This window comes from Bacillus rossius, chromosome 15, assembly GCF_032445375.1.
Source record: "Bacillus rossius redtenbacheri isolate Brsri chromosome 15, Brsri_v3, whole genome shotgun sequence".
Taxonomy (NCBI): domain Eukaryota; kingdom Metazoa; phylum Arthropoda; class Insecta; order Phasmatodea; family Bacillidae; genus Bacillus; species Bacillus rossius.
Genome location: NC_086342.1, coordinates 8,897,963 through 9,133,316, shown reverse-complemented (window position 1 = coordinate 9,133,316; position 235,354 = coordinate 8,897,963). Strand labels below are relative to the sequence as shown.

General features: G+C 38.6%; 5 protein-coding genes and 1 non-coding gene across 9 annotated transcripts; 4 read left to right on the top strand and 2 right to left on the bottom strand.

Moving 5' to 3' along the window:
* The first annotated feature begins 1,564 nt into the window (after window positions 1-1,564).
* On the top strand, window positions 1,565-34,599 carry LOC134539691 (glucose-6-phosphate isomerase-like). Of its 2 annotated transcripts, none has more exons than XM_063381897.1 (12): window positions 1,565-1,644; window positions 4,014-4,465; window positions 7,216-7,309; window positions 12,204-12,395; window positions 20,955-21,035; window positions 22,406-22,621; window positions 24,400-24,639; window positions 25,871-26,010; window positions 28,943-29,126; window positions 31,109-31,313; window positions 32,335-32,401; window positions 34,321-34,599. In XM_063381897.1, the coding sequence occupies exons 2-12, from the start codon at window positions 4,326-4,328 to the stop codon at window positions 34,442-34,444; spliced, it is 1,683 nt and encodes a 560-aa protein (XP_063237967.1). In that variant the 5' UTR covers window positions 1,565-1,644; window positions 4,014-4,325; the 3' UTR covers window positions 34,445-34,599. The 2 variants fall into 2 exon arrangements, with proteins under 2 accessions (XP_063237967.1, XP_063237968.1); XM_063381898.1 differs by having other exon boundaries at window positions 1,578-1,644; window positions 34,324-34,599.
* Window positions 34,600-37,324: 2,725 nt separating this feature from the next.
* LOC134539390 (glucose-6-phosphate isomerase-like) lies at window positions 37,325-56,043 on the top strand. The gene is given in 12 exon segments (XM_063381384.1): window positions 37,325-37,614; window positions 37,718-37,811; window positions 38,963-39,154; window positions 40,247-40,327; window positions 42,178-42,393; window positions 44,206-44,445; window positions 47,066-47,205; window positions 49,037-49,175; window positions 49,177-49,221; window positions 52,395-52,599; window positions 53,208-53,274; window positions 55,167-56,043. Coding segments are annotated over 12 exon segments (1,731 nt in total). The 5' UTR covers window positions 37,325-37,423; the 3' UTR covers window positions 55,288-56,043.
* A 2,533-nt stretch (window positions 56,044-58,576) lies between these two features.
* LOC134539389 (glycosylphosphatidylinositol anchor attachment 1 protein) lies at window positions 58,577-83,326 on the bottom strand. The gene is made up of 12 exons (XM_063381383.1): window positions 83,008-83,326; window positions 80,957-81,174; window positions 78,125-78,284; window positions 77,169-77,323; window positions 76,369-76,521; window positions 75,267-75,385; window positions 73,724-73,804; window positions 73,523-73,626; window positions 72,231-72,352; window positions 70,682-70,881; window positions 66,743-66,904; window positions 58,577-61,436 (listed from the first exon to the last, which is right to left on the bottom strand). Exons 1-12 carry the CDS (start codon window positions 83,147-83,149, stop codon window positions 61,151-61,153), a joined length of 1,902 nt encoding a protein of 633 aa, XP_063237453.1. The 5' UTR covers window positions 83,150-83,326; the 3' UTR covers window positions 58,577-61,150.
* Window positions 83,327-84,125: 799 nt separating this feature from the next.
* On the top strand, window positions 84,126-92,538 carry LOC134539451 (nuclear inhibitor of protein phosphatase 1). Of its 2 annotated transcripts, none has more exons than XM_063381500.1 (7): window positions 84,126-84,186; window positions 84,387-84,447; window positions 85,342-85,495; window positions 86,553-86,770; window positions 87,249-87,452; window positions 88,491-88,653; window positions 91,949-92,538. In XM_063381500.1, exons 1-7 carry the CDS (start codon window positions 84,158-84,160, stop codon window positions 92,173-92,175), a joined length of 1,056 nt encoding a protein of 351 aa, XP_063237570.1. In that variant the 5' UTR covers window positions 84,126-84,157; the 3' UTR covers window positions 92,176-92,538. The 2 variants fall into 2 exon arrangements, with proteins under 2 accessions (XP_063237570.1, XP_063237571.1); XM_063381501.1 differs by lacking the exon at window positions 84,126-84,186 and adding an exon at window positions 84,203-84,221.
* Window positions 92,539-95,031: 2,493 nt separating this feature from the next.
* LOC134539535 (uncharacterized) lies at window positions 95,032-191,406 on the top strand. 2 transcript variants are annotated; one of them, XM_063381637.1, is made up of 4 exons: window positions 95,032-95,115; window positions 165,151-165,250; window positions 166,505-166,606; window positions 187,825-191,400. In XM_063381637.1, the coding sequence occupies exons 1-4, from the start codon at window positions 95,098-95,100 to the stop codon at window positions 187,869-187,871; spliced, it is 267 nt and encodes an 88-aa protein (XP_063237707.1). In that variant the 5' UTR covers window positions 95,032-95,097; the 3' UTR covers window positions 187,872-191,400. The 2 variants fall into 2 exon arrangements, with proteins under 2 accessions (XP_063237707.1, XP_063237708.1); XM_063381638.1 differs by lacking the exon at window positions 95,032-95,115 and adding an exon at window positions 144,382-144,499 and having other exon boundaries at window positions 187,825-191,406.
* Trnas-uga (transfer RNA serine (anticodon UGA)) lies at window positions 183,305-183,386 on the bottom strand. The gene has a single exon. It is a non-coding gene; the product is annotated as a tRNA-Ser (tRNA).
* Window positions 191,407-235,354: the final 43,948 nt, after the last annotated feature.

Sequence of the window (235,354 nt, the reverse complement as noted above, 5' to 3'; positions counted from 1 at the left end):
TAAATGCAGGCGGACAACAAACCTGGTCAACGCAGCAAACATATAAACACGATGATGAAGTCAAACGAGTACTATGAACAACACAACGAAGATAGATCTGACGAACACAGAAGGTTTCCGATGACAATAAAATTAAAATATGTATTTATTCTGGAAACTTTGTTTCAACACTATAGTCAATATTTTTTTTCATTTATTGTACATTATTTTATTTTTTACCCTTGAGAGTTATATTCGGATTAAAGGGTATATTCGAGATACTCTCAGGTATTCGAATTCGAGATTATGATTTGAGATTTCTACAAATTGCTCTGAGGTTCTACGTAAGTATTGTTCTCAATATATCTGTTTCAAAATATTTTGTTGAAATATTTTGCAACATAAATTTCTGGTTAAAGATCACCTACCATTATGTTAAAATACAAATATGCAGAAAACTGATGTCTTTTTCGAGTTGAGCGCATTTTTTTTTCACCCATCTTATCACAAAAATTTAGACTACGTAATCTATAAAGAAAACATCGTGTAGATGATCATGGTTATGATATTTGTAAGTGAAGTGGTGGTGGCAGAACAAATGCGTGTATTAATAACCCTTCACGTCTTGATAGATAGGTTATTATAGATAGAGACACACACAAATAACTACAACGTTTAAAAAATTCACCTAAAATTTACAAAGTACAATGGTTACAAATTATCAAGAGAACTTCGTGATTCTACGAACATCTTCGTAAATTTACGGGACGCTCTTTACTTCATTTTCAATGGCGGTCCAATGGTAGGGCAGACGGGGAGATTGCCCCCTTCCCTCTTTACAAAACCAATAAAAAATACGCTTGTGTGATAAAAAATAATTGCCTACATCGGTTCAATTGTTTTGGTAAAAATGTATTTTCTTTCAAAGATACATGTTATTTTATCTTATATTGACGTGACATACGAAATGCTTATTTGAGAACCTGAGAGGGATGTCATAACACCCTTCGGTCATACATCCCTTCTTAGATTCTAAGATGGGTCGGTCACTGCTTCATTTAAACACCAAGTTGCCAAGAATCACATCTTAAAAAAATATGATTAATCCACAACAAAACCCTCTTATTCCTTTCACGTCTATACCTAACCCTGTTTACAGCGGAAAACCAAAACTAAGAAGTCGTGATCCAACGTAGTTTCCATGAAGATCCATTTATGTGGAACCACAAAGTCTGGAAGTCACTTAACTGTAAAATCTAACAGTTTTAAAACACTGCAGGGAATCAGCCAGAGCCTATTGCCATGGTACTGGCGTGTGCATTTTCCTGGAGTTATTTAGGGGCATGGAAAATGGAAGACCGAACTGGAGTCGTTCGTGCTTAATTCAGAATTTTACAGTGTCTTACCAATAAGTCACCGGTCTCGGTAAGAATAAGGTATGCTGGTTAAGGATATATGAGAAAATTAGCTCAGAATGTGAGGGTAATGTGAGTCGCATTCATCCAGTCTTATATTGAGAATGTACAACATTTAATTTTCCCCTTCTGTTGGAATATCATTTATACATACTCGTAACTGTAGCAACATAGCATGAAAACACAACGACCAAAAATCATAAATTAGTTGTGCCCTTTAATCTTCACAATTAAACAACTTAAGCTACAGGTATGTACGAGTTGTAAATTTTATCATGAAAACTATTAATTTCTCAGTGGAATATTTAACCTTCATGGTAATACGGGTTAAAGCCGTTTAAGACCGGTTTTGCGTAAAGCTTTGCATTGAATGTTACCTCTAATTGAGTGTTCATTTAATTGCAATTATAATGTTATGCAGCTTTGGTTGTTAGATAATTCAGTGCTATATTTATGTTATCATCATGCAGAAAGGCAAATTTTCTTTGAAATCAATAAACCAGCCATGCTTAGATAGTATGTTCGAATGGATTGGTTGTTCGCTGCATCAATGCAATCCAAACGAGTTAAGAACGTTCCCTTTTTACTGTCAGAAAAGTCATGTGATTTCCTTGGGAATTCTGCACTTGCTACAAGATTTAGAGCTGCTGAATTTCTTTGTCCCACTTTAGTGGACAGTGTTGAGGATAAAACAGAGCGGTAGTGATCAGGAATCCTGAATAATTCCCCGGACTCAATTCCCGGTTGGGTTGAATCACTTTTTTGGGTGAAGGGAAATTTTCTTCCTGCTTTCAGTACTGGCTGTTGCGTTGTCTCCCCAACTTTTTACTTTGGAAGGTATCGGCAACCCATTGCAGAATCATCTCGGCAAGAGTGTAACCTCTCGTGTCAAACGCAAGAGGAACAAGTGGTGATATGGTATACATCACAAACAAATATTAACATCAAGATATAAACAAATCACATTTGTTTCCAGAGCTTTCACTTGTTACACAGCTGAAAAGTCTCTGTGAACAGAAAATACAAAAATGATTAGGACAGCCCTTACTTAAGTGAAAGCGCCTTAACAAAAACACTGCGCTTGGGGCTACTCAACTAGTACATAACATCCGCGGCAATGCGTCGGGTTACACTGTCAATTAAAATTACGTGAATTTACAACAAAATTCTTGAAGCGACAATAAACCATACTTTAATTCTGAAGGCAGAACGAAATATATTACAAGAATAAGGATATCGGCAGTTCCTTGAAAAACGAGTAGTAAACAAGTTTTATGATTTTCAAACACACAAATCTAAAACTCTTATCATTTACGTTAACGCTCTTCAGTATGATATAAATTCTTAGGAACATAATAATGAAACTTCACTAAACCAAGCGAGGGAGTGACTGCTAAGTTGATCAACGTTTAAAGTCCTCAATGTTCAAAATTCTTCTTGTATCTCCATTGTTAGTTTATTTATAACTGAAAAACACGTAGTTCTGACTGTTGAATCCGGGAGTTACTGTTATTTGTCAAATCAAAGAAAATGTCTCTTCTGGGTTGTTTTAAGCTCAAACACCGTCATCTCCAAACCATGCCGCCGTCAACGCTAGCCCCTCTTCTGAATTTATAAGTATTGATCCAACTGGTATCGCTGTCTTAACGCTGTTGCTCTTAGCTGGGCAAACAGTTTTACGTAGAAGAGTCTTACCAAGTGGTTGGAAGTAGCTCGGGCAGCGTGACGGCACGCAGACGAGATTTCTGACGGTGTAGCAGTCGCGGGCAGCAGCTCCCCGCCTCAGTTGTCGTCTCGGAGCTGTCTCTCCCCCAGGGCAAAATAGGGGACCTTATATACTCTGGAACTCGAGGTAAAAAAACTTCGGAGATTGTTCTGGGCCTACATGACAGGAACACTCCGCACACCCAACCCCTCCTCCCCCCCCCCAGGGTAACAGTCGACCCCGGGAAAAATTACCACCATGCCCCGACATCATGGATACACAAAGAAGCCTGGTTATTACCCAGAGCTCGAAATTAGTTTTAGACCCTTTGACCCCCCACTCCCCGTTAACAATGAGGTATTAGCTATCAAAATATTGTACTGTCAGAGTTTCTTTGTATGAATGCAAAATTTCAACACATTCGGACGTCTAAAAGTGGGTAAAAATAGAATGGAAAGGTTTTATTACATATTCCATTCATACATACATACATAAATACATGTAAAGCTAGTAAAATGGTGGTAAAATACTGAATCACAGCTTTGGACTTGATTTTCCACAATAAAAATTTAAAATAATATTGTTCGACTGGTTGAAATTCACTAAACAGTTATATTTTTTAAGTTTCCCTTTGGGTTTGTGAACTTTGGTTCGCGCCATCCGCCACGGATGGCAGCACCGCGGTTACACATTTCCGTTCCACGATACTTCCGTTCAAATTCACGAAATTTACTCCATACCAAACGCCGAGTAACGTAATGGCATAATAAAAAAAATTTGGTTAAAACCAGTATGGTTTTTTTTCCCCTGTTACTATCTCTCCCCGTTAAGGTCCAATTACTGCTGTGATGAAGGCGCGCCAGATAACGTTCATTGTTCAGTGACTTTCCTTGATTTTTTCAACCGTCAACAAGCAACATCATGCTAAGTCCGGACGGCGTCAAAAGATAAGAAGATACGAGCTCAGGAACGTGACGTCTGCAAAGAAAAAAGGAGATGATCTCTTGATCTCGGGATGGTGTTTGATCAACGCGTCGGGTAGGGGGATCATCACAGATCACCGGTTGCCTCCCCTCGGAGGCGGATAAAAGACGCCATTTGTTCCTCCCCCGGGATCACGCCAAAGGGGTCGAGGTCTGGGAGTCGAGCCAGTCCAAGAGACAGTACCACTGTCGAGGAGAAGACACTCTCATCTGCTCTCCGGAGGAAGACGTCCTCTGACCGCCATGGAGGTGCTGTGGAAGCTGCCCAAGCTGACGGAAGACCCGTCGTGGAAGGCGCTGGACCGATACTACAAGCGGAAAGGCGACGAGCTCAACATCTACGAAATGATGAAAAAGGATCCGGCCAGGTTCCGAAAGCTAAGGTTGGTGAATAATTGTTCCTTCGCGGGGATTGCCCCAGCAGCCGTAGTTGAGTAGCCAAGGGTCCGTTCTACAAAGGTACAAGTTCTTGTTGCCGGCAGTTGTAATCATGGACTTATAACCATAAAAAGATGCCATGATTAGGGAAAGCTGTATTTCGCGAATACATTTCGTGTCAAGGTATTTCACAAAATACTGTAGCTTTTCTCCTGTAGTTATCGGCTGAGGTCGGTGAGAGGTGTCGTCCCGCTCTTGACGGGGCCAATGAGAATGTGGGCACCGTACTGCTGCACCCTCACAATTGGCCATGACTCTTAGAAAAAGCTACAGTGTTTTGTGAAATACCTTGACATGAAATGAAATCGCGAAATACAGGTGTCCCTAGCCATGATGTGACGTAGTTGAAGTCACTTTTATTACCTCACCAAAAAAAAAAACATTGTGGAAATGTTGCTTGAACGCGTCTGATGGTTGTTAGTAAGCATGAATTAGAAACTCAGTCCTTAAACAGTCACTTTCATAGACATAATAATAATTTGAAACGGTTTCCAAAATTCAAATACAACATTTCAGCAAATTTTTTGAGAGTCCAACCAACATAAAGCAGAAAATGAGCTGGAAAAAAATATATATTTCTCTGATATCACGTGATCATGCAGGTGTGACCATCCCCTTCTTGTTTACACAAGTTGGTTCGAACAACCGTTTCACATCAATTAAATAGAAGTGTGTCCCTAACAAGGAAAGTTTCAATTGTGTATGGAAAGTGTAGTTAGTTTACTTGTAAGAAACAATTATTCAGCAACGTAACAACATTTGAAACTAACGAGATTTGGCAACATAACCAAACTTGTAACCAACAAGATTCGGCAACGGTACATCAGTTCATTAATGTACTGGTAATAGTTATCCATTAGAATTTACTCGCAGCATAAATCTGTTTATGAATCTTGATCAGCTGTATTTTTTTTTTTTTTTTTGTTTTATCTTAGCGGGTAAAATCCGTACCACAAAATCTTTCAGGAAGAATTATCAGTAGACTTGTAAATGTAACCTACCAACTTTTCTAAGCTAGGTAGAAAATTATTTCCAAAAAAAAATTATTTTTTAACAAGTGTCAGCTACAAGTTTATTAGCTACAATTGTCAATGAACCAGCTTTTTATTTAGCAGCTTAAAAGTAAATAACTCGTAAACTTGTGAAAATTCACTCGACAACACGAGTAAACCAGAATGCGTATGTGAAACTCTCGTATGTAGATATTTTAACAAATTTGTAAGAATTTGCTTGTTGGTTGCAAACTTGTGCTTTTGAGAAATGAACTCCAGGTAAATCGCTTCCTAGAAAGGGCTGGTCTTAAGGCACAGGTAGATTTATAAGTTCAACTTTATTTTTGGATCATTCTGGAAAACTTGATGTACAAAGCATCCTGCATGTTCTCGAACACTCCAAATAGAGAAATAAAACATTTTCGCATTTTCCATGCAGCCTGGATGTTTTTTAACAGTGGTGTGACGAATATTTGCCTTCTCGTCCGCGAATATTCGCATATTTTTTTGACATTCGCTTTCTCAAAATGCATGCGAATATTTTGTATGTATGAATATCATAAAAAAAAATACATATATTAAATAAGACAAAAATATTAATTTCTTAGCATTTTTTAAGAAAAGTTTTTTCTTGCTCCTTTAAAAATAATATTACGTTTTTCCACTAAGGTAATCTTGCAATTATATATTTTATCAGTCTTTACTTTAACATTAGGTAATATGAAATATAGCTTTTGAAGTTAGTATTATAAATAACAAACCTTTTCATTAAAAAACAAAAATTATATATATTTTTCAACAAAAAAAAAACATATTCTTCCCTTAAACGTTTATCAGTCTTTGCGTACACATTATTTTTTATTAAGTGTTTTAAATATACAACTTATTTTAAGAAACTAAAAACAATTAATTCAAACAAACAAAAAAACGTTATTCTCATCTTAAACTTTCATGCCAATACCTTAAAATTATTTTTACTTTTAGTGTTATAAAAATCAACTTCTATTAAAATATTTCCATTCGCATTCGTGAAATTTAAAAAAAAACTGACATTCGTTATATCACCTAGTTTCTGACGTTCTCTATTCAACGCTTGCGTTATTTTTCCTAGCATCGCTAAAGTATTCTCTGTAAAAAAAAATGGCATGTCCACGAGTTCGCATCGGTTCGACGGCGGCAGGTGGGTTCTGCGCATGCGTGTGTCGCGATGTCTTGGATTCCGGGAACACCACATAACTTAGAAAGTCACAACTTAGAACTGTCATAACTTAGAAAACTTGGAAAAATCCACGTAACTTAGAAAGATCATAACTTAGAAACACACGACTTGGAAACACACAACGCGGAACCACACAACTTAGAAACGTCATAACGTAGAAACTCATAATTTAGAACAATCACAACTTAGAAACACACAACTTAGAACTGTCATAACTTAGAAACACGTAACTTAGAAACACGCAACGCAGAACCACACAACTTAAAAACGGCATAACGTAGAAAGACATAACTTAGAACTGTCATAACTTAGAAAATTCTAAGTTATGTGTTTCTAAGTTGTGTGTTTCTAAGTTATGACAGCACCCCTTGTATTCCAACCCCAGCGGGCAAGACCGCGCAAACAGCGGCCTTTTGCCGCGTCTGCCAATTATAGTTCCAACTGGAAAGTATGTCATTCAGTGTCAAAGACCTTGTTGTTCCAGCCTGGAACTGAAGACGCCGTCCGATGGAAGCATACTTTTTGACTACTCGAAAAACAGGATCGACGAGGAAGGGATGTCGCTTCTGTTCAATTTGGTGAGTGTTTATACTACTCTGAATTGTTTCAACGACTTCTAGTTTTGATAAATGGAAAAGGGGGTGGGCTTTAGGGGCGATAGCTATTTCCGAGCTCGAATAGCTTTTTTTTAAAGGTAAATTTTGTTATATTTTAAAGGGCGTGTTTAAGTTTCCGCATATACTTAAATTCTGGTATCAAACCCTCTTTTAATCTAAAGTGTGATAAAATAATTGAAGTTCAGTACGCATCTGAGAACATATATATTTTTTTAATGATCGAAGACCAAATCTCTGGACTTCTTTAATGTCATGTTTCGCAACTGTATCTTTCGTTGCACGATAGACCTTCCCGAAAGATCTTCCTGAAAGTTCCCCTTGACTATGATGGTACACACAAAATATATATATTTACCGGTCTCTTTATTTCACTATTTAAAGCCCCTAAGGTACTCGGAAATTTATTCCTGGCGAAATATATAGACACGGCTACAAGAGGTAGTATTTCTTTGAACTCTACCTAAAATATTCCTATAATAATCTATGTAATGACACCAAATTTTTATGGATTAACTGAGTGGTTTTGCTAAAAAAAAAAAAAAAAAAAAGGGATAAATACATTTGAGTTATTTCATATTGTATTATGCTACAATCAATTTTATTTTTATAATTTGTTTGAAGCATCTCTCTATCTCTCTCTAAATCTCTATCTCTTATGCATATCTCGATATCTTTCTCTATCTCTATCTACATATATATATATATCTAAAGCTCTTTATATTTTTCTATATCTCTATATATGCCACTCTATAGCCATGAAAATTTTAAAAATTACATATTTTTACCTATCTATCTTTTTATCTATCTTTTTAACTGACAGAGGTGTGTCAGAGTGTGTGTTCGAATGCAAAGTTGTGTTAAATTTCAAAGCAAACGGTGGAGAACGTTCGGAGATTTAATGTATTCAACGAACGAACATTTACATTTTTTAATTATTTATGATTTTTTTTTGTGTGTGTGGGGGGGGGGGGGGGGGGTTATATAAACAGCAAAGAGAGGAGGGGAGTTCGTGGTGAAGACCATCTGCCAGACGTCAGGTCCTGGGACCGATTATTTTCTTTCTTGTGGAGGGGGCAGTGGTGGTGGGTGTGTTTATAACCAGCAAAGAGGGGTAGATGAGGGGAGACCGTGTAGTCCAGGCATTTTATGAGAATAAATATAGTTTAAAAAACTAAAGAAACATGCTTTTAAAGATTATCAAACTAAAAAGTAAAAAATAATTTTAAAATTTAATTTATGACAATAGTATATAAGCAATACTAGTATAAACGAGAAAAAAGCTTGAGGCGCTTTGTGCCATATTTTTTGTATATTAAGCGCCCCATGCTTTTTTCTCGTTTATACTAGTATTGCTTATATACTATTGTCATAAATTAAATTTTAAAATTATTTTTAACTTTTTAGTTTGATAAACTTTAAAAGCATGTTTCTTTAGTTTTTTAAACTATATTTATTTTTAACTTTTTAGTTTGATATTCTTTAAAAGCATGTTTTTTTTAGTTTTTTAAACTATATTTATGTATAAGTATCATAGGGAAATGAGTTACCGACACTACCTATTACCATCTGAGATAACTATTTGGAGTTGCAACGTCACAAAGAAATGGCAAAGTCTCTCCGAATCATTTACAGTTAGATGTATGGATATAATCTTAGAATTTACCGGAATATTTATTTTTAACTTTTTAGTTTGATATTCTTTAAAAGCATGTTTTTTTAGTTTTTTAAACTATATTTATGTATCATTATCATAGGGAAATGAGTTACCGACACTACCTATTACCATCTGAGATAACTATTTGGAGTTGCAACGTCACAAAGAAATGGTAAAGTCTCTCCGAATCATTTACAGTTAATGTATGGATATAATCTTAGAATTTACCGGGAAAAAAAAAAAAAAAACATTTTTTTCTTCGATGTGGCCGGGAGTAGGACCCACGATCGCTGAATCCGAAAGCTGATGTCACAGAAGTCGCGCGCCTTAGACCGCTCGGCTAACGAACGTAATGAAATTGGTGGGACATTTTACAGTGATAAGCCACTCACTCTTAGTCGAAAGAGTTACAGACGGACAGACAAACAAACATACAGGTGAAGCTAATATAAAGCATGTAAAAAGGGGTCGATTTATGGACAAATTGCAAGAAAAAGTTTTATTATATCAAAACTTGCAGAAAAATTCGTAGAAGATTTGTCCCGGAAAAATGCTTAATAACTTAATAACTGGAAAACGGTGCGTTCTACGAAGAAATGTATAGACACTAAAATTAAAGAGAGCCAAATTTACCATAACATATAAAAAATGTACAAAAAATCCACTAATAACTACTATTTTGTTTTCTGGAATTCGTCCCGGAAAAACCTAAAATATTTAAATAAATTGAAAATGGCGCATTTTACAGCAAAATGTTTCAGGACAAAGTTAAGGTACACAACGATTTTCATAATATATTACAAATTCACAAAAATTAACACAAAATAGGTTTATGGTTTTCCAGAAAATTTTCAAAAAAAAAAAAAGTCAAAACGAAAACGTTGTATCGTACGTCAAAGAAAGTCGTGACTAAAATTAAAGACTTTTTTTTACATTAAATACAATTTCAATTCACCAAAATCTGGTCATATATACATATGTATATAGTTTTTTTTGCGACTCGTCCTGGAAAATCTTTAAAAATTCAATAAAACGAAAACGGATCATCGCATTGAAAATGTTTCGGTGGGACAAACAGAAGCACACAAGATTTCCTATACTAGATTCTAAATTCACTGAAATCTGGTAAATAGATTTTATTTTGTGATCGGCCACGGAAAAAAAGTATTGAACATGTAGGCTAAATAACAGAAAGCGTCGTATCCCATGTCAAATTATGTCAGATCCGAACTATATTCATTTTCCATAATATCTTTTAAAGTCACTTAAATTATATTCCTTTTTCAGTTAGTGCTGTGTTAAAACGTTTTTGAAATCTACCAAAATTATTTTCCAGAAAAAGATATCAGACACGTTTCAACTGCTTATCGTTTGAAAGAAAAATTCGACACGTCCATTCTCACAAAACATACCATACAATTAAATTTACACAAGATTTCCAGTGACCTGTTTCGAGAAGAAATAGAAAAATACACACACATTGGGATGCACTCTGCAACACACAATACTGAATAAACATGCATGGATATGTAGAAACACCCTACCTTAAAAGCCGTCACAGTAATTGCAGTCCTCGGAAGGTAATTCACGCCGGTTTTTACAGGTTGATCCATGACAATTTCCACAAGCCGAAGAACATGAGATGCCGTGTTTCCTACAACTGCAGTTGGATGCACCGCAACCATCTTCCTTGCAAGTGCACCTGATTACCTTAAAAAGACATTCCGGAGCTGTTGGCTTGTCTGTCGAAATTGGCCGCATTTTCTCCATCCCCATTCTTCTGGATTCATCTTAATTCCCTTCCATTATTGTATCTGATAGAAAACCCTTAAGAAATGAAACCGAGCTGAAGCACTAGTTTGAGGTAACTGTTCTGGTTGTACACATTTGGAACTAGTAGCTGCTTTCTCACTCAACACTTAAAAACGCAAAGTGTCAAGTGTGTCACTTCTCGACCCATTGTACAGGCGTACTAGCAGCTGTTCTTCCGATTTTACAATATTTTTTTTTTGACACACCGGGAATACTATCTGAAAATACTTTCGCAAGTTTCTTGATGGCACTGTCATTCTGGATCAGATCCAATATTTTCCCCTTTCCTATACCATAGATGTGTGATGATGTGTCACATCCCATGAATGCATGGCAGAAAAGAATATTACTACAAATTTCATCACCGAGCTTGCAGAGTTATAACACATGGATACATAAAATCACTCAGTACAATGGAATGGGAATTCAATCGTATGAATAGTAACTATACCAGGACAATAGTATAAAAATTTTAAGCAAATTTAGATAAAGGTCAATTATATAATGCAATTTTTTTGCCCTTAATTTAATTCACGATTTATTTTGAAGTACGGTGCACGGTTTCCGTTTTTTTTTCTTTTGATAACTTTTTTCCGGGACATTTGCTGGAAAACAAAAAAAAAACTAATTAAGTGTTGGTCTGTGTGAAATTCTAATATATTATGAAAAACATTGTTTGCTTTATCTTTTTCCTAAACCATTATGCTGTAAAGTGCAAAATTTTTCCATTTATTTCATCTTTAATATTTTTTCCGGGACTAATCCCGGAAAACGAAGCAGAAGTTATAAGCGGATTTTCTTGAAATTTGGATATGTTATGGAAAGGTTAATGTTATTTAATTTTTGTCTCTACAGGTTTTGTCGTCAGATGCACCGTTTTTTAGTTATTATTTTTTTCGCGTTTTTCCGGGAGAAAACCAGGAAAAAAAAAGTTACCAAAAGAAAGTGTATTTCGATGGATTTCGGATATGTTATTCTACGAATTTTTCTGCGAATTTTAATGTAAAAAAAAACTTTTCTTGCAATTTGTCAATTTTTTTTTTTCCATATCTTTCCTGTACTAGGGGTGAAGACCAGGGGCGTAGCCATGGGGGGGGGGGGGTTAGGGGTTCAAACACCCCCCCCCCCCTAGCATCAAATCTTTAATTAATTTCTTATTCATCACTCAAACAAATTTCATATTATAATTAATAAAATTTTTACGATTGCAATATTTAAATTGAAGTACCGAAAACTGCTAAAATAGCACTATTTTACACCTTAAAATCCAAATTTTCCCGGGGGAGGACCCCCGGACCCCCCGCTTTAATACAGAGGGACCATGCTTCTTAACACCCCCCATACGCAAATCCTGGCTACGCCACTGGTGAAGACGCTCTGTGTTGGCAGGCGAGGGCGAGGCGCGTGGAGGCGGCCAGGGACGCCATGTTCGCCGGCGAGAGGATGAACTTCACGGAGGAGCGCGCCGTGCTGCACGTGGCGCTGCGCTGCCGGGGCGGCGCGCCGATCATCGTCGACGGCCGCGACGTGGCGCAGGACGTGGCGCGCGAGCTGCGGCGCGTCAAGGAGTTCAGCGAGCAGGTGCCGCACTCTCACTCCCACACTCTCACTCTCACTCTCACTCCCACCTTTGAATATATATACTGTATGGAAGTCGCCAGCCCAGGTTAAAATTTCCAATACGGTTTTGAGGTAGTTGGTTAATTCACCGCCGCAATCGCCACCATCTCTAGGGCATCGACTCGTGGTGGTCCCTAGCGGACAAGTGTCGAACTCTTCGAACACCACTTCCCCCACCCTCCCGTTGAACGACCACGAGCTGCAGTGAATGATGGATGGGGGGTGCGGGGGGAATGACAGCGGGCGACAGTGCTGCGCTCTAACGTGTAAATAACAACCTGAGACGATACAGGGCGTTACGGCAGCGCCACTACAGCGGTGAAGTTAGTTCCCAAGCAGCTCATCATACGCTCCTGAAAAACGTAGAGTAAAAAATCCTATCCACTCGCGACTTCTATACAGTATATATATATATATATATATATATATATATATATATATATATATATATTCAAAGCTCCCACTCTCTCACTCTCACTCTCACTCTCACTCGCCCCAGCTCCCGCCGCGGCGTCTGGTTTTATACATTCTGTTCGAATCAAACTGAAGAGTAGCACAGATGGCATATGCCAAAATAAAAAAAAATTTTAAAAAAGTTCTCTGTATAGTCGGTTTACGGACGATAGTTTATCGTGACAACGTCATAACAAAACATTGATGAAATTATTGCATACTTTTATGAATAAAATTGAATAATTTTTATTTTAATAATAAAATAATAAATACTTGAAATTATACTAGTAATCAGATTTTTTAAAATGCAAGATAAATAATTAACCTTTATTGCCGAAATTGTCGTTGTAATAAGCGATGGAAACCACATTAACTTTTCACTTTATTTTATAAACCGTCGAATGGAAGAGAGATAGATGCGGCGCAAGCGTACAATGTGCGTAACGCGACACAGCGCAACGGAACCATGTGCGTAACGGGACACTTTTTTCCGTGCGTGCAGCCGGCGTTCATCGATTTATTAGACGTTGTAACGTCAAAATCCATTGGTACACCAGATATATACAATTTACAATATAACACTATATAACATATATATTTTTATATATAAGATATATTATATATATATATATGAACTTTTGATACTGTTACAGTTAAAACATAATACATGTTGTATACTATTACACGTAGAAATATTACACATCCAAAATAAAAACACCGAATACCTTATTTTTGTTACAATTAAAAATTACAAATAATTACATAGCGATGTCACTCCGAAGTGCACACATATTAAATAAAAACTTTCTGTAGTTGTGTACTCAGAGAAGTTCATGTTTAATAATAACGATGATTTGATTAAGTTTCTTAGGGTTTCATTGTATGAAATAATATACAATATATAATATATTTATATATAATATATGTATTATATAATATATTCATAATATAGGTAACACCATAAATATAACAATATGTACACGCTGCGATACCAAAAGTTTTTTTCCTCTAGTCTCTTCTCACAGTCCATTAACGTAAAGTACATTAACATTAAGTAAAAGAAAATTAACGGCACCTAAGTAGTAAATTGCGCGCCTTTTCTTTCTGGTAAACATTATCTGATTAGTTCAGCATAAGTGTTTCGGTGCGTTACGTTGAAAGTGTTCTTGGTTTTGTATCAAGGCTTAAACGTTTTTTTTTTATACAACTCGGTCTTGCCAATAGTGCTGTGCTGTATAGGCTAGCTAGTTAACGTCTAACGTGCATTGCAGACTGCGGCAGCGTCAAAAATGTATCTTATTGTGTAAGAAATAACGGCAGCAATAACGGCTATCGACTCAAGAGCCCGCGAGCTAGCGCCAGCTGCGCGCAAGGTCGACGACGCCGGAGTGAACAGCGTGGCAATGACCCCAAACAACCGAGGCCTTCGAACGAGCACTTTCACTCGTGGGGAAGGGGGTCAACACTGGGCGACGAACGACGGGCGGAGCGCTTATTTTTTTTTTCTGGAGCAGTTCCACGAGTGCTGCCATCTATGGCGTCTTTACCTTCCGCGAAACTTTACACGGTAAGTTCGAACACAAACGATCACCAAAATTTCCAATAAAAAAATTGGTTGTCTGCAAAGTCGGTTTACGGACGATAGTTTAACGTGACGTCATAACAAAACATTGATGAAATGATTGCATTCTTTTATGAATCAAATTGAATAATTTTTATTGAATTATCACTATTTTGTATGGATACAAAGAAGGAGTGAAATGAAATCTACAATTTAATTTATAAATTTACTTTTATTTCCACTCATTAATTCAAATATGTTTATTACTTTAACGAAGAGATTATTTTAACTATAACTTTTATACATGTTTTCTATTTAACTTCTTCCAATCTGTGTTATTCTGTTAAGGATAGGACGATGATCGGAAAAGTAGGAAACGAATGGGAGTGTTTCAAGTTTAATGTGCCTCGAAAAAGTCAAATGGATGGTTGTTCCAATCGAGTGGAAGAGAGATAGATGCGGCGCAAGCGTACAATGAGCGTAACGGGACACCGCGTAACGGGACAATGTGCGTAACGAGACACTTTTTCGTGCGTGCAGCCGGCGTTCATCGATTTATTAGACGTTGTCACGTCAAAAAAGGGCCAGAGCTCTGCTATTTCTTCCATGGAGCCATCCATAGAAGCTGGCATGGCAGGTCTTGCAAGGAAACTTGCGTCGTGTGATAGGGGCTTAAGCGTGGGACAGACTGTGGGCACACACGTGATGTTCAAACGAAGTTAACGGACAAGGAGGTGGTCCCCTAACTTCCTCGCACATGTTGTTTATTTATTTTTTTATTTTTACGTGATAACGTCTTATAAATCGATGAACGCCGGTTGCAAGCACGAAAAAGCACGACACATTGTCACGTTCCGCCTGAGCCGAGTGTGCGAGCGAGAGCGCGGAACAAGCGATGGAGAGGCACGATCGGCTTGTGACGCATCTATCTCTCTTCCACTCCATCGGCCGATGCGTCCGAGTAGAAGAGAGACAGCGGCAGCACACAACCTACACGTGAACTGTTTTGTCAACTGCTTTATAAAGTGAAGTGAAAAGTTAATTTTGGTTTGTATATAATTTTTTCATCAATGTTTTCTTATGACGTTATCGCGTAAAATTATCGTCCGTAAACCGACTTTACAGACAACCCCCCCCCCCCCAACTTTTTTTTTTTTTTTTTAAATTAGAATAGGTTAGCAAAGGAGCAAATCTTGTTAAGCTGTGTCGTAAAGCCCAGATGACTATGCACAAAATCAATTCCAGTTTATTGCCCGCCATAAAATAATTTTGTCAGTTAGGTAAGAACCTACCAAATATTTTGTGCTGACGAAAAAGATTTATTATGTAGAGGCCAAGGAATCGCTTATTAGCGACGGCGAAAATTTGAAGCCGCCAACAATTGATTTTGTTGGGACTCGAAACATTTTTTTTTTGTTCACCAAAAATATTTTGCGCGTGTTTTACTGACAAAATTATCTTGTAGCGGCCGTAGAACTGTTTTTGTTTTCAGTTTAATGCCATAAGGAAAATTCTTACCTCTTTCGTTACCGTCATTCAAGTGAAAAATGATTTCAGTCTAAGCACTTGATAAATGCATTCGTCCTTCTTTTGGAACATTTGAACGCCAGGGCCGAAATAATAATTATTCTGTGTAAAGAACAATATAAAAGGAATGCTGTGTAACGGGATAGAGATGTTTCGTAATTCTTTACACTCGGCAAACTCGTGGCTGGAAGTTCTTAATATTTTCCCCGTGATAACGAAACAATTATGGCTGTTGTTTTCTGTCTGCCGCATGTTGAGATTCAAGATAATTTTAATTCGTAATTGCTAATGCCCCAGACAACTGTTACGGCTGTTACTTTTTTTTTTTTGCGTCACCGACCACTGATAAGGCAGAGACAGCCGCAACTACTGATAAGGGAGTGGCGGAAGTGAAAAAAAGAAGCTGTTTGATCTCACAGAGGGCGACGGAAGACTGCAATACTGGAAAACTACCATAATGACAGTATTCCACCTGGCCTTATCGATAAAGGCGGAAAAGTACCATAACGGAAAACTGCCATAATTTAAAAAGGGCGAAGTGGAATTCTGCCATATTTTCTTATAGACTCCATGGAATGAGTGCAGCTGTTTTTCTCTCGAAGTAGTGTGAAGAATACATCGCTAGGTGGCGCTGTTAACCCCCTAGTTGTTTCTTAGGTTAACTTAAAAGGTTACAGATAGCGCTTCTGACGATGACTTTCTGTAGTTCCAGTCATAAATCAACTCAACAGATAGCGCACTAATAGAAAGAAAAGAAAGCCAAATTGTTGAATATTTGATTGATTATCTTTTCCATGGTTTAAAAAAAAAATTTGCTGAATGTACACATTAATTGAAGTATAAAATTAATAGCCAATTTTTGTAAGAAATACTCAGTTATACCTCGATAAACCGTATTTCAGATGTACAAAAACCATAGCTATGTGGTGTACAAAGTTATAATATCTTTCTTTTAGTATTGCAAACTAATCCTTTTCAACTGTTTTCCAATAGAATATTTTGTAAAAGTACCTACTGAAAAGAATTTTTCATCTTTATTTACTGTTCTTGTTGCTAATGTCTCATCGTAGTTAGTTAACTGTGTCCGTCTGTGCTGAAATTATTTTTTACCAATTCTTTCTACGTTCTGTCTATGTTTTGTAATGTGTTGATGTTCCCTAAGTTTCGCTTGTTTTCTGTATGTTTGCACATTTATCTTTCTTGACTGTTATTGAGGTTTCATATGATATTATATAATCAATCTCTCCAATTGCAAGAACCATTAAAAAAAGAAAATTAAAGTATTTATTTGGTATTTGAAACCCGTGCGTTAAAAAAAAATGTATTTAAATTGAAGTATTATATTATTTCTAAAATCTCAAAATATCAAGTGTAGTATGTATGGAGAATATAATTTCATAACGAAATTATTATACTTACATAAGTTGTTGAACTGAAGGAAAGGTTCGAACATTATAATTTAAAACAACATTCTTGTTGGAGAATATATATATTTTTTTACAAAATATTTTTTGGACGAAAATAAACATACACAACCAACTTTTGATACTGTTTCAATTAAAACATAATACATTACACATTACACTGTTACACGTAGAAATATTACAAATCCAAAATAAAAAACCTAATTCCAATTTATGTTACAATTAAAATTATAAATAATTAAATAGCGATATCACTGCGATGTGCACACATATTAAACAAAAACTTTCTGTTGTTGTGTACTCAAAGAAGTTCATGTTTAATAATCCCGATGATTCAACAAAGTTTCTGAGGGTTTCATTGTATAAAATAAAACATTTATGCTCCTGCTTAACCCTGAGGTAAGCTATTACCAAGAATTCTGTACTCAGGAGTACTGTAAGTTCCAATAAAATATAGTTGTATTCAAATAATGTGAATATTTCTAAATAAGTAAGCAAATCTCACAAAACTAGTGTTATCTAAATTCTTAGTCTTCAGAAACTGATCGATTTAAAGTCAGTATTATAATTAGCCTACCTAAAATTCCGGCGATGTCAATATGACATATTTTTTTCATTTGATATCTCCAACACTATAATTGATTTAGTACTTAATTTCAGGTTTTGAAATGCCTATTTGCAAACATTTGTTTGAATAGCTTTACAGTATATGTTGCGCATATTAAGAACAATAAAAAAAAGTGATATAACAAGGTTAACTTTTATGTTGGTTAAAAACTAAATAAATAAAATGTTAAACAATAACTTCATGTTTGTAAGCACACACATATTTTAACTAAACACACTATTTTCATATCTAACATTTATTTCAAAATAACTTTACCATCGACAGTGCAAGCTCATTACATTGTCTATAGGTAGTTCTATATAATTATTGTACAGCGCGACTGTAAGTTGGTGTGCAGAAAATAAACTAAAAAATTGCCAGACTAGTTATACAAATTATATTTCACTATTATGAAATTACATAATTCATGCTGAACGAACAACATAAAAACACATAAATTTGTTCGTTACCGAGGTTAGATGTTACTGCACGTGTTAATGACATACGAAACTACAGTAATTTTGTGGAATAACATCATGTCAGTGTTAAGAAGACTGCAAATATCTGCTCTACCACTCTGGTTCTGGGGTAGAGCGCCTGCCTTGTGACTTGTAGGACCCGGGTTCGCGCCCCGGTTCCTCCAAGGCGGATTGCCCAGACAAAATGGTGGCATTTTCTCTGTTAGGAATACAATCCCTTGTAACAAGTCAGGCTACCAAAGAAACGGTGGGTGGAACAGAAAAAAACCTTCCAGGTGGCTTCCAAATGGGGAGCCCGTTTCTTTTCTTGGGCTCCCCATGCGGTGGCCATTCCGGGGGTTTCTCCGGGGGAATGGAGTTTTGCAAAAATATATATATATTTTTGTTTTGTAGCGTTTTAGTTTTTAGTAACTGTAGAATTATAATTCCAACATGTTATAAATAAAGCTCAAACAAACATTTAAAAAATTTAAAAAAATTGCTTTTGTACATAAAATATTTAAATTAAGTGTGTATCAGTCAGTGAGTTGTTGTGTATTCAACCATTTATCGGTATATATTTTCTTGAAGTATTATTGACAGTTAAATTTTAGTCACAAACTATTTTATGTAGTATTTAAGACGTTTTTGACGAAAAAAATATTTATAGGCACATATTATTTCTGAAAAACCAGGATGAGCGTCTTTAACACACACAGTGTTATGTGTGTGTGTGTGTGTGTGTGTGTGTGTGCGTGCGTGCGCGCCAGTATAACATCCAGATATAAATAAAATATTATATTTATTTCAACATGAGCAAATGCAATTACATGGTATTAGTTGTTGCGCAAAGTAGTAGTTTATCTCAACTACTCTTTAATATTTAATAAATCATATTTCAACTGTAATCAGAATTGATCAAGAAAAAAATGTTGATAAAAAAAAAGGAAATATTTTGTGAGACTATTCAGCAAGATATTTCAAGTAAACAAACGTCTCTGAATTACGATAGCATTTATTGTATAACATTTAGTAAAAAAAACTATTTCAATTCATTAAAATTATCACATAATAAGAAATGACATTAAACGTGGTGTCCACTTTTAATGCCTTCAAGTTATATTGGATGCCAAGTTTTTATTTTTCACTAACATGTTGCACTTGAAGATCTTAGGTCTTATTTTTAAAACTTTCTCTCCATCAATACCTGATTGTATATTGTATATAAATTGATTAACTATGAAGAAGAATATGGTGTCGTAATTTGGCATTAAATAACTACCTTGATTGTAATAGAATTGAAAATATGAGAAAAAAATATTCTTAAATTAATATTTTAAAATTTCAGCCTTTTAAATTCCTTTTAAATTGATTTTTTAAATTTACTATTTACTAGACGTTCAATCAGTGATAAACTTTTTTATTACGTTTTATTACCATTTTTGATGCTTCAGACATAATATCTCGGTTTGGATTAAGAATTTCAACTTGCAATAATAGAATTAGCGACACTTTTAAAACCATTAGTAGCTATAAAATATGTAAAAAATTTAAACTCTTTTTGAATAATCTAGAAACATTTATTGGTAAAAAACTTAAGCAAAAAGGTTATTTAAACTTTTATGATCTACATATTTATTTTGTAAACACCATTTTAGTTTCTGTTTAAGATTTTTGTGAAAACCAAAGTAACCAATTAGTTACTATGAACTTTATCAATCTTTATCTATCTGTGGTTTCGTTTCGTAAAGTGTTTGATATGTATCAATTTGTGTTTTTGGTTGTTATTCTATGTGCTTATATAGTACCTATTTTTTAATGTATGTGTAATATTTCGTTTATAAGTGTCGTAAGGCACAAATATCCGAATTTAAATTTGATCTTACAGTTTTAAAGAAGCAGAATAATATGCATAGTAATATTTTTAATTTTGTAATAGAAAAAATACTTAAATTTTAGCAGAGTTTGACTTTGAAAGACTGCAAACCTGTGTAAAGCCCACCAACATTCGATGTACGAGCCTATGTCTCCCCTAGAGCGCCTGTACTGCTTGACCTGTGCCAACAAACTACACTACACAAAAATATTCCCCTCGAATTTCAGCATCTTAAAAACACAGTTTGTAGACTTTAATTTAATATGGACATTACAAACCAAACACGAGGCCTGCTTACTAACGCGATTTTTATTTCCTGTATCAAAAATTACAAGTTGCAATTTTTCCCCCCTTCGTAAGCCTGTGTTAGATGTACAAATCTAAAATTTTGAAATTTGAGACTTAGTTTTTTCAATCGTATAGTGTTTAGAAAACCTTTGTATGATGTAGGCAAGCATGAGAATAGGCATTTCGAATTATGAACATGAAATTCATTTTTTGTTGAAGATATCATTACATGTAAATAAACAATTTTATTTACTTGAACGTGTGAATAAAGTAATTAGAGTTTGTTGAGAAAGTACAATCATCGCAATTTTATAATTTTTTTTCAGGTGATATCAAAGCGCTGGAAAGGTTACACTGGGAAACCGATAGAAGACGTCATCAACATTGGTATTGGTGGATCTGACTTGGTGAGTCATGCTTACTTTTGACCACACTCACCACTCACCACTCACCACGTATTTTCACGTAATAATCGTTACCGTTTAAGCTAGGTTTCTCCCTATGTTCGCTTCCTCGTGCAGCAGAGGCTACTCATTCTGATTGTATGTAAGGTCTGAACCAGTCCTACTCGTTAGTAGTATAATATAGGGCATTCTGGCCAATAGTTCCGGGTATCCGTCATCTTGGTTGACCTTGACTGCGGCCGTAATCTTGGATGATTTTGACCCGACCACCGTCTTGGATGACGTAACGGCCGCCATTTTGAATTCTAGAAATTTCAGCCATTTTATATTCCGCCATCTTGGACTCTAGAACTTTCTGCCGTCAAGGTCGCCCAAGATGTCGGACTCCCTGTTCACCGCCTCACACCCTGAAACCCTGGACCAGTATACTGTGTACTTGACTACTCTTAGTATGTGGTCCGCGTGTTATGTTATTCTATGGAATGGCCGCTGATTGTGACCACGAGGCCCCGCGCTGCCATATGTTGTACACTGACCACATGTTGTACACTGGCCATATGTTGAACACTGCCCATATTTTGTACACTGCCCATGTGCTGTACACTGCTCATCTGTTGTACACTGTCCATACGTTTTACACTGCCCATATGTTGTACACTGTCCATACGTTTTACACTGCTCATACGTTGTACACTTTCCATATTTCGTACACTGCCCATGTGTTGTACACTGCCCATATGCTGTACACTGTCCATACGTTTTACACTTCTCATGCGTAGTACACTTCCCATATGTTGTACACTGTCCATGTATCGTACACTGTCCATATATTTTACACTGCCCATACGTTTTACACAGGCCATATTTTATACACTGGTCATTTTTTGTACACTGCCCATATTTTGTACACTGCCCATGTGTTGTACACTGCCCATACGTTGGTCTTCGTGCAGTGCAATGAGCAGGAAACTTTTAAAACACGTGACACATATCCAGGGGCGTGCCTAGGGGGGGGGGGAAGACGAGCGGGACCGGACCCTCCCTTCAGGGCTAAAAATATTTTAATATATAATTCATAAAATGAAAAAATATATATATATTTACTTTTATGAAGTTACGGCCAGTATCTTTAGTATAGCCTAAATCAGCAATATTGAACACGTATTTTTTTCAAAATTTTCCCGGGGGAGGACCCCCGGACCACCCGCCTAGCTGGGGGGGGGGTATTCCATACCCCCCCCCCCCAGGCCCTTTGGAAAGGCCCTAGCCTTCTGCCTGACCCCCCTCCCCCCCCCCCCCCCCCAGAGCAAAATCCCGGGCACGCCACTGCACATGGCTCATCCCGCTGAGGGACTTGGAAACCACCCACCCAGGGCCCGCTGATGGTGACGGAGGCGCTGCGGCCGTACGCGGTGGGGCCGCGGGTGCACTTCGTGTCGAACGTGGACGGCTCGCACCTGGCCGAGCAGCTGCGCCGCGCCGACCCGGAGACGGCGCTGTTCGTCGTCGCGTCCAAGAGCTTCACCACGAGGGAGACTCTGGTCAACGCGGAGTCCGCCAGGCGCTGGTTCCTGTCCAAGGCGGGGGACGTGAGTTCTCAGCGGCGTCCACGCGTTAGCCGCGCGCGTAGACGGGCGCTGCGAAACAACAGATATCCTTCCCGTGGTTTGGAAGAAAAAAAAAGATTATGTTTGAATGAAATGTCATTTAAAATATTAAATTATGCTCCAATTTTCGTAAGAAATACTCAGTATTATCTCGAGGGGAAAAAAGTATTTTATATATATATAAATTTGTGGTGGGGGGGGGGGGGGGGTGGGAGAGAGGAAATCCCAAGTTGGCATCACTGGCTGGCGTTGCGAAATGTAGGGAAGCCTACGATTCACTCGTCCTTCTGGACATAACCGAATACTCACGTTGGCAAGCCTTCTTTAAACAAACGAGAGAGCCAAACGTCCGATCGTGCATCTTCGGTTTTTTTTTTGTTCATAGGCTTGCCAACGTGAGTATTCGGGTATGTCCAGAAAGATGAGTGAATCCTGAATCGTAGGCTTCCCCGAAAGGTAATACGAGAAGCCTATGATGTACCTACATTCTGTATTGCACAGACCCGAACAAGCCCGAATATCTACCTTCGGCCAACTACGGGATAATGTTTTTATTACTTTACTTAAATTGTGGATGGTTGGTTATGTTAGGTTAGTATAGCTACGTTAAAAAAATACTGTTAAATCATTTTAATGTTTTGCTTTGAATATATATACTGTATAGAAGTCGCCAGCCCAATTAAAATTTCTAATACGGTTTGAGGTAGTTGGTTAATTCACCGCCGCAATCGCCACCATCTCTAGGGCATCGACTTGTGGTGGTCCCTAGCGGACAAGTGTCGAACTCTTCAAACACCCCTTCCCCACCCTCCCTCAAACACGCGTTGCCCTCCCCCCTCCCTCTACCACACCTCTCAACCCTACAGTTTTGTGACGCACAAACTCCCGTTGAACGACCTTGAGCTGCAGTGAATGTTGGATGGGGGTGCAGGGGAATGACAGCGGGCGACAGTGCTGCGCTCTAACGTGTAAATAACAACCTGAGACGATACAGAGTGTTACGGCAGCGCACTGCAGCGGTGAAGTTCCCAAGCTGCTCATCATACACTCCTGAAAAACGTAGAGTAAATCCTATCCACTCGCGACTTCTATACAGTATATATATTCAAAGGTAAAAGTGACCAGCCACCAGCGCCACTTGTGTTGCTGTTCTTTTTTTTAACTTTTTTCCCCCTTCATGATATACACTTTGATCTCACGCCCTCCATAAAATTTCTTAAATAATGTACCTGCTAAAAAAAATCCCTCTAAATAAGTGTACCTCCTAATAAAAAAGTCTGTTACATCTTGGTTCCCTCTTTAAATTTATGAGGGGGGGGGGGGGGTGAACCCCAAGGTGGCATCACTGGCAGGCGTTGTGAAAGAGAAACCTAAGATGTACATCAAGCTCTGTCCCTGCCCGAACACGCCCGAATATTCACCTTTCGGCCAACCTCGGGATTTGTTTTATTTTAGCGCAGGAAAAATGAATTCAAATATTAAAAGCGGTCGGTTAGGTTAGCTACATTAAAACACTATGGACGGTTAGTTATGTTAGTAGAGCTACATTAAAATAAACAGATAAATATAAATATATATATATAAATAAACCCGAGGTTGGCCGAAGGTGAATATTCGGGCGTGTTCGGGCAGGGACAGAACTTGATGTAGGTACATCTTAGGCTTCCCGTTGTGAAATGTTCCGGACGCGAGTTGCCGGACCGCAGGACGACAACGTGTGTGCGAGTGTGTGTGTGTGTGTGTGTGTGTGTGTGCGGCAGCCGTCGGCGGTGGCCAGGCACTTCGTGGCGGTGACGACTGATGCGGAGAAGGCCAAAGAGTTCGGCGTGGACGAGCGCAACGTGTTCCGCTTCTGGGACTGGGTGGGCGGCACCTTCTCGCTGTGGTCCGCCATCGGCCTGCCCATCGCGCTGTCCATCGGCTACGACAACTTCGAGAAGCTGCTGGACGGCGCCTTCTTCGCCGACACGCACTTCCGTTCGGCGCCCCTCGAGCGGAACGTGAGCGCCGCCCTTCCATTTCCGCCCCCCGGAACATACTGTTCGATGCGTGACATCTTGGCTCACGGCACATGTATAAGTTTAGGAAATGAAATGCGCAACAACCACGGTGCTGCCATCTGTGGCGGATTGCGCGAACAAAAGTCCACAAAGCCAAAGGGGGTACTAAAAAAATATAAAAAAACTTTAATTTTGTATGAAAATAATTGATATACATAACATAAAATCACTAGGTGATATTATAAATCATTTTGGCAAAGTAGAAATTGAACAAAAGTAAAAAAAAGAAATTCAAATACTCAGTATTCAATATTAATATAGACATGATTTAGTAAATCAATCGAGATAAATTTTTGATTAGTAATTTAAACCAATAATTATGTTGAATGTTTATTCTAATTTACTATTTTTTATTGTTTTTTTTAAATAACAATGTAATATTTATAATTTGTAATACAAATAAATTATACATACGGGAACATAAACTCACTTACATAAATACACTTGAAAAAGTTTATAAACACAATTTATATCACTAATATTCACTTAAATAAATGTTTTAATGATATGGACAAGCATTCAGTATCAATCACTAAAGTATATAATTTAAAGGCATATAAATAATTTTTTATTTGTATATAGCGTTTTTTTCATCCTGTAAAACTTTCGTTGCATGGTACACGTGCATCGTAAAACTTAACTCTCAATATATTTTTTTTCCATATCGATTTTAAAGAAGTATAACTTCAAAAATTCTGATGTGATTTATTACCAAAATAGTTCCCTCGGATTGCATTGTGGTTGAAAGTCTTGATTCAATGAGCTTGCTGCCGACGAGACGTAAAGCCAAGTGTATATGATATAGATGTAGGTATCTAAATTTTTTAATTGAAACTTATTTGCTGAGGGGGGGCTACAATTTTCGACCGTTACGAAAATTCCGATCGGAAGAGGGGAATAGTTAGGCACTGTGATGGAGGGAACCGGTAGAGGAGGAGAAGGCAGGTGAGAGGTAGAAATGATGCAGCATTATTTGCACACCTGCACACTTGCGCAATAGCATAATTTAGCGCTCGCATACTTGCATTTATTTAGGTATTAATTTTTTTGATCTGCGACCTCGGTCAAAGTAAATTAATTGTGTTTTTCTCTTACATAATAATATAACAAGTAAGAAGCGTGGACTCAACGCAGCACACACCATTTTTTTCTTCTCTTCTCTCTGTTCCAGATGCCGGTTATCCTGGCCCTGCTCGGCGTGTGGTACACCAACTTCTACGGCGCGGAGACTCACGCCCTCCTGCCCTATGACCAGTACCTCCACCAGTTCCCCACCTACTTCCAGCAGGCCGACATGGAGTCCAACGGCAAGTGAGTGCGCGACGCCCTCCCCCCCCCCCCCAGAAACAACCACCACCCCCGATCCCCCCGCCACACAGGAGCCATCAGCGCTGTTGCAACCTTCATGTAGTTAAAAACGTTAGAATAGGGCATGACTGGAGCTGCTAACCTAAGCTGGGCTCTGGGAAGAGGGCTGCTAACCTAAGCTGGGCTCTGGGAAGAGGGATGCTAACCTAAGCTGGGCTCTGGGAAGAGGGCCTGCTAACCTAAGCTGGGCTCTGGGAAGAGGGATGCTAACCTAAGCTGGGCTCTGGGAAGAGGGCTGCTAACATAAGATGAGCTCTGGGAAGAGATATGCTAACCTAAGCTGGGCTCTGGGAAGAGGGCTTGCTAACCTAAGCTGGGCTCTGGGAAGAGGGCTGCTAACCTAACCTGAGCTCTGGGAAGAGATCTGCTAACCTAAGCCGAGCTCTGGGAATAGGGCTGCTAACCTAAGCTGAGCTCTGGGAAGAGGGCTGCTAACCTAAGCTGAGCTCTGGGAAGAGGGCTGCTAACATAAGATGAGCTCTGGGAAGAGATATGCTAACCTAAGCTGAGCTCTGGGAAGAGGGTTGGTAACCTAAGCTGGGCTCTGGGAAGAGATCTGCTAACCTAAGCTGAGCTCTGGGAAGAGGGCTGCTAACCTAAGCTGAGCTCTAGGAAGAGATCTGCTAACCTAAGCTGAGCTCTGGGAAGAGGGTTGGTAACCTAAGTTGGGCTCTGGGAATAGAGCTGCTAACCTAAGCTGAGCTCTGGGAAGAGGGCTGCTAACCTAAGCTGAGCTCTGGGAAGAGAGCTGCTAACCTAAGCTGAGCTCTGGGAAGAGGGTTGGTAACCTAAGCTGGGCTCTGGGAATAGAACTGCTAACCTAAGCTGAGCTCTGGGAAGAGGGCTGCTAACCTAAGCTGAGCTCTGGGAATAGAGCTGCTAACCTAAGCTAAGCTCTGGGAAGAGGGCTGCTAACCTAAGCTGAGCTCTGGGAAGAGAGCTGCTAACCTAAGCTGAGCTCTGGGAAGAGGGTTGGTAACCTAAGCTGGGCTCTGGGAATAGAGCTGCTAACCTAAGCTGAGCTCTGGGAAGAGGGCTGCTAACCTAAGCTGAGCTCTGGGAAGAGGGCTGCTAACATAAGCTGAGCTCTGGGAAGAGGGCTGCTAACCTAAGCTGAGCTCTGGGAAGAGAGCTGCTAACCTAAGCTGAGCTCTGGGAAGAGGGCTGCTAACCTAAGCTGAGCTCTGGGAAGAGTACTGCTAACCTAAGCTGAGCTCTGGGAAGAGAGCTGCTAACCTAAGCTGAGCTCTGGGAAGAGGGCTGCTAACATAAGTTGAGCTCTAGGAAGATGGCTGCTAACCTAAGCTGAGCTCTGGGAAGAGGGTTGCTAACCTAAGCTGAGCTCTGGGAAGAGGGCTGCTAATCTAAGCCGAGCTCTGGTAAGAGGGCTGCTAACCTAAGCTGAGCTCTGGGAATAGGGCTACCCTGGGAGGACGCTGAGAAACGTGCTCCCAGTCACGAAGCCTAACACTGTTAGCTGGTCGCGTTCGTGGCCCGAGGCGGGAAGAAAAATGACAGCTAATGCTTGCGGAACTCTAGTGGAAAAAGATATGATCAGGAAGAATGATGGGCCAACAAAGTTTATATTAGAGAATTTAGGTGAAAAATTATAATTTGTGCCAAATATTTCAAAATTTGCGGCACAGCGCTCGTTCTGCCCTGGCAGTGTTCTGGCTGGCGAACTATGGCGAAAAAGGTGATTAATGACACAACACTATTTGCAGTTTTGCACTGTTTCGTCATGGGAAAAAAAATCATAAATGCAAATTATGAAATCCCACAGAAAACAAAGCCTAAATCAGCTGATGACTGAATTCCTTCCACGGAATTATTTTGTGCTGACTGATATTGAAGTTTGAAAGTTTTCGTCTATGCTGTCGTCGTTGTGTTGTCCATAATAGTACCAGTTTTATGATAATCATTAGGGTCCATCTGTTTTGAAATCGCCGTTGATAGTTTACACCGTATGTCATGGATAAAACCGCCTGAATTATGGACAAACGAAAATTAGTACCTACACGAAAAAAACACACACATACAAAAATAAAAAGCGCCAAAATCAGCCGACGTCAAAATTTCAATTCATAAACAGAAAATATTATTCTGTGGAAGTAATTAAAGTCAGAACAATATCAAGCACAGACAAACCCAGTGGGCAGACGAGACAGTTACAACAGTAAATGCAGACGAACAACAACATTGGACAATACAGCGACGCACATGCGAACCCAGTGGTGAAAACTAAAATAATCTGGCAACAAAGAGCGATATTACAAGACAAATAAAGTAGGCTTCTTAAAGACACAAAAGTTGCGACTTTTCGAGGACTGGAATCTGCTTTTTTTTTGTCATCAGGCACAAACAGACTGATATTTTTTTTAGATATATAACATCTTGGCTTTCGGCATACGGCATTTGGTGGGAGTAATTTCTTGAATGCGACGGAAGTCGCATGGAACGGAAAATGTGTAACAACCACGGTGCTGCCATTTGCGGCGGGCGGAGCGAACCAAAGCCCACAAAGACAAAAAGGAAAAAAACTTTATAAGTATTAACTGGTTTTTAAAAGGTTTTTTTTTCGCTTTTACCGCAGCCGTTCCTTTTGTGTAGTTTAGAATTACGGTCTGCAAATGGAATGATTCGATAGTCGACGTAGTTGCTCCGGCAGCGAATTCTGGGGGCGAGGTGCGGAAATTACGTGCGGTTCTTGTCAGGAATTTTGCGTTATTTTAAAGAATGCCACGTTGAATTTCGTGTCTTTCGAGTTTCCGTGTTCCAAGTGCTGTCTGCGACATGAGGTCCCCCGGTGTCAGGTGTCCGCACCAGGTGTCTGATGTGCGAGTTGATGGATCCCTCCGCCGACACGTGTGCGCAGGTCCGTGGTGCGCAGCGGGGAGACGGCGGCCCACCACACCTGCCCCGTGGTGTGGGGCACCCCGGGCACCAACGGCCAGCACACCTTCTTCCAGCTCATCCACCAGGGCACGCGGCTCATCCCCTGCGACTTCATCGCCCCCGTGCGGACGCACAACCCTCTTGGGGACGGCCTGCACCACAAGGTGCGCGGGAGTCACACCCCCTCCTTCATGTCCCAGGGGTGACAGTGACAAGCGCGAGATACAGGGGACACATGACCCCATGACATGACAACAGGAAGATATGACGAGGATGGAGCGATGAGGCGATGGACTCTTTTTTTAACCGCGAGGAAAAATTTCAAGTACCCGAAACATAACAAAGTCCCCAAAATTCGAAACCAAAATCTAGTCAACAGTTAATAGTGACAAATTTCGCAATTTCGAATGCAAATTTGCGAAAAGAATAACCTCTTATGGAGCGGTGAAATCATTCCTTTATTATTTTGAAGAGTTCCTGAGATTGTCATAAGGCGTCGCGTCACTCTCATGTTCCAATTATTGTCTCGTGTACCATTTTTGTGGTTTGACGCTGACTTACGGGCATGATCGAGCTTTCCCTTGGAGAACTGTGACCGATGTGGTTCCTCCCATCGGGGCTTTGTCCTCTGGGAAACATAACAAAGTCCCCAAAATTTGAGACCAAAATCTAGTCAAGATTTAATAGTGACAATTCCGCAATTTCGAATGCAAATTTTGCGTAAGAATAACATCTTATGGAGCGGTGAAATCATTCCTTTATTAGTTTGAAGAGTTCCTGAGATTGTCATAAGGCGTCGTGTCACTCTCATGTTCCAATTATTGTCTCGTTTTCCATTTTTGTGGTTTGACACTGACTTACGGGCATGATCGAGCTTTCCCTTGGATAACTGTGACCGATGTGGTTCCTCCCAGATGTCCTCTGGGTGAATCCCAAAAAAAGTCAAGGGAAGGTTTAACCCGTAATGGTAGGGTGAAGATTGGGTGAGGGTAAGTTTAAAATGGTCGCTTCTCACGTGGAATGTGACAGATGTTGGTCCAGAACCACAGGTGTAGCCAAGAATTGTTCAATAGGAGAGGCTGAAGTGATTTATAAGAATATATTGTGGATAGACCTGTTTTTGGTGTTTTGAGGGTTGTGGAATGCCTCCCCCGGATTTTTTTTTTTTAAAGATTGTGCTTGAAAACTAATTTTTATGCTATCTGATGACCCTTCAGTGCTTTTTCAAAACTCGAAAGTAGTAGATAATAATTTTCACTTATGAACAAGGGCGGATCCAAAATGGTCAGGGGAGGGCAAAATTAATTTTTCTGATACAATTTTAGTACATTTAAAATTTCAAAATTTCGTACATTATATAAGCCGTTAAATAATGTCTTATTACCTATAGCACTGCAGTAAAATAATTCTTTAGTAAGTTTGGAAAACTGTCATCAAGAATTAGGAGAAAATCGGAAAATTATTCAGGGTTGGGGGAGGGGGATGCATGTCTTAATGCCCCCACCCCCCTTCTCTGGATCTGCCAATGCTTATGAAAGATACATTCTTAGCTACATTATGTACCACTGCTTATGATTTTATGTCCTGATACGTGTTTGAAGAGACACTGCTATTCTCATTTTGCATAGCCAATAGACAAAAATTAGGACGTACTTAAGTAATTTTAAGCCGGTTAATGATTTGCGTTATTTCTGAAAAAATCAAACCCTGGCTTTAGAGGCGAGAAGCAATACTCCACCCCGCCTCTCCCTGACTTCGCTCTTGTCCCAGAACTGCTGGTGAGCTTAATTGGTAGGGACCGGAAAAATTCGCGGGTTCAATGACATGTAGGATGAACTCCATAGTTCAACGTACTCTCGGCAAAATGTCACCCACCCATTGGCTGCTGTCTTGTGAGACGTCCCAACGTAGCAGCCTGTGATTCGATAAAGCGTTGTTTTTTTTGGGTGTTTATCATTGGCCCAGAGTCATCCATAGGTGAGTTGTGAGCGCCAACAGCAGAGGCAGCACTGAGGCATAAGTATTTGTATTTTAGCCTTTCGCGAAATGAATTCGCGAATTTTTCCGTTCTCTATTAATTGGGGTGTTTTTCCTGACAGTTTCCGCAGGAGGCAAAGAGGTTTCTCTCGGGGTGATCGGTTCGCAGATCCTGCTGGCCAACTTCCTGGCGCAGACGGAGGCCCTGATGAAGGGCAAGACGGCCGACCAGGCCCGCGCCGAGCTGGTCGAGGCCGGCATGTCCGGGCCGCAGCTGGAGACGTACCTGCCCCACAAGGTGTTCAAGGGCAACAGGCCGAGCAACTCCATCGTCTTCAAGAAGTTCACGCCCTTCACCCTGGGAGCCCTCATCGGTTCGTGCAGAGCGACCACTGCCGGATAAGGGTCACGAGGCCCCCAATGCAGCACAAATAAAAAAAAAATTGGTTGTCTGTAAAGTCGGTTTTACGGACGATAGTTTAACGTGACGTCACAACAAAACATTGATGAAATGATTGCATACTTTTATGAATAACATTGAATCATTTTTTATTGAATTATCACTATTTTGTATGGATACAAAGAAGGAGTGAAATGAAATCTACAATTTAATTGATAAATTTACTTTTATTTGCACTCATTAATTCAAATATGTTTATTACTTTAACGAACAGATTATTTTAACTATAACGTTTATACATGTTTGCTATTTAACTTCTTACAATCTGTGTTAGTCTGTTAAGGATGGGAAGATGATAGGAAAAGTAGGAAACGAATGGGAGTGTTTCAAGTTTAATGTGCCTCGAAAAAGTCAAATCGATGGTTGTTCCAATCGAGTGGAAGAGAGATAGATGCGGCGCAAGCGTACAATGAGCGTAACGGGACACAACGTAACGGGACAATGTGCATAACGGGACCCTTTTTCGTGCGTGCAGCCGGCGTTCATCGACTTATTAGACGTTGTCACGTCAATAATTTTGAAGTGAAAACTTCTTTAGCCGCTTTGGGCGATTTTTGGTAGGGGCATAACTTATGGGTTCGCATCACCGACATGCTGTAGTAGCAGTAAGTGAAGGTAATTTGAACAATTGTGAATACATGACCTAGGTCTGACATCAGTGGTAAGTCATAGCTAGGTAATGAATTTTAACGTAATTTTGACATATACCACTGACATCTGTTGTGACTAAAAAATGATGTAAGGATAAATGATATCATGCTGACATCGTACTGATATAATACCAAAATCATTTTCTTGCGTACATTTGACGTAGAAATGATGTCATATTACATATTTAAAAACAAAGTTTTAAGTTTTCACTTCTGTTGACAGTCCCCATGACTGGCTTTTTTTTTGTTGTTGTGTACGATTACCAAAATACTATTATTTTTCAGCTATCTACGAGCACAAAATCTTCGTCCAAGGAATACTCTGGGATATCAACTCCTTCAACTATTGGGGGTAAGTTTAATATTTACAAAGGTGAATGCTATTGAATGCACACTGGGGTATTCCCTTTAACAAAAATAACAACATTAAGCCTACATGCATGTTCATTAATGTTAAACTCTTTGTAGTGTTAGTCAACTCATTACATGATGTGTCGGAAAATTGGTTCTAATTATCGATAATATAGTATAATTTTAATTCATTTAACACCTGGCATCCTATAACTTGCATCGGGGCTTTGGGATTGTCACAATTTTAATGCCAGTTAGTTAGAGGGGGGGGGGGGGAGCCGAAATCAGCTGATGTCAAAAGTTTAAAAAACACACACAGAACAGAAAATTCCATCAAAGGAATGAATCTGAAAATTATTTCAGCACAGACGAACACAGTTAGCTCCATAAAACAAAACAGTTGCGACGTTTCGGGAATTTAGATCTGTTCCCGTCCACGGGCATAAACAGACTGATCGCCAATTCATATTTCGTTTGTCCGTTATTGAGATTCCCTATGATGTACCTACAGTGTAACCAGCAATTGCGCATTGTCAAAGTAATATTGTAATAGGAATAATATAGGAAATTGGTGAAAAACACCCGAGTCAAGTAATGTATGCGAACCTGGTGACGAGGAGTGTCCCTAGTTTATTTTTTGCATTATATGCGTTTGAAATGCGTGAGACTTTAGTTACAGTAGTGGCATCTAGCGGCGTGGGGTGGAAAACAGTTATAAAGCAATGCAGTAACGTATCTCGCACTTCGCCAATGCTAATTGTATGGAGCTGAGAACTGTCAGGAGACGGCATGCTGTGACTTACGCGAAGTCACTTTTTTAACTCGGCAACGCCATATTGAATACGCCCAAAACACTGCGGAAATAGTGCTTGATAACGTCTGGTGAGGGTAAAGAAGTATGAATTAGAATATCCGTCACTTTCATATAAAGTTATTTAAAACTGTTTCCACGGTGCAAACACTACACTTCAGCCAATGTTTTGGACGTCAACAATTAGCTATTAGCTGAAGGATAAAAACGGCTTCAAACACTTGCAATGTAATCATGCAGACATGGCCACTCCATGGCTAATTGGCTTTAATTACCCATTCGCACTATCTTGGATACTTAACAACATCTTGCAAGATCACTCCGAACTGTCAGTTCGGACTTATCAGTCTGAACTGAACAGTCGGAACTGCCGTGTGACGGTTGACTCTTGATGGCTTCCCATCAAATCTGACTGGGCTCAAGAGCCCTCAGTCCAAACTGTCAGTCCACACAATCAGTCCCATCAGCTGAGTGTCGTGGCAGACATCTTTGTTTATACTCTTAGATTGCTTTGCTATCCCCCCTTTTTTTCTAACTGAAAGTGCAACTGCAATAATTGCAACATCCAAAAGTTTCTTCCATATTCAACGATGAAACAATACATCCAAACAGCAACAGCAACCACAAGACTGATCGTGTGTGGGGAAGGCTTCAGTTCAGTTCAGACTGACCAGTCCGAACTGGGAGCTGGACTGATCGTGTGTGAGAGAGGGGAAGCCTTCTTTTCACAGACGTGAGAGCCAAGACCCGAAGTTCCCCGAAGTATATGTTTTTTTCCCCGCATCTTCAATGTAGCTATCCTAACCAAATCAACCGTTCACAATGTTTTAAAGTAATTATAATGTAGCTAACCTAACCTAATTGACCATTAGTATCATTTTATCAACACCGCCATATTTATTTACAATGAACCAAAAAAAACAACCGAAGATGCACGATCGGGAGTTTGGCTCTCTCGTCTGTGAAAAGAAGGCTTCCCATGTGTGTGTGTGTGTGAGGGAGGGGTGAGGGGAGGGGGGTTGGTGCCCGCCAGTGCATGCCTTGCCGAGAGAGACGTCGCGGCGAACGGCCAATGGTGCGGCTGATGTGTGCGGAGCCGGGACTGTCAGTAGGGTGGAGCTGGGCAAGGAGTTCGCCAAGGTCATCGAGCCGGAGCTGGAGGGCGACGCCGCCGTGTCCAGCCACGACCCGTCCACCAACGGCCTCATCGACTTCATCAAGGGCAACTTCTGAGCTCCGCCGCCCGTCGGCGCTCGTGTCGCGGCGACTGCGTGGGCCGGCAGCCATACGCGCGTCGGGAGACGCTGTCGCCAACCTCGAGAACAAAAAAAAAACACATTATTCTTTCTCCTTGTACGAAAATAAAAAGAGTTGGGAAAATTTAAAAATTGTTTCTCTTTAATACATAAACACTGAAATGCATATTCATTGGCTGTGTTCGAACCAGGGCCGGATTCAGAGGTCTAGAGGCCTCGGGGCAACAGAGGAGCGGAGGCCCCCTGGCCCCAAATTATTTTCCAAATAAAATGAACAATTTTTTTTTCAGTCGAGTTTTCCAATAAATAATTTATTGTTAAATCAAGTAAATTCTCTTAGTATTTTAAAAAAAATAACATACATAAATATAATCGGAGACAAGAATTATATGAAATTATTGTGGGGGCTCTCCGTTTGTGGAGGCCCCGGGGCTTTCGCCCTAGTTGCCCTCCCCTAAATCCGGCCCTGGTTCGAACTGGCAGATTTTGTTGGTAAATGTATTTTTTTACTCGATTAAAAAAAAAAAAATCTTGTTTCTCTTGTGTATACTTTGTACCCATGAGCAATTAATAACATTGTGACCAACCTCTAAAAAATTTTTTTTGTAAGAATTAGTTGGTAAAAAAAAAAGAGCCGCCGTCGTATTATAATACTGAAACGTAGATTAGACTGTTTGAAACGACAAATATATTTGTACCTAAATTTGTTTCTTATTCAGTTTGAACGAAAAACTAAGGGATTCTTATATTACCAACTGTGGCCACGAGCAGGGGCTAAACCAAGAATGATCATAGAGAACCATGGGCCACCTTTAAAGTAACTAGTTTAAAATGACAGTTAAATTACTAAGGTATGACTTAATTAATGGCCACTGAATATGTGAAATTTAGAGTAGCCTTGACTTTAAACACATATATCATAAGTGTTGACGTTATAAGGGTCTACCTTAAGTTGCACTTATAATTTAAGAATTATATGTTTTTGAAAAAAAGCTATTTAAGGTAATTACATAGCATAAAAACGAGTTTTAAAGCATGGCTGCCATGTTCACATGTGCAGACTTGTGATACGTGTTTTTTTTTTAATACAAACTAAAGTTTTTATTTAAACACACATACTTTGCAGGTATGAAAATAAAGAAAAAAACACTTTAACATACGAGTTGTGTTTTGGTCGTTCCATTGGAAAATAGGTAATCTGAAACAATTGAGGTGAATATTTCCAGCAAAAAACGACAAAAAAATAAATAAATAAATAATGAAGCCAACAATTTCTTTCAGAAAGTTAACGACTTTCATGTTATTAGGTTACAGATAAATACCGCACAGTTAGCTGATTACGAAGAAAATGAGCGTCGGTTATTTCATTGAGTTGCAACTCTTTATCTCTTCCTTGCATTGTGCGTCGATGCTTCATCACCATTCACTTCCCCTCGACGTCATTCAATGAACCCCCCCTCCCCCCCCCCCCCCGCCCCCAACACAAACTCCTTGTAAATTACTGCATCACGAAAAAAAAAAAACAAAGTTCAAGTCTTGTGTGTTAATACGTACTATATAGTTTGGTTAATTGAACACCAAGTCATTTTAATGCGATAGAGGGCTTCGCTAAAGTTTTGGGTGTCCGCAGCTTTTCGGCGTGAGGTGTTTGGGTTCGAGCTCCTGGTAAGTCATGGGTGTACACTTGTATGTATTAATGAAACTGTTACAAAAAAAATGTGAGCGAGTCATTCAATACTCGCCAGAGATGTATAACATCTCACCTCGGTAACGAGCAAATTCATGTGTTTTCATGTTGCAAATACACTTAAACGAAACTCGGACAGCGAAAATTAACGTGGAGTTCTTTGAAATAATGCCGAGCGTGATAAATTAATATATACGCAACTTTTGTTTACAACTAAAATTCTGAACGAAAATCACACGTAGTTTCCGCACCCGCCGCTAGAATTCGTTGCCGGAGCAGCTACTTCGACTATCGAATCATTCCATTTGCAGACATAAATTTTTAAACTATATAATGAAACGGCTCCAATAACATCGAAAAAAGACTTAGAAAAACAGCCAATACCATAAATTTCCCCTTTGCCTTATTGAACTTTGGTTCGCGCCTTTCCCTATTGATAGAAGCACTTTCTGTTACACATTTCCGTTCCTTTACTTCCGTCGCATTCACGAAACTACTTCAACCAAATGTCTAATACCGAGAGCTAAGATGCTACACAATCAATAATAATTTTGTATTAGCAAGGGGTTTTGTACAGTTACCAAATCATTCTCGAAACATGCATCACGGTCCTATTGGTTTGTAATTTTAGTTGTAATAACAGGTCACCCTGTTTGCACCTGTTGTATTTACGGAAATATATATTCCTTGAAAAAATTGCCTTGGCATGTTGGCATAAAATTTATCCCTAAAAATTTCCGAACATTCCGTATAAGATTGCGAGTTTCAATGTTTAACTTTATTATTCAGGCAACTGATACAATTTAAATATATAGTTAAATGGGATTTTTCATTTATGATAGTTATTACCTAAACACTAGGCAACTTGGTTTTTTTATTTATCAAATTGAAATAATTAGACTTGCCAATAAATCACTACAAGGAAGGTTTTAAACATCCTTAACATTAACTTTAGACGTTTAAAGTAAGAGTGTGATCACGTTTAAAAATATTTTTTCAACTATACTTTGCTCCAGAAAACTAAAATATTTGGTAACAAACAACTAAAATACGTCGCATCTGCACAAATGAATTTCAGCGAATTATTTGAATCACCCGCTCTTTCAATACAACAATGATCAGCTATGTTTGCTTGTATTTGCTATGGCAATAATAGATTCCAAACTGTGTATTATGAAATAAACAAAAATTAAAAAAGAGAATTTTTTTTGGTGTTTCAAGCACGTTGAAGTTTACTTACAAATTTTATTGTATTATATAGATTTTACCATGGCTGAAGGAGGTTACAAAGTGTATATCCGCTTTGCCAGCGGTCAAGGTGTCACTGTAATGGACGGGAAAATCAGACTCCGTGAAGAACCGGCTTGGAAAGGCTTGCAGAATTACTACGAAACCCAAAAAGATAAGCTCGTCATCAATGATTTGATGAAAAATGACCCGCGTCGGTTTGAAAAATACAGGTTTGCTGAACAAGAAAACATATTTTAGTAGACGTAACCTTCAAACGACCTTTTGGTCCAAATGGGGAGGTTAACCTAAAAAGTTCAAATTATTTGTTTTCAGCTTGAAGCTCGACACGCCTGGTGATGGAACAATCTTGGTTGACTTCTCGAAGAATCGTATCGACGATGCTTGTCTCACGTTGTTGCTTAACTTGGTAAGTTTACTCTTAGTATTTTAGTGTGCAATGATTTAAGTCATTGACCTCAAAAATTAATAATGTGCACTTGTTACACTAGTAAGCCCATTATGAACTCAAAATCAGGTTATTTAAACATCACACGTTAATAAGAAGGTTTATTTTGCTGGGGGAAAATATTTGAATAAAAATTATTTTTAGGCCCATGCCATCAGGATCAAGGGATCGATTTGAACACGTGATACGGAACAAATAACCTATCTGAATTAGTTTCACAAGTAAAAAAAAAAAGAATATTTGCTCTTAATTGCCACCTAACCTCGATTATCCGTTAAACATATGGTACATTTGCAATAGCACGCAAACAGCATTTAAATAGCTAAGTTTCACATGCACAGAACAGAAGTCAAATCTAATTCCGACACAACATAGCGATTTGCATCATTTCAACAGATGTTTCCCTCATTTACTTTGGTCGTAATTTTAATTTTGTAATGTTTTGAATTTTTTCAGCTGTTATTTATAGAAAAAAAAATTGTTTATCTTAGTCCAAGCATTTAAATTCACAGTTGTAGAATTGAGTGTACGAGCGAGGCATTAGTTCAAATGATTTTAACTGCTCTTTTGAAAAAAAATATTGGTTTTTTCTGGTCTTATTCCTTCGAGTGACAGATGTATAAAAAATAATAAATGGAACACATGGAGCTTTATTGTCTGCGAGTTAAAGCAAACTGGATAGCGCTATAAAACAGTGTGTTGGACATAGAGAAATGTCACACAATTACTGTTTGTATGTCTATGACCTATGATTTTTTTTTATACCCATTGCGATCGGTTATTTATTATTTATTATTAATTATAAATTATTAAGACCATTAATCGAAATAAAAACTATCCTATCTCTCAAGTTGGAAAAAAATTACACATAAATGCCAATTTTCATCGAAATCGGTTGACTTGGTGAAGAGTTCACTGGAAACAGACATCAGGACACTGGCTTTATATATATATATATATTAAGATTTCTGTGAGAAGGAAAACATACTTCTTTGTTGAAAGAATTCTTTGGTGCAAGTCGTGAGAGACTACGCCGCGGGCCACCGCTGTAGGTAGCCTGCCAGTGGGCCGTGGTAGTTTTCTCGAGACCCCCCGGTCCGACTGTCCCCCAGGCGAGGGCCAGGAAGGTGGAGGAGGCCAGGGACGCCATGTTCCTCGGGGAGAAGATCAACTTCACGGAGGACCGCGCCGTGCTGCACGTGGCGCTGAGGAACCGCGGGAACGGCGCGGTCTCGGTGGACGGCGAGGACGTCATGCCCGACGTGAACAAGGAGCTGGCCCACATGAAGCAGTTCACGGAGCAGGTACGCCAACCCGCGTCCGGGCTCGTCCGGTCAGCGGCGTAGCAGGCGGGCGGCAGGGATGGCCCCCTCCAGGGGCGCCAGTCACCTTAGCCACGCCACTGCGTCCGATCACTGCCTACCTCGGAGATACGTTCCTGCGAGCGTGCAGAGTTGGCGGCTTCTGGGAGAAACTGGAATAACTACGGTCAGCCGCAATTTTAAATAAAAATTAAAAAAAAAAAATTACATTTCTTCAGCATTGAAATATTCAACAAATTGTGTACCTTCTGTATTATTAATAATACAAATAATATTATACACACACATGTAGATATACACACACACACACACACACACACATATATACACACACACACACACACACAGATGGTTTAAGTGAGTGTGTGTGTGTATATATATATACACTGTAAAAATAATAATATAAATATAATGTAATTATAATATTGGTAAAATAAATGATAATAGAACAATATTAACAAATATCATGTACCACAGGATCAGTATATACACAATCATGCAATATCAGGATCAAGGGATGAATTTAGATATGTGATACAGAATAATTACCAAAATTTTTAATGAAAAATTTTAAAACAACACATTTTTTTTTTGAGAATTATTTTAGGTACCTTTGAGATTGCGCTGACTCGCTCACCTAGCCGCTTGCTTCGGTCGAATGAATTATAACACCGGTTGCACTCTTCTCACTACTCGCTTGCATAGCTGCATTTTGATTGGGTTTATGGATAAACAGATGGTTTAAGTACCTAATGTCATGTGCAGCGAGCTAATTTGCTGTTTTATTTCCATACTTGAAAGTGAAGGAAGGAAGGAAGGGACATCAGATCAGTATAACCCCAGTAAGTTGATCTGGGTTAAGTGGTTGGGGGGGCTAAAATCTAGATTCATGCCGGTGGGAAACTCGGAGGACTTTGCTTTGAGCCGCGACCGCTCCCATCGTACTGTTTGGCCGATCATTTGCGCCGTGACCTCGGGATCTTCAAGACATTAGGCTTGGATCAAATGATTTATCAATTAAATTTTGTTGTATGTGCAATCAAATACTGTTAATCTTTATTATTTGATATCCAGGTCATCTCGAAAACCTGGAAAGGTTACACCGACAAGCCAATTGAAGACGTGGTGAACATTGGAATCGGTGGCTCGGACTTGGTGAGTTATAGCAAGCTCTCAAGTTTCATATACTGCAATTTTTTTCATTAGTAAGCTTGTTTTAGTATAAAGGGTTTTCAAAAAAAAATAATTTTCTGGCCTCAATTTGTAGTAACATTTTTGTATGTGAAATGTGTGATATACTTATTATAGCTAGAGACCTGCAAAATTTGCGGATTCATTCGGTGATAGGCTAGAATTCAAACACATATACCTCTTAGATAATTTTGCTATTGGCTTACTGTTCATCTGGACGAATCTCAACCAGTTATAAACCCTCAACCAAAGAAGGATCGAATCACAGACAAACCAGCTGAGACGACTTACAAGTCGGCAGCCAATGAACTTACGTTATTTGCCCGAGTGTACAGGGGTATGTGCAGTCTATTCTGAAGGCCATCGAAACCGCGAATTTTTCAGGTCTCTAATCATAGCAAATTTCTTCGTACTCCCAGCAGTATTATTTTGCCAAATAATTTCTCATTCTTAATTTCTTGAACCAATAATTAGTGCATACGGCATAAGCCCTAGGGCAGTATGTTTATTTTTGCACAGTGCTCTTTTACAGCGGTGATAAGCATATTTTGGGTTAATTATTATTATTTTGTCAAAATCTCATTCCGTCTAGTTTCTTTAATATATATTTTTGTTTAAAGTTCTTAAATTTATTAGTTATCAATGTTTCTGAGAAATATTTTCACTGAGACGTATTGATGTGTGACAAGAAGTGTCAGTTTTCATTCAGTATTTTAAACAACCAGTTAAGTTCAATTTTTTTTTTTTTGATGGTTATAGTGCTGTAAGATCTGTTAAACTGTCCTACAGTTATTTTGTATGGTTTAGTAGTAGCCTTTAGTTAGAGTGGATACTTAATAAGATTTTGAACTTGTTTGTGTTTGTCATATCTTGCAACATTGCAAATGCATTGGTAAATTATGTGTTTAAAATGTTTAATTTCTCATTCGTATTAGTATTTGGAAGTTTACTTGAGGAAATCTTATGTCAAAAACTTATTTTGTATTAATTTTTTTGAAGTTGACATGCTTTCTATTCGTTCACCAAATCAATTGAGCCAATAGGACAGATTTTATGTATGTTTTAGCATCTATGTGTTCAGAAGTTTGAAATTTTTTTTTGATAGTTTAACTGCAGTCACAATAAATTCCAATTTATTGCTCTACAAATGGAATCATTGTTGGAAAACTGCTTAACGACAAAACTTTGAATAATGTGGTAGTTCCTAAAACTTAACCATAACCATACCGCACATTTTGCTTTGTAGATTTGGTGTAATTAATATAATGGTTTCATTTTGCAATGTGCTAAAATTCAACTATTTAAATGTTTTGGCTGGTTTAAGTTTGTGTGGAGAACTTCGACAGAAAAACCAATAAGATACCACAATAAAGCCATCACTGAAGTGTCGACACAATGAACAGGTGATATTTGCTTGAGCATTTAGGGTACTGTGAAATCTCTGGTATAGATTATTGACCACGCAAATTTTTTCCAACCTATTTACAAATTAAACTAATCTGAAAGGAACTTGTCAATTCTTGAAAAAAATTACTGGCCACACTGGAGAGACGTATTAAACTTTAACTGAGCCTTTAATAAAACAGTGGTATGATCATTAAAAAAAACATACTTTTTTTTTTCATTGAAGATAAATATGTTACTTCAGTAAATGAATTCACACTGATTAGCTGTGTGTGGCAATGAAAAGTTGTTTTGCATATTATATGTCCTTTACATAGAATGCAGTAAGTTCCAGAGATGAAAAAGCAAATAAAACAATTTTTTTGGTATGAAACAAAAAATATATATATTTTTTAACATTTAATTTTCAGGGGCCACTGATGGTGACGGAAGCACTGAAGCCCTTTGCCATTGGCCCAAAGGTGCACTTTGTGTCCAACATAGACGGGACACATCTGGCGGAGACGTTGAAGACCCTGGATCCGGAGACGACTCTGTTCATCATCGCCTCAAAAACGTTCACCACCCAAGAGACCATCACCAATGCCCTGTCCGCCAAACAGTGGTTCCTGTCTAGAGCCAATGATGTAAGTATATCATCGTCGTGCTTCGGTTTCGTCTTTGAATATATATACCGTATAGAAGTCGCGAGTGGATAGGATTTACTCTAAGGTTTTCAGGAGCGTATGATGAGCAGCTTGGGAACTTCACCGCTGCAGTGCGCTGCCGTAACGCCCTGTATCGTCTTAGATTGTTATTTACACGTTAGAGCGCAGCACTGTCGCCCGCTGTCATTCCACGCACCCCACACCCATCATTCACTGCAGCTCAAGGTCGTTCAACGGGAGGGTGGGGAAGGGGTGTTTGAAGAGTTCGACACTTGTCCGCTAGGGACCACCACGAGTCGATGCCCTGGAGATGGTGGCGATTGCGGCGGTGAATTAACCAACTACCTCAAACCGTATTAGAAATTTTAACCTGGGCTGGCGACTTCTATACAGTATATAGTATATTCAAAGGTTTCGTTCTGGGAGTCTTAGTGGGTGGCCAGGTCTTGCTGCCCTAAATACTATCTGAAATCATTTTTTTCTGGAGAGATAAAATTATGTCACTGCTTGTAATCACAAACAGTTCAGTGTCGTTATTCGAAATTACCAGAACTAAGGGTGTTGTTTTGCTTACCATTCATTGTAATATTTAACTGTTTTTATTTGTTTATTCATTTATTTCTTAACTATTCATATGGCTTTTAAAACTAAGACTATTTTGTAAAGTAATAACAGAACACATGGAGTCATATTGTTTAGGGAATGGCCTGTTAAATCCTCGAACACCATCTAATCTCTAGCATTTGAGATTCAAGAGAAAAGATTAGAAGAAAAAAAAATATTGGCAAAAAAGTAGTAAATTCGACACTGTACCTTTATAATTTTCCCTATTTATTGTAAATTTATATGTAGCTTTGTGAATAATATATGGTTTTATTCTGGAAACTTTAATTGTGAAAATTTTTTAAATTGTTGAATTTTTGTACAGTATTTTATTTTTCACCATTGAGACCTATATTTGAATTTGAGGGGTAAATTCCAAGGTATTCTTTGTGATTCCAATTGAAGATGTGAACTTGGAGAAATTGGGATTTGACCCATATTATTTTGTAATATCATTAAAAAATATTATTGGAAATGCTTAGGCAAAGTTTGCATTAATTGAACTTCAAAGAACCAGAAGCTGGAAGTTGTAGTAGATACTAACTTAAATTGCCTTCATGTAAATTGGAGTCTGAAAAATCGAATCATGGTTTTGTAAAAGAGCGCTGTAGAAAATTGAGATGATGATTTAACAGGACTTCATGTTAAGTTTCACATTTTTGGATTAACCATCATTGGTATGAAGCCCTCAATTTAAATTTTTTTTTATTTCTATTATATTATTAATAAATAAATAAAAATTAGGGCTGGTTCTCCAAAACCATAGAATCCTATGATTTTATTAATGGTTTTGGGAAATTGTAATTTTTATTGATTTACAAATGATGTACTAAAAATAAAGCATTTTATGAATGGTTGGTCCCAAACTGTACACCGCGTGATTTCATGCTTTGAGTACATGAAAGGAATGACAAAAAAAAATTTTCCTTTTAAGGTCATTAAACGAGGACTTTCTTAGTAGAAAATAATTTTTATGAACAATTAAATATGGTTAGGTATATTGTGAATTTTTTTTAGGAATGTGTGCTAAATAATTTTAAAAAATTTACCTGCGTTTTAAGTTTGAAAAATTCAACACTTGACTTTTGAATATGTGCAAATTTAAATTTAACCCTTTTAGCAAGTTTAAGTTTAAATTTAAATTACCTCGAGAAATGTCTGAACAGGAGTTGACCGCCTGTGTTCCAGCCGGCTGCGGTGGCGAAGCACTTTGTGGCGCTGTCGACGAACGTGGCCAAGGTGGAGGAGTTCGGCATCGACAAGAAGAACATGTTCGGCTTCTGGGACTGGGTGGGCGGGCGCTACTCGCTCTGGTCCGCCATCGGCCTCTCCGTCTGCCTGTCCGTCGGCTTCGGCAACTTCGAGAAGCTGCTGGCCGGGGCGTACTTCGTGGACAACCACTTCCGCACCGCCCCGCTCCACCAGAACGTGAGTGGGCCCCTCGTGTTCGGCTTACTTATTTAACCCTTTCAGTCACACTTTGTCAAATCCTATGATATACCTCATTTAAATTTTTTCTTATTATAATTAAACTTTTTATTTGTGTGGTAATATTCTTATACTATAATTATTATATTAATGTTTAATTATTTTATAATAGTTAATAAAAGTTTTAAAAATGTGTTTACTTCATAGCTTTAAAGTACGATATGCACTATAATGTGGGTACACCTTAACCCACAAATTCAAAGTTTAATAAACTCTGTGTATCATCGAGACACAAAATGTCCACTTCAGTGGACGAATGGACTGAAAGGGTTAGTATCTTATTGCGTGCATAACTGCTTCAAATATTTAGTGCTTTTTGTTTCTGCTAGAGCGCAAATTAATAGTTATTGTGTTAATAGCCTACTACAGTAAAACCCTGTTGTTACGACCCATTACGCACCCCATGAATAGAGCCTAAATAGATCATAATAAATATTATCCGTTAATTGTCCCACCCCTCACCCCTATACGTCGAAATATGACTGTTTTGTCCGAAGTCCTTGTTCAGTTATCTCTGACACAAGATTGACAAGTTTTCAAAATTGGTTATAAATTTCTTTTAATAGTAGATGTCTTCTGGGGAAAAGAACCCCAATGTACTACATACTGTAACCATAACAAACATAAAAATGCTACAATGCACCACAACTATATCTTCGAATCGGGTAGGGGCAAAAAAAAGATGGATCCTTCCTCCATGGAAGCCACCGGGAGACTGACCTCCCACCACTAATGCCAACTCAAAATGTGCCTTGCAACGGTTGCAAACAATTAAACAATTTTTCTATTTCAATTCGTTAGGCAAGTATGGTGCAGTTTCGGTATGTACAAATCCATTTGGATATTTGATGTTGATGGCACCGTTTGGTGCAAATTTCACATACCTTATCACAAAACGTGTCAATTGACTGCATAAAGCCCGTTACACTGGCTCTACTTAATCTTCTGGATTCAGCATTTCGTTGCCGCATTTGCTGCAAACGAACTTCTCTGGCTTGGTCTGATTCTAAGGCTCGGATCTCGGCCATGGAATGACGCATTTGCTGCAAACGAGCTTCTCTAGCTTGGTCTGATTCTAAGGCTCGGATTTCAGCCATGGAATGACGCATTGGCCAGTGTGATGTAATGGTGGAAATCTTCTGAAAATCATTATTTTTTTTTAATTTATTCACATTCCAAATTGATTATCAAATCATTCACGAATATCACATTTAAACATACAGTGAAACCTTTTTTCTCACGCTTACTAGAATAGGTATCCAAGATTTTTTTTGCAATATATAGTCAAATGAAAAATAAATATTCATGAAACTGGAATATAGTTTTGTAAAAGCAGGAAAATAAGATTTGGCATTGCATTTTCTTAAACCAGTAGAATATTAAGTTTGAAAATTGTTTTGGTGATCTGATATAAACATATAAAAAAATTGTTTAATTGTAAAACGTTTTAATTATTATCGCATATTAATTGTGCAGTTGCCGAAACAAACCCATATATCTCATTATAATGTTGTTAGCTTCATGTATGTTACCATTTTTTTCCCCCTAATTATTTTGTGATTTGTTCCACTAGCTGCATGCATTGGTGTTGAATAGTAAAAAAAAAAATTTCGATTTGAATGCTGAATTGGATATCAAGTTATTTCCGAAAATTGAATATTTTTCAAATAGTAGCAGATCCCTGACTTTGAATACTAGCTTACTATAAAAATATATTCCCCCCCTTCAAATTCAAGTCTTCATCAATTCAAATTTTCTCCGGAGAAGACCTCTGGCTTTATGTGTGAGATTTGTGTTGCCCAGTTATGAAATTAACTACATTTGATTTAAAGTTCTATCACTTCCCCTAAAATCAAATCCTGTGTACACCCCTGATGATTTCTTCACGGGAAGAAAATTACTAGCGCTGAAACTATGTAGATGCCACAATCTTGTTCAATATTGCTGAATATGACATTTTTTTAACTCTAATGTTTATATTTATTAATTTTTTATTTATTTATCCATTATTTATTGTTGTGCAAACAATGCTTACTAAAGTTGAGCTAATATTTAGTTATAAAATTAAGACCGGTTGTTGAAACTAACAAAGTTTTTGCGCACAATGTACCAAAATTTTCGGAAACAAGTTATTGAAGTGAAAACTTCTATGGGAAAGTTTGGATAGGGAGTAAATTCACGTAAGTCGTCATCGACACGGTCACGTGACGTGTTAACGATAACACTACATCTGTTCCTATTAGTATAACTTATTACGCTTTTAAATCTTAAGTATATGATTACTGTGCAGTAATATTAATATTCTCATGTAGATATATAGTTTGAATAACGAAGAAAACGGAGTCTTTGTATCAATATAACCTAAAGTAAGAACATTGGTATTTATTTTTTTAATACCCACAATTACTATGCAATGCGTATTTTATGGTAATTTAGGGGTTGTTTTACTAACGTGATGAAACAAATTTGTTGTGTGATATTTTTTTCGTAAAAATTGCGAAAAAAGTTTTCACACCTGTCGGCAGTTCATGTTGGATAGCGTTGATTGTGACGTTCGCAGGTGCCCGTGATTCTCGCCCTGATCGGCGTCTGGTACATCAACTTCTACGGTGCCGAGACGCACGCTCTTCTCCCGTACGACCAGTACATGCACAGATTCGCGGCGTACTTCCAGCAGGGCGACATGGAGTCCAACGGCAAGTGAGTGGCTCGAGCTGTGTTTCTGTTGCATGCACCGCTGTCAGAGTGTGGTGGTGTGGCACTGGCTCGTTCTCACACACACTGTGTCCTTGCCGCCACACGTGGTCCAGGATTTGACAGGCGTCCTTCCCTTGTGGCTGGCGGCTTTGAATATATATACTGTATAGAAGTCGCGAGTGGATAGGATTTACTCTACGGTTTTTCAGGAGCGTATGATGAGCAGCTTGGGAACTTCACCCTTGCAGTGCGCTGCCGTAACGCCCTGTATCGTCTTAGGTTGTTATTTGCACGTTAGAGCGCACCACTGTCGCCCGCTGGCATTCCCCGCACCCCCATCCAACATTCACTGCAGCTCAAGGTCGTTCAACGGGAGTTTGTGCGTCACAAAACTGTAGGGATGAGAGGTGGGGTATAGGGTGAGTGGAGGACAACGCGTGTTTGAGGGAGGGTGGGTAAGGGGTGTTTAAAGAGTTCGACACTTGTCCGCCAGGGACCACCACAAGTCGATGCCCTAGAGATGGTGGCGATTGCGACGGTGAATTAACCAACTACCTCAAACCGTATTAGAAATTTTAACCTGGGCTGGCGGCTTCTATACAGTATATATATACTCCAAGCTGGCGGTCAGGTCCGCAGATACGCGGCACTTGGTTGTAATTGCCTGGAATACATGTCCCTCCCGCAAAAGGCGATCTGGGTTCCACTTCCAGTGGAGTCGAACCTGACGGCATTTGTTGTGAACAGCTAGGTTTTCTCAAGAGTGCTCACGTTCCCTCGCCCATTCATCAAGAGCGTACGCAGAAATTTCGTTTGCTAGAGGGGAATGAAGGGGATGGTTAGAATCACTTGGCCCACTGTTTGCTTTTCAAATTCTTTCCTTTTGTAAGTGAGAATGGTGGATTTGTATGGATTTTTTTTATTTTCTTAAGAAAACCCCACTTAAAAAAATTTCCTTTATAGTAAGTTTAAAAAAAAACTGGTCCTGAACTTGAGTATATACACTTTTACCCTTTAAATTGAAGTCCTCTGTTAAAAAAAGTCTAAATTTTGAAGTAGTACCTACCTTGAGAATTTTTTTTTAACAGGGATTTTCTATTTATTCCCCCTTCCAGTTTTCTTCCTCTCTGCCCCTTGCATATGCCCATACCATTCATTGGCTTTGCTTTGCTTCACTTACATCGCATCACTAGAGACGAGATTTTAGGGTTTTATTTATTTTCCAGTTATGTAAAGCTGGATTTTTTTTAATATAAAATAGCTCAATTATTTAAAATATCAAAGTAAGAGAAATGTGATATTTTTGTCAGAAATGCAGCAGTGACAACTCTTGAAGTCCTTTTACTATGCACTAGTATTTTTTTTGTTCTTTTAGTGTATAATTATGCAAATAAACATTTCTGTGTTATTATCCGGGAAACTTATTTTCGAAACAATCAAAGGGTTGAATGTTTCAACACCATATAGTTAATACAGTAAATTCCTCTTAAGAAAATGTCACTAAAGAAAATTTCTTGCTTAATAACTTACAAATAGGTTTAAAAAATTTAGCATTTTTAACTTAATCTAAATTTATAAGTTTTTTTGAGAAACTTATTAACATATATTTGACTATCTTTTTAGTTCTCATACATTCATTTATTTTGGACCCTTGAGGCCTAGATTTTAATTGAGGAATAGATTTGAGTTACCCTGTTCTTTTTGAATCCGAGATTTGTATCCAAGGAAATTGTCATCCAAACCCATCACCAATTTTAAAGAAAGCAGTGTTACTTGAGTGCGCTCTCGGAAGCGCGAGTACAGCCTCTGGCGTGTGTGTGCCCGCGCGTGGCAGGTACGTGACTCGCGGCGGCCACGAGGTGGACTACGCCACGGGCCCCGTGGTGTGGGGGGAGCCCGGCACCAACGGCCAGCACGCCTTCTACCAGCTCATCCACCAGGGCACGAGGCTGGTCCCCTGCGACTTCATCGCCCCCCGCGCAGACGCACAACCCCATCGGGGGCGGCCTGCACCACAAGGTGCGTTCCCGTCCGCCGGCACGGCAAGGGCACGCGTGTTCAAAACAGGATAACTCAAAAGTGGGCTCCAGAGGGCTAAGGGAGCATCCAACTTGCTGGGTGAGCCGTGTGGGGTAGGGGGCCGGAGGTGGTGCATAAGCTGTGATGGGTAGCCTCAGCCTCTGTGCACAGCCAAAAGCTCTAACGCCCTTCCTGGTTGCTTATGTGGCGTATCCGCATCAGCCTGGACGTCCTTATAGGATATGAAGGCTGGGTTATCAAAAATGGAGGAGAGATCCTCAAAACCTGACAATAAAACCTCGTGGAAAATAATTAACTCTGAAACTAGGTGGAGATACTAATATTGAAAAAGAAGTAAGTAACCGGTGAAGTAACTCAAATAGTGATCTGATTGCATCAGAATTCAATATGTTCTTTCCACTAACGTGGGTGGTGAAGTTATTGGCGAGGGTGGCTCTGAGGCCTGGCGAGCCGGCCGACCGCCCAGGGCCCTGCGTGCAGTGGCGTAGCCAGGATTTGTGTATGGGGGGTGTTAAGAAGCCCCCCCCCGTATTAAAGCGTAGGGGTCCTCCCCCGGGAAAAATTTGGATTTTAAGGTGTAAAATAGTGCTATTTTAGCAGTTTTTATTTCTTAAATTTAAATATTGTAATGGTAAAAATCTTATTAATTTTAATATGAAATTTGTTTGAGTGATGAATAAGAAATTAATTAAGGATTTGTGGCTAAGGGGGAAGGGGGGGTTGAACCCCTAAAACCCTTCCCCTGGCTACGCCCCTGCCCACGTAGGTAATCTTATTCCAATGATTACGAACATGGATGTTGTTGGGAAAAAGGAATATTTAATTTTTGTAGCATTGTAATTTAAAGTGCTGGTCAGTTCGTTTTCCAGTTCATGATTTCGCATAAGAAAATCTTTTAGTTTTTATTGCCTGGTATAATGACACGATTTTACCGGGGAATTGGTCTTAAAGAATTTATAAAAACCAACTCGGTGAATAATTTATCAGGGAAGAATAGAAAAAAGTTTCTCGAGATAAATGAGCAAAAGCATTGTCGAAATATAACTTCCAGACTGTCTTCAAAAAACTTTCTTTAAAGATTTATCTAATATATAAAATTCTCGTGTCACAGTTTTCGTTGCCATACTCCTCCGAAACGGCTTGACCGATTTTGATGAAATTTTTTGTGCTTATCCGGTATCTATGAGAATCGGCCAACATCTATTTTTCATCCCCCTAAATGTTAGGGGTAGTCCACCCCTAAATTTTTTTTTTATTTCCAGTTTTTGGTAGGAAATCACCATGGCAACGGCTGTTGCTTTGTTGATGCTTCATTCGTCTCTATGGCAACAGCTATTTCATTGTTAGTGCAGTCCTCATCACCGTTGAAATTTTGCGGGGAATTTAAATATATAAAAATTGCCCTTTTTTTTTTTTTCAAGTATATATATTTTATAGACTTGAAACTTCACAGTAATGTTCCTTATGTTACGCAGAGACACATTTTCCGAAAATTAGATCCCATGGGTGGTTAAAACCAGGCAACAGTGGGTACTTTGTCTGCATGAGAACAGGATTTTTCATTGTCCATGCCTTCTGCGTCTCCATGGCAACGGGCATCGCGCGGCAGTGGCGTACCCACAAGGAGGGGCATGTATAATGAGCAGCGCAAGAGTGATCTGCCTGTAGACTGCCGTAGCGAAGTACGGGCACATCAGTTGTACGTTGCGTGCACGAGTCGGAAAACCATCTGTGCTATTCATTTTCTCTCCGGTACATTATACAGCATTGTAATAAATTTTTCACTCCATTTTTTTATTTACCATTACTGTAAATGGGAGATGTGGCTTAATTTTTTTCCATTAGTATAGCCGTGCGAAGCCGGGTCGGGCAGCTAGTATAATATATAAAAATAGGATGTTGGTATGTATGACGTTGATAAAACTCCGACACCGTTTGACCGATCGCCATGAAAGTTGGCACATCGAAGTTTTTTTTCATGGAGAAGGTTTTTATGCTGTCCATTTTTTTTTGTAACTCGCTGCTAGATGGCGCTGCAGCACATCAACTTCTAAACCGTTCAGCCGATCACCATGGGTAGACAGAAAATAATAGGTCATAGACATACAAACAGCAATTGTGTGTCATGTCTCCATGTCCACCGCACTGTCATATAGCACTATGCATTTTGCTTTAACTTGCGGACAATATATCACTCTGTGTTCAGCCCGGGCAACGCCGGGTACTGCAGCTAGTACAGTCTATTAAAAAAATACGGAAACAGAACTACTCATTTGCCCTTAGAATACTCTTAAATGCTTTTTTCTAAATGGACGCCACGTTGGTGTCTTGAGCAGTTTTCAAATTGCGTAGTTTCTTTGAAGCTCTGCGCACCGTGTGTTTGCCCAAATAGTTGGGGGCCCTTAATACTTCATGTGCACCTTTAATGAAGGTTTTCTTTTTTAAATATTTGAAAAATTGAAACTTTGATAGCATGAAAACTAGTAAAAGGGGTCGTCCATTAATCACGTGATGTTTTTTTAGCAAATTTTTTTAATCCCCCCACCCCCCTAGTGATTTGTGGTGAGGTTTCAGACTGCCCTCCCCCCCCCCCCCAACCCCCCCCCCCCCCCAATAAATCACGTGTATTTTTTTGATACAAAATATTTTTAAAAATTTCAGAATATTATCTTTAAATATAGGTATAATCTAATTTAATTCTGGAAAATTAAGCACAGTGATAAAAATGTCCAGGCACACATTAAGGTTGCAGGTTTATTCTTCTCACTAGCATAAAAATAATAAAGGAAAGGCTTATATGCGATTTACCCATGTATTCGGCGCCAAATTCACAGTCTTGCTGGCGACTGGCGAGCCGAGCCGGGTGGTTCATGTTGCGGCGGGCGGGGATATTGTCGCCTGGCCACGGCGAGTCGAGGTCACGCGTCGCTATTTCGGTTTAGTAGAAATCGCGCAAAAAAAATAAATACACGTGATATCTCTCTACACCCCCCTCCACCCTTGTGATATTTCGTGATTTTTCTCGAACCCCCCCCCCCTCCCCTTTTCGAGCCTCACGTGATTAATGGACGATCCCAAATCAGTGTGATGTATTTCAGTACCTACGCCCCTAGTTGGCGCACGGTCGGCTGAGCGGAGGGTGGTGGTTGCAGATCCTGCTGGCCAACTTCCTGGCGCAGACGGAGGCCCTGATGAAGGGCAAGACGGCCGCAGAGGCCCGCGCCGAGCTGGAGGGGGCAGGCATGTCCGGGCCGCAGCTCGAGAAGATCCTGCCCCACAAGGTGTTCAAGGGCAACCGCCCCACCAACTCCATCGTCGTGCCGAAGATCACCCCCTTCACACTGGGCGCCCTCATCGGTGAGTTCGCCTCGGCCGGGAGACGTCCGTAAACAATCCCCGCCGAGCAGTCTTGGAAGGTTTTTTTATTTCTGTTTTAAATCAACTTTGCTTAAAATTATTTTTTGAACTTGTACTTTATCAAGTGAGTTACGGAAAATAATCAGGGGAGCGAAATTTTACGATGCTTCGCGCCATGCAGCAAAATTTTCACTGGATGTATAAAAGGCTACGTACAAATAAAAATTAAATTTTGTCCTTTAGTGATTGGTATTGAATTTTTTTAAAGTATGTTGATACAAGTGAGGTTATGTTCCTGTATGTATAATTTATTTGCATGGTAAATTATTACATTGTATTGTTATTTATTTTCATTATTAATTAAAAATCTCTTGATTATTTTACAAAATTAAATAATTAATTTTATGCAGATGTTCATATTAATGGATGTATTTTGGAGTGAGTAGTAAAACAATGTTAAATGGAAGCACTGTAAAAAATTTTCCAACGCAACATTATTTTTGGTGTGTAAAATAGGGAATTAACAGTTTTCAAAGTGAAACCATGTAGAAACTTTTCTTTTTCATAATTTTAAAATAGTGATCATTTTCTCTTGTCTTGTTTTTCAGCTATTTATGAACACAAAATTTTTGTGCAAGGAGTGATATGGGACATCAATTCTTATGACCAGTGGGGGTAAGTTTTTCTGTGTAACAGCTTTCATAATGGTTGACCTCTTTTTATCATTAATACTTTTGGCAATACAATGAAACACTGTTAACACTTTTTTTCAAAACACTTCTTAGCTGGGTAAACTTGTAAATTTTTCTCTCTGTCATAGTTTGCTAACAGGTAGTATACACAAATATATTGACTAATAGTAAAAATTAATTTTAACTTTCATATACTATATGTTTGATAATAAAATCTTGTTACCATTTACAGTTTATCTAAAAATAAAATAAATAATCAGTGTTATCTTAAGAATTATTTATAAATTCAGTAGTGCCCTTGTTGCAAGAATAATTCGCAGTAGTCATTACTGGTACTTCAAAAGCTATCTATAACAAAAACAAACGTTTATCTGGTAGAAAATTAAAAATATTATGTGAAGTAGCGATATACCAATGTATCTATCTCTATCAGCCGATATTCCCAATTTTCTGGATTTCCGAAGTAATGATTTCTAACTGGTACTTAAAAAAAGGATGCACATGAAAAGAGTACAGTTAGATCCATTAAGGTGTCTTCCATATTTTGTATTTACCTATTAATAGTTCCGTAGGCATCTTTTACTACAATTTTTTATTTTAAGGCTATACTTAAATGTTGTGGTGGTTAATTAGTATGGCTGTCTAATTTTGGTTTTATTTGGTTGGTTTGGTTTTACATTAAGAACACCGGTTCTCGGTCCCAGTTCTAAAAAAAATTAATGCAATTCAAAAAAACATAAAAGAGGAGTGCCATCTTTTCATTAGCCTTAAATTTTTTATAAAGTAATTTTAAGCTAACCTAAAAACTTGGAATAGATAGACCAATCGTTGCTGGCGTCAAAATCGTGACAGCTGAGATAATTTTATAGTTCAGCATTTTTGGCACATATTTTTTATATTTTTCTTAAATTCAAATGTAATTTGTTGTTTATAGTTTGCAGTTTTAATGTACCTTTTTTTTTAATGCGTTGTGTTTCACTTGCATTCTTTGTTTTTATTGTAATTGTCTTTTAACATATGAATGGCCAGAAATCGTAAACTTCCACCAGGCAGAAAACAGTACCATTAATACATGACAGGAACTGAGAGATGCTATATGTATTGTTTAAACTGTGTTTGTGCCATACCAGTTTGTTTCAGTATTATTTAAAATAAAATGTTAAAGCAGCCAGTCACTATGAACTTCAGGAATTCTGTTTAAACATACTATTATTTTAATGAAGAAAAAATTAAACAAAGAAATTATAAATTTTTGAAACTAAGATATGTCTTTCTGTTCCTATCCCTTCCCGAATTCATTGTAAACTATGCTCTATGACATACTTTTTGTACGGTAGTTTATTGTGAGACGTGGTCATATTGAAATAAAGTGTTTACCTTTCTCGCATAATAAACGTATTGCTATGCAAGGTAACAGAAACCAAATATTTGAAAAGTCGGTTTTGGATTGGTTATTTTAAATAGGAACCTAAAAATCTGGGAACCGCATAGGCCTATTAATTATTCAAAGACCTTATGTGTATTGTGCTATGCACATTTTTATGAGATAAGATACATGTTTGTTGTTAAGAAAAATCCTTTTAATAAATAATTTTATTAAGGTACTGTGACATTATTTACAAATATTGAATTTCTGGATACTTGCACGGATTATTTACAAAAAGTACTAAATCGGTGTTTTGTCGGTTTCCGGCTCTGTTATAAAAGAAAAAAGGCATCCGTATCAGTTTTTATCTGTAATGCTCGTCACTATTTGAAAGTTCTGTTTTGAAAAGTTTGGTGAGAGGCTTATTTGAGGGTGCAGTGTGTATTCAGAAGTCTGTAGTTAATGACGTATGTATGTTTGTTTGTAAATCTCACCGTGTTCTTTTCTAGGGTGGAGCTGGGAAAACAACTAGCCAAGGCCATTGAACCAGAACTGAAGGACACCACGCCTGTGACCAGCCATGATCAGTCGACAAATGGTCTTATCAACTTCCTCAAGGAGAACTTTTAGAATTCTGCGTAAATTTGTGAGGGTGAATTTATTTCTGTTGGATCAGTTGTAGGCAAAGTTAATAGTTCATTAAATGTTGCGGTGGGTGGAGCGATGGGGTGTATCGGCACTACGGCATGCATGTAACCAAGTTAGATGTCTGTTTGTATGTAGAAGCTGTGACCTAGTTGGATGTACCTACATAAATTATACTGATGTATGCGTGTGTTTTGTTGATGATGCTTTTGATGAATTTTTGTTGTTCATAAGTTTTTGTATGACTTTTAATTATTATTGTTAGTTATTTCCGAGTTATAAATTATAAAATAAAATTTTTATTCATTAAATTGTTGTCTGCAGTACAATTTCAACAAATTATCACTGCAGCTCTACCCATAAACATGAACAGGACTGCCTCCTGTTAATAGCAACTGACTAGACCATTTGTGATTATTTTTAGGGGGGTTGTACTACAGAAAATAATTTCATGTGAATTTTACTGTGTTAAGTACAATTTTTGTACCAGTGTTATGAAAATGTTATTTAAATCATTTGTATATACATCACTTATAAGTTCACTAATTTAGGGAATTTTTATCATACTCCCGGCTTCAGAAATAATTGTTTTTGTTTCAGAGGAATAACAGTTAATATTATAGTGTAAAAAAAGAAATAGTAGTGGAAATTTTAGTACTAGTGGCTGAGAGAAAATAAATGCAAAATTGTTATTGCTGGAAATACATGTACATGTATGAATAAATACTTTAAAAGAAAGTAGATCCCCAATTATTTTAATTTGTCCCCTGTGAGATCAGCCTTTTGAAGTAGAGTGGTTAAAATTGCTTTGTGAACTTAAGTTGAAATATTTATAATTTGTAATTGATTTAATTATATATTTTACAGCAAAAATTTGATTATCTATGATTGTCCTGTCTAGAGCTTTGACTGGTAACAGATATTGAGGACCATACAATTTTCTTGATAAAAAAAGACAGAAAATATGGAAAAAAAAATTTATGAAATCTGGTTTTTCTGCAAAAAAAAAAAATTCACAGAAAAACCCGCGAAAGACACATTTGCGTTAACTCCTTTGTTAGCATAACAGAGAGAATGCCTACTAGTATCAACTTACTACGAAAATAATTTGCAATCCATTTTATCACTGTAAACACAGCAAGAAATAGCAACAAATCTTAGTCATATGTACATTATTGAACATGAATTGTCTCCCATAAATTCTTGCGGTATGGGATGATGATTAGAATCCAAAATGTTTTTTTTTTTTCCATGTAGAAACATTAGTGAAATATTTCCAATACATAATTTTTTTTTTAAGCTTGCATAACTGTGTGGTTAATACAAAACACCTGAATAAAATTAAATGGAACCATTCCTGGACACAATCATGGTGATAATTTTATTGACAGTTACATGCTATCTTGTTTGTTGATCTTACAAACTAGACCACAGAGTCACAAACCTTTTTATGCACGGATGTGCCTATCCAGATGTGGAAAGCTTATAGTTCACAGAGAAGAGAGCCACATGGGAGTGGTTCCGAAGTTCTTTGAAGTTCGCCGATCCTCGTGAAAAAACACCTTATTGCAAGGATTTGTATATTTTGTGGTCATAGAGTATTTTAACTAACTCTAACCTAACCAACCTTTCATTCTAGTCACGATAACCTAACCTACTCTTGGGGGAGGGTGGTGGAACAAATAGTTTAACCAAACCTAACTAACGTACTACTTCGGTTAACTTAGGAACTGTTTGGGTTGTGGTTGTTACATCCATCTCTGTGAACTGTTGGTTATCCATCTGATACAGCTTGACGTTTTCAATCCGAACCCAGTATTGCTGTGAATGCTATTTTATAGTGATGCAGTTATTTTCATGTAAAGTACAAATTTACAAATATGTGTAATTTTACATTACATTACATTCTGTCCCATTAAAAAAAAAAAAAAAATTACACTGCAAGCTACCATGCCTGTCTCGCTTCATGCAGTGACATGAACACTGTTACGTGGTTCTGAAGGAAATATTGTTCCATCAGGGCCGTAACCTGCATTCTGTGAAGTTGGGGGTTCACTACAAGCATTATATATATTGTTTTTATTTTAAAGTTTACGTAATTTACTTTTAAAATAATTGATTGTCACACTTAATATTTCAGGGAATAGCAAACTTTTAAAACTCCAATAGTTGTGTAAAAGAACTAGACAGTGCAAATGGCACAGAATACAACCACACAATTATATAAATTGTAGCTTAACTTAAAATCAAGGTTGAATATACTATAATTGCTGTTGTGAGTAAATATGCATGATGAATGACCAAATGTGTACTCAAAGCATGAAACTCACAGAAAACATTTTGGAATAAACTCTACTCAAAGTTGTATGACTTTGAGAATAACTTCTTGTTGATTAGCAGGGGTAATTTTTGGAGAAGAAAACATCTGCTGCCCTTTCAAAACTTTCTTCAGCTACAAAACCACAAGGAAAAAAATAATACTAAAGAGTTCTTTAGCACTGTCGACAAACCGTTTGCTGTTCGGAACACTTCAAGCAATAATGTTGATGAGAAGCTGTTCACAAACTGCTAACCATCTATGTACTTCTCATCAACACTGTTACCATGAAGGAATTTCCAGAAGTTTCCAATGTTTTGAAAGAAGGGCTGACAATCTGCCAGATTTTAGGAGAACTGCAAACTCAACACAGCAGCTTTGCGTCAAAACTTTTGCAGTGCTGTGTCTACCGGTTTCAAACGTGGACAGTGGGCAAGCATTTTCATCATATGGTTGATTGGTTGGACATTTTTCGAACTGTGTACAAGTTTATAATTCAGCAACACTGAAACTATGCTGGCTCAGCAAGTAAATCGATGTGCTTAATATTATCAATAGTTTGCACGTGTTTCGAGATTGAAATGAACAGATATGAAACAATTTGAATCCTGTAACTGCAGGTTAACACAGGCAAACCATTTCAAGCAAACTATTATGCTATTATGCTATTCTAAAGTCAATAATGTGTATAAATAATAAATATGTATTCTTATAAGAATTTGAATGGAAAATAATTTTTAAAAATAAACCTTTTGGGCTGGTAATTTTTGTTAAACACAGCTGTCCAGTTTTTTTTTTTTTGACAAAAATTTATACAGCTTTTATCTATTTATAATGATGAAATTCATTTTATTTACCACTTTTGAGTGATCCTACAAATATCTCTTTGTACATTTATGTATAGTAACATGCTCTCACTGCAAGCTTGGGATGAAAAATAAAAACATTCACAGTATATGATACATACATATTGTATTTAATTTTACAAAATGGTCAATATAATCATAAAAAACATATAAGGATTGTATGTATACATACATATGTATAATTATAAACCTAAGTTATATAAAAATGTATTTTTTTTTTTTTTTAGACAAAGACTGATGACAGAAAGAGATATATACTAATCTAGGTTTTACTGTACATACATAAATAAAATCAATTGCCTAAAATGTTTGGTGTAACAATCATATTTTGTTTAAAATCTATTTTACCAAAAATACTAAAAGCATTGTTAGCAAGAGGTTTTAGGAAGAAGAAAATGTAGTATTGACAAAACAGATTTATGGTACTCAGAAAGTATATTTTAAACGTAATATGAATTTTGTTTTCATGCATTATAGTATAGTACTTATTTAATTAAATAATTAAAAAATGTTACTTTGAATAGTTTAAATAATAGCACTGTAAGAAGTTTAGTACACAATAACTGTCAGAGAGAATATCCTTGTTATTTTTGTTAAAAGTATTTACTATTTAAATTCAAAACTGTAATTGGTTTATTTAAATATCAAATTTTTTAAAAGAAAATGTTTTGTGGTTCTGGCGTATTTTATTTAGTTTATTTTAAATTCTAATTTTTGAAAATAATTTCTAGATAATTTTTGACTAAGAATTTGTAGATATAAAGGCAGAAATATTTAGAATGTCCTGAAAATTCTTTAATATTTCAATAACAAATATATAAATCAGTACAATCTCCTTGATTTTTAAATTTTTTTAAACAAAGTTCATGTACATTGTATTTACCTCCCAGACACTGTTACTAAATAATTTACAAGCCAGTTGAACTTTAATAAATACACATACAGAATGTACGTTCAATCATCACTTTCACACTTGCAATGGCAAAACTTTATTGCCATACTACCCCATATTATGACAATAAATAAATTCACACATGTTACAGTGAACAAGGTGTGCTTGCACTGTCTGAAATGTCTCACTACTCATTTTTTTGTGGAAATGCTGGCAGCATGGTTTAATGGGTGACTGCTTTACATTTCATATGCCTTTTGGACTGTTAAAGTTCGAAAAATGCAAACTTGCACACATGAATGGCGAGTTATAATGACACCACTGTTCTCTAAATAAAAAAATAAAAATAAAAAAAAACCTAGATGATTTAACAATTTTTTTGTACGTGAAACAACTGCATGGAAATTAGGGATGGGTCGGTACCGGTTCTCGGTTCCTACGGTTCTCATCATTTTAACCGGCACCGAGAACCGCAGCTAAAATGTCGGTATCGGTGCCGGTACCGGCAGTGTAGCAAAACCCTTTACGAAAATAGTCCTTCACTACAACTTAACTGCAGCATGAAATGGCTCAACTCACGTTCAATTCACATATGAATTATTTTTTTGGACTTCTGTGAAATAATATTCATCTCTATCTCTAACTATAAAATAAATTACACGTGAAAATATTTAATGTTCTCGTCACATCTGTAAACAAAGTACGTTATACGATTAAAACATAACAGTTGAAGGTGCCTTAGATGTATGTAGTTCACAGATGTGTGCAACTATATAACGTGCTTCAGCAGAGATGTGAGAACAGAAAGACGCCATGTTTGTTTCAATTTGTTTTTAAAAATAGGTAGTTAATCGAGTCGTTGACACGTAAGTAGGCATGACTGGTGTATAAAGAACAATTAAAAGTGCAAAATTCCACAGAAAATTTTTTAATAGAATTGATGATTGATTTACAATTTTCCATAATAATTTTTGGCATTCTAAAATGTTATGCTTTTTGTGCAGTGCTTTGGACTGTATGTTCACTGCATCTGCAGCCATCTAGCGTAATGGCTAGTAGGTAACTTTCTCTTTTTAGGTAAATGGGATTGCTTTGAAGGGGGAAATTTTTTTTTTTTTAGTAAAGTGGTGTATGGATGTGTAGATTTATTTTACTATTGGCTGGTCAAACGAAATGTTGTTGACACTTCTAAATTATAATTATTCTGACCAAATAGAGCAAATTGTGTAAGAAATGGCATCAGAAGTGAGGCAGTAATTTACTGTTGACTGTGCAAACAAACTGAATTCAATGTAGGCAATATGTTTGATGGACAATTTAATATTTTAATTCTTTGAAAGTTACCATCATAGTATTTATTTCCATTATTGTAACATTTTCTTTTTATTCCTATGTTTTAAAGGAGGGTGAATGTAGATTTATTGAGGTAATTACTAGATTGATATAGTAAATTTTAGTTTTATGAAGTGTTCTCTATATTATTACGAATTAGTTTTTTTATTAATACATATTACATTTTTAATAGGTTGTGTGTGTTTACTGTAGTTTGAAGCAGTGCTTTTTTTGTAGCCAAAACAATAAATATTTTAGTACTTAAAACACCTCATAAATAATGTGTGAATAATATTTATTTTATTGTTTAAGTCAGAACCGAGAACCGATTTTTAAGAACCGGTACCGAACCGAGAACCGGGAAAAAAACAGGAATTGACCTATCACTAATGGAAATGAGACATTCCGACTGATGACGTGGAGCGTAGGACAGGGGGCCCCTCACGACGACCCGGCCGGGCGGCCCCGGGAGCTGACGACCAGCCAGAAGAGCAGCCAGGCGGGGGCGAGCGCGGCCGTCGCCACGCCGAACGCCCAGCTGCCGTACACGTGGCCGTCGACGACGGCGAACACGAGCGCCTGGCGCGCGGCGTGGAGCGCCCGCCGGCACAGCTCGCCCCAGGGCTCCTCCGGGAAGGAGGCGGCCGTGTGGGCCCCGACCACGGCCGTGAGCAGCGGCAGGGGGTGCAGCGCGAGCCACGCCAGCCTCTGCGCGGCGCGCAGCAGCCTGCGGCCGTAGGGACACGCTTACAGCTCACACGCCCGCTACCATCTTTGAAAGATTTGTGCAATGGGAGTGCATGGCTTGGTGTAAGTTTACGGACATACGCCGTTGCTTAGCACATGTATGTCTGTAGAAGAAAACTACAAAAAAAAAAAACACAAATGATGCCACACAATACTCCACAACAGGAATATGGTCAAACAAACAAAGAAAAACAAAGAAAAATAGACTAACAGAACGAAAAAAAAAAAACCCTCACAAATGATGACAGCACAAAAATACCGAACCCAAAAAAAATTCAGCACAACAGTTGAAACGAGACAAAAACACAGCAAAACTAAAAGACGAAATAAACACAATAGTTTTCCAAAAAACAAAAAGAGAAACCCACTACTGACTACCAATACCTGGTCACGGGCTGGATTCATGCAACGTCAAATAAATAAAATTCCAACATGAAACAAATGTGTTTAATATTTAAATGTGACACTATAAACTTAAGGCTGTTTCACTTGCCACCAGGGGCGCAACAACTAAATTTCCAAAGGGGGAGCAAAATACCTTCTTCGAAAGATTCCTGCAATGGTAGTGCATGGCTTGACGAAAGTTTACGGACTTACGCCACTGCTGAGCACATGTATGTCTGTGGAAGAAAACTACAAAAAAAAACACAACTGACAAAAAAACACAAATTAAGCAAAACAAATTTGCTGTTGTCAGGATTTAACGCCACACAATACTCCACAACAGGAATATGGTCAAACAAACAAAGAAAAACAAAGAAAAATGGACTAACAGAATGAAAAAAAAAAAAAAAACCCTCACAAATGATGACAGCACAAATATACCGAACCCAAAAAAAATTCAGCACAAAAGTTGAAACGAGACAAAAACACAGCAAAACGAAAAGACGGAACAAACACAATAGTTTTCCAAAAAAAAAAACAAAAAAACAAAAGAGAAACCCACTACTGACTACCAAGACCTGGTCACGGGCTGGATTTATACAACGTCAAATAAATCAAAAGTCCAACATGAAACAAAATGTGTTTAATATTAAATGTGACACTATAAACTTATGGCTGTTTCACTTGCCACCAGGGGCGCAACAACTAAATTTCCAAAGGGGGAGCAAAATACCTTCTTCGAAAGATTTGTGCAATGGGAGTGCATGACTTGATGTAAGTTTACGGACGTACGCCATTGCTTAGCACATGCATGTCTGTAGAAGAAAACTACCCAAAAAAAACAAACACAAATGACAAAAAAAAACACAAATTAAGCAAAAAATTGCTGTTGTCTGGATTTAACGCCACACAATACTCCACAACAGGAATATGGTTAACAAACAAAGAAAAATGGACTAACAGAACGAAAAAAAAAAAACCCACAAATAATGACACAAAAATACCGAACCCAAAAAAATTCAGCACAACAGTTGAAACGAGACAAAACACAGCAAAACGAAAAGACAAAACAAACACAATAGTTTTCCAAAAAACAAAAATCAAAAGAGAAACCCACTACTGACTACCAATACCTGGTCACAGGCTGGATTTATACAACCTAAAATAAACCAAAGTCCAACATGAAACAATTGTGTTTAATATTAAATGTGCCACTATTAACATAAGTCTGTTTCACTTGCCACGTTCATTTTTTTTAAAAGTTTTTTCACCATTGCTAGGGAAACTATTATACAGTGAATTGCTATGAAACCGAAACATTGAAAAACATGTCAAAACACAGCATAACAACGAAATACAAGTAATACATAGGGCCTGGAAAAATTAGCATCTATTTATTACAAAATTAGCATTTATGATGTTGAAAATTAGCATCTATTTTCCAGAAATTAGCATCTATTTTTGAGAAATTTGCTTAAGATATTAAAGTTACATAACAATACAAGAAGTTGTAATAGTGTTTATACCCATTATGACGAATTTTAACACAAACCAAAATCATTAAACGGTATTTGTAAACAAACGTTTGAGCACTAGTAATTTCAAATGAAAACAAACAGACAATTCAAGTTGGCCAACTTCAGTACGCTAAACGTGCACCACAAAATGTATGATTTGTCTCTATGTAAAATATTGATCAGAAAAAAAATTTGAAAACTAAAGTGATTATCAACAAATGTATAAAAAACCGCGTACTAAAATATTTGTAGTAGTTTTGAGCATTTAAAATATTTTCATTTTTATCTTTGCAAGTTCACTACGATCCCGTCAACGACCTAGATATTTTCTAGTTTTGTTGGTTTCCGTGAAGCGCTTCCCGGGAAATTTGTTTTGTTAGGTTGGATACTCTTCATGAACAGGCAACACACGATGCAATGGCGAACGTGGCGTGATCTATCAAAACAAAATAACTGCGTCGATAAGTAGTGTGAACATTCTTTTCTAAACATTCAACGGTAACTTGAGTAAATCGTAAACACTAAATTTACAAAATTACTTATTCTATACTATCAGGCGTGATATTTGGTTAAGGAATGTTTTCTAAGTTAAGGTTAGGATTCGGATTTTATTCCTTCAACAAGCCTTGTCAGAAGCTATTGTTTACTGTAATTGTGTTATGGTGGTTATTTTCAAAAACAATACTTTGAGGAATGTGTGTTCAAGCCATTTTGTTGCATTCTATAGTGGTTTTTCGCCCGATAATGGTAATTTTACCGCGATTTCGCAAATATAGCATTTATAACAACAATTAGTAAAAAATCGCATCTAACCTCAAAATTCGCAAAAAAATCGCATCTATCGCAAATTGCGAATTTTTCCGGCCCCTAGTAATACATCATATAGCACCTAAACACAAGTTATATCACGGAATTAAGTAACATTTAACCAAAACTTAATTCAAAACGTTAAAAAAGAAAAGGAATCTTTTAATGTTTGAAATTCAAGGAATTCAGTTATTTTCTGACAAAAAAATTCAACCAAAGTGCACAGATAAGAAAAATATTAATCTATTTTGTTTTAGTGTGCATCTATTATTGAATCAAATTTATACCATACATGCCAGCTAATTTATTTTTATTGTTCTAAATGTATTTGTTTTAGACTAATTTATTTTCTCGGTTGGCGCAGAGCTTATCGTTATCGTAGGTTTTCACTTCAGTACAGCGTTTCCGGTTTTCTAGTGGGTTAACATTTCACCTTTTGGTATTCCCGTTAAAACCTATTCTGAAGTTCAAAAGGGAAACCATGAACTATAAATGGTGTGTCTCATTCTTAGTTCGCAGTGTGCTTTTTAATGACCATTTACTCTCTTTTTCATGTATATACATATGCATGTACATGCATAATTGCATATATATGTGTGTGAACATGTATGTATATACACACACATACACACACATACACACACACACACACACACACACACATACACATAAATGAATGAGTAGGTAGTCTTTCTTCAATATCTACCTAAAATGAACAAATAAGTTCATTTATTTATTTATTATTTATTTTATTTATTTTTTCAAATTTCCACCTTGCATGCAATTATTAGATACTGTGCTGCAATACTTATACTTATTCTTGGGAAATAATAAAAAAAAAAAATTATTTGCATGATACACACTGCAAAATTTTTATCAGGTAACATTAATATTCATTATGTAAAAAAAAAATACTTGCCATGTTATTTTAAAAGATGGGTTATCCAAAAATGATTTTAAAATAGTACAACACTGACTACTTTTAAAAAAAAATTACAAAATGATTAAATTTCAAAATAATTTAATACTGTGATAGGTAATGCAAAAAAATAATATTCATAGGTCATTTAAATTATCAATTAGTCTGTGTGGCAAAGACAGTGAGAGGGTGTTTGATGTGAGTTAGAGTGCATTAATGTGAAAATCAAAATAAAACAATTTATTGAATTTATTTTTATCAAATACCCAGTTATTATGACTGTCTGTTTCTTATACTGATATAATTGAATTTAATCCTCAAGCACTTAAATATTAGGAAATTACTATAACAGTGTAGAAATTAATTTGAAATCAAGTCATCTTGCAAAAAAAACCTTATACATATACTATTACAAAAAAGAGTAGCCAGTTTTGTACAATTTTTTAAATCCTATTACCTAAAATGAGCAATCTTTTAGAATAACTTGCTAACTTAGCAAAGTACATATATTTTATACAATATGAATATTAAAAGTTATCCAATAATTAATTTATGCCTCTCAAACCATGCAAAGAAAATTTCCCCCCCAAAAGTATAGCATGTTTTGTTTTATTTTAAATTATCAATAGCATGGTTATTAATGATTTCATAAAAAATTATATTATATGGACATTTACAGCCACAGTATACAATAAAATATTGGGGGGAAAAAAATTACCTCTAAAACTTAATACATATTTTTTTAAATTTTATTTTAGAACCATCATCAATTGGCCAATTAGCTGTTTGCTGCCTGAAAATGAATTCTGGGAGACACTGTTTTTTACGCAATATGAATATAGTATCAAAATCTATGAGTTCTTTATTTTTTTCACAATAAGGAGATATATTTTTTGACCTGTTCTTTAACAAACAGTGACCAAAATTATTTATCATGCAATAAGTATTTATTTTGTCAATTTTTTTTTTTTTAAGAATATCCACCTACCAAAGCCTAAACGTTCACTGATCACCTTCCAACCAAAAAATGTCTCACCTCATCTTGAACAGAGATTATGTAGTAAAAGGTTTTCTTTTTTTTCTCCAATGCCTGCGTACTTATGTGAAAGGCGCTGACAGTGAATACAGCTTTTAACATATTTTTGCTCCAAGTAAAATTCTTTGGAATCTTTTTAATTTTCCCAAAGACGAAGAATGTGTCTTTTATTCGATTTCGACTTTCGAATCTTCGCACGCCTATCATTATTACTAGAGACATGCAAAATTTGCGGATTCATTTCGCGATAGGGCTAGCATCAAAACAACTATACCTTCGTACCGCTTCTGCGATTGGCCCACATTTTATCCGGGGAGCTGTGAGCCAATGGGAAACACTGAACCAAGAAAGTGCCGAATTACGGACAGCCTAGTCGAAACGTCTCACGCGTCAGCAGCCAATGAACAACAGGTGTCACTTCCGCGAGTATTTAAAGGACTGTGAAGGGTATCCTAGAGGTCAATGAATCTGCGAATTTTGCAGGTCTCTAATGATTACCGATGTTGTGAGAAACGAGAATTTTTAAACGTTAACAGGCCAGGCCGTATCAATCGGGCAACGGTCGGCGGCGTTTGCTCCGTGCCAAGACCTGAGCGCCGTGGCGGGACGGACTGGGCACCCACCTGCTGCGCGCGGGCGCGGCCCCCAGGGCGCACGGCACGTACAGCACGGCCGTGACCAGCGCCAGGGAGAAGTTGTGCACGGCCACGGCGAGGAGCAGCGTTGCCAGCTCGAGCAGGGCGACGATGTACAGGAGCGTCCAGCTGTCCTCGGTGCTCCTGGAGCTGTGCACACACCACGTTCCGACAGTTCCCTCGAGACACGGCTTCACTTCCCATGCACGCCGCCCACTAGGGACGTGCGAGCACCCGATTATTTTCGGGAACGGTTCGAATCCACGATTACCCAAACCCGGAAATCGTCGCACGTACATGGATTCGAACAGTATTACGAATGTTCACAAAACTTGTTATAAATCAATTTAATACGGCTCAAAAATACTGGCAGTGAAAAATAAAATTACGCTACTATTACGTTAAGTATTTGTAAGAAAAAAAAAAGTCCTGGCTATTTATTGGAGAAAAAAAATGGTTTCGTTTGCTGAAACTTTTATAAAACTGAGATTTCCCTGTGGCGTGCAGTTTATTACGATTGAGTTGGAGAATCAAATATGTTTTGGTTTTCATATTTTAAAGTGTTTATTATTAATTAATTTTACATAATTATTAATATTTCAATCTCAGTGTAATAAATAATTGCCAGTAGTTAGAGTTAGAAAAAAGAGAACACACATTATTTTTAAATTTATCAGTTATTTTTAATTATTCTGTGCTTAATATTCGGAATCTGATTCATATCTCAAATATTGCCAGGGATTCGAATCGGATTCGAACCGAATTGAAAAACAAGGATTCGCACATCCCTACTACTCACGCATATTATCTATCTTAAATTTGAAGCCTCTAGGGCTCCGCCCACCTGGGCACACACGCGGTGCGCAGAGCTTCAGGAAATACAACGCGATTTGATAACTACTCAAGATATCCGGGTGGGGTCTGCTTACGAAAAGCATTCAAGAGTTCGCTGTGGGCCGAAAAGTACTTCTTTTGATTTCGGATTTAAGTTTTTAAATTGAATTTTTTAGAAGATTTAAAATGATTTCAGAGTAATATTTAGGCGTAAAACGACCAGTACAGATTCTTTAAAGCACTTAAGGGACTTGCATTACACCTTTATCTTCATTTCTCAGCCATATAATGTTACGGTCACCGCTCAAATTTCAGTTATATTGTGACAACGAGAAGACTGCGCGCCAGCTCAGAGGAGACACCGCGCTAGAAGCACCAGCGAGCGTTGCACTTATCATTCGGCCTCACTAACACACACACACCCCTGACAAGGCGGGCCCCTTAACATTTAATTTGATCATACGTATTTACATTAAATTTGCAAGCTCAAAGAAAGACAGTAAAAACACGTTTTCAGTTCAGAGGTGAGAAGTAGGCACGTGCCAATATCTGTTGTTTTTTTTACTTCGAATCGAATACAAATATCAAATTATTCTCGAATATAAAAATTGAATTCAAATATTAACAATTAGAAGCCCACTAAATTTTTTTTCCACATATAAAAAATTACATGGGAAATTAGATAAATAATACTAAAGTGAAAGGGTGGTTAGGTTAAGTCAGCTACAATTAAAATAGGTAAAATTTTGTTGAAATATTGAAATTTTGAAAAGAAAATATAAATAATTATTTTTCATCAAAATCAAAATAGGATAAGCAAAAATTTTTTTTTGATAAACAGTGCACAGTGAATTAATACATATGTGTGAAGAAACTTCAAGAGGGTCGGTTTAAATAAGAATGTACAGTGAGCAGTTTATGATCTATAGTTAAATATGCAGGTCTGAAAAAAAATTTTTAAATTTATTTGTTTATATTTTTCACTATGTGAAAATTAATAATTATTTATATTAAAAAAAATATTAACATGTATGGATTATACTTTTTGACTTGTTTCAAAGAAAGTGTAAAAACACAGTAGCTGCTTAGAATGTTCCTCTCTTTTTCTGTCCAGTGAATGTGTGCTTGGTAAAAAAGACAAAGATTTTTTTCCCCTTCTTAGTGTGACATTTTTTTTTTGGGCTGCGTGTAACAAGATAATTGCCTGAGCCGTCTCTGCGTTAGGAGTCTGCGAGTGGGCCTGGATCCGGTCGTTGGTTCACTGTGTATTATCCACCAGAAAAATGTTGTAGTCGCTGGTTAGGCTTTAGGAGTCTTCGCTGTATGCGACCAGATGTTTTCCACTAGATCTGTACAGGTTTTTTTTCCATCGATGGCCCCTGTTCTGAACGAAACTGATCACACAGCTGGCATGCAATGTTTCTATTTCTACCCCTCTGATCTGAAAACTGTCAACTTTCAACACTAGTGAGAAGATACAAAATAAAATAAATAAAAATAATTAAAAATGTATTTTAGTTAAAAAAATCTAAACATGGCCTGAAATTAACCAACCGTAATGTTCATGCGTAAAAAGCCTTATTTTCTGCCAAGTTGGAAACGAAAGAGGAAGAACATTAAAATTCCCACATTTATCCATTACTTGCATGGTATCAGTCTTCATTAAGGTGTATTTAAGGATTTTTGGTGAAATTTAAGGACTTAAGGGCTCTTATTCAATTCAAGACAAATTAAGGGCTTTTTAAGGATACAGTCAAACTTCAATAATACAAACATTAGGGGACCATAATTTTGTCACTTTGTAATAATGAGGTTTGTAATGCCAAACTATTAAAAAATTTAGTCATGTATATATATTCATTTCTAAATTACGTTCAAATAAAGTTTAAACTTGCACAAAATTTTATACTGCACCAAAAGTAGTGTTTTTTTTTAGGGTTGTAAAATACAATTTTAGGCTCTAAAAACATTTTCTACTATTTCACACTTTAAAAGATTAAATGCAGAAGATTAAAACATAGGTTTAGAAATTACCTACCAAAAGACATAGTACCAACATTTTGGAAAAATAAAATTTCTAAGATTTTTTTCCCAACCTACAATAAACCAAAGTACATAGATAGTGTTAACTTCATATTGTTTCTTTACCCTTGGAACAAACCCAACTTCATAGTACACTTAATAACCATACTTTGTATCAAACAAATTACCGAGCACTGTAACTTCATGTAATTTCTGGGGTCTGCGGAATAATTTGCATTATGGGAGTTTTGTGTTTACGAGGGTGTTTATAAATAATGAGGTTTTACTGTAACGAGGAGGCATACAAACTGCGGACTGCAATTTTGATTTCACGGGAAGTGGGGAGGAAAGACGTGACGAAGACACGCTGTTGGGCTGTCACACCCAAGTGTCCGCCCAGGGCCGGACCACACACCTGCGAGTACTTAATAACCATACTTTTGTATTAAACAAATTATTCCGAGCACCGAAACTCTCATGTGATTTCTGGGAGTCAGTGGAATAATTTGCATTAATGGGAGTTTTGTATGAACGAGGGTGTTTATAAATAATGAAGTTTTACCGTGACGAGGAGGCATACAAACTGCGGACTGCAAATTTGATTTCACGGAAAGTGGGAAGGAATGACGTGACCTTTGAATATATATACTGTATAGAAGTCTCCAGCCCAGGTTAAAATTTCTAACACGGTTTCGAGGTAGTTGGTTGATTCACCGCCGCAATCGCCACCATCTCCAGGGCATCGACTTGCGGTGGTCCCTAGCGGTGAGAAGTGTCGAACTCTTCAAACACCCCTTCCCCCTCCCGTTGAACGACCTTGAGCTGCAGTGAATGATGGATGGGGGGGTGCGGGGGCAATGACAGCGGGCGACAGTGCTGCGCTCTAACGTGTAAATAACAACTAAGACGATACAGGGCGTTACGGCAGCGCACTGCAGCGGTGAAGTCCCCAAGCTGCTCATCATGCGCTCCTGAAAAACCGTAGAGTAAATCCTATCCACTCGCGACTTCTATACAGTATGTATGTTCAAAGACGTGACGGAGACACGCACGTCCGAACCACACACACACCTGCGAGCCACCAGCGGCAGCGCGGCGGCGGCGAGGAACGCCAGCAGGTAGCCCAGGTAGAGGGAGGCGTCGGTGGGCAGGCCCGCCCAGGCCAGCCCTGCGGCCGCGAAGGTCTGCGGCGCCGAAAGCAGCGCCACGCCCAGGGCGTGGGAGCTCAGCACGGCCACGCCCACCGGCGCCACGCTGAAGCCCGCGCCTTCCTGCGCAGACACCAGCCCGCGTGGGCGCGCCTCAGAGAAGCTGCAGCGCACGGCTCTGCGAACCTCCGAGCGACTCCGCGGTTCAAAAAAAACCGGTCTAAAATTTCAAAAACAAATAATCGTCGCCTGAGAATTGGAGTGTTCTATGTCCATCGAGGTCGGAACTGAGATATAACAAGCATTTGAAAGTTCAAACAACTGTGAATATCATGATATAGAACAAAATAATATTGGTCTTGAATTAAGAACAAACATTTTTGGGTGCGTAGACGTGTGTGGATATAGAACAAAAGAATACTAATATTAATTTTGTGTCCGTAACATTAAAAAAAAACCTAAAAAGTGGACATAGAACACTCCGATACTTAGGCGGCGAAATGTCAAGTGTATTTGCAGCATCCGCCCGAAAATAACGCAACCCCAAACTTTTTGATCATGAGTTAACGGAAAAGACTTTGCGGTTTGAAAATTACAATTGCAGTACATAGAACTTGAAAATTATTTAAGTTATCAGATTTTTTTCCCCATATTTACTAGACCCTTCCTGGTGCCACTTTCGTCCGACATACAGCGAAGCTTATGTTTTCCACACTTCACCATGATATTGTCAATAATTTGATTTACAATTGTTACATTTTTCACTGCGTGAAAGTTTAAAAAAATGAAAAATGTGATTTATATGTAATAAAAACAACATTGTTGCCCTAAGGCACCTGTATTACATTTTATGGCTCGATATGGCATACTTGAAGTCAAGTGTTGTTGGGCCCGAAATAAATAATGAACTACATATTTCCTGCTGGCTGGAACCTGTTAACAATTATTCACCTGAAACACTGTATCAAAGGCTTGATATAACTTGAAGGAAAATTATTAGAATATTACAGTGTAAATTTCTTCATGGAAATGAAAAAAAATTTACACAATGAAAATGCTTGTTACAAACAATTTTATTCATATAGGTAATTACAAATAACCTACCCTATATATAAAGAAAGTAAGATCAAGCAATGTGAAAAAATCACTGTCTTGTTACCACATTTTCTTAGCTATTCACTCATTTATTTGTTTATTTATAAATGTGAGTTAAAAAATAGTCCAGTATATATAATCTCTGTTCTCAGAAGCACTGTTTAAATTTATCTCAAAGTCACATAACCATGGATTTTAATTACATAGTCTAAAACGTAACACTTTTGCAAAAGTAATCATGTCATGTCAAACTACCAAGAGGTCAAAAATTTCTAAGCTTCCACTGACGTGCCCTTTAAAAATTTTGCCGGGTCCTTGCGAAAACTTTATGACGTCCGCGCGGCAACTTCACGGCCGCCGACCGTGTGCTACTGTACCTGTGCTCCGGACGCCGTGCTCTCGGCCCGCGCGGCGGGATCCTCGTGCATGCGCAGCCACAGTCCGAACGCCTTCACCAGCAGCGCGGCGCACAGCAGGCCCAGCGGGGGCATGTACATCCCTGCACAAGAGCAGAGCACTCCGTGACACATCTACTAGCTGCTAGGCCTGTGACAACATCAGCTTTTTACTTCGGAACAAATACATATATCAAATTATTCTCAAATACAAATATTGAATTTAAATAGTAAAATTTATACATACATACATAATACATACATATATATAAACACACACACACATATACATACATATATATACTAGGTAATAAACAAATTGTATCATAATAACTTATGAAGTATTTATTAACGGCGAAGGACAGTCGTATAAGCCCATAAAAATATTTATTTTACCAAGAATGGACTATACAACCTGGCTTTTGCCGCACGCGGTGTGGAAGAAGAGGAGGATGCTGACAGTTTCTCACACAGAAGGTAAGCTACCACAGTGGCTTTTCGTGCGGGCGGGTAAGATAACATGACAGCTGAGACGGCTTTTCGTGCGATAGTGGACGCGCCAAGCTCAGCTAGACACTGCAGCGTGAACAGTCTAGAGGGGTGGTATCTATTTTTAGCCGTCTTTTGTATGCCTGCCTGCTTACAGTACAGCTCTCGCCAAGATAAACGTGAACACATAGCGCCCAACAAAGTGTAACAGACTTGTTTTTCAGCCAATTTTACTCAAATTTTCGACTTTCTCTGCTCAAATTGTTCACGGTTTCTCAAAAAACGGTCGTATAAACGGAATGGACGCATCAGAGGGGGGTCGCATCTGCAGATTGCTACTGTATTGCAAAAAAAAATTCCTCAAAAATTTTAAAAAATTTTTCTTCACATATAGGTCGCACTTCATTTTTCCCCCATCAAATCTGGTAAAATTGCCGCGAGCTATACGCGAGTAAATACGGTACATACATATACATATACACAAACACACAAACATATATATATATATGTATATAGAGCCGCAGAAACCTTAACAGAACCAAACAAAAACAGACAGATACAATAACACAAGAACAGAAATAAGGATACAATATATCGCAATTATGTAGTACAAAAATAATAAAAAAATCATAACATTTAGGTTAGTAAAAAAAAAAATTAACATAAGTACTACCATAACAGCAAGTTTACATTATAAGTTACAAAGCGGACAGCATCTCATGCAAAACTATGGCAAGAAATAAAAATAGTTACGTATTTCCTGCTATAAAAAAAAGCCTGATTACCTATGGAGATGTATCTGTCGGTTGCCGGCTGCAGGTAGAAGAAGTACGACTGGTGGAATCTCTCCAGCAGGTTGTTGAGGCTGCGGAACAGTCCCTCCATCACCCTGCGAAAAAGGACACCGAGCTCGTGCCCCTGATCGCACCGTGCCGGCCCCCCGGGGGACGCTGGGAGTTGACGGAGACCGCGACGAGCACACTCACCTCCCCAGCTGGTAGAACACCGCCGGACTGCCCCTGCCCCGCTTCTCGAAGCCCTCCAGAGTCACCGCCTCGATACCAAACCTGCCAACAAATTTAAAAAAAAAATTACTTATGTAATGGAAGCCATCACAACAATATATATATATACAGCGAAGCTTATGCTTTTCACACTTCACCATGATATTGTCAATAATTTGATATACAATCATTACATTTTCCACTGCGTGATAGTTTAAAACATGAAAAATGTGATTTATATAATAAAAACAACATTGTTGCCTTAAGGCACCTGTGTTACATTTTATGGCTCGATATGGCATACTTGAAGCCAAGTGTTGTTGGACCCGAAATAAATAATGAACTATTTCCTGCTGGCTGGAACCTGTTAACAATTATTCACCTGTAACACTGTGTGTGTGTGTGTGTATGTGTGTATATAGGTGTGTGTGTGTGTGTTTGTGTGTGTGTACGTATATACATATATAAAAATTCCAATATATATTTTTTTATTTGTCACATGCCCACCAACAGTCGAGGCACTTTTATGGTGGGTACGGCACTTAGGCAACTCAGGTTTGCTTTAATAATTTCTCAATATTATAAATGGTTAGTTTATAATTTTTATTGAATGGTGTTGTGTATATAGGGCCAATTAGTTTATCACTTTAATCAGATAAAAAAAAATTACAAATTAAAAAAATATTATTATTTTCATACATCAATCCAGCATTTTATGAAAGTAAGTGTAATACAGCCTTGCTAAGAACAATATTCACAATCTGATCCTACTTCGTGGACATTTCAAACATTTGATTAGATGTTCACTTTGTATTAAAAAAAAAAAATAGAATTCGCACAGCCCTAAAGATAACTAACTTTTCCACAATTTGTACTAGCTTAATACATATTTACTTCCTCGTGACTATGTTCTTGCGCCCGCCAAACCACTACTAATGTCTGAAGCAGGTCGCAAGGAAAGGAGCAAGCCACGTCTCTTTGGACATGTTGACTCAGCGTCTTTACTCAGAATGGTGCGCTGCCATTTGTAAAATTATCTCCGTTCGCATCGTGTTCCTTCTGATACGACATGTTTCAGAGCGTACTGTGTCTTGGCCCATTTGGCCTCCCTTAATTTAAACTGAAATTTGTAAACTTCAACTCAAGCTTGATAAAAATAAAAAATTTAATGTTTCTAAACTCATTTAACTCGTCCGATTTTGAACGTGTAGCTGTCGCCGACACACAATGATTAAAGTGTTAAAAAGTAGCATTTGTTACTCTTGTTTCTAGAATTTATGTTATGGCTTGTAGCATATTTTTAATTAAGATATTGCACTATTTAAAATTATTAACTTTTATGATCATTGCAACTGAAAGATAGAGCTGACCAAATGATAAAATAAAGTAGTCTCTTGTGAAACAATATGTTTTCAGGTTTCATTGTAAACTCTGAGGGTTGACAGACAAAAACCCATTAAAGCCAAAAAAAAATCATTGAATCAAACGAACGTCCAGCAAATTGAGAGGAGGTGGGCCAACCAACCTGTGAAACAAACCATGGTTGCCATTCGGAACGCCCGTGGCTTGCGTCGATACCATCGCCATGAGTGTCTTCAAATGGTACAACCACTCCTTCACAGGGTTGCGGTGGTTCAGGTTATCCTTGAAAAACAACCCACCCCCACATTACACTTCCTACCAGATGGCAACCACAGGAACTCTGAAAATCACCTACTTTAGAGTTTTCCCGATTTCAAACAACAAAACGTCGCTTAAGAAACAACACCGCGTATGTGACAAAAAGCAAATTTTTTCACGAGAGCTTAATAACTTGATGCCCCACGCTGGAACTGAATGACAGCCGGTGTTAGAAAAAAGACTGTAGCAGCAAATTCTGTTTGATTTTCGGTGAATTCACTTCAAGAGAAGGTGCTATATGATTAAGTTTCTGTGGAGAAAAAAAAAAACTAATTTTAAAAAGTCACTTAGGAGGTGGTGTTTCTTAAGTTAAAAAATATCCTAATTTTCACACTACAAGGGTAGCACCCCACTTAATTTTCACTGTTTTTATCAGCGATACTTCACTATCAATAAATTTAAGTTTAGTATCTATAGATAGTATCTATAGAGAGGACCAAACATGTTGTGAGTTATCAGCACAGGGGTGAGAAGCATGCGAGGTAAGATGAACAGAAGAACAAGTAGGGGAAGGGCATGCATCTTAGGTAAGAATGGCCAAAAAAGTTGAAAAATCTCTTTGGGATTGGCATTTTTCTTTGAGCGCTATGATCTTACGAAACACACAATATGTAGACATAAGTACCAGTCATTTTATCATTCATGTTATCAGAACAGGCTACGTTAACCAGACCGTGTAGAGTTGGCACTATTTGATTCCTCAGGGCTCTGCCGGTCTTTTCCGAGCAACATGCTTCCATCAGACTATGAAGATGCTTGTCCTGCACTATTCTTATGTGAATCTACCCGGGATACTGGGGAAGTCATCACCCATTTCCCATCGCTAGATATCATTTCGGCACGGAAAACTGAAATTAGGTATGTCAGAACGGATACAGAGAAAAAAAATGGGATCCAACCCGTTCCTGGTGGTGGGGACGGAACACAGTCTGCGGCTGTGACGCTACCCTGTTTTTGAAGGTGTGCCGCACGCCCTCCTTGGAGCACAGGCGGTGGACAAGGTTGACCAGGTCTAGGTTTGGCAGCTGGCCGTTCAGCCCCTCCACCTTCACGTCCACGTGGCCGATCTTCTCCGAGTGCAGCTCCAGGTTGATGGCCGCCTAACGCACACACACTCGAGCCTAGACGTCTCCACAAACCATTGCCTTTTGCAACCACACAATACACTAAACAATACACAATGAACCACATGATACAACATTGAACCATTCAACACAAAAATTTTGAACTACACACACATCACAATGCCATAACATCATCACACTGTATACACTGAACCACACAACAACTGCAACATTGAACCATGCAACACAATACATAATGAAACACAATACAATACACAATAAAACACAAAACAATACACAATGATCACATAATACAACACACACTGATATACTCAACACACTGCACAATGTACCCCACAACTGTACAATGAACCTCTCACCACCATGCACACTGAAGCCCACAACACACTGCACAATGAACCACGTAACCATTATACACTGACCCAAACAACACAATACGCAATGAACCACTGAATACAATAACCAATGAACCACACAATACAATACACGATGAATCACAATACACAATGAACCACACAACACACACTGATCTACTCAACTCACTGCACAATGAACCACTCACCACACACCCCAACAGTAAAACAACAAAAAAAACAGCACACAATGAACAATACAGTACGCCTCGCAACACAAAAGCGCATCTGTAAGCCCTCCAACGACACCTGTATGGCTCCCCCGCGGCCCATCATGTCCCCGTGGTCCAGCACCCCGGGCCGACCGCATGAGGTGCGGTGGTACGCCTCCAGCCAGGCCTGCATCCCCAGCTGCTCGTGCTCCGTCACCAGGAATATCACGTCCTTGGCCCAGTACTTCTGGCCTGCACACCGCAGTACGACTCTCGCCTCACGCACTTCCCAACTTACACACAACATTTCATTGTTTCATTTTTAGCTCATTTCCTTCTTTTTAAATGCTCTTCGAATATGACAGGTTATTTAATACACAACACTATCAAATATGTCTTTTACTTTTTCCACAAAACTGTAATTTTTATAGTAATATTAGCTTTAATTTATACATAAAAATATGTATATAAAATATAACAGAAATCACTCAGGGAAAAAAGTGAATTCTGTGGGTTTTGGCAATTGTAAATCAGGGAATATAATCATATTTTTACAACCTTCTGAATGAAAAAAATTGTTGTTATGAATTTCATATTAAATATGATTATTGAATTTTTGGTTGTTGAAGAATAAAATATCACTGACTTTTGTAAAATATTTCGAGACTTGACTAGCATTTCAGGGCTACTCAAGATTTAACTTGCATTTCTGTGGAATATGGTGAATTGACACACATTTTGGCGTTATTTTGGTTTTATTTTTTACAGTTCACATATAAGTATGTATATGCCTAAAAAAATATTTTTTTCTAGAGCTTAATTATTTAAAATATACATATATATTAAAATATATGAATTTCAGAGCTGGAATATAATTTTAGTCGTAATGTCGAAGAACACATTTCCAAGAACCCACACCATGCAAGAATTTTTGAATTCTTGTATTTAAGACAGCATTCACATTATAAACAATATTCATCATTAAATGTTTCAAAGGAATGACTGTCAGAAGTCATGAGCGGTAGGACCGTCTCGTGCGGGATTCAAACTCACGCCTGAAGAACTTGGCAAGGCACATCATGAGCGCCACGGACGGTGCGGTGGTGGGGTGGATGCTATCCAGGGGGCGGTACGGGACGCTGAGGACCAGCGCCTCGGTGCTCGCACTGCGGGGCGCCCGCATGATGGCGTACACGTTCTTCCCCGTGTATTTCTGCAAACGCGAAGGACATCGAAACAAACACTCCTTATGTCCTTATTAAACCAAATATTGCAGGGCAGATCCTGTATTACATCAGGACGCCTACAGACACACCTGCTGAACACAGAACGAGGAGGAAGATTTAGAAGTGCGACTACACAGTGGAAAATGAAACCATGTTTTGCGCAGCATGTGGCGCTATCTGTCGGTAGGGCCCAGAACTACTAGCAAAATCAACTGGGACAAGGGGTTCACATCCAAAGTGTTATGTTTATAATGTTAATTTAACTGCTTGATGACTAATTGATTAGTAAAAGTGACTCAAGAAGCTGATTGAAAAACACTTAATGCTGTTTTCAAATTTAAAAAAAAACATGTTCTATTTAAATGAGTTGGAGATGCAAAATTTTTGGTATGCCACACCACAAAAATGAGACAACCAAGATAAAGTGCAACAATTTTTACTGGTTGGTCTGTCTGATAACAGCTTATGCATTACTTCTCACAATCAATATATGTAGCTATATTAAATGTAATAAAGCTACTAACTAGCGGATGGGCCAAAAACTACTTCAAAAAACTAGGTCTCAGTCTCTGCAATTAGAGTTGCTCCCCCATGCTGCTAAACAAATTTCATGACTTTTTTAGAACCTTCCTTACAATTAAAAAATTATTTGCAGGGATGTGCAAATTTTTATGTTGGATAGCTAAAACCTTTTCAGAGGTAATTTTTATGTGATTTTTGCGGAAAAGAACCTAGATGTTCAAAAACCAAATTCAAGCTAGCAGATGGAAATCAAAGTATCGTGACCTCCTGCACTGTTATGGTTTAATTCAGAACCTTCTCATGAATATGGTGACCAGACTTTCAGTGTCGTGACATGAGGAAATTTTCTACATTTTTATGGCTTGACTAAGGGCCTAGTTTCGAACCCTCAAAGGGTGAAATAATCAGCGGAGTATTTCTTCCTGGCAGTCACAGGTCCTGTTAATGGATGTAATACTTCAACCAGGTATAAAACGTTCTGTCATGCTCTGTGAGGAAACTATTTCTCTGAATACAGCACAACTGAAATAACAAGCACCAGAACACTGTACCATTTTCAAAATGTCTTCCTACATAAAACACTTTACATAAAAACTACATATAAATGTTTTGATTGGTATTCTCCCTAGAAAGGTTAAATTAAGGCTTAATGTCTCATCCACATCAGGCACTAAGATGATAAGGATGATGACATGATACTGGTGCAGGGACAGAATGAAAAATTGAGGGGAATTTGAGTACCCCCATAAAACACACCGGCCCACTGTGAAATTTGCCATGTTTCACACAAAAAATCCTAGTTTGATCTCGTAGCTAGGAAGTAGGAAGACAGTTTATTGAATATTCACCACCATAGTCCCATCTTCCTAATGGTAACTTTCAAGAGATCTCAAGTTTTACCTTCATATATTATGTTCTACATGTTTTGTTTTTGATGGTTAACATATTTTCATCTTTTATGTACCTCATTTTTCCCCCAAGTATTTTAATTTTCAAGCACATACCTACTGTGTGCTGCTAATGTTTTCTAATCATCCCACAAAAGCTTAGTTTAAAATTCATTTTATTTAATGTTCTTAAAACAGCTCGCTGTCATCAACTTAAAGCCTGTATTCATGAGCCTAACTGTATATTTGTGTGTATTTGATGTGTGAGGTTACATGGGAGAACTATGAATGGATACATAGTATCGTGAACGCCAAAGTTGAAAGTTTTTTTTTTATTTATGCTACTATGCCTTGACTTTGTTTACTGCTTTAAATGACCGAATGACGTGGGCACATGTAAAGATATTAAACTCTTTATCATCTTGGCTATTGTTATTTCCAGTGTTGGCTGATGGAGGGCGGCTAACGGATGGATGTTGAGCTTGCTTGTAACTGTGCACACACAAGGAAGCATTTATCACCTCAGATTCAGTCAGAAGAAATCCAACTTACGATCAAGTGCGAGCAAGCAACGAGGCAACAGTTTCACACAAGGGTATGCAGTCAAATGCAGAACTACGTTCCACAGAGCAGATAATTAAAAAAAAATAATAAAAAAAATTGGTTGTCTGTAAAGTCGGTTTACGGACGATAGTTTAACGTGACAAAGTCATAACAAAACATTGATGAAATGAATGCATACTTTTATGAATAAAATTTAATCATTTTTATTGAATTATCACTATTTTGTATGGATACAAAGGAGGAGTGAAATGAAATCTACAATTTAATTGATAAATTTACTTTTCTTTGCACTCATTAATTCAAATATGTTTATTACTTTAACGAAGAGATTATTTTAACTATAACTTTTATACATGCTTGCTATTTAACTTCTTCCAATCTGTGTTATTCTGTTGAGAATAGGACGATGATAGGAAAAGTAGGAAACGAATGGGAGTGTTTCAAGTTTAACGTGCCTCGAAGAAGTCAAATCGATGGTTGTTCCAATCGAGTGGAAGAGAGATAGATGCGGCGCAAGCGCACAGTGAGCGTAACGGGACACAGCGTAACGGGACAGTTTTTCGTGCGTGCAGCCGGCGTTCATTAATTTATTAGACGTTTGTCACGTCAAAAAGTAGTAGCACAGTTTTCCAACAGCTAACCAGCTGGCAGTATGTTAAAGGGGGCGTTGGTACACCGAGACTCACCGTGCCGTGTCCCAGGGGGTAATGCAGGGTGAAGTTGTGGGTGTAGGTGTCCAGGCTGAGCTGCCGGAACTTGGCCAGGAGCCAGGGGTACGGCACGCCGTCGGGGTACCTCGCAGCCTCCTCCAGAAGCTCCGAGTGGTACTGCTTCGCCAGCACGTCCTCATCGAAATCCCCCTTCACCAGGCCCGGGAGGAGCGCGTTCTCCGAGAAGTAGGTGCCTGCACGGGAAGCCAAATGCGTCTGTGCACAGCTGGATCACAGAACCGTGTGCAGAGCTTCAGAAAACAACCTGCCATTTTTAAAATGCTTAAAAATATTCCAGTGTTGTCTGGGTTTTTTCTGGATGCTGCTAATATTTCCTTAAATCATCTCACACAGATTAAATTTGTTTATTTGTGGATTCTTTGGTTGCAGCGTCCTTGGCGAATAATTCACCGACGTTTCGGTCGACATTGCAGTCGCCATCATCAGGGCAGCAGTTACCTACTGATTATTTGTTGATCTTAAAACCAAATCTGCACTACTTTCTAGTATACTTTACAATACCCTGATAAATTTTATGTTTGGTGTTCGATTTGTGTAGGCTATAAGGGTAGCGAATTTTTCTGTCAACAAAGTTATAGAAGTCCAAATGTTGTATTTTTGAACACTACAGATGTTCCTCTTTTTACCCTGAAAACAGCATTTCAAAAATTCTACTAGTTTCTGAGAAATTACAGTTTATAGTTTACATTAGATAGCCTGCGCTGTGATGCGATCTTTGCCATGATGTGCTTTATTGTTATCAGCTTATCTGAGACTGTTTTGCTATAGTGACATAAATTTATGTTGTACTTTATTAGTGTAGCCAAGACTGTTATCCACGAGCGATTGGCCTGATTGTTGTTGTTGGTACTAGGTGCAACTTGATCGTGTAGTTCTCCAGAGATCCTTAGGAATGAACCCTAGACAAGGCTGTTTTGAAAACAAAAAATACTGGTTGTTTATGTATGTCAGTATGTAATGGCCGGCGCAAAGACTGTTTTCCACCTTTATTAGGCACAATTAGGGTGAAAAACCAGTTAGGGTGAAAAAAGGTTTTTGTCCCGGCCATAACATACTGACATTAAACATCCCTGTCTTTTGAAGTGAAACTTCTTTACTGAGGGTGCAACAATTTTTGAGCGTTACAAAAATCCTGATTGCATGAGGGGAATAGTTAGGTACAATGGTGGGGAAACAGGTAGAGCAGGAGTGTGCGTCAGTGGTAACACCACTCCAACGCATGCGCTAGTGATTGAATCGGAAGACAGCAATGTGGGGGGGATGGGTATATAGCAGAGCATGCTGTATGCTAGTTGTAACAGCCGGAAGGGGAGATGGCAGAGGGGACGCAGCAGTGACATTATGGAATTCTTGTAACGCTGCTTGTGTTTGTCTACTCCTAAGTTTTCGTAAGGGCTGACGATTGGCGCTACCAAATTTCGTTAATTTAATTTAAAGAATCTATAATTTATTTATTTGTATGGTAAAAAGTTATTGATTTGTGCAATTGAGTTTATAATCATTCATTTTTATGTGGATAGTTTGTTTGAAAATGAAAATAACTTATCTCTACCTATACCTAAAAAGCAATAAGTTTCATTTCTGTCGTATGTGGACTCCACAAGCACAATTTTTTGAAAACAGTCTATGTTACGCTATATTCCTCTCTGTGGAGAACCATGGGACCGAGTTGCAGCTAATACCAAGAAAACAGGGCTGCATAAACAATCAGGCCAATCTCCCGTGGAAAAAAGTCTCGGTTACACTAATAAAGCACAACATGGCGACGGCCACAGTACAGGCTACCTAATATATAAATAATGTATAAATGGTAATTTCTCAGAAACCAGTAGGAATTCTGAAACACTGTTTTCAGGGTAAACAGAGAAACGCCTGTAGCGTTTAAAAACGCAATATTTGGACTTTTATGTTTTTTACGAAACGATGTCCGAGACACAATCTTTATAAGAAAGGTATTTAGTGAAAAACAAAACTATTTATGTTACCTACTAAACCTCACCACTTACCAGCATTGAAATGCTCATGAGCGAGAAGCATAAACCAGACGATCCCACCAACGTATAAAATTATACATAACTTATCATAATGTGTAACTAAAAGTTGGGTTAACTTGCCACGCCCAGACCCAGGATCTGTCAACAGACCCATTGAATAATATTAATAAACAAAAAACCAAAACTCTTCAAACGCTTATAATAAATATTGATTCATTCTTGTTTGACACAATAAACACGCGAGCGCGACGGAATAAGAGAAAAAAGTTATTTTGAAACCGGCTAGTTGTTGCCAACCACGAACTATGAAATCAAAACATTATACACGTGTATATATTTTTTTTTTTTATGTTTCAAAACAAATAGATATGATAACTGGTTGACTTGACACACAACGCCGTTGCCCTCCTGATATTTCAAACCGCCATACACTACAGTGTAGCTAACCTGTTGCCATACATGGACATTTGAACTGAAGTATCATTATTGAGAACGGGCAGTCTTGCGGTGCTTTTATAAGTAGTCGTTGTAGGTTTGATAATGAGTTCGGTAGTAATAAAAGTGTCTTCGAGTATGCATTATTTGTCAGTTTAGCGTTCCAGTGGCCAGAACAGCCGGAGTTAACCCGTCATGCATCGTACCTCCAGAACACCCTAACTTGGCTTTTAGGTGTCAAACCCCTGTCCCTGAGAAGTCTGGTGCCCCAACTGTTTGCTGGAGCACAGGCAGTTGTTTATTATTCTTCAGCTGGCGCCCTGTCAATAGTAACTTAGCTTTAGGAACTTTAAAAATTTAATGAGAAGTAAACATCAGACATGAAAACTCATTCCGTTTCTTAGTAAATAAAATTATTAAAATCTAAAATTATCGTTTATATATTTTAAAATCTGATTTACTCCTTAGCTCTAATGGTTTTTAATTTAATATATTCACTATTGATATAATGCTTCCAAATTAAGATATTCTTTCAAATTATTGGTCTTCTTTGAAAGTTAAAATGAAGATAATAGGAGAATGTGTTTTGTCCTCGAATGAAACACAGCTGCTACAATAAAGGTTTCTTTAATTTTTTTTGTGTCTGCCTGTAGAGATGCAGAGATTCCTAGTCGCTGTTTGTGTACTTTGTATAGTCTATGGTATCAGAGTGTTTACAAATTACAAGATGGCTAATCATTACGATGTCCCTAGCTGGTGTGTGTTAAGAATTAAAATAATACCTTTTAAAGGTTAAATTATATTTTTAAAAAAACTGCCGTAAACTTGATTTGATAATTTTTTTAAGTTCAAGGCACATATTTGAATTACTTTCGTTATTTGATCAATATAGGTTAGGTAGCTACAGTGTAGTTAAAAAGGTTAATATGTTAACATACTTGCTCTTGTTTAAACAGGGCTGGAAAACCACCGGTTGGGCTGCATTTAGACGTGCTGAAAGGAGATAAATTGATTCAGGTAAATTTACTAATCTAGATCCTCAGTACCTGATCGGTTTGTCGCAACCCTGTGTCCAACTAGACTACGTTAATATTTTATTTTCATCACAATTACATTAGATATTAATAGTAAAGTATATTCAGAATACACTGAAATTAAACGGGATAGTGTGGGGAAGTCACGCGGGATCATAACAAGTGAATAGATTTACTTGTGTTCAATTACAATGTGACGGGTATACAGTTCTCAAATACCGGGTCTTTATCAAATGGCAGGTAGTATCATGTTTAGTACGATAAAAAAAAGTACGAAACAAAACTGGGAATTATCATTTGAAAATATAATTTTGTTGGTTCTTTCACATTATCTCATATAAAGCTATTTTTTTTTATAAACAAGTACTAAAATTTTCATTTTTCTGATCATTATAGTCCTTCCCAGTATTGAGTTTCTTAGACTCCATTCAAAACTGTAACACCCTCTTGCAGGATAATCTAAATATAAATAGTACACAAAAATTCAATATTATTATTATTTCTATTGAGCCTTTAAACAGTACATTTTCTAATGGTAATGATCTGTTGATACGTGAATACCCTACTAGAACATAAAATATGTAAATTGATGAATTTTACATTTGCCAAGTTTTTTTAAACATATCTTGATTATTTTTAAATGTGTTGTAAATTGAAGTACATAAATTTTTTTAATGCACCAAACATTTATCAATGGCACATTTGCAAATTGCAAATTTTAATAATACTATTGTACACACATAGGTAATCAACTTGAAAACACAGTAAGTATTGGCCACATGTCGTAGTACTTAGCAATTAAATAATGGATAAATTGACATTCATGCCTGGAGGTGTTCACCAACGTCTGGGCGGGCGGTTGGATCTGAACTTGCAGAAGCTGATGATAGACGAGAAGAAGTGCTACCTCTTCGGCCGCAACCCCCAGATGAACGACTTCTGCATCGACCACGCCTCGTGCTCGCGGGTGCACGCGGCGCTGGTGTACCACAAGCAGCTCCTCAGGGCCTTCTTGGTCGACCTGGGCAGCAGTGAGTGCTCGCAACTCTGCCGAGTATTTTTTTTTGTTGTCCTGTTCTGTCCTGTCCTGGTTTTGAAACTACAGTACCCCTCATCTATGTCTCCTCTACCTAGTGGAAGCCCGGTCACGTGTGGAAGTGTAATTGCCGCATTCGAATGACCAAGTTTCATGTGGGTCTTCGTTCGGTCACCAAGTGCTTATAAGTAGTAAACATGTTTGTTTATACAGTTATGGACCTAACTTCCACTCTGAAAGGCATGTTTTTTTTTCTCTATCAAGTTGTTTTCATAAATCTTCTTTTTTTAATGTTTTTTTTTCTTCAGTCTGTTCCTCTTTTTAGTTCCTAAGTACTGTAGGATTTAGTATTGTTGCACATTTTCTGTACGTTTATTCTAATGGTAGTATAACAGTCAAGACTGACTGTTTAATTTCCTTGAGTAAACCAGCCTAGTTGAAATATTCCTCAGCTGCATTGTCAAGTAATAAAATGTTACGTGTGTGGTTATCGTTTTGTGTTAGTTTTATCATTGCATTTACAGCCATTCATAGAAATTTGACAAGTGACATAAATGCACTGAATTCATTATTTTGCAATATATGCTGAATAAAGGAAAGTTTTTATATACACATATATATTGTTGCTTAAGAAACAACACCTCCTAAGAGACTTTTTAAAAATTTGTTTCTCCGTGGAAACGTAAGTATTTTACGTGTTCTCATGAAGTGAATTCACCGTAAATCCAACAGAATGCACCGCTATGGTCTTTTTTCTAACACTGGCTATCATTAAGTTCCAGAATGGCACATAAAGTCATTAAAATCTCCTGAAAAATTTGCTTTTTGTCACACACACACACACACACACACACACACCACGTAGAATATAGTTGATAATTCCTCCCCAAAAACATTTAAACAGCATATACAACTGACATTTTTTGCATTTGGTTTAATATACCGCCGTTGTAGGTCAGAAGCTACTGGGTAGTAGAAAATCGGTAAGCTGTGTGTATGGATGTGGTCACGGTATCCAGCTGTTTCGGAACGAGGAGAATCTGTTCTTCCAGCTCACGGCACGTACATCGGCTCGCTGCGGCTGGAAGCAAACAAGCCGACGCAGCTGCCCATCGACAGCACGTTCCACTTCGGGGCGTCGACCCGCTACTACATCATCCGGGAGCGGCCGCACACGGGGCCCCGCCCCATCATCGAGGAGCTGGAGAAGTCCTCGGAGGAAGCCGAAGGAGGCCTCCTGGGGCTGCCCGAGACCGAGACGGAGTTGGACGTAAGTTTCAGGGATCGCTGTCCGGCTCGTCGGTAGAGTTATGCCACCTCCACGGTCGACGCTGCTTCACTCTCGGACGAGTTTGATTTCCATGTAAGCCACAAGTCTAACTAACCAAATGTGTGTTTATACTTTTTATTTTTATGAATTCTTTTAGTAACCACACTTAACTATTTACACAGCTAGACTCCAAATTCATTATTACAGTATCTTATCTGGTTATCACCAAATAGTTTCTATAGTAGTGGCTGTGATTGCCAAGGCTGACAACTGAACATTATTTAATGATGCAGAACTTGGTAAAAAGAAAGTTCATTTTTAGATCGTCATTGTGTTTTGAACTTGAGAATAAACTGTTTTGGTGCTTATGTCGAATATTAAATTTGTAGGTAATTTTTTTTTTTTTTAACATCTTTTATATTTTACTTTGTCTTATACACCTCTGATATGCGTATGAAATTTTTCCGTGTTGGTGTAGAATCTGACGGAGTTCAACACGGCTCACAACCGCCGCATCTCCATGCTGGGCATTCCGGACGAGGAGATCCGGCCGACGACGCGCAAGCGCAAAAAGAAGTCGCTCACGTTCAGCGAGGACGAGGAGGTTATCAACCCGGAGGACGTCGACCCGTCGATTGGCCGCTTCCGCAACATGATCCACACCACCGTCATCCCCACCAAGGTGAGGGCGGCAGGCGAGAGCTCTTGCCAGCGTCATCGCTCGCTGCTGAGGCCTCGCTTAACGTTCCTGCATTTTGCACCATTTACCTGTGGTCCTTGTAACGCTCATCCTCTAGTAACATCCCTTTTTTTACACTTTCCTTGCTCACTTGCTAATAGAATCAGGGTTGGCTATCCTTCAAATAAATGAGGACCAGTCACAAAAATTATAAAACCTTCTTTGTCAATTCGTATCGTATATCGTCTTTTTTAGCATCACCAACCACCATGCTTTCTCCTTCCCCCCGTTGTTGATCTGGCAGCAGAACTGTCTGTTCCCGTCAGCACACTTAACACGACTATAAAGTATCGCTAAATAATCATAGAAAATGCTGCACAGTGTAGGCCAAATATGAATAAAAGTAACTTGTATGTCCTGGAGATGCAAATGTCATCTATAAGTTCTCAAGTCAACAGGAGATGATTGCTGATTATATTTTGTTAAGAACCAGGCTTGAATGTGGTTTTATACAATGTTAGTCAGTTATAATGTATGATATATCAAAAGGTTAGTATGTACAGTACATTTTTCTTTTACATAAGGTATTTGTTGAAAGAATACATGCAGGAAATGAGGTACATATTTATTAAATGAGTTTTAGAAATTTCCGTCTATTTATTACTTTCCTGCAATAATTTAAACTTTTTTTTCATTGTTTCCGGTAAAAAGTGTAAACATGGGTTTTGCTGTACAGACATTTCTGACATACAAACTTTTTTCTTCCAAAATAAAATTATTTAGTAAAGGTTTGAAAAAACTACATCCCAAATTTCTGTTACATTTTTTTTAATTTACACATATAGTTTAATAAATACCTAATTCTTTAATTTTGTCAGATAAACTTTTTTTTATTAGCAAATGTGGACACCTATGAGAAAATTCTTCAAAAATCTGACCCTCAAGCTTTGGGTTCACCGTTGGTTTCTTAGTACTGGAACCAAGGGATGGCATGTATTCTTCCGCGATAATTATTGTGGTTTTTTTTTTGTTCTGTGGCAGCGCCAGAGAGCGGACGGCCTGGGCCCCACCAGCGGGCTGACGAACCCCTCGGACGACCGCCTTGCCTTGAAGCACCACTTGCACCCCTCGTCGGTGCTGTCCCACCTGTACCACGACCTGCCCCCGGCGGAGGGCGGCGGCCAGCCCCCCACGTCGCCCACCAGTCAGTACCCGACGCCTCGGCCCCCCTCGGGCCGTCTGAGCGCTTCCCGTGGCAGACACAGCCATAAACCTGGATTACAACAGTCTGTTGTGCATGTCCGTCCGTCAGCTGTCTAGTGATGTACAACACTCTGCTGGTACCTTCTTATATAACGGGATTTGACACGCCAAAAACCTGTCTGACATTTGGAGGTTAATACCCTCTTTTATTGCACAATCGTTGCACGCGCATAATTGTCGCACCCATATTTTAGGCCGTCAAAATTGGGATGTATAAACTTATCGCGTAAACGTCGCATGATGTTTTTGGTCCCACTATTAGAATGCCAAGCGCTTTGTGTAGGTATCTTTTCCGTATAACAAGATGTATTTTAAAGTAGAAATCTAATATTTATTTGGACATTACCACTTACTTATTTAATTAACGGAAATACGACGTCAGATGTGTAAATTTTCTTTTAAAGACTTTTTTAAAAGTTATTTCCTTTATTTGATCGTCTGTGTCGCCGCGGTGTACCGCTTATGAATATGTAGCCAGCGCTAGTTGGCATCATTCGTGTTTGGTTATGTTGCTGCCCGTATAGAGCGTGCGAACGTATTCAAATATCGATATCTCGCCTATTGCATGCAACGCACGGTCTCTATCAGGTGCCAAGTTAACTACATTTGACAGCCCGCACTCTTTCGTGGCAAGCATGTACTACGACTGTTACGCGTTAGTTCACGTCACATATTCAAATGGCTTGCGTTCGCGTCGCAGGTTTTGTTTTTATATTTAAAGTTGAAGGGAGGTTTTTGTTGCATGAATTATTAATTTTAATTGTTTGGCGTGCTCTTTTCAACTTCACTTTTTATATAACCGTACTTTCCGTGAATGGGTTTTGTTTTCATGAATAACTTTACCTTACAAAAATTTTTTTTCCGCATAATCGTCGCACTCCTACTTTTCAAACTAGATTTTAGAATAAAATGTGCGACGATTATGCAAGAAAACATGGTATGTCACCCATCCATCCATAAAAAGTATGAAGTTAAAAAAAATTTGACATATGGGCGGGTGAATGTTTTCTGGCCATCTTATTGGTTGCAGGTCACGTGATTGATGGACGGACAGAGGCGACAAACTATTGTAATTCCATCCATATCTAAACCCTTTAAGTTATCAGCGAACAAAGAAAAGTGGTATCACTACTTGAATAATATTACAAGTTTGGAGTTAAAAATTGGCTGATAAAATAGATGTGTTCCCTTTCATTTGAAAACATTAGAAAAAATATTAAGTGCTAAAGAAGATGTTATTTTTTTACAGGTTGACAGTTCCAAGTCTAATAGATCATTTAATTTAAAAAAAAAAAATTCTTGCAAAATTATGTACAATTTAATTTGAGCCGTAGGGACCTCAGAAAATAGTAAATAAAATTCTCAAAAGCGGTGTTCAAATAAAGCAAAAGTGGTGCAAAATTGAGGTAAATTTAGGTATTAAAACATAAAGTAAGTTATGTTCTACAGTTGGTACGCCTCTGTATATGTACTACTTGTCCTGAAGAAATAAGTCTTTTAAATGTTGCTAACCTAACCTAACCAATTGTTCACACAGATTTAAAGTATTCTTAACATAAATAACCTAATCAATAGTTAAAAATGGTAAACTACTTGAAATATCATAGTACACCTTAACAGAATCATCAATTAGATGGAGATGAATCTATAAATACCATTTCCAGTTCAATTTTAATATTTTTTGATGACTGGCCGTAAATACAGGGCAGAACCTACACAGTGTACATTTTTAGATGTTAAACAACTAAATTAAATCTAAACAAAGAAATGGTGCTAAATGTATATACATATAAAACATATTTTAAAAAATCTCATACCATTTACAATAATTTTGTGCTCTAAACTATAAAATTAATAAAATGCAAAGCATAAACAAACAAAAATATAAGTTAATTGCATATTATTTTTTCATATTGTTTGGACATTTTCCAGGAAACAAAGTTTTTCTTCACTTGAAAAGACAAGCATTTTTAGTGTCACGTAACACAAAAAAAAATTATGTAAAAGCAGGTATGAAAATAAAATGCATAGGTTCTTCTCTTGTAAACAATACCATTCTGCTTTTTCACTAAATAACCATAGGAGCGCATATACAATATGTATAACTTTTGTGTTGTAATCACAGCATAGAGCCACAGATCATGTTTTTACCATTTCATAAATACCACCAATTGGCACTATCGTAAAAAAAAATACTATGTCAAGATAAAAAAATACTTAAGTTATTGAAATTCTTTTCCTGTGTTACAAATCTATGACGTACTGCATGGAATTTTCAGAAATGGCGTCATAGTAACTGTTGGAAATAGACGTGCATATTTCACATCAAACTACGTGTTTTTTTTGTTTTTTTATTATTATTATTAAGTGACCAACTTTATTAAAGTGAAACATATACAACACAAAATAATTATATTTTCATGAGATAATTTTAGGCTTTCGATGTTCTGAAGCTTCAAATAAAATGCGACAAAGTCAAGTCAAAGTTTGAAAAGAGCTTCGATCGGTTTTGCTTGGTCGAAGCTTCGCGCAGTCCCAGTGTTTGTGGTGTGTAGTGTGTGTGCGTAAGGGTGTGTTGCTGTGAGTTCCGTGGTTTTTTATTTATTTATTTATTTTTAATTTTATTAAGTAACCAACTTCATTGAAGTGAAACATATACAACACAAAAAAAATTTAATTTTCATGAGATAATTTTAGGCTTTCGATGTTCTGAAGCTTCAAATAAAATGCAGACACAGTCACATCAAAGTTTGAAAAGAGCTTTGATCGGTTTGCCTAGTGCAGTGGTTCCCAAACGTTTTCAGCTGGCGACCCCCTTTCCTTATAGGAATACCACCACTGTCTATCGGTCCATGGTGGAGTAAAAAACCATATTTGTATCGTATCCCTTTCATCAAATATTGCAAACATATACATGTTTTTTTTTTTTGAATACTGTATTATTATTGATAAACGATTTGTGTTCTGATTTGAAAATGGTTGACGAAATATAAGCACTTTGTAGCAAAACAGTTATTTATTTAACAACAGATATGTGTTTGCACACAATTCGATTTTTCTTATATTTTCTGATGGTTTATTCGATGGTTTCTGATAGTTTTAGGATGAAGTCGCGACCCACCGTTCGGGAACCGCTGGCCTAGTGGAAGCTTGGCGCAGGCCTAGTGTTGGGTGTGTAGCGTGTGTGTGAGGGTGTGTCGAGATGTGTGTGACGGGCATGTTCTTCCCCCGGCCAGGCGCGTACGCGGGCAGCGGGCCGCTCATGTTCTCGTCGACGCTGGCCTCCCGCCTGGGCCTGTCGCTGCCCAACCCGGCCCCGGAGGTGGAGATGGCCCCCGCCCCGCTGCCCCCGGCGGCGGCCCGGCCCGCCCCCGTCGAGGCGGCCCACCACGAGCCCCGCAAGAAGAAGTACGCCAAGGAGGCGTGGCCGGGCAAGAAGCCGGTGCCCGCGCTGCTCGTGTGAGGCCGGCCGTCCCTTCGTCCCGTCTGCTGCCGCGCCGCGCGACCACGTTAATGCAACATTCGCCAGCAAAACTAAGCTTCTGCCAATCCTGTTTTTATTTATTTTTTTTCAATTCAAATAAATTTTGAATCTGATTTAAAATTATTCAAATATAGCAAATATTTATATAAAAAAAAATGTTAAAAGGTACAATGACACAATTTTCTTCACACTTCGCAGAAGTCCAAGGGAAAAATAGACGCATATTCACAGATTATTTGTTATGTATGAAAAGCAGGGGAAAAAATTATCAAAATTTTGAAATAAATCTTCTTGGCTTTACATGTGTTACACCCTTTTCATTACAATTTTTTTATGAGTGTCTCTCACCTTTTTTATTTATTGATTATGAATAGTTTATATATATATATATATATATATATATATATATATATATATATATATATATATATATATATATATATATAAAATAAAATTTGGAATATGTCAATCTATTTAATTTGAATTCCAAATTACAGATCCCTATTTTAAGCATTCCTTAATGCAATGTATTTTTTACTGTTTTACAAACTTAAGTATCACGTACAAACATATTTTTACTATATCATAAGGATTAAATTTTTTTCAAATCAAGTATGCATGAGTTTCAATATTACAACTTTCCTTTACTGCAATCACCCCCTTTAAAAAAAGTGCCAATATTAGTCTCTATAGGTTTGCATTAATGTGGTTTGACTCTTGTTGGTGTGTGTACAAACTATTTTCACGTGCTAAGAGATTGGTGAGTGGAAAGTACAAGACTCTTTTTTTATGTAAAATCACCTCCCGCATAAGAAGAGAAAGCAGAATTTCAAATGAACATTTTTATTTGCAACCTATAAAAGTTGGAATAGTGCTTTAGGAAGTGAATTCAGCCATTGTTATAAACCAAGTTGTATGTATGTAAGTTAGGTGAGTGTACTTTTCTCTAGTGCAGTGCAGAGTGGAAATGCAACAAAAAGGACAGCAGTGATAGAAAACTACCAAAATGTTTGTGAATGCTTATTATAGTATGATAGTTAATATTTTTTGGCTTATAATTTTTTTGTTAAGACAAATTGAGTGCTGTAATAAAAACTTTTGTTAAGACAACTTGAGTGCTGTAATAAAAACCTACTAGTATAAAGATTTAAAGTTAATTATTTTTTTTTGCACCTTGTAACATCTGTAAATAATTTGTAAATCGGTACATTTTTATTTATTATTGTATATAGAATTATTTCATGTCTCCACATCATTTGATGCCATTTAAACATTTTTTTTTTCTCTAATAGGATGGTTTGAAGATTTTTTACTGGAGTTGAAGTATACCCTTTGAAACTTAAAAAAATTGTGCCTAAGTAAATTTAAAAATTTTAAAATATTGTGATGGAGTCGTTAAGTACTTGCCAGAGATGTGCAACATCTAACCTCAGTAATGAGCAAAAACATGTGTTCTCATGTTGCTTTTACACTTATAATGTGAAACTTGGACATGGAATTTAAAGTATAATTCTTTAAAAAGAATGCAGAGTGTGATAAATACTAGAAACACAAAAAAACACCAATCAAATATAGTTTCCACATGTGCCTCTAGAATTAGTTGGCAGAACAGCAATGTTGACTATTGACTCAAATTGTTAGAAAACCAAAATTTGAAACTGTATAATGAAACGGCTCTGATAAAAGAGAAAAAGAATTGAAAAAAAAAATACTAAACCTCGGCTCGGACCTGATTTTTGACAAGGAATTTTATTTAAACATTGCTCATCTTCTTAAAGATTCATTAAACAGTTTATACGATAAAGTTTCCCATAACCGCCACAGATGGCAGCACCGCGGTTGCACGTTCCAGTTCCACTCGCCAAATTAATCCTACCAAATGCAGTGTACCGAGAGCTTAGATGTTACACGTCAATAATTTTCAAAAACGTTTCAGTATTGAAAACGTAAGATGTGTGGCGATTTAACCTCAAGCAGAGATATGAATCCTAGTTTCTCGATGTACTGCTTCTAGATTTATAATGTCACTGAACATGAGACAATAGGATGGCAAAGCAATGAAGTACATACACTTGAAGGGTCAGATGGAACCCCTACGTGCTACCTATAAAAAAATGTAAAATGAAATTTGAAAAATAGTGTAGACCCAGAGAGGGACTGAACCTTTTCTAACGCGTGAATGTTAAGTACACTATAAATTATTATACCATTAATGCATGATTTGTTTTATAATTAATGAAAGTATTTATTTATTTCGTGGACGGTAGTACGGTGTTCACTAGAACGTAGGTGCACCCGAACCCACACAGTCAATGTGTTGACTGGAAGGCAGAGTGTCCACAAGGAAGAATATATTTCGTACCAACTTAGGCGAGAAAAAAAGTACTAGATTAGAAAAAAAAAAAGTACCAAATTATAATTTGTTATGGTTTTTTAACAATTTAGGAAGTTGTTATAACATTGCAATGCTCGAACTTAAATATCACACCACACACACACACATGCATGCCATAGTTTTTTTTTTTTAAATAATTACGCTTAGTAATAAAACATATTGGAGTTACTGTAATAATATTATCATATTAAAGAAAAAAAAATGTACCAGATCTGTACCTAACCACTAAAAAAGTTATAAAAGTACTAGATCTGGTACGAAAGTACTAACTGTGGAGACCCTGCTGGAAGGGTTTGAGACCCTGCCCCTCACGCTCGGGGTGAAGGGGGGAAAGAGGACCCCCTCCCCAACACGGGGGGGGGGGAAGATGTGGGTGGGGGGTGGTCGCCCGGTGGTTCGAGACGGGCGAAAGCTAGGCCCCGGCGTGGCGTGGCGGGCAGTCGACGGGACCCAGTCCGCCGCAGAGAGCGAGGCAGCCGCAGCACGAGAGACTAGCAGCGGCCGACATGGGACCCCTGACGAAGGTAAAAAAAAAAAAAACCCCGACGAGATACGCCGAGGTTGGAACGCCGCATGTGTTTTCCTCTTCCCGCGAGGTTCACAGCCGACTGCATCGACTGAGAACAGTTTTGATAAAAACCCTCTCATCATTAAAATCTTAACATCCCCCCCTCTCCCACTGGATTTTTTTTTTTGGGGGGGGGGGGGGGAGGGAAAGTAGGTACTATGGAGATTGAAGTAGCTTGGCTTCTGGGGTCGTAGCCGCGTCCTTGGGCGAATAATAATTCACCGACGTTCCGGTCGACATTGCAGTCGCCATCATCAGGGAGAAGTTACCTATACGGGCAGTAGCAGAAAGGTAACTGCTCCTTGATGATGGCGACTGCTGCAATGTCGACCGAAACGTGTCGGTGAATTTATTCGCCCGAGTACGCGGCTACGACCCCCAGAAGCCAAGCTAGGTACTTCAGACAATGGCCGTGAAATCCTGCGAACATTATTATACTATGGAGATAGTCTACGACGAACGGGCTTCGGAAACCGATAAAATCTCCTTTTCGCGATTTCGGCGCGCTTTCATCCGAGCTCTCACGTCTCGCCAACCACTCGCCACGTTTTTTTTTTTCACTTGCCAAAAAAAAGGGGGGGGGGGGGGCAAAGGGTTGATACTTTCCGGAAATCTAACCCGAATCGCGCTGGCGAAGGACGGGTGATGTTACCTACTTTTTTTTTAAAGTTACATTCATTGATTTTTCTTTGCTTATTTATTTTAACAGAATTAAGTGTGCACGTGACAAATTTACAGCAGATTCTCACACGGTATTCGAACTCGGAACTTCTCGTACAGGAAGCTGGCGTGCCTTCGTATTGGTTGCAGTGGTTGCGGGGGGGGGGGGGGGGGGGCGGCATCGTAGGCAATTTACCGCATGCATTGATCTGTGTTCTTTTGGGGATTAAACTACATTTACCCCCCCCCCCCCCCCCATTTTTTCCCCCACGACTTTTTCCTCCAAAACCTATTGTATAAAAATTAACCCAGCAAGAATTAAAATATATATATATATATATATATATGTTTACCTTCTGAGCACAGAAGTATATTTAGAATTTTTAAAAGTAATTATCAACGTTTTGAATTTTATTATTGGCAAGGTAGATTTTGGCGTGGATTTAAGAAATGTTGCCAAAGGTGTTGCAAATTTTGTTCGGTTACATGTTATGGTTGTGAAGGTGAAGCTATAAAAATAATTAACTAACGTTTAGAAGTATTCCCTGAGAAGTAACTCGTAAACTTTCCGAGGTCCCATACAGAACTAACACCGTCTCCTTTTCATTTGTCATACAATTACATCAATTTTCTTAATTTCAATATTCTTTCCTTGTGCTTCATGGTAAGTAGATTCACTAGGAACCGGAAAAATTCGCGGGTTCAATGACCTGTAGGATGAACTCCATAGTTATAAGTTATACGTACTCTCGGTCAAATGTCACCCACCCATTGGCTGCTGTTTTGTGAGACGCCCCAACGTAGCCGCCTGTGATTCGATAAAGCGTTGGTCGGGTGTTTCTCATTGGCCCAGAGTCATCCAGGTGAGTTGTGAGCCAATAGCAGAGGCAGCACTGAGGTATAACTATTTGTATTTTAGCCTATCGCGGAAAAATTCGCGAATTTTTCCGGTTTCTAAAATTCACCCGTGGTCATTCAAATGCAAGTACGTCGGTATTATTTCTAGTCCACCGCCAAGTAATAAGACGAAGTTTACAAGCTCCTGCTATACGTGTCGATGTTTCGATACCGCACCACTGACACGACTCGAATTCACCAACGCCGAGTCGTTAACTTCGACCAAGTCGAACCATCGACTAAGAGACCAACGGTGGCCGTTAGAGTGGCTACGCTCTGAGGCCAAATGCCTCGTTAATTTCTGAGCCAGATAATTGTTAGCTATTTGTAATAACATCAGGCAAATAATCATAGATAAAATCCTCCTCCCCAAAATTTTATGTCAGGGTACTCACTAGAAGATCATTTCGAGTTTTCACTTTCAATCATGTTTTTAATTAATCAAGGTCATTTTATATTTGTGTTAAACACACACCCACATACATAAATATATATCAGAGACATAAGACACTGTCAAATAAACCACATTTTTCATGAGAGACGTTAAAAATTGTTTTAATAGTACCTAAAATATTTTCTAATTATTTTCTACCCAATATATGTTAATTTTTTATGTATCGTAGATCTTAGTGCTGTATGCCACTATAAATAACGTCAAACGGTGGTCAAGATTATGGTTTCAAGTAATTTTGCCCAAAAAGTGGACCATTATATATTCACACACAGAAAAAATGCGACAGTGGCATTGCTTTTTTAAAATAAAAAAATTCAGTTCTGTAATCCATTACATTTTCTTTAACTGTACAAAGTAAGTAAAAAAAAAAAAAACTCGGCAGCTAATTAGAAAATTTAAGGCTCCGTAATCATATGCTGTGTTGTTATTTCAACTTCGTATGATTAATATTTTTATTTTTGCCTTGTGTGACATATAGCGATATTAGATGATATTTATTAGCCGGAATATATCTGTCATGTGAAGTTGAGACAAACAATATAAGTATTTATTTCGTGACAAAATTTCAGGAAAAATTTAAGTGAAAATAAAATGAGAGACCATTCGTTAAATTACTCAAAGAGTCTAACAGTTTGGCAGTAACGTAAAACGTAAACATAACGACCTGAAATGGGAGACATTCCCTTTTAAGCCTTTCGGTAACACTCTTTCATTTCCCAAGATACAAAATTGAATTTCCTTTTTTTTAAATTTAACTAAACAATTTTTTTTGTGTATTTTATGTAGTAATAATCTTAAGCTTTAATTATTCTACACACTAATACTAATTTTATATTAGAGCATAGAGCCACTAACTTTACAAAAATACTAACTTTTTTTCGTAATCCTAAAGAATTGCGTCGACCGGAATAATGTAGGCTACACCATGACCCACATCCTCAAAGTTAAATCGATCCACGTATCATTAGAACATATAAACTGTCCGATTCAGTTAACGAATGGACTGAAAACGTTATGTAGATATATCGAGAATTAGAAGGAAAAAAAAAATTAACTTGGAGACAGAAGCCGAATATCAATTTTAAAAAACCAGGGGCGCAAATCAGTAGGAGTCGCAAGGTGGGGGGGGGGGGAGGGGGGGGAGAGTTATGCACGTGAGGTTAACCGACACAGGCCATCTCTGGATGTGGTGCTCGCATGTTGCATACTGGCACATATTTCGGCCTACACGCATGCGATAAGCAGAAACCTCAAAATTCACAAGAAGTTTTCCACAAGACATAGTTTTGAGGGAAGCCTTCTTTTCACAGACGAGAGAGCCAAAACCCGAAGTAACTAAATTAGGTAAAAGAGCACTGAGTGCTGGAATGCCATGTTGCAAAAACAAGATCTGCAAAATGTAAAAAGTTTGTCAATAAAATCCTATTGAATTGAATTGATGCTTTTTTTTTTCAGTATCTTTAATGTGGCTATCCTAACCAAATAAACAGCCCACAATGTTTTAAAGTATTTATAATGTAGCTAACATAACCTAATTGACCATTAGTATCCTTTTATCAACACCACCATATTTATTTACAATGAACCAAAAAAAAAAAAAACCGGAAGATGCACGATCGGGCGTTTGGTTCTCTCGTCTGTGAAAAGAAGGCTTCCCTAGTTTTGACATCAAAACCCCGTCGTTTCACGGTCATTATTTGGCCTTTCGGTGAGAGGCTTCTAGTTTCCCCCTTCCTTCCTTCCACAAATTCCCCTCTCTCCTACGGGATCTACTACGCCCATGGATGGAAACTATTGTATGGTAGTTGGCGAGTGTACAGCCAAAACGAATTGTGTGTTTGTATGGCATTTGAATGCGGAGCCTACACTGTTTGTGAGCTCGCGTCGTGTGTGTGTGGGTGGGAGAGAGAAGGAGGTTTATGTCCTCTCTCTCTCTCTCTCTCTCTCTCTCTCTCTCTCTTTATGCGGGCTAGCACGGAGGGGGGGGGGGAGGGGGGTAGATTAGGGAACTACCGCGGGCAGTCGGCGTGGCGACCGAACAGCGAGTTCCCCCCCCCCCCTACACTATCAAACTAGACCGTGACGAGAGATACCCGCCTCTACCCGCAGACTCTGGTTGGTTGCACAAGCCTCTCCCCTTCCCCCCCCCCCTCTTAGCCCTTCACCGACTCCCACTGCTACGTACTCCCTCGCCCTAATCACGTAACTGCGGGCAGGTCCACCGACAATTATTACTGCACCGACAGGAGGGGGAGAAAAAAAAGTTTACTCAATTATTCTGTTTCTACAACCCTTCCAAGAGTCAAAAGGTTTTTGGTGTGTCAACATCTTAGCTCTCGACATAACGGCATTTGGTGTGCGGAATTTCGTGGTAGAGCGTTGCGAAAAGTGCTTGGAACAGAATGGCGACTACGTGAAAATGTGATGTCGATATTATAGTAAATTTAAAACATTCGATAAATCTTTTTTTTTTTCCATGAGTTTATTTTTGACGTGATAACGCCTTATAAATCGATGAATGCCGGCTGCACGCACTAAAAAAGCATGATTCATTGTCACGTTCCGCCTGAGCCGAGCGTGCAAGAACCGGCCAACCACCGTGCGAGAAAATCTTCTATAATATCGAACAGGTTAAGGCGGGCTTTTAAACTAATTGTTCGTGATTATATGTAAACAAATTATTTAAATTAAATTTGCAAAAAAACTGTAAATAATATTTGAAAATTAAAAAGTATGCAATTTTTCATCAATGTTTTCTTATGACGTTATCACGTAAAATTATCGTCCGTAAACCGACTTTACAGACAACCCCCTTTTTTTTTTAATGACCAAGGTACTTTATTTTCTGGACGCGCCTCATATATATATATATATATATATATATATAATATATTAAAAGACTGCTAGCGACGAGGCTAGCTAGCAGCCTGTAGGAGAGGCGTAATGTAGGTAGCGCCTGTCCCTTCCCTACTGACACGTAAATCTGATTAGCGGCCTTCCCCAAGTGTCAAGGGCGCCTCTCTCTCTCTGTCTCGTCAGGAGTATTCTGTGGGGGGGACCACCGGAGCCTGTTAGCGTGAAGTGGCGTAACTAGGACGCTATTGTTCTCGCAGCTTCGGGGATTCTGACGACGCGACTCTTAAAGAGGGTTAACGAGAACTTTCCAGGGCGTAACTCCGCAGGCGTGCGAGACGACGCCGACGAGAAAGCGGCAGAGGCTGGTGACAAATACTACGGTGGTTAAGTGAAGAATGTGAGCAGCCACATTTGGCGAGCGATAGCGGGTGACGAGAGGGCTCCCTTGGATCGGCGACGGTGTCGCGGCGTGGACGTGCAAGCAGTGCGAAGCAGTGTGTTACAATCGAACACGTGGTAACAAACGAACAGCGGACTAACAAAAGTGTGATTAACTTGTGAACACACACTAAAAATGTTGTGATTTAACTAACTGTGTAAAAAAAATTAGCCAATAAAAAAAAATAAAAATTAATTGATTGGGCTATCCTCTCCTGCGCGTAATACTATTTTACCCTTCACGAATCGATGCGTCGATCACAGAGCAAAATCATTCTTTCCATCCACTTATTAAAGATAGCTGCACAGTGTAAAAACCCCAGTACAACCGTGCTACTAACGTAATGGCGCTAGGGACTTACGATCTCTCGTTCAGATCCGGAGTGCGGAGTAACTGAGCTTACTTATCCTTCGGGAAGCGCGCCTGCAGATGATTCAAGATCCGCAGATAAGATGTTCAAGATTCGCAGACGAGTGTCCGTGAGATCGCGTGCACAGGAAACAGCTTTCAACACACAACACGCACCGGAGCGCAGACAACTGCGGATGTTATCATCGTCGAGGAAGAAAACTATCGTCCACCGCTGGGCGAGCGAGCAGCACGATACAGAATGTGCAACTTTAAAACACGCAGCTCGTCTCGAAATAAAAAAAAAATATAAATAATGCAAAAAAAAAAGTGTGCTAGTATTTAAGAACTCACCAGTGTAATTTCATCCAGCCGTTATATCAAGTGATTTAAAAGTGAATTATTACAACAAAGCTCTTTCGTATAAGATCTCTGACAAACGCATCAATTTAATTTCGTTCGCTTTTTGTAAATTTAAATTTGAAAGTAGATTTTATCTCCAACGTAAAAATCGTTATTTTTTTTTAAGTCATTACTTTTATTTTGGTGCACTGCGTTATAATTCATAGTTCCAGGATTGTTGTTGCAAATGTTGTCATCATATATTAGTTTAATAATAATCGCCGAAGTTTCATGCAGCAGAGACATTGACTGTAGACAAGAAAGACGCTGGGAAGATCAGAACAATAGGCATGAAGATTATGAGGAGCACATGGGGCGAAGCAGTCGAGGACGATAATGACGATGAAGAGGAGGAGGTTCATACAACTGTAGTTCATGCAGAATGTTTCAAAGCTGGTGTTACATTCATGCTTTAGGGTAATGGGAAGCAATTAATTACTAGGGACAGGAAAAATTCGCGGGTTCAATGACCTGTAGGGTGAACTCCATAGTTCTACGTACACTCGGTCAGATGCCACCCACTCATTGGCGACTGTCTTGTGAGACGTTCCAGCGAAGCAGCCTGTGATTCGATAAAGCTTTGGTCGGGGTGTTTCTCATTGGTCCAGAGTCATCCAGGTGAGTTGTGAGCCAATAGCAGAGGCAGCACTGAGGTATAACGATTTTGTATTTTTAGCCTATCGCGAAATGAACTCGCGAATTTTTCCGGTCTCTATATAATTGCACACGCACGACGTCGCTACACAACGCATGCTCTGAACTTGGAGCTGGAGGGCTATGGACGTGCAGTTCACGGCAGCTGAGGACCTCCTACGAGATGGACTTGCACGCGAGACAAGAGAAGGCCGACATGCCTCGCATGCACGGGCTTGCGGACAGCAAAGCGAGGGCATCTCGGAGACTGTGACCGAGACAAGCTTCCCCGACAAGACCTATCAATAGGGGCATGTATTTTTCGCGAAAAAAAAACCTGAACGTCTACTAGACTGCAACAAGGTAAACCCGCACCAGCGGTTTCTTCCTTGTGGTTGGCGGCCGTCTGCGCGAGAAGTCGTCGCCCTTGTTTGACCGAGCCAATCAGGACGCGTTTGATTTCGCACTGACTTGATGTGATTGGTGTTGTAACAATCGACGTGTACATGAAAGAAACTCACCCAATCACGGAACACAGACAGTGCCACAGTGTTTTAACTTTGAGCTAGTCTCGGAATCTTTTCGCGAAATATGCATGCCCCTACCTATCAACACTGACGCCTGCAGTTTCCAGAGCAGTTGTCGTGACGTGGTGCTTGTGATGCGCTTTTCGAATAAAACATCTTCCTTGAATTAATCGGTTTTTTGTTTCTCATCATTTTGTACCATCGTGAAAGTGTTTCACTGGTCGAACACACTGTCATCCCTTCACGTATTTCTCACGAATTTTTGAAACATCCCCGTATTTAGTTTCAAAAAATGAGGAATGAAAGGGGCTCAACAAACAAAATTGATCGACTAGAAACATAAAAATGAATAGAAATAAAAGCATATTTACAGGGAAGAGCTGTTTTGAAACGATTTCCATTTAAAGCGTTTAATAAATGGCACGTATTCCCAAACGAAACGTTTGCAAAGTGGGAAAGAGGACTGGAGTATAATTATTTACTTGCCTCCCTCCCCTCTTCTTTACCCTTAATAGGCATCCACGGCCGGTCCCCTTCACGATCCAATCACTGTTAGCCTAAAGGCATAAAAGCTTCCGCGATAATAAGCCCAATTTAGTCGTTAAAGCCGAAGCGAAATACAACCAACATTGGCGTGGGGGAACAGGTGTTATTGCAAATACCGCCAACTGAAATTTTGAAAAAAAGAAAATAAAAAAGACCTTTCAAATGGGCGGTGGGGGGGTTTAATTGTTGCCTGGTGTTTATCTCGTCTCGTCCGCAACACCAGGGGCGTAACTCGACTCAACCGTTACGAGCGTAATGATCGGATCGGCGCGATGACTACAGACAGTGGTTGCAAACACGAGCGCATCAAACCCACGCGACGCTCCAAACAGCAAGTTGTTATTTTGGCGCCTGCCAGCAATTTACGTGTCACCGTTTATATTGTAATATTTCAAACTCTACACGGTTACTACTTACACATCTATCATTTAGCTTTACTTAACACATCTTTGCATGTGTAATTTTTTTTTTCAAACTGTTTCTACCTGTACCGGACCCAACTTCTAATTATGGGGGGGATGGGGGGAGGGAGGTAGATAACCAGAGGGTCTTGCGTTGTCTGTAATACCTACCAGTTAGATGGGGAGTCGAAAATTTCAAAAAATAATAACCAATTAAAAGGCTATTTTAATGCATTTTTGACGCAATGAAAAAAATATTATTTAAGTTATGATTTAATATGATTTCTAGGGTTTTCGCAATTTAAAAAAATAATTTCACAGTACAGAAGCTCTGAAAATGTAATCAATGGTAAATTCATCCGAGAAAAAAAAATTGAACCTACTTAAAGATCAGGTCTGGTCTGAAGTAAATGAATTTTTTGGTTCTTTGTACAGGTTTTTTTTGTTCAATAATGTTTATAGGAGCACATTCCTATCACCTCGGTAACGAGCTAATTCATGTGTTCTCATTTTTTTCATGCTGCAAATAAACTTATAATACGAAACTCGGACACGAAATTTACAGCAGACTTCTTTAAAACAATGCCGAGATTAATAAACATACTGATCAATAAAACATTCGTTTTTTCAAGTACATACTAACATTTCTAGACGCGAATTACACACTTAATTCCTGCGCCCGCCGCTAGAATTCGCTGCCTGGATCGTGAACGTTGCTTGCCACCATCACCCGCAGATGGCAGCACGAAACAAATAGATATTTTGAACGATTAATGCGGTGCCGATAGAAAGCGAAAAAGACTTGAAAAAATCATGAACCCCGGCTTTGGACCTGATTTTAGAAAATGAATTCCATTGAAAAATTGTCCATCTTGTTAAAATTCATTAAACTGTTAATACTATAAAGTTTCCGTGCACTATAAAGTTATAAGTACTTCTAATAACAAGAGCGCGTTCTACCATTGAGCTACCAAGTCCGTTGAAGTATTACAAGGAGAATTTGTATTATAATCAGCGTAATGTCAGTTTTCTTGCGTTTTTTTTTTACTTGAGCTAATTTTTTTTACCATGACTATTTTAGTTTACCAGACATATTCCAGATTAAATTTCACTCTCACAAAGTTTCATTTGGCACACCAATACGTTTGGTATGTGTACCCTAAGTGACTGTATACGTGTTTTGTGTCGCTACACGTGGGTCCGCCATCTTTGTGTCCACATTTCCGTCCGAGAAGCCTAAGATGTCCATCAAGTTCTGTCCCTGCCCGAACACGCCCGAATATTCACCTTCGACCAACCTCGGGGATTTGTTTTTATTTTTAGCGCAGGAAAAATGAATTCAAATATTAAAAGTGGTCGGTTAGGTTAGCTACATTAAAACACTATGGACGGTTAGTTAGGTTAGTATAGCTACATTAAAATAAACAGATAAATATAAATATATATATATAAATAAAGCCGAGGTTGGCCGAAGGTGAATATTCGGGCGTGTTAGGGCAGGGACAGAACTTGATGTACATCTTAGGCTTCCCGTCGAAATCCGTTCCATTCTCACGAGGTCACCCCTGCCGCCGGAATGCCATATACCGAGAGATGAGATCATTGCACATCAATATTTGGAAACTTGGGCAGTGGAAAGCTGCGTGTCTTCGCCGAAGGAATACCGTGGAGACAACCAGGCGTGAAGCGAGAGCGGGTCGTTACCACAACGCCGAAATACCACAACGCCGAACGTACAATAACGCCTAATACCATAACGCCGAATGCCAAATTGACCGCAACGCCGACAGCTAGAAAACTGCTGTGTACCACAACGCCGAAATACAGTAACGCCGAAAAATGTTATGTTGCTGCGTGGAGGGGCCACAGGAGCAAAATGAAAAAAAAAAAAAAACTGAATGAATTTGTGTGCTAACCTTACCTAACCTAACCTTTGTGGCAGTCCTGCAATGATAGCAGATAAAAACGGGTGACTGCAAAGTGTGCCAAGCACACACGTGGCTTCCACGCTCTGCAAAGCAGGCGCGCGCGTGTGTGTGTGTACAGGCTGTCCCACAAAACCAACACGAAGCTAAGAACTGTTGATAAAACAATCAATTACGTTTCTGAATAAATTTAAAAAAATAATTGTCTTCGTCAAATCACACATTCGGCTATACAATTGAATTCGCACATACATATCCTGGCGTTTTGTCAGAACACACGTACGCCATAGTAAAATTACTCTATGCATATATAATAGTAAAATTACAACTATCAAGGAACTGAAAAAAAAAGTTTTTAAAAACCACGTTTAATTTATATCATCTTACAAAAGTAGAATTCTCATCATTAAAGGATTTTATAGTGGGCATTATGGTCAAATGGGTTAAGACGGCAAATTAACAGCTGAAAGGTCGTGAGTTTGATACTCCTCTAACTGTCTCAGATTGTTAGAAGTGTTTACACTACCGATTAAAGAGGAGATCAAATTAGAAATAGTTCGAAAGTAGTCCACATTGTTCCTTAAAGGTTCTAAAATTAATTTTTTTGGAAGTATTAAAAATAAACTGTACATATTTATTGTAAATTTACTCAGCGATGCAGTAAAATTAACTGACAGTAGTGGCAATCTTTATACATCACAGAGTAAAAATACACCAACAGCTTTAGAATGTTTACCAGACCCCAGACCATAGCAGTTGTGCTTTATTACAGTTTTGATAGTATTTGTAAGTGGACAAAAGAGTAAAAAGAAAATGCACCAACACATGTAGGTGTAAAATTACGCTAACGTCTGTGGAGACACTGCTGAGATATCATACATTTTTGTTAAAAATAACACAATTATTTTACAGTGTAATTCGGGCGTTGTTATTAAAGTTTTGTCATTCCCGTTTCATAGTTACTAATGACACCACAGCGAAAGGCTTTTTAATTACGTGAGGTTGGGGGGGGGGAGGGAGACCGCCTTCCCCCCACCCCCCACACGATCTACGTCCATGCCTTAGGCCCGTTCTACAGTGGCATGTTAGCTCGGCAATGCTCAGCTCTTCCGTTCACGTTGCTACGTATGACGAATAGAAGCAGAGTACTTGGCAGCGGTGGTAGACATGTTTGTCTATTTCCTTCGAAATACATTTAAAATGGTTTGAAGCACAAGAATATTTAGTGTTATATATTGTAATGTTTTTTTATTTTTAATTATATGTACACGTAAATTCTGATCGTGTTGTGGTCTCGAAGCATAATGTATTTTGTAATTAAATGAACATTTCTTAACATTCGAAATACGCGAACTCGTTGGGTATTAAATTTGTCACTATACGTTTCCGCGCGTCGTGGAAGCAGCGGAAGCGACAGTGAAGTGTCCGTGTCTTTGTCCGTGCCGCTAGTGAAGTGTCCCGGGAGGTCCGTGTCCGTCTCCCTGCCGCTAGTGAAGTGTCCCGTGAATTCCGTGTCCGTGTCCGTGCCGCTGCAGGAAAAGGGGCCCGACTCCGCGGAGCTCTCGTGTCGGCCGGCGCGGGCTGATGCTTCACGCCCGAGCGACCGGCAACTTCACGCCCGACTGGAGGTCCCTAACTTTCCTCGCCGGGTGACACGCGGCACTTATCGCTGACGGATCGCAGGGACGACGGGGGGGCCCGCCGCACGTACGTATACGAACCCACGTCGACTCTCCTGATGGGGCTTTCTCCGTGCGACGCGGAGAAATTAGCGAAGTGCGGCGGCGGTACCATCGCCTCCATTTGCGGACCACGCGAAAGAACAGCAACAACGCAATCGGCGCATTTGTCTATCGTATTTGTATCTTTCTACTTCATAGAGTGAATATTTAAGGCGGGAAGCCTTATTTTCACAGACGAGAGAGCCAAACGCCCGATTGTGCATCTTCGTTTTTTTTTGTTCATTGTAAATAAATATGGCGGTGTTGATAAAAAGAATACTAATGGTCAATTAGGTTAGGTTAGCTACATTATAAATACTTTAAAACATTGTGGACGGTTGATTTGGTTAGGATAGCTACATTAAAGATACTGTGAAATCATGTAAACTTCGGGGAACTTCGGGTGTGGCTCTCTCGTCTGTGAAAAGGATTCCCATTTAAGGCCCCCGCCTAACCGGGCACACAACGGTGCGAAGAGCTTCAGGAAAAAACAACGCGATTTGAAAACTACGCGGTTTGAAAACTGCTCGAGACATCCGAGTGGGGTCTGTACAGGACAAGAATTTAAGAAAACCGCTGAGGGCCGATAAGTACTTTTGTTCCCGGATTTGAGTTTTTAAACTGTATTTTTAGAAGAGTTAAAATGGCCGAAACGCGTGTTTTCAAGAGTAATTTTTAGGCATATAAACAACCGGTACAGATTCTTGAAAACACTTAATGGCTTGCAGTATAGTTTTATCTTAATTTCTCCGCCATATAATGTTACGGTAACCGCTCGAATTTCACAGTTATTCTGTGACGACGAGAAGAATGCGCGCCAGTCCTGAGGAGATACCGCGATAGAAGCACCAGCGAGCGTCGCGCTTATCATCCCGCCTTGCATAAGGAACAATTGGGTGCTCTCTTCTTTCATTTTCGTAATGACTTTATCCTTAAATTAGTAATAGAAAATTTAAGACAAATTGTATCAATCGCCTCACGCTTTTAGTTATATACAGAGTTGTGGTGCATTATTTGGCTGTTGGACAATAAACTTAATTAATTTTTTTTTTAATTTTTAGTTCATTCAACGATAATGGCAGGTTTTTTTATTTTTAAACTATACGTTTATTTTATTATTTTTAAGTATCAAAATAAAATGTCGCCATGTTTGATACAGTTGTCACTACCCATTTTGAACTTCACTGTTTACCACAGCACATTAGCACTACAGCAGTACCATAGTATTGCAAACATTAATTAATTAATTAATTAATTTTAAGACAACAATGGTTTAAGCTTGCCAGTTAAAAATTATTATGAATTTAATTAACAAACGTTTATGGTTTCGAAAAAACTAATTTTAGGGAAGACTGGTATAAATTTGTGAGTTCTAGGTAAAATTAAATCTTTTGACCGTTCTTTCAAGTATATATCTACAGGCTTGAAACTCTGCAGGGATGTTCTTTATGTTGGTCTACATACACAATAACTGAGCACAGAGTTTTCCTAAAATCAGCCTCCAAGGCGGGTTACAGGTGTGTTAAAGATATTGGGGCTTTATCCCTCCTCCGGCATATTTGCACCATAACCCGAATTACTGGATCGAAAACACTCCAAATCGAAAAAACAATAATTTTTTTTCAATTTTAGAAATTTTGGATTTTTAACCCTCTTCAACTTCCCCCCCCCCCCCCCTCTTTTTAGGGGCACAGTTAACCCTGGGGAAAATTACCACCATGCCCCAATATTATGGATACACAAAAATCATGGTTATTATACCTATATCTCGAAATTAGTGTTTTTTTTTTTGCCTTCTGACAACTCCTCCTTAACACTGAGGTCTTAAAGTTATCAAAATATTATATTGTCAGCGGTTCTTTATATGTATGCAAAATTTCAACACGTTCGGACGTCACAAAGCGGGTAAAAAAAATTGAATGGAATGATTTGATTACATAGTTCATTCATTCACACACACATGTCAAGCTAATAAAAGCGCGGTAAAAAAAGATAGAAAAGAAATTCAGAATTTCGTCGATGCCTCATTGCGCAAGTGTTTTACGCATCGCTAGTTCAAGCCCCGCTCACATCGCGATTGTATTTTTTTTTTTTTAAGACAGTGTTGAGTTACGACGCGCAACCGTTCCACTTAACACCGAGTCGATCGAGATACAGATTTGATTACTTTTTTTTTTTTTTTTTTTTTTACAAAACAAGAAAACTTGCACAACGTAATGGAAACTGATTAACGAACAGAACTTGCATGGCTTCGGTACGCCCGAGAACTTTATTTGATTTTATAGAAGACCAGCTGTGGTACACTTACACATGAGTCTGCACCTGTGTTTTCGTACCATGTGCGTCTCTGCCTGAGGACGGGAGCAGATTGCAGTTCCCGAAACGTCGCTTGTTTCTGTTTTAGAAAACTGTTGTGTTTGTTTCGTCGCAGAGGTAGAACAGCAATAATATAGTTAAACCAAATTAAATTATTTACAAAAAAAAATTCTAATATAAGTGGAAGCTCGCCTTAAATTAAGAAGCACGGTCAGAAGATGCAACTAGGGCTAATGGACTACGATTCCTGAGTCACAGTAACGTCTCATGTTATACGCTATGAGTTCTGTTTCTTCGGGATCAGCAGGGTAAACACACACGTGGTAAAACAACAGTGTTTCTGCAGAAGCGTAAACAAGTTGTTGAGCGCTTAGCTTATACACCGAAGTCATTCTTGTGGATCCATGTTTGAAGTAAGTAGACTTAGTACCTACCAGTAAATTTACGAGGATAACTATATGTTTACGATTAACCCTGGATAATCTGTATCCAACGTTCCTCGTAAATTTTAAGGTGTAAATTTTTGAAACAGTGTAGCACCTTCCACCTCTCAACCCCCTGAAGATGCTCGCTGCAATTCAGAGCGAAACGTCGGTAATTACTATGACTACGACGTGGCACGGCCTACAATTGGCAACATTGCCTCCAAAATAATAATGGCGGCGGAAGCCTGCTCCGGTGATGAGGAAGGTGATAGTGGTAATTACTAGAGACCTGAAAAATTCGCGCTGCTTCTGTCATTGGTTCACTGTTAATCTAGAGTACTGAGGGCCAATTAGAGACCCTCACTCATAGAAGTGTCGAATCACAGGCCACCCAGTCGAGACGACTCACTAGTCAGCAGCCAATGAACAGTTGGCATTTGCCCGAGTGTGTAGAGGATATTGGAGTCCATCCTGGAGGTCATTGAACCCGCGAATTTTTCGGGTCTCTAGTAATTACGACATTTGCAAAAATTTAATTTATTGTGGTCACAAAACTTTTTTTCTCTCTCTCTCTCTCTCTCTTAGCGATATTGTGGCCGTCGGCTTTCTTTACCCCCCCCCCCCCTCTTTTCCTTCACCAACCCCGATGTGGGTCGGCGCTATGGAAATGAAGCTGCGATACTTCTTCACGCAGGCAGAGCTTCTCCGCCCACGGAGAAAGCTGGACCCCTCGCCTCGGCTCTGACAGTTCTCAAGAGCACAGTAAAACCTCGTTTATCCTGCTCTCGTTCGATCCGGATCTCCAGATGAACCGGATCAGATTTGAAGCCATTTTATTAAATGCACACATGCATTTTTTTCCCCTAAGAAGTGTAGCATCACAAGTTACCCAGTTGGGGCAGTGTTTTTTCCAACCCAAAGGCTGGCTCATCCTCTACCTCCCTTCCCAAATCTGCGCCCTTTTAGGGTAGTTTAGGAGTCAACTTACAGATCTACATTAATCCAGAACCAGTAAATAGAGACAGAACTGTATAATGGATTCCTCCCCCTTTTGATCGGGAAAGGTGTTAGAGCTTCGGCAATGACCAGAGGCCAGGGCCACCATCCCAGCATAGTCACCGCCTCACTCAGCTGACCAGACAGTTGGCTGTGTCCTGAGCCCTGAGACCTTATCAGCACTGCTGGCGCCTATCACACTGGGACCCCTCATAACACCCAGTGAACCCGTGTTCCGGTGGAGGTCCTATCCAACCTCTGCCAGCTGTCCAGGCTAGCACCGGAGCTGTGTCGTCGCTCACCACGTCGACTCCGCATCGGGCTAGGGAACCCTTGGAGCCTGCTCCAAGCGATCGGAGCAGTTGAGACACGCCTCACGAGTCAGCAGCCAATGAACGGGTGCCGTTTTCCCGAGCATGTAGAAAATCGTGGAGTCTATCCTGGAGGTCATTGAGCCCCGTGAATTTCTCCAGTCCCTGCTCATGGCTGGTAACACTGTACAAGAAAATAGTGCGACTAAAAAAAAAAAAAAGAGTGCTTACATAAACAAGCTGAGTTAAAAACAAAGCAAATATAACGTAATAGGAAAATATGGGAAACTCAACGCGCAATTAGCATTGGCGAAGCGCAAGACAATTTATTGCATTGCTTTCAAGCTATTTTACACTCAACCCCGCTAGATGCCAATACTGTAGACTAGTTTCACGCACTTAAGAACTTACGTATACTCTATACCACCAGGTTCGCTGACGTCACCTTTCTCGCGTATTTATTACCAGTTTCTCATATTGTCTCTTAGAGATAAACAAATTTTTAAGTATTTCAATTGAAATTGTAAAACTAAGAAAAACTTAAACTATTTTAAAGTAAAATTCAGAACAGTTTAGCCAACTACTGAAAAACTAATTAAAACGTTCTAGCAGAAAACAGTAACGAAATTACGAAATTTTATTTATAAATCATTACCAGTCTTAAGCATCCCCCCCCCCCCCCCCCCCACCACCCCCGTGCCAACATGGGTCAGAAAATTGTTTGGAAAATAAAGAGGTGCCCAACCTCCAGGGGGAAGTTTTGTATGTCGAATTCTGACGCAACCTGCACGAGCAGTTGAGCCCGAGTTACTGCAGGCACGGTGGCCGTTACAGCCTTGTTATTCAAACAGCCCGGGCGATCTCCGAGTAGCCCGTTGTTGAAACTGTAGTTCGTCTGCTTCTGACCGAGCGTCCACGAATCGCTCTCAAACCTCGTTAACAGGGTTTCCCACCGGAGAAGGAGTTTGGGTTGGTGAAGGGAAGGGGGGGGCGTGAAAGGCAGCCGAGGCATACGAGTGGAGTGGCTACTTCACCTTCATTTTGTGAAGGTAGCGCTGGGTGAAGGGAGAGGAGGAGGTAACGCAACATATGTACAGGCCCGAGTCCGCAGCAACCAATAACAAGCCAGAGTCGAGCGTACTCAGAATTGGCGCAAAAAAAAAATCCCCAACACACTCTCGCGTAAGTTTTTTTTCCTAGGAACGCAAAACCTCTTAAAATCTCAAGTATCCTGGGACATGTGGAGAGAGAGAAAGAGAGAGAGAGAGAAGTATTACTAGATACCGGAAAAATTCGCGGATTCATTTCACGATATGCTAGAATCCAAACAACTGTACATTTATATTGCTTCTGTGATTGGCTTACAGTTTATCTGAAGGACTTTTAGCCAATGGGAAACCTTCAACCAAAAAAGTATCGAAACGCAAGCGTCCCAGTTGACAAGTGTCACGAGTCAATGGCCAATGAGCAAGTGGCATTTGCCTGAGTATGTAGAGGGTTGTGGAGTTTATCCTAGAGGTCATCGAAAGCGCTAACTTTTCCAGTCTCTAAGTATTACGTATGTGGTAATAAGGGTAGGGACTGGAAAAAAAATTCGCGGTTTAGACGAATAGACTACACAGTTTCGGGCAAATAACGCCAGTTCATTGGCTGCGTGCTTGCGAGTCGTCTCAACTGGTTTGCCCGTGATTGGATACTTCTTTGGTTGAATGTTTTCCACTGGCCCAGAGCCTTTAAGATGAATTGTGGCCCAATCGCTGAAGCAGCAAAATCGCAAACTCATTTAGGTTCTTGTACTTTACAAAATTAATCCATGGTCTTATTTGAATTGTCGGTTATTTTTAATTCCCTTAACATTTGTTTCAGTTAAAGGCCATTTCTGTGAATTCTTCACAATAGCTTTTAGGCATTTATTGTTTGGTCCCAATTTTTTTCCACCAGTTGTTTTCCAAACCTTATTTGTTAGTGATCATAATGATGAAAACTAAGTGAATTTTTACCACCATTATTTTATTTAGTTACTTAATTTTTTTACATGCCCATCAATAGTCTAGTGGCTTTAGCGGTGTCTACCACAAATACAAACAATTGGACAAAATGTGGTCACTCCAAGTTCGTGGGCAACACCTACACTGTAAAAAAATGTACTTTTTACAAAGAAAATCTTTGTAAACCCAGTTGCAACGATATCACTTGTAAAACTGCAAGGCATAGCTTTGTAAAATTGCATATATTAGAAAGCAAAGCAGGGTAGCCAAGGGCACTATAGTCCAATGACCAACGTGAAGCATATGCATATATGTGCTTCAAATCTACTTTGCTGCCCAATACATCCGCGAAATGATCGTGGAGCTATCAATAGCCCCTGGGGCCATGTTCACAAGGCGTGGAAGCTTGCTTTTCTAAGTGCTAGCTTTGGCTTAATTCAACGAAACAGACTGTGCTTCACAAAACAAGACCTAAAAAAAAATTGCATTTTTTTTTAATTTCTTATCTACAACGCCTCACACTTGAGGTTCTTTCCAAAGCAATCGTTTCGAACACCTGTATTTCGCGAATATATTTCGTGTCAAGGTATGTCACAAAAATTTTTTTTTATATAATATATTATTACAAATTATATAATATATTATTATATGTTATATATAGGGCCATGAAAATTTCGCGATAAGATCCCGAGAGTAGCTGGAAGTTAAAACACTGTAGCATCGTCTGTGTTTCGTGATTGGGTGAGTTACTTTGCGGTGCATGTCGATTGTTACAACAACCAATCACACTAATTCGGTGTGGAAGCAAACTCGTCCTTAGTGGCTCGTGCAAACAAGGCAACGACTTCTTTTGCAGACGGCAGCCAATCACAAGGAAGAAACCGCTGGTGTGGGTATACCTTGTTGCAGTCTAGTAGGCGTTCAGATTTTTTTCGCGAAAATTTCCTGCCCCTAGTTATATAATATATTATTAATTATATAATATATTATATTCTTATTTCTTATATATTGGCTGTGGTCAGTGAGAGGTGTTCTCTCACACTCGACGGGCCAATGAGAAGGTGGGTACCTTACCCTGCACGCTCACAGTTCGACATAACTCTAGGAGCTGAAGTGTTTTGTGGAATACCCCGACACGAAAAGTATTCGCGCAATGCAGGTGTCCCTAGCGATCGCTGTCGACGGCGCTACCAACCTTGGTGTGTGGGTTATTCTTTTTTTTTCTTCTGGAGAAGCCGAGATGTCGTTTGCCAGCGCGAGATGCCTTCCGTTTGCTGCTGTCAAACACGGGGACTTCTACTGCGCAACAACACACTTTCTCTCGCGTTTGCGTCGGTGAAATGTGAGCTGGAGTTGGTTTGGGGGAGAAAAGGTGTGCAGCTGGAGGGAAAAAAAATATATATATAGCCATGAAAAAAAATATATTAAATGTTGATGATTAAACGTACTGTAATTCCGAGTGTATCCGAAGAAATAGCAAAATAAAAGTCAGCATGTCAATGACAAACCTTTTGTTGACATAATTGCTAGCAGAAGGCAAGGCCTTTATATTCTGGGCTGAGCGAATAGCAATAGTTTTTATTGAAGAAAAAAAAACTTGTCTTTCTCTTGCACCAAACTTCCAAGTTTTACTTTCTCGATGACATATTGCAAGAAGCCGATAGCCGCGTTAGAAGTAAAACTTCACAGGTAAGAGGACTATGAAAGTTTTAGGGAACCATTATAATTAAAACATGCGTAATCACGCATTAAAAAATAAGTCTTTATTTACTAATGTCTGTCCATGTCTTCAATGAAATCTTAGAATCAATTAGTGAATGCTTTTATAATAGCTCAAATATGATATATACAACCCTATTGGAAATGTCTATACAAATTGTCACAATTATAATGCTAACACCGGATCAAACCTCAGATCTGGGAGTTTAGAATTGGTGAATTATGAATTGCGAAAGTATGCAAAAGTATGAGAAAGTACGTGAACTTTCTCAAAATTATTTGAAAAGTACACGAAATCATGCGCTGCTGCAAATATATATGTAACCTGCTGTAAAAAATATTTTTAAATTCAAAACTTTTTTTTTTTTTAACACGGCGCCATCGAGAAAAACTCGTTACATACTCAACGCGTTACTTACCTCACTCTGTGATTTTGATATTTTCTACCACTTCAGAAACTTGATCCGATGAAGTGAAAAATAACATTCCGCGGAAAAAAAAAAAAAAAAAAAACATTTTCAGTAGCGGGGTAATATCACACAGAGAAAAAGGATTGTTTGAGTCAAACAAATATTTGTTTCTATATGGCGAAACAAGAATTTACTTGCTGTAACAAAATGTTTTGTTGTCCTAACCAAATTTGGTGACGAACCAAATTGATTTGCTACGCATATAACAAAATCTGCAGTTGAGGTGACAATATCATTTTGTTGGGTCAATAAAATCTTACTTACTGCAAAATATTTGTTTTGAATCAAGAAAATCTATTTATTTCGCCATATAGTATAAACGTAATATTTGGTTGAGGCAAACAAACCTTTATCTCAGTGCAAGTTTCGCTCGCCCCTGAGCTATCGAGGCCGTCCGAGCTAGCGACGACACGCTCACCAAACGGGAACGCACCACAACGCCGAAATACCATAACGCCGAAATGCCAAATTGACCACAACGCCGACAGCTAGAAAACTGCTGTGTACCACAACGCCGAATTACCACAACTCCAAAATACACTAACGCCGAAGAATGTCATTGCAGGACTGCCACAAAGGTTAGGTTAGGTTAGACTAGGTTAGGTTAGACTAGGTTAGGCTAGGTTAGGTTAGGCTAGGCTAGGATAGGCTAGGTTAAGTTAGGTTAGGTTATATTACGCTAGGTTAGGTTAGGTAAGGTTAGGTTTGATTGTGGTATTTCGGCGTTAAGGTACATTTAAGAAACACACACAAATTCATTCAGTTGTTATTTCGGCGTTGTGGTACACAGCAGTTTTCTAGCTGTCGGCGTTGTGGTCAATTTTGACATTCGGCGTTGTGGTATTTCGGCGTTGTGGTAACGACCCCGCTCAAACTCGCACGAGCTCGTTAGAGGAACTCGGCTGGTTCGGCCGAGGCGAGCCGAAGACGTCGCGCTCGCTAGACACGCCTCCCGTGTTTGCGGAACGCTGCCGCAACATCCTGCGCAGTACAGTGCGCCCACCGGCTCTTCAGCCCGGCGAGCCGCGTCGCCGCACTGCAGACAGGGCGTGGTAGCCGAGGATCGCACAGTACCCACCTTGAGCGGCGTCCCGCTACACCGAAAATACATATGTTGACGTGAATACGTCTTTAAAATTGCTTCCATTGCCTGTATGTGTGCAATAAGTAGAGCCACGGAATTTTCGCGCATTCATTTAGTCGCAAGCTAGAATGCAAACCTCCACACTGCCGTACTGTGTTCATGATTGGACCGCAGTTATCTGGACACGCCCCTCTACGACCGTGAGCCAATGATGCCCAGCTAAGAGAGAAGTAAGCGAATCAGGTAGTGCCAAATAACAAGGATAAAAATGTTATCGCTAAGAAATCAACCAATGGGAAAGTAAACATGGGTCGAGCACACCTATAACTTTGAATTATATCATGAGGCCAGAGGAATCCGCGAAATTTCCGGGACTCTAGCAATAAGTAGAGACTGGAAAAATTCGCGGATTCATTTCGTGATAGTCTAGAATCCAAAAACGTTTGCCTTTTTACTGCATCAGTGATTGGGCCACAGTTTATCTGAATGATCCTCGGCCAATGAAAAACCTTTAAAAAAAGAAGTATCAAATCACTAGCGTCCCAGTTAACAGGTGTCACGAGTCAGTAGCCAATGAGCAAATGTAATTTTCCTGCGTGCATAGAGGATCATGCAGTATATCCTACAGCTCATTGAAATCGCGAATTTTCGCGGTCTCTAGCAATAAGACGAAAACTTTACAGTATACAAAACACAGTTTTGTTGTTATTAATACTTTATTATCCTCGTTTCACAGTTACGGAAAAAAAATTCTGAACTTTTATAATAAAAGATTCCTTTGGACTCCAGTTGCCCATAAATAGTTTGTAATACTACAAGAAAGACATTGTAATTTGAACAACACATGGCTACGGTTTATTTTCCATATTTGAAATACGTTTTAGATATATTACCTACTGATTATTTATTACGAAAATTGGCGCATAGTTTTATATTATAATTGATTTTTAATTAAGCATATATATTTTTAAAACGATGGAAAAGATAATCGAATATTCAATAATTTGACTTTATTTAGTTTTATTGTGCTTATTAATGCGCGCAGTTAATACTGGGAACATATCCAGAGAACGGTTTACAAATAACTTTAACTATTGCAGGTACTGGTACAACACAAAGCATAAAAATGCTCGGGCAAGAATCCGAACCCAGTATTACTGCGAACGCTGTTTCCTAGCGATAGTTTTCATGAATATGTACAAACTCGCATATATCTGTAATATTTTACATGTCTAGTTCTGTACCATTTACAAAAAAACTTACTGTGCAGCCCCTGATAACGGCATTACGTGAAATGTCCGTTCGTGAGTCTAAAGTTTTTTGTAAGTACGTAACACTCTATGTGCACTGTACACAACATACAATAATTATATAATTACCTACCCTACTTGTATCAAGTTTTATTGTTTTAATATATTTTATATACGATGATAGCATTACAGTTACACAGCACAGCTATACATTACAGCTATACAGCATCATGTTACGCCGTGGATTAGGTAACATTTTCCCCTTTAAATCTGTAGGCGATAATGACATTCACACCTCATGAACTTCCCGCCGATTTTTTTTTGGTGTGTTTGTGTTAGTGTTCGAGTGCAGTCGAGCTGAGTTTTATATCTCTTTAGTAACAAAAAAAAAAAAAAGAAACAAGAGTTGCTGTTTATAAAAATTGTAACATGCACAGACCAGACCCAAGAGGCTAGGGGGGCGGAGAATGTGAGGCACGCGGAGTGAATATTCGTTTTGTCGACTGAACAGCTTTGACGGAAGGACACGTCGCAAGATATCTTTATTTCGGCGTCGCGGGGGGAACCTTGGTTTGGTTTGGTTGGGAAGTGGGTAAGGGAGGAGGGGAGGGTGTGGGCGCCGGTGACTGCCGGTCGACGGGGGAAGTCTCGAGTGTCTGGAGAGAGAGAGAGAGAGAGAGAGAGAGAGAGAGAGAAACTTCTGGGGGCCAGCGTGTGTCGAGTCCCGCTTCCCGTCTCGTTGCGTCGCCTGCCGCAGGAGGAATACCGGCGAACCGCCGGCCCGCCAAGGACGTCTCCTCCGAAAGTCCTCCTCCTCTGCTAACGGAACGTCCTGGCTGACGAGGCCGCGACAACCACCCCCTCCCCCCCCCCCCTCTTCCGCGGACACGTTCACTCGCCGGTGGACGCGTGTGTCGGACATCTGGCCTCGGTGACGCGAGCAAACAAAATCCACGCGCATTCTCGCGTTGCGAATACACTTACACAACACGAAAATCGAACTGGACGTTGAATTCTTTAAAATAATTGTCGAGCGTAACTTACAACACGAAACCCCAATTAGGACGTAAAATTATTTAAAATAATTGTCGTGCGTAACTAACATAACGCAAATCTTGTTCACAGCTACATACATTTCCGGGGCGAGAATCACACGTAGTTTCCGCGCCCGCCGATAGAATTCGCTGTCGGAGCAGCTACGTCAACTATTGAATCATTCGATTCGCATACTGAAAAAAAAAACGAAAAAAAAAAAACAACCAAACCCTGGCTTTGGACCTGATTTTCTACAAGGAATTCTACTGAAATAATTCCCATCTTGTTAAAATTCACCAAACAGTTAACCACGTAAAGTTTCCCTCTTGCCTTTGCGAGCTTTGGTCTCACGCTATCCGTCACAGATGGCAGCAGCACCGCGGTTGTTACACATTTCCGTTCCATGACTTCCGTCGAATTCACGAAATTATTATTTTCAAATGCCGTGTACCGAGAGCTAAGATGTTACACTTAAAAAAATTAATATAAATGTAAATTTAAACTGAGATATGAGAACAACAACACGGTAAGGATTTATTCATATGATAAAACAGATTAACCACATAGTATCTAATGATAGAATACTAAATATTATTTTATTTGAAACAATTTTTCACGTATTAAAATAAAGTAAACAAACATGGTGACCAGCGCGGTTAAATACTCGGCTTCTATTGGTCGCGCGGAGTTAAGTAAACGAAAGAGCTGGGCATTGCGTACCATTGCAGACACTCCGTACCGTGATCCGTCTTCGCTTCTGTGCCATTGATTAGAGACATGCAAAATTCGCGGATTCATTTCACGATAGGCTGAAAACTAAGTGTATTTGGAAAGGGTACGGGTTTCGGAGGAGCCTTAAGTGCGTCTCGGGCCGTTCTAATCATGCAGGGTTTAAGCCATGGGCGTAGCCAGATTTCAGTTTTGGGGGGGGTTTACAAAATAAAATGACAAAACAATGCAACATTAATATACACGTGAATAGAAAGTGCATACTGCATACACAATTACACTTATAGAATTATTCTTCTGTTTTTCATTTTGAATATGTCCACTACTTCATCCGCATCTATTTCTGCCCCATAGTGTATATTCATAAGAGCCAAACCGTTCAGTCTGTTTTCACTGGTTGTGTTGCGTAAGTAGTTTTTCAGTCTCCTTAGGCTTGAAAACGTCCTTTCTGGGGTAGCAGTGGAAACAGGTATGGTAGCCAAAATTTGTAGCAATGTGTAAACATTTGGATATAGTTTTTGATCGCACTTATCTAGGCATTCCAAAGCAGATTTTGGAGTAGGGGAGGTGTTTGTCATCACTGCTTTCCACACATCTAGTTCTGCTTTGACTACAGATGTACTTCTTTCGGGAAGCACTGAAGAGTACATACAAACTGCCTCTTCAATTTCAGAACTGGCTGCGAAATTTGATGGCAAGATACCAGAAAGTGCAGTCACTACTTTACGGTGCTTCGTAAACCTTTCGTTCAATTGTTGAATGGTATGGTCAAGGAATGGGATGAAGAAATTTATTTTGTAATGCGAGCATGTATCAGACGCAGGAATGTTTGAGCGGTTCAACTGCCTTCCGACTATGCGTGGCATCTGCAGTATACCGCCATTTTCTTCGAGCAAAACCTTTGCTTCTTCAAAAATATGAGGATACTCGTCATCAACTTTATTCCTCAGAAGTTGCAAGGTATTAATAACATCATCCACATGGCTGAATGCTGTAATCAGGTCGGTGTTAGCTGTTTGCAGCTGTTTGGATAACGACAATGTATAGCTCATGACTTTCTCAAGAATCACTAAGGACATCACAAAATTCGAAGATCGAAGTGTGTTAAGCATTTGGACGGCTTGTTGTGATGTTTCCTTATTATGGCTAGATTGGAGTTCTTCGAGAGCATTGACAATCGCTGGATAAATTTCTTTGAATCTCATGACAGCTTCATGCTTGTTGACCCACCGTGTTTCGCACATTACAAGCAGGCTTTTTTGGTGATCGGCGGGTAACAACTCTCGAATTTTGTCTTTCAAAACAGCAGTGCGTTGAGCGGAATGTCTGAAATACGAACCGACAGACTGTACAATCCCAACACAATTTCGGATATCTGCTTGTGAACATGAGTCAGCAATTGCAAGGTTGAGAGAGTGTGCACTACAGTGTACATAAAGAGCAAGAGCACATTCTCGACGAACATAAGCTTGGGCCCCGTGCAAATACCCACTCATAGCTGCAGCCCCATCGTAACCTTGACCAACCACATGAGAACACTCAAGCCCATGCTTTTTCAGAGCTGTAATAATTAGATTTGCTAGGCCGGATCCTGTGACATCAACAGTAGGAATGTACTCGAGAAACATCTCCTTAACTTTATGATGTTCAACATCCTTCAAATCAACATATCGCAAACACAGCGAGACTTGCTCCACACGCGAGATGTCAGTAGTTTCGTCAGCGAGAATAGCAAATAATCGGGCTTTCTTTACTTCTTCGATTATCTTATGTTGAATTATTTCACCACAAATGTCTATTATTTCATTTTGGATCTGAGGGCTTGTGTAAAGAGCATTCTTCTGAGAAGTGGCCAAATGCTCAGAAAGATCTTTATCCCCAGACTCAGCTCCGTACCGCAACAGTGCCCGAAAATTACCATCATTCTGCAGTGGTTGATCAGGCTCTGGTACAATCCGCCCAGAATCTATTTTACCTCTTAATGGGATGCCTTGTTTACCGCAAAAAATTATTCCTTTTACGATAGGGATTAATTTCTTTCGGTTTTCTTCTTGCTGCCTCTTTCTCTCAGAAGACAACTGCTCACTGACTGAAAAAGCCTGCAAAGATGTTACTTTAAGAAAGTTTTCTGCAAGTTCCAAATTTCTCTTGTGATATCCTGTTTTTGCATGAGTTTCAAATATTTCTAATGCATTTTTCCACTTGCAGAATGGCTCGGTTACAAGCTGGCCAATTCGCTGATGGCTGCCTTTACCTTCAAGTGAACGTCCCATTACAACACAAATTCTGCAGAATGCTCCACTTTTATATTCAGAATATGACAACCAGGGGAATCTCTCTATCCATTTAAGTTGAAAGCGCAAATTTCGTTTTGTGGAAATGGGAAACTTATAATCTTTGGGTGGGGTCCAAGGGACTTTTAAAATTTGGACTTTTATATATTCATTCATCATTTCATCTTGATTCGAATAAAAACCAACGTCCAGTTTAGCTACAGGATGAGATGATGATGAAACAGGCAAGCTGGTCGGTTCCTGAATAAACGTAGGCTGGTTGGTCGTACCCATTAAACAGGCTGCAGGCACCACTGACTCGAATTCGTCGTTAGATACTGTAACTGAGGTCACAGGTGCCACTGACTCGACTTTGTCGTTCGATTCTGTAACTGAGGTCGAAGGCTCACTTGCCACCACAGTCTCATTACCAGCAGCGCGCAAGCTTGTTGTAGTTTCAGTAGCCAAATGTGTTTCCTTACTGGAAACCGCTTGACCACACCACTTTTTCCAGTAGTCCATACCCTTAAACTTATCGCCTTTTCTTTTTTTTCCCTCCATTTCTCGACAACATGAAACTCGTACCTAGAAAGAAAAATAAAAATTACAACTAAATAATAAGAGTTAATATTAAAATTAATGTAACTGAAATTATTCATTAAGTACATTACAGCAACAGTGCTATGTGCTAACCGCGCGAGTCGTCTTTAGGGAGGAAAATAAAATAAAGTGATGTCTCTCATCCATTCATGTGTAATCATAATAGTAAAAAAATATATAAATTATTACCCAATTAAATGGTTGTCTGTAATGTCAGTTTATGGACGGTAATTTTACGTGATAATGTCATAAGAAAACATTGATGAAAAATTGCATACTTTTATGAACTGAATTGAATTATTATATCACTGAATTATCATTATTTTGTATAATACAAAGAAGGAGTAAGTTGTAAATTACATTTTTTTCGATAAATGTAACATTTATTCGCACTCGTTAATTTTAAGGTTTTTTTATTTTTGTAATAAACAATGTAAACCACGACAATGGAAACACTCGGCTCAAACGGAATGGGACACTTTTTCGTTCGTGCAGCCAGCGTTCATCGAGGTATAAGACATTATCACGTCAGAAATAACATTAAAGAACATTGCATTTGCTATGTATACTATTAATTAACATTCAATATGGAAAAAAAAAGAAACTTTTTTTACGACATCATTACAAATCTTTCTAGAATTTTCTCTACTATAATATGCATGTATAATACGGCCAAATATAGCTTACAAATATTTACGTCACCGAATCATGAAATTTCTTGCATTAATTTGTGCAGCCAAATTTCACTTAACCCGCACTGTTTTACTGTATTTTGGCATAACAAACCACTTTTCACATATTATTTGTTCAAAATTAAGCTTCCCCTAATGCGGGAGACGCTAAAAGTTTCAAAGGAACAAATCAAAACTTTTTGATGTTTTAAAGTCTCAGCATGCCATGGGCCGCGGCACTATTAAGCTGGAATCACAATGCCACGACGGGTCCGACACGACAGGCCCGACAAACCGTCGTACAGCATTGCAGCACGACAGATTTAATAGCCTAGGGTCACAATGCCACGACAATATTCAACCCGACGATTTCTGATTTGGCTGTCGGCAAATCGTTCCAAACAAATTATTTTCATAAAATAAAGTATATCTGACGTTTAAAAAAATAATTGAAAGAGAAACAGATGATGCTATTACAGCCCATGCTTTTTTCTCGCTATTTGTTAGGATAATTATGGCAGTTTTTCAACCTAATGCCTTACAAAATAGATTCAGCCTTAACTTTATTAATATTTAGTTATTCGCTAAACTCATTCATTATTAAATTCAAACTTCACCAATCTACAATAACAACTTTAACCATAAACACGATTAAATTTGTACAAACAGATGAAGGCAAGATATAAAACTCACTCGCATGTTAAACAAAATTACGAAGTAGGTAAATATTTTTGAAATTTAGTTCCGTACTGTTTCCTTTCCGTTGCCGTTTTGTTTTCTGTCGGGCCGTACGACACGACGGAATTAGAAATAAAATCTATTCGTTGCGGGCCGTCGGGGTGCGTTTTCTGACGGAGTGACGTCACGGTGACATTGCATTTCATTGGCTATTGAGCTTGTCGGACCTGTCGTGTCGGAGCCGTCGTGGTATTGTGATTCCAGCTTTATTCAAACATTTGAAATGCCGCCCGCCGCGACGAGGACCAGTCACATGCAGCGAGCCCGAAACTCCAAACAAAGCCGTTACTGATTCATAGTTTTACAAAACACAAGGTTATAAAAAACGTAATTTTACTCTTATATAATTAATATTAAAATAGAATTAGCAAAGTTTTCTAAGCGAAATCAGCAAACAAAAAAAAAATAAAAATTTGATGTAAACAAAACAACTTTCTAATCCACGATGGCTTCTCGGCGACTGGAACTGTTCACCGAATGAAGTTTCGAATTTCTCTAAAGGTGTATATGTATATTACGATAATATACCCTTACAGCCTTAACATAAGTTGAGTAGTTTAGAAGATCTAGGCGTACAGAGTTGCAAACTAACAGCTATAGAGACAACCAGACAAAAGCGGGAAGCGAATTAATTTTATAGTAAGTAAAGAAGATTACAATTTACTTACTCCTGTAATATGGCCAGTGGCCACTTAAGTTACTCGACGTGAAATCACAGCCAGAGCAATGATCACACAAATAACTATGTCCAATTGTCCACACTTCACAGTACACGGTACACAGATTCAGTGATCGGTGGCAAGGGATCGGTGGAGACTGGCGATAGCCGAGCTGATTGCACGCAACGGATGCATGCGCGGCGCGGGTTACAACACGAAATCAAGTCTAAGGTTACCAAACGAATACGATGATGCGGGCAGTGTCATTGGATAATCGGCGGCGTGCGGCGGCAGCGCGGCATGTTCAAAACATTGTTGTAATAGTGAGCAATTACCGTGGAACAAGTGTTAATATTTCAGTATATATTAATGAGATATTTTGAATATTTCGGGGGGGGTTTGAACCCCTAAAACCCTCCCCCTGGCTACGCCCCTGGTTTAAGCCATGCAGGATGGGGTAGCACGCAGCAGGTGCTAAGAGGGGATTGGCCAGCCATGACAGCGATTTATGCCAAGACTAACACTCCTCACTGACTATTTTAGACTAAAACTAGGTAAGTTGGGCCCAGGTAAAAACCTGCATAGACACAAGGAAAACCGTGGGAATTTTCGTACGGGATGCAAAAAAAAAATCTTCTGTTAAAATCAAGCAGGTTGATTACAGGAACATCCTCCATGGCTGCTCATGTAGCTGTCACTTCAGGTTCAGTCCTCGTGCTCAGTTGTCATGGACAACGCCGCGGCAGTTACTTAGACTGTCACAGGGGTTTCGCACCCCCCCTCCCCCTTTTCTTTTGTGACCCAGCGCTCTTAGCCTTTCGGCCCTACCGCCCTGGGGCCCCCATGGGCATGGATGCGGATACGCCGCATACGCAACCAGGAAGAGCTTTTGGCTATGCAAAGAGGCTGAGGCTACCCATCCCAGCTTATGCACCACCTCCGGCCCCCTACTCCACTCAGGTCACCAGCAAGTTGGATGCTCCCTTAGCCCTCTGGAGTTGTCATCACTTCTGGCGCCTACCCCAGTCTCCCGCATCACACTGGGACTCCTCAATCACCCAGCGAACCCGCGGTCCGGTGGAGGCCTACCCAACCTCTTCCAGCTGTCCAGGCTGGTAACCGGAGCTGTCCTCGTGCCGCGGCAGTGACTGTCAGAAACTGAAGCTGTCACGGACTGCAGTTCCCGGCCTCGTGGGTCCGACTGATGAGGAGCCGGGTATCAAACCCACGGACGCGCGGAGAGAGATACAGCCGCGCATCCGCTCTTGCCGAATTCTTTAATCAGGGGCGTGCACATCTCAAGAAAATAGTTCCTGGCCAGTTATTGCAAGGCAGAGCTTTGTATACCATTTTAAATTTTACAAAAGCTCTGCCTTGCAGTTTTACAAGTGAAATCGTTGTCAAATGGGTTTCCAAGAATTTTCCTTGTGAAAAAGTACAAAAAAAATTTTTTTTTTACATTGCATGGATGGAGTATGTATTTATATTGTATTACATAGGTTGTACTGGCGCCAAAAGAATTTGCAAAAGGTGCGTGTGTTTCTTCACGTAACCCTCCGCGACAATTTCGCAATTTCCTTCCGCTGTCGATGACTGGGTGGCCCACCATTAGGGGGGTAAAAAAGAAGAGAAAAACCTGCGTCGGTACTTCGGGCGCTAATTGAGTGAGCATTTTAAATTTTACAAAGCTCTGCCTTGCAGTTTTACAAGTGAAATCGTTGACAAATGGGTTTCCAAGAATTTTCCTTCTAAAAAAGTACGAAAATTTTTTTTTACATTGAATGGATGGAGTATGTATATTGTATTACATGGGTTATACTGGCGCCAAAAGAATTTTCAAAAGGTGCGTCTGTTTCTTCACGTAACCCTCCACGACAATTTCGCAATTTCTTCAGCTGTCGATGACTGGGTGGTCCACCATTAGGGGGGGGGGAAGAAGGAAGAAAAACCTGCGTCGGTACTTTCGGGCGCTTTCCGCACAGTCGCCGCCGCCGGAAACAGCCGAAGCGCGACGGGAGCAGCCGAAAACGACAGACGCAACGGGCGGCGCGCCTTCGTATCCTCTCGCATGGCTGACAAGCGCCCGAAACGCTCCGCGGACTGCGCAGGAATTAAAGCAGACACGTAACGATTGCTTTCACTTTCCGTCACCCTGCCGTGCTTCCAAAACTAATCGCAGCGGTTTGGCTGGGATACCACCGTCCGGATTTCACTGATTTGGGGACCAGGCATTGCAGCGCGCCTGCATTTTATATTTCAAAACCTAACTTTTTGAATGTAGGGATTTAAGGCGGAAGTATCGTCAATTATTTGTTAAATTAATTTCCTTAGAAACATGAGTTTTTTTCAGTACTTTGGCAAAACCCCATTTTTCACTGATTTATGAATCATACATTAAAAATAAAGTGTTCGAATGAAGGCTAAATACAAACGGTTTAATTCTAAACTGTACATCACACGATTCAATGCTTTCAATACAAGCTAGTACTGACACTAAAATTTGCCTTAAAGTTAATAAGGAATTGTTTACTATAAATGTCTTTTATAAACAATTTATAGATCCGCCGTTTGAGGTTTCATTTCACTCCAGACTAGACTCTACTTGCGTATACATAATCAAGCCATCTTAGAGAGCTCATAGATAACAAGGTCACACCTTTGGCGGGTTACACTGATTGTGTAACCACTTCTCCTTGTATGTAACTAGTTCAGGGTCGTCAAGAGAACTGTAGTCCAATCATCAACGTTAAGCATATGTTTATGTGCTTCAAGTATATATTTTACACCCAAGGAATCAGCAGAATAAACGTGTATCTGATGATTAAACACTCGTAGTTCCTACATGTAAAATAAAAATAAAAACAATGTGAATTATTCGAATAATTTTTTTTTTTGATATTAGTATGAAAAATAATTTCTAGTTAAACGACAACAAGAACAGTGTAAAGTTTACTATAATTATTTGCAAAAAAAATATAGCTTCATCTGAACGATAAATTATCATTGTTTTCTAAACAATACTAAAAGTATTGTTACTTTAACTAACTATTTTTTAACTTCTTCCATATCATTTTTCAATATATATATATATATATATATATATATATATATATATTAATATATACTATAATAATTATATAAAATAGTTCAAGATTTTTATTAAAAATACCTTCATATTACATAACACTAAAAAAACTAAAAACTAAAAAAAAACAAGAAGATTATTTATACCAGTAAAAAAGAAGTTATACTATGAGAGAAGTCCTCAGCATCGTTTTGAGATTAAATCGAAATTATTCGACATTTTTTCACATCTGTATAATTTCTGTACAATTCAATACTGTGTCAGGCCTTATATTATAATTGAAATTTGATATAAACTTATTACTCTGTTCGTATTGAAATTGTTCACAGTATTTTTTTGATCTCACCAGGAATATTCGCTGGAAAGAATTTGTAAACCGCTAGAGAGGATATTAGAAGAGACCGGAATAGTTTTAGGATTCGCTTCGCGATGGGCTAGAATTGAAACAAATTTACCTCTGTGCTGTTTATGCTGTTCGTTCACAGTTTATGGGGAATGACTCTGCGCGAATGGGAAACCCTCAAACAAGGAAGTATCAAATCAGAGACGACCAGGTTGAGACGTCTCACAAGTCTGCAGCCAATGAACAATTATTGTTATTTCTCCGATTAATGCAGTAAAAGTAACTGAAAACGCAAATTTCTCCCAATTTTCTTTTTCGGCCAGGAAAAACCCTATGATAGACTTGTCTTTTGGCGGAACCCCAACTTCTTCAAGGAAAGTTGACTATAATTGTGCCTGCTTTATGTGGCTTATGTCCTGACTCATGGATAGAGACCGGAAAAATTCGCGGATTCATTAGGCGATAGGCTAGAATTCAAATACATATACCTCTTAGATGATTTTGCTATTGGCTTACTGTTCATCTGGACGCATCTCAACCAATTATAAACCCTCAACCAAAGAAGGATCGAATCACAGACAAACCAACTGAGGCGACTTAAAAGTCAGCAACCAATGAACTTGCGTTATTTGCCCGAGTGTACAGGGGAATGTGCAGTCTATCCTGAAGGCCATCGAAACCGCTAATTTTTCCGGTCTCTACTCATGGAACTCCTGTGACCCTGCCACGGAACACCAGGATTCAGCGAAACACCTTTTTGGGAACCTCTGTGGTCTTAGACAACAGTGTTTACCTGTCAAGACTAGGGTTCTGGTTCTATCCATACCCGGTACAAACATCGATCAAGCACAGTGCTGATTTCAACAAGAGTCGATTACAGTTTTGCAGATCTGCGCCAATCCTCTACAATACGTAGGGGCATGCATAGGGGCCCGGAAGTTTCGCGGCCTCAGGGTAGAATTCAAAGTCATGGGTGTGCTCAACCCATGCTTGCATTCCCATTGGCTGGTTTCTTAGCGAGCACATTCTTATCCTTGTTAATTGGCACAACCTGATTCGCTTTACTCCTCTCCTAGCTGGGCATCGTTGGCTCACGGTCGTAGAGGGGCGTGTCCAAATATCTGCGGTCCAATCACAAACACAGTGTGGGAGTGTGAAGGTTTGCATTCTAACTTGCAACTAAATGAATGCGCGAAATTTCCGTATCTATAGGCATGCATATCTCGCGAAAAGATTCCGAGATCACCTGAAAGTTACATCACCGTAGCATCGTCTGTGTTTCGTGACTGCGTATGGGTGTTTCCTTCAGGTACGTGTGCATTGTTTAGAAACACCAAACACAGCAATTCATCGCTGTAGGAAATCCGTCCTGAGTGGCTCGGTCAAACAAGGCAAAACGACTTCTCTCTCGCAGACGGCCGCCAATCACGAGGAAGAAACATCTGGCGCGGGTGTACCTTGTTGCAGTCAAGTAGGCGTTCAGAATTTTTTTTCGCGAAAAAAATGCTTGCCCTTAGCAATATGTAGAGACCGGAAAAATTCGCGATTTCAAATCCCTAAAGGATAGACTCCGTGATCCTCTATGCACTCGTGCAAATTACATCTGCTGATTGGTTACCGACTTGTAACACCTGTTGACTGGAATTATCGTGATTCGCTAATTCTTCTGTTAAAGATTTTTAATTGGCCCAGAGACCCTTCAGATAAACTGTGGTCGAAAAACTGAAGCAAAATAATGTCAAAAGTATTTGGACTCTATCCTATCACGAAATGAATCCGCGAATTTTTACAGGTCTCTAGCAATACGTTTTGAGTTTACTCTCACGTCGCGTGTCTGCGGCATATTCCTGTGACCTGTGGTGGAAAAGTGAAACCCCGTTAGTCGTGAAGGGGGGGTTGAGGAGGGAGGAACACATTCCCTCGGCCTCTGCTGCCCCAGATCAGAGCAAAGCAGAGCGTAAGTAAGGGACCCCACGCCAACCCGTGTACACACACACTCGGTGCGCAGAGCTTCAGGAGAAACCCAAGCTCAAGCTACCCGAGTGGTGTCTACCTGCGGAAAAAAGCATTCAAGAATACGCTGAGGGCAGCTGAGTAGTTCTATTTTCAGTATTTAGTTTATAAATAGGGACCAGAAAAATTCACGGATTCAATAACCTCTAGGATATCCTCCATTATCCTCTGCACTTCTCAAGTAAACACGCGTGTTCATTGGTTACTAAATTGCGAGTCGTCTCCACTGGGTAGCTAGTGATTCGACGCTTCTTTGGTCGATAGTCTCTCATTGGCCCAGAGAGCTCCAGTTAAACCACAAGCCAATATCAGAACCAGCAGAATTATACACATGTTTGAATTTCAGCCTATCACGAAATGAATCCGCGAATTTTTCCGGTCTCTATTTATAAATTGTGGATTTTAGGAGAGTGAAAATTGCTAAAAACACGATTTTAGAACAATAATTTTCAGACACGAAACGCCCTGCGCAGATTCTTGAAAACACACGAGGGACTTGCACTACACCTTTATCTTCTTTTTTTTTTTCCGCCGTCCCATGTACCTACGACGAGAAGACTGCGCGCCAGTCCAGAGGAGACACCGCGCTAGAAGCACCAGCGAGCGTCGCGCTTATCATCCCGCCTCACTTAACACAGATAACCTTCAGTTCAGCCGGGCTCTGGCATTATGCCATTACTTAACTCGATATCTCTCATCCATTTGTTTTTCTGTCACAAACATTTTCGACGGATATGCACCAAGTTGCAAAAAAAAATGGGTGTAAAAATTCGCGCACTTGTTCACGGGTTTTATCACTTGCGCGACTCTTTCACGCCGATTGTGCGACCGACCCTTAGGGAATATCCGTTGAAAATATTTGTGGTGGAACAATGAATGATAGAGAGGTATCATGTTGAATTTACAATGGTACTGTCGAGAAAACGAAAAATAAATAAATATCTTGGCGTTTGAGACCGAGTCAGCGATGAATAGAGGCCCGAAAATTCCGCGGATTTATTTTGTGTCAGGCTGAAATTAAACAGTACTATGTATACTCTACACATATAAGCTTTCCCATTGGCTGATCTCTTACTGTAGAACATCCCCCCCCCTTTTTTTAAGTGGTTCGAAGTGATTCGTCCCCTCAACTGAGAGCTGGTAGTTGACTGATCCACAGCCGTGTGAGGGTGTGGCGGAACTAGTGTGAACCCATGCTAAGGCGTAGATGTTTGCAGTCTAACTAGCGACCAAAAAGAATCAGCAAAATTTGCTGTTCTCTAGCAGTAGTATAAAATACTACCTCCTGCGGCAGGATTCAGGATTTGGTGTCGGTGGTGTCGGCCGCCATCTTGCATTCTGACGTTTAACGGCGGCCATATTGGATTGCCTTGACCTTGACCTGCAATTTTTTTTGACGTGATAACGTCGATGAACGCCGGCTGCACGCACGAAAAAAGTGTCACGTTCCGCCTGAGCCTAGCGTCCAAGAACCGGCCAACCACCGTTCGAGAAAATCTTCTATAATATAAAACAGGTTAAGGCAGGCTTTTTAACTAATTGTTCGTGATTGTATTTAAACAAATTATTTAAATTGAATTTGCAAAAAAAGACTGTAAATAATATTTGAAAAGTAAAAAAGTATGCAATTTTTCATCAATGTTTTCTTTATGACGTTATCACGTAAAATTATCGTCCGTAAACCGACTTTACAGACAAACCCCCCCTTTTTTTTCCTTGTTAATCAGCATTACCTGGTCCGCTTACTTCTCTCCCAGCTGGGCATCTTTGGGCCATTGACGCAGAGGGGCGTGTCCAAATAACTGCGTGTCCAATCACGAACACGCTGCGAGAGTGTCAAGGTATATGCGCTCCAGCTTGCGACTTGACGAATGCGCGAAATTTCCGTGTGTCTAACCATGTGTCGTGTGTGTGTGTATACATAGTTTTCAACTCATTTTTTTGGCGTGACAACGTCTAATAGCCTAAATCGATGAACGCCGGCTGCACGCACGAAAAAGTGTCCCGTTACGCACATTGTTCCGTTACGCTGTGTACTGTTACGCTCATTGTACACTTGCACCGCATCTATCTCTCTTCCACTCGACTGTTTATAAAGTGAAGTGAAAAGTTAATGTGGTTTTCATTGCTTTATTACAACAACAATTTTGGCAATAAAGGTTAATTATTCTTGCATTTTAAAAATCAGATTACTAGTATAATTTCAAGTATTTATTCTTTTATTATTAAAATAAAAATGATTCAATTTTATTCATAAAAGTATGCAATCATTTCATCAATGTTTTGTTATGACGTTGTCACGTTAAACTATCGTCCGTAAACCGACTTTACAGACAACCAATTTTTTTTTTTTTCCGGAGTTTGTTGGTAGAGTTCAGACTCAGGGTGTATGTAACTCTCCCGACCTCTGCTGCCCCGGATCAGAGAGAGAGAGAGAGAGAGAGAGAGAGATAGAGAGAGGCAGGGCGTAGCCGAGCTCCCCCGACGTTTACCCTTCGACGAGTTCCGAGTCGCCCTCTCTCGGACCCGTCAGTAAACCAAGACGCAACCACCCCCCTCCCCTCCTCAACGGAGGGGAGACGCCTAGCGTCGTTAGCGATTCGTCGCGTGCGTCTCCCCGGGGAGGGTCGGTGGCAATTTCACGGCGGAGAAACTTCACCCCCCCCCCCCCCCCATACACACACCTCAAATTGCACCTACACGTAGCCCGCGACATCTCACACAACCCCATTCCCGAGACACGAGCCGATAATTCAATTCAGCGGGGAGCAGGTGGCCACCGCGGGGGAGAAAGTCCGCTCTCGCAAGCGCCTCTCGGCCAATCGATTACGAGGACAGTTGGAGCACCAAGAGCCAGCCTGCGCGTCGCCGTCGTGAGAGAGGGGTGGGGGGAGCGGGGTGTGTCAGTACTCTGGAGGAACCCGCCAGCGCTTCTTCCGAGGTCCAGCTTTCTCCTCCCCGCACGTCCCTTGCGGATCTGGAAGGGTTGTCACTGGTGAGAAGAGGCCACTCCAGTGTTTCAGGGGCACTACGCAACCCGCGTTAACCTCATAAGATTCAATGCTATTTTCATTCTGCTTATAACTAATCAACTAATATAGATTTCGAAATGATGCTTGCTTGATATGTAAGGCAACGATGCTCTTATCAAAGTCCCTTTCTTCAAAAACGTGCATAAATTATGGTTCAAACCTAGACAATACACTTATGCATATTAGTAAAGATTAGAATAAAACCATAATTTATGCACGTTTTTGAAGAAAGGGGCTTTGATAAGAGCATCGTTGTCTTACATATCAAGCAAGCATCATTTCGAAATCTATATTAGTTAATTAGTTATAAGCAAAATGAAAATAGCATTGAGTCTTATGAGGTTAACGTGGGTTGCGTAGTGCCCCTGAAACACTGGAGTGGCCTCTTAAGGACGTATGTCCCGTTCCAGGTCATGATTTTAGATTTATATTAATCACTGATCAACTTTTAGACATTTTCAATCATTTAACTTTCATGAAATGAAAAATATATATAGTTGCATACTTTTTGCATAATTAGCTGCCAAAGTTACATTTTTAACCTTTTTGGGTTGTACAAATAAGGAGAATATAATTTATTGCAGAACTGAAACTTTTTAGGATTAACTGCAATGCCACTGGCTACTTCAAGAAATTGTTTGCATTTCTATCACAAAAACTCATTTCATGTTTCTTGGCTGTCAAGATCATAAACATTTTGAGATTTTTGAAATGTCAGGTAAAATTAATTAATATTTTCTGAAAGAAATGCAAACCATTTCTTGAAGTAGCCAGTGGCATTGCAGTTAATCCTAAAAAGTTTCAGTTCTGCAATAAATTAAATTCTCCTTATTTGTACAACCCAAAAAGGTTGAAAATGTAACTTTGGCAGCTAATTATGCAAAAAGTATGCAACTATATATATTTTTCATTTCGTGAAAGTTAAACGATTGAAAATGTCTAAAAGTTGATCAGTGATTAATATAAATCTAAAATCATGACCTGGAACGGGACATACACCCTTAAGGGCTCCGCCTACCCGGGCTTATATACGGTGCGCAGAGCTCCAGGAAAAACAACGCGATTTCAAAACCACTCAACATATCCGAGTGGGGTCTGCTTACGAAAAGCATTTAAGAGTTCGCTGAGGGCCGAAAAGTACTTTCGATTTCGGATTGAGTTTTTAAACTGTATTTCTAGAAGAGTTAAAAATGGCTAAAACGCTTGTTTTCCGGGTGATTTTTTAGGCGTAAAACAACCAGTGCAGATTCTTGAAGCACTTTAAGGGAGTTGCATTACACCTTTATCTTCATTTCTCGACCATATAATGTTAAGGTCACCGCTCAAATTTCACAGTTATCTTGTGACTACGAGAATACTGCACGCCAGTTCAGAGACTTGCGCTTAGAGGCTATACCGCGCTGGAAGCATCAGCGAGCGTCGCGCTTATCATCCCGCCTCACCAACACACATACACCCCTGACGAGGCGGGCCCCTTAACAATCTTCTCCAATCCGAATGACTCTCGAACATTCGATTCCCGATTCGAATACACCCCTCGATTCCGAATCTAGGACTCCAGTGTCAAGATGACTTCCACGAAATAAAAAAAAAATATTAACTATAGTGCTGAAATATTGCGAGCCTTTAAATGTTCGTTTCATAAACTAAGTTCCAATCTTATTTGTATAATTACATGTAAAAAGAAGTGCAGTATCTTAGGGAAATGTAACAGTATTAGTATGAATGAAAAAGTTAATCTAGTAAACAGCATCACAGGTTACCAGCGTTGATATTTTTAATTTATGTTATTTCCTCTAAAAAGTTTCTTAAATTTTTTTCCCCCCTCGAATATTGAATCCTCCGAATAGGTACTGAGGATTTGATGGTATTTGAGGTTTTTATTGGTCCATTCCCTAGTTGTTATATTACTGAAAACGTCACTAGAGCAGCCATGTTTTCATAAAAATTATTATTTTTTTAACAGGACTGGTTAGAAAATATGCTGGATGTTGAACGGCATCAACCAATCATAATCGTACCCAAAAAATAGGAAATGGCGTCCGTTACCGTCACAACGCATCTTAAAAAATGGCGACGAGCACATAGACTATTAAAGAACTAAATATTATATACATACATAAATATCTGTAAATATGAATGTCATAAGTAAAATATGTTTTTATGAAATGTGTACAAAAAATTCTCAAAAGTTTCCCTAAATTCGTGCTATTATGTAACGAGTATTTATGTGACTTAAACTTGCAAGATTTTCTAGAACTTTACATATTGCACAAAAATCATAGAGTTCAAGTTTTCAATCCCCTCAATGTGATGATTTGCTTCAATTTCAAAATCAGAATAATTTTTTTTCAATTTGGTGCACGGTAGCTCAGTCCCACTTCGATATTGAGACAAGATACAAATATATTTTTAAGACTATCCAAAGAATTATTTTTTATGGAGACTGTTGGAAGCGATATTTCTTCCAATATTTAGTCTTCGGATGCAGTTGGAAACGAACGTTTGACAGCGGCGTGACACGGTCTTTGGAAACTTCCGGAATAAAAAAAAAATTCAAAAACTAAGCAGTGCGACAGTTAGTCGTCCGGATGTCTCGAGCCGAGAAGAGGGAAAATGCTAACTGCAAACAATCACGCCATGTTGGCTTCTCCGTGTCGGGTCCGTCAAAAGTATGGCAGTTGTGCTCCGACGTTTCCGCTCCGATTTTCAGCAGCAGGCATCTTCAGGGTTGAGAAATAACGGAAAGACTGGACGGTGGTAGGTTGCCACTGACGCACGTGGCCAACTAAACAACAAATAAATAAGTAAATAAATGAGTGCAGCTCGAAGAACCTGCTTCCAACGGACCTGTTTGAACGTCACAGGTCTGCGATCGCAACGTCTTTTTTCAGCCAGTAGAGTGACGCCCTGAAGCGCGCCAAATTAAAATTCCGCGCCTGTAACCTTGGAGACAGAATATAGATAATTATATCAACCCAGCTACTTCAAGGCTAGAGAGAATTTTTTTTTTTGACAAGATTAATGTAGTTCCTAGTGTAGATGAAATAATTTATTTCCTCTTCGTAAAAGCCCCGAAATGCCTCGTACACATAAGCGACAGGTATTGTGTTTCCAAAGTAGTCTTGTATTTAATGCCGGTTTGCACCCATGTTTTTGTAAGTACTTCTTTCATATAGCTAAACTTGACAGGTGTGTTTCATGTATTAACTAAAGTTACGCATTACAGACATTTTATAACAAAACTATTACAAAAAATATATTTTAGATCAGAGTGTTATAATCAATTAAATCAAAATCAAAATTTAAAAAAAAAAGTTAAATTTTTCCCAAGCCTAATTATTACTTAGATTTCTATGTGTAAACGGCGTGTTCTTAATGTCCTGAGATTTTAGTGAGTCAGTAAATTTTCTTTTGAAGTTAAATTATGGAGAAAATTCTCTCAAAATGATGTAATGGCTACACTGGACAGCATCCTTCACATGATCCAGGCTACAGCCGTGCGCAGTAGGCCTACATAATTTTTTGTAACTGGAAAAATTACATATAGTATTCTAAAATTTGTACATTCACATGAAAACAACTGTATCACGACAAAATGGTGTTCGCAGTAATACTGGGCTCAGATTCTCACCCGGACATTTATGATTTGTGTTGTCCCAGTGCCTCCAAAAGTTAAAGTTATTTGTGAACCGTTCCCTGAGTATTTTTCCAGTATTAACTATGCACTTCAATAAGCATGATACAACCAAATAAAAGTAAAATCATTGAACATTCCATGGTAAAAAAAAATACGCTTGAATGAAACATCAATTAAAACATAAAATTATACGACAATTTTCTTAAGAAATAATACCGTGTTATCTCGAAAAAGATATTTCATATATACAAAAAAAACATAGCCATGTGTTGTACAGAGTTAGAATATATTTCTTGTAGTATTCCAAACTATTTCTTGGCAAGTGGTTTCCAAAGGAATCTTTTTTGAAAAGTACAGAAAACATTTTCCTGGAAGAACAGATGCTGTTTATACTTTCTATCCCCTCTCCTTGCACGGCCAATGACAGACGAGCAGTCCTCTGATTGGCCGTGCACCTGAGAGATGATGTTATTGGCTGGTTATCTTGCTGCGAGGGTAGTTGGTTGGCTATATATGTTTTTGTGGTAGCTTGGTTTCAGTCTTATTTAAAGGCATACATATATAATTTTTAATTCATTACTTTGTTGACTGATGACTTTGCTATTGCTGAAAATAAATGCTGATTATTTTATTTTCCTTTTTACTAGCTGCAGTACCCGGCGTTGCCCGGGCTGAACACAGGGTGATATATTGTCCACGAGTTAAAGCAAAATGGATAGCGCTATATGACAGTATGGTGGACATAGGGAAATGACACACAATAGCTATTTGTATGTCAATGACCTATGATTTTCTGATAACCCATGGCGATCTGTTGAACGGTTTAGAAGTTGATGCGCTGCAGCGCCATCTAGCGGCGAGTTACAAAAATTGATAGCATAAAAAACCTGCATGAAAAAAAAAACACTTCGATGTACCAACTTTCATGGCTATCGGTCAAACTGTAACGGAGTTTATCAACGTCATACATACCAACATCCTACTTTATATATATATATATATATATATATATATATATATATATAGTGTTCTTCCTGTATGAGTGGAGTAGCATGATTCCAGAGTATTTAAAGACTGTGTTCCCAGGCATGTTCAGCAAATATATAGGTATTTTGAGTTTCACCCTTATTTACATTTTTTTTTTTGGTGTTCTTTGATGCGTGTTGAAAGGGTTCGGCCAATGATATCCAACAATGGGATATTTCCAAAAATAACATATGATCAGCTTTACATAAATAACTATCACATACCTAATCGAAAGATTCGTCTATTCCTCGTGATTTTTTGAAAGAGTTTTGAAAACACGAGAAACGGTTCGCAAGTTACGTAAGCTGCGCAGGAAGGTCAGCTTTGACGTAGCACGTGTTGACCATGAGAGGGACGGGGGGGGGGGGAGGTGGAGGGGGGAAGGAATATTTTTCTATTTCCGGTGTCGGCAGGAAGTGGGTCAGGAGGCCCCATTGTCAAAACAATTAGCCTCCTTCAGCACTCACTCCCCCCCCCCCCCACCTGGTTGGTAAGGATGTCTGGCCGGAAGATCGAGGCCTCGACCTTGGGGCTGTGACGGCCGCCGCCAGACCAGCGGACCTCGAGGCCACGCGGAACAGCTGTGTACTTCAGTGGCGGCTTCAGGATGACTTTTCGGGAAGGGGCCTATCGCACAAAGAAAGGTCGTAGCTGCAAAAAAAAAAAATTAAAGTGGTCAGATATTGGCCCTTGGAATGTTATTTACATATTACAGGTTTCAAATGCAGAACCTTGGTAGCTCCATGCAACTTTTGATGAGATAAAAGTTTAACACGTGAAAATAAATATTTAAGTAAACGTAAATATACACTAATCAATAAAATTGGTCTCGGGAGGGGCTATCGCCCCCACAGCCCCCTTTTCTGGAGCCGCGCTTGTGTGTACTCGCGCAGAAGCGGAGTGGCGTAGCGGCTCGTTCGCTGCAGGAGACGGTCGTGTATGCGTCACTTAGTTCATATTGCTGAGTGAAGCCAAAAAAAATTTTTTTTTGGCGTGAATACGTCTTTAAAAATTGCTTCCATAGTGGGAGGCAATAATAATGAAAGAAAAAATTCTAAAGCAGTCATGAGGACTGCCGACAGAAGTGAAAACGTTTTCGCAATTTTTACGGAAAAAAATATTATCACACAACAAATTTGTTTTATCACGTTAGTAAAATAACTCCTAAATTACTATAAAATACGCATTGCATAGTAATTGTAGGTACTAAAAAAAAATAATGATGTTCTTAATTTTTGGGTTATGTTGCTACAAAGACTCCGTTTTCTTCGTTATTCAAACTATATATCTATATGAGTATATGAATATATTTTATACTCACTTTTTACTGCACATTAATAGTATACTTAAGATTTAAAAGTGCAATAAGTTATACAATTAGGAACAGATATAGTGCTATCGTTAACACGTCACGTGACCATGTCGATGACGACTTACATGAATTTACTCCCTATCGAAACCTTCCCATAGAAGTTTTTACTTAAAAAAAAAACGAATGATAACAAACTCGGGGTATACAGTTTGGTGTTGCAGCTACATATCTATCATATCCATTAAAAAAATTTAATTACACCACTCGATGGCTTAAGGATCAAAGAATTTGTTGACGCTAAAGTGAGTACTTTGACGCGTGTGATTCGACTCTTCAGTTGATGCTGGATTGCAAATTGGTCTCAGGCTACCTCGGGGTGTGTCAAGGCGACTGTGGTTCGATTGAAGAGCGTTGTGTTTCCCTGCGATAAATCCTCAACTCGATAGCGCTGCCAGCTGTAAACTGCGAGCTGGCTCGGCGTGATTTAAGTACCTGCACCTGGCATTTCCTCGCCCCCCTCCTTCCTACTCAAACAACACTTATCTTGCGCGGAGTGGCATACGGGAGGCTTCTTTGACTAACGACCGAGGCCGGCGCCAACTGAACAGTTGCCCGGTGGAGTTAAAAACCGGTTAGCGCCGACGAAGATTACTCGATAGTTGCAGTTATAGGTAGTTAGTGATGGGTTATTTTCAGACCCAACATCCTGCTCCATTGCTGGGAACCTTTCAAACACGTACGCATATAAAAAAACAATTATAAGTCAGGGACATATATACATATATATATTTTTTCCCCGCGAAATAACCTGATCGCCCATTAGAACTGCAATGACTGTAGAGACCTGTAAAACTCGCGATTTCAAATCCCTAAAGGATAGACTCCATGATCCTCTACGCACTCGTGCAAATTACATCTGCTGATTGGTTACCGACTCGTAACACCTGTTGACTGGAATGATCGTGATTCGCTAATTCTTCTGTTAAAGATTTTTCATTGGTCCAGAGTCCTTCAGATAAACTGTGGCCCAATCACCGAAGCAAAATAATGTCAAAAGTATTTGGACTCTATCCTATCGCGAAATTAATCCGCGAATTTTACAGGACTCTAGGCGACTGTTCCCTTGTAACTGGCGGCCGTCTGCAAGGGAAGCCATCGCCCCTTTTTTTTTTTTTTTTTTTTTTTTCGGCCGGGCCTATCAGGACGCGATTGCTTCAGCACTGGAGAGCTGTGATTGGCCTGTCGACAGTATAACATGTGCCTGAATCACGATCACAATGCTTAAAAAAAAAGTTTTAACACACACACACAGCTGCTGGTCTGAAAAAGTTTTCCGCGTAAATTGTTGAATAAAACATAAAAAAAGGGGAGTCCAATGTAAGTATCTCAAATGTGAATGTCAATGGTGAGTTTCAGAGCGATGGATCATCGCTGCCTTCCGCAGCATAGATGTGAAAGGAGGCCATAAACATCCCCCCTCCCGAGACGTGGCAGGGAAACTAACCCAGGACCTTCACTCACCGGTGCATGCTACCAGTCGGACGTCCTGTTCACCCTGCCGGACGGGCCAATGGCGTGAAAGGACATCGTGGAGGCTGCGGGAATGTCCTTAGTAGGAAACACGTCCGATTACGAGCCGCGGGAGAGCGAAAGGGGTTGGAAAGGGGGAGGGGGGAGCAATAATCGCATACGTGCGATCCGGGCGAACTTGGCACGGTTGCGCGAGTCGGTTGCCTTCGGCCTTCTTTGTTGGGGAGGTTTGCAACGGCCGCGGCGATGAAGGAGGAGAAAAGTGGTCACTGCCCGACTTTGCGTCGGTCTACGTAACGATAGTTCTACTCTCTCCTCCGTCTTTTCCGAGGTCACCTAGAAAACACTAGGACCAGTATTCTAAGACTCAAAATAAAAATTGTTCAGGTGTTGAATATCCTGAACATGTACCCTATACCTAGACACCTGCGGGTTCATTTCGTGTTATGCCAAAATTCAAATAACTATACCTTAGTGCCGCTTCTGCCATTGGTTCACTGTTAATCTGGAGGACTAAAGACCAATTAGAGACCCTCACTCATAGAAGTGTCGAATCACAGGCCACCCAGTCGAGACGACTCACAAGTCAGCAGCCAATGAACAGTTGGCATTTGCCAGATCGTGTAAAGGATATTGGAGTCTATCCTGGAGGTCATTGAACCCGCGAATTTTTATCGGTCTCTACCTATACCGTATTCCTAGTGCACGATAGGACACGGCCAGTCTTTTAATTTCGGAGGAATGGAATTTGGTGTCTTGTCCATGACCGATCTGCTGCCCGAATTTTGCGCATGCGCAGAGCTCACTTTTTCGTTGATATCGTCCAGATGGCGGACCCGCGTCTGGCTTCGTTAACTCGTATATAGTCACCATTGTGAACAACGGAGGACGCACCAAGCGTGTTCGTGTGACAAACGAAACGTTATGATAGAGAAACTATCCTGGAATACATGTTGTACACTTTGATGGTAACAACAAGATATAATCGCAACTTAATTACAGTAAATTACAGTAAATTCGCGGACTTTTCAACGAAGAATTTAACTCGAATAAACGAAGAGTTTTTCATAGTTCCAAATGACTGAATCTTCTTAGAAACTACGCCATGTTTTCAACTTCCGAGTTGTAAGTTTCGTTCCAAACAAAAGGTGAACACACACTTGCGGGGGAAAAGAAAAAGAAGAGCATTCTTACTGAAGGTTTAACCAGTATGCTGATTGTTTATGTTAATATACCAAGAATATTCATGTTCAAAGCGAGCGAACTCAGTGTCAGTAAATTCACGAATATAGCCGTAATTTTGCGATGATCTTTGGATAGTTTGTAACCAAGCGCTCTTCGTAAATTGAAGGTGAAAATTTTTTTTTTTTAACAGTTTGGGTGTTGCAGTGGTTTCGACGGAGAGATGGAAAGTGACTTCAGCAAAAATAACAACCTGACAACCTCCAAATTTTGTGACATTTGTTTCTTATCGCAGACTGTCGGCCGCAGCTGCTGCAGGATAGCACGTCCGCTCCTCTGCTGGCGTCCCTGGGTGCGATGGTCCTCTGGACTCTGCCAGAAGTTTTTTTCACATTGATATGTATAATAGTTAGGTAACGTTTCCATACATTTAAGATTTTCCTTTGATTTATTTCGTTACAATTCAAAAATTTGTATCATTGAAATCCGATTTACATAAAGACATTTACATATTTAATCTCAATTGGGTTCTATTGATACTGTTTCATGTAATTTTACTTTATTTTTATTTATTCAAGAACATTTTGGAGACAAATCTTTTCATTTGTATGGAAATCAAGTCATTTTGTTCGATAAATAAGTTTTCGAAGCATTTCGGTTTTATGTGGTTGTATTTCATTTCTATTTGCATCGTTTCAGGTTATTTTTGGTTATTTCAAATTGATATGCACAGTTAGGTGACGTTTCCATACATTTCAGTTTTTCCTTTGATATGTTTCGTTACGATCCTGACATTCGTATCCAGGAAGAGCACCGACGGGAGGTCATCGGACCGGCCTCTTGAGACAATCGGCCCGCGCGCAAGGGAGGGGGGGGGGGGAGGTTTGGACCCGTTATTACCAATCCTCGAGAGGCTGCCCTTCCCTGGCCGTCGCGAGATGGTCGCCTTTCACGGATTCAACCACGGAGTCGAGGACGTCGAGACGCGCGGGAAAATTTAAGGTTTGGGTTGGACCAGCCGTAGGGCTTGCGGAGTCGCAGATTGCGTCTGAGGGGTGGTGGGCCATCGGGGCCCATGGTAGGTTGACGGGTACTTGCTTGTACCTCCGCCTGCCGTGCAAAAAGATCCGTCATCATCTCACAATGGATCAAGCCCGTTTGGGGATCATGGTACCGCGAGTCTGAAGCCGCACAGCCTGGGTAGACTGAGACACATTCTACGTGTTCAGGTCGACACTGCAGTAGCCATACTTGGAGGAGCGGTTAAAGAGCAGCACTCCAAACGAAATGTCTGCAGAAACATTGGAAAGTAATTATTCTTCATCGTGGCTTCAACCCTCAAAAAAATAAATAGTTCTGACAATGGCAGCGGAAGACTCAAGAAATCTGAAAGAGTTGTAAAACAAATTAATTAAAATTGGTTGAGTGCATACTTCTGTTTTTGATTGCAGATGGGTAATAGCATGTTTTTTCTAGTGCGAGATTTTTAGTGTGACCCATGTTTCGATTATGATTCCTGGAGATATTTCCCAAATCCTACCAGAGAATGATGATTTAATGCCTAATAGTTTTAGTTGAACCTTATTCAGTTGTCATGTTTTGAAGTTCTAATAACGGAGATATTTTGCACCGAGCCTGGCCCGAATGCAAGAAATATTAGGTTCAATGCCAGCCATCTGAGGATTATTTTCCATTTCCGCTCCAGGCAAATATCCATGCATTCTTATTCCCTAAACATATAGGGGTTCGTAATTAATTGACATAAAGAGAGTATTAGTAAAACGTTTACAGGCCTAGTGCCCAAAGGAGACGAAATTAATATTCATCTGAGATAGAGATTATGGTATTTCATAACCAGGTCACTACCTACTTTTTTGCTCCTTGGATGAAGCCATGTTAATTTAATTGATGGTCCGTGAGACATTTCTGCATGCCTAGTTTCAACAATCTTCAATGTTCTGTCACAGTATTTATGTAGGGCCATTCGCAGCCTAGCTGTGATTGGCCCTCGTGGACGGTCGTGATTGGAAGATGGCCTAACAGGACCAATTTGTTTAGTAAGAGCAGCAGTCTTGATTATGGCTACTTCTCGGATGGAGGTGAGAGCTCATAAATTGGCCAATCAGTTTTCGCGAAAAAAAAATTATGAATGCACGTTAGACTGCAATAGGGTATGCCCAACCCAGCGTTTTCTTCCTTGCAGTTGGCGACCGTTTGCAAGAGAAACAATTGCTTCATCTTACCAGGCAATTCAGTTCGCGTTTGCTTCCCACACTGAATAGCTGAGATTCTTGGACCAACAGTAGACGTCTACCTGAAAGAAAACTCAAATAATCACGAAACACAGACGATGCTAGAGAAGTTTTAACCTTCAGCTAGTCTCGAAATACTTCCGCAGAACATACACGCCCCTACTCATAATTATGGCAAAAAAAGAATTCCATATATGTGTTACTTTATCTGTAGCCATCTTCTTTGTTGATTTTTTTTTGTTGTGTTTTCTTTTAATTGACGTGGCTTCTTAAGCTGAAAGAAGGCTTCTCGTGAACATTGCCAAAATTAGCGATAAGGTGCTGAAGCGGGCTTTAATGATTATTATCATCATCATCCGGCTGGCGGACGGAAAGTCTCGCATGCAACGCGCTCACGAACACGCTAGTTCTCATGGTCCACGCAGCCGACAGGGAACAAGTGAAAGTCGGGGGGAGCACGTTAAGAATGCGCTCCGCCCGACCGGGTTCACATAACCTCAACATTCACGATCAGCTGTTGACCTTGCCGGCGGCCATGTTGGTTCTCTCGCTTGTACCCCCCTCCCCTCTTTAACACCCCTACCCCACCCCCCTCTTCGACCAGTATAAACTTAGCCCCCCACCACACCCCACCCTCTTCTACACAGCCTTGCCTTCCCCCCTCCCCTTCAACTTACACTTTCTTGGGGGGAACGCGCGCGCAGGCTATATAAGAGCAATTCCGGCATTTTGTCACGGCATATATCACGTCTTTTCTTTACCTACCTCACGGAGAGTGGTGCTCGCAAGTTTGTGTGCTTTTGTGTGTGAGTGTTCGGGGATAAGTTGAGCTGCGGCAACACCATGAAACTGGTGAGTCAGTGGTTTTTCGAAAAACTGTCTTCATTGAACGCCTCAATCAATTCCACGATCCAAGGGACGTCTAAGGGCCGCGCATGGCAAAACCATTTTTTTTAGTACATTGTAAAAATAGGTTAGATGAGTTGAATCGGCGGTGGAGTGGATATGAGTTAAATAAAAAAATGATATTTTATATAAATTATATAAATTTAAAATATAGAAACAATTTTGCCAAATATATAGGGAACATTTTAAATATATTAAATAAATCGAAGTAAAATAAAATGGTTAAAAAAATAAATTTAGAAAATTTACTTCAGATTTATCCCACCACATGTTCACTCCATCTTACTATACATAAAAAAACTTTTTTTTCACATTGCAAGCAAAATATTCTATGTTTCCCAATGCTGACGAACAAAAATATCCAATGGTACGTCTCCATGTCCACAACACCAGTAACTACTTACTTGCTGGTGGTCTCTTGTGGTTGACGTACCAGACTACTGACGATCGTGGATTCTAGTTCCACCTGGGGTTTGGTTATTTTTAGAAAGAGCTTGTTTGCCAACTGCCCCCCCTCCCCCTAAATCAAAAAGTATTTTATTAAAATTTCATAAAAATTATCTGCTTACTTGTTGAGATAGAGCTTTAAGTTGGTTTATCTCACCGCAGTGCATCGTAAACATGCGCGCTATTCTACATGTAGCGTTACAAAAAAAATTGTACCTGGCAACTATTTTTTTTAAATAATGTGACCACCATCATCATAATCATCATCACCTCGCACAGCTTCCAGTCACCGACCGGATATGTTTACAACATAAGCCTCTCCTTCTTCACTCCCCCAATCCTCTAATCTCTTATACACACTTACGTTCCACTCCTTTCACCTGTCTGTCCCTTGGTCTTTTTTTACCTTTTACTTTCATCTCGTGCGTCTTCATGGATATACTTTATTTTACCCCTCTCCAGTCTCTTAACGTACCCGAACCATACTGCCATGCAATGGTTACCCTCTCACTAGTTCTCTGATCTTCTAATTCCTTCCTAGAGCATGCAGCACCTGCTAGCGACTTTGTGATACTGCTGGCTAATATTTGGTATTTCACGCCTCTGCTACACGCGTAGAATATTTGGCATAGTGACAGTATGTTGTATTCACGTATGATCATAATATGCTCTTAAATAGCTGTTTCAGCCATTTTAAGATTTTTTTATTTTATATTTGTTTTTGTAGCCTCAGTAAGCTTTAATCTATTTTGGTAAATGATTTTATTTTCGTTTTGTTCCCGTAACCATGATACAAAATTTGAGAGTTACCGTGTGTATACGAATAATTATGTAGTGTGTGGCATATTTTATTTATGCATAAAATTGGTGTTAACATTACAATATATTACCTGGTATTAGAATGCTGCTCGTCAGGAATTTCAACTCAGTGGCTTGCACTGTTAAAATTCACAGTAAATTTACTGACATGTTTTATAAAACTTAAATAAAGTATTCTCCGTTGCTTCGTGTTCTCACTTTTTATTTCTGTGTTCCATTGAAAACAGGAAAATCATGCTCGTGAAAGGAAAGAGAGTATTTATTTTCTGCAGACGTGGCCAGTTCTTGAATGTTTTGTCGATATTCGAAGATGACTCTCATGAATTCACAATAAAAGTGAAGTTAAAATAGTTACCCGTTAAAGGCTCGGTCAACACACGCCATGTTTATTATTATTATTTTTTCGTTTTCGAGTTATTATTATGTGTAAACAGAAGAAAAAAAATTCTGTACTTTTACAAAAGATTCCTTTGGAAATCAGTTGCCAAGAAATAGTTTGTAATACTACAAGAAAGATATTGTAACTTCGTACAACACATGGCTATGGTTACTTTTGAATATATTAAATAAGTTTTTCTGAGATATTTTTGAATATTTATTACGAAAATTGGTCCATAATTTTATATTTTAATTGATGATTCATTCTATTATAATTTTTTTGAACCATGTAAAGATATTCAAAATTCAATGATTGGTTTTATTATGTTCATAAATGTGAGCAGTAATACTGGAAAGCTATTCAAGGAAAGGTTTACAAGTAACATTAACTAATGGAGGTACTGGTACAACACGAAGCATACATGCCCGGGTAATAATCTGAACACAGATTTACTGCGAATACTATTTTGTAGTGATACAGTTGGTTTCATGTAAATGTACAAATTTAAAAATATCTGTAATCTTACATTAAAATTTATGTTCCATTTACGACAAAAAAAATCAAAGTGAATATTATAGACTTTAACACGATACCTCCCTAGCATTTGTGGTTCTTTCACAATATTTTCAACGGGTGTTCACTAATTGTAATATAACGGATGTAAAAAAGTTGCGTAAGTGTTCGTGGTGGTAATTACTTTCTCGACTTTTACACCCATTATATTACACTCAGTGAATATCTGTTGGAAATATTTGTGATAGAACAGCAAATGCAAGGAAGGAATGGTGTTGCAATGTACAGAAATAGCCCTTGAATAATAGATACTAAAGTCAAGTACACGAAAAAGAAATCAAAATGGCGTTCGAGACCGAACCTTAATGCACTATTATGCAAACTTATGGAGATCCCTAGATGATATGAATCAATTTCAGGCGAAATTTTTTAACGGTGTACATTTTTTCTTTTCGCTTTTTTTCGTCACCTAAGTTTGTGAAACATGCGAGGAAAATAGTACGACCGATAGTACATTTGTTTTGTTTTCTTTTTGGGAACACACGGCCACGCCTTTCGCATCCACAGCAAGTCGTTATTATCTATTAGACCGTAAAAGGTCCTCCTAACAGCTTTATTGCCCGCGGATAACACCTTAGTTTCTCGGCCGGGTTGTATCTTCTCGCTGGACCGGTGCTGCCGGGAGTGAAAATTCTTCTCTAGGGCAACTTTCAGGCACTAGACAGCTCGCTAATGGGCCGTAGCTTTCTCACTGCTTCGTTACGGGCAAGTCGAACCACGCTCCAAAACTCCGTATCGCGCACTACCGTGATCCCTGCTTTTTTAAAAAAAAATATCCATCAATTCGTAGCCGCTACGTGCGCTCGAAGTGAACATACACACTTCAGTAATTCACTTAAACAACAAGACCAACAACGGGTCTTACAGTTGTCTTGACACTCAGCTTTATTTTATTTTTTAATTCCATTTCCCCGCCCCCTTCACTTCATAACCATCGAACTCCCCACTCCTTAGCTTTGCACTTTTCATTTTGTTTCGCTTTGGTCAACCATTTCCTCGACCTACTCTGCCGGCTGTGAAGAAGTTTCAGTTCAGAAAAAGAAATACACTTCAATGACAAAACCACGAGGAGAGAACTACATTTCTGTAATGTATATTTTCCTTGTATGCTTTACGTAAACAGACACCACTGAGATATTTAGTGAAGTTTTTATTAATCACGCGTTTTCTTCTGTACCTCTTCACATCGTTTGGCTGTCTCTGTCTTTTTTTTACTGTAAAAAAACAAGAAAAAGTCGCACATATGTTGTGTCTTAAAAAAAATCCATCCAGCACTCCGAATAATTATTTAATTTCAAAATTGGAAGAAAAAAGATTGAAAATAAGTTTGAGATAGCTCAGACAAAAAAAACCTTTCATAGTGTGACATGACTGTCCGAATACATTTGATGGAGAAAATTGGAAGCCATTTTCCGAAAAATAAGTACCTACTTACTTCCTATTCCGATTCTGTTGCACAAAGGCACTGGAGACGAATGTTTGACGGCGGTGTTGACGGAGTCCTTGACTGCCGCTACAGTGTCGCGTCCAATCCGGGACTCCCTCTCCCGGCTGACATCTGCCTGTGACGTGGGCGATCGGGGGTAGGCGCCAGCAGTGCTGACAAAGTCCAAGGGCTAAGGACACAGTCAACTGTCTAGTTAGCCAAGTGAGGCGGGAGGGCTAAGGTTATGACTATTTTGGGTTGCCCTGGTCTGGTCATGGCTGAGGCTCTAACACACTTCCTGATCAAAAAAAAAGGGGGGGGGGGGAGAGTAATCCTGAGGCGTGTGCCCCGCCAAGCGTGAACTTTTGTTTGAAAATAAAAGTATCGCAGTCGAAGTCCAAGAACAAGTCATTGTAAGTTGTTAGAGGTACACCCTGCAGGGCCTAACGTTGCGCGAATTATTCTCATAACATTCTCCGCTAATGTTTGTTTTACTCTGCTCGTTTGCGCGGGTGTAGACAGCGCGTTTGATTTGTCGATTTTTTTTTGTGAGATCACAGCTGGTCTAAATCCAATATTTAAGTTGAGGCCCACCTTGTGGGGTGGTTTAAAGCCTCAATCCCTTGACGTATTTGTCTCGATATTACTTTCTCTGGAATGTATAAAAATTGATGTGTAAGCCAACTCCCAATCTACCCTATAGGTAGAGACCGTAAAAATTCGCGGATTCCTTTCGAGACAGGCTGGAATCCAAACTCGTTTAACTTAATGCTGCAACAGTGATTGGACCGCAATTTACCTGAAGGACTCTGAGCCAATGGCAAACACTCAACAAAAGAAGTATCGAATCACAAGAATCGCAGTAAACAGGTGTCCCGAGTCGGTAGCCAATGACCAGGTGATAGTTGCCCGAGTACATAGAGAATTGTGGAGTCTATCCTAGTGGTAATTGAAACTGCGAATTTTTCCAGTCCCTACCTATAGGGCGCACATTTGGGAGGACAGGTGGAGGGTACCGACCACAGGTTGGGAACACAGATGTCTGTTCAGGGCCGCCCCACCTCCTACCTGGAGGACAGACAGCCTACAGTCCAGCGGCCTTCAAGAAGGTTGCGAGCGCCGTCAGGGTCTCCGGATGTGCGGATTTTTATTTTTTAAATTTTTTATGTCTCAGAGCAAAAAAAAAAGGAAGCTTGTCCTTCGGCGGTTCTGCTCATTTACACGCGACGCCCAAGTGGTGAGGAGGTAGAAAGCCTGTTATGGTCGCGCCCACACAGGAAAAGAAAAAAAAATATGTTCCTCTACTGTTACAATGACATTCCTTCGGAAACCACAGTTGCAGAGAGAAGTAGTTTCTGTAACACCACAAGAGAGATGACTGTAACTTTGTACGACACGCGGCTATGGTTATTTCTGCACGCGCGCGTGAAAGACTTGAGTATTTTCATCGTGAAAATCGGCGCACGATTTAGCATTTTAATCGATGTTTTCATTCAAGCTGAATTTTGTTTATTTTTTAACTTTTGAAAAGATAATCGAATATTAAACAACTTGAATTCGTTTTGTTCTATCATGCTTATTAATGCGTGCAGTTGATACTGTAAAAACTTTTCAGAAAATGGTTTACAAATAACTTTAAATATGTATTGGAGGTACTGGGACAACACAAAGCATAAATTCCCCGGGTAATACTTCGAATCCAGTATTACTGCGGAACACTATTTTGTATTGATGCAATTGTTTTTATGTGAATATTCAAATTTACAACTACCTGTAATTTTACATGAACATTTTTGGTCCATTAAAAAAAAAATAACTTTGAACATACCTCCGACATCACTCGTATACTTTTTAAGAGTATGTTTGGTTAAACTATCGTGTACATATCTATAAATTTGTGAAATAGCCTCATGATTTTAAATAATGTTATCACACACCTGGATGATCATTTAAATATTTTTTTTATAAATTGAATTAGATTTCATTAATTTATATTTATATTCAAGCGTATGGCATGCAGCTTTGAATAAAACATTTGTATGTTGTTTTTGAAGTTAAACCATTTAATTGTAGAATAGCATTCGTAAGTCGTTGAAATTATAGTTTTGTTCAAAAAGCCCAGAATTTTTATCTTTTCAGGATTTGAGGAAAACCATTTTTTTATTAAACAAGTATTATTTTATATCACAAAAACGAAGATTTTTGATAAAGGCTACATAGAAACAGTTAATTAAAAAAATTTTATAACGCGATTCTCTCATTTCATGTTAGGAACGAAATATAAATTAGTCTTTAGGGTTCTCAAAACGATTTGTTAACACCCACGCTTTTTAAGTGTTGAAAAACTACCAAATATAATTATATTATTAATTCGATACAAATCATTAAATTTTTTTTCAAAATTTCAGACGAAAATAATTGAGGAAACTACACCCCGCAATGGAGGTTTTTGGTTGGCAATGGAGCATTAGGTTTTTATTTTTCTGGGTGAGCTTCCCTAATTTTTTTAAATATAACTTTATCTAGGGTTTTTTTTTTAGAAATATTAGCTACAAGTTTATTCTTCGATGAGCTCAGCAAGTAACGTGGTAATCCGTAAAACCTTTAGCGTCCATTGAGTCAAATGCGATTAAACTGCGACTGCCTAAAAGTTCTGCAGTTGCTCGCAGGGCGAACGAGTAGGTCGCGGACCAGTCCAATGTTTTTGAGGCTTGTTTCTGCCCAAAGCCGGAATTACAACAGTCCGTCGCGTCCGTCCATTGTCCGTCCGTTTGCCGCCGACCGATCTACAACACCCCGTTCGTACGTCATAATATTTTCCCTTGCACATTCTGCCAACTGTTGAAAAAAACTTAATTTTTGCACAGAATTTCTCTTGTATAATTAAATTAGTGTGTCAGTCTTATAAGCCATGCACTATCGTAATGTGTTTTTTTTTTCACTCTGGTGTTTAGTTAATTTTTTTTCAGAGTTACCATGCGTAGTTAACTACACTTTTCTGAATCGGACTTTTTTTTTTGTTTGTTTCAAAACCCTACCGTTAAATGTTTTTTTAAAATTAATTATGTAAGCATAAAAATAATTAAACTAACTTCAAATATTTCGATATAATTTGGTAGGTCCGTCGAAAGTATGAAGTTAACAAAGATTTTGACGGGCGGGCGGACGGAGGTGACGGGCTATTGCAATTCCTGCTTAAACAACAACAACAACAACAACAACAACAACAACAACAACAACAACAACAACAACAACGACGACGAAGAAGAAACTGACTACAGGCAGGTGGACTCGTGCAACCGCAGACACGCCTTCAAATAAGCGCTACCATTTTTTTTTGAAGCGTGTAGTTTTCTTTTCTGCCACCCTGTTTTCTTTTTTTTTTTACTCTCAACGAGGTTTTTTTGCTTTCTTTTCCCCCTGGTACGTGAGTGTACTTGGAAACCACCTCGCGTCGTAAACGCAAACTAATAGAATTACATTAATCGATTTTTCGTCTCCTCCGCGCGCGGGCCAACACCGGCTAACGACCTCCCGACGCGGTCGGAACAAGCTGACCGGGGTCTTCAGGCTTCACGCAGCTGGAACAAGGCTCGCGCCAGGTTTGCGAACTGCGCAGTCGACGAAACGACTCAACACGCATACAACACAAGGAGAAAAATAAACTGTCGTTGATAAAACACGAATCTCGCAAGCCGTCACCAACTCTACAACTTGGAAATGTACAACAACGAAGAAAACAAACTCTACAACTAATGTTGTAAAATACAAGAAACCAAATTTTACTATTTAGAATGGTAAAGATTAAGAAAACAAACACTACAACATAGAGTTGTAAAAACAAAGAAAGCCATCCTACAACTTGGAATTGTAGAGAATAAGAAACAAACTTTATAAATTGAAATTGTAAAAAAAGAAAGCAAACTCTACAATTTAAGGCTGTAAAAACGAAGAAATAAACTCTACAACCTGGAACTGTAAAAACGAAGAAAACAAACTCTACAACATGGAGTTGTAAACGATGAAAGCATCTGTATATCATTAAATTGTAAAAACGAAGAAAACAAATTTCTTCCCCGGGCTTCTTTTAATAATTCATGTGTAACACGAATACCTGTAAGAACCACAAAACATTTTAAATTGTCAAAATTTGTTTAAAGTCTTATTTTATTTTTCTGCACGAAAGTTTATCAAGTTAAAACGTAATGAATAAAATAAAAAAAAATTAAACATTATATGAACATGCAGTCTATCTTACAAAAGTTTTCGAAACGTTCCACTTTAAATATTGAAGATGGAAACGTAATTTGAAACGAACGCGACAATTTTATATTTTGCAGATGCTTATATTGCGTTTTTTTTTTGCGTCTTGCGCAGTTTCTTAATTGGATGTTTGCAAACGTCGTCGTTGATTTCTCTTGCGTGAAGCGTTCCTCGCGTTCTTGCGTATCTTGCGTAGTTCACAGCCATGTTTATTTTTCTTTCGTTTTTTTTTCCAGGTCATTATTTTAATTTAAGTGGTTAATTATAAAATATTTCAACTCGATACGTCCCTTGAATTTGTTGTCCCGCCACAAATATTTTCAACAGATATTCACTATATCATGGGTGTAAAAAAATAAAGCGTGCAAGTGAAGTGATGGTAATTACAAAGACTTGCGCGTTTTTTTTTTTTTTTACATCCGTGAAATTTCAACTGGGAGAGAGAGAATATCTGTTGTGAAACTATTTTATGGAAGGGGGGAAAAAAACAATGAAAGGGAGGCAACGAGTTTAACAATTTTAGAAATAGCCTTTGAATAGAAGTATTATTGTATTATTGGGTTAGCGGGGGGGGGGGGGGGGGGGAATAGAAAAACAAACGTGGCGCGTGATACGGAGTCTCTGGTGCGGGCAAAGGAACCGGAAGTGAGCCGCCGCGAGCGCGGGGAATGTCGCGCGCCGAGGGGCTCCTACTCGCGGAGGAGGGGGGGGGGGGGGCAAAGGAGCGGAGACGCAAAAACAAGAGAGCGATGTTTTCACCCGGGGCGGCGCGGTGCGGCCTGGGATCCAGCGGAGCGTTTACCGTCGCCCGGCGAGTCGTGACAATCTCGGAGACTCGGTTACACTGGGCGAGATTGCGTGAGCGACTAAAAAAAAAAAAATTGGTTGTCTGTAAAGTCGATTTACGGACGATAGTTTAACGTGACAACGTCATAACAAAACATTGATGAAATGATTGCATACTTTTATGAATATAATTGAATCATTTTTATGTTAATAATAAAAGAATAAATACTTGACATGATACTAGTAATCAGATTTTTAAAATGCAAGAATAATTAACCTTTATTGCCGAAATTGTTGTTGTAATCACATTAACTTTTCACTTAACTTCATAAACAGTCGAGTGGAAGAGAGATGGATGCGGCGCAAGCGTACAATTAGCGTAACGGGACACAGCGTAACGGAACAATGTGCGTAACGGGACACAGTGACACTTTTTCGTGCGTGCAGCCGGCGTTCATCGATTAATTAGACTTTGTCACGTCAAAAGGGTGAGGGCCCCCGCGAATATAACCAGGGGTGTGTTTGTGTTTGTGTTGATGAGGCGTGGATGGTAGGCAGTGGCGGATCCAGGGGGGGGGGGGCACCAGGGGCAAGTGCCCCCCCCCCCCCCCGAAATCCAGTTGTCTGCTACATTAATATTGCCGACAAAAATGATTGTTTCTGAAACCAATAAAATATTTTTATATAATTAATGAATTTCTTGTAGAATCATAAAAATCTGGTGGGTGGATGTTATGTGTAGTGTGAGTAGATTAAATACAAATTTAGTAATTTTAAGGCTTTTTTTCTCTGGCTGTTGTGAAATCCTAGAGTGCCCCCTCCGAGGTGAAACTCTGGATCCGCCACTGATGGTAGGTGCGACGCTCGCCTTCGCTTCTCGTCGTGCGCGGGGCAACTGTAAGTTCTGAGTGGTCACCGTGACATCAGATGGCATGTAAATGAAGATGACTTACTCATCCGCCCTCGACGTATCATTCAGTGCTCTCCGTGGACAGACTTACACTCGGATATCTTGAGCAGTTTTAAAATCTCGTGGTTTTTTTTTTTTTTTTTCCTGGAGCTCTGCGCAACAATAATATCCCTTCGGGTAGCAACAGACCAAAAGTCATTTGACCGAAATTTCGGAGAAACGACTTTCGGTCTAGTGCCTTCCAGTCTAGTACCTTTAGGTCTAGTGACTTTTCAATTAAGTATCTGTTCGGTCTAGTCCCTTCGGTCTGGTGCCATTCGGTCTAGTGCCTTTTGGTGCAGAGCTTTTTGGTCTAGGGCTTTTCGGTCTAGTGCTTTTCGTTCTAGTGCCTGTTCTGTATAGTGCTTTTTGGTCTAATGCCTTTTGGTCTAGAGCTTTTCGGTCTAGTGCTTTTTGCTATAGTGCCTGTTCGGACTAGTGCCTTTTGGGCTAGTGCATTTTGGTCTAGAGCTTTTTTTGTCTAGGGTTTTTCGGTCTAGAGCCTGTTCTGTATAGTGATTTTTGGTCTAGTGCCTTTTGGTCTAGAGATTTTCGGTCTAGTGCCTGTTCGGTCTAGTGCCTTTTGGTCTAGAGCTTTTCGGCCTAGTGCTTTTCGGTCTAGTGTTTTTCGTGCTTTTCGTTCTAGTGCCTGTTTGGTCTAGTGCCTTCAAATCTAGTGCGCGTGGAGGTCGCCCAGTCGGGGAACCAAACATAACTTAGAAACACACAATTTAGAACAGTCATAACTTAGAAACCTCGAAAAAAATCCACGTAACTTAGAAATGTCATAAGTTAGAACGATCATAAATTAGAAACACACAACGTAGAAACACGCAACTTAGAAACGTCATAACTTAGAAAGTCATAACTTAGAAAGTCATAACTTAGAACCATCACAACTTAGAATTGTCATAACTTAGAAACGCGTAATGCAGAGCCATACAACTTAGAAACACACAACTTAGAACAGGCATGACTTAGAAGATTCTATCTCGTGTGTTTCAAAGTTGTGACAGCACCCCGGGAAGGAGGACAGGTACGTCTCTGCGCGCGCGACAGGGCTAGCTCGGCAACTCCCGGAGCGCGTGGGCGCGGAGGTCGCCCCGTCGACGGGACCGTGGAGAGGCAGAGCGGGGGGGGGGGGGGGGGGGGGAGGAGGGACAGCGACCTTGCGGGGTCTCGTCCGAGACCCGGAGGAGAAACACCTCGTCACGACTCGCGGTCCCAGAGTCCCGCACGCACGGGGGAAAAAAGAAATATTTTGCTGTAAAAAAAAAGAAGACAAGGAGTGAAGAGTTTTGCCTGGTCATGGCAAGCCGTGACGTACCAACAGACGAAGACACTTTCTACCTCACCGTCGCCATACACCGTAATTTATTTATTTTTTTTTTCCCAATTAGAACAGATTTATTCATGTAAACTCACAGATATTTGTAAATTTGTACAATTAAACGAAAGAAAAAAAAATACCAAATAGTGTTCGCAGTAACACTGGGTTCGGATTATTACCACGTAATTTATGCTTTGTGTTGTCCCAGTAACTCTAATAGTTAAAAAGTTATTTGTAAACCGTTCCCTGAATAGATTTCCGGTATTTGATTATTGAAAATACGATTATGTTAAAATCACGTTTGATTGAAATATTAATTAATATATAAAATGAAGCGCCAATTTTCGTAAGAAGTGCTCAGTTTTATCTCAATAAACATATTTCACAGCGCCGCGTTGTACTAAGTTACATTAACTTTCTTGTAGTGTTACAAACTATTTCTTGGCGACTGGTTTCTTCCAGAGGGATCTCGCGTAAAAGTACAGAAGTTAATTTTTTCTGTGAATCGCATCGCCCAAAAATATAATTGCGGGAATGATACTCGATGTTGGTTTGCAAGCACGGACTATAATTTCTGTCGTTTAAACACAGTCGCTTCCATAAGACACGGTCTTTTTTCTGAACCGTTACCACGACGCAAACCGTAAGCATAGCGTAGGTCATCAGCTACACAAGTAATAGCGACTTGACGCAGTATTCATTGAGTAAATAAAGCAAGCGTGGCTACATCCTGATAAAAGAACCTGAAATATTTGTTAGCAGCGCAGCAGCGGCAAATTACTTTGCGAGGCTATGATCTTTTTTTTTTTTTTTTTTTTTTTTTTGCTTTTATGTAGTCCCTTCCCCCGGCAAATTTGAAAATTAATTATATGAAGCAAAACTCGAAGCCTAACTGGAACTTAAATTTCTATGATGTTTTTATTTTAAAAAAGTTTTTCTAATACGAAATCATGAACTGAAATTTGTACTGACCACCACTTTAATTTACATGCTAATAATGTTTCAATTTTCCTTTTCCCATTTATGTCCTCTTTTTTTTTAACGAATTTATACCTACTAGTCGTAATAAAGAAATTAATTTAATTTTGCATGCATATAATTAATAGAACTAAAATAATAAAATGACTGTTTTCAAAGAAATATAATGTAGTAAAAGGCATAGAGTTGTGTCCGATATTTGGATATTCAATATTCGATACTTCTTTTGTTGAGTGTTTCTAATTGGCCAAGAGTCCCGTAGATTGACAGTGAACCAATAGCAGAAGCATCACAAAGGTATAATTATTTGAATATCTAGCATATCATGAAGTTAACACGAAAATATTTTCTGGTCTCTAGTGATACATTTTAGAAAATATCAAAAATATATAATAGTTATGATTTTTCTTATTTAAATATAAGGATTTTCTACTGGTTTTGCTCCCGTGAGTGTTAAAAGTGTTGTTAACGTTACTATTGATCAACAAGGTTATTTGGTTAATTGGATAAAATGTGTTCCCCTAGGTACCAACTTGTAATGTATAAGTGTGTGTGTGTGTCTAAAAGCAATACCGCGAATTTCTACGTTTCCCGTCCATGATCGAATGAAAACGTCGTTCAAATGTATAATCGTATCCTATCTTCAAATAATTACTCGAAGTTTCCAGTTCTTCCATCCGTGAGTCTAATGACCTAACTGGCGACGAGACGTAAAACGATATATGTATATATATATATAAACAAACACATGGGTGCGTAGCCGTCACATGCGCCGGAAGCGAAAATTAACAAATGAGAAATGCATGAAGAACGTGTGCAAGTATGCCATAGATCGTTCTTCCCCCTCTCAGCCATCGAGTACCCTACTCCTAAAAGTTGCACTTTGTCGCTTTCTTCCCCCCCCCCCTTCCCCTTCCCTGCCCCCCTTATCCTACAACGGGCGTTTGGCCGTTTTATGTTAACGCTCTGATGACTTGCTCGCCTGCAAAGAAGTTTCACTTCAAGAAACCGCAGAGCGTCTAGAGACATCGCCCAGGAGTCTCGCAGTTCGTTCCCTTCCGAGACCCTCCCGAACACGTGACGTCACTCGGCGAGCTGCTCGTTACGTCACGGCCTTCCCGGCCGAGGAAACTTAAGGGGCCTCCCTAGTAGCATCAGAAGTTAGCGGAACACTATGTTTTTTAAATAATGATGGGACTTTATTAATCGACACTACGAATCTGAAATTTTTTTTCTGAAAGCACACGCTAACGCATCGATTTTTGGTGACAGCATGTTTTGTAATGTATGTAAATCTCTTAATTATGTAGAACGTTCATTAAAAAATAAAAATATATGTTTTAATTAGAATTGACGATTGTTTGCATTTCATGGATATTGACTGTAGCGAAAGGGGAAAAACAGTCACCTTTCTTGCCACGATCTTGTTCGCAGATAACGCAGGTATAAGTAGCAAATGGCTCCACACAATGACAACCCTCCCATTATTCCGCCCCCCTCGCTGAAACGCCCTCTCCCCCCTCCACCGCAGCGCAGGCGACAATCTCAGGTATATCGCCCCGCCCAACCACTGGCTGTAGCACGTGGCCAGTGGCCCACCGCGCTAAACATTTTTACTAGGGAGGCCCGTTAAGGGGGGTGCCTCACATTTCAGGCCAAGATTTTATATTTACCGTAATTACAGATAAACTTGTAGACGTTTTCAATTGGCGAACCTTCACGAAATGAAAATATATACATACAGCTCATCCTTTTTTGCATAATTAACTGCCAAAGTTACATTTTTAACGTTTTTTTTTGGGTTGTACGAATTTGGAGAATTTAATTTATTGCAGAACTGAAACTTTTTTTTAGGTTTAACTGCAACACCGCTGGCTACTTCAAGAAATGGTTTGAATTTCTTTAAGAAAATATTAATTAATTTTACCTGGCATTTCAAAATTCTCAAATCTGTTACGATTTTGACAGCCAAGAAACATGAAATGAGTTTTGTGATAGAAATGTAAACCATATCATGAAGTAGCCAGTGGCATTGCAGTTAAACCTAAAAAGTTTCAGTTCTGCAATAAATTAAATTCTCCTTATTTGTACAACCCGAAAACGTTAAAAATGTAACTTTGGCAGCTAATTATATAAAAAAGTATGCGCTGTATATATTTTTTTTTCATTTCGTGACAGTTAAACAATTGAAAAAGTCTAAAAGTTGATCAGTAATTCATATAAATATAAAATCATGACCTGAAATTAGAGGCACCCCCATAACGACGTCGGCGAACATCTCGGAAGGGGGGGTGGAAGCCAGGTGAAGTAATTGGTCAAGGAGGGGGGAGGAAGGATCATCGCCAAAAGAGAGAATGGCGCTGGCGGAAGAAAGAGACGTTGGCATCCCACCCTGCCACCCCCCTCCCCCCCCCCCAAGTCAAAACTCCTCCAAGAGTAAATAAACACGACCGATAGCATGGAGCGAGGCTGCCAACATCTAAGGTGAAGACAGCCAAAGACAAAGAGAAAAAAAAAAGGGGGGGGGGGGGGAACCTATTGTCAAAAAAGAAAAGTTATCGCACAAGTAACCAAAATTAGTCTTCATGAGGAATTTGTTTCAATACACCGAGAAAATAAAATAAATATAACAACGTAAATTTTATACTTGAGCTTAAAATTATAGACAGTAAAGAAATGAATTAGTCTACATTTTTGAGCTATCTCTTCTTTCGAGATGAATGCTGTGATTAAACCTGCATAATTTTTTCTGAGAATTTAAAACAGTAAAAATATTGGCATAAATGTTTTGAAACGTATTCCAAAAGATACGACTGCTTTTGACTAAGACGTTAGGTCTCTCTCTACCAACTCATAAAAGGATTAATCTAAATTTTCTACTAAGAAATCCTATAATCTATGCAATGGTACACCAGCTGTAAAAAATGTAATAATACTTCTAACTTTAGAGCGGTAATGAAAACAACTTTAGTCAACATCATTACATTTTGAAAAGAAAAAAAAAACTTGAAATATGAATTATAAGGATTTCTGCTTAAAAAAAAAACTCATATCTAATGTTTAGGGACGGAAAAATAAGCGATTTCAACGACCTTTAAGATAGACTCCACGATCCTCTATGCAATCGGGAAAATTACACCTGCACAAATTGGCTACTGACTCGTGACACCTGTTAACTGTGATGCTTTTCATTCGATACTTTTTTTGTTGAGGGTTTTCCATTGGTCCAGTGTCCTTCAGAAAAACTGTGGCCCAATCACTGAAAGCAGCGAAAAGGTAAACGTATTTGGATTATGGTCCCGTCGCGAAAAGAAATCGCGAATTTGTCCGGTCCCTACAGATGCCAAAATTACCTCACCACAACGCAAACATTACCGCGCACCGTACTCGTACCTATGTTATCGTATGTCCCCCCGCAGTTACCGAAGAAGTTGGCAACTCTGGCGTGGAGTAATGAGAGCGAGTCAGCCCCTCACCCCCACCACTCCTCTTTATCTGGGTCCCCCCTCCTTTTACCACCCCCCCTTACACCCCCCCCCCCTGTTTCCTGGCGCGCGCCAACACGCTATACCCTCGGAATTTATTTCCTCAAAGCTATACGCAATTCCACGCAATTGTTTCTTCCACGGTGTAAGGAACTATCCAGAGACGTCCTGTTGCCACGAGGTTGAAGTAACTCCCCCCCCCCCTTTTTTTTAAAAAAAATCTCATCACCGTTTCGTATTGTTTCGAAAACATTGCGGAAATTCTGCGAGAATACGCCTGAATTTCCGTTCGTTAAAACTCAAGTACAATGTAATTATTATTTTTTTTTGTGAATAGAACATAAATAATAAAGTTTAAAATTACTGATATTTGCAAATTTGTACATTTACATGAAAATATCTGTATCACTACAAAAAAAAATTCGAAATAATTCTGGGTTCGGATTTTCAAAAGAATTTTCACTTTGTGTTGTCCCAGTACTTCCAATAGTTAAAGTTATTTGTAAACCGTTCCCTGAATAGCTATCCAGTATTATTTGCACATATTAATAACCTAAGAACAGAATAAAATCAATTTATTAAATATTTAATAACATTTTTAAATGGTTTAAAATTTTTTTTACTGAAATATCTGTTAAAATATGAAATTTATCGCTCATTTTCGTAATAAACAGTCAGTATTATCTCGAAAACGCGTATTTAGTACATACAGAAATAACCACAGCCATGTGAGGTACAAAGTTACAATATCTTTCTTGTAGTATTACAAAATTATTTCTTGGCAACTGGTCTCCAAAGGAATTTTTTGTAATAGTACAGAAATTGTTTCATCTGTGGTAACTTCCGTCACGAAGTACGGTCCTTTCAAAAATGTTTCCACCGTAAAATCCAATTAGACCAATGTTTGGGGTGTCCCGCATTTATTGCACACGCCATGCGTAGTATCATTTACACGGAAATTATTCTTTGTTCTTTAGCAAAAGACCAGTTGCCAAGAAATAGTTTGTAATACATGAAAAAATTAATCCTTAATTGGTACAACAAACAGCTCAGGTTATTTGTGTGTAGGCTATATAATGCATATATAATATATTATATATGTTTATATATTAGGCATATATATATTTTGCATATATGTGTACAAGACTGAATATTTCTTGTCACGCTTACGAAAATCGGCGCATAGTTTATAAATTTTGATCGAAGATTTGTACAATGTACAATGTATAAATCTGCAATCAAAACATTTTTAAATTTTTTTTTTAAACCAAGGGGAAAAATGGAATATTAAACAATTATAATTTATTTTATTTTTGTTACGCTTATTAATGTGCGCAATTAACAATGGAAAACTATCCAGGGAAAGGATTGCAAATAACTTTTCAAGTACTGGCACAACACAAAGCAGAACGCCCGGGTAAGAATCCGAGCCCATTATTACTGCGAACTGTTTTATGTAGCGATACAGCAGTTGCTACGAATACCTGTAATTTTACACGATCATTTCAGTTCAATTAAAAAATACTGTACAATGTACTTTTTTTTTAAAACTTTATTTACGCCGATTTAAGAATTAAGTGTCTGCTTTTCGATCTATTTCGCACGCGATGCCTTATCGGTGGTGAGAAAGAAGAGTGGCTGATAGAAACGGAAGAGGAATGAGGTTCCAGCGACACAGGCAAGACGACAACGGAATAAAAATGGCAAGCGTTCAGTTATAATTTAGTATATGTGGTTGTAGCAAGGCATGCCTGTCTCTAAGGCTGAGTAACAAGTCAGACACAGCCAGTTTCAGTTTCATTGGAAGCAACAAAGTATGTCTCGCCAAAGAAAAACTTCGCCATTGCCAGCAACATGTCGTGCATATAAATCGATTCGAACAATTTTTATTGGCAGTTTTTTCTTGCAGTATGTATGATAATTTTATCGCTTTCGTGCACGTCAAACGAATATAGACACATAATGTTGACGTATAATAAATTAAAGTTATTTTATTAACTTTTTCATACGGGCAGTTATTATTAATATCGAGAATATAGTTTAGTTTTTTATTCTCTTTCACGTTGTTTTGTGATTGGCTAACATGAGTTGTGAGCTGATACGCGCAACTGTCTCTAACGTTACATATTTTTTTAAATGTAAGTACAGTAAGTACATGTTATTCCTGTTGCCACAAATATGTCGTCGCAGTCTTACCAGATTATGCGAAATTAATTTTGAATGGTTGGAAGTTGTTAATTTGTAAAGCTTGTCTAGCTTTGGAGCATTGGGATAGATGGCCAGAACCTGGCAAGGACTGGGGTTTACGTGAATGGAGTATAGTTTAGGTAAGCAAGGTAAAAGGTATCAGGTACACAGACATTTTATTCAAATAACAAATCAAAACATTAGGTTACTGATGAAGTTAAGTCAATACAAATTTAAGCAAGGTTAAATACAATAATCAAAGAACAATGATTTTAGACAAAACGGGCTTAAAGGTAAGCCGGCTACACCGTGTAACGATCCCATTAAACAACGCAGTTTACGTGAATTAAAAACAGTGTCAAGTATTACAATTCAAACTGTTTACATTTTACAAACTACTGCAAAGTGCAGTTATATTTAAAGGTTTACATAATTAAGAAAAGATCAAAGACGTGCGACGACGTCTCAGGGGAAGATAGTTACCAATAAAAAATACTAAGTTTCCAGTGAAGTTACGTTAAAACATTAATCCAAACCGAATAATTTTGAAGGTGGCGGCCGAAAGGGAATTTAGACAAACCAATTAAGAAATATATGACTCTACATTAAGGCAAGGGCCACCGCCTCACAGACAACTCAAACTTATGAAAATAAGCGAGTTTTTGAATGACTTAGTTTGGACTGTAGTGTGTTTATGATCTTTTTTTTAGCTAAATATCTAAGTTTGGGATAAAATGTCTTATCATTGATTTAATTCATAAAATATTTAACAGAAAGTTTAACTTGGTAAAAAAAAAAAAAAGGAACGATGAATGACTGCCGTTGTATGTTTGAGAACAACTGCCCAAGTCGTATAGGGCTGAGATTATCTTTAGAGCCTAAGATAACGTACTTTATTTCCAGAAAATCTTATGTGTTTTCCTTTTCTTTGAAGCTCGTAGGCGTAGTTCTCCCGACCAGCGGTGCGCAGACCAGTGTAGCCAACCTCGAAAAACAAGCGTGTCCCCAAAGCGTTGTAAACAAAACGGGGATGAAAGTTGTTTGCGACGTCACCCCCACACATGCCGTGGTGCTACAGAAAAAAACCGCCAATAACACCCTGATTCTGATAACAAGCAAACAGCGTTCTTTTGTTCGGTCACTTGTCGGGGTTCAACGCAAGAGGGCGATGTTTGATCTAGTTTACAACTTAGTTTTTCTGCTCCGGGTGAAATGTTTGTTGGACCCAACGGAAATTTGAGCAGTAATTTGTACCAAATGTTCTCAACGCGTTTTTCCCTGTTCCGACTTTGACAATCGTTTCGGTCAGATCGTCGAGTTCGATTATTTTTTTCTGTCTCGGATTTTTATCTAATCAACTGTAACATAAATTATATGAAAACAGTGTACGTGATAAAAGCGTACCGGGAGAACTATTTGTTTTTATTTCAACAGCGAAATACTCGTCTGCAAATGAAACTGCCAAAACGTCATAGTGAGTCGAAGCAAATTTCCAAACAGAGCCTTGAAAGGACAGGGAAAATGAATAAATATCAAGTTGGAGAGATCATCTCAACTGTAGACATTTTTGTATCCTTTAGTAGGTTTTTTTACACGTAAAAATTTATCAAACATCGAAGCTCTTCATGTTACTGGTACGCCTGAATTTGAAATTCGTTATTACTCATGTGAACCTACGATAAAGGGAGAAAACAATGGTATCCGCAGCCAGATATAACACATTTGAAAATAACAGTCAAAATATAATTTGTGTCCAGGTGGAGACCGCATGGAAAAACTACATTCTAAAACAAAAATTTGAATAAATAATTTAAAATGGAGGGTATCGATCTACGATCAAACTCGTTCTCACATGCCAAGTTTCCTTTTACTCTAATTACTTATAATGGAGGTATTTTCCCGTAAGTTTATTAGATAGATTGAATTTAATGTTTGGACATAAATTTTCACATCAGATATTTAATAAACGCTATTTTTTAGCCCCAAAATGTCACACAAGTGGTCTTAATTATGTTACCTGGTGTGATTTTTCCACCATTAATAGATAAGATTTATTAAATTTCGGTTGTGAAAAATTGGACACGAAACAAAAATGCAAAAAAGCTCATTGTGATAAATTTGTAGGGAAAACCTTCAAAAACTAGAAACTAAAAGAAAATTAAATAACCAACCTGACGTCTGAGACCAAGAAACCATACCGGAATTTGCTTGGAGTGGGGATGGAAAAAATTCCCTTTTGGAGAAATGGAAACGATTGGAACTGAACCCATGATATATCCCGTATGGAAAATAGCCACGGTATATGGTGCTCCAATACGTGAATTTCAGTGGAAATTTTTTAAAGTTCCGAGCAATGTTACTGTAATTAATTTAGATGAAAATGTTTAAACAGAAAATATATCTTAAAAAAAAAACCACTGGTAGCCATTGAAGAGTTCCACTATCCACCTTTTTGCCTGTATCATCAGATCAGTTCGATGGTGCCAAGTCATCGGGATTACATATTGCCTACTTGCAAAGTTTCAAATCGATACGACAGTAAGAAGCAGATTTGTTTACATAGTTCGTTATCTAGTTGCATACAAGTAAAGCTAATTAAAGCGTGTTTGTAAAAAAGAAAAAAAAAGTTGTCAAATTTGATACTGCGAAAAACGACACTTCCACACAATATTTTCAACACATGATAAAATGACAAATGTTGAAGTATCTAACCATTAATAGATTGGTCAATTGCAGCCTAGAGAAAGTTTGGATATGTTCATGACATACTTATTATTTCTGTGCTTAAGAGTAGAAACCCCAATCAAAAAATCATTTAATTCACACTGGTTGTTTAGAAATGATTAATAATATGCTGGAATAACTTTAAAATGCCTTAAATTGTATTCACTATACATAAAGAACAGAAGGGAAGGGTAGGTATAAGATTTACAGCTCGTTGGTAAAGCTAAGTTGTTTTTTCTTTCTCTCCACAGATCGCGCTAGTGTGCCTGTGTCTCCTGGCAGTGGTGACGGCTCAAGACGACTTCCCTTTCTCGAACTTCCTGTCTAGCGGTTCCTCCAGGGAAAACAGGGGTGAGTACAGCGTTGCCGTACCAGTTCAATTTCGTTCCCGCGTATTCTATTACGTACTCACTAATGTTAATCAGAATGTTCAAAATTGAAATTTTGAGCTACAAGAACTGAGTTACCTTCAGAATTTAAGTTTAACAATCACTGGCAACAATTTGACAAACAATCTAAATATGAACATTAGTATATCTACTTAAATGGTTTAATGCACACAAATGCATAAACGCCAGGTTAAGAATCTGAAACCAGTATTATTGCGAACACCTGTAGTGACATAGTTGTTTTCATTTAAGAGTAATAAATTTACAAATATATGTAATTATACATGAATATTTCTGTTCCGTTTACTGAAAAAAAATATATATATATATTTCCAGTGTGGAGCGTGCTGCTCAGTCTGAAGTGAAAAGAGTGACGTTGAGTGTTTTCGTTTCTTGGCAGTCTGGAGCGATGTTATCGCGACAATGATAGTTCACAAGGCCTAGGCGTCGGGCGCGCCAGTTTCTCTACGGAGCTGTGAGGACAATCGGCGGTAGCGTGCGCGAGTTGAGCAGTCAGGTTCTTGCGCAGAAAATTCCCCCCCCCCTTTTTTTTGTTGTCGCAGCTTTGTGTTATGTAAAGCCGCGAGTAAAAAAAAAAGAAAAGAAATTGCCAGCGAAATAAACGGATTATGACAAAAAAAAAGAGACAGTCGAGTTTTCAGGCTGGAACAAGCAATGCGTAAAATATTGAGAAATGATTAAATACTTTCTGCACGCTTGTCAATCAAATAGTATTTTTTTTTACTTTAAAAAATATGCAGAGATCCAAATACTTCAAATAAACAAATAAATAAACAGAGTTTTTGTTGAAAGAACAATATTAGCTGCAATTAACTTTATGGTAGCGAAACTATCCTGAAGTATATTTTGTACTCTTTTAATGGCCATAACAAAAAGAAAATAATCGCCACTTAAAAAGTATTTGAGAAAATTAAGTATAACACAATTTTATTCGTGCGACGGTACTGCTATCTCTATTATTTTTGCCGTAACAGTTGTGTCGATGGTTGCGATACATCCTCTGGAATGCGTTGAAAGCAGTTTCTAGCCTTGCGCAGGGCACAGTTTATTGGAACTTTTGCCGATCTTGTAACCTTACTGGGCTCTGGTCTAGACACATTCTGGAATACGGGACTACGAGTTGGGTTGCGGTCGTGTCCCAACCAGGTATGGTTTGTGAAGGGGTCTTCTTCACGTGACTGTGACGTCTGTGCAGGACCTGTGCTGTTCCCTCCGGGAGATCTTCCGGAGGAGACCAGCGGCGTGATACCCGGAGCCTCCGGGTATGGTTTCGTCCCTCCGGGCAGCAACAGGATAGGTGAGTCGTCAGTCCTCCTGGAACTAGTCCAGCTCCTCTAGGCCACGCGAGCTCAGTTTCCTTTCCCTTTCTGTCGGCTGGGTGGTTCGGCCGATCAGTGGGTGGTTCGGCCGAACAGTGGGTGGTTCGGCCGATCAGTGGGTGGTTCTGTCTATCAGGGGGTGGTTCGACCGATCAGTGGGTGGTTCGGCCGATCAGTGGGTGGTTCGGCCGATCAGTGGGTGGTTCGGTCTATCAGGGGGCGGTTCGGTCTATCAGTGGGTGGTTCGGCCGATCAGTGGGTGGTTCGGCCGAACAGTGTGTGGTTCGGCCGATCAGTGGGTGGTTCGGCCGAACAGTGGGTGGTTCGGCCGATCAGTGGGTGGTTCGGCCGATCAGTGGGTGGTTCGGTCTATCAGGGGGCGGTTCGGTCTATCAGTGGGTGGTTCGGCCGATCAGTGGGTGGTTCGGCCGATCAGTGGGTGGTTCGGTCAGTCTGAAGTACCCGGTGTGGCCCGGGAGAATAGGAAGTTGCCAGCCCTTACTATGGACATAGAGAAACGACACAAACTCACTGTTTGTGTGTCTATAACTTACCTCCTGTGGTTTTATATTATAAAACTAAATGAAAACTCCCTTGGGGATGGAATTTAGTAATTATGTGTAGTCTATGTTACTCTCCGGCCCATAAACTATCTATGTGCAAAAAAAAATGTCGATCCGTCCCTGCTCGAAGGAAGGACAAACAGACAAACACACTTTCCGCGTTTATAATACATATTAGTAGGGATTATCGTATGGCAACATGGCCCCTTCTTCACCCATGAAAGAGGTTGAATTCCGAAGAAAAAAAAAATGCTCTCCCACCCCACACTTACTTTTCACGTTTCTATCTGAATACGACCTTGTCGCCGGTTGTAGCACGGGTGTTGTCGTTATGTCTCGACAGCGGAGCGGGACTGACTTTTACGAAACCTTGCCCGCTCCAGACAGCGGTGAAGGTCACACCGGTGTTTGATTTTTACTTTTTTTTTATAAACATGGCCGCCGCGAGCTTTCTAACCATAAGCCACTAGGGGCGCGCGCTGACCACATGCCGCCAGTCACTGTCGACACACGAATAAAAATGTTTTTTTTTTTTTTTTTTTTTTTTTTTTTTACGTCTGCGTCGGCATTACTTCACGTTCCTGTGACATTGAACGGGGAACGTGTTCGGTCTCACACTCGCCACGGTTGATTTGATTTTTTTTCTAAATGTTTAAACGTCTTATTTCTCGGCATGCTGCATTTGGTAGGAATAATTTCATGAATGGAACGGGAGTCGAACGAACGGAAATGTGTAGGTACGGTGCTGCCACCTGCGGAAGTCTCAGAAATCTCGAAAAAAATATGACGGACCCACGTGATTCATCCTTATATATTTTACTTGCTGTTTACTGCTGGCAAAACCACAGGAGAACGTTTTATTTCCTTCCTGTTTGCAGGCCGTTAACTGTTTTGGCAATTTTGTGGCTTATGGTCTTTTACCCCAGCAGCCTCTTCACCTTCAATGAATTAGCATTTTTCACCATGACTCATCCTTTAAAAAAAAACTCTCTCTCACACACACATATACATATACAGTGTAAACTCGATATAACGACACTTAACGTACTCGGCATTTTTCGACGTTGTAGTGTGTGGCCGTTAAATGGAGAGAAATAAAAGATAGAATTTTACTATTCTATAATAATGTGTATTTACTTATGTAGTACACATTTTACACACGAACATTAATATTCATACAAATAACAACACTTATTTGCGTGTAGACTGTTATCTTCGTCTGATGTTTTTTTGCTGCTCCGATATTTTAATTGTATTTTCTTATGTATTTTACTGATATCTTGAGATACTGCCGGATCACCTTGATTATATAAAAAGTATCTAATAGTTTCGCTGCATCAAGTGCTTAATAAAACTTTATCGTCAATACATAAAGATTTTCGTTTCGTTCGAAAGTCTGAAAGCAACTGCGAAAATGATAACGTGTAACAACTTGACAAAAGTCTAGTGACCGAGGTAAACATGTGCAAATTCATCATACAAAAACAAAAGACAAAATTTCTTAGAACCTCCGGTACGTCAGTCGAAGTAAACACGTGCTAGATAATACAACAACAAAACAGCAAACAAAAAAACGTATACACCTGTAGTTCTTATCAACTTCGGCAACTTAGAAAGTACTGCTTAATGATTTATAATGCCTATTGTTGTCGTTAAGCAGAGTGAGCGTGACGCTATATAGAGTGTATTATTGTATAGAAAACAAGGTAAACCAACCAAAGTCAAGCAATTTCGACGTTTTAAGGAGTTTGTCGTTAAATCGAGTGACGTTATAAAGAGTTTACACTGTATATATAAAGTGCACTTCTTTGTAGTACACTTCGAAGATAGCTGCAAATTGTAGTAATAAAATATGGTCGCCAAGAATCTCAGTCAAGGAGGAGAGGTAGGAATCTATATATATATATATATATATATATATATATATATCGTTTTGGTTTCAAAAATGTACATGCCATAACTTTTGTATCGTTTAGTATTAAAAAAATGGCCTCGTTAAAGCATGATCACCACGTGTTGTTCCATTAAATTATATTATACGAGTTTTAACAAAAGTTAAATTTTAAAAAAATCTAATAATAGAGGATTCCTATAGTCCGAAAGCTGCTGGAAACAAGATGGCGTATTTTGTGTGTCTTTCCCCCCTTGGTCGGACATTCAGCTTCTGAATCCTACTGTCGACGCGGCGACTTCAACACGAGGCTGTCGCTGTCCGGGACCTTGGAGGTGCCTGACGCCTCTCTCTCTCTCTCTCTCTCTCTCTCTCTCACACTCTCTCACTCTCTCTCTCTCTCTCTCAACACGTCCCTCCTCGTCCGTCAAGTTGCCTCACTCGTACAGACACGTGCGACGCACTTCTTAAGGCCCTGCCACACTGTCAGATATTTGTCTCCCAACTACAATTTTTGACAGTAGAGTCGCAGGGGTGGTATTGGACGGAAAATACTTCCAATTTTATCCATCAAATAACTTTGAACATGTGATTCGATACTGCTTTGACTGAGGGTCTGTAATTGACCCACACTCCTCCAGATTAACAGTGAACCAATAGCAGAAGTTGCAGAAAGGTACAATTATTTACATTTTAGCATATCGCGAAATGAATCCGCCAATTTTTCCGGTCTCTAGATCCAACTTGTCAAACAAGCATTTGGTGGGAGTAATATCGAGAATGGAACGGTAGTCGCATGGGACGGAAAGGTTGTAACAACAACGGTGCTGCCATCTGTGGTGGTTGGCGCGAACCGAAGCTCATAAAAAAAAAACTTTAAAGTATCAACTGTTTAGTGAATATAAACAAGATGGGCAGTATTATAAATAAAATACATGACCGAAAATCAGGTCCAAAACCGGGCTTTAGCATTTTTTTTTCCAAGTCTTTCGCTTTTATCGGAGCCGATTCGTTATAATAGCTCTGAAAATCGAATGATTCGATAGTCGACGTAGTTGATCCGGCAGCGAATTCTCGCGGCGGTTTGCGGAAACTACGTGTGATTCGCGTCAAGAAATGTAGGCAGTTGAAAACACAATTATTTTCGTATATTTATCATGCTTGGCATTATTATTTTTTTTAAAAGAATTCTATGTTAAATTTCGTGTCCGAGTTTCGCATTTTCAACACGAGGACACATTAATTTGCTCGTTAGATATGTTACACTTCTTTGGCGAGTACTGAAAAACTTGCTCTTTTTTTTTTTTTTTGCTCTTGTTTACTGCGCACGTACACGCGCAGGTTGTAGTCCGGATGCCGGTCGGATCGTGGAGCAGGAAGAGACGGATGGCGGACATTTTAACGACGCTTTCCTTTTCGGCGGTTCGTGCCCGCACGCACAGGGACCGAAACCGTGCATCAGCAGGTGAAAGCGCGCGCGGGCCTTAAAAATAGAGGCGTCGCGCGGGCTCACGGTATGCGAAAATTGGTGAAAGGCTAAAAATAAACACCACGCATTTGACAAGACATCAATCGACTCGACGCGGTCTCTCACGTCATGGCGTCACACTTGGACACCGCAACGAGGAATGTTTTTTTTTTCTAAATTTATAAATTAATTGTTTGGAAAATAACTTTGTAAATCTACAACTCCATACCTCGAAGGCATAGGTACATAGGAAATTATGTCACGTAAACAAACTTTTTTGCATGACAACAGTTTAAATAATTTAAAATATTACTTAACTTATTTACTCAACTTTTTTGTTAACCTAAAATATCTTAATTTTTGACATATCGTAAATCTTAGTGCTGTATGCCACTAGAAAATACATTAAACGATGATCAAGTTTATGGTTAAAAATCCACTTTCCCAAAAGTGGACATAGTGTCTTATGCCTCCGAGGTAGAGACATACAACAACGTAGATATTGTTGACTTTTTAAAACTCATGGTTTTATGAACAATCATGTTTTGTAGTTTCCCAAAAAAAAATTATAAGCACACATACATTTGGGACGTTACAAAAGGAACGTTTTTAAGAAAATGTACAGTCGTTTACTTGTAGCAGCACTAACTACTTCTTGTCCGTGGAAATGATGGCGTGCCCGAAAGTTTTGGCATGCCTTGTTGAAGCCATCTTCAAGGGTGATTAACAACTCTATGCCTGGTGTTCTGCCGCAGTATTTTCATGCAGGGCCATTCACAGCCGAGCGGTGGCTGTTGCTTGCGGGCGGCCGTGATTGGCTGAGGAGCTGGCCAATCAGTGTCATTCTGCCTGCAATCAAGGCTGCGACACCCACTGAGCACAGGGGCGCAACAACAGGGTATTTCCCCCCCCCCCCCCCCCACCGCTGAAACCTTGAAGTGGGGGAAAACGGGGCAAAGAAAGTGCTGTGTAATCAATTTTTAGATAATAAAACTGCTTAAATAGCACCATTTTCCACCTTGAAATACAAATTTTCCCGGGGGAGGACCCCCGGACCCCCGCTTCAATAGGGGGGATCCATGATTCTTTTTATAAAGGTATATTGCCCCCCCTTTGGAAATTCAGTTGTTGCGCCCCTGACTGAGCAGTCTGCTTTACATACGACATATTACGTGTGCACTTCACCATTTTGAAGATTCGTTCAGAAGGAAACTTACCCCTTTTACGTTTTCGCACGATTCTGATTGTTTGATTCCGTCAACAATAAAACATATTTTTTTAGAACCCAGTACAAAATATTTCATTGAAGCTGAAGTCACTTTAAACTCGTAACACAAACATGACCACGCTAATGTAGTTTACGATGACGTCATGACCCTTTTAACGTCATTTTACCAACTTAAATGGAAGGAGTTGGAAGTGTATGTTCGACTGTGTTGGCAGGACCTTTATTGGTAGTGTTTTGACGCGTACCTTATTCTGCTGCCTTACATGAGGATCTTATTGCATGCACTGGCTGCGTCGCACGTGAGAATATTCACATGGATGTGAAGCACGTGCCATAAGAACAGTCGGTGAAATATCTGGTGCCACAGACAACCACGACTGCCAACCAATATGAGGAGTGATATGTACTGAAAACGTATTCACATAAACAATCACTTTTCTACATTGAAATGCATTGAGATACAGAACTTTTAAATATTCCACTAGTTGGTGCTCGTACTTAAAATATTAGGGTGATTCCACCATCAAGTGTGGGATAGTAAAACTAATTTTCTAGTAATATTTTATCTCGTGCAATTAATATCATCTGAAATATATTAACCACGCATAATTGCATATTATAAAATAACTGACTGGTTTATAGTTATTATTAATTTATTCCATAGAATAAGCGGGAAAATTAAATACCCGGAATCACGTGCAAGGCATGCATTTACTGCCATTTATTTTCACTTACAACTTTAGGGTCAGGTAAATTAAAATATATTTATAGTTATATTTAAAAAAAAATGTTTGCTTTTTAATGTGCTGTAGAAGAGTACCACAGTGACAAATTTAGAGAAGTGACAGATTATTATTTAGTGTCACGTGTGGGACACACTACAGCATATGATATATGTAGTACATTCAAATATGTAGTAAAATAAATATGTTTTAAATTTTCACTGCTAACAACTAGGACGAGGTAGGATATTTAAAAAAAATATTAAATAAATATTATGTATGAATCGTAAAAAAATTATCTAATCAAGATTTTAAATTTTATATTGAATCAATCTTATAAATCAGTCTTATAAATAGATGAACGCCGGCTGCACACACGAAAAAGCATGACTCATTCATTGTCACGTTCCTTCTGATCCGAGCGTGCAAGAACCGGCCAACCACCATGCGAGAAAATCTTCTATAATATCCAACAGTTTAAGGCGGGCTTTTTAACTAATTGTTCGTGATTATATTTAAACAAATTATTTAAATCAAATTTGCAAAAACTGTAGATAATATTTGAAAATTAAAAAAGCATGCAATTTTTCATAATTGTTTTCTTATGACGTTATCACGTAAAATTATCGTCCGTAAACCTACTTTACAGACAAACCCATTTTCAACTGTTTACTGAACCTTCTCCCCCCCACCTTTCCCCCTTTACGCCTTTTCCGCAGGCGTTTCAGCAGGTTGCCTTGACTTCCTGTCCTTGACCACTGACCGCCAGTTCTCAAACACCGACGAGTTTGTAATAACAGGTATCTGGCACGCCTGTGCTCAACCACAGCTGTGCAACCACTCAGCCACTTTCACTGGTTGGTACGAGCTAGCCCCTCGCGATTATACATCTGGCGAAAACACCGGTTGGCTACTGAAGTTAAACACCATTTTGATCTATGGCCAGCTACATTAGCTACATTTATGCACGTTCTCTAAACGATTCTTGATTCTCTTCTTTGAAAGATATATATTTTTTTCTGGATGTAAGCTCTTGTTGGTTACTCCGCGTGTCATAGAGAAACCTCGATAACGGAAAACATTGATGAATACGCAGACACACAGAAAAACCGCTGATGTCAAAAGTGAAATGCATGAACAGCATAGGGAATCACTAGAGACCTGCAAAATTCGCGGATTCATTCGGTGATAGGCTAGAATTCAAACACACATACCTCTTAGATAATTTTTCTATTGGCTTACTGTTCATCTGGACGAATCTCAACCAGTTATAAACCCTCAACCAAAGAAGGATCGAATCACAGACAAACCAGCTGAGACGACTTACAAGTCGCGGCAGCCAATGAACTTGCGTTATTTGCCCGAGTGTACAGGGGTATGTGCAGTCTATCCTGAAGGCCATCGAAACCGCGAATTTTGCAGGTCTCTAGGAATCACATGAACGCGGAATCACTCGGGTGAAAAAAATTTATATATCACAGCACAGACGAACACAGCCTGCTGAAAACAACGATGCAGTTGTGACAAGAGCAGAAGACGCAGACAAACGATTACCTTGGACAACACAATCACTATCAGACGATCCGTTTCGGTGTTTTTTGTTGTCCAAATGGCGACATCTCTCTGCTATTTAATGTATCAGTAGTCACCTGTTGTATCGGGAATCATTAAAAAAATTGTTCTTAATCTTCTGTGAAGTAGATTGCAGGATATTTAAGCTCTATTGGTTTTCGTCGAAGGGGTGGATTTTACCGACGTTTTGCTCTATATTGAAGCTGGCATCTTCAGGGTTGATTTTTTTTTCTTAAAAGCGGAACGTTGGTAAATTCCACCGCTTCGACGCGGGTCAGCTACGCACTCGTGCAAATTACATCTGCTGATTGGTTACCGACTCGTAACACCTGTTGATTGGAATTATCGTGATTCGCTAATTCTTCTGTTTAAGATTTTTCATTGGCCCCAGAGTCCTTCAGATAAACTGTGGTCCAATCACTGAAGCAAAATAATGTTCAAAAGTATTTGGACTCTATCCTATCGCGAAATGAATCCGCGAATTTTACAGGTCTCTACTACAGTGATTAATGGAGACCTGCAAAATTCGCGTATTCATTTCGTGATATGCTGCAATTCAAATAATTATACCTTAGCGCTGCTTCTGCAATTGGTTCACTGTTAATCTGGATTAATGAGGGCAAATTAGAGACCCTCGCTCAAAGAAGTGTCGAATCACAGACACTCGGTCGAGACGTCTCACAAGTCAGCAGCCAATGAACAGGTGGCATTTGCCCGAGTGTGTAGAGTGTAGTAGAGTCTATCCTGGAGGTCATTGAATCCGCGAATTTTGCAGGTCTCTAGCTGATTAAGCAACAAGTCTGAGCCGGTCGGTTGCGTTCCGTCGTCGCGTTCCCGCGTGGTCCGCTATAAATATTGGTAACGAATAATAAAAAAAATTATTTGATTTGAAATGTTGAATTGAATATCAAATTGTTCACAAATACTGAATATTTTATGAGCACACTAAGACCAAAGAGAAATTTATACACATTACAATGACATTTAAAAAAAAAGTTATAATAAGCTGCTCTAGAGAAAGAAAAAAAAAATGCAATTATGTGAACAATGAAATGTGAACTGCAACCTGATTCAAAACAGGAAACATGAAACACTGTACTGAGATTAACACCAACAGTGACAATAAACCATGAGTGAACAAATCTCAGCTGTGCAGTGTTGCCCCCTGGTGGCCACGGTCAAAAGCCAGCAAGAGCCCTGCCGCAGCCCCGGGAGAGCGCGGCCTGGTCCCAAGGTCGCCTGGTAGGAGCGCACGCGCGCGCCCAGGCGGTGGGAAACGGAACGGAGAAAGCACGCAAGCACGCACGCACTAAGCCGGCGAGACCTGCGCGGAGGGAAAACGTACGGCAGCCGATGATGGTTGTTCGTTTTTTTTCCCGCCGAGTTCAGCACGACATCTCGTGGATGAAAAAAAAAAAAAGTAGGTGTGTAAGTATCCAGTCCAAAATGGGAAGGGACTGCAAATTTTTTTTCTTACTTTTCGGAATTCAAACTTTATTTTTTAATTGGGGGATATTGGGGAACATGTGTCCGTAGTGCCATACAATAGCAAACAATTACAAAAGAAAGACCATAGTTCATCAGTAAGATTTAGTTATTTTATTTTTACAACAGATTTGTGAGGATTGGTTACAATGTTTCTTGCTTGTAGTTTTGGAATATATATATATAGTCATATATATAGGTATATATGACTATATATATATAGTCGGTGAATGCTCAACATGGCTAACCCTATTTACATTTTTTTTTGTTTTATGGTTTTTCCTCTTTTGGAGGGGGAAATGTGCCCCCCCCCCAAAAAAAAAATACTAGCCTGTCCTACTGGAAACGTTCTTGTCACGATAGGTCACTATAAAATCTTTATAGGCTACGCGTGTATGTATATCTGTATACTATCAGCTCATTTATTATCGGGTAAATATTCGTTCCAATCGTTTCAAACGTGGTCGAAACAAAGCTATTCAACCTAACTTTGCCGTTCCTCCGGAAGCTTGGAACAGAATATCTGCGAAACCACTCAAGGCGTTTAAACATTACACAGTTTCCTAGCATGTGGGCTTTTTCATATCCAATTGTTTCCAGTTATGAATGAACCGTCTGTACGTATAGTACTTGTTTTTGGTAAAACTCTTTTGTTTTAGGATACCACCCACAAATCTCAAATATAAGTTTTTTTTTTTCAAAATTCTGAAAACCTGAGTTATTTTATAGTTTTGGGGAGATCAAAATTGTTAGATACTTATTAATGATATCCCAAAACTAATGAGTTTTCCGACGAATAATACATACAGTTAATCCAAAACTGTAAACAACATGCTTACGTGATTTCAGTTAATGCTATATTTTGAAATGTAAATTTATCTTTAACGTTATAAATAAACAGTTTTTTTTTAAAATTAGATAACATAATTTATTAACGATCAAACGTTGTTATATTAGAAATTTAATTTAAATTATAGGCCAAAACGACAAAATCATAGTTGATTTCATCTGTAGTTTATTGTCTTTATTTACTGTTAAAATTTCTAATCGTTTTCAGCCTATTGTGTTTGTCTGTGCTGTGATAATTTTTTTTGACCAATAATGTGCATCGGCTAATTTTGGTTTGCCTGTTATTGAGGTTTCTTATGACGTACAGTGTAACCAGCAGTGGCATATGTAAAAAAAAAAAAAAATCAATATTCCCTCATTGCAAGAACAATTCAAAGAAAGATATTGGAGGCCAACTAATTTAGTGAACCACTACCTTAAATGGCAATCGTGAAGCGAAAGCAGCTGAAGACAGAAGAGGACAATAATCCCACATCCATTCCCGAACCCGGTATTTTTCTCCGACTCACGGCAGATCGAAATCACGAAGGCGCTCCAGACGGAGTTTCCAACGCGTGCCAATAAAAATAAAAATAAGGACAACGATTTCTTTTAATTAAATAAAACGAAAAATTGGCCGCTAATGCTAATTTGAATTTTCTGGCCGGCCCGCTCCCGAGGTAAAAGCAAGAATCGGAATCGTGAAAAGAAAGTAGGCAGATGACTTTCCTCTCGATCCGGCATTTATAATCATTCTCCAGGACAGGGCCTGGCCACTTAATTCCAGAGGTCTCTCCAGCTGATTGGCTCTTGTAAAAAAAAAAAAAAAAAAAAAAAAAAGCAGCGGGGCTTTTACCGTCGAATGTAAATTGCTTGAAAACTCACATTTTGCTTCTTCATCAGTCTTCTAGTTTGTTTGAGAGAAAAACGCCAAAAAATATTAAATAAAAAACATCTATTTAAGTGATTTAGCGTGAATTAAGCTGAGATTTTTTTTCTTGTTAAAGACCTTTGAAAGTGTACAAATTGTATTCCAAGGATAGTTTCATTCTGGAACAACAAAACACGATTGATGTACCACGATGCTCACAAAAAAAAAAAGACTATATATGAGTTAACGTCACCAGACGCGGATCCGCCATCTGGAAGAAATCAATCGGGTTGGGGGGGGGGGGGGGGAATTTGTCTCTGCGCATGCGCGGAAGTTTGGGCGACAGAACGGGGCGAACGGATACGAATAAGGGACTGGCCGCGTCCCGTCGTGCGCCAGGAACGCGCGGTTCAGGGGCAGATGTATTCCGCGAACCTTACGGCCGGCATTCTCACGTTCCCCTCCCACAAATGCGCCCTTACAGGGTAGGGCGGGAGTGACAACATCCCAGTTCCTTTTTTTTTTCCATACGTACATTCCAGAGCTTTTTTTAAAAAGAACAGGACTGTTAGGGATCGCTCTCTTTTGTCGATCGGGAGGGAATAAGAGCTTCGGCAACGACCAACCAGCGACTGGGGGGCGGGGTTCGAGTCGCTCCCGCGATCCCCGCCAAAGGAAACCAAAATTTTAACACCGCCTTATAAGTAACCCAGTGCCATCCTTTTTCACAGACGACATCCACACACAACAAGAGGCGGTGGGCGGCACTCCGCGGCCTGGGACTCCTCACCGGGGGTCCCTTGGTTCGATGCTCGGTTACTGGCATAACGGACCACGAGGCCCGCAGTGGCTGTGACGACAATACATGTAACTTAAGGTTCACACCTCATCAATTCACCAATATACTCCCCCAGGCACGTGATCCCGCTAGGGTGTTAAACCATAGTTAGGAGAAAGATGGGTCTTTAACATGCCTGACACTGTTGCCACACTGAAAGAAATTTTTGTATATTTTACAAGGAAAATCCTTGGAAACCCTGTTGCCAAGGATATTACTTTTAAAACTACAAGGCAGAGCATTGAACCATGTGCGATTTTGCAAGGCTCTGCCTTGTAGTTTTGCAAGAAATATCCTTGGCAACAGGGTTTCCAAGAATTTCCCTTGTAAAAGTAAAATAAAAATTTTTTTTTTTAGAGTGCAGTGCCCAACATGGGTTCCGGGAACCGGAAAATGAATTCGCCATTTCCAATCGCGGCATGTTACTGGAGAGCGCCCGGCTAGGTCGAGAGGTTGAGGAGACCCATCCCAACTTCGGCCCCACCGACCCGCCGTGTACCCCCAGACCACCTGCAAGAGCTAGCCCCCTCTGCGGGATCTTAGCAGCACCTTTGAATATATATACTGTATAGAAGTCGCCAGCCCAGGTTAAAATTTCTAATACGGTTTTGAGGTAGTTGGTTAATTCACCGCCGCAATCGCCACCATCTCTAGGGCATCGACTTGTGGTGGTCCCTAGCGGACAAGTGTCGAACTCTTCAAACACCCCTTCCCCCCTCCCGTTGAACGACCTTGAGCTGCAGAGAATGATTGGGAAGGGGGGGGGGGTGCGGGGGGAATGACAGCGGGCGACAGAGCTGCGCTCTAACGTGCAAATAACAACCTCAGACGATACAGGGCGTTACGGCAGCGCACTGCAGCGGTGAAGTTCCCAAGCTGCTCATCCATGCGCTCCTGAAAAACTTAGAGTAAGTCCTATCCACTCGCGACTTCTATACAGTACCTATATATATATATATATATATATATATATATATATATATATATATATATTCAAAGGCAGCACCGACACGGAACCATGCCTCTCACATCCCTGGGACATCCCTCGCTCACCCAGTTGCTCGTGGTTGTGACGACAATGCAGTTAGCGGCACACCGTGTCGCGGTGTTGTCTGACCGAGCAAGCAGTCTGAGCAGCACCCGGACCGAGATACACGGCGCGGCTACCAGGGTTCGGCGACCCGGAGCGCCGCGCCGCTCCGGAAGGTGGTGGTGGTAACAGCCCTGACTGCAGAGGAAAGCGCGCGCCAGTTTCTCCGGTCGTCCCCGAGAAAGCTGCGTCTCTCTCGAGGCGCGGGCGGTATCACACCTGCTCGCACGAGCCAACTCACACACGCTGCAATTATTTACTGACGTGAACCCGTCTTTGAAATTGCTTCCGCAGCGGGAGGCAATTAAAAAAAAAAAATGGTTGTCTGTAAAGTCGGTTTACGGACGATAGTTTTAAGGTGACGTCATAACAAAACATTCATGAAATGATTGATCCAGAAGAAAATGAAATATCACATTCGGCCTGAGACTGAGCCGTAATAAGTTTTTGCTACCAAACCATTTAGGCGTTAAAAATATTATATTCTTTAAGGAAGAAATTTTTTTAAAAAAATATTTCTGTCTTTTGTATGATAAAATCTACCTCTGCATACTTTTATGAATAAAATTGAATCATTTTTTTTGAATTATCACTATTTTGTATGGATACAAAGGAGTGAAATGAAATCTGCAATTTAATTAATAAATTTACTTTTAAGGATAAAAGGATTTGTTAACGCTAAGTGAGGACTGTGACGCATCGCGCACGGTGGAGGGGGAAGCGCCGCCATTTTGAGGTCATTTTGCTGCGTTTCGAGATTTCCATTTAGTATTACTTTTGACTCGGAGAAGCTACGATGTTCGTTTGAGTTTCAATCGTCAGCTCTCGTCAAAATCTATCGATCGCATATATATATATACATTAGTGTAAAATAGTTACCGTGAATATATAGTGTTAAAATAAAAAAGAGCGTATTTTATATTTTGTATAAAAAAATTTACCTGTTGCGTTCACGTATTCACGTACAACACACGGCCGTGTTCATGAGACAGCCACAACCTCTTTTTTTTTTCTCCGTAAATGGAACATAAATATTCATGTAAATTTTACATCTGTTTTCTAAATGTGTGCATTTACATGAAAACTACTGTATCACCACAAAATAGCGTTGGCAGTAGTAATATGTACTGGGTTTGGGATCCTTACCCGGGCGTTAATGCTTTGTGTTGTCTCAGTACCTCCAATAGTTTAAGTTATTTGTTAACCGTTACCTGGATAGCTTCCCAGTATTATGCATTCTTAATAAGCACAATAAAATAAAATAAAGACCAGTAGTTGAATATTCGATTATAAAAATTATGCTGGAATTAACATCAATTAAAAATATAAAATTATGCGCCAATTTTCATTAGAAATACTCAGTAGGTGTTATCTGAAAAGAAAAAAAACGTATTTTATAAATTCAAAAATAATCATAGCCGTGTGTTGTATGAAGATACAAATTTTTTATAGCATTACAAACAATTTCTCATTTTTTCCAATATATATCTTGCATTTTATGTTTAGTCTCAAATTTTCTGAACAGATATTAACCTAATGTAATTTTATAGCGGTGTAAGTTACGCAAATTTGCGTAATTATTATCACTTGCGTAATCTTTTACAGATCGAAAATAACTTTAAGTAAACCATCAAATAGTAGATAATAATGACAAGAAAAGGAAACAACCCGGAATGTGAGATCCAGCCTTAAAGGGTAAATTAATTTGTTTATAATGTTTCCTGTTTTTGTGCAAGATTTTAAATAAAATTTTAATATAACCATGTTGAATTGTTTATAGAATGTTTTTTTCTACAAAAAATTATTATTTGACGGTATTTACGAACTCATAAAGGAAGGTATTTATGTAAGACCTTGCAGGTACTGAAAGCATTATGTATGTAGCCTTTGTTTCCAACCTTTTTATTTAGTATTGCATACATATATCAATAAAATATTACGTTTTTCCAAACCCTTGTGAAACCCAGGTTTCTATGGTAATGGGGAAAAAAATTATTTTCATTGATTTAATGAATTAATGGATATACTAAAAATTATAGTGCTTGAAGACGAAGGCTACACACAAACGGTTAATCCGAAACTGTATACCATATGTTTTAATGCTTAAAGCACATACTAAGACTGGCATAAATGTTTTCCTTTAAGTTCATAAAAAAAGTCATTGAATAAAGAATTTATAAGTATAACATTTTCTTATAAACAATTAATAATGGTTTAAATTATGAATTTATTTAAAATCGTACGCAAAAAAAATTAGGATACCACCTACAAATTCGTTTCCAACAGATATTCTAACAAATTCTAGTCATTCGTTATCGTGATTTCCAGGGGTAACTGATTTGAATGAATCTTTTCGATCTTCAACTAAGTCTTAAACAAATAATATTTTAAACAATTCACCTCCTGTAATAAGAAACCCTAGGGACAAAAACCACCATGAGCACGTATGTAGCGTCAACATGAAATTAGTTTGTTAAGTTATAGGCATCTTGTTCGAGTTCCACTTTGGTAGCTTATTCTTTGGTGAGTTGTTGCTTTTTTTTTGTTTTTTTTTTCTTTCCTTCCGGGTCTGTCCGCAAACACCGGGAAGCCTTCTTGTCACAGACGAGAGAGCCAAAAACCCGAAGTTCCCCGAAGTTCATGCTTTCTTCCGTATCTTTAATGTAGCTATCCTAACCAAATCAACCGTCCACAATGTTTTAAGTATTTATAATGTAGCTAACCTAACCCAATTGACCATTAGTATCCTTTTATCAACACCGCCATATTTATTTACAATGAACAAAAAAAACACCGAAGATGCACGATCGGGCGTTTGGCTCTCTCGTCTGTGATAAGAAGGCTTCCCGCAAACACCACCTTCCCAGCCGTAAGTCCAAAAGAGATTCTTCCGGGTCGACGGTAGCAGATCTCTTCCTCAACCTCCCCTCCCCCACCATCTTCCGGCCGCGTGAAGAGCGGGCGTGAGGTCAGGAGGCAAACTGTGTCAAGGTCGCGACGCGCCTGCCGTCTGGCGACGCACGGCGTAAGGTCGCTACACTCCCCGCCCGCTGGTTTCACTCCCGCCGAGTCAACACGACCGCGCGTTCGTGCGTCTTCGGATATTGTTTACGTTCGTTTACCCTTGTCCGAGTAGAACTGAGGTTATGTTAGGTTAGGTGTGTGTGCGTGTGTGTGTTACATTAATGACATTGTCGCAATACAAACAACCAATCTCTCTCTCTCTCTCTCTCTCTCTCTCTCTCTCTCTCTCTCTCTCTCTCTCTCTCTCTCTCCCCCCCCCCCCCGGCCGGGGCAACTCTAGTTAATAGCAAATGAAATTTAAAAAAAACTGGTTCGAATAATAAATTTACCGCAAAACTTGGTAATAATATTTGTTTTTCGAGAAGTCTAGATTATCGCCCAAATACTAACGCCGCACAGAAATTTATGTAGAAGTTAAGTGCAAATAATGTCTACGTTGCACCAAAATCTAGGCAACGACATAACAGCGTTTTCTTTTTGTGAGAAAGCAGACACGAAATGGATTCTCATTATGAGATAACGGGTCAATTGTGATAAACACTATTTTTTTTTTGTATTATATATATATATATATATATATATAGGTATATTAATTTTTTTCTACAACATAAATTATTACTATATAGGCTAGGTGTTTCAGCTAACTTTAAAATTTCGACAGCTCATGTCTCTGACGTAATAAACAAAACAAATATTGTTTTGTGTAGTACCAGAAAAACTCACCATGAATCAGAAACGTATTATTTGTTAATTTAGAAAGAATACTCAGCTTTTGAAGTTAGAAATTTCCTTTTAAAAAAAGGTGACACCTTATCAAGAACACACTGTACAGTGTAAAAATATCAGTCCTCAGTTCCTAATTAATAACGTGTTAAGAAACCCAGTATCAAGTGCATTGGCAATTAATTTTAATTATTCCAGACTGAAAAAAATATGAATTTTTTGTTAGTTTTAGTACGGGTGCACTTAGAAACAGAATAACGGTTGTCAAAAACGTAACTTAATGTTAAATTGGTACAGCAAATCTTTTATCTCTGCTTACATAATATTTACGAGGCATATATTTAATTTCACTACCTTATACAAAATATATCTTCGCTGCGGACAGGATTCGAACCTGTGCGGGTACAACCCATTGGATTTCAAGTCCAACTCCTTAACCGCTCGGACACCGCAGCTTATGTTCATTATACCTTTATGTACTCATATTCTTAGGTGTACACAGTATCTATTTACCAAGCTGGATGGCTACACCTGTGTAAAGTTAATATGCTTGGGGGCTTAAGGAATCAAAAGACGCCATACTGGTTTTTAACAGTTTTAGTTTTGCAATTAGAATTTTTTTCAACATTTGATATTCAAAATTTGTCTTCGTTAGGCAGATAATATCACACGTTAAGAGATTTTCAATTACCATAATATAGTGTCTTTAGTCAGTTTTTTACAGGTGTAGCTAATAATTCATTGAAATGAATGAAATACCAAACGCCAATAACTTTACACGGTAAACTGTATCTAACAGCCAATCAGTATTATCTGCAAAATTTCCACTAAATTATAAACTACGCTTTAACGAATCCCAATTTTGAAACTTAAACGACAGAAAATAGTTATGGCACTAAAACTTTTTAAACAAATATGGAGTATTTCAGTTCCTATATTTCCTGCTTAATATTTCGTTGCTGTTTAGTTTAGAAAGTTCCGATGCTGAAAATCTGTTATTATTCTTCGCAGGGAATAGTATTCATCTTTATTTGTTGTGCACGTCTCATAAACTGCAACGTCATTATAAACTGACACATTCAGTGGCGTAACCAGGGGGGGGGGGGGGTTAGGGGTTCAACCACCCCCCCCCCCCCCTTAGCACCAAATCTTTAATTAATTTCTTATTCATCACTCAAACAAATTTCATATTAAAATTAATAAAAAATTTTACCATTACAATATTTATATTTAAGAACCGAAAACTGCTAAAATAGCACTATTTTACACCTTAAAATCCAAATTTTCCCGGGGGAGGACCCCCGGACCCCCCTCTTTAATACGGGGAGGGGGGGCATGCCTCTGAACACCCCCCATACACAAATCATAGCTACGCCACTGACACATATCAAGTTGTGGGAACTATAGAAGGGGTAGGCCACGGAATCAACTATCCCTATTTCGAGACGGTTGAATTAGTCGTGGATAAAGATGGACTGGCAATAATGATCCGCCCCGTTCGTCTGTCAATTCACGTGACCAGCTTAAGCCAATCAAAAGACCCAGAAAATTTCATCCGTCCGTCACGAACGGACACAGTGGGGTAACGACGACGAGACAGTATCCAAAAAGAACAGTTAATAAAGACAAACAAATTTTTGGAGAACAAAGCGACGAACAGAAATAACCCAACGATGATACCAAACACACAAGACTGGGAACAGCACAGACGAACGCAGTAAGTAAGCAGGCTTCCCAAAGGACAGAAACCAGTAGCGACGTTTCGGGAACTGAGAGATCTGCTCACGTCCTCAGGCACACACACACACACTGCATCAGGGTGTCCACAATGAAAAAAAAATATTTCGTACCAACTTAGGCGAGAAAAAAGTACTAGATTTGAAAAAAAAAGTACTAAATTATAATTTGTTATGGTTTTTAACAAATTTAGGAAGTTATTATGACATTGCAATGCTCTAACTTAAATATCACACACCACACACACATACATTCCATAGTTTTTTTAAAAATAATTACGCTTAATAATAAAACATATTGGAGTTACTGTAATAATATTATATTAAAGAAAAAAGTACTAGATCTGAGCGTAAATGTACTAGACCACTAAAAAAAGCTTATAAAAGTACTAGATCTAGTACACCAGTGGCGTAGACAGAATTTTTGTATGGGGGGTGTCAAGAAGCATGCGCCCCCCCCCCCCCCCCGTATTAAAGCGGGTGGCCCGGGGGTCCTCCCCCGGGAAAATTTTTGATTTTAAGGTGTAAAATAGTGCTATTTTAGCAGTTTTCGGTTCTTAAATTTAAATATTGTAATGGTAAATATTTTATTAATTTTAATATGAAATTTCTTTGAGTGATGAATAAGATATTAATTAAAGATTTGGTGCTAAGGGGGGTTTGAACCCCTGAAACCCCCCCCCCCCCCCCCATCGGCTACGCCCCTGGTGGACACCCTGAACCTTTGAATATATATATACTGTATAGAAGTCGCCAGCCCAGGTTAAAATTTCTAATACGGTTTGAGGTAGTTGGTTAATTCACCGCCGCAATCGCCCACCATCTCCAGGGCATCGACTTGTGGTGGTCCCTAGCGGACAAGTGTCGAACTCTTCAAACACCCCTTCTCCCTTCCCCTTGAACGACGTTGAGCTGCAGTGAATGATGGGTGGGGGGGGGGGGGGGTTGCAGTGGAAATGACAGCGGGCGACAGCGCTGCGCTCTAACGTGTAAATAACAACCCGAGACGATACAGGGCGTTACGGCAGCGCCCTGCAGCGGTGAAGTTCCCAAGCTGCTCATCATACGCTCCTGAAAACCGTGGAGTAAATCCTATCCACTCGCGACTTCTATACAGTATAGGTATATATTCAAAGCCTGAACAGCATCTCGCATCGCGGTCCCACGACGCGACGGCGCGACCTTGGCCCGCGACCAGCCGCCGGTCGCTCGCACTTCCTGCCCGCCCGTGGTTACGTCACGTGCCCCCCCCCCCCCCTCATATCCCACCACTACAAACTAGCCCCCGGGGGCGAGAGTGAATGGTAACCGCCCGGCCTTCCAAGGTCACGCATCCTTCACCACCTCCCTCCCCTCGTCTAGTCATGGGGCCGGACATACCGGGTGACGTGCCGTTTCTCACGTACCGATAGGCCGTTCCATTGGGTGCACGTATGTCCCCCCCGTTACAGGTCATTATTTCACATTTACGTTACACGCGGTTAAACGTGCCTACTTTTTGAGTCCCCGAACTTTCACAAAATGAAAAAAAAAAAAAAAAAAATGGTTGTCTGTAAAGTCGGTTTACGGACGATAGTTTAACGTGGCAACGTCATAACAAAACATTGGTGAAATGATTGCATACTTTTATGAATAAAATTGAATAATTGTTATTGGATTATCACTATTTTGTATGGATACAAAGAAGGAATGAAATGAAATCTACAATTTAATTGATAAATGTACTTTTATTTGCACTCATTAATTCAAATATGTTTATTACTTTAACGAACAGATTATTTGAACTATAACTATTATACATGTTTGCTATTTAACTTCTTCCAATCTGTGTTATTCTGTTAAGGATAAGACGATGATAGGAAAAGTAGGAAACGAATGGGAGTGTTTCAAGTTTAATGTGCCTCGAAAAAGTCAAATCGATGGTTGTTCCAATCGAGTGGAAGAGAGATAAATGCGGCGCAAGCGTACAATGAGCGTAACGGGACAGAGCATAACAGGACAATGTGCGTTACGGGACCCTTTTTCGTGCGTGCAGCCTGCGTTCATCGATTTATTAGACGTTGTCACGTCAAAAGGTTAAAACTATATATTTTCCGCACACGTTAGATAAATATACGTAAATTATTAAGTATTAAAGGATAATTGTACTATTAAAAAGATTATTTTATTATCTATGCGAATTCGTTGAAATAAACTACCTAACAAACGTAATTAATTTAAAAATTACTTTCAGTAAACCTAGAGGATTTAGGCCTACATAGTATCAAATAATTAATCCAATAGACTGAGCTATGTATTTTATAATACTACAACAATACAATAAACAAAATGTATTCATATATATTTTTTTAAAGCACAATTAGTATAATGCTATAATTGAAAAAAAGTAAAATAACTTCAACAGCAAAGTTTCGATCCGCGCTCCTTTACCTTATTAATCCGCACACTATAGACACTGCGCTACGCAACCTACAATGCAATCTTGTATTATGATTGTTGTAATACCAGTATCCTTAGATTTTTTAAACTTGAGATTACTCTTTACTATTACTATATAGTTTGCGAAACACATTACAGGGTAGTTTCGTTATCATAAAGTTTCATTTGGCCCACCAATACGTTTAATATGGCCCCTAATTTTTATGATAATGACTGACAATATATGGGTTTATGTTCATACTCGAGGATCCGTCATCTTCATGTGAAAATTTCGTTTCATGGTGCGCGCGCATCGTAAAAATTCACTCTTATCATTTTTCCACATAAATAAGTATGAATTAAAAAGAAATACTCCAGGCCGAACTTTTAATTTGAAGTTTTTTGAAGTTATATTATATTTTTGATTATTTAGCGATAACTACATAAACATATATATATATATATTTTTTTTACATTATGTGGCTTGACAGGGCAAACAGCATAGGCACGGACATTATCTGAACCCATTGTTGTTGGGATGTTGTTAGTATGTTTAATTTTGGAAGCCTTGGGGAAAAAAAATCATAATAGTTTTAAGTTGAATATGTATGTATGTATGTATGTATGTATGTATGTATGTATGTATGTATGAATGAATGTATGTAGGAGAGTGAAAACAAAGAGTCTAAGATGTCGGGTATTCAATCTCACTGATTGCTTTATGAATACTTGTTCACAGGTGGCCGCGGTTACGGCAATCCCCGGCCGAAGCCCGGATACTTCTAGACTAAACGTCAACGTTACCAACAACAACTCCCGTCGACTTCCGTGTCACAGCCGTTACCTCACCTGGCCAGAAGACAGCGGCCAAGATTCCATTTTCCCCCGCTGGCGACATGGACTGCTTTTGCCACGCTTGTGGCGCTGCCAAGCGGCCGCGTTGAGCAACAACCCCGTCTCCTCGGCGTCGCATCCCGAGATTCCCCGAATACTTCCGAGTCGTGACGACACGGGGAGCACACGGCGGCCATGTTGAATTAACCATTACGCGTGCCTTGGTGCTGCGGTCTACTTGCAGATCGATTTACATACTCGATTCTCGGGCTCACACGCCATGTTGATTTTTTTTCTTTCGAATTTTCATTTATTTAATTTAACGACTGTTTATAATATTTTAACCCGTATATCTCATTTTAATTTTGTTTTTCTGCTGCAAATAATAATATTCTCGCAAGTGTTTGTAATTATAATTAATTGCGCGACTTTACACACTCATGACGTTACACGAAAAGTGAATATCTGTAGCAGAACTACAAATGCAAGGGAGGCAGCGAGTTAAAATGTTATAACATGCCCTTAAATAAAAGTAATTACAATAAAAAAATTCAACATGGTGTATGAGAATGAACCTTAACTTTCAATTTTTCTAAATATATCGAATAGCTACCGGAACCTTCGATTAGACTTTTGTTTTTGTTTCCTCGTGTTGCTGAGCTATTAGGTAATGAAACTTAACTTCGGTATCTCAAAACAGTTTTTTTTTCTTAAAACAGCTCCGACTGTATAGTTAACTTTTTTTAGTTTGTTAGTTTTCTTTTTGTGTGAAAGCCTTTAACCGTGCACCAAAACAATCGTTTTTTTTTTATTATTTCTTCCAAGAGCTTTGTTTGTACAACGAAGACTGTGTGCGCAACGATATTTATCTCGCTTCTCGACTTTCACCGAAGCTTGCAGAAAAAAAAAACCAGACCCACGACACCATGTCAGCCAAGCGCATTTCTCCATTCTCTTTCATCACTGACATCACACCTTCACTTCCAAGTGTATCGAACTAACAACATGTATTTATTGTTTATTTTTATTTTTTGAATTCCTGTAGTGATTAGTTGCGGAGTGCTGGCGAAAATGTTTCAGTGGGAATGAAAGGAAAGTTATGTTTTGCGTGGGTCTACTGCTGTCTCGTGGGAAAATAAATCGCTGTTTGGCTTACCGTGTCCAACTCTGAAAATGTCTGTGAACCTATAAAAAAAGAAAGTATTTTTTTCTCGGTAGGAATGAAACCGACTAGTACCTATACCTTGAGACACGTTATTTGAATCGTTGGCATTAATAAAATTAACCCGATTATAGTATTTCTAGTAAGAAACTCAAAACTGAAACACATTTTCGAGAGTTTCTTTTTTTAAATTTATATTCTATATCAGCCAGCCCCCCCCCCTCCCCTCCCCCCGGTAAAGCTCTTTCACCCATATTACTAGGGCGCCAGGACCGCAACTGTCCTTAAATGAAGGTAAAGACCGAAAAACAAAGATGCTTTTTCCGTAAGCAGGCTCTACTCGGGATATCGCGTTGTTTGTTTTTCCTCCGAAAGCTCTGCGCACCGTGTGTGTGTGCCCGGGTTGGGCGGGATTGAGACCCAGAAGAAGGTAAGGGGGTGAGAAGGTTGCTGGTTGACGTCTCGTTTCCGGCAGGACTTCCCGGACACGTGCAGTCTCACTAGTGTGTGTGTGTGTGTCGGGTGGGGGGGGGGGGGGGGGGGGGGGGGCGACCACAAAAGGCAGGCCGCCGCGTGCAGGCGGTCGGCAGTCAGAACACGGCAAGCCTTCATTTCACAGACGAGGGAGCCACACCCGAAGTTCCCCGAAGTGCATGCTAGCTTTTTTTCCTCCGTTCTATCTCACTGTATAAACCGGTGTGGCATTAAATTTTGCGGTCGATTAGGATAGGTTGTTAGCTACATTATAAATACTTTAAAAACATTGTGGATGGTTGGTTATATTAGGTAAGTATAGCTACATTAAAAAAACACTGTAAAATCATTTTATGGTTGTTTAGCAAATAACTTTTTAATATGTAGCTGTCCAGGGCTAGGAAACCGTTTACATGATTTCACAGTATCTTTTATGTAGCTATCCTAACCAAATCAACTGTCCACAATTTTTTAAAGTATTTATAATGTAGCTAACCTAACCTTTTACAATGAACAAAAAAAAACAACCGAAGATGCACGATCGGGCGTTTGACACTCTCGTCTGTGAAAAGAAGGCTTCCCAGTCAGAACAACCCGCGAGGAACACGAGTTTCTTTCCCCCGCCGCAACGACACACCTCCGCGCTAGTGTCGCCAGACGCCCGGGACAAGGCAGGCGGACTCTTCGGCTCCCGAAGGGAAGGAGCGTGGTGTATCATCGGTTGCCAACCCCAAAAAAAAAATTGAACGACGAACTTTGTATACAACACATGGCTATGTTCTTTTTTGCATGTATGAAATACGTTTTCCGAGATAATAATGAGTACATCTTTCGAAAATTGGCACATAATTTTATATATTTTAATTGACTTTTAATTAAAAAAATATATTTTTAACAACGGAAATCGAATAATCAACAATTTGACTTAATTTTTTTTATTATGCTTATTAATGTGCGCAGTTAATATTGGAAAACTATTCAGGGAACGGTTTTTAAATAACTTTTAACAATTGGAGGTACTGGGTCGACACAAAGCACAAATGCCCGGGCAAGAATCCGAACAATACTTCGTACCGATAAATTTGTTTTCATCTAAAAGTACACACATACAAATATCTGTAATACTTTGACATGAATAGTTATGTTTAATTTACAAAATAATAGTGTGTGTACCGTCCGTAATTATGGAGACAACATTTTTATCCGTTTTACCCACCAATACACCCAATCAAAAATATATTTTGTGGTTTAAAAAAAAACTGCAGTACTAAAACCCTTTTTCTTGATGAATCTCCATAGTTGAAAACAATAACTGAATAAAATTATAATAATTTAATGTACTTATACAAACGTTAAAAATTTGCCCAATTCAAGCATAATCTTATCATACCATATTTATTTTATGAAATGTGAAATATAAATACGGAGTGATTTCCTTGCTAGCCAAATTTTAAAATACGTTACAGCACAAAATTATATAGTTTTTAAAGAATGTTTGTTTGCGTTTATCTAGCGAGGAAATCACACTATTGTTTGAGACAAAATCTTGTACTATATTGTATTTATAAAATATAAGATCAAAAGGGGAAAAATGCCACGATTGACCGAATGTATCGATTCGTCTTAAAATTGAAGGAATGTCCTCTTGTTTGCCTGAAGTCTGGCGATCCTACTGGGAGTTGAACAAAACTGCCTGCACTCCACGAAGTACCAACGAATTCGTCTTCGTTTGCTGCGTTTTTATTATTGTAATATTATTATTATTCTTTCTTGTTTTCTCGAAAACTCGAAACATGTTTGTAATGCAAGTGGGTTTATCATGTTGATAAATTAAATGTTGTTACAAATATACTCAGTAGTTTATTTTTATTTACATGTTACCCTCCCTCTCCTGAATTTCAAAAAAAAATTTTAAAAAATACAAAACATTTAACCATATATAAAAGTTGAAAGTAAACGCATATAAATACAGTAGTTAACATTTTTTAAATGTATCTTATTCGTTTCTTAAACATGTTTGCAAATCTCTACTTAATTCGTGTTTGTATAAAGTCCAGTGTTCAGATTTTTAATATCGGCAGTATAAATTTTTTAATGAGTAAACATACAATAATTCGAACATAACTTAAAAATATTAAATAATTTTAATTACAATTAAATATATTGCAATAATTTGCTTTAAATTCATCTGTAATGGGCCCCATTAATTAATTTAAAATTATTTTATATATATATATTCTTCAGCAATTATACAGTCTTCATAAATATGTCATTAATCTGCAATTTCTTAAATCAGTAAAAAAAAAAAAAAATAATGATCTCTGCGTCTGCTATGTTATTTCTTGAAACCTGATAATTAGAGACTAGAAAAATTCGCGAGTTCAATGACCTTCGGGATAGACTCCATGATCCTCTCTCTGCCTACTTGGGCAAACGGCGCCTGTTAGTTGGGTGCTGAATTTTGAGGTGCCTCAAGTGGGTAACTTCTGATTGGATACTTCTTTGACTGACGGTCTCTAATTGGCCAAGAGTCCTACATATTTATAGTGAACCAATAGCAGAAGCAGCACAATGGTATGATTATTTGAAATTTAACATACCACGAAATGAATCCGCGAATTTTTCCTGTCTCTACTGATAATGTAAATTATTTTTTTCTAATAGTAGTTTCAAAATAACCTAATTTATTTAAATGTAGTCTTGAAAACGCCCTCTCAACCACTTATCTTGTTATAAAGGAGGTTGCTTTCCTGTACGCATTCAAGCTTTTTTGTATTTAATAATAAATAAATAAATAAATAAATAAATAACCAAATAGGGTCGGTAACAATATCCTCTGGTGGGTTATAATGGACTGGGTGACAACTTGTTCGCCTTATATGTAACTGGCTCGGGGTCGTAAAGAGTACTGTAGTGTAGAACGTCTACAAGGTGTAGAAGATGTGTACGTGCTTCAAGTCTACTCTACTGCCAGGCCCCGATCTACAAACGGGCCAACCGGGCATTTGCCCAGAGCGCCAGTTTTCGAGGGGCGGAAGAATTTGAGGTGAGAAATAAAAAAATAAGGACAAAAAATTTGAGGCACGGGGAAAAAAAAATTAACATTCGGTAATTATTTGATTTTCAAAAAATACATTTCAAATACTAAAATTTAAAGCTCAACAGAAAGACGTGTAATATTCCCGCCATACCATAAAGTATGTACTTCCATGGTCAAAGTCAAGAGGAAATGTCAGTTTCTTCTAACTATTGCAGTGTGATTTAAAATGTTAGGCCTTCAAAACCAAATAATTTGGAGTTATATTCAAAGCTCTTTTAACAATACACAGTAAAACTGTAACACGTGTTTTATTGCGGTAGTTATGACAGCCGTATAAAACTGCAAAAAACCAATTATTATTAAATTCAAATAAGAAGAAAAAAAGACAAACAACATAGGTCTTTTAAAAAACCTTAGTATTTAGATGCATAATGTGCTGTTTTAAAAGTGATAGTAAATAAGCTTGAATTATGGAAGATTTTATGATGTTTGTAGGGAACTGGAAAATGAAAGAGAAAAATGGAATTTGTGGGGGGGGAGGGGGGCTATAAGAGCGCTAACTGCCTGAGATCGGGGCCTATCTACTACACAATGCATACGAGGGATAATCTTGGTTCTGCACTTTACCGACGTGTAACGGGGCGAGAAAACTCCCCCACAAGGACAGAAGTAATAGATTTAAAACTCACGAGTGTGATTGCATAAACAATTTACGTACTTCCGTCAGCCGATGAACTTTCGCGAGCCCGCCTTAGCTCGCCAATCAGGTGAAAGGAAAGGGTCGGAATAAGAGCCAGCCAAGGTCTCAGCCGGCACAATACACACTGCAAAGCTACCCGTTCTCACAGTTGATCTGATTGGGTTTTGCTCGGAGCAGTTGTACACAAATAGAAAACTGCGAAGGTCGGCGCGGCGGCGCGACAGGCCGAACGCTCACCCCTCCGTTCTTGTGATCCGGGTTTGTGTCCGAGAGAGGAAAACAGCCCGGATGTCAGGATCAAAGGAAAGGAATCCAGCCTTTGGTGGGGGAACTACATCTCGTTCTGCCGTCTTGGAGGGGGAGGGGCTGAGATTAAATTATCGTCACTGGATTTTATTTTAATAATAACATAGATTCAGCTCAATAAGGTTAAGGTTTGTTTGTATGAAGTTTTACAGACTGATTTTAGTCGTTTGAGCAAAAACAAAAATGCAAACATATACTTAGTGTTATAATATGTGTTTTAAATAGTTTCAGGTTAATATTTTACCAATGCCATAGAAGTTGGGTATAACTTATAACGTGTGCGGAAACTTTAAAGTATTAACTGTTAATGAAATTTAACAAGATGGTCAGTATTTGAATAAAATTCCTTTTCGAAAATCATGTCCAAAGCCGGGGTTTTATCGGAGCTGTTCCTAATAGTTAAAAAATTCCCTGTTGTTTCGTGCTGCTAACTGCTATCTGCGTTTGGTCTTGGTGGTGGCCAGCAGCTTTTACGATTCAGGCAGCGAATTCTAGCGGGCGGGCGCAGAAACGTTAGCGCGATTCGAATCCGGAAATTTTGGTGGTTTTTAAAAAGTGAGTTATTTTTATTTTATCAGTTTATTAATCACACTCGGCATTATTTTTTTTAAAGAATTCCACGTTGAATTTATTGTCCTTATATCGTATTACAAAGTTTATTTGCAACACGGACAACGCAAGAACACGTGAAGTGTTTGTTTGCTCGTTAACCGTTACTTCATTGTTGAGAACTGAAAAAAAAAAAGACTAGAATTTTTTTTGATGGATCGAAAAAAAAAAGTTGTAACTGCACGGTGTTATGTAAAAATGGTTCAAACCCACAAACATTTTCAACTGAGTAAATTGAGCTCAAAGTTGAACACACAATAACCGGTATTGTGGCAGTGCGTTGAAATTTTGGTCGCAAGATGGCATAGTAGCAAGGAATGTCGGTTAAAAAAAATTTCAGCTCAATTAAAAGTGTCATTTTTCCAACATAATTATTTCAATGTTATTTTTTTTTCCTTTTGTTGGTTAACTCATTTGTGCATAACACCATCCAACTTGCATTGAGTAATGTAGTTTGCAAACCCCCCCCCCCCCCCCCCCCCCAGCCGGGCCGTTTGTTTCTCTCGGAGAAAGGGGCTGCGGGGGTGGTGCTCAATTGGTTTCGCGTGTAAGGTCCTGCGTCGTGCCTCGACTGCGCGCTTCGCTTGTTTTGTGGGACGGCGGGATTGCGCCCAGGCGAGTCGACACACGCCCGCCGGCAGCACACACCCCCTCCCCGCCCCCTCCTACAAACTCCACGAAATCATTCCCCCCACCAACACCTCGACCTAACAACCGACAGGGCACGCGATCTCCGCAGGGCCGCCAACTGCGTCGCCGTCACGCGTCCGTTACAAAAGCCGGAGTCGGTAGCCGCGCGAGCCGGCGGTTAATTTTTGAAAAAAAAAATTTTTTATCCCGGAGAGTTTGGCGACACTGACTTGATGTGCATCTGTCTCCATTCCGGCGTCTTTACGCCCACTCTGTGCGGAATTGCAGCGAATGTGCGGACTTCTCGGTCGAAGATATCCACCTCAAATGAATATATTCCGTGATTTGGTGTAGTTTAAATCTTCGTGGAAACTACGCCGCATTTCAACTTCCGAGTTCTGTTTTCTTAAGGTAAAAACTCTCGTACAAGAAATATCAAGTTCTTTTATTTTAATGTTTTGCTAGAAGTAGGTATACCGAGATTATTTTTCGTGGATTCATGTTCAAAATCAGTAATCTTGTGCCAGTAAATTTACGAAGATAACGGTAAATTTACTGAGATCCCAGGATTATTTGTAACCAGCGTTATTCGTAATTATTTAGGTGAAATTTGTTAACAATGTGTTTTTAATCTGGGTTCACAACGTAAAAACATAAACGAGCGAATAACAGATCATGTACCTACACGGCCCTGTGTACACTAACGGTTCTCCATCGAATTATTACGTTTTAATTTTAGCCAATTATATTTCGCGATGATGATAACCTCAGTTAGTAGCGTTATGAAATAAATATTAAAGGTATGATTTTCCCGCGAAAGCTGACCAATAGCCTGTAAATAAATAATTATATATATATATAATATATATTCAAATCAGATATTCTTAGAAGGTTATGTATGCGCAAACACTTAAGTAAATAACTTATTGTTAATATAAATAATATAAATAATTTTGAATATAATTTTAAAGGTATAATTTCTTGCTCAAACTTTATTTATATGATTTCCTACCGCCATTTGATTAATCAATATAAATAGTTCCATGCTCCCACTGAAATGGCACCATACTGTGCTCTTATGGCTGTTACGTCATACGCAGTACATATCGTCAACATAATCTACAAACGTCTTAACTCCGATATTGTGAATTTGTAAATTTTAGCGGTAAGTTACTCACGATTATTTCCTGCAAGTTCTCATTGTTATAACAAAAAAAGAAAATTTATATCAAATACAATCCCCATTTCAGCAAACCTCTTAACAAAAAACGTGAAAGGTTCGTGTGAGTATTATATTCCAGTAAGCATTTATAAGTAAGAGATTATCTTCTTTACATTATCAGTATTCTCAGATAAAAAGAAAAAAACAAGGAAAGAATGTAGCAATTTGTTGCAACTAGTAGTACCTGTAGATGGAATTTCAAGGTTTATAATTTTTTTCTCTCTCTCTCTCTCTCATACGTATACTTTGCATTCTGGAAGTTACAAGGTTTGCAAATTATACCGGCGATAAACCTACTCATTACCCTCCGATGTGCACAACTCCCCCCCCCCCCCCCCTCCCCACTTATCAACCCGGTACACTCAGCCAACCCTATGCGTGGTTGTGAATAATTGGGTTCTAAAACACGGTCCTCAACTCTCAAGCACACGATCTACCGTTACTGCTACTGGTACTGTTTTTTCTCTTTGCCGTCAAATTGGGATTATAGTCTTCGCTACTTTAGGTTTAGCGTCCATCAAGAGTCGATATCTCGATGTCTGCCATCGCAAAATTTTCGTTCAGAGAGAGGAGCTGCGAAATACTTCACTCTTGAGAGGTAAAAAAAAAAAAAAAAGCAGCACATTTATCAACCGCGGAGCGAGATGGCGCAGTTGGACGGACACAGACTTCCTTTTGGAGCAAGGTGTTGCGGATTCGAGTCCCAGGTAAGGCATGGCTGTAAATTAGTACTTGCCTTAACCCTTTCAGTCAAATCATAAGATTTTTTTTTTTGATGTGTAAACATGTTAAGTTCTCGGTATACGGCACTTGGCAGGAAACGGAAGTTGCATTGAACGGAAATGCGTAACCACAGTGCTGTGCGTCTGCGTGAAAGTCTCAGAAATCTTGAAAAGATGGCGGGCCTGCGTGATTCATCATTGTGTTTATGTATGTGTGTATATGTAAATGTTTATTATATATATATACACACACATACATACACACACAACACAAGCTATTGGGGAAAGTGCGTTTTTATTTTTTTCGTGTGTTTCTATTTATTTATTATTTATAATTATTTCGTGTTGTGTTTTAGCTCGTGTGTTCTCAGCGACGATGCTGTTTTGGATATATTACCAAGATTTACAAGGTAACCTGCATTTAGACATTATCCTTCTTTATTTTATTCTTGTTACTCGTAATTTTTTTTAAATGTTAGAATTTGACATTAATTAGCACGTATTTATTACTTATTTCTTAATTAATTGTAATTTGTTTGCATAAAATCTTCAGTGCTTTTCATAATATCGCTATTTCAAACGATCATATTTCCCCCCCGATCGTGGTGGTATGTTTGAGTAGAGTGTTGCACGGAATTGAACACCAGAACGAAGCCAATATTGACTACACACTTGCTTACACCGTGCGGACAAACTGTGTCGTAGCGGTACCTTTTATCCCACAATTTTTACACCGTGCGCACGAACTGCATCGTAACTGTTCCGAAACTATACCTGTAGCACATCAAATTCACCGACAGTGAGAAAAATTGTATATTTAGTGTCGGTGCAGAAGACTGATTAACTGCAATGTTAATTTAGACATAATGATAGATAAACATAAGCTTGCTTGTAACAGTGTACATTGATGAATTTTATTCAAGAAAATTGCCATATAGATAAAAAAAATCATCCCCTTCAATATTTTTTTTAATAGTGTAACGTGTTTTTACATTTCTGCAACCCAAACAAGGATACAAACAAACATTGTTAAATTGCTTCCATACAAATAATTTTGCTATGGCAAACAATATAAAATACTTACACGTTTCAGTACATATAAGGATTCTTATGCTATTTGAATATTTCAGAACGCGCAAGATTTTCGAATTACAAGAACACACAAACTCAAAGTAATGTATGCAGCTATACGCAGTTTACGTTATTTGATAACTAGATGCCAAAAAATATTATTTTTTGTAATAGAAAAGCATAGTTTTTAAACTTATCTATGATATTTATATTTTCCCAAATTGCAAAACAGTTCAGTGTTTTTAGTATCCTCTTTATTTTATAGATATCTATGCAACACGAATTTTATATATTATACCGAATATTGTTCTAAAATATAAAAAGTTTTAACTATCTTTAGGAACTAGAATTTCAAACACGTTTTTATAAAAAGAACACAATTATTTTTACTGTGCATGCGTAAACAAAGTTTAAACATTTTGGAATACTTTTCAGCTTAATTCGTAAAGCCTCGTGTGCAAATAGTAACGTTTCCTTGCAAAATTCGCCCATATTTTTGAGAAATGATAAGTGCCTGAACAGCCAACATCCCAGAAACAGGACATAACTGTAGTCATAGTTATGCTTAGACACTTACAAAAACATTTTAGGCAAATTTAGCACAAATTTTTAATTAATTTAAATGTTTGCTTCCTGCATAGCCTACATCCCAAAACAAGAAAAGTATCGTCATAGACATACTACGAGGTAGATCAAGCACACTTCATAAAACCTTTCTTGTAATAATCATCTCGTACATGTTACAATAGAAAGCAAACGTACAAGATAATTTAAAGAGATAACACATAATTTCACACATTTTCGAAAATGAAAACGTTTTCTGTGCATAAAGTAATTCATTAAAAAAATATGTAAATGAACAAACAAAAAAAACAGTGCGTGTAACTTAGTATACATGATAGAAGTGGAACATTAGCGCTCTCTTTATATCTATTGGCGTCAGAAACGATTCAAAACAATGTTTCACAAAAATGTTGCATACAAATTCAACCTTGAAATTTCGGGCTTCGCATCCAAAGAAGTTTCACTTCAAAAATAGTATTAATTAAAATTAATTATTTGCCAAAATATATAGATGGATTGTTCATGGTAGCAGATGACAAAAGACATACAATTCTTGCCATAGTTCACAGCACTTGTAACAAAACATTTCTTTGCTCTAATAATTTATAAAAATCTGAACCCTTTATGATAAAGCAGTTGTCTATAACTATTATTTTTCTTTTGTGAAGTACTAGGTCTAATATAAAATAAAAGTTTAGTAGCAGGGACCTATGCTCACTTATTTACGTAAAAACCTATTCCTTTTGTTTACATTGTTTTACTTGCATTGCCATTAGTTTATTTTCTTGTTCTTCGAAAATCTATTTGGGTCTCTACATATAATTTTCATACGGCAATCTATTATTTAAGTCATCATGCATTCTAAGTAGAATCGCGCCAGCTTTGGTAGCATCTTGTTTAGCCAAAACTGTTCATCACTAAAAATTCTTTGAACAAAAGCATCATCACTACTGCTATAGACCACGAGATCACAATACTGCTTGTTTAAAGTGCTAACTTGTCCCTGAATATGGTAATAGAATCTGTGCTGTTTCTACCCTAGTGTAAAGTAGTTTTTTAAGTCTCCATGCCAATCATTATAACCTTTAATAATAATAATAATAATAATAATTTAAGTACAAACAATTATGTATTTTATAAAACACAATACGAACTGGTCTAGTGTTAGAGGCTGACTTAGCTTTTTTTTTGAGCAGATGCTGTTTAATATGTCTTAATTTTCAGAACATAATTTATTACGTTGTTAAATTTGTGTGTAGCTTTTTTTTTTTTTGAGAAGAGTTAAAAAAAAGTACTTGGTAATATGGCTTGACCCCTAAGAAAGTACAAATGCTTTAGATTCAATGATTCCGGTGAGTTAGATCAGTGGTAAGCATAAGATCGTACTCAACCGGACCACTGGGTTGCGAGCGTCCTTGCTGTTCTTTAGTTGAATTCTAGAAATAAAGTATTTATTTCTCGAATTTCTGTTTTCCATACGCAATAATGTCTAGTATATAGTTATTTTTAGTTTGTTTCAGTCTTACGTTCCATTATTTAAATAACGCTATTGGTGTTACCTAAGGGTCATCACTTGTATAGGCAAGTAAAGGAACTTACGGTAGGGCTCTTTAATATTCATAATCACCCCTACGCACAACACCGTAGGGTGTATTTTACTAGCTAGAAATAACTTTAAAGCTTGGACTAAGCATCGTATATTATAACGGCTACTATATTACGGCTATATATCATAGATTTTATCAGCGCTTCTCTTGCTGCATCCACTTATCATGGCGGCGGAACATAGAAGGTCTTTTGTAATTTAAATAGTTTAATAAGTTCTCGGATTTCAAAAGAAGTTGCCTATTGATGTGGTGCTGCACTGACGTCACATCTCCGGACGCAGCAGACTCACGCAACAAATGTAAGCAATAAAAACAAAGTTCGAAAGTGTCATCTTTTTAAATTAAAAATATCTTGTAGTGTTTATTCTGCTTATAAAACGGTTAGTGATAAGTTCTTGACACATGTCAATTCTCCCTAGAGGAGTCACATCAATGAAGTTTGGACAGGAGATTAGTAGGCATATAGTATGTTACCAATAGAGTAACGTTTCATCCAAAACACAATGTTGTAGAAACAAGTCAAATGTTAATAAATGTCAATAACGTACTAAATAAACTGTTTAAAACTCATCTGTGCTCAAACAACTTCACTAAATCGTGTGACGCAGAACACTACCGTTTATCTTCCAAGCAATGTCATTTCAACAGTAGCTGCATTAGAATTTGCAGGGTCCTAATATTATAGTGCATGAAATAACCCTCACAGGAAAATGGGGTTCAGGAGATTCCCACAGAAACATTTATGAATAAAGTCTTTAAAACAATGTTTATGAACCAACCAGCATTTTAAATTACATGGCTAATAAAAAAATATTTAATTATTTCCTTTCCCATTCATGCCAATATTTTTCACAGAAAACTAGACATAAAAATATAAAGGGCTGGCGCGGAGCTTGGAACGGTTGTCTGGCTTGCCCGCCTTTGCAGCTACTACTCCGTTTCAATTTTTCATCGTAATGTGATTCTTGGTCACTAATGTTACATGATCGCTAACTGAAATGGTGGCGATGACAATCATGCTATTGCTACTCCCGGGCAAGTTCTGTACAGTAATGCATTTTTTTTGGTAATTTATCACATCTTACAATGTAATGTTACTATGTTAAAATATCAGTACTATTCTAAATTGTGAAAGAGAAGCATCGAATGGTTACCTACCAAATTCCAAAATAACTTCAATTCACGGGCAACTTGCAACATATCATCAGGAAAAAATAAACTTTTTGTGCCTTAGGGCCGGTCTTACCATCCTCTGGGCAAACTTCCAGGTAGCTACCCTGCGGATAAGCTACCCGGACCCTTTACCCGATGGTCCTGTCTTACCATCCCATTTACACCTCCGTGTAGCTAACTGGAACTTGCCCTGTGGATAGCGAGGATGTGTGTTAGGTTGGTATATTTTTGACAGAGATATTGAAGAAACGATGATTGTGATTGGCCCTCAGATTTTTATTTTATCTTTCTAAACATTAGAGTACCGAAGGCTTAGTGTATTTACATTGTGATGAAAATTCGCCCGGTAATTTGGGAATATAAATAAACACTTGTCAATGAGAAGAGGTTATGGTAGTTTTAATTAGAATTTCCTTTCTCTTTAAAACAATTCTTGTCAAATAAGGCTACAGCTGTAATTCACACTGTGACCATAGTTTCTGTTTACCAAGTGCAACATAGGGGGGCAGCAAAACGTGCAAAAAACTAAAGCTCATGTATACGCAAACTTATGCCCTATTATAGTGATGAAACATGATTTTTAAAAATTACCCACCTGGGGACTTAAGTCTTACATGTGTGCAATCAATAAAAACCAATTACTTTTGGAAACTGGGCCATTTCGTAGAAATTTGTCTGAGCATTTCTTATTTCTTGCTCAGTCGATGGCATCCTAATATATGCAGGGCTCAATGAAGCAATTCCAAATGTCACTTGTTTAATTATTCTAGAAGCTGTTGCTTTACTGACACCTACAAATCTCCAACACTGGATAGCATTGTTCCCAGGGCATAAAACCGCAGTGTCAGCAACAATTTGTTCAGTGGTGAGACTGCATGATTTCTGGGGGAAATAAAAGCAACAAGATGACAAACTGTTGTTTACATGTAGGTTAGGACCCTGGGGTAGGAATACAAAAAGGCACTTTGAGAATTCAGAACAGCCAAAAAAAAGCACATTCTGAATGTAATTTACAAAATAAACGCAGGAATATTTTATTGAAGCAATGTTGACAATGTAAACATTATGCACATGTTATGGTCCGATATAACCTATAAACCTATCAGTTTCATTCAATTTTACAGAAGATATAGCATAAGCATACATTTTTAATGTAAAAACAAATGCATTTTTTTTGGTAAAAGCAATCGCCTGTCTGTTCGCGATCTAATCAGTGGTTCAAGCTCTTCCAAGTGCAGAACTGTATCTTTACTTAGCCTGAATCTCGCTGAAAACTCTTTATCGTTCCATTGGTTCAAATGGTCTGGTCTTTCTGTAAAAATACGTGGACCTCTTGCTAAAGCATTGATTACTTCAATGATCTCTTCATCGTCGTCATCGTCTCCAAAAATCTCACCAACATTATTGACGACATCGACGAACCCTGCTTCGGCCAATTAGATAAACGAGGAAAGAAAATTACAGTACATACACCACGTTTTGGCAAATGAACACAATTCAACACATTGCAATAAACGTGCCACGATGTGGCGCACAGATTATATAGTTATCTGCCGGGTAGCGATTTACCCAGAGCTTCAACCTCCCGGTAAAATCGACAATTATTTATCTTCCGGGTACGCCTACTCATAGGTGGTAAGACACGTTTTGTCATTTACCAAGGAGATAAATTTTACCCGGACCTTGCCAAGGGATGGTAAGACCGGCCCTTAGTGTAGCAAAAATTATATTGAAATGATTGCTTTCAAAACAGGACTGATATAAACCAAGAGACGCCATCTTGGTTTCAAATGTTTTAAAACCATATCAAGTTTCTATCGTTTAATTTTCAAAATTTACTTTCTTTAAAGCATAGAATATAATTCAATGGAATTCCTGAAGTTAATAATGACTAGATACTATTTTTCCTTTTGAAATAAAAATCATTTAGTATTGAATTAAATTTTGTAAATGACTTCAACTGTACTGTATTTTGATCATCATTGAAAATCTCTTGTAAATTGTTAGTCGCCAAAGATAATTTTTTAACATTAAAATTGTTTTAATTATATAAACTGGTAACTAAACAAAAAAAACTATTTTTCCCACTACATTTTATATTTTTGAGTGTTAAACTTATTGCATATAGCAGTAGATGTAGAAAAAATGACTAAATAACTGATAGTGTTCTGAAGCTACTGCTATCTGATGACATTATTCCTAACTATTACTTTAATATATGATAGTTTGTAGAAAATGTAAAACTATTTGGAAGATTTTGTTAAACAAATATAGTCCAACTATGTTGCTTCAATACTTTGTTGTGCTAGTAATTAAGTTTATTTTAAAGATTATACAACTGAGGTGATTTAAAAAAGCGTATGAAGATGTTTAAAGTTGCCACACGTCGCTAGAGTGAAAACTCGTGCTCAAAACGTAGCTTGTGTAGAGAATAGTATTTAAGATTGTTTAGCTACAACTCACGCCATGTTTGTTTCAAAGTTATGTTCAGCTCTTCCCAAAACACTGAAAACCAGTTCGTCTAAATAAAATAATCACCCATCAGCTTTTTTCTCTGAGTTGTTTTAAATTAAAGCACCCAGCAGTTTTTGCCTCAGAATTCGAAACACTAGTTTTAAAAATAATAGTTTCCGCCATATTTAATTATTTTAATATTTCCTGCAAAAATTATTTTTATTATATTTTATGGCACGACGGAACTAAACTTTTGACTGTATTGAATAACAACATTCAATGTTTGGTATAATTATTGTTGTGCCTTTTTTTTGGGACCAACTCCTACATAAAAGGCACTTTTTTTTTTAAAAAAAAGTAATTGATTTTGTAATTCATCCTGATTTTTAATATAAAAGTGTAATCTTGCAATAAAGCATAGTAAGTTTTATTTAATGCATTGGTGTGACAAAATTTTGGAACTGTAATGCAAAAAGTAAATTCCAGATGTTTAAGCAAAAGTTTAAAATTTAGGGAATCTTAAAACCGATCGAACATTATTCATTTATAACCTATATCATAAATGTTTGTAAAGATTTTCTATATACATGAAGAAACAATTTAGCTAAGATATAAAAAAAAACATCCGTTATTTACACTAACCACATAATTTGATATTGCTACTGGGCTAAATCTAAATATACAACAAATAAAATACTTTATTAACCTTAAAATTACAAATTCAAATAAAACACCTAGAAAACTGTTATTCCTTTTAGCACAAGGGCATCGTGATTACTACCAAAAAATATACCTTTAGGGCACTAAGTTACACAATGCTCCCATAATCACAAAATTTTTTTTAAATTATAATTTGAGACCGTTCCCGCTGCTTGTTTTAAAATTAGTGAATTTAAATTGTGAAAGCTAGAATTTTGACTCGAGGGTGGGGTTCTTTGCCTCGTGGCTGCAGGCAGGGACGCGTCGACAAGGACTCCCCGGGCTGTTTAGGCCACCCAGGATGCCGTGATGATTAAAATAACACGTAAATGTAACTGGATTTATTAGCACGTCACATGGTACATTACATCACACGGTACATTACGTCACCTGGTACAGTACGCCGTCACGTAACTGGCCGTATCATCGTCTACCTTCTCATCTCGAATTGCGGCACTGATTCACGATTTGTGGAATTCCCTGGAAGTACCCCACCGAGGGTTGCAGGCTATCCTGAGATTAGCAGTAGTGACGATGAAGGCGCGTAGCGCGTCTGGATGATGTGGGTAATGATACACTGGACGGTGAAACAAAGGAATAATTCAACTAATTAATTACTAAATGACCTAGGTGCAACACTGGAATTACACAACTATACGTGGCTGATGGCTGAAACTAATGCTAGCACTGATAACGGGGGATAGAGTCTAACATGGAAAAGTCCCGTAGGTCGGAATGAATCTGATACAGGAACACAGCTCAGATTAAGTTAACATAATTACCGAGAGTCCATCCTCGTAGTGGCGTGGGGCCACTAAATGCTGGGCGCGGGCGCGGCGGTACCAGGGCACGGAAACTCACTCGCGACCGCGGCACGTTCCAGGAACTGATTCGTTAGTAAGTGTCACTGTATGCGTTTGGCACAAAGCCGCCCCGCGGGGGCAAAGTTCAATCTCCTGATGGAGGTCTTATGGCGTGAAGCGCAGGCACATCGGCGTGCTGCCCAAACGAAAAGAATTACTTATTAAGAGAAACGGCTCATGACTGAGCCACACACAATTAATGAAGGACCGCACGACCCTTTGCATGGTCGATTTAGGGCGGGCTGTGGAGCGGATGAAAATGGATTTAGATTTTTACCTATGGAAGCTACATGCCGGTTTTGGCGCGAGAAGTGAAGGCTCCACGAGCGCGGAGCAGCCGGCCCTGGTGAGTGCTGGATGGTGACTAACTCCTCTCCCTGGCAAGCCGGCCAGGGAGTGTTCGATTTCCCGCGGAAAGTTATGGAGCACGGGAAGATGGTGACGGCAAGTTTTGTGACACAAAAGCATCTAAACCAACATGTATTAATTATTTAGGAATATTAAAGACATAAAAAGTTTTAGTTATTTCTCTTAATTATAATTGCATGTGCACTATGTTCCGATTGCGCATCGTCACAACCGGCCGGGCGCATCGCACAACACAGCCGGCTGTGACTAACGTCACGCCGTTCGGTGCACTGCCCTAACCCACTCTTCCTGGCACGCACGGGTGTGTTCGTTACTGTTGTCCTGATCAGGTGTTGAGGACACATAATGGCCTGTGCTCTCAGAGGGAGCACTGACAGGCGGCGTCAAATTTTGTAAAGTATCATAAACATAACCAAATTTCATCTAACTGTAAGAAATGAATGTGTTAATGTTGATGTTGGTATTGGTGCCAGGGGTAGCTCCATAGCTGGGTAAGCTGGTCACCCCACCCTCCTTTAGCCCCCACGACTAGCATGGCTATGCACTAATCATATTAATTATTTTTTCCTTGTTTTGCCATCACCTGTGGTTTCAGGGTGTGCCTGGTGCCTTTACTGGTCCTATGTAGTTGGAATTATCTGTTAAGATACCAGGTTAGCTCTTTGTCTAACTTAAATTGGCTTTTGTGGGTCGTTGGCCCTAGCATTAAAGGTTCGAAGGCTAGAAGACAGACATGATGCACAATCCTTAGTCAGCATAATGTGCTGATTCCTAATTACCTTGACTGGAGATATGCAATGTAACTTTATTAACATGTACTTGTAGAATTGTGATTATTTTTGACAATTTAACGAGTTTGATATTATGTTTAAATTACAAATTACCCTGTTGATTCTATTCCTAGTGGCAGAATTGGATGCGTGAAGTTGATTGAAGTCTGTCAAGTTATAAGTTTAAAATTATAGTGGATAGGTTTTGGTAGTCTAGACCACGAATATACTTTAAATATTCACCATTTTTGTTGTTGATTGTGGCAGGCATATTGACGAGTGTTAATTGAAACTGTTTTTAATGTTGGCCAGTCCCATAAGTGAATTGACACCATGGCAAGGCCATACAGCTGATTAAATCTAAGGCAGCTGGGTAAGCCCAGCACTGTAAAATTGATGTTGCCCGGACTCCACCATTAGTTTATGAAAACATGGTGGAGGTCAACCGGCAGGTGTTGATGAACATGGTGAAGATTTACTGGCTCCAGCCCTCAGAGGAGAGCAGCCTCACACACAGTGAGATAGGGTGTGGACCATTCGGCCCAGTGTGGCTTTCACCAGTGTCGAAGAGCTATAGAGGTTTGTGGCATATTCAGAACAGTCGTTGGTTCACATGTTATGGGCCTGTGGACATGCACCTGCCTAGACTAGTGTAGCCTCTCACTGGGACACATGTCGGAAGAGGAAATGGCTTATTAATAGAGTACTTACAGTTTTGGATCACAGAAAGCTGCTAGTTTATTATTGTGAACAAGCACTGAAGAGTGTTGCTACAATAAAACACCACACTTCCTTGCATGGTAATTTAGACACTATGTTGGCACTGGTCATCATTCCAAAAGAAATTTGTTCTGACAGTCGGTGCTAACTGGAGTTTTAGTTCAGAGAAACCTGGAGTGGCTGGTCCTGTAGCCCTACATTGTTACTGGCCCACGTGCCCATAGTGCACGAATGCTGAAGAAATGGGGGTTCAACTCCCTCTAAAAACCCGATGAGAGACTCATAGAGCTCGGGAAAGAAATGATGTAGGTTTAAAACAGATTACAGAAAATATATTTTGCTGTGAAATCAGTTAAAAGAAAATAGTAATCGGGTCTCTTTGAGGGAGTGTCTGATCTCGGCAGTGGTCTGGTCAGGAGTGACGACAGAGTTTATGTTCTGTCACTTCCGTCTGAACAGAGAGGAGTCTTTCTGAAAAGTACTAATAAATGAAACATCATTTGCCCTTGTAATTAATCGCATCCATCTTAAGGAATACAGTCTTTCAAAACAAATTTTAACAATTCACTATGGAACACCAGTTGACCACAGCAGCGACATCGCTATGTGTGCTGCGACAGCTGCAATGAGCGGCAGACACCAACAATAAACTGAGAGTTAACGTGACTTCGAAAGCAAGTATGAACACTAACAACCAACCACGACCCGTCAAACACTAGTTGTGCATTCCTCCATGTTCTATCATACTGTGACCAACACCAACCACCAACACAAGGGGAGTGCGCAGAATTTTATTTCGGATGGAGTGGAGAAGTATATAGATCCTTTTTGCCCGCTGTTTGCTTTTAATTTTTTTTGTAGAAATGATATATATTTTAGGATTTTGGGAGGGGTGTGTATATATTCCTCCGAATCTCCCCAACCCCTTGAGTATGTCTCTGACCAACACAAACTGTGCCCCAGCCTTTAGGTATCAGTACAATCCAGATATATGATTGAAACATACATATTTGGTGGTTTAGAACAAAGAAGGTTTTAATGCTCGAAAATATTTAATTGTGGCCTCAGTACTTGTCCCCTCGTTGTTGATCGGAACGGCTCTGCTCCTCGGAGTTGACATTCGGGATGGTGGGGTTGTGTACACGCTGTTTAAAAAACCTGCATTGATGATTTCATCTTCGCACTTGGAATTTTCACCTTCCTAGATGTTCGGCGTGGAACGAAGGGCCTTTGTACTATACTGTTGCACATGCTGGGGTCGTCACTGTTAGGTAGATTTTGAATAAATACCACCTAGGTCCTAGGCCAATCTATTGCAGTTGTTACCATGGTATGACTTACAGATAATATCTACTAAGTTTTTCGTGGCATGGTCCCTAAAACCAATAACATATTCCACTCAAAAGTATATATATTAATATATACAGTTATGTATCACTTTTTATGGGCATGACAGTAGTATATAATAGTTCCTCCGGGCACTGGAGTCAGAGTGTGGCTGTGGCGGAGTCGACCGCCATCTTGGATTGTGACATGATGGTGGCCATCTTGGATGAGCCTAATGGGACACAGAATAACGGGACAAGTAGTACCGTGACCTTGACCTTGACCCCGACGGCCATTTTGGATCCGCCATATTGGATCCACCATTTTGGATGACATCATTTTGTTTTCTCGAACATTCCGACGTGTTTTCCACCATTTTGAATTATGACGTCAACGTCGCAATTATCGTTATGGCCACCATCTTTAAAATCTTTATTTATTATCCGAATTTAATGAAAAAAATTTAAAATTTATAAAAAAATAAATAATAAAATTTTAATAAAAATATTTAAAAAACAAACATTTACAACATGGAGCTCGGAAACCTCGGTTCGAACCCGACGAGTGCAAAAAAATAAAAATGGCGACCGATCCTTCCCCCGTGGTGGGTGCCGGCAGACTGGCCCCCACCACTATGTTAATAGCATATATATCGTCAGGTAACATGAAATCATGTCCACCATCTTATCTTCGTTGCTGGAAGCCATCATGATTGTATCGTCGGCTACAGTGCGCTGACGCCATGTTAGTTTAATTCTTATCCACCAGAGTGCAGTAATCATTTATTATTACTGTGACAACCACCATCTTGTAATTTGGATGCCATCTTGAAAATATGTAAATTTAATGCTAGAGATGTGGGAAAAAGTTCAAAATTCATTAAATAAATTGGCAATAAATATAATGATTGATTAGATCGATTCACGTCCTTGGTTCGAAACCACTAAGAGCAAAAAAACAAACAGATCCTTCCTCCACAGAAGTCACCTACAGACTGATCTACTGCCACCAATACCAAGGTATACAGGTATATATACCATCTTGTCTTCATCCACTGGAGACCACCATCTTGTTTTCGTCTGCTAGAGTGTGCTGATACCATGTTAGTATAAGATTCTGGTCACCATACCTTTGTCCTCAACTGTTGGCAGTGAACTTTGACCTTGACCTTGAAATTTGACCTTGACCTTGAAATTTGAGTATGACCTTGACCTTGAAATTTGACTTTGACATTGAAATTTGACTTTGTCCTTGTCGACCATCATGGATCCAACATTTTATGTTCAGTACATGCTACCAGGAGCTACCACCTGCTGGAGTACACCATCTTGTGTGTGTACTCGTCTTATAGAGTACATTTCCATATAGAGGACATGTCGTCGTACCAGTTGTCGATATATACCTTGTTATTGGTGATGAGAGGTCAGTCTAGGTGGCTTCTGTGTAGGTACGGTCTGTTGTTTTTTAATGTTTTGCTCTTACCGGTTTCGATCCAAGGACGGGAATCGATCAAATCAATCAGTATATTAACAAGTTTTTTTTTCATGAATTTTGAACTTTTTCATTAAAATCGAATAATAAATAAAGATTATCAAGATAGCGTCTGTAACGATAATTGATACAGTGTTGACATAATGCAAAATGTCGGGTGTTTCGTTATTTTTTTTATTGAGAATTTTTTAAATATATCGCCGGAAATCGAACCGAGGACAGAAATCGTTTAAATAACTAAACATTTGAAGTAGGCAATTTTTAAAATATTTTTTGGAATTTTTTCGAAATTTCGCACTACCTGCACTGGCTGCTCGACCAGATCTGAGCCGCGACCTTCGGCTGGATGTGCATGCGTTACTACGTGGATGTTGCACGTTAGTAGGGAGAGGTAGTTGGTCTGGTCTGAGAACAGGGGGGCGGGGTTATCATTACGTTGCCAAACATACCAACAGGTGGTTGCTCCACAGGCAGTCGTGTAGTCATATGGTGGTGTTATTATCGTCTGCTTGTTATGTCATATCCCTCTACTCTCCCCGGACCTAATGGCGGGAAGCATCTGCTGGTGACATCACAGTTGGTTCATAAGGTTGAAGGTAGATGTTGCTGATGGGAGTACTAGTGTTATTTTTAATAGTATAAATATTGATTGCGGTGGAACCAAGGGACGAAAGCATCTTTGAGATGGCAGATTTTGAAATATTGTTATGAATATTGCAGATACACATTGAAATTACGCATTGAAATTACGGATTTTCAAGATGGCGGGCGTAACGATAATTGCAACAGTTATGTCTTAGTACAAAATGGCAGTTCTGTCTTGTACAGGTGATGCTATTATTACTTCAAATAAAAATTACAAGTCCGAATAGGCATGTTATTTTTATATAAACCTTATTTAATTCTCAGTCTGGTAACTTTCTCGATGGTCGTGCGGTTAAAGGCGTATGTTTTTAAACCTAAAGATCAGAGCGGCAATATCTCGAATCACAGCACTTCCAATGTATATTCCATACAAAATTAAATTTAATATGTCGATAAGGACCATAATAGCTCTGGTAGGTAATGGAACATCGACCTTATGTGATGAGACAGAGTGACACTGGCGTTCTCTAGGAACAAACAGCAGAAAAAAAGTCGGCGGTATCCAAGATGGCGTCCTCCAGTGTAACAGAAAAAAAAATCAAGAGGGATGCTGGCGCTCTCTAGGAAAAAATAACAGAAACAAAGTCGATAATATCCAAGATGGTGGCTTCCAGCGGAACAGAAAAAAATCAATATGGCGGCCGTGACGAAAATTTCATCAAGCGTGAGAGGGGAGGCTCGATTTAAATATGGCGGATCCAAGATGGCGAATCCAAGATGGCCACCAAAGGTCAAGGTCAAAGTCATAGTCAAAGGTATAGGTCATCCAAGATGGCCGCCGTGACGTCATCGAAGATGTAGGTTCCAAGGCAGCAGAAACCGCCACAAACCACACCCAGAACCCAGAGCCCGGACATACTTTCCTATACTACTAAAGACCTTTGTTAACTTGAAAATCAGATCCGGACAGCTGAAATATCTTGCTGAATAGTTTCACGAATATATATTTTTTTATCAGCATCTTTTCTTTATCAATTCTGATTACAGTTGGAATATCATTTATTAAATATTAAAGAGTAGTTGAGATAAACTATTACTTTGCCGAACACCTAATACCATGAAATTGCATTTGCATATTTGACTGAAAAGCGTCTATTTGTAAGATAATTAAAAAAAAAATATATCACGCATTGCTATCGAGGTCTAAAATTGACAATTTTTTATAATAAGATTGGGTTGGAAAGTATCAAAGGCCATGCTCATGTTGAAATAAATAGAATATTTTATTTATATTTGGATGTTATAATGTCCCGCACGCGCGCGCGCGCGCACACACACACACACACACACACACAATACTGTATGTGTTAAAGACGCTCATCCTGGTTTGTCATTAATAATATTTTAAGGAATAAAATCATGTGCCTATAAATATTTTTTCCTCAAAAACGTTTAACATACTTCATAAAAATAGTTTGTGACTAAAATTTAACAGTCAATAATACGTCAGGAAAATATATACCGATAAATGTTTGAATACACAACATCGGTATACAACAACTCACTGACTGATACACACTTAATTCAAATATTTTATGTAAAAAAGCAAATTTTTTTTAATGTTTTGAATATTTGTTTGAGCTTTATTTATAACATGTTGGAATGATAATGCTACAGTTACTAAAAACTAAAACGCTACAAAACTAAAGAAAAATATTTTTGCAAAACTCCGTTCCCCCGGAGAAACCCCCGGAATGGTCACCGCATGGGGAGCCCAAGAAAAGAAACGGGCTCCCCATTTGGAAGCCACCTGGAAGGTTTATTTCTGTTCCACCCACCGTTTCTTTGGTAGCCTGACTTGTTACAAGGGATTGTATTCCTACCAGAGAAAATGCCACCATTTTGTCTGGGCAATCCGCCTTGGAGGAACCGGGGCGCGAACCCGGGTCCTACAAGTCACAAGGCAGGCGCTCTACCCCAGAACCAGAGTGGTAGAGCGGATGCTTGCAGTTTTCTTAACACTGAAATGATGCTATTCCACGAGTTTACTGTAGTTTCGTGTGTCCTTAACACGTGCAGTAACATCTAACCTCAGTGTTCTTATGTTGTTCGTTCAGCATGAATTATGTAAATTCATAACAGTGAAATATAATTTGTATAACTAGTCTGGAAATTTTTTAGTTGATTTTCTGCAAACAAACTTACAGTCCCGCTGTACAATAATTATATAGAACTACCTATAGACTAGAAAAAAATATGTAAGTTTACACTGTCGATGGTAAACATAATTTGAAATAAATGTTAATGAGATATTAAAAGAGTGTGTTTAGTTAAAATATGTGTGTGCTTACAAGCATGAAGTTATTGTATAAATATTTTATTTGTTTGGTTTTAAAGCCACAGAAAAGTTAACTTGTTTAGCTAATACTGGAAAGCTATTCAAACAATTGTTTACAAATAACTAAATATTGGAGGTACTGGGGAAACACGAAGCATAAATAGCAACACTATTTTTTTAGTGATACAGTTATTTTCATGTAAATGTACAAATAGGCCTATGTAAGTTTACATGGATATTTCTGTTCCATTTACACAGAAAATTTACTCAACGATGAAACTTAACATATAAAAATTGAATAAACAACGGCTATACAGAGATGCACAGGTGAACCCAGCGATGTGAAGAAACAGTGATAACAGCACAGACGAACACAGGAAGTAACAGTTGAGCGAAAAAACAGATATTTTGATAAACACAACGATGATAGCGCAGACTAACTCAGTATATGATTCCTAAGAGAACAGTTGCGGCGTTTCGGGAAAGAGAACTATTCCCTTCTTAAGGCACAAACAGACTGAGGTTTGTCATGACATATAGTTTAATGAGTAATGGCGTATGCCCGAAACTACATCTTGAATTAATTTACCTATTATTTAAAATGTTGTTTGTCAGTGGAAATTTTATTTAATGAATTACACTGAATTTGTTGATATTCATATAGATACTGACTTTCTTTTAACAGATTTGTGTTTTATTTGTTTTATGTGTATATTTATTTACACTTCTGTTAACAAGACACAGGTGTTAGTGCAAGGATGCTTATTCAAAAGTGGAACCTGTTTCTGTAACAATAAGTGTTAAGAGCGTAGTAGAAAAAAAAAGGGGGGGGGGTAGTAGGGTTGCCAGATTTATTTAGACAAAGAATTTTATTTTACAAAAATTACAGTGCCAGGAATTCCAAAAAGTACTTAAGGGATCGTCAACTAACCCAAAAAATGTATTTTCATGCATTATCTTTGTAATAGAGTTTCCGGAGGAGGGACTGGCTTCTGCCCTCCCCTTCCACAAATACTGTCTACATCCATGGTAATTGTGTAAACAAAATCACATATAGTTACACGCACTAGAACACGATATATTCAAAATAAGTGAATTAAAATTTTGGAGACCGTAATTTTTGATAGTCGTACTTATAATATTAGATGTCAATAATTTTTCAAGACATGTGATGATAGCCTACATGGAGTACTATAGTCTCAAACTATGTATTTGTACTGTTATGCAATAATCGTACACTCACGTCTGTAGCATAAGGAATCACTACAAGGCAATCTGAAGATGAGAAAAGATACACTATCGACGTTTATGGACCGAGTCGTAAGACACTATATTCGTATTCCAGAGAACATAGGTTCAAATCCCGTCTGTTAATTGTCATATCATTTTGACGCGAAACGTCTTAAAAATCACAGCGAAACATATGGGTACCAAAAAAGTCTGACGAAAAGGTCTGTATCAATTTACTTTAACATTTTCCTAACTATATAGGCTTCGGCCTGAGACGCACTTAAGTCTTCCTTACCTAGACTTCCCAAATACACTTTAGGTTCGGAAAAAATTTTCTGTTTAGTGAAGCTCATGACTCAGATGTGATAACACGGTTATTTGCGTGATTGTGTTTAGAGATCCTACAACACTGGGCAATACAGATTGCACATTCACCAAAAAAACATTAATTTTTATATTATGCCTTCTGTTTTTTATTTATCATATCACAGGTGAATGTTAAACAGAATTTCCGTCGAATATTAATTGAAATGCTAACATTTAGTGTCTGGTTTGAATTAAAATTTTTAGTAAGTAGTCAATTTCTCGTTTTTATTGTTTTTATTTTAAACCATTACACTAAAAGCGACTCGCTGACATTGAAGTTTCACGTGAAACCAACACCTTTGAGTCTCGATACAGCCCCACAGATTTTTTTTTCTAGAAAATTGGTAGGATGGTTCCGTAATGTAGGACATGGCTAATTCCTTTCACATTGTCGTTCTACTGTGGCGTTGTGTTATTTTCCGTCTCCATTGACCTCGCTATTAATATGTTTACGGACAAGCAAGCATTTCAGAAGAAGAAGAAAAATAATATCGGAAATAGGCTATTCCCCTGGTAAACATACATAAAAATGATTTCAAGGCTTTCATAAATTTTGAGTGTGAGTGGCTCTCTAATGTATATTTGGCAATCGCACACACGAAACAAGAAAAGCGCTAGTGGAAAAAATTTTACATTGGAAAGAGTGAGTTAACAAGATGGACAGTATTTTAATATGATTCCTTTCCGAAAATCAGGGTTTAGTATTTATTGAAGTATTTTTTCGATTTTATCAAAGGCGTTTCTAATAGTTTAAAATTTCCGTTTGCTCCGTGCTGCCATCTGCGGGTGATGGTGGTAAGCAACGTTTACAATTCAGGCAGCGAATTCTAACGGCGGGCGCAGAACGCAAGTGTGTGATTTGCGTCTAGAAATGTTGACATGCACTTGTAAAGCTAGTATTTATTTTTGTCAGAATGTATTTATTACTCTCGGCATTATTTTAATGAATTATACTTTAAATTTCGTGTCTGAGTTCCGTATTATAAGTATATTTGCAACATGATTAAATGAGAACACATGAATTTGCTCGTTACCGAGGCTAGATGTTTACACATAATTGGCGAGTACTGAAATATTTGTTCACGTGTTTTTTTTTAAAGTTTAAATCGTAAACTTTGAACACAAACAAAAAAATAAAGTGAAATATTTTAAAATCATATCCAATCTAAATAGGAAATATGTTAATTGTACTGCTTAGTCTTAATGCCTTAAAATTTGTAATCTTTCATCTTGTATTTTTATTGACATATTTGACACTGTTAGGAATTGGCTGTAACGAATACAGTATGCACGAAAATATACAGTATCGAAACTTGAGCATCTTGAAATTGTCTCATTTAAAAATACGCGAGTTTCAGTACAGTATATTTTATCATTGGGTCAATGTATGATTAAGTGTTTTAATAATGACTTTAACTGTAATTATATTTTTAACAGTGATTCTCTAAAAAATATGAGAAAATATATTTTAAAAATGACCCTTATTTTTAATTTGAAAAAAAAACTTCGATTAAAAAGTTATTATTTATATTTTTAAAACTACGTATTTACAGAGATATCTTTGCTTTAAAGGATACAGCGTACAAGTAACATTTATAACACATGTATAACTATCGAGCTGAAATGTGTGTCATTTAAAAAAACCGATTAAATTTGATTAAAGTTATACACACACGCACATTAAAATCAGTAGGTATGTGGAATGTTTAAAGTTTTTCAACTGACTAAAGGCTAAAAATTTCTATATTTTTTTAATACGTTTTTATAAGTGTTTACAATACAATAAATATAACGGGCAAGTTTGAGGTGTAAAACGTTTATTATTTACTTTTTAATTTATCATACAGGCTTTATACGTCACAAGATATCGCGATAGAACTCAAACGAATATAAAAGCGGATAATCTGAAGGAGAAACACAAACTTTAGTATATGTTTTTTTTAAATTCTCTTTTGATAGCAAAAGTAATTTGTATGTGGCGGTTTCTTAAAAAAAAAAAACTATTCCACTTGTAAAAAAACAGTTGCTCTACGTTTTAACCTAGACTGACAGTTACTTTGTTGAAATTTATTGTACCCAGGATGAGTTCACGCGGCGGAAAAAAGAAGATTGCACAAAAAGAACACAGTATGAAAAGTTAAAAGTCTTACACGCTCGGAATACAAACGTCGGGTATACCAAGAACACAAAACGCGGACATTCACGCTACACAGACCTCACGGTGCGCTAAACAATGACATGAGATCTACTGCGAGTCACAACACGTCTCTGAGATATGTGTTTTGTCTACTTGAGGCTAAGCGTACGCAGAATTATTACCATGTATTATAATTAGCTAATTTTTGTGACACATTTAATTCGTTTATAATTAACATAGATGGCATAAATTTGAAATTAATAAATTCCAGCATTGCTTCGTTACAACTAATCATTCGGAAGATGTCGACATTATATATAAACATATACATATACGCATATATACATCACAAAGTTTTAAAGCATTTTATGACGCTTATAGAGGGGAAATTTACGAATGATCATATCACATATACTTACTGCAAGCAGTAAATCACTCACGTATTTTTTATCGCAAAAATATAAACAGTATAAAACAACGGTGCGTAAAAATGACATATAGTAAAAAAAAATACAAATTTTATAGGCTCTCATACGTACGCTATCACACGAGGCAAATAAGCTTAGTGATGCTGAGTTCACTTGTTTAAGTATAGGCAAAATGTTTATCCAACGTAGCTAAGGCGGGTACCAGGTCGCGTCATTAGGGTCTAGGGTTTGGATCCAGAAAAAAAAAAGTTTATACTTCTGTGAAAAGAAAATCAGGTTTGTTATGAATGTTGACACATATTAAGTCATTACTGTTCTTCATCTAAATTATCTTGCGGTGGTTATTTAATAAAAAATGAAAAATATCTATAGTATTTTTTTTTTTTCATAATCAGACATCAAAGCCATTTTCTAACATACAACCCATACACTCAAAATAAGAAATTATTGGATGATTTGATTGAAACTTTCCAGCTTTAAAGTTAACTCTACTGAATATTTGGTGATATAATTTATTAGATTATATTAAATTATTAAAATTTATTAAGATGTAAAAGTTCTCAAATATAAAAAAAAAGACACCAAAGTACCGAAAATGGTTAAAAACATGACTTCAGAACATTTTTTTCTTTTAAATTTAGAAATTCTATCAGAAATATTTTTACTGCAACAGACATATTGAGTTTAAAATTCTTATCCCACAGTTATGTCCCTTACTTGGAAGTAATGTCATTAAAATTAATTGTCTAAGGGCCGGTCTTACCATCCTCTGGGCAAACTTCCAGGTAGCTACCCTGCGGATAAGCTACCCGGACCCTTTACCCGATGGTCCTGTATTACCATCCCATTTACACCTCCGTGTAGCTAACTGGAACTTGCCCTGTGGATAGCGAGGATGTGTGTTAGGTTGGTATATTTTTGACAGAGATATTGAAGAAACGATGATTTTGATTGGCCCTCAGATTTTTATTTTATCTTGCTAAACATTAGAGTACCGAAGGCTTAGTGTATTTACATTGTGATGAAAATTCGCCCGGTATTTTGGGAATATAAATAAACACTTGTCAAGGAGAAGAGGTTATGGTAGTTTTAATTAGAATTTCCTTTCTCTTTAAAACAATTCTTGTCAAATAAGGCTACAGCTGTAATTCACACTGTGACCATAGTTTCTGTTTACCAAGTGCAACAAAGGGGGGCAGCAAAATGTGCAAAAAACTAAAGCTCATGTATATGCAAACTTATGCCCTATTATAGTGATGAAACATGATTTTTAAAAAATTACCCACCTGGGGACTTATGTCTTACATGTGTGCAATCAATAGCACCAATTACTTTTGGAAACTGGGCCATTTCGTAGAAATTTGTCTGAGCATTTCTTATTTCTTGCTCAGTCGATGGCATCCTAATATATGCAGGTCTCAATGAAGCAATTCCAAATGTCACTTGTTTAATTATTCTAGAAGTTGTTGCTTTACTGACACCTACAAAATCTCCAACACTGGATAGCATTGTTCCCAGGGCATAAAACCGCAGTGTCAGCAACAGTTTGTTCAGTGGCGAGACTGCATGATTTCTGGGGGAAATAAAAGCAACAAGATGACAAACTGTTGTTTACATGTAGGTTAGGACCCTGGAGTAGGAATACAAAAAGACACTTTGAGAATTCAGAACAGCCAAAATAAAGCACATTCTGAATGTAATTTACAAAATAAAAGCAGGAATATTTTATTGAAGCGATGTTGACAATGTAAACATTATGCACATGTTATGGTCCGATATAACCTATAAACCTATCAGTTTCATTCAATTTTACAGAATATATAGCATAAGCATACATTTGTAATGTAAAAACAAATGCATTTTTTTGGTAAAAGCAATCGCCTGTCTGTTCGCGATCTAATCAGTGGTTCAAGCTCTTCCAAGTGCAGAACTGTATTTTTATTTAGCCTGAATCTCGCTGAAAACTCTTTATCGTTCCATTGGTTCAAATGGTCTGGTCTTTCTCTAAAAATACGTGGACCTCTTGCTAAAGCATTAATTACTTCAATGATCTCTTCATCGTCGTCATCGTCTCCAAAAATCTCACCAACATTATTGACGACATCGACGAACCCTGCTTCGGCCAATCAGATAAACGAGGGAAGAAAATTACAGTCCATGCACCATGTTTTGGCAAATTAACACAATTCAACACATTGCAATAAACGTGCCACGATGTGGCGCACAGATTATATAGTTATCTGCCGGGTAGCGATTTACCCAGAGCTTCAACCTCCCGGTAAAATCGACAATTATTTATCTTCCGGGTACGCCTACTCATAGGTGGTAAGACACATTTTGTCATTTGCTAAGGAGATAAATTTTACCTGGACCTTGCCAAGGGATGGTAAGACCGGCCCTAAGTCAGTTAATGCTGTTTGTTGAAGAAATGTATGTTTTACTTGATTGTTTCAATTTTGCATAAGCAATATTATTACATACTAAACGTTCTGTTGATGATTTTTCAATTTTGAAGATTGTTTTAAAATAAAATTTTGGACACGCGCCACTTCTTATTTACACTGGTTAGTGATTGTCATATAATAAGCATCAGAAATCTACAACAGATCTCTTTACAAAACACATGGAGGACAAGACAGTATTAGCTGATGCCAAACGTTGCAATGTGTCTTTTTGTCAGCTTATACTGTATTCGTATACGTGCTATCGTTTTTTATGGTTAAATTAATTCTTTGGAATCCTATGCGTTGTCTAAGCACACAGAAAAAAAGTCTGTAGTTTTACAGAAGATTCCTTTGCAAATCAATTGCCAAGAAACAGTTTGTAACGCCACAAGAAATATATTGTAACTTTGTACAACACATGGTACGTTTTTCGAGACAATACTGAGTTTTTTATACAAAAATTGGCGCAAAATATTCTGTACTAATTGATGTTTTATTAAAGGATATATATTATTTTAACCATCGAAAATACAATCGACTTTATTTTGTAGTATTATGCTTACTGATGTGCGCAGTTAATACTGGAAAACTATTCAGGGAACAGTCTGCAAAAAAAAAAAAAAATTAACTATTGCAGGTACTGGGGCAACGCAAAGTGTAAAAAGCCTCCGGGTAAGGATAGGAACCCAGTGTCTCTGTGAAGACTATTTTGTAGTGATACAGTTTATTCTTTCATGTAATTGTAAATATCTCTGTTCCATTTGCGCGCGCACACACAAAACCCCCCCACACACACCCACACACACACACACCCACACACACATACCCACACACACATACCCACATCCCCCCCACACACATATATTACAGTACGTGTAACATTTGTCATCAGCTGATATGGGCTCGTGGGGTGGGTTCTACCCGACCTGAGCCGAGCGCGAACGAACACACCCGAGGAGCGGAAACACACCATCGCCGCCCAGACAGCGGGCGCCGACACGCCGCCGGGAGACGAGAGCGCGCGGTTGTGGCAGGAGTTGCTTCGCGGTGATGGGATTGTGGGAGAAGGAGGTAGGGGGGGGTGGAGAATCCTAGAGGAGCACGTGGGAGGGGCAGTAGTGGAGGTGGCCAAACGGCGGGAGTCTCCCACGCTCCTAAACGGATTACCGCCGCGGGTAACGAGTTTGCGCCGATCCTCGGGGTAACGACGATGAGACCGAAAATGGTTGGCGGCGCGGGGAGGAGGAGGAGGAGGAGGTCGCAGTGGCATAACGTGCATGAGAGTGAGGGAGAAGGGAGGGGAGAAAGGTTGGTGTTGGTGGGTGGTGGGGGGTGAGGAGAAAGAGGTAGATCTGACTGGCCCCCGCCCTAACGAAGTTGCCGCCACGTCAAGTAATTGAATTGTGCCCCCGGGGATGCGTGTGTGCGAGGTATACCCCCCTACCAACCCCCCCCCCCTCTCCACCATTTGCCGGCCGTTCTCCCTCTCTCCCTCCGGCCAGCGGATTAAACCACGACCACTACCCTTTCGACCCTTCTGCGTCGGTTTGCCCGCTGGAGAATCGGAGGGATTGCTTCGACCCTGGACGCGTTCCGCGACCGCACCGGGTATCGACTGTCGCGGACAGTGTTCACTGCCTGCGCGAAGCCCCCTTCTGGACGTTACTTCGTCGAGGAATTACATATAATCAAAGGCCACGTATTCTTTCTCTGAATAAAAAAAAAGGGGGTTGTCTGTAAAGTCGGTTTACGGACGATAATTTTAAGTGATAAGACTTGATGTAAGCTTTTGGACATACGCCATTGCTAAGCACATGTATGTCTGTAGAAGAAAACTAAAAAAAAATATCCAAATGACAAAAACACAAACTAATTAATTGGGTTATTTTTTTAGTTTTCTTCTACAGACATACATGTGCTTAGCAATGGCGTATGTCCGAAAGCTTACATCAAGTCATGCACTCCCATTGCCCAAATCTTTCAAAGATAATTTAAGTGATAACGTCATAAGAAAACATTGATGAAAAATAGCATATATATTTTTTTAATTTTCGAATATTATTTACAGTTTTTGCAAAATTTAATTTAAATAATTTGTTTAAATATAATCACGAACAATTATTTAAAAAGCCCGCCTTAACCTGTTTGATATTATAGAAGATTTTTCTCGCACGGTGGTTGGCCGTTTTCTTTCACGCTCGGCTCAGGCGGAACGTGACAATTTTTTCGTGCGTGCAGCCGGCGGTGGCGTTCATCGATTTATAAGACGTTATCACTTCAAAAAGATGTTGAAAAACAGTCCACTTACACGAGAATAGCAGAAATTTCTAGTATACCAAAGAACTTTATAATTTGCATAGTAAATCCTACAGCAGCTACTGAGAGAACTCACAAAGTAACTGTGGAAGAAACGAAAATTGTATCTTAGACAATGTTAAAAATAAAAGAATTTCTTTATCAATAGTTTTTACAAAACAGGATATTTTATCGCTGAAGGAGCGCGGGCATACCGTATTGCTGTCTAAAGAGATATCAGATATTTTTCCCGAAAAAAAAAAAAAAAATTTGCCCTAATTATACAGGCTGTCCATAAAAGAATGTCCCCCAATTTCAATGCTTTATTCTAACGTTTTAATTTAGACTATTTACAACAAATCATACATCAAATTGAAGGTAAACTAACCCAGTTTTTTTACAAATGTTCAATATGTTTAACTTTAGTTATTAGGCACACATACAACCTAAAGTGCAATTCTTCATACACTTTGGTTAACAGGTCCGTAGTACTGGAAGTAATTCGCGTGACCGGAGTGTCTACAATGGCACGCATGCAAACACGGAAGCATACGGATTATCTTAGCAATGCCCAGCTCTTACGTTTACGTTGCTCCATGCGACCAATTAAGAAGCCGAGTATTTGGCGCGCGATGTTTATCTAAGTTTAAATACGTTGGTAACTTTTTAAAAATGTTATATATCTTTATTTCTTACTTGCGTTTTATTTTTTAATTATATATCTAAATTTTGTCGGTATTACGTCCACGTATCTCTCAAATTTATAAATTAAAATTATTTTTTTTGTTGCGTTTCCGTGCATCGTGGAAGCGGTGGATGATCAGTGAAAAGTAAATATCTTGCGAATGGTTGCCCTGTGCACGACGAGAAGATCGCGCGCCGGTCCACAGCCTTGTGCTTAGAGGCGACACCGCGCTAGAAGCACCAGCGAGCTTCGCACTTATCATCCTTTCTCAATAACACAAACACGCCCCTGACTAGGAGTGCCGCTCAGCTATCTCGGCCACCGAGGGCCAATACGATTTTACAGCTTCCGCAATGACGTGCAAATCAAGAGCAAAGAAAATCGCACCTTAATGCGGAAATAAATAAAAAATATATCTCTTTGTATGTTTTTTTTTCTCTCTCAAGAAAGTCTCCGCACAGCCTACGCGTCTCGAGAAAACCTCGCTTTTTATTAAGATCGACCCAAGCTCCGTTTCTTTTGAAGGCTTGGCAGTATAATCCTAGTATACGTCATCATTTCCCATGCCCCTGCCGCATCGCGAAGTTTATGACAAGGCGTAACATTCCGAGAGGCATTCTCGGAAGAAGGGGGGAAAAAAATGTTAAGAATGGTATATACGGGATGATTCTAAATTCAACCAAAAAAACTTAGGCTTGAAGTTGGAGTTGAACGAATGGAAATACTAGATAAAATTTTTAAAAATGGAATATTAATAAAAAAAGAACAAAAAAAGTCTTTGTGTTACTTCCTTTAAATCCACCGTTATATAAATACGCTACCATCAAAATTAGAACGAAAAAACTGCAACGCCTGGTAGATACGCAACATGGACAACATCCAGTATGCTAGAGTTGCTTCAAATCAGGGGCATGGACTGTTAAGGCCCCTGTCTACGCGAGCATACATACACACACACGGTGCGCAGAGCTTCAGACGAAACCACGCGATTTGAAAACTGCTCAAAATATCCGATTGGGGTCTGTTTACGAAAAGCATTTTAGAATACGTTGATGGCGGTTGGGTAGTTCTGTTTCCGTATTTTTTTTTTAAACTGTATTTTTAGGGGAGTTAAGAAAGACTAAATAACGTGTTTTCAGAGTAATTTTTAGACATAAAACGCCCGGTGCAGATTATTGAAAGCACTCAAAGGATATGCATTGCACCTTTATTTTAATTTATTTTCCATATCAAACCGCTAAATCTCATAGTTTTCATATGCACGACGAGAAGACTGCGCGACAGTTAAGAGCCTTGCGCTTAGAGGCGATACCGCGTTAGAAGCACCAGCAAGTGCCGCTCTTATCCTACCGATTTACTAACACAATTACACCTATAACCAAGTGGGCCCTTTAACGTTCGGTATCACACGCTGAGTCAGTTATTTCATTTTCTATGTCATTACTATAGTGTATTTTTTTCATTTACCTATCTTGCATTTTATTTCTCGTTTAAAATTTTCTCAACATGTGTTTTATAAATATAATTTGATAGCTGAAAGAATATTCACGCGGGAATACACGATTATGAACCCTAGCGTGACCTCTAAAAGCTATAAAATAAATTTTAAGTTGATATCCGGTGAGAAAATTTGTAATCCAACAGCAAGTGCAAGGATGGTATAAGAACGAATTCAATAGTTACAGTGAATATATATAGTGTTAAAATAAATATATATATAATGTCGTTCTATACGCGTCAAAATTTGTATTCACATGACTTAGCCACACCCCATTCCCCCCTCCCTTCAGGGACGATCTTGCAGCTGAAGTTTGTGAGTCAAGTTCCGACTCATTCTGTACACACGTCTACATTCGCCACGCCTCTATGCGCTATACGCTTTTTTTTTTCCTTGCCGATAGGCGGGTGGGAGTGATCAAGGATGAGGGCGATGATGAAGACATGACTATACACTGAAGTACAGCCGTAAAAAAAAGACGTCGGTTTTAGATGCGGCACCGTTGTTGGAAGCCGGGTGACTGACAAGACAATTTTTTTTATATATATTTTTTTCTCCGACGCTAACTCTCAGGCCGGTAGCCACGGAGATGGTTGTTGGAGTGTGGAGGGGGGAGGGGGAAGTAAAACCACAAACACCGCGACAATAGTCCATAAAAGAAGGAGGGGGGGGGGGAAACCGCGTAAGGATAATGATTCTGCGAGAGAAAGTGAGATAGAAAGGGAAGAGGGAAGAAGAGATCGAGCGAGCGTTAAGGGGGTGGGAAGCAAGAGGGGTTGACACCGACGACGCCCAAAGCGAAGGTCGCGGGAAGGGCGGGCACAGGAGAAGGAGACAAGGAGGCGGAGAAGTGGAGAGAAACACACAAAGGAAAGGGTTGTTAAAACACTTTTTTATTTTAAAGTAAATAAAAACACCCTCGTTGCCGGCGGGCTTCTTAATCCCCTCGGAAACACACACCCCCTTTCGCCAGTTCGCCAACAGGAGCCCGCATTTATACAGCTCGTTCGCGCTAATATAAACACTTGGGAGTTGAACCTCAGAAACTCCCCGATCCTTCCAGAAGACGACTGCGCTTTTTTTTTTTCAAGTTTCAAAAGACTCGTCTACGCAAGTAGTACTTATTTTTTTCCCACCCAAAAATACATTATCTACAATTTTATCTATTTTAAATATTTAAAAAAGGGGTTTGTCTGTAAAGTCGGTTTACGGACGATAATTTTAAGTGATAATGTCATAAGAAAACATTAATGAAAATTGCATATTTTTTAATTTTCAAATATTATTTACAGTTTTTGCATATTCAATTTAAATAATTTGTTTAAATATAATCACGAACAATTAGTTAAAAATCCCGCCTTAACCTGTTTGATATTATAGAAGATTTTCTCGCACGGTGGTTGGCCGGTTCTTGCACGCTCGGCTCAGGCGGAACGTGACAATTTTTCGTGCGTGCAGCCGGTGTTCATCGATTTATAAGACGTTATCACGTCAAAAGAAAACACAATTAAGTGAACTCGTATTTCATTGTAACGAATACCTACTCACATGAACGTCAAACCATTGGGAAAAAAAAATCTTTAAAAATATTATACATTTTACCATAGCCTGAGTGAGAGAAAAAAAAGTAATTTTGCGAATAAAGATCGCTTGAATACTTAATACAGATTATGAAATTTATTTTGCCAAACAGAAAACAAGTTTAATTTTTAGGACAATAGCCTTAAAATTTGACGAGGCCCATTTCCATCTAAGTATGAACACCATGATTGTGGAAGTGATAAACGATAATGCTACAGAAACCTTTAAATAAAATCACTGTGAATTAGGACCAAGGAAATTATATTTAAAACCAACATAAATTCAAGAGATTCTTGACGCTCGGTTTCATACTACATTTTTTTATTTCATTTTACTGTCAAAATTTTTTATCAAGGAATTTTTACGCGTGTTTATTACGATAGCTCTGTTACATTTTTTGTTTGGTCACAAATTTTCCCGACATATATTTACAAAACGTGAACCCTTGCGTTACTTGTTACGGCAATTAGATTGCTTTTAGTTGAGAAAACAAAGAGACTTGGCATAAAAATGGAAGAGAGCTATCGTGACAAACTTGCAAACAGGAGCATTGAAATACTAGTAATGACAAGAAAATGAAATAACACAACATGGCACGTAAGACCGAGTCTTTATCGCGAACCAAACCACATCTGGAATTCTTATTGGTCGGTTGGGCAGGATGAATAAGTGGAGCCACGATTATTTCGAGGATTCATTGGGTGTAAGAGTTGATGATTGGATTACAGTGCCCTTGAAACGACTTTAAAGACCCTGAGCCCAGTAGTAAACAAGAAGGAGAAGTGGTCATCCAATCACAGGTGACCCTCCAAATGTCGTGACCTTGTTATCGACCACTGAGAATTATGAAAATGCTTTATATAGAGACCCGTAAAATTCCGCGAATTTCTTTCAACGTCAGGATATAATTAAAAGCATTACGTTTGCTCCACCAAAGTTTTGCTTTTTCATCGGTCGATTTCTCGGCGAACAACTTTTTCTTGCGCTCATTAATCGGCTCTACTTGATTATTTTAACAATGGACTTAGTTTGCTCACGGTTGCAGAAGGGGCGTGTCCGAAACAGCTGCTGTCCAATCGTGAACGCTGTTTAGGGTGTGTGAAGATTTTCGTTCTATATAGCTTGCGACCGAAATGAATCCGCGAAATCAGCGTTACGTCTAAAATTTTTTTTTGTGTAAGCAATTTGGGTCTAGCTTGGAGCGAAATGAATCCGCGAAATCACCGTACGTCTAAAATTTTTGTGTATGCAAGTTGAGTCTAGCTTGGAGTGAAATGAATCCCCGAAATCACCGTTACGTCTAAAATTGTTGTGTATGCAAGATGAGTCCAGCTTGGAGTGAAATGAATCCGCGAGATCAGCGTTACGTCTAAAATTGTTGTGCATGCAAGTTGAGTCTAGCTTGGAGTAAAATGAATCCCCGAAATCACAGTTACGTCTAAAACATTTTTTGTGTATGCAAGTTGAGTCTAGCTTGGAGTGAAACGAATCCGCCAGATCAGCGTTACGTCTAAAATTTTTGTGCATGCAAGTTGAGTCTAGCTTGGAGTGAAATGAATCCGCGAAATCAGCGGTACGTCTAAAAACTTTTTTTGTGTATGCAAGTTGAGTCTAGCTTGGAGTGAAACGAATCCGCGAAATCACAGTTACGTCTAAAAAATTTTGTGTAAGCAAGTTGAGTCTAGCTTGGAGTGAAATGAATCCCCGAAATCACCGTTACGTCTAAAACATTTTTTGTGTGTGCAAGTTGGGTCTAACTTGGAGCGAAACGGACCCGCGAAAGGAGGGATCGGGGCGTGCCCAGGACAAATCATGATTGACGGCACCATCTCGATTGGAAACGTTCCCCCTTTTGTTTCTCCTGTAATCTCTTCCCCCCTCCAGATATTCTTTCTTTTACGAGCTCCCGCTTCCGCGCGGGTTTTTGGGTTTTAATAACCTCTGCTGTGGGAGCCATGGAGGTCGGACGACCGCCGCTAGGACCTGCCGTCGAGGTGAGGATTGCAGTCGAGGTCGTAGCTCCTAGAAGAGGAGAAGAGCGGAGGGGGGAAGGGGGTAGTGAAAGTAGTTCGACGGGGAAAAGGGGGGAAGCGCCTATTAAAGCCGGTCTAATGTCGGTTCGGTTCCGAGTCTCCGATAGGACAGCAGCACATAAAACCTCGCAAGCGAGCGCGCGGTGGAGGGGGTAGCCACAGGAGGAGGAGGAGAAAAGGGGGGGAGGGTGAAATAAGGGAGGGGGATTGTTTTATGGGACCCTACTACGCCGTTCTATGTTCGAATTCGGAGCTGTTATTACGCTCCATTGTGCGGAGCCTCGCATGGAGGGGGTTGTTGAAGGGGAGGGGTATGTCGAAAAGGGTCATTAGCCTTTCTGAAAAGTGAGAGTCTTTAATGGAGCCATTCCAGGGTGGGTTTGCAAAAAAAGTGGATTTGTGGGGGGGGGGGGGGGTTGGAAGGGTGCACATCCGTTGCGAGTACTCTCATGTCGTCTTCGCATGCTCCGGTACTGCACTCGTGCGAGCACACACGTTGGGGCCAGTGGCGCGCGGTGGGAATCACTTCGGGGAGGGGCGAGATTTTTTTTTTTTTTTAACGGGAGTAGACTTCGATATCTTGCAATTTTAAACATTCTGATTCTGCTTGCAACTAAGCTTCAGTGCTATTTTTTTTTTCCTTTTGAAATGTCACAGTTCTTAGCTTTGGCTACTTGTTGAAGTCAACATTTGTGAACTGGTGTGGTGATTATGACTAAAGTTGTAGTCGTCCGAGTGAAATAATAAGTTATTTCCTCATGGCGCTTACAGACTAGAGCCTGTTCGTAAATATGTGGTTCCAAATAAGTATGGAAGGTCCGGGAGATATTATTTATGCTTTGACATGTCAAAAATTGGGATAAATCGTTCAAAATTATAATTAAAGCAATAATATGGAAAAATCTAACACGGTAAGGCCTTATTCCGCTTAAAAATGATACGAAATTCCACAAAATAATTAATCAGATAAGAGGTACATAAAAAGATGTAATCAAATATGACACGGAATCAAAAACCATCACTCAAAGAAAACTCATTTCAGTGTCAAGAATTGTTTTGAGTTGTTTCTGTTTGTCCCCAGTCAGCGAAAGGCAGAGGAACACACCACCGCAGCCTCGTCATGCCTGAGTTACGTTAATGGCTGGCAATACAAACTACCCTTCGGGCAGCATAACGAATTGTATTAGGCTACAATGTGTATTTTCCTTTCATAAAATAGTATCCTGGCATCCGTCTTTGAAGGTTTGAATTCAATTTAGTTGCAAAGCGTTCTGGCGCATACAGGTTCGTATTGATTTATATCGCTATATTTTGGAAGTTTTATCATCATATAGCGGCAAGAAAAATTAAAAATAATTAAAATTATAATTTTTTACTATAAAATATAAACAAAAATTGTAATGCAAATGAAATGTTTATCAAAACGTTATACATAGGAATTAGACTATAATGTAAATACACCAATAAATTCATACTCAATCTTCACATGTTCGTTATTACGGCCCGTTTTGCGTTAAGTTATATCTATTAATGGATTTTAATGGCTATTTCCAAAGTAACTATCTTTTGATCCAATATATGTGTTCACGTAATTCTGTAAATTCTTAGGCGTATTTGAGTAACAAACATACAATCTTCCACATTATACTAGATAAGGGTGTTAGTTGTATACCTACTATCTTACTTAATTTATATGATTATTTAAATTTTCAGATTCATATTATTTATTCACGTATACATGTTAAAATTCATATCCCAGCCTTATACGCACTTCCACGCACACAACTATCTATACTATAAAACCATTTATTTTACAGAAAGTAAAAAAAAAAAAATTAAAAGAAAAACATAAAAATATGTACAGTGTTTATATAAAATTCCAACATCTCAAATTTAAAGCAGAAACTTGTTGTCTAGTTTGGTAAAGAATATTAATCTATGATGAAAAAACATAATCATGAGCCCTGGATGTAAAAAAAAAACCCCCTTTTGGCACAGCCTACAGAGATAAGTAGATTTCGAAGTAACTATTTATTCTGTAAATATTTTGTAAACTAAAGAACTTCATGTACCGAACATATTTATGTTCTTCAATATTACAAAATGATTGATTAAATATTTGCTCATTTTATATCCAGCGAAAATATTACAAATATTTTTAACTCAATGCATCCATCATTATATAGCTTAGAACGAATTTTATATTATATGCCAACTAAAGTAATTATTTAATTTTTTGACTTTCAAACACTATTTTTCATTCCTTGCACTAATAATGTGGTTCTATAAAAATTTGCTTTGCACCAAGGTTTAAGATAATATAGATAGTTTAAAATAATTTCGAGCGAATTTGATACTAAGCAAGATTTTAATTTTTTATTATTTACAACCCTGTTTTTACGGTGATAATTCGTTTAAAAAAATTGTTTCAGCCAAAGTTTTAGATGAAGTTTAGAATTTATACAATAAATTATAACGGATTTGATAGTGTATCTATAAAAAAAGTTTTTTTTTCTCTTTCAAACTTTGTTTTTTCCACTCCTTGTAGTAATGGTTTGTTGGATAATTTATTTTAACAATATTTTTAGACAATATTTAGAAAGTTAAACACAAATAAGAATGAATTCGATAGTGTACATGATAAGGAAGTTTTATTTTCTTATTCCAACCCACGTTTTTTATCCTTTGCAATAATGGTTTGTATTGTCATCAATTGTTGCAGACAAAAGTTTAGATAATATTTGAGTTACAAACAATTTGAACGGATTTAATAGTGTGCATATTAAGGGAGTTATGATTTTTTGTCTTTCAACCCCTGTTATTTTCCAACCTATACAGTAATGGTTGGTTATATAAAAATTAATTTCGGGCCAAAGTTATAGATAAAATTTTTAGGTTTTAAAATAAAAAATAATGGATTTAATATTGTACAATTAACGGATTTTTTTAAAATTTCTTTTTTGTTCCACCCCTTGCAGTTATGGTTGGTCGTATCAAAATTGTTTTTAGACAAACATTTTTGTATTACTCCTACAAGTTGAAAATTACGGCAGTTATTGTGCCCACAATAATGTGATATATATGTGTGTGTGTGAACTTTTGAGTTGACGATGGTTTTGTGGTCTATGGACCATGAAACGAAAAACTATATAAAACTTTTCCTGAAGTCGCACCATGGTAATGACTACAATAGGTACCTAGTATTTCTTTGAAATTTCCTAAAAGCAGAAACATTTTCTATCTTATACACATATCTATGGAGTAGGCTAATATTTGTACTTGATAATAACGCTTGTTTCCAAGGAATAATCTCTTTGGCATTACAGAGTCAGTCAGTGATCAGCGTAACTATATATAGGATTAATATAAATACGTGTATAAAATTAATTATTACATTTAGTTAAATACTCGAGACAAATTTGAATTATTAATAAATATCAATAAACAAACTGAATTTAAATAATAAATTTATAATTTATAATTAAAATAAACAATACTTACGGTAACATAACCTAACTTATATAAATACAATTGAAAAATGTATAAACACAATATCTATCACTAATATTCACAATAAATAAATGTTTTAATTATATGGACTAGTATTCAATATCATTCATTAAAAAAAAGTATATGATTTCAAACCACACATATTTTTTATTTGTATGTAGCTTTTTATATCTTATAAATTATTCGTTGCATGCGCGCATCATATAATTTTACTGTCATTATTTTTTCATAACGTGCCTAAATAAGTATAACATAACCTCACTTATGTATAATTTGTATGTAGCCTGTTTTCATACTGTCAATTTTTTTCGCATGCTGCGCGCGCATCATAATAATTCACACTTGTAATTTTTCCTTAACGCGCTCAAAAAAGGGTAACGTTAAAAATTTGATTAGATTTGAATTTAATATTTAATTACTTACGTAATTTTAGTTAGCTGTATGGCGCGTTAGGCACCCGTTGAAAAATGACGAATATAACAAACACTTTAATTTAATATACATTAAATATTTATTAAAATTTCAATTTATTTTAATATATCTTCATATATTGCAAGCACTAAGTCTCTGGTGATTCAATAATCTTTCTTGCTGTTTATTGATTCAATATATGCTTTCACGTGTCTTTCACCTTTTGATCGTGACGAAGCCACATACAGTTGGTCGTGTGAAGATATATTGAACAATAAAATACGTATTTTATATTTCATTGCATATAAAGGTGATACCAACAAAAAAAGGTAAGACCATTAATCTACCTTATGACATTAATCAATCGAACACAGAACGACATAAGGAAAGATAATGGGCATACATATGGAAATATAATGGTCGTGTATATGGGAAGATAATGGTCAGACACATAATCTTTCACGCACAGAATTATATAAATAAACTAACACACAGAATAATTCATTTAAGATACTTAGCTCGCAGATACTGTGCAGTAACATGGCTTAATCCAACACCTAGATGTCAAAATACCATCCTTGCGCCACGGAATCGGTCGCAATTACAGGAGGTAGTACAGGTTAGCAAAGAGCAATACAAATTATATAGCCTATAGTGTTACGCGATCATTAAGCCAGTGATGAGCGTAACAATATATATTTTAATACTGACACTTATACAAAACCAAACATGTTTTTTTGACGGTTATCACATCAGGTGTCATCAATGATTGTTAGTATTGTTAAGGAGGATGACGTTTCAGCGAGTCCTTAATACGAGAGTAAGGTTTTTCCTGATTAATGTCACATCCAGCAAGTGATGCAACCAGAGGGTTTATGACGTCGGAAAGAATATTCTTGAAATGGGGAAAATTGATTGAAAATAATTTAATAAACACGCGTCATTACTTGTTTACCCTGGTTGCCATAGAAATGGGAACAAAGATAAATACACAAACACGCGGAGGACAACCCGATGTCACATGATGCCGAATTGTACATGCCTTGTCAACACAGGGAATTTCGTTGGAGAGAATTCAGTCGATAAAAAAAAAAAGTCCTGCCTCGTCTGCGAACAAAGCGCTGGTGGAGGCGATTTGTTTACACACTTAATAATTCATACTCTGGCTCGTACTGTTTTATTTTTTTTGGACGTGATGGAGTTCGGATGCGTTTATAAAGAGTTCTCATCCTTTCAGCCGCGTGGTGTGTTATTGTAGTTATATTGCACAGCTGTGACATCCGGTAGTGTGAACCTACTCAGTAAAAATATTTTCTGTACTTTTACAGAACATTCATTTGCGATTCTTTATACAAAACTTAGCTATGGTTTTTTTTTTTGCATATATTAGACGCGTTTTTTCTCTCGAGATAATACTGAGTATTTCTTACTAAAATTAGAGGGGGAAAAATTATATTTTTATTGGTAATTTTATTCAAGGATTTTTTAGAGCATGGAAAATACTATAGAATATTAAATAATGGACTTTATTTTTTTATTATGCTTAATAATGTGCGCAGTCATACTGGAAAGCTATTCAGGAAACGGTTTACAAATAACTTTAACCATTGGACGTACTGAGACAACACAAAGCACTTAATTCCTGGTTAAGAACCCGAATGCAGTGTTAATGAGAACAATATTCTGTAGCGATACAGTTAATTTCGTGTAAATGTACAAATATCTGCAATAATTTTACATTAATAATTCTGTTCCATCAGCAAAAAAAAAATCTTATATTGTAGTGTTGATCAAGAGAATACAGTATTAAAAGGTTTTTGTCTGAACTTTAAGCATTTGCACCTAAGTAACCTCCTCTTTTTAAAAATATAAACGTGTTTCCCTCCAAATCAAAAATAACCGTTGGTTCAGTTTATCTATTTCCCGGAAGTATAGGATACCATGTAAAACCATTTTAACTTTTCAAGAAATCAAGTTTTCGATTCGTGTCATTTTTTTTTTTTAGTTTCAGGGTTTTTATTTATTTAATATTGCAAGTAATAGAATTGCTTCACGAAACTGTAACACCTCGTGTTTTGACATCGTTATCTGACAAAAATAATATTTTCAAATTAATAGTTAATTGTTTCCATGCAAATTATATTTGGGAATATTTGTAGGCGTTTGCGTGTAAAAATTGCTCTTCGTCAATACGCAGGCACAGAATATGTAACAAATCATACTTAATGTTTTCAAATTAATTAAATAATTTTAAGATAAGTTTATAAATACAAAAAAAATATATATTTTAGAGATAAAAAATTGGTAAATTTTAACTACATACGTTTTAAATGATATGCGGCAATGATTTTTTTAGCAGTACATTTATATTAAATAAAACTTTTAAAAAATGCGATCTGGTTTTGAAACCCATTGGTGGACGTAGTTATGAGCGTTGTCGAATATTGGCGTGGTTTCATCCATACAGACCAGGGAAATTGGAAAAGTTAATCGGTCACGGCTATAGACTGTAATATTTCGCGGATTCAATTCGCGATAGGATATATTGTAAATGGTTATACTTGACCGCTGCTTGCATGGCCATGCAACATAAATGGTTTGAAAAAAAAAATATGTCAGCTCAGACTTACTGGCCACCTTAGTTTTCGATTGATGCTCGAAAAAACAAACAGACAAACAGACAGACATCTTGAAAACTATATTTTTGAGTTGTCAATAATGTAAATAGCCATTTGCTATAGTTCTTCATTATTTTATCCGATGTACAGACTGTTTTTGCATCGAACAGTTTTGTTATTAGTATAGATTTTTATAGACATTATTATTAATAGCTTAATAGAAAATTTTTGGGTTTAAGTTCCTTATAACATATCCAAGTTTATCCATTGATACTGATGGCATGATTCTGTACATTTTGATCATGTGGTACATGATGCTTGCTGTTTTAATTTAGTACGTCAAAAGATCCTGCACATAACAAAAACTTGTGATATAACAATAAATAAGATCTTGAATAAAAATAAACATATTTTTTTTTGTATTCAACTTACGATAATTGTTTTTTGTTATGTGACGAGTTTACATATGCAGGATCTTTCGTCGTACCAAATGGAAACAGCAAGCATCGCGTACCACAGGATCGCGCCATCGCGATTCTTGTTGTCGCGTGTAGTAAATGGGGGCAATAGTGTAAAGGAAACGAACACAATCGTGGTCTCCGAAGCGGGGGAAGCCATCTTTTCACAGACGAGAGAGCCAAAACCCGAAGTTCCCCGAAGTTCATGCTTTTTTTCCCCGTATCTTTAATGTAGCTATCCTAACCAAATCAACCGTCTACAATGTTTTAAAGTATTTATAATGTAGCTAACCTAACCTTAATTGACCATTAGTAGAGACCTGCAAAATTCGCGGATTCATTTCGTGATATGCTACAATTAAAATAATTACACCTTAGCGCTGCTTCTGCAATTGGTTCGCTGTTAATCTGGAGGACTGAGGGCCAATTAGAGACCCCTCGCTCATAGAAGTGTCGAATCACAGGTTACCCAGTCGAGACGACTCACAAGTCAGCAGCCAATGAACAGGTGGCATTTGCCCGAGTGTGTAGAGTGTAGTAGAGTCTATCCTGGAGGTAATTGAACCCGCGAATTTTGCAGGTCTCTAACCATTGGTATCCTTTTATCAACACCGCCATATTTATTTACAATGAACAAAAAAAAAATACCGAAGATGCACGATCGGCGGTTCGGCTCTCTCGTCCGTGAAAAGAAGAAGGCTTCCCCCGAGGCGGTGTTGCCTTCCATAACCTCTTCTTCGGCGCCGCGTCGAACACACGTGGTCAGAACCGGACCATCCCGCACGCCAAAGCCCGCCAGCGTGGTTAGGAGGTGGGGGAAACAGGTTCCAGGGGTCAGAAGGTTGT

Bases quoted from the DNA above. Each gene is read 5' to 3' on its own strand.
- LOC134539691 (XM_063381897.1), top strand. From the start codon at position 4,326: ATGGAGGTGCTGTGGAAGCTGCCCAAGCTGACGGAAGACCCGTCGTGG. The intron at 12,396-20,954 runs GTGCCGCACTCT...ATTTTTTTTCAG, and splicing joins TCAAGGAGTTCAGCGAGCAG to GTGATATCAAAGCGCTGGAA. The intron at 32,402-34,320 runs GTAAGTTTAATA...CGGGACTGTCAG, and splicing joins AACTCCTTCAACTATTGGGG to TAGGGTGGAGCTGGGCAAGG.
- LOC134539389 (XM_063381383.1), bottom strand. From the start codon at position 83,149: ATGGGTCTGTTGACAGATCCTGGGTCTGGGCGTGGCAAGTTAACCCAA. The intron at 77,324-78,124 runs GTGAGTTTGAAT...TGCGGTGTGCAG, and splicing joins CCTTGCCAAGTTCTTCAGGC to GCCAGAAGTACTGGGCCAAG. The intron at 75,386-76,368 runs GTAGCGTCACAG...TTGTTTTTCAAG, and splicing joins GGCACACCTTCAAAAACAGG to GATAACCTGAACCACCGCAA.
- LOC134539451 (XM_063381500.1), top strand. From the start codon at position 84,158: ATGGCTAATCATTACGATGTCCCTAGCTG. The intron at 84,187-84,386 runs GTGTGTGTTAAG...TTGTTTAAACAG, and splicing joins CATTACGATGTCCCTAGCTG to GGCTGGAAAACCACCGGTTG. The intron at 87,453-88,490 runs GTGAGGGCGGCA...GTTCTGTGGCAG, and splicing joins CCACCGTCATCCCCACCAAG to CGCCAGAGAGCGGACGGCCT.
- LOC134539535 (XM_063381637.1), top strand. The intron at 165,251-166,504 runs GTGAGTACAGCG...ACGTCTGTGCAG, and splicing joins TTCCTCCAGGGAAAACAGGG to GACCTGTGCTGTTCCCTCCG. The intron at 166,607-187,824 runs GTGAGTCGTCAG...ACTTGTTCACAG, and splicing joins TCCGGGCAGCAACAGGATAG to GTGGCCGCGGTTACGGCAAT.